General features: G+C 46.4%; 6 protein-coding genes and 1 pseudogene across 7 annotated transcripts; 5 read left to right on the top strand and 2 right to left on the bottom strand.

Annotated features, from left to right (window-relative positions):
• Nucleotides 1–4110: 4110 nt before the first annotated feature.
• On the top strand, nt 4111–5394 carry LOC146016776 (uncharacterized). The gene is made up of 3 exons (XM_083151757.1): nt 4111–4647; nt 4734–4996; nt 5388–5394. Exons 1-3 carry the CDS (start codon nt 4246–4248, stop codon nt 5392–5394), a joined length of 672 nt encoding a protein of 223 aa, XP_083007883.1. The 5' UTR covers nt 4111–4245.
• A 3838-nt stretch (nt 5395–9232) lies between these two features.
• Nucleotides 9233–10516, top strand: LOC146016744 (uncharacterized). Its single transcript, XM_083151755.1, has 3 exons — nt 9233–9769; nt 9856–10118; nt 10510–10516. Exons 1-3 carry the CDS (start codon nt 9368–9370, stop codon nt 10514–10516), a joined length of 672 nt encoding a protein of 223 aa, XP_083007881.1. The 5' UTR covers nt 9233–9367.
• A 67779-nt stretch (nt 10517–78295) lies between these two features.
• On the bottom strand, nt 78296–78433 carry LOC146045240 (U2 spliceosomal RNA; annotated as a pseudogene).
• A 4273-nt stretch (nt 78434–82706) lies between these two features.
• On the bottom strand, nt 82707–196907 carry OXCT1 (3-oxoacid CoA-transferase 1). Of its 2 annotated transcripts, none has more exons than XM_083154266.1 (17): nt 196704–196907; nt 193684–193792; nt 188530–188620; nt 174280–174415; nt 171570–171719; nt 166836–166942; nt 157243–157303; nt 140822–140929; nt 139715–139829; nt 138650–138744; nt 133831–133879; nt 130627–130699; nt 127853–127928; nt 98292–98381; nt 88199–88279; nt 85337–85438; nt 82707–82915 (listed from the first exon to the last, which is right to left on the bottom strand). In XM_083154266.1, the coding sequence occupies exons 1-17, from the start codon at nt 196809–196811 to the stop codon at nt 82874–82876; spliced, it is 1593 nt and encodes a 530-aa protein (XP_083010392.1). In that variant the 5' UTR covers nt 196812–196907; the 3' UTR covers nt 82707–82873. The 2 variants fall into 2 exon arrangements, with proteins under 2 accessions (XP_083010392.1, XP_083010400.1); XM_083154274.1 differs by lacking the exon at nt 196704–196907 and adding an exon at nt 194183–194275.
• A 20955-nt stretch (nt 196908–217862) lies between these two features.
• On the top strand, nt 217863–228500 carry LOC146020782 (uncharacterized). The gene is made up of 2 exons (XM_083154254.1): nt 217863–226033; nt 226742–228500. The coding sequence occupies exons 1-2, from the start codon at nt 225952–225954 to the stop codon at nt 228130–228132; spliced, it is 1473 nt and encodes a 490-aa protein (XP_083010380.1). The 5' UTR covers nt 217863–225951; the 3' UTR covers nt 228133–228500.
• Nucleotides 228501–228951: 451 nt separating this feature from the next.
• Nucleotides 228952–239461, top strand: RIMOC1 (RAB7A interacting MON1-CCZ1 complex subunit 1). The gene is made up of 6 exons (XM_083154240.1): nt 228952–229106; nt 233200–233306; nt 235302–235448; nt 236723–236851; nt 238243–238357; nt 238449–239461. The coding sequence occupies exons 1-6, from the start codon at nt 229013–229015 to the stop codon at nt 238715–238717; spliced, it is 861 nt and encodes a 286-aa protein (XP_083010366.1). The 5' UTR covers nt 228952–229012; the 3' UTR covers nt 238718–239461.
• Nucleotides 239462–242030: 2569 nt separating this feature from the next.
• FBXO4 (F-box protein 4) lies at nt 242031–271566 on the top strand. The gene is given in 7 exon segments (XM_083154229.1): nt 242031–242442; nt 250245–250480; nt 263207–263427; nt 264182–264257; nt 267052–267227; nt 269186–269361; nt 270305–271566. Coding segments are annotated over 7 exon segments (1146 nt in total). The 5' UTR covers nt 242031–242262; the 3' UTR covers nt 270386–271566.
• The last annotated feature ends 16792 nt before the right edge of the window (nt 271567–288358 follow it).

Here is a 288358-nt window from a genome sequence, read left to right as displayed (position 1 = left end):
CCATCACCTCACCCCCTCTCTCCTCCCATCACCTCACCCCCTCTCTCCCCCCATCACCTCACCCCCTCTCTCTGTCACTCCCCTCTCCGCCTCTTTTTCTCCCCACCTGTATTTTTCCTCTTTGTCACCCTCTCCTTGTCCCCATTTTTCTCTTCTGTCTCTCACCCGTGCGCTCTCTCTACCCCACCCATGTCTCTGTCACATTCTCTCCCCTGCTGTCTCCCTCCTACTCTATATTTATCTCCCTTTGCCCCCCTCTATTCTTTCTCTCTCCTCTGCTCTCTCTTCATCATGCCCCATTTCTTTCTCTTAACCCTCCCTCACTCACTCCTCCTCATTCTCACCTCTCTTTATCTCTTTTTGCCCTAGTCTCTAATTATCCTACCCCACCTCTTTCCCCTATGCTGGGAGCAGCAGAAGGCGCCCAAGAGGAGACCTGCCACTGCAGGAGAACCAGCGGCTGCCAGCACTGAAGAGGTGACCAGTCACTACAGGGGTAGGAACATGTGACTCGCAAGTGGAGGTGAGTACTCTTCTCTTCCCACCCTCATCACCACTTGTCACCTCATCCCAGTCAACTCACCCCCTCTCCTCCCATCACCTCACTTCCTTTCACCCCCCCCCCCCCTCTCTCCTCTTCAACCCCTCTCTTCTTTATCCCCCCACCCAGTCTCTTTACTCTTTTTGGCTGTCTCCCTGCCCCCATTTCTCTCTCCTGTATTCTCTCTTTTCCCCACCTCCTGACTCTGTCACCCTCTCTTCTCTGCTGGCACTCCTCTTTTTCTATCCCCCTACTCTATATATCTCTCCCCCTGCCTCCTCTCTATTCTCTCTTTATCTCTCCCCTGCTCTCTTCCCCCAGATCCCTCTCTCCCACCCTGCTCCATCTGACCTTTCTCTTTATCTCTCTGCCTCTAGTCTCTCTCCTCTCTCTCTCTCTCCACACCTCTTTACCCATGCTTCCCCTCTCCCCCCCCCCCCTCTCTACCTGGTGCTGTACCACCCTCTCTCTTACTCCGTCTGTAACCCCTTTCACCCCCTGACATACTGTACAACTTTACTTGTTCTCTTTTTTTCCCTGACACCCCCTCTCTCCCTCCCTTGCTCTTCTCACTTTCGCTCTCTGACACCCACTTTCTCACTCTGCCAGCACCAAAGTAAGGCTGTGTTACTGTTTTTTGTCTTGGTAAAGGCCATTCTTGCCCAAAACGAGCTGTGTGCATGCACTGGTGGTATGACTTCCAGCATATATATATATAATGTCTAAAATATGGGGGAGGGGGCGCCAGAAACTTTTTTGCAGGGGGAGCAAAATTTCTAGTTACGCCACTGCGAAGGTCTGTGCAGGGACGGAATTTTCCGGATCGCTGCGGCTGTGTGTGATGTCAGGCAGATGTCTGAAAACGCTACTGACATCCTTGCATTGTCCAGACCATGCCCCCCTAACGCTGCCTTGCTGTCCTGTTGCCGTCCCCCCTGACAAACAAAATACAATTACATCCTTCTGACCTAAAAGTGATTTTCACACTTCAGCAATGTTAAGATGAATCAGTGTAGTGTGCTACTGTGGAACGTGCTGCCTACTAGTACACCTACTACATTGTGAGGGGAGGTAGAGAGATTCAGTGCAGCACATTAATTCCTCTCCTGGGGGTGAGGAGAGATACACAGTTATGTCTGTTACACTCTCCACTCTCCTCTTTATTTCCACTCTCCTTCTCTATCTCTCTCCCTCCGCCTCTCCCTCCACTCTCTCTCTCTCTCTCTCTCTTCTCTCTCCACTCTACTTCTCTTTCTCTCCCTGTCTCTTTCTCTGGGGCCCATTTATTATTGTATTGCATATGAAATGCGATCTGGGCGGCATTTGCAATGCAATCTTTTTTGGACTAATATATCCTCCAGACCCAGGGACAGGGGCTCCGAAAGGATTGTGCTAACCCCAGCTTACCGCATTGCCCCACCGGCAGTGTGGTCTGTAGCTCATAGGTTACCACCATCTCAGAATGGTGGTAGCCCAGGGACCCACTGCGATGCTGCTCGATGTTGATACAGTGTGTGGTATATTATGTAATGGGCAGTATGGTGTGTGGCATACTGTGTGATAGACAATTCAGTGTGTGGCATTACCGTGTGGCATAATGTGGTGGCGGGTATAGAGGGGTCAGTAATGTATTGGCGGGTATAGGGGGGTCAATGATTTAGTGGCAGATATAGGGGGGTCAGTAATGTAGTGGCGGGTATAGAGGGGTCAGTAATGTAGTGGTGGGTATAGAGGGGTCAGTAGTGTTTTGGCGGGTATAGAGGGGTCAATAATGTAGTGGTGGGTATAGAGGGGTCAATAATGTAGTGGTGGGTATAGGGGGGGTCAGTAATGTAGTGGTGGGTATGGGGGGGGCAGTAATGTAGTGGCGGTTATAGAAGGGTCAGTAATGTAGCGGTGGGTATAGAGGGGTTAGTAGTGTAGAGATGGGTATAGAGAGGTCAGTAATGTAGTGGTGGGTATAGAGGGGTCGTAATGTAGTGGTAAAACCAGCCCTACAGGGTTTTTTTATGACACCAATTTTTCTATTGCAGAGTACCAGGGCCTATTGCTTTTGATTCTGGCAACCCTGGTATAAAGTCGCATATGCAACTGCATCAAAAAATACAAGGAAGGCTGCAACTGCATGCAGCGCTGAGTCAGTTTCTATTAGTCGTGATCCGCCCCCTCTTGACAAACTCCACCCCCAGCAGACCCCGCCCCCAGGGCTGCTTCCATAAATTTCCCGGGCTGGTTTTACATCCCAATCCGCCCCTGAAGCTACCTGCGGCAATGGGCATGCCATGAAGCTCAGCGAGAAGGAGGTGATGTGGCGCTGCCACGTGAAAGCCTGCCGCCAGAAGATCAGTCTCCGCGCTGGCCTCTTCATTCCTGGGTGCCGGATGTCGTTTGTGAACATCATCAGGTTCATCTTCAACTGGTCCGAGGAGTTGACTTCCGGCGACTACTGTGAGCGGCACCTTGGCATCTCCCCCAAGACAACGGTACTGTACAATAAGTACATGAGGGAGGCGTGCCTCATGGACTTGATGGCTCAGCCCCAGCGCCGCATTGGAGGGCCCGACAAAATTGTCGAGGTCGACGAGACTCTGTTTGTCCGCCGCAAGTCCCATGTCGGCCGTGTGCTACCCCAACAGTGGGTGTTTGGGGGCATCTGCCGGGAAACTGGGCAGTGCTTTGCCACAAAAGTGGCCACCCGGGACGCCCCCACTTTATTGGCTGCCATTGTGGAGCATGTGGAGCCGGGCTCCACCATATACAGCGATTGCTGGAGGGCCTATAACACAGAACAGCTGGAGGCGGCAGCTTCCAGCACGCTCAAGTTAATCATAGGTATAACTTTGTGGACCCACAACAGGGGTGCACACCCAGAACATTGAGCGCATGTGGGGGGCGGCGAAATGGCGCAATAAACGCCACCGGGGTACTGCCAGACATTTGCTGGAAGGCTATCTACAAGAATTCATGTGGAGAAAGAGCATTGGTATGAACCAAACTTTTGAGCGTATTTTACACGCCTTAACATTGTTAGAGAAAGATGACTGAAAAACTATGGACTTTAAACTTGTAAAGCTGTTTTTTTTATGCTACTGTTTGTTTGCATTTCAATGTTATCTATTTTTTATTCAAGTAAATTACTGCCTTTTATTCAAACTTGTCTTTACTGAGTCAGTTGAGTGATTTTGCATGTATGAGTGAATTTGCACACACACCTGAATTAGGCCCATTTCCTGCTCTCACCCCCAAAAAAGTAGTTAGATTCCCTGGTATCTTAAGCAGTGTTCACCCATAATGTTGCACCCCTTAGCCATATTTTGTCCTGTAATTAATCATGTATCACCCCCTTAGCCGTATTGGGTCCCTGTAATAGTTCATGAATCACCCCTAGCAGGTAAGCGCGTCCCTTCGCGGGCTTCACTGCAATACGAGCACAGTTACCAGTGAAGCCTGCGAAGGGACGCGCTTACCTGTGAAAGGTATCCGCGTCCCCTCGCGGGGCTCGCTGCGCTCGCCACGCTTCGGGTGCGCGTGGATAGTGGGGGTGGTATACTAGCAAATGTGAATGATTTTTGGTGAAAATGGTATCGCCTCACATCAGATGCCATGGGAGTTGTGCCATTTGATGTGATGCGATACCATTTTGACATACCGTATAGACATCAATTACTTATAGATGGTTTTGTTTGTGTTTTTGTTTTACAGCAATGTCTCAGCGAGAACTAACCAACGGTTTCATGGCGAAGGTCATTGATTTGTATAAGGAGAATAGGTGCCTCTGGGAGATGAAACATCCGGATTACTACAACAAGGCGAAGAGGAATGAGGCGTATAAGAAAATGGTGGCTCTTCTACGCAAACGGGTACCTAATGCAGACGTCGCCTGGGTACAGAAGAGGATGACGAATATGCGGACAGTTATGGTGAAGGAGTTGAATCGAGTACGGCAGTCTCAGAGTTCCGGAGCCGATGCTGATGACGTCTACGTGCCGAAATTATGGTACTACAAGCGGATGAAGTTTATCTTGGAGCAGAGAGAACAGAGTGGAACAGGGGGAACGGATACGGAGGACACCTCTTCGTCCGTTGCAGCGGAGAGTGTGGACGTTGTAAGTATTTCCTGAAAAATGTCTTGCATGTAAGTGACTGTGAAATGTCATGTTATAACCATTTTCCCTTTTTTTCCCCTTTCTAGGAAGTTCCCCCTGAGACAGAGCAGGAGCCTGTGGCAGTTGCAGAGGGGGACAGTACTCCAATGACGGAGAGCACTGCACCTGCTATCCCGAGGAGGCGTCCCAGAAGACAGCTGTCCAGGACTGCTCGTAATGTCCAAGGGCATTCTAGCACGTCGGCACCGGAGGCACCTCAAATTCCCCTTGACGATTTCCAAATTTTTAGTAATAACCTTGCCGTGGAAATGCGGGGCATGGCGCCAGACCAGCTCCATGAGTGTAAGAGGTTTGTATATAGCGTTATAATGCGTGCATCAGAGAGAAGTCTCTCTAGTGCATGCAATATAGAGCCATCTGCCAACGTCGTATGGCAAGCAGCCCAAATGCCCAATTACCCCTATCACTACCCTTCGTACAGTGCATCGGGTTATGCTCCGCCTCCTCCTGCCCCTTTTATGTACGCGCCGAGGCCCCCTTTGCCACCAGTCACAGACCCTTTGTCTTTGCCTGGGACTATTTCAAGTGCTCTCTTGAGCACACAAAGTCCCCTCCCAGGTGAAGAGCGTCATTAATTAGTGATTTGGTTTTAATTGGTTTTTAAATTATTGTGCCTTGCAGCAATGCCCTTGTTCCACTCTGTTTGTTATTTGCTCCATGATGAACTTTGTTGCTCGTAGGCCATAATTTCGGTTACTGATGGTCGCAGTATCGGACTCCTGGACTTTGAGCTGTCCGTACTTGTTTTGCACCTTCACCATGGACTGTTCCGCATATTTGCATTTTCTTCTGTACCCAGTGCATGTTTGCATTAGGGTGCCTTTTTGCGTATTGAGCCCCATTTTTTGTATGCCTCATTCCGATTTGCCTTGTTGTAATCCAGTTCCTCCCAAGAGGCATCTATTCTCCTATACTTTCAATGACCTTCGCCCAGACCTTCCCCCCCCCCCCCCCCCCCCCCATTCTTAAAAAAAAAAAAAAAATTATTTTATACTAAATTAAAAAAATAATATATTTTATTAAAAAATAAAAAAATAAGTCATAATTTGAAATTCTTAACCTGTGTCGTGTCTTATTTCATTGTCTTATAATTAAGGAATGCCAATTAATTTGATGTGTTTTTTTATTGTATTTTGTTGATTTTTTGCGCACCCATCGCGGTGATTGCAGGCACATGACGGCCGTGGTCACCCGTGATGCAACCGGACGCCATGTGCCCGCAATCACGGCAATATGTGCGCGGTTTGCCATGTAATTTGATGTGTTTTTTTATTGTATTTTGGTGCTTTTTTGCGCACCCATTGCGGTGATTGCAGGCACATGACGGCCGTGGTCACCCGTGATGCAACCGGACGCCATGTGCCCGCAATCACGGCAATATGTGCGCGGTTTGCCATGTAATTTGATGTGTTTTTTTATTGAATTTTGTTGCTTTTTGCGCAACTATCGCGGTGATTGCAGGCACATGACGGCCATGGTCACCCATGATGCAACCAGCCGCCATGTGCCCGCAATCACCGCGATATCTGCGCAGTTTTAATGTTAAATCACCGCGATATGTGCGCGTTTTTACTGTAAAATCACCGCAACAGGTGTGCGGTTTGATTGTTATCTATGACATTTAAGTGTTAGGTGGAATTTTCATGTATTTTTGTATTTTTCAAACTTTTTCAATTGAGGGATGCCATGCCATTTGCTGTGTTTTTCATTTTTTTCACTTGTCTTTTTTCCACAGCCAGAAATCGCGGTCATCGCGGTCATCGCGGGTACATTATTGTGCGCCCGCGATGCGAACGACATCGCGATGACCGCGATGATTGATCAATCGCGGTCATCGCGGTCGTCGCGGGTACATTGTTGTCCACTCGCGATGCTAGCGACATCGCGACCGACGCGATGATTGATCGCGTCGTTAGCATCGCGGGTGGCCAATAATGTACCCGCGATGTACCCGCGACGACCGCGATGGGCGCCGTTCTAGGTAAAGAGTACCCTGAAAGCAAAAGTGGGTGTAGCTTTGCAGGTAGTGGGTGTCTTGGGGGGGGGGGTGTTCAATCTCGGCCGCTATTTCCCGACAGCATTGAAGAGGCAGATCGACAGAATGGGCTGACTTTTAAAGCAGTCGGGCCCGTTTTGTCAATTTCGGCTGTGAATTGTTGCAATCATGGCCGAATCTCGACAATTCACGGCCGTTTACATGGACACGCCCCCTTTTCGCTCCAGGTGGGCCATTGAATCGCGCCTGGCGATCTGCGGTCAAACAAAACGAAAACTGTCCAGGGTCACAGCTGTCGGGCCGGATCGACAGTCGTGACCAAGGATTGAATACCCCCATCCTGTGGGGTGTCACCTACAGACACATGGGTGTGGTATATGGTCCCGACAGTCGGGATCCCGACAGGACGGACTCAGACAGCGGGGCAAGCACAACAAAGCCCCTTGCGGGCTCGCTGTGCTCGCCACGCTGCGGGCATGGTGGCTCGCTATGCTCGCCACCTAGGGAGAATAGCTGGTGGCCGTCAGGACCCTTAGCGTCGGGGTTTGGACTATCGGGATCCCGACGTCGTGGTAATGACTGTCGGGATCCCGACTGTCGGGAAACTGTCCGGCACCCTTTTACATTGCTGTTCTGAGAGGCATAGATTGGACCAGCATTTGGAGTGCATTCTGGTTCTTAAAGGATTTAGGGGTGATGTGGTGGGTCACCTCTCAAGTGTGTTTTATTCATATGTGTCATTATTATGTAGAATATCAATGAGCCATTATATGACCCAGCGCGGGTGTTATTATCATGTATGTAGCGTTAGGAGCCATCAGTATCAGAGAAGCCTGGACGCTCCCTGGTGGCTTATCCATATGTTTGCAGTTTAAAAGAGCTTGATTTTGTGGGGAATTTTGTTGGTTGAGAGGAGCTGTGGTTTGAGAGAGAGAGATTTGCGTTTTGATTGATTATTACTGATTCCTGAGAGCCTGCTGCTGATTCCAGTGTTGCTGCTGCTGTTCATTCTGCTGCTGAGTCACCGTGATTCCAGAGACTGTGCTGCTGTTTCTATTGGTGACTGAGGCCCTGCTGCTAATTCGGCCTTCTGCTGTTTCTGCTGTTCCTGTCATGGCCATGGCATCTGGATCTGGAGTGACCATGTACTCCCTGCCTCAGACGGAGGCAGAGGCTATCCGATTCCTCCAGGCGCATCACCTGTTGCCCAAGGAAGCTACCTGCGGCAATGGGCATGCCATGAAGCTCAGCGAGAAGGAGGTGATGTGGCGCTGCCACGTGAAAGCCTGCCGCCAGAAGATCAGTCTCCGCGCTGGCCTCTTCATTCCTGGGTGCCGGATGTCGTTTGTGAACATCATCAGGTTCATCTTCAACTGGTCCGAGGAGTTGACTTCCGGCGACTACTGTGAGCGGCACCTTGGCATCTCCCCCAAGACAACGGTACTGTACAATAAGTACATGAGGGAGGCGTGCCTCATGGACTTGATGGCTCAGCCCCAGCGCCGCATTGGAGGGCCCGACAAAATTGTCGAGGTCGACGAGACTCTGTTTGTCCGCCGCAAGTCCCATGTCGGCCGTGTGCTACCCCAACAGTGGGTGTTTGGGGGCATCTGCCGGGAAACTGGGCAGTGCTTTGCCACAAAAGTGGCCACCCGGGACGCCCCCACTTTATTGGCTGCCATTGTGGAGCATGTGGAGCCGGGCTCCACCATATACAGCGATTGCTGGAGGGCCTATAACACAGAACAGCTGGAGGCGGCAGGCTTCCAGCACGCTCAAGTTAATCATAGGTATAACTTTGTGGACCCCACAACAGGGGTGCACACCCAGAACATTGAGCGCATGTGGGGGGCGGCGAAATGGCGCAATAAACGCCACCGGGGTACTGCCAGACATTTGCTGGAAGGCTATCTACAAGAATTCATGTGGAGAAAGAGCATTGGTATGAACCAAACTTTTGAGCGTATTTTACACGCCTTAACATTGTTAGAGAAAGATGACTGAAAAACTATGGACTTTAAACTTGTAAAGCTGTTTTTTTTATGCTACTGTTTGTTTGCATTTCAATGTTATCTATTTTTTATTCAAGTAAATTACTGCCTTTTATTCAAACTTGTCTTTACTGAGTCAGTTGAGTGATTTTGCATGTATGAGTGAATTTGCACACACACCTGAATTAGGCCCATTTCCTGCTCTCACCCCCAAAAAAGTAGTTAGATTCCCTGGTATCTTAAGCAGTGTTCACCCATAATGTTGCACCCCTTAGCCATATTTTGTCCCTGTAATTAATCATGTATCACCCCCTTAGCCGTATTGGGTCCCTGTAATAGTTCATGAATCACCCCTAGCAGGTAAGCGCGTCCCTTCGCGGGCTTCACTGCAATACGAGCACAGTTACCAGTGAAGCCTGCGAAGGGACGCGCTTACCTGTGAAAGGTATCCGCGTCCCCTCGCGGGGCTCGCTGCGCTCGCCACGCTTCGGGTGCGCGTGGATAGTGGGGGTGGTATACTAGCAAATGTGAATGATTTTTGGTGAAAATGGTATCGCCTCACATCAGATGCCATGGGAGTTGTGCCATTTGATGTGATGCGATACCATTTTGACATACCGTATAGACATCAATTACTTATAGATGGTTTTGTTTGTGTTTTTGTTTTACAGCAATGTCTCAGCGAGAACTAACCAACGGTTTCATGGCGAAGGTCATTGATTTGTATAAGGAGAATAGGTGCCTCTGGGAGATGAAACATCCGGATTACTACAACAAGGCGAAGAGGAATGAGGCGTATAAGAAAATGGTGGCTCTTCTACGCAAACGGGTACCTAATGCAGACGTCGCCTGGGTACAGAAGAGGATGACGAATATGCGGACAGTTATGGTGAAGGAGTTGAATCGAGTACGGCAGTCTCAGAGTTCCGGAGCCGATGCTGATGACGTCTACGTGCCGAAATTATGGTACTACAAGCGGATGAAGTTTATCTTGGAGCAGAGAGAACAGAGTGGAACAGGGGGAACGGATACGGAGGACACCTCTTCGTCCGTTGCAGCGGAGAGTGTGGACGTTGTAAGTATTTCCTGAAAAATGTCTTGCATGTAAGTGACTGTGAAATGTCATGTTATAACCATTTTCCCTTTTTTTCCCCTTTCTAGGAAGTTCCCCCTGAGACAGAGCAGGAGCCTGTGGCAGTTGCAGAGGGGGACAGTACTCCAATGACGGAGAGCACTGCACCTGCTATCCCGAGGAGGCGTCCCAGAAGACAGCTGTCCAGGACTGCTCGTAATGTCCAAGGGCATTCTAGCACGTCGGCACCGGAGGCACCTCAAATTCCCCTTGACGATTTCCAAATTTTTAGTAATAACCTTGCCGTGGAAATGCGGGGCATGGCGCCAGACCAGCTCCATGAGTGTAAGAGGTTTGTATATAGCGTTATAATGCGTGCATCAGAGAGAAGTCTCTCTAGTGCATGCAATATAGAGCCATCTGCCAACGTCGTATGGCAAGCAGCCCAAATGCCCAATTACCCCTATCACTACCCTTCGTACAGTGCATCGGGTTATGCTCCGCCTCCTCCTGCCCCTTTTATGTACGCGCCGAGGCCCCCTTTGCCACCAGTCACAGACCCTTTGTCTTTGCCTGGGACTATTTCAAGTGCTCTCTTGAGCACACAAAGTCCCCTCCCAGGTGAAGAGCGTCATTAATTAGTGATTTGGTTTTAATTGGTTTTTAAATTATTGTGCCTTGCAGCAATGCCCTTGTTCCACTCTGTTTGTTATTTGCTCCATGATGAACTTTGTTGCTCGTAGGCCATAATTTCGGTTACTGATGGTCGCAGTATCGGACTCCTGGACTTTGAGCTGTCCGTACTTGTTTTGCACCTTCACCATGGACTGTTCCGCATATTTGCATTTTCTTCTGTACCCAGTGCATGTTTGCATTAGGGTGCCTTTTTGCGTATTGAGCCCCATTTTTTGTATGCCTCATTCCGATTTGCCTTGTTGTAATCCAGTTCCTCCCAAGAGGCATCTATTCTCCTATACTTTCAATGACCTTCGCCCAGACCTTCCCCCCCCCCCCCCCCCCCATTCTTAAAAAAAAAAAAAAAATTATTTTATACTAAATTAAAAAAATAATATATTTTATTAAAAAATAAAAAAATAAGTCATAATTTGAAATTCTTAACCTGTGTCGTGTCTTATTTCATTGTCTTATAATTAAGGAATGCCAATTAATTTGATGTGTTTTTTTATTGTATTTTGTTGATTTTTTGCGCACCCATCGCGGTGATTGCAGGCACATGACGGCCGTGGTCACCCGTGATGCAACCGGACGCCATGTGCCCGCAATCACGGCAATATGTGCGCGGTTTGCCATGTAATTTGATGTGTTTTTTTATTGTATTTTGGTGCTTTTTTGCGCACCCATTGCGGTGATTGCAGGCACATGACGGCCGTGGTCACCCGTGATGCAACCGGACGCCATGTGCCCGCAATCACGGCAATATGTGCGCGGTTTGCCATGTAATTTGATGTGTTTTTTTATTGAATTTTGTTGCTTTTTGCGCAACTATCGCGGTGATTGCAGGCACATGACGGCCATGGTCACCCATGATGCAACCAGCCGCCATGTGCCCGCAATCACCGCGATATCTGCGCAGTTTTAATGTTAAATCACCGCGATATGTGCGCGTTTTTACTGTAAAATCACCGCAACAGGTGTGCGGTTTGATTGTTATCTATGACATTTAAGTGTTAGGTGGAATTTTCATGTATTTTTGTATTTTTCAAACTTTTTCAATTGAGGGATGCCATGCCATTTGCTGTGTTTTTCATTTTTTTCACTTGTCTTTTTTCCACAGCCAGAAATCGCGGTCATCGCGGTCATCGCGGGTACATTATTGTGCGCCCGCGATGCGAACGACATCGCGATGACCGCGATGATTGATCAATCGCGGTCATCGCGGTCGTCGCGGGTACATTGTTGTCCACTCGCGATGCTAGCGACATCGCGACCGACGCGATGATTGATCGCGTCGTTAGCATCGCGGGTGGCCAATAATGTACCCGCGATGTACCCGCGACGACCGCGATGGGCGCCGTTCTAGGTAAAGAGTACCCTGAAAGCAAAAGTGGGTGTAGCTTTGCAGGTAGTGGGTGTCTTGGGGGGGGGGGTGTTCAATCTCGGCCGCTATTTCCCGACAGCATTGAAGAGGCAGATCGACAGAATGGGCTGACTTTTAAAGCAGTCGGGCCCGTTTTGTCAATTTCGGCTGTGAATTGTTGCAATCATGGCCGAATCTCGACAATTCACGGCCGTTTACATGGACACGCCCCCTTTTCGCTCCAGGTGGGCCATTGAATCGCGCCTGGCGATCTGCGGTCAAACAAAACGAAAACTGTCCAGGGTCACAGCTGTCGGGCCGGATCGACAGTCGTGACCAAGGATTGAATACCCCCATCCTGTGGGGTGTCACCTACAGACACATGGGTGTGGTATATGGTCCCGACAGTCGGGATCCCGACAGGACGGACTCAGACAGCGGGGCAAGCACAACAAAGCCCCTTGCGGGCTCGCTGTGCTCGCCACGCTGCGGGCATGGTGGCTCGCTATGCTCGCCACCTAGGGAGAATAGCTGGTGGCCGTCAGGACCCTTAGCGTCGGGGTTTGGACTATCGGGATCCCGACGTCGTGGTAATGACTGTCGGGATCCCGACTGTCGGGAAACTGTCCGGCACCCTTTTACATTGCTGTTCTGAGAGGCATAGATTGGACCAGCATTTGGAGTGCATTCTGGTTCTTAAAGGATTTAGGGGTGATGTGGTGGGTCACCTCTCAAGTGTGTTTTATTCATATGTGTCATTATTATGTAGAATATCAATGAGCCATTATATGACCCAGCGCGGGTGTTATTATCATGTATGTAGCGTTAGGAGCCATCAGTATCAGAGAAGCCTGGACGCTCCCTGGTGGCTTATCCATATGTTTGCAAGGGTTGGTATCGTTTGGTCTACAGTATGTTGGTCGACAAGCATTAGGTTGACACCACTAGGTCGACAGGACATTAGGTCGACACAAGCATTAGTGTCTAGATCGACAGTCAAAAGGTCGACATGGGGGTTTTTCATTGTTTTTTTTACCCGAATGTCGACACAGTCAACATGGACATGGGGGTTTTTCATTGTTTTTTTTACCCGAATGTCGACACAGTCAACATGGACACAGTTTGAAGTGCACCGCATCGCTCACTTCGCTCGTCATGCTTCGGGCATGGTCCCACTCTGCACTCAGCACACTACTTTATTCTCCCACCATGCCCTAGTGGATGGTAGGGCATGTCGGCACATGTCGGCTCAAAACACTGTGAAAATCCCTATGTCATGTCGACATAATGGTGTCGACCCGATGCTTGTCGACCAACATACTGTAGACCAAATGACCGTATCCCGTTTGCAAATATATTCAACCGGGGTCCCCAATTTTCTATTATCGCATGTCTTATTGCTGATACTACTTGGTGTGCTGGGGAATTTTGGGCTGTGCGTTCCCAAATGGAACAACACTTGAATCCCCCCATAGAGGCAAGTAGCAGCGATAGCCTTTTATTATATGGGATGTCAGAATGGATGTTTTCTCTGATTATAAACTATTGATATTGAATAGATTTTATCGGAGCGGGTTCTGACACTACCCATGATGCAACAGGACTTTGTAATAATAAAAATGTACAACAGCCACAAAACATAATGATGTATGGTAGATGTAAGTTACATAACTGTGAGGAATAAGAAACACAATTTAAAAATCTATCAGAGAAGTTTACGGTAACTGTTTCTTTCATTCTGTCTCACCGATATAAGTCATAGAGAAACATGGCAGCCGGCTGTAGACACATTGATTTTCCAGAGCTGAACCTGGTTGTAGATTTATACGGCAGATCGATGGCGTGCCAAATGAAACCATTTATCTGTGCGTAAAAGTTTGATTTCCCCTCTTATTCTCCACATTATTTATATTCTCAGGAACAGCGGTGGTGCGGTTAAAGTGAAAGTGCTGACTAGCGCTATGTACAGTAGGTAACTCATTGGTATCTCATTGCCTGACAGCGAAAGGATGCTGAGGTAGCACAGGTGAGATACTGTACCTGACAACATATAAATAAAGTTTTTATGCTTGTTCTGTTCTGTTACTTTTTTTTTAAGTTATTTCACAGTAACGTCTGGCTATTCACAATAATCAGTAACGTTAAGGCCAGGAGAGTTTAAAAAATCAATGATTTGAATTTAATAACGGTCGTCTTAGAACAGAAGGCATTTACATGGTTGTTACTAGTGACATTATATTTTTCATCAATGGTATTTATTAGAGATGTGCGGGCTCGGATTTCAGAGATCCGAGCCCCCACGGACGTCATCATTCCGAGCCCGATTCCGAGCAGCGCTCGGAGATTCCCGCCTGACTCGGTCCGCCCGCGTGATTAGAACGTCATCTCCCGGCGTCGGATTTCGCGAGGCTTTATAAGCGGCTGCCGCGCCCGCCATCTTCACTCCAGTCAAGTAGTGGGTTGGGAGAGGGTGTGTTGGTGCTGCTGCTGGGGCTTAAACTTGAGCTTGACCTTGAGCTTTTGCAATCGCTGGTGCTGTCTCTCAGTGCTGCTGTGTAGTAGTCTAACTGTGTACTTGTAGTACTACTGTCTCCTCTGTGCGGTCTACCTCTGGTGTGCTGTGCTGCCTGTAATTGATTATTTTATTTGCTGGGGCTGTCTCCCTCAGTGCTGCTGTGTACTCTGTTCTCAGCTTAGGACAACAGTCTAACTGTGTACTTGTAGTACTACTGTCTCCTCTGTGCGGTCTACCTCTGGTGAGCTGTGCTGTAATTAATTATTTTATTTGCTAGGGCTGTCTCCCTCAGTGCTGCTGTGTACTATGTTCTCCTCTGCTTAGGAGAACAGTCTAACTGTGTACCTGCCTGTAGTACTACTGTCTCCTCTGTGCTGGGGCATACCTCTGGTGCTGTGCTGTGCCATTTATTATATATATTAATAATTAATTAATTAATTAATTATATTAAATAAATATATATAGTCCACTGGTGCTGCACTGCTGCCTGCACTGAATCTGCCAGTCTGGCGGTCTGTGGTCTGGGGCTCACTGGCTAATAAATAATTAAATACTGCCTGCCTAATAAATAATTAAATACTGCCGTATATCTCTACCTTTGTGGTCTGGGGCTCACTGGCTATACTGCCGTATGTACCGTCTGGTCTGGGGCTCACTGGCTAATAAATAATTAAATACTGCCGTATATCTCTACCTTTGTGGTCTGGGGCTCACTGGCTATACTGCCGTATGTACCAACTGGTCTGGGGCTCACTGGCTAATAAATAATTAAATACTGCCGTATATCTCTACCTTTGTGGTCTGGGGCTCACTGGCTATACTGCCGTATGTACCGTCTGGTCTGGGGCTCACTGGCTAATAAATAATTAAATACTGCCGTATATCTCTACCTTTGTGGTCTAGGGCTCACTGGCTATACTGCCGTATGTACCGTCTGGTCTGGGGCTCACTGGCTAATAAATAATTAAATACTGCCTGCCTAATAAATAATTAAATACTGCCGTATATCTCTACCTTTGTGGTCTGGGGCTCACTGGCTATACTGCCGTATGTACCGTCTGGTCTGGGGCTCACTGGCTAATAAATAATTAAATACTGCCGTATATCTCTACCTTTGTGGTCTGGGGCTCACTGGCTATACTGCCGTATGTACCGTCTGGTCTGGGGCTCACTGGCTAATAAATAATTAAATACTGCCGTATATCTCTACCTTTGTGGTCTGGGGCTCACTGCCTAATACTGCCGTACCTGTCTGGTCTGGGGCTCTCTGCCTAATACTGCCGTACCTGTGTGGTCTGTGGCTCACTGCCCAATACTGCCGTATCTACCCTCTGGTCTGGGGCTCACTGCCTAAATACTGCCGTATATCATTATCTACCTGTCTGGTCTGGGGCTCTCTGCCTAATACTGCCGTACCTGTCTGGTGTGTGGCTCACTGCCTAATACTGCTGTATCTGTATAACTGCCTGCTGGTGCATACTCACTGACATATATAATTGCACTCCAGTGGCGCTGTTCTGTGACATAACTCCACAATAATAATGGAGATCCAAAATATGGAGGTTAACAAACAAAGGAAAGATGAAGATGCACTTCCTCATAGTTCTGAAGCTGCTGCCACTAGTCATGACATAGACGATGAAATGCCAACAACGTCGTCTGCCACGGCCGATGCCCAGTGTGAAAGCAGAGGGCATGTACAATTGAAACCAAACTTCCGTAAAAGGAAAAAAATATGAAATGTAAATCGTTGGAAGAGAAACTTAAACTTGGCAATATGCCATTTACGACACGGAGTGGCAAGGAACGGCTAAGGCCATGGCCTAACTTCATGACTAGTGGTGCAGCTTCAGATGACGAGGAAAGTCCTCCTCCTCCTCTCTCCCCGCCCAATAGGAAATCAAAGAAAGTTAGGCTGACACCGACTCAAAAAAGTCTGAAAAAATTTCAGAAAAAAAAACAGAAAAAAATTCAGAAAATAAATCTGGAAAAAACTCATCCTTCTAAAGACATATCCCAAATCCCCACGGAGAGTCCGAGGGTGGCGGTGGTTGTGATGCCGGACCTTCCCATCACTGTACGTGAAGAGGTGGCTCCTTCCACCATTTGCAGTACGCCCTCTGCATATGCTGGAAGGATCACCCACAGTCTAGTTCCAGATTTTATTAGTGAAGGTGATGTTGTACACCAGGAGGAGGATATTGATGTAGCTGGCACTGAGGAGGAAGTTGTCGAGGAGGATGGAGACTTGGTTTGCTTAAATGACGCACCAGGGGGGAATGAGGCACCTGTGGGGGAAAAAGTTGTTGTCCATGGGATGAAAAAGCCCATCGTCATGCCTGGACAAAGGACCAATAAATCCACCTCTGCGGTCTGGAATTTTTTTTATCCGCATCCGGACAACAAAAGTATTGCCATTTGTAGCTTATGTAAAACTCCAATAAGCAGGGGTAAGGATCTTGCCCACCTAGGGACAACCTCCCTTCAACGTCACCTAAAGACACGTCATGGTTCAGTGTTTAGTCCAGAAAGTGCGGCTAGCAGTCCAGCGACACCTAAATCACTTGGTCCTCCTTTTGGAGCCAAATGCCTGAAAAGCACACCACCAACTCCCTCCTCGACAAATTCCTCCTCGATCCGGATAGGGGGAGTCCTGCAGTCCATCTCACCTGCATGAATGACTCCATAGATTCCGCCGGAGGATCCTGCAGCACTACGCCTACTGCTACTACTACTGCCGCTGCTGCTGCTGCTGCTCCTGGAAGTCAGTCATCATCCCAGAGGGGAAGTCAGTCATCATCCCAGAGGGGAAGTCGTAAGACCGCTACGTCTTTCACTAAGCAATTGACCGTCCAACAGTCATTTTCCATGAGGATGAAATACGACAGCAGTCATCCTATGGCAAAGCGGATAACTGCGGCCTTGACAGCTATGTTGGTGTTAGACGTGCGTCCGGTGTCCGCCATCAATGGAGTGGGATTTAAACGGTTGATGCAGGTATTGTGTCCCCGGTACCAAATCCCGTCTAGATTCCACTTCACTAGGCAGGCGATACCCGCGATGTACAGGGAGGTCAGAAAAAGTGTCCTCAGTGCCCTGAAAAATGCGGCTGTACCCACTGTACACTTAACTACAGACATGTGGACAAGTGGATCAGGGCAAACTAAGGACTATATGACTGTGACAGCCCACTGGGTAGATGCATCACCTTCCGCAGCAGCAGCAGCAGCAGCATCTCCTGCATGCCAGCTCCTTCTTAGGCAGGCTACGCTGTGTATCACCGGTTTCAAGAAGAGGCACAACGCCGACAACCTCTTAGAGAAACTGAGGGAAATCATCTCCCTGTGGCTTACCCCCCTTAGACTCTCCTGGGGATTTGTGGTGTCGGACAACGCCAGTAACATTGTGCGGGCATTAAACATGGGCAATTTCCAGCACGTGCCATGTTTTGCCCACACAATAAATTTGGTGGTGCAGCATTTCATAAAAAATGACAGGAGTGTGCAGGAGATGATTGCGGTGGCACGCAAAATTTGCAAACACTTTCGGCATTCTGCCACAGCCTGCCGAAGGCTGGAGCGGGAGCAAAAACTCCGCAACCTGCCCTGCCATCAGCTGAAACAAGAGGTGGTGACGCGCTGGAACTCCACCCTCTATATGCTGCAGAGGATGGAGGAGCAGCAAAAGGCCATTCAAGCCTACACAGCCACCTATGACATAAGCAGAGGAGCGGGGCTGCACCTGACTCAAGCGCAGTGGAGGCTGATTTCCGTGTTGTGCAAGGTTCTCCAGCCGTTTGAAGTAGCCACACGTGAAGTCAGTTCCGACACTGCCTGCATTAGTCAGGTGATTCCCCTGATCAGGCTGGTACAAAAGCAGCTGGAGAAAGTGAAGGAGGAGCTAAAGAGGAGCGATTCCGCAAAGCATGTCGCTATAGTGGATGAAGCCCTCCATACGCTTTGCCAGGATACGAGGGTGGTCAGTCTGTTAAAGTCAGAGGAATACCTTTTGGCCACAGTGCTCGATCCTCGGTTTAAAGCGTATGTTGTGTCTCTGTTTCCGGCAGACACAAGTCTACAAAGGTGCAAAGACCTGCTGGTCAGGAGATTGTCATCTGAAGGGGACCGTGACACGGCCCCAGCTCCTCCTTCATTTTCTCCCACACCTGTGCCTGTGAGGAAACAGCTGCGATTTCCCACACAACCCGCTGGCGGGGATGCAGGGCAGGCAGGAGGGAGTTTGGACATCTGGTCCGGACTCAAGGACCTGCCAACGATTGCTGACATGTCTACTGTCGGTGCATTGGATGCTGTCAACATTGAAAAAATGGTGGATGATTACTTTGGTGACAGCATCCAAGTAGACATGTCAGACAGTCCTTACCTGTACTGGCAGGAAAAAAAGGCAGTTTGGAAACCCCTGTACAAACTTGCTCTATTTTACCTGAGTTGTCCCCCCTCCAGTGTGTACTCCGAAAGAGTATTCAGTGCAGCGGGGAACCTGGTCAGTGAGCGTCGAAGGAGGTTGCTCCCGAAAAATGTTGAGAAAATGATGTTTATAAAAATTAATTATCACTTATTCAATGAAGACCAGGAATTGCCTCCAGAGATTATAACTGGACCTGTGATTGTGGAGTCCAGCGGGGACGAATTGATAATCTCTGAGAATGAGGAAGTACACACTGAAGGGGGCGAGGAATCAGAGGAGGAGGAGGATAATGATGAGTGACTATGACATCTTGTTGCTGTAGAGCCAGTTTATACAGGGAGATATTATTAATTGGTTTATTTTTTGTGGGGGCCCAAACAAACCAATCATTTCAGCCACAGTTTTTTAGGCCCTGTCGCTGAAATGCTTGGTTTGTTAAAGTGTGCATGTCCTATTTTCGCAACATAAGGGTGGGTGGGAGGGCCCAAGAACAATTCCATCTTGCATCACCATTCATTATTCCTACTGCTGAGAGTCATTCATATGTGGGACTTGTCTTTTTAATGCATACAACTGTTTGCATTCCACTTGATTGCTGCACCTTCATGGGTGAGAATGTGATCTCCCTGACCTGGGGGAGTCAGGGCTGGGGCAGGAAGGCTCAATTACACTTCTTTTTTTGGGCGGCTAAACTTTTTTTTACCTGTCTGGTCTGGTGCCCACTGCTGAGACTTATTTTTTAATGAGGGACTTGTCTTGAAATGCATATAACTCTTTGCATTCCACTGATTGCTGCACCTTCATGGGTGAGAAGGTGATCTCCCTGACCTGGGGGAGTCAGGGCTGGGGCAGGAAGGCTCAATTACACTTCTTTTTTTGGGCTGCTAAACTTTTTTGTGGGCGGCTGCAATTACACTTCTTTTTGGGCGGCTGCAATTACACTTCTTTTTGGGCGGCTGCAATTACACTTCTTTTTGGGCGGCTGCAATTTCACTTCTTTTTGGGCGGCTGCAATTACACTTCTTTGGGGGTGGCTAAACTTTTTTGAGGGCGGCTGCAATTACACTTCTTTGGGGGCGGCTGCAATTACACTTCTTTTTGGGCGGCTGCAATTACACTTCTTTTTGGGCGGCTGCAATTACACTTCTTTTTGGGCGGCTGCAATTACACTTCTTTTTGGGCAGCTGCAATTACACTTCTTTGGGGGTGGCTAAACTTTTTTGAGGGCGGCTGCAATTACACTTCTTTGCGGGCGGCTGCAATTACACTTCTTTTTGGGCGGCTGCAATTACACTTCTTTTTGGGCAGCTGCAATTACACTTCTTTTTGGGCGGCTGCAATTACACTTCTTTTTGGGCGGCTGCAATTACACTTCTTTTTGGGCGACTGCAATTACACTTCTTTGGGGGCGGCTGCAATTACACTTCTTTGGGGCACAGGGGCACTCCAGGGGCACAGGGGGTATCCTGTATTGGGCTGCCACACATTTTTTTAAATATGGCTATCCACAGATTGTTCAGCCTGCCATTTGATATTGGGATCTTTTATCACAGAGACCAACTGCACATCAGGGTCAGGATCAGCCAGGTTGCTAAACGGGGTTTCGACCATGAATCAATCACATCATAAAATTAATTAATAATCAATCAATCAATCATAACCAGAATCAAGCCAGATAGGGGTCTTGTTAAATATTAAACTGACCAAAACAGATACACACACAACTAGTACTGCCTCATCTACCTGTCTGGTCTGGTGCCCACTGCTGAGAGTCATTTTAATGAGGGACTTGTCTTGAAATGCATACAACTCTTTGCATTCCACTGATTGCTGCACCTTCATGGGTGAGAATGTGATCTCCCTGACCTGGGGGAGTCAGGGCTGGGGCAGGAAGGCTCAATTACACTTCTTTTTTTGGGCTGCTAAACTTTTTTGTGGGCGGCTGCAATTACACTTCTTTTTGGGCGGCTGCAATTACACTTCTTTGGGGGCGGCTGCAATTACACTTCTTTTTGGGCAGCTGCAATTACACTTCTTTTTGGGCGGCTGCAATTACACTTCTTTTTGGGCGGCTGCAATTACACTTCTTTGGGGGCGGCTGCAATTACACTTCTTTGGGGGCACAGGGGCACTCCAGGGGCACAGGGGGTATCCTGTATTGGGCTGCCACACATTTTTTTAAATATGGCTATCCACAGATTGTTCAGCCTGCCATTTGAGATTGGGATCTTTTATCACAGAGACCAACTGCACATCAGGGTCAGGATCAGCCAGGTTGTTAAACGGGGTTTCGACCATGAATCAATCACATCATAAAATTAATTAATAATCAATCAATCATAACCAGAATCAAGCCAGATAGGGGTCTTGTTAAATATTAAACTGACCAAAACAGATACACACACAACTAGTACTGTCTCATCTACCTGTCTGGTCTGGTGCCCACTGCTGAGAGTCATTTTAATGAGGGACTTGTCTTGAAATGCATACAACTTTTTGCATTCCACTGATTGCTGCACCTTCAGGGGTGAGACTGTGATCTCCCTGACCTGGGGGAGTCAGGGCTGGGGCAGGAAGGCTCAATTACACTTCTTTTTTTGGGCGGCTAAACTTTTTTGTGGGCGGCTGCAATTACACTTCTTTGCGGGCGGCTGCAATTACACTTCTTTGGGGGCGGCTGTAATTACACTTCTTTTTGGGCGGCTGCAATTACACTTCTTTTTGGGCGGCTGCAATTACACTTCTTTGGGGGCGGCTGCAATTACACTTCTTTGGGGGCACAGGGGCACTCCAGGGGCACTCCAGGGGCACAGGGGGTATCCTGTAGTGGGCTGCCACACATTTTTTTAAATATGGCTATCCACAGATTGTTCAGCCTGCCATTTGAGATTGGGATCTTTTATCACAGAGACCAACTGCACATCAGGGTCAGGATCAGCCAGGTTGTTAAACGGGGTTTCGACCATGAATCAATCACATCATAAAATGAATTAATAATCAATCAATCATAACCAGAATCAAGCCAGATAGGGGTCTTGTTAAATATTAAACTGACCAAAACAGATACACACACAACTAGTACTGCCTCATCTACCTGTCTGGTCTGGTGCCCACTGCTGAGAGGCAATTAAACTTCTTTGGGGGCGGCTGCAATTACACTTCTTTGGGGGCGGCTGCAATTACACTTCTTTTTGGGTGGCTAAACTTTTCTTTACCTGTCTGGTCTGGTGCCCACTGCTGGGAGTCATTTGTATGAGGGACTTGTCTTTTAAATGCATACAACTGTTTGCATTCCACTTGATTGCTGCACCAATCGCCCACTGCTGGTTGCAGCTCTCACCCTGCATTAATTTGGGAGTCTGCCACTGCAGTCTTTTTTTTTGGAGCCTTGAAACTTTTAGGCATGCTGTACTAGCCGACACCTTTAGGTGGACTATGGTCTGTCTTGTATCCAGCACAGTGGTCTCGTGTGCAAGAGATTGTTCTCTGTCCTCTTTTGGATTTGTGTTACCGCATCACTATCTTCATGGGTGAGAATGTGATCTCCCTGACCTGGGGGAGTCAGGGCTGATGCAGGAAGGCTGCATTTACACTTTTTTTTGTGCGGCTAAACTTTTTTGTGGGCGGCTGCAATGAAACTTCTTTTTGTGCAGCTGCAATTAAACTTCTTTGGGGGCGGCTAAACTTTTTTGAGGGCGGCTGCAATTAAACTTCTTTGGGGACGGCTGCAATTACACTTCTTTTTGGTCGGCTGCAATTAAACTTCTTTGGGGGCGGCTGCAATTAAACTTCTTTGGGGGCGGCTAAACTTTTTTGAGGGAGGCTGCAATGAAAATTCTTTTTGTGCGGCTGCAATTAAACTTCTTTGGGGGCGGCTAAACTTTTTTGAGGGCGGCTGCAATTAAACTTCTTTGGGGACGGCTGCAATTACACTTCTTTTTGGGCGGCTAAATTTTTTTTTACCTGTCTGGTCTGGTGCCCACTGCTGAGAGTCATTTGTATGAGGGACTTGTCTTTGAAATGCATATAACTCTTTGTATTCCACTGATTGCTTCACCAATCGCCCACTGCTCCTCGGCTGCACTGTGTAAACAGTGCACAATCAAGCCAGATAGGGGTCTTGGTGCTTGTTTTGAGGTTGTAGCAGGGGAGTGCAGCTACGAGTCGTAACACCTTGAGAGAAGATCAGTACTTCTCTACCGGCAAAGGACATCCTCCTCGACAGAGCGCGCAGCTTCACGAGGGACGCATGTGAAGCAGTGAGCAAAGGGAACACCCGCCTAGCGAGCCAGATCACCTGAATCCACCCTAGCGATCAATAGAGTTACAGAAGTCGCAGCCAGCTGCCACCTACTCATTGATTAGCCCCCTCCCCTCCACCCATTAGGCAATGATTGACGAGACGAATGGTAATAATAAATAATAAATGAATAATATTACTAATCACCAAATTAAAAATCAGATGAAATTAATTATAAATAATCATAATCACAATCAAGACATATAGGGGTCTTATGAAATATTAAACTGACCAAAACAGATACACACTCTGCACCATCGAGCAGGTGATCACTGACATGCCAGGTGCAACAGTCTTTAGCACCCTGAATGCCAAGTGTGGGTTTTGGCAGATCCCTCTGGACAGAGCCTCTTCCATGCTTACTGCCTTCATGACCCCTATTGGGTGCTACGTCTTCCTACGCATGCCCTATGGCATCACCACGGGCAGCGAAGTTTTCCAGCGCTGCATGGAGCAACAGTTCGCTGGCTCTCCCTTTGACATCATCGCTGTCAGCATCCTCCTTATCTGCACAGCCAGGTCCATCAGTTACTGCCACTGCTGCAACCAATGCTAGTGATGGTTACGCATGCCCTATGGCATCACCACGGGCAGCAAAGTTTTCCAGCGCTGCATGGAGCAACAGTTCGCTGGCTCTCCCTTTGACATCATCGCTGTCAGCATCCTCCTTATCTGCACAGCCGGGTCCATCAGTTACTGCCACTGCTGCAACCAATGCTAGTGATGGTTACGCATGCCCTATGGCATCACCACGGGCAGCAAAGTTTTCCAGCGCTGCATGGAGCAACAGTTCGCTGGCTCTCCCTTTGACATCATCGCTGTCAGCATCCTCCTTATCTGCACAGCCGGGTCCATCAGTTACTGCCACTGCTGCAACCAATGCTAGTGATGGTTTACATTACATTACATCTTCCATCTGCCACCTTAAAATTGATTAGCTCACTCCCCTACACCCATTAGGCAATGATTTAAGAGATGACTGGTAATAATAAATGAATAATAATCACAAAATTAAACAATCAGATTACATTATCACACAATCAAGCCAGATAGGGGTCTTGTTGGATGTTAAAGTGATCGAAACAGTTACACACTTGCAGACAAACTCTGTGCTGCACAAAATGCCCACTGCTCCTTGGCTGCACATGGTAAACAGTGCATGATCAAACCAGATAGGTATCTTTTATGGGCCTATTTTTTTAAACTGCCATCATGTCTGCCGCTGCAGTGCCACTCTTACATGAGCCACGTGTTTGTGCCGCACACTTGTGTGGCTTAGCATAGTTATCCAGCTACCTCAGTGCAAACTTTGGCAATAAAAACAATATTGTGAGGTGTCAGGTGTTCAGAATACACTGGAAATGAGTGTAAATGAATGTTATTGAGGTCAATATAGCGTAGGAGCAAAAAAACCCACCAAATTCTGCGATTTTAGCTGTTTTTATGCATTTTTAACAAAAAAATCAGAACCCAAAACCCCAAAAAATCCAAACACAAAACACTTAGGAGGTGTTTTGCCAAAACCCATTAGAACCCAAAACCTCAAGGTAATCAGAACCCAAAACCCAAAACCCGAAAAGTGGCCGGTGCACATCCCTAGTATTTATCATTGGGGCATGTGAATACCTTGACTTTTATTAGTGAACAGGTGAAAAATCATTCGATGGTGAGAGACCATCGAATGATGTATCACCTGTGCGAGGGGATGTGTTAGCGTACACATCTCCTTGCATGTTAGAGAGGGTGTGGATCAGTTGGTCACCAGCAAGTTGTTAGACAGTCATTAGGTCGACACGTTTAGGTTGACATGCATTTAGGCCGACATGTGTCTTGGTCGACATGCAGGAAAGTAGACATGACTCTAGGTCGACATGGGTTAGGTCGACAGGGTCATAAGGTCGACAGAGTCATTAGGTCGACATTGGTGGGGGTGGGGGTGTTGGGCATCCTGCAGGGTGGCGGGCATCGTTTACCTGTTCACGAGGCTGTGAGCACAGGTCTGAATCAGCCCCTTATTTGTTAGAAGGGTTGTTCAGAATATTAACAGGGGAAAATAATTGATGCTACAGTACAGACATCACACACTGGGAGTGGAGGTAAGGGTACAGAAACATAGGCTCATACTGATTAACAAGCCTGTGTACATGGCGGTACAGACATCACACACTGGGAGTGGAGGTAACGGTACAGAAACATAGGCTCATACTGATTAACAAGCCTGTGTACATGGCGGTACATACATCACACACTGGGAGTGGAGGTAAGGGTACGGAAACATAGGCTCATACTGATTATCAAGCCTGTGTGCATGACGGTACAGACATCACACACTGGGAGTGGAGGTAACGGTACGGAAACATAGGCTCATACTGATTAACAAGCCTGTGTACATGGCGGTACATACATCACACACTGGGAGTGGAGGTAAGGGTACGGAAACATAGGCTCATACTGATTAACAAGCCTGTGTACATGGCGGTACAGACATCACACACTGGGAGTGGAGGTAACGGTACAGAAACATAGGCACATACTGATTAACAAGCCTGTGTACATGGCGGTACAGACATCACACACTGGGAGTGGAGGTAAGGGTACAGAAACATAGGCTCATACTGATAAACAAGCCTGTGTACATGGCGGTACAGACATCACACACTGGGAGTGGAGGTAACGGTACAGAAACATAGGCTCATACTGATTAACAAGCCTGTGTACATGGCGGTACAGACATCACACACTGGGAGTGGAGGTAAGGGTACGGAAACATAGGCTCACACTGATTAACAAGCCTGTGTGCATGGCGGTACAGACATCACACACTGGGAGTGGAGGTAAGGGTACAGAAACATAGGCTCACACTGATTAACAAGCCTGTGTACATGGCGGTACAGACATCACACACTGGGAGTGGAGGTAAGGGTACAGAAACATAGGCTCATACTGATTAACAAGCCTGTGTACATGGCGGTACAGACATCACACACTGGGAGTGGAGGTAAGGGTACAGAAACATAGGCTCATACTGATTAACAAGCCTGTGTACATGGCGGCACAGACATCATACACTGGGAGTGGCGGTAAGGGTACAGAAACATAGGCTCATACTGATTAACAAGCCTGTGTACATAGCGGTACATACATCACACACTGTGAGTGGAGGTAACGGTACGGAAACATAGGCTCATACTGATTAACAAGCCTGTGTACATGGCGGTACAGACATCACACACTGGGAGTGGAGGTAAGGGTACAGAAACATAGGCTCATACTGATAAACAAGCCTGTGTACATGGCGGTACATACATCACACACTGGGAGTGGAGGTAACGGTACGGAAACATAGGCTCATACTGCTTAACAAGCCTGTGTACATGGCGGTACAGACATCACACACTGGGAGTGGAGGTAAGGGTACAGAAACATAGGCTCATACTGATTAACAAGCCTGTGTACATGGCGGTACAGACATCACACACTGGGAGTGGAGGTAACGGTACGGAAACATAGGCTCATACTGATTAACAAGCCTGTGTACATGGCGGTACAGACATCACACACTGGGAGTGGAGGTAACGGTACGGAAACATAGGCTCACACTGATTAACAAGCCTGTGTGCATGGCGGTACAGACATCACACACTGGGAGTGGAGGTAAGGGTACAGAAACATAGGCTCACACTGATTAACAAGCCTGTGTACATGGCGGTACAGACATCACACACTGGGAGTGGAGGTAAGGGTACAGAAACATAGGCTCATACTGATTAACAAGCCTGTGTACATGGCGGTACAGACATCACACACTGGGAGTGGAGGTAAGGGTACGGAAACATAGGCTCATACTGATTAACAAGCCTGTGTACATGGCGGTACAGACATCACACACTGGGAGTGGAGGTAACGGTACAGAAACATAGGCTCATACTGATTAACAAGCCTGTGTACATGGCGGTACAGACATCACACACTGGGAGTGGAGGTAACGGTACGGAAACATAGGCTCACACTGATTAACAAGCCTGTGTGCATGGCGGTACAGACATCACACACTGGGAGTGGAGGTAAGGGTACAGAAACATAGGCTCATACTGATTAACAAGCCTGTGTACATGGCGGTACAGACATCATACACTGGGAGTGGAGGTAACGGTACAGAAACATAGGCTCATACTGATTAACAAGCCTGTGTACATGGCGGTACAGACATCACACACTGGGAGTGGAGGTAAGGGTACGGAAACATAGGCTCACACTGATTAACAAGCCTGTGTGCATGGCGGTACAGACATCACACACTGGGAGTGGAGGTAAGGGTACAGAAACATAGGCTCATACTGATTAACAAGCCTGTGTACATGGCGGTACAGACATCACACACTGGGAGTGGAGGTAAGGGTACAGAAACATAGGCTCATACTGATTAACAAGCCTGTGTACATGGCGGTACAGACATCACACACTGGGAGTGGAGGTAAGGGTACAGAAACATAGGCTCATACTGATTAACAAGCCTGTGTACATGGCGGTACAGACATCACACACTGGGAGTGGAGGTAAGGGTACGGAAACATAGGCTCATACTGATTAACAAGTCTGTGTACATGGCGGTACAGACATCACACACTGGGAGTGGAGGTAAGGGTACTGAAACATAGGCTCATACTGATTAACAAGCCTGTGTACATGGCGGTACAGACATCACACACTGGGAGTGGAGGTAAGGGTACGGAAACATAGGCTCATACTGATTATCAAGCCTGTGTACATGGCGGTACAGACATCACACACTGGTAGTGGAGGTAAGGGTACGGAAACATAGGCTCATACTGATTAACAAGTCTGTGTACATGGCGGTACAGACATCACACACTGGGAGTGGAGGTAAGGGTACGGAAACATAGGCTCATACTGATTAACAAGTCTGTGTACATGGCGGTACAGACATCACACACTGGGAGTGGAGGTAAGGGTACTGAAACATAGGCTCATACTGATTAACAAGCCTGTGTACATGGCGGTACAGACATCACACACTGGGAGTGGAGGTAAGGGTACGGAAACATAGGCTCATACTGATTATCAAGCCTGTGTACATGGCGGTACAGACATCACACACTGGGAGTGGAGGTAAGGGTACGGAAACATAGGCTCATACTGATTAACAAGCCTGTGTGCATGGCGGTACATACATCACACACTGGGAGTGGAGGTAAGGGTACGGAAACATAGGCTCATACTGATTAACAAGCCTGTGTACATGGCGGTACAGACATCACACACTGGGAGTGGAGGTAACGGTACGGAAACATAGGCTCATACTGATTATCAAGCCTGTGTACATGGCGGTACAGACATCACACACTGGGAGTGGAGGTAAGGGTACGGAAACATAGGCTCATACTGATTAACAAGCCTGTGTACATGGCGGTACAGATATCATACACTGGGAGTGGAGGTAAGGGTACAGAAACATAGGCTCATACTGATTAACAAGCCTGTGTACATGGCGGTACAGACATCATACACTGGGAGTGGAGGTAAGGGTACAGAAACATAGGCTCATACTGATTAACAAGCCTGTGTACATGGCGGTACAGACATCATACACTGGGAGTGGAGGTAAGGGTACAGAAACATAGGCTCATACTGATTCACAAGCCTGTGTACATGGCGGCACAGACATCATACACTGGGAGTGGCGGTAAGGGTACAGAAACATAGGCTCATACTGATTAACAAGCCTGTGTACATAGCGGTACATACATCACACACTGTGAGTGGAGGTAACGGTACGGAAACATAGGCTCATACTGATTAACAAGCCTGTGTACATGGCGGTACAGACATCACACACTGGGAGTGGAGGTAAGGGTACAGAAACATAGGCTCATACTGATAAACAAGCCTGTGTACATGGCGGTACATACATCACACACTGGGAGTGGAGGTAACGGTACGGAAACATAGGCTCATACTGCTTAACAAGCCTGTGTACATGGCGGTACAGACATCACACACTGGGAGTGGAGGTAAGGGTACAGAAACATAGGCTCATACTGATTAACAAGCCTGTGTACATGGCGGTACATACATCACACACTGGGAGTGGAGTTAAGGGTACGGAAACATAGGCTCATACTGATAAACAAGCCTGTGTACATGGCGGTACAGACATCACACACTGGGAGTGGAGGTAAGGGTACGGAAACATAGGTTCATACTAATTAACAAGCCTGTGTACATGGCGGTACATACATCACACACTGGGAGTGGAGGTAAGGGTACGGAAACATAGGCTCCTACTGATTAACAAGCCTGTGTACATGGCGGTACAGACATCATACACTGGGAGTGGAGGTAAGGGTACGGAAACATAGGCTCATACTGATTAACAAGCCTGTGTACATGGCGGTACAGACATCACACACTGGGAGTGGAGGTAAGGGTACAGAAACATAGGCTCATACTGATTAACAAGCCTGTGTACATGACGGTACAGGCATCACACACTGGGAGTGGAGGTAAGGGTACGGAAACATAGGCTCCTACTGATTAACAAGCCTGTGTACATGGCGGTACAGACATCATACACTGGGAGTGGAGGTAAGGGTACAGAAACATAGGCTCATACTGATAAACAAGCCTGTGTACATGGCGGTACAGACATCATACACTGGGAGTGGAGGTAAGGGTACGGAAACATAGGCTCCTACTGATTAACAAGCCTGTGTACATGGCGGTACATACATCACACACTGGGAGTGGAGGTAAGGGTACAGAAACATAGGCTCATACTGATTAACAAGCCTGTGTACATGGCGGTACAGGCATCACACACTGGGAGTGGAGGTAAGGGTACGGAAACATAGGCTCATACTGATTAACAAGCCTGTGTACATGGCGGTACAGACATCACACACTGGGAGTGGAGGTAAGGGTACGGAAACATAGGCTCATACTGATTAACAAGCCTGTGTACATGGCGGTACAGACATCACACACTGGGAGTGGAGGTAAGGGTACGGAAACATAGGCTCATACTGATAAACAAGCCTGTGTACATGGCGGTACAGACATCATACACTGGGAGTGGAGGTAACGGTACAGAAACATAGGCTCATACTGATTAACAAGCCTGTGTACATGGCGGTACAGGCATCATACACTGGGAGTGGAGGTAAGGGTACAGAAACATAGGCTCATACTGATTAACAAGCCTGTGTACATGGCGGTACATACATCACACACTGGGAGTGGAGGTAACGGTACAGAAACATACTGATTAACAAGCCTGTGTACATGGCGGTACAGACATCACATGGACCAGCATCTGATTCCTTGACTCTCCTGTAAGTTCCCTGGCATCCCTTCAGTGACCAATTTTCAACCTAGTGACCTAACATAACAGAGCAAAGAGTTCTGGGAAAAGCGTATGGGGGGTTTAAAAAGAAATAACAGCATGAATAGGCTACGTAGCCAGCACTTCCACAGGCAGACCTGGAACAAGACCTGGTCCTGCAGTTCTATAACAGAGCACGCATTCAGCGAAACTGATTGGTAACTAGTGTCCACCTCTCCATGCTGCTGATAGCCTGCTGACACAGATGGGACGTGTGTTTAGGAATAATACTACTACAGGTTGAGTGTACCTTATCCGAAATGCTCGGGTCCACAAGCATTTTGAATATGGGATTTTTCCAGTTTTTGGAATATTTTTATTTTCCCATACTTACCTGGTCCCATGGTGGTGCCCCGATGGTCTATCGGCGGCCTTCAGAATCCCCGCGCAATGCACCCCTGGGACTGGAGATGCCCCTGAAGAGGATCCCAGAGGCCGCCATGGACATTGGGGGGCGAGGTAAATATGAAAAAAAAAGGGGGGGGGGGCACAAACAAAAAAAATATTCTGAAAAAACAAGTTTTTCGGAATATTTCGGTTTTTAGAATACATGGATAAGGGAGACCCGACCTGTACTACTAATAATAAATAATAATGGCTGATGATCCCCAGAGGTATTACTGATGATCCCCGGAGATATGACTGATGATCCCTGGAAGTATTATTGATGATCCCAGGAGGTATGATTGACTATCCCTAGAGGTATGACTGATGATCCCCAGAGGTATGACTGACGGTCCCCTGAGGTATTACTGATGATCCCCAGAGGTATCACTGACAATTACCATAGGTATTACTAACTATCCCCGGAGGTATTGCTGAATATCCCCGGAGGTAATACTGATGATCCCCAGAGGTATTACTGACTATCCCTGGAGGTATTACCGACTATCTCCGGAGGTATTCCTGACTATCCCCAGAGGTATTACTGACTATCCCCGCCGGTATTAGTGACAATCCCTGGAGGTATTACTGACTATCCCCGGAGGTATTACTGACAATCCCTGGAGGTATTACTGACTATGCCCAGAGGTATTACTGACTATCCCAGGAGGTATTACTGATGATCCCCAGAGGTGTTACTGACGATCCCCGGAGGTATTTCTGACTATCCCCAGAGGTATTACTGACTATGCCCAGAGGTATTACTGACTATCCCCGCCGGTATTACTGACTATCCCCAGAGGTATTACTGACTATGCCCAGAGGTATTACTGACTATCCCCGCCGGTATTACTGACTATCCCCAGAGGTATTACTGACGATCCCCAGAGGTATTACTGATGATCGCCAGAGGTATTACTGACGATCCCCGGAGGTATTACTGACTATCCCCAGAGGTATTACTGACTATCCCCGGAGGTATTACTGACTATGCCCAGAGGTATTACTGACTATGCCTGGAGGTATTACTGACTATCCCCGCCGGTATTACTGACTATCCCCAGAGGTATTACTGACGATCCCCGGAGGTATTACTGATGATCCCCAGAGGTATTATTGACGATCCCCGGAGGTATTACTGACTATCCCCAGAGGTATTACTGATGATCCCCAGAGGTATTAGTGACGATTACCATAGGTATTACTGACTTTTCTGGGAGGTATTACTGACTATCCCCGCAGGTATTACTGACTATCCCCAGAGGTATTACTGACGATCCCCAGAGGTATTACTGATGATCGCCAGAGGTATTACTGACGATCCCCGGAGGTATTACTGACTATCCCCAGAGGTATTACTGACTATCCCCGGAGGTATTACTGACTATGCCCAGAGGTATTACTGACTATGCCTGGAGGTATTACTGACTATCCCCGCCGGTATTACTGACTATCCCCAGAGGTATTACTGACGATCCCCGGAGGTATTACTGATGATCCCCAGAGGTATTATTGACGATCCCCGGAGGTATTACTGACTATCCCCAGAGGTATTACTGATGATCCCCAGAGGTATTAGTGACGATTACCATAGGTATTACTGACTTTTCTGGGAGGTATTACTGACTATCCCCGCAGGTATTACTGACTATCCCCGCAGGTATTACTGACTATCCCCAGAGGTATTACTGACGATCCCCGGAGGTATTACTGATGATCCCCAGAGGTATTACTGACGATCCCCGGAGGTATTACTGACTATCCCCAGAGGTATTACTGACGATCCCCGGAGGTATTACTGACTATACCCGGAGGTATTTCTGACTATGCCCAGAGATATTACTGACTATCCCCGCCGGTATTACTGACTATCCCCAGAGGTATTACTGACGATCCCCGGAGGTATTACTGACGATCCCCAGAGGTATTACTGACGATCCCCGGAGGTATTACTGACTATCCCCACAGGTATTGCTGACTATCCCCGGAGGTATTAATGACGATCCCCGAAGGTAATACTGATGATCCCTGGAGGTATTACTGACTTTTCTCGGAGGTATTACCAACTATCCCCGGAGGTATTACTGACGATCCCCGGAGGTATTGCTGACTATACCCAGAGGTATTACTGACGATCCCCGGAGGTATTACTGACGATTCCCGGAGGTATTACTGACTATCCCCAGAGGTATTACTGACGATCCCCGGAGGTATTACTGATGATCCCCAGAGGTATTACTGACGATCCCCAGAGGTATTACTGACTATCCCCGGAGGTATTACTGACAATCCCTGGAGGTATTACTGATGATCCCTGGAGGTATTACTGACTATCCCCGGAGGTATTACTGACTATCCCCGAAGGTATTACTGACAATCCCTGGAGGTATTACTGATGATCCCCGGAGGTATTACTGACTTTCCCTGAAGGTATTACTGACCATCCCTGGAAGTATTACTGACAATCCCCGGAGGTATTACTGATGATCCCCGGAGGTATTACTGACGATCCCCAGAGGTATTACTGACGATCCCTGGAGGTATTACTGATGATCCCAAGAGGTATTAGTGACGATTACCATAGGTATTACTGACTTTCCTGGGAGGTATTACTGACTATCCCCGCAGGTATTACTGACTATCCCCGCAGGTATTACTGACGATCCCCGGAGGTATTACTGATGATCCCCAGAGGTATTACTGACGATCCCCGGAGGTATTACTGACTATCCCCAGAGGTATTACTGACGATCCCCGGAGGTATTACTGACTATCCCCAGAGGTATTACTGATGATCCCCGGAGTATTACTGACTATCCCCGGAGGTATTACTGACTATGCCCAGAGGTATTATTGACTATCCCTGCCGGTATTACTGACTATCCCCAGAGGTATTACTGACGATCCCCGGAGGTATTACTGACGATCCCCAGAGGTATTACTGACGATCCCCGGAGGTATTACTGACTATCCCCAGAGGTATTACTGATGATCCCCAGAGGTATTAGTGACGATTACCATAGGTATTACTGACTATCCCCGGAGGTATTACTGACTATCCCCGGTGGTATTACTGACTATCCCCGCAGGTATTGCTGACTATCCCCGGAGGTATTAATGACGATCCCCGAAGGTAATACTGATGATCCCTGGAGGTATTACTGACTTTTCTCGAAGGTATTACCAACTATCCCCGGAGGTATTACTGACGATCCCCGGAGGTATTGCTGACTATACCCAGAGGTATTACTGACGATCCCCGGAGGTATTACTGACTATCCCCAGAGGTATTACTGACGATCCCCGGAGGTATTACTGATGATCCCCAGAGGTATTACTGACGATCCCCGGAGGTATTACTGACTATCCCCAGAGGTATTACTGACGATCCCCGGAGGTATTACTGACTATCCCCAGAGGTATTACTGACTATCCCCAGAGGTATTACTGACTATCCCCGGAGGTATTACTGACAATCCCTGGAGGTATTACTGACTTTCCTGGGAGATATTACTGACTATCCCCGGAGGTATTACTGACAATCCCCGGAGGTATTACTGATGATCCCCGGAGGTATTACTGACTTTCCCCGAAGGTATTACTGACTATCCCCGGAAGTATTACTGACAATCCCCGGAGGTATTACTGATGATCCCCGGAGTATTACTGACTATCCCTGGAGGTATTACTGACTATGCCCAGAGGTATTACTGACTATGCCCAGAGGTATTACTGACTATCCCCGGAGGTATTACTGACTATCCCCGCCGGTATTGCTGACAATCCCTGGAGGTATTACTGACTATCCCCACCGGTATTGCTGACAATCCCTGGAGGTATTACTGACTATCCCCACCGGTATTACTGACAATCCCTGGAGGTATTACTGACTATCCCCGCCGGTATTACTGACAATCCCTGGAGGTATTACTGATGATCCCCGGAGTATTACTGACTATCCCCGGAGGTATTACTGACTATGCCCAGAGGTATTACTGACTATCCACGGAGGTATTACTGACGATCCCCAGAGATATTACTGACTATCCCCGGAGGTATTACTGACTATCCCCGGAGGTATTACTGACTATCCCCACAGGTATTGCTGACTATCCCCGGAGGTATTAATGACGATCCCCGAAGGTAATACTGATGATCCCTGGAGGTATTACTGACTTTTCTCGGAGGTATTACCAACTATCCCCGGAGGTATTACTGACGATCCCCGGAGGTATTGCTGACTATACCCAGAGGTATTACTGACGATCCCCGGAGGTATTACTGACGATTCCCGGAGGTATTACTGACTATCCCCAGAGGTATTACTGACGATCCCCGGAGGTATTACTGATGATCCCCAGAGGTATTACTGACGATCCCCAGAGGTATTACTGACTATCCCCGGAGGTATTACTGACAATCCCTGGAGGTATTACTGATGATCCCTGGAGGTATTACTGACTATCCCCGGAGGTATTACTGACAATCCCTGGAGGTATTACTGATGATCCCCGGAGGTATTACTGACTTTCCCTGAAGGTATTACTGACCATCCCTGGAAGTATTACTGACAATCCCTGGAGGTATTACTGATGATCCCCGGAGGTATTACTGACGATCCCCAGAGGTATTACTGACGATCCCTGGAGGTATTACTGATGATCCCAAGAGGTATTAGTGACGATTACCATAGGTATTACTGACTTTCCTGGGAGGTATTACTGACTATCCCCGCAGGTATTACTGACTATCCCCGCAGGTATTACTAACGATCCCCGGAGGTATTACTGATGATCCCCAGAGGTATTACTGACGATCCCCGGAGGTATTACTGACTTTCCCCAGAGGTATTACTGACGATCCCCGGAGGTATTACTGACTATCCCCAGAGGTATTACTGATGATCCCCGGAGTATTACTGACTATCCCCGGAGGTATTACTGACTATGCCCAGAGGTATTATTGACTATCCCTGCCGGTATTACTGACTATCCCCAGAGGTATTACTGACGATCCCCGGAGGTATTACTGACGATCCCCAGAGGTATTACTGACGATCCCCGGAGGTATTACTGACTATCCCCAGAGGTATTACTGATGATCCCCAGAGGTATTAGTGACGATTACCATAGGTATTACTGACTATCCCCGGAGGTATTACTGACTATCCCCGGTGGTATTACTGACTATCCCCGCAGGTATTGCTGACTATCCCCGGAGGTATTAATGACGATCCCCGAAGGTAATACTGATGATCCCTGGAGGTATTACTGACTTTTCTCGAAGGTATTACCAACTATCCCCGGAGGTATTACTGACGATCCCCGGAGGTATTGCTGACTATACCCAGAGGTATTACTGACGATCCCCGGAGGTATTACTGACTATCCCCAGAGGTATTACTGACGATCCCCGGAGGTATTACTGATGATCCCCAGAGGTATTACTGACGATCCCCGGAGGTATTACTGACTATCCCCAGAGGTATTACTGACGATCCCCGGAGGTATTACTGACTATCCCCAGAGGTATTACTGACTATCCCCAGAGGTATTACTGACTATCCCCGGAGGTATTACTGACAATCCCTGGAGGTATTACTGACTTTCCTGGGAGGTATTACTGACTATCCCCGGAGGTATTACTGACAATCCCTGGAGGTATTACTGATGATCCCCGGAGGTATTACTGACTTTCCCTGAAGGTATTACTGACTATCCCCGGAAGTATTACTGACAATCCCCGGAGGTATTACTGATGATCCCCGGAGTATTACTGACTATCCCTGGAGGTATTACTGACTATGCCCAGAGGTATTACTGACTATGCCCAGAGGTATTACTGACTATCCCCGGAGGTATTACTGACTATCCCCGCCGGTATTGCTGACAATCCCTGGAGGTATTACTGACTATCCCCGCCGGTATTGCTGACAATCCCTGGAGGTATTACTGACTATCCCCACCGGTATTACTGACAATCCCTGGAGGTATTACTGACTATCCCCGCCGGTATTACTGACAATCCCTGGAGGTATTACTGACTATCCCCGGAGGTATTACTGACTATGCCCAGAGGTATTACTGACTATCCACGGAGGTATTACTGACTATCCCCGCCGGTATTACTGACAATCCCTGGAGGTATTACTGACTATCCCCGGAGGTATTACTGACTATCCCCGGAGGTATTACTGACTATCCCCGCCGGTATTACTGACAATCCCTGGAGGTATTACTGACTATGCCCGGAGGTATTACTGACTATGCCTGGAGGTATTACTGACTATCCCCGCCGGTATTACTGACTATCCCCGGAGGTATTACTGACTATGCCCAGAGGTATTACCGACTATCCCCGGAGGTATTACTGACTATGCCCAGAGGTATTACCGACTATCCCCGGAGGTATTACTATTTCGGAGACGGATAAATATGCCATCCAATCTTCCAAATTCAAAACAATCTTAAAAAATCCATTTGATTTCATTGGCAAATTTAGAACTAAACTCCGTAAAGAATAAGTATTTTCTTTTATCTCAGAGAGCAGGTTGCAGGCATGTTTGATGCAGATATGTCTGACTCATCTACATAACCAGGACGCGCTGTGACTCCCACTAATGAATATGATGTTACATCTTTATTTCGAGCACTATGGTGAGCGGCTTATTACAGTAATTATACACACATAAATTTGAGCGGTTTTCTCATTTCTTAAAGCTTCGGTAATCTTCATCTCTGAAATGATGCTATTAGGGCACAATATGACTTCAAGCCCAACAAGTTAGCAACAGGAAACATACTTTTCATGCCAGCGTAGGCTAATGTGCTCGGACTAACCTACAATGGCTCCCAGGATACAAGTACTTTGCTTTCTCCCTCCAATGTGAGAACTGCACTGAGAGTTCAGCACGATAGTTACTAACAGTAAACAGCTCAAAATAGAAGCACAAACAATAAAAAAAAGTGGGTGAATACTTAATTTACTAAGCCAACTGCTGTTTTTATAAGTAGTTCAGATGTTGGGGCATCACGGATGGTGTAATGGTTAGCATTAGTGCCTCACAGCGCTGAGGTCATGGGTTTGATTCCCACCATGACCTGAACTGTGCAGAGTTTGTATATTCTACCCGCACTTGCGTGGGTTTCCTCCGGGTACTCCGGTTTCCTCCCACAATCCAAAAATATACTGGTAGGTTAATTGGCTCCCAACAAAATTAACCCTAGAATGTCTGTGTGCATGTATATGTGGTAGGGAATATAGATTGTAAGCTCCACTGGGGCAGGAACTGATGTGAATGTTCAAATATATTCTCTGTAAAGTGCTGTGGAACATGTGTGTGCTATAAAAGAAACTGTTAATAAATAAATAAATGTTCTACCCATAGACGTCAATGGGAAGCTCACTATGCTAAGGAAAAACGGTAAGCTCTTGGGTTCAATACCAGCATTTAAGCAAAATGCATCAGTGCAACCTGCGTGTTTTTATGTGAAAATTATTTTTTGGGAATATCTAATTTAATTTCCCGATAAAAAATACATATCTGCAAAAACACTGATAAAAATAGTTTTGCACCTAATGCATTTTCAAAGGCTAATTAGATACCCCACTTTAAACGGATATGTTATATTGTCGTTACCATGTAATAATGTGGCTGTGGGTGGCAGTGGGGCCTACAGACAAGGCTGCGAATCCACCAGAACCCAAATGCAGGGCCGACACCCCCCCCCCCCCCCCCCTTGCACCGCAGGTTCGCACGCAAGGCATGCAAATGGATGTTTTACAGAAACATTCATTCGCAGGCCAGGGGGAACCTCCCACATCTTTCGATGGTCACTGACCATCGAAAGATGTGATACGTGCACGCATATATAAAGTGACTTATATATATGCGTGCACATTTGAGTGGAAATGGGCGGGCAGCTGACATCTGTGATAAGGATGCGGATAAGGATGCAAAAAAAATCCCCCTTGGATCCACCACTGCATTTGTCCCATGATGACCACCAGAATGATGTATATGTGCTGGTTGAGAGGTAGATCACCTGTAGTAATCCATCTCTGCTGCAAAATGATGTCAATTGGTGATGATTGGCAGCTGCTACTGATTGGCTGAAATGAATGTAGTTCCATCCAATTATGCAAATACTACATGAAAGTAGCTGTAGCATTAATACAGTGATATTTGCAAACTGCAGTAAACAGCATAAAGCATATTCCATTTGCACTTCTAAAAAAAAGATGACTAATTAGATTAATAAGATTTTAATTGTGTCTTTGCGCCTTTTGTTTGATGTATGCTTTTCTTTTTTTTCAACAATCTTTTTTAATCAAAAGGTTAGAAATGGTATAGATACATGGAAAGGTGACAGGATGTGGGAAGGGGGAGGAGGCAGCACACAATACATAAATGAATGATACATATCAGCAAAAGGAAGTATCTGAGCACATATTACCGTTCTCTCCAAGAGTACAGCTACCACACATACATTCATACATACAGTACATACATACATACATACATACATACATACATACAGTACATACATACATACATACCCACATACACACAAACATACATACATACACACACACACACACACATACATGCATACATACATACATACATACATACATGCATACATACACACAAACATATATACATACATACACACACATACATTCATACATACATACATACACACACATATACATACATACATACATACATACATACACACACACACATACATGTATACACACATACATGCATACATACATGCATGCATACATACATACATACATACATACATACATACATATACATACATAAACACACATACATACATACATACATACATACATACATACATATACATACATACATACCCACATACACACATACATACATACATACATATACATACATACATACACACAAACATACACACATACATACACACAAACATACATACACACACATACATACATACATACATACATACAGTACATACATATACATACATACCCACATACACACATACACACAAACATACATACATACATACATACACACACACACACATACATACATGCATACATACATACATGCATACCCACATATACATACACACACACACACGCATACATACATACATACATACATACATACATACATACATACATACATACATACATACACACACACACATAATGGGAGTTAATCTTATTCAATCTGTCCCCCATGTACGTTCGCACGGGGGACAGATTGTTTGCTACTGCGTATACACATATGTTTTTATGCCCATGTGCAGCCACTGTGTGCGAGCGTCCACAGCACTAGCACAAAGAAGTCCGGGTGGGGGGCATGGAGGTGAGGTTGGCTTAGGGAATTTGCCTGTTGGAACACCCATTGTTTCATCGGCGTTCACATGGTAATTCCCCAATGACGCAGGTGCAGGGGGGCGGGTAGCTGACCTCAGCGGATGTCAGCTGCCCGCCCTGTCCTTGCACAGGGCGCCCGCAGATCAGAGGCACCATAGAGGCGTCTCAGATCTGCAAGGGCTGACTAAATCATTCCATGGTCGCCCAGCACTGAATGATTTCTCCCCAGCACCCAAGGCTGTGAATGGATGATTATGCAAATCATCACTCACCATCAGGGCCGGATTAAGCCTTTTCGGTGCCCGGGTCACAGGGCTGGAGTCACCACTAGGCAGCTTTAGGCATTTGCCTAGGGCGCCGGCCACTGGAGGGCGGTAGTTGGGAGCAGAGACCTCGCTGGATGGAGGTGAGTGCATATGTCACCAACCCGGCAAAGAACTGGGTCCGAGGAGCAACGAGAAAGGGTTGTGTTATATCAAGGGTGGGGAACCTTTTTTGTGCCAAGGGCCGTTTGTATGGAGAAAAAATCCTTCGGGGGCCATATGTAAAAAAATGTTCTTACAAATTGTCCTGCTGCAGCCGTCCCACACTCTGGTGGCTGCCGCTGAATGAGCGAGAAATACCTATCCTCTCGCAAGAATTCCCCGGCACTTGTCTACTGGCAAAGTGGGTGGGAGGGCCACTCAGACCGGCTCCCGGACCTGAGGATCCCCACCCCTGTGTTATATGAACATCTGAGTGCTATAATAGAAAAGCAATACTGATAATCATCTACTACATCCTAAAACACACCTTAAAGCTGTGAGCCTCCCGCGCCATCTGGGCAGACTTCTTATCAGTGGCGGATTTCCCACTAGGCATGTGAGGTTTCCCTCCCGCCCCTTCATATCAGAGCTGCTGTTGACCCTTATATATAGCAGCACCAATGAGGAGGTGGAGCTTTGGCCAATACTGTTGTGTCTAGGGTTGGCCTGGCCGCTACATCCGCCCCTGGTCCCAGGGAGGAGAAGAAAGTCAGGGACCGGACAGGCCCGGACTGGAAATCAGTCCCAGGCCCCAAAATTCCTACTGACAGCCCTGCATTCACATCATAGACATACAGCAACCTGGGACTATTTACACTAGAGAAGAGACGTTTAAGGGGGGGACATTCTCAACATGTACAAAAATATCAGGGGCCAATATAAGGAACTAGCAAACACCCTTTTTTTTGCTAGACAGGAATCTAGGACGCGAGGGCACGAGTTTAGATTAGAAGAAAAAAAGATTTTGTTCATCTAGAAGAAAAAATTTCTTTACAGTCAGAACAGTCAAACTCTGGAACTCTCTTCCTGGAGAAGTGGTGTCGGCAGACACTATAAATACGTTTAAAATAAGGTTGGATAAACATTTATTGGTTAAAAACATCCACGGGTATCAATAAGTAACATAATCTGTCTTTAAAATATCAGAACATACAAGGGATAAGCTATTATAAACATAGGTTGAACTAGATGGACGCAAGTCTTTATTCAGCCTCACCTACTATGTAACTATGTAATATTAATGACACAAACACCCAGGAGCGTCAGACAGTAGCCTCTATTCTGTTGTCCTTGAGCCAGCCTTGAACAATACATTATTGGAATATACCTAATAAATTCTTTAACAAGTAATAGATCGGACTAATGCATTGGGATTATGCTCCATCCAGGAACACGGTCGCTCCCTCGTGCCCGATATTATTAATATAGAACTTTATATGGAAATGTGATGGGATCTCTGAATACAAGAAAAACCTATAACTCTCTAGATTGTTCCTGCTGAGAGAATCTGAACGAAGCGGTGCTCGTTACCCCCTGCCGCTGATGGCATTTACATCATTAATTCTCCAGAAGAAGGAGCATAATTCACAACATGCTAATTCTGTGGCTTATACAGAACCCATAAAGGCATTAACGTGGAAAAATGCTGATTGGCTCTCTAGATCTGGAGTTTAATTTGTACACATGCGACACTATGAGGCGAGCGACGTGATTAGATAAAGGCGGATAAATACGTCTGCAACGGTGCAGGTGGTTTTCTATTCCAGATGCGGAATCTGAACAGGTTTTTTTTTTTTACCGGCTCCCTCGATTATGTCATGATTAATTTATACTAAAACAATCACACAGGCGGAGAAATCCCGAATATAAAGTAACCCCTTTCACAGTCATTTAACCTCATTTGTTACATGTTTTACTCACCGCTGATAGAATAAATATATTTCACCGTAACAAGCTCAAAAGAAAATATTTACAGAAATGGAACTTGATGTAACTGGGCAAAGACGTATCAGGGATAGGCATAAGATGCCAAACAGGCTCCTAAGATGTGTGGGAATAGGTACATCTGTCAGAATGAACTTAGGTCTACAGTCATTAGGTCGACCCCATTAGGTCGACTGGCAGGAAGGTCGACCTGATTTAAGGTCGACATCGGCCAATGTCGACATGACTTAAGGTCGAATTTGCATAAAGGTCGACATGAGGAAGGTCGACTGGTCATAAGGTCGACATGGGTTTTTCACTGTTTTATTATCCGAATGTCGACACAGTCGACATGGACACAGTTGGCAATGCTTCGGGCATGGTGGCTCGCTTCGCTCGCCACAGCTTTAATAACCTCCTCCATGCCCTAGTGGATGGTAGGGCATGAAATACCGCCTGTCGGCACATGTCGGCTCAAAAAACAGTGAAAAACCCATGTCGACCTTATGACCAGTCGACCTTCCTCATGTCGACCTTTATGCAAATTTGACCTTAAGTCATGTCGAACTTGGCCCATGTCGACCTTAAGTCAGGTCGACCTTCCTGCCAGTTGACCTAGTGGGGTCGACCTAATGACTGTAGACCTAAGTTCATTCTAATAGAGGACCGCTTCCCGATGTGTGTATGGTTAAGACAGGAAGCGGGTTATATGCCCAGGGGGATGCACTGGACCGCATCCCCCTGTCAATATGGCACATGTGCACAGGGCAACAAAGGCTAAGGAGAAGTGCATCAAATCTGCGAGAGATATAACATTGAGTGCGATAAAGTACCAGCCAATCAGCTTCTAAATGTGATTTAACAGGCTGTGCTTGAAAAAGCCTTAAGCGATGTTTTCTCTTGCCGGTGCATTCGGAAATTAAATGTGAGGGACCAGGGGGCGGTGTTCGGGGTCCGGTAAGTGTTTCATAGGCGAGCCCACAAAAAAGGTGGGCGCTGCCATAGAAACGTTGGCGGACCACAGCAAATGCAGGCGTGCCCCTGCCTGCATAAGTGGCGGGCAGATGACGGTAAATGATTACAGCGCCCGTCCCCAATTTGGCCATCTCCGTGCTGCATAAAAGTATGTCCAGGCTTACTTTTACCTGTGAAAAGAGGTAAAATCATTAGATGGTGGCGGCTGATATCACATGACCTTAGCCGCCAAACCCTGTCCCTGCGCCCGCAAATAGTCAGTTGAGACTTTTATGTGCGTAAGGCAGGAGAAATGATTCAATGGTAGGCGACCATCAAATGATTGATTTCTCCTGCGGCATACGAGGGGAAACAGCAGTGAGGGGGCAGGCAGTGGCGTAGCTTGGTTTGGGGTGCCCCCCCCCCCCACGCCGTTAATGGGGGGGGAGCCTTCCCCCCTCGGCCGCCAGTTCCCCCCCCTATCGCCGCAGGCTTACCGGTCTGCGCGTCCCGGCTCCCCTCCTGGCTTCAATTAGGTGCTATAGTTACACCCCTGGGGGCAGGTATTCGGTGGGGCGGCCTGTCTGGCGCTTGGTAAGCTGATATCTTCACAGCTTACCGAGCCAACTAGAATCAGAACCTATATAACATAGTTACCTCCCCTCCTGCATTCTGCAGGAGACTCCCTGAAATTGCAGCAATCTCCCTCTCTCCCTCATTAGTCTAGCAATCGCCCTCATGTCACCTAGCCCACATTACACTGTTACATCATAGTTGCCTACCCTCCTGCATTCTGCAGGAGACTCCCTGAAATAGCTGCAATCTCCCTCTCTCCCTCATTAGTCTAGCAATCTCCCTCATGTCACCTAGCCCACATTACACTGTTACATCATAGTTACCTACCCTCCTGCATTCTGCAGGAGACTCCCTGAAATAGCAGCAATCTCCCTCTCTCCATCATTAGTCTAGCAATCTCCCTCACGTCACCTAGCCCACATTACACTGTTACATCATAGTTACATCCCCTCCTGCATTCTGCAGGAGACTTCCTGACATAGCAGCAATCTCCCTCTCTCCCTCATTAGTCTAGCAATCTCCCTCATTTCACCTAGCCCACATTACACTGTTACATCATAGTTACCTCCCCTCCTGTATTCTGCAGGAGACTCCCTGAAATAGCAGCAATATCCCTCTCTCCCTCATTAGTCTAGCAATCTCCCTCATGTCACCTAGCCCACATTACACTGTTACATCATAGTTGCCTACCCTCCTGCATTCTGCAGGAGACTCCCTGAAATAGCGGCAATCTCCCTCTCTCCCTCATTAGTCTAGCAATCTCCCTCATGTCACCTAGCCCACATTACACTGTTACATCATAGTTGCCTACCCTCCTGCATTCTGCAGGAGACTCCCTGAAATAGCAGCAATCTCCCTCTCTCCATCATTAGTCTAGCAATCTCCCTCACGTCACCTAGCCCACATTACACTGTTACATTTTTTTAGGAAAAAGGAATAAGAGACAGACACATTTACATTGAATCATCAGCACCATTTCCCAGCACTTTACCAAGTATAGTAGCTCTTACTAACTGCTTTGGGCTCATCTACATTTGTATATAAGTCATTTTGAAAGATTCCCCTCAGATGTAGCGGTACACACCCACGCTTCTAGGTGCCACGTTCACAATCTCTTTTCACAATCTCTCCATATATGGAAATAGACACGCCCTTTGGGAGGAGCATGACACGCCCCCTCAATGGGGTGCTGTGCAAAATTCTACTACCAACTATAATCTCCCTGAAACTAGTTTTCAAAAGTAGGCAAGCATGCTATATAATAAGTAATAACTTAAACCTTGACATCTAGTGGTCAACATGTACTAGGTCGACAAGCGCAAAGAGCAATGGTTGAAATGCATTTTTCAAGGTTTTCTTTTTCTTTTGACCTTTTATTTTGAGTCGACATATGCTGACACGCAGTTTTTCATACCCTACCATCCACTACAGCATGGAGGGAGAATAAAATTGTGTGCAGCACCGTGCCCGATTCAGTACACTGTCGACAGTATCAACAATCGGTACAAAAAAAACGTGAACAACATTTCGATCTTTTGACTATCGACCTTCCCAACCCTGTTGACATTAGACATGTTGACCTATTTCGTGTGTCCACCTGTGCCCTGTTGACCTTCAGTGGTCAACTCAATGACCCATACCCATCCTGATCTTATTGGGAGCCAAATAATACATTAGCAGAATCCATAAGGGATGGGATAAACCTCTTTAAAAGCTTGTTGGAGGATTTACTGCAGTAATTCCTTTGATACCCCTCATCCTAAACAAGGACCATTTTATTCTGTGTGTTTTCAAGGTGTATATGACTATTGTCTGAGAATCTTGTTGCAATAAATCTTCCCTGGCTTGTAGGTGTCCGTACAAAATGACTTGTTTAAATCAGCAATGTTTTAAAGGGACGGCATACGCCACGAGAAAAATGAATAACAGAAAATAGGCTGAGCACTTTGTGGTGCAATTAGACAATCAGACGCAATCTACGCAGGATTATATGGCAGTGAACATGTGACACACACTAAAGTGGTATCTCAGGATTGATAGTGATTGACTGGGAGATTGCTGCCAGCCCTAATCACTGCATCGCATGTTATGTCATGAGCAGTGACATATGATATTGATCCCACCATCCGCGTTCAGTCTTAATACGTCTTTTGAGCGCCCTAATGTAAAGAGATGCACAAAGCGGGGCTTGGAAATATTGATGGGCTGCTGACTGTCTGAGCGAGCCGGGGCTGTATTTACTGTTACGTTGCCCTAATCACATTGAGGCTGATGCAGAATGAGGATTGGGGGGGCAGTTTTCAGACTTGGGGGCAGTTTTCAGAACTGACACCCTGTTCACAGAGCAGGCTAGATGCAGGTTAGTGGCGAGGCTTTCCTCTGCCGGCCCCTGGAGATGACATCATCTCCAAGCTCCGATGACACGCCCCCCACCCCATAGGCTGTTCGCATGACCCATTACACTGTAGGCTACCCGTGTCGTTCCCAGGTTCTACTCTGGTAGTTACAAGGGTCGGATTCCTGGGGAACTAGGGTTATTTTTCCAAGACTCTTTTACACCGAGCCATAGGTATAGATCCGGCAATAACCTGTATCCATGCCCGCCACCTAGAGATGTGTGTTCTTTATTTGATGGTAGGGATGGCCATCAACCATCGATGATTGAAAATTATTGATGGTTTATGGCCGATGTTGAATACTTTTGCCATCGATGTGGGAAAACCAGATGGTTTCTCTACATTGATGGCAAAGGAGAACCAATGTTTCCTTGTTGTTGTTTTCCGCCCCCTGACACCCAGAAGTCCCGCCCCTGAGTTCTGATTGGCCCACGGGCCATTCAGTCAAATATAATGGTTGACCATCGATAGCTAAAACTATTGTTGGTTATTCTCTCGGCTCTACCTGCGACCCATCCAGAGACTGAGAACAAAGGTTGATACATGGTACCGTTATACTGAGCAATTTGGGCCTTATTCTAGTTCACTCTTTCTGACAAAATCCTTCTTAGATGGACATAACCATGTGCACTGCAGGTGGGGCAGATGTAAAATGTGCAGAGAGAATTAGATTTGGGTGAGTTATTTTGTTTCTGTGCAGGGTAAATACTGGCTGCTTTATTTTTACAATGCAATATAGATCTTACTTTGAAGTAAAACCCCACCCAAATCTAACTCTCTCTGCACAAGTAACATCTGCCCCACCTGCAGTGCACATGGTTTTGTCCATCTAAGAAGGATTTTGTCAGAAAGAGTGAACTAGAATAAGGCCCTTTATACCCAACATTAGCAATTGTGAAGGCCACATACTTATATGACAACATCTACACTCCATCCTCAATCAGGTTTGTACTGAAAGCTGGATGCATTTATACCAATGTACAATTATACTGCATCATCATCTTACTCAGTTTTATTCATTTTACTGTTCCTGCAAATAACTACGGTTTGTTCATGTAACATAAGACTTGCTTAGCACGACTCAGAAAATTTACCTGGATCTGCAATTAGCAGCAATCCATCCGCATGCCGCTCACCATGATGTGTGCAGTCTGTCCGTAGCCCAAGACTTACTCTGAGGCTGCAATAAAAACAGGCTGATCGGGTCGGAGCTGACACCACAGGCCTTCCCCTAATGCCCAGACACACCTGTGTTTCACTTACACTCCCAGAAAATGACCGGTTCCCCTCCACAAATGCTGTGTTCCCCCTTAGTATGACCACTTATGTTGTTGGCTAGATCTGAGATATACAGCAGTTATCGTGATTGGATCACTGCCAGCTTTGTAGAGGCCTGTGGGCGCTACACTTAAAATTCATAGTCAATTTTGTACCAAATAATAGTTTAAGCTCAAGGCTGTGTGGGGTTTAATTAATAGATGTTCACTGCTGATGTATAATTATTTCTAGCTTTGGATTTTAGACAAACTTAAGTCACGAGCTGCAATCTCAGCCTTTGGGAACAGCAATAAAGATGACTTGTAAATGTGATTGACATTGACAGGTTCAAAATCCTGTGGTTGCAGGCTCGGCGTGTGCGATGCAGGAGGGGGGGGGGGGGGGGGGGAACAGTGCAAAGCATTTTCATTTTACCCCCATATGCTGTGGAGCAGATAGAGATGCAAGCAGTATGCACCCATACAGTATCTATCTATCTATCTATCTATCTATCTATCTGTATAGATAGATAGATATCTCAGGGTTTAAAGTCTCTCTCTGGGAGAAGCCCAGAGAGAAGACTGCCAGCAGCACCCAGGGGACGAGGCCTGTAGTAGACATCATCAAGCCCCGCCCTCCTTAGTACTGCAAATCCCGCAATTCGAGGCTCTTCAAAGAGGGGACGGGGCTAAATTACACAATTAGCATCTTTAGCCCCGCCCCTCCACAGAAAAATGACAAATCGCAGCAACTACCACTGCGGACAGGCCCAGGGAGATTCGGAGGTTTCCGGCGGTATCCAGCAGGGTTTCCCACCTCGCCCGGGCCCCTGTAAAAATAAAGTGAAAGAAAACAATGTCCCAGCATGCACTGCTATTATGGAATACTAGAACAGTGGCAATGCATGCTGGGATATGTAGTTTCACAACATCTGGAGAGCTACAGTTTGGCCAGGACTTGCTAGTGGGCATGCACATTTGCACGCTCCTGCAGGTCGTATTCAAAATCCTTCGGTTACCTGCGCTGCACGGATGATATCACATGCGATTGGTGCATAGCGTGTATTGTGTGTGCGGCCAACCGGACAACCATAGATTTCCTTTCCATGGCCTCATTAAGGATCAGATGTACTAAGCTTGAAAAGTGATAAAATGGAGAGTGATAAACCACCAGCCAATCAGATACTAACTGCCATGCCACAGGGTGTGTTTGAAAAATGACAGGAAGCTACTGATTGGCTGGTGCGTTATCAGTCTCCATTTTATCACTTTTCAAGGCTTAGTATATCTCGCCCTCAGACACAATGAAAATCTGTTGACATTTCAATAAGTCGTTTTGCTGTAGACTGCCGAGAATAGGAGAACTTTAATTATATAGACACCCTGTATACACATAGATACTCATGAATATTGGTTCAAGACACAAAATGGCTGCCTTCAGGGTGCGTAGGCGATAGGCATGGACCCTGCATCGCATGTTTATGTTTTTGTGTTAGATCATTTGAGGCGAGAAATGCTTGATTAAGCTATGCAGAAAAAGCTTCTGTCTTCTGTTCTTCAGAAAGCTTTGTATTCTACAGAAGAAAGCTGCACGCCTGTCTTTTATGTCTGTTTGTAATAATCCAGAACTAACATCGTGAGCAGACGCCGCGGTGATAAATACACAGCATTAAAAGTGGAGGAGGCTGAACTTTGATCATTGCATTCATTGAATCCCAATTCACATTAATTTCTGTCATTCCTGGTTTATTTTTTTCACTTGAAGATCTGGTGACAAAAACAAAACTGATCTGAGTTTCCGCAATAAGACAACAAATCACCATAACAACCGGCTCATCGGAGATCTGCAGCATAATCACTCATTTTGCTAAATAATTCAGGTTGTTTTCTGAAAATTGGGGTTATCGCAAAGCAATCAACATCCATTAGGACTTTGGAGAGAAAACCAGTAGTGAGAGATAAAGTAGTAACCAAGCTCCTAACTGCCTTGTTAGAAGCTATGTTTCAAAAATTACAGTTAGGAGCTGGTCGGTTGGTTGGTAGTTTATCTCTCCTCACTTTATCCATAACTCCCAACATTAGAGGGACGTGAAGCAGGACACTGCGTGGGCCGAAGTGAACCGCTGGCCATGTCCTGAGCCACTCTGTCTAAAGTGAATAGACTCTGTGCGCATGCGCCAGCCAGGGGGGGGGGACGACTCCCCTGTTCCTATTTTCACGTGACCATACCGTTTTTTTCCCCCCGTGACCATCCCGGGGCTGGCAGTGTCCCGCCCCGGGATGGTCACGCGGGGAAAAAAACGGTATGGTCACGTGAAAATAGGAACAGTTGGGAGGTATGCTTTATCTCTCTCCAAGACTAAAGGCCCATACACACTGGTCGACTTTGAGCTGAAAGCCGCTCAGTTTACTCGTCGCTTGAGAGACACCCAGTGTGTATGGGCAGAGATGAGCGGTGAGCGCTGATGCGCGCTCCCACATCATGGCTGGCCCGGCCGCTCATCTGTTGGTCTTACAATGCTGTATGTCTGAAAATCGATTGCAACTGAGTGATTAGATCGTAGTGATTTAGTTGTAATAATTTATTACAATGAGCTCTTAATGTATAAGTGAAGAAGTGCAATCTTTTAAAAAATGCACTAACCAGTATACTGTAGGTTTCCCATTGCAATAACCAGTGGCGGCTCCAGGGGTGGGCGCTTCAGCAGGATGCAGTTTAAATCCCGGCAGTCGGGATCCCGGCGTACAGAATCCTGACGCCGGAATCCCAACTGCTGAAATTCCGACTGCCGAAATTCCGACAGTTTCTCCCTCTCCGACACCCCTGGAGGGAGAATAAATTAGCGTGCCGAGCGTAGCGAGGCACCGGGCCCGCTGCGTGGCGAGCGCAGCGAGCCCGCAAGGGGGGGCGATCCACGTCCCCCCCCTTGTCGGGATTTCGGCGGTCGGGATTCCGGTGTCGGGATTTTGAATGCCGGGATCAGCACAGTTCAAAATTCACATAGGGGAGAAACACCAACTGTTTGGATTGGCAGTTGGTGGCTGTTGGTGTGGCTCCCCTATTTGAATTTTGAACTGTGCTGTAGCCCCTTCTCTGGAGCCTTCACTGGTAATACCCAACTATTTGGTCATATTAGGGAGGAAAAAAAAGAAAAGGAAAATAACTAATAAAATTATACTCTAATATACAGAAAAAAAGAAAACTGCTGAATCCAAAAAGAATAGTCTGCATACACACAATAAAAATAGCATTCATTAGCCACTTGTGCAATGTTTAAACCAGGGGTTCCCAATCTTTTTCGAATCACCTAGAGTATCAGAATTTTTCCATGGTACCCCTAGGTCCCAAAAAAAAATATATACAATTAAGTAGATTGTGTTTATATGCGCTACTTTGGTTCAGTTATGTGGTAAAGGGCAGGATTTGCTTCTGATTATACACATATTTTATGATTGGCAGCCACCAGCACTGGTTTTGTCCATTAATAATTGATCATAAATAATTTGAATTGGTCCTGGACCACCAACCCGTGGCACCCCTGCAAGTGTCCCGAGGCACCCCAGGGAGCCACGGCACACAGTTTGGGAACCAGTGGCTTAACTCAAAAAAGTGCATTGGATAGGTGGCCGCAGATGCGCCTCACTATATCTAGACCATTGCTATCTATATAACCACCTACAGCATGTGCTGCGATCGACATTTGGCTCTTGCTACAATGAAGGGGATAGGAAAAAGTAAGGAGGACGCTGCCCAGCACTAGTAAACGTAAGTATTACTGCGAGGCAGGGGCGGAGCCTCAGCATGTGCCAGATGCTTAATACTAGCTAATAAATATCACTGGATGCTTCTGAAGACATTGACCATGTGGTGATGAAACGCGTCAGCCCACTTTTAACTGAGCACAGGCAATTTTTTTTGCTGTGTATGATGTCTCTCTGGATATTTGTTTAGTTGTTGCTCGGCTTACATGCGTTTCTCCATTTTCTGTCACCTCCCTGCAGTTTGTTTTAGAGAATATTGTTCACTTAATAGTAAGACCGAATTCCTGTTCACATGACGACTCCCCAACACCTGCTTAATCCACCTTTCCAGTGTACGAATACACCACGTATATTCCCCCCTGCAGCACTCACATCAGAGGACCACGTTTTGTGCTGCTACTGTTTGCGCTGACATCCATGGAGGTTCCATAACAGAAGATAATGCCCTGCATTCTCCAGACCTGTTTACAAATGAACCACTGTGCCTGGTCTCTCATTCCCCGTTCACTTCTATAGCAAAATAGCAAACAGCAGAAGCAGCAGCTTGTACAGTAAGAACCATTTGTTTTTCTTTCACTTGACCTTATTTTGCCTGGAATACCTGGCCCATATATATTTCTTTGTTACTATTTTCTATTGGGGTATGTTGATTATCTCGGATTGGTGTGACCTTAACCCCTTCCCGACGCAGCATGTTTTTGCCTTCCTGACAGAGGCCTTTTTTTTCAAATCTGACATGTATCACTTAAGTGGGGATAACTTTTTTTTGCTTTTACTTATCCCAGTGATTTTGAGATTGTTTTCCCGTGACACATTGTACTTTAAATTAGTGGTAAATTTTGGTCGATACAGTTATTTTTTTTTTTTTGAAAAATACCAAAATGTCGTAAAAAAATGGAACATTTTGCTATTTGCAAAATGTAAAATTTTCTGCTTGTGAGACAAATAATCATACCACTCAAAATAGTTAATAACTAACATAGACCATATCTAAACTTTATTTTTAAATCATTATTTCAAACTCCTTTAATTTTTTTGGACACTAGGGGGCAGCAGAGTCTAAATTTTACACATCACACATTAAAACGCTGTTTTTGGCTGTTCACGTTTGAACAGCCAATCGCAGCGATCGCCCATGACGGGGGGCATCTCTGCCCCCCCTGGGCAATGAGGGAGGATGTCTGCTGTCAGGGACAGCATACATCGTCCCTCTGTCACCGCGTCTGTAGACGCGGTGGCACTTTGAAGTCATGACGTACATGTACGTCAAATGTCGGGAAGGTACATATCTCTGCTATGGGATATTCTGCTTTGAAAGGTATATGCAGTAAATCATACAGTAAACACTAACTATGGGGCCCATTCTGATTCACACGCTGTGAACCGAATTTGGCCCCTGCCCCGATGGTCGGGGTTTGCGTATGTGCAAACGCCAACTGCGAACGGCCACAGTGAGTTGCTCACAGTTCACGGAGGGGAGGGAGGGAATGGGGTGGTGGCGTCCCAATGAAAACACTGGGCGTTCTCATGGGTGGGTTGCCGACCATCGAATAATTTCTCCTGCTGCGGGCATATGCTGCGGGCACATGCGAAGGGACGTGTCTTCCTAACACATCCCCTCGCATGGTTGCAAGGAGATACAGCGGCGGGGCCGGGGATTGGCGGGGCAGCGTCACATGGACTGGGTAATCTGCGAGCTAATCAGAATGACCCCCTATGTGCATTACACCGTCCTGTGCAAACTGTGACACTTTTTATAATTAAATTCATATTGCAAATGTTTTCTCTTTGATATAAAAGTCACACTCTCCGACCTTGGGATGGTGATTAATTTCCTAATATAACAAATTTAATTAACACTCATCTCTAAGAGAGCAGGTGTCGTATTTTAATCTGGGTGTCTTTGATTTCGCTGCATTCTTTAATCTTTGCTTATATTTCCATCATCCTTCACAATCTTTTCGCAGTGCCAGATGATCTGTGACATTGATGATGTCTTACTTTTTACATTTTTTTGGAGGACAAGTAGCCCATTGTTATATGAGTCACCTTTTCAGGAATTATTATACATACAGTACACGGTTATCTATAACCTACAGTACTAGACTTTAATTGTTTTGACTGTGTCTGTCTTGTTTCAGTATTTAGTGAACTAAATTAATAAAATGGACATATATATATATATATATATATATATATATATATATATATATATATATATATATATATATATATATATATAGTCTGTTTAGAGATATGACTCCCTCCGCCCGGCACTCTCATACATCCAAAGAAAACGACCTCACACAGGTCTTAACGGCAACGTTTCGGGAATTTTATTGTATTCCCTTCGTCAGGACAACTTTCCCTTCGTTGTCCTGACGAAGGGAATACAATAAAATTCCCGAAACGTTGCCGTTAAGACCTGTGTGAGGTCGTTTTCTTTGGATGTATGAGAGTGCCGGGCGGAGGGAGTCATATCTCTAAACAGACAGTATAGGACCAGCCAAGGCACCCCCCATAACGTTTGTTGGAGTGGAGTACCGGATCACCTTTTGCAAAATATATATATATATATATATATATATATATATACAGTACTAATAAAAGAAAAAAGAGTGCAGTAAAATACTCTTACAAGTCTTTTAAGGAAATAAAAGTCCCAGCGTTCGTGTTCACCAATACACTTAGGTTTTCTTGGAAACGGCAGCTCTTAACCTTCAGTACATACTGTAGGTGTCCTGAATCTCACAGGTTCAACAATTCTCTAGAAAAATGAGGAAGAGCGTTGGTACTTGGTGTGATCTATAGCCCTTATTCTTCTTTAATAAGCGTGGTTTTACAGATACTGTATGTTGCACTATGGAGCGCTCTTCCTTATTTTTCTAGAGAATATATATATATATATATCTCCTATATATTTGGCTACATCTGTCACTCAAAGTGGGTGTCTGTGTCTATAACGCTCTGTTCCTGGACTTTCCTCTTAATGTGTGATTGCCTTCATCTGTGCTGAACACCTTTCTGAGAAATTAACCTGTTTAAAACAGGTGATGGCAATCATACATTAAGGGGAAGTCTAGAAACAGAGCATTTTGTCCCTCCTGGAGATTGTCATGTTGGGAGGTATGTGACCGAGAACCAGCCCAGTGAGCCCACAGACAGTGCCAGACACCCACTGCCTTCCCATGTTGCCCAGCACTGCTACTCCACAGCCACCAGGTGAGCTCCCCCCTCCCGCGATTTGCGGCAAAACCTCCCCCCCCCGCGCGCCCCCCCCCCCCTCCCGGGATTCGCGGCAAAAACACCCGCTCCCCCGCGACCCCCCCTCCCGCGAATCGCGGCAAACCCTCCCCTGTGACCCCCCCCCCCCCCGATTCGCGGAAAAAACACCCCCCCGCGACCTCCCTCCCGCGATTCGCGGCAAAAAGAACCCCCCCGCGACCCCCCCTTGCACGATTGGCGGCACCCCCCCTGCGACCCCCCTCCCGCGATTCGCGGCACCCCCCCCCCCCCGCAATTCGCAGCAGCCCCAGGATTAAATGGCACATGCAAAACACTGACATGGCTATGGTCGACAATGAAAAAGGTTGACATGAGTTTTTGAAGATTTATTTTAAATTTTTTCATATTCATTGTCATGTGTCGACATGGACACCAATGAAGTGGCACACTTATGTCAACATTTACATGTGTTGACCTTTCTGTGTTGATTTTTTCTTGTGGCGATTCGCGTCACCCACCCCCCCACAACCCCCACTCCCGCGATTCACGGCACACACACACACACCTCCCCCGCGATTCTCGGCACCCCACCCCGTGACCCCCCCTCCCGTGATTCACGGCACCCCCCGTGACCCCCCACCTCCCGCAATTCGCGGCAACCCCCCCACCGGAACCCCTGTGAACCCCGCCCTCCCGCGATTCGCGGCACCCACCCCCGCGACCCCCCTCCCGCAATTCGCGGCACCCCCCCGTGATTCGCGGCAGCTCCAGAATTAAATTGCACATGGAAAACACTGACATGGCTATGGTCGACAATGAAAAAGGTTGACATGAGTTTTTGAAGTTTTTTTGTCATTTTTTGAATATTTTCATATTCATTCTCATGTTTCGACATGGACACCAATGAAGTGCCACACTTATGTCAACATTTACATGTGTTGACCTTTCTGTGTTGATTTTTTTCTTGTGGCGATTCGCGTCACACCCCCCGCAACCCCCCCTCCGGCGATTCGCGGCACCCCGGCACCCCCCCCCTCCCGCAATTCGCGGCAACCCCCCACCGGAACCCCCATGAACCCCGCTCTCCCGCGATTCGCGGCACCCACCCCCCGCAACCCCCCCCCTCCCGCAAATCGCGGCACCCCCCGCGATTCGCGGCAGCCCCAGGATTAAATGGCACATGCAAAACACTGGCACGGCTATGGTCGACAATGAAAAAGGTTGACATGAGTTTTTGAAGATTTATTTCATTTTTTGAATGTTTTCATATTCATTGTCATGTGTCAACATGGACACCAATGAAGTGGCACACTTATGTCAACATTTACATGTGTTGACCTTTCTGTGTTGATTTTTTCTTGTGGCGATTCGCGTCACACCCCCCGCAACCCCCCCTCCCGCGATTCGCGACACCCCCCGTGACCCCTCACCTCCCGCAATTCGCGGCAACCCCCCACCGGAACCCCTGTGAACCCCGCCCTCCCGCGATTCGCGGCACCCAACCCCGCGACCCCCCCCTCCCGCAATTCGCGGCACCTCCCGTGATTCGCGGCAGCTCCAGAATTAAATTGCACATGGAAAACACTGACATGGCTATGGTCGACAATGAAAAAGGTTGACATGAGTTTTTGAAGTTTTTTTTTTCATTTTTTGAATATTTTCATATTCATTCTCATGTGTCGACATGGACACCAATGAAGTGCCACACTTATGTCAACATTTACATGTGTTGACCTTTCTGTGTTGATTTTTTTCTTGTGGCGATTTGCGTCACACCCCCCCCCCACAACCCCCACTCCCGCGATTCACGGCACACACACACACACCTCCCCCGCGATTCTCGGCACCCCACCCCGTGACCCCCCCCTCCCGTGATTCACGGCACACCCCCGCGACCCCCCCTCCCATGATTCGCCGCAACCCCCGCCCCGTAACCCCCCCACCCGCGATTTGCGGCACCCACCCCCGCGACCCCCCCCTCCCGCAATTCGCGGCACCCCCCCCGCGATTCGCGGCAGCTCCAGAATTAAATTGCACATGGAAAACACTGACATGGCTATGGTCGACAATGAAAAAGGTTGACATGAGTTTTTGAAGTTTTTTTTTTCATTTTTTGAATGTTTTCATATTCATTCTCATGTGTCGACATGGACACCAATGAAGTGCCACACTTATGTCAACATTTACATGTGTTGACCTTTCTGTGTTGATTTTTTCTTGTGGCGATTCGCGTCACAACCCCCCCGCAACCCCCACTCCCGCGATTCACGGCACACACACACCCCCCTGCGATTCTCGGCACCCCACCCCGTGACCCCCCCTCCCGTGATTCACGGCACACCCCCGCGACCTCCCCTACCATGATTCGCCGCAACCCCCGCCCCCGTAACCCCCCTCCCGCGATTTGCGGCAACCCACCCCGCGACCCCCCTCCCGCGATTCTCTGCAATCCCTCCCCTCCCGCAATTCGCAGCATCCACCCCCCCACAACCCCCCCTCCTGCAATTCGCGGCACCCCCCGCGACCCCCCCTCCTGCAATTCGCGGCACCCTCCGCGACCCCCCCTCCCACGATTCGCGGACACCTAAGTTGCAATACAGGGCATCTTTCATACAATTCTAACCATATTTCTCATATACAAACGTTCACAAATTACGACGGTGTGAAGAGCGCCCGTAGGGCGCGATGAATCACCTAGTATATATATATATATATACTTTACTACACTGCCATATGTGCTCCAGTTTATTATGTTTTATTAATTTTTTTTTTATTGTCTATAAGACTCCAGTAATTGCTCTTTATATGTCATCAGACTCCTCTTCTTGCCCCTTATATGCCACCAGACTACTCCTCATACCCCTTATGTGCCACCAGACTCCTCCACATGCCCATTATGTGCCTTCAGACTCTTCCACATGCCCTTATATGCAGACTCATTCACATGCCCGTATATGCCATCAGACTCCACCCCAAAATGTTGGGTGCGTTGTGGCCGCACGCACATGGGCAGGAAATGCATCTGCGCATGTGCAGATGCACACCATCGGACTCCTTGCAAACGAAGTCCAAACGAACAGACCTGAAGAAGGTCCTAAGTCTTGGAGAGAGCTCATAGTTTTTTTTTTTTTTTTAAACACAGCCTGCAATATGGCAATTAGGAGTTGATTGGTTGGAACTTTGGGGGTGATTCAGAGCTGTTCGCTGTTGAGCAAGATCAATTGTTGAACGAATGTGCATGTGTTTGAATCATAGCGCGCATGCCCGAGCCAAAATAGTGACAGAAATTGGGAAATATCGAATTGTAATCCCTTTCTCGGACAGGAAGTCAGCGTTTGGGGGTGGTAACCGTCCATATCCTAGGAGTGTCAAAAAAAAAAGGCAGGTGGGCCCATGCATTTTAAAGGAGGGTCTGTAACATCAGCACCAGCCACCAGACTATCTGTCGCAGAGTTGTGGAAGGGTCAGTCGTATTCACATTTGCACAGACTGGGAAAATCTTTCCACGGTTTGTGATTGCATATGGATTTGCAGATGAATTGTGCATAGCCAGAGGCGGATTGGCCCACCGGGAATCCGGGCCATTTCCCTGTGGGCCGGTCCAGATTCCCCTCTGGCAGGGCCGCCGACCGTGCTTCCGGAGCTGGCGTCATCCTAGATGCAAGCGGCCGCAGCCTGGTCACAAACGGCAGCATAGCCCAAAACAAATATGGCCGCCACATATATGCATATAATATATGCATATATGCGGCGGCCATATTTGTTTTGGGCTATGCTGCACTGTATGCTTTGACCAGGCTGTGGCTCTGGTCGCTTTTGGATGAAGTCACCACCGAACGGACCAAAGCCTGGCGGTGTGGCAGACAAAGTTAATAGTGTGTTGTCCCTCCCCGGGGTTGTAGAGCCAGCACCAACACCCCCACCCCCACCCCCCAGGTTGTAGTGTCATCAACACAACAATCCAACACACACACCCCCCCGGGCTGTAGCGTCCATAAACCCCCATCCCCCCCACCCCCCCGCGCTGTTGCATCAGCACCCTCCCCCAAATCACCCCCCCGGTCCCGGGCTAGATTTCGTTCCCAATCCCCCCCCCCCCCCCAGTGCATAGCGTTCCATTTGCAATTCATTCACAAGATTTGCACGGGGCAGGTTCAGCTATCTACTCACAACTGGCCTAAACCAGACCCTTTACCTCCAAGGGGCTTATTTAATACACTGCGAGCTGTGAGCACTGCAGAAATTCCTGCGAGTCTGCCCGGGCTATGGAAGCAGCCATCATTTCAAAAGTGTTATCCTGCATATACTGTAGTAACACCTTCTAAACTGGGTCACAATCCGCCTGGCTAATGCCGACATTACTCCGTAGGCTGTGTGGCCGGGGTCTGATTGACACCTCTGTGAAGCGACAGCTAAAACCATCACAGTTCTGGAAACAAACTAAATCTACAAAACTAAAAACTTCAGCGATTCCCGAGAAATGTCTAGCCCCTGTTATTGCAGATTAATAGGGAACAATTTATTTATAGCTGCAAACATCTCGAGATGTCCATTTTTACGGGTTTGTGCGAGAACATCTCACGGAACTTGGAGTCACAGATTTGCTGGGGTTGTGACAGACGGCAAGGGAATGCTGACACATGGGAGGCATCCTAGAGAAAATGAAATGCATACATATTGGTAATTGTGCATCATTGTCAGTTACATGTAGAAATGTTCCTTACAGAACGGATATAAATGTGCAAATCCTCTGACACATTGGCGGACTGTAGATTATTAGTATAACTCCACTGTATATCATAGTTGCCTGCCCTCCTGCATTTTGCAGGAGACTCCCTGAAATAACAGCAATATCCCTCTCTTCCTTATTAGTCTAGCAATCTCCCTCATTTCACCTAGCCCACATGACACTGTTACATTTTTGGGAAAAAAAGGGGGAAAAAAGGAATGAGAGATAGATACATTTACATTGTATTATCAGCACCATTTCCCAGCACTTTACCAAGTACAGTAGCTCTTAATAACTGCTTTGGGGCTCATCTACATTTGGATAGAAGTCATTTTTAAAGATTCCTCCCAGATGTAGCAGTACACACCCACGCTTCTAGGTGCCACATTCACATTCTCTTTTCACTATCTCTCCATATATGGAACTAGACACGCCCTTTGGGTGGAGCATGAAATGCTACCTCAATGGGGTGCTGTGCAAAATTCTACTACCAACTATAATCTCCCTGAAACTAGTTTTCAAAAGTATGCAAGTATGCTGTATATTAACCCCTTCAGTGGCAATCCCGAGAAATTTCCGGGCTGTGCCTCAGTGTCCAGTCTGGCAAGCCCGGAAAATTCTCAGGATTGCCTCCTCTCTGCCGCGCCTCCTCCTCCCCCCTCCTCCTCCCTCCTCCCCCCCCCCCTCTGGGTTTTCTATTGAAGTCCCTGGCGCCGGCTTATGAGAAGCCGGCTGCCGGGGACAGGGACGGGGTGCGGGGGCGCAGGTCCGGGCAGCGGTTGATTGACAGTTCAGCGGCACTGCCCGGACCCAGGGAGGCAGTGGTGCTTTTTTTTAAGGGAGCGCTCCCCATAAAATACTCACCCAGTGGGGAGCGCTCCCAAAAAAAACAACCCACCACTGAAAGGGTTAAAACACGGTGCAATAACCAATAGCAACCAGACACTTCTTTTCATTTAACCCCATACACACAGATGGTTATTCAGTCCACCAAACCCCACCTTGCGAATGGTTGACGGCGCCACCCATTTGCAAGAGCGACTCACTCGCAGGGGCTTGCGAATGGATGCTACACAGTAAGGGCATTGGGAACCACCCACATCTTTCGATGGTCACCGACCATCGAAAGATGTGGAAGGTGCACGCATATGTAAGGCAGCTCTGAGCAACCTTACATATGTGTGCATGCTGGGGAGGGAATGGGTGGGCAGCTGACATCCGGTGAGGTCAGCTGCCTGCCCCCCCACACCCGCGCCACGGCCTCATTAGCATGAGAACAGCGTATTTATAATGGGTGCAATGTGCGCAGTGCAATGCGTGGGCCCCTGAGAATCAAGGGGGGCCCACACTACACCCATTTTGAAACACTTACCCCACAATGACGGCAGCAGCTCTGCCGGAATCGCCCCAAAATGGCCGCCACAACATTTCTTTGGAGTTGTGCGCATGCACAGTAGAGTCTGAGCGCTCTAGTGCTCAGACTCTATTGTACTGCTTGGCATGGTGCTGTGGCCGACAGAGAGGAGGTGGCCAAGATGGAGGAGGCTCCACACGGGCCTCCTCCTCTCTTAAAGTGCTCCTGCCTCGGAATCTGCCCTTGAGATGGTGGAACAGGGTGTACGCGCAGACGTCAGCCACCCTTCCCGGTCAGGCTTGGACCACCTGCCTGCGTTTGCATGTGGACACCCATCATTTTGCTGGGTGCACCCACCGTTTTTGTGGGCATGCCCAGGAAATGCTGGGCATCCTCATGTGCTAGCTCCCTGTCCACCCACTGCCCAACCCCCTCCATACAAAACGCCTCGGTGACTGTGATAGTCGACAAAGGTGTTCGCACAGAGGCCCTGCACATGCCTATATTCGCCTGGTCCCCGGCGAATCAGGCCCAAGGTCTAAAAAACCTTGGGCGAATCAGGCCCAAGTGATAAAAAACAATGCACCAGCCAATCAACTCCCAACTGTCATTATTCAAACATTGCTGATTGGCTGGTGCGTAATCACCTTCTACTTTATTTCCACTTTATCTATTCACCAGGCTTAATATCTTTATTGATACTCTCTCTCCGAAAAATTAAAACTTATGTGAAATGTAATAGGATGAGAGATTCAGAAAGTGAGAGATTTGGTAAGAAATCTCCAGTTTTTTTAAAACAGCAATCATTTATACTGCAAAATCAAACTGGTTTTGCAGTGTAAATAATTGCCGCTTTAAAAAAACCCTGGAGATTTCTTACCAAATCTCTCACTTTCTGATTCTCTCATCCTATTAAATGTCACATCATTTTTCTACATGTTTCTGCATAAAGTATAACCCTTGCGCACCTTGTAAACTTTTGTGCCCCTGTTATCACCGGCCCATATTGAGGTACACCTGATGTACTTTGGGAGAACACTAAAGGGTACTTGTTTCCTAGCACGGCCACAACGATCATGATCGCGGTCATCGGGGGTAAAATCGGGGCCATCGCGGGCATCGCATGCACTAAAAAATCGGGTGCGATGGTCCACCCGCGATGGCTGCGATTTCCCCATAGAGAACAATGTTAAATGCCTCAATTTACCCGCGATGACCGCGATTTCCCATAGGAAACAATGTTAAATGGGTCAATTTAACCAAATCATCATAGGGAAGAATGGTAAATGGGCCAGAAACCCCAAAAAACCCCCCTGAACATTGACATGTCCCCCCAAAAGTACTATACGCCACCCCGCGATCAACGTGAACCCGAAGCGTGGCGAGCGGCGGCGGTACGCGTCCTCCGACCTTTTCATACCCCCACTATCCACGTCGGCGTGGAGTTAAGAATAGAATAGTGTGGCGAGCGCAGCGAGCCACCGAGCCCGAAGTGTGGCGAGCGCAGCGAGCCCCGCGAGGGGACGCGGATACCTTCACAGTTATACGCGTCCCCTCGCGGGCTTCCCAGGTGTCCATGGCGACGCGGACACCTGTGAAGCCCGCGAAGGGACGCGTTTACCTGTGAAGGTATCCGCTGCGCTCGCCACGCTTCGGGCTCGGTGGCTCGCTGCGCTCGCCACACTATTCTATTCTCAACTCCACGCCGACGTGGATAGTGGGGGTATGAAAAGGTCGGAGGACGCGTACCGCCGCCCCTCGCGGGCTCGCTGCGCTCACCACGCTTCGGGTTCACGTTGATCGCGGGGTGGCGTGAACTACTTTTGGGGGGACATGTCAATGTTCAGGGGGGTTTTTTGGGGTTTCTGGCCCATTTACCATTCTTCCCTATGATGATTTGGGTAAATTGACCCATTTAACATTGTTTCCTATGGGAAATCGCGGTCATCGCGGGTAAATTGAGGCATTTAACATTGTTCCCTATGGGGAAATCGCGGCCATCGCGGGTGGACCATTTAAGCATTTTTGGCCGCATACGACCCGACCGACGCGATTTTCACTGTTTTCAATGCATTTCAATGGAAAAATCGGGGGCATCGCGTCGGTCGCGTCGCAGGCCACTAAAAATTACCCCCGATGGCCGCGAATGTGGCCGTGCTAGGAAACAAGTACCCACTAATGTGCAATAATTCAAATTGAGGCTCATCCTCCAGGAAGATTTAAAGTTCTCACCACCAATTAAATAACCTCCTAAACCAGTGGTTCCCAAACTGTGTGCCTAGGCTCCCTGGGGTGCCTCGGGACACTTGCAGGGGTGCCTTGGGTTGGTCGTCCAGGACCAATTCAAATTATTTATGATTAATTATTTCTGGACAAAACCAGTGCTGGTGGCTGTCAATCATAAAATGTGTACAATCAGAACCAAATCCTGCCCTTTACCACATTACTGAATTTAAGAAACACATATAAACACAATCTACTTAATTTGATATATATTTTTGTGACCTAGGGGTGCCGTGGAAAAATTCGGTACTTGTTTCCTAGCACGGCCACACCGATTTACATCGGGGTGGTCGTGTCGGAAAAATCGGGTCGATCGCATCGTATGCGATTTGGTCGCATGCGATGCGATCGACTCGACCGACCGATTTTGGACCCGATTTTTTTTTTTTTATGAAATGTAAATCGGGTCCCTGGGACCCGATTTTACATTGGATTCAATGTAAAATATTCCCAACCCCCCCAAATGTCACGGCGTACACCCCACCCCACGATAGACGCCAACCCGAAGCGTGGCGAGCGCAGCGAGCCCGCGAGGGGCGGCGGTGCGCGTCCTCCGACCTTTTCATTCCCCTACTATCCACGTCGGCGTGGAGTTGAGAATAGAATAGTGTGGCGAGCGCAGCGAGCCACCGAGCCCGAAGCGTGGCGAGCGGACGCGGATACCTTCACAGGTAAACGCGTCCCTTCGCGGACTTCACAGGTGTCCGCGTCGCCACGGACACCTGTGAAGCCCGCGAGGGGACGCGTATAACTGTGAAGGTATCCACGTCCCCTCGCGGGGCTCGCTGCGCTCGCCACGCTTCGGGCGCGGTGGCTCGCTGCGCTCGCCACACTATTCTATTCTCGCCTCCACGCCGACGTGGATAGTAGGGGAATGAAAAGGTCGGAGGACGCGCACCGCCGCCCCTCGCGGGCTCGCTGCGCTCGCCACGCTTCGGGTTGGCGTCTATCGTGGGGTGACGACGGGGACATCTAAAATGTGAAATGGGTCATATTGGCCCATTTCACATTTTTCACATTTTTTCAGGATTTCAATGTTAAAAAATCTTTTAACATTGAAGCCTATGTAAAAATCGGGGGCATCGCGTCGGGACCTATGTTAATGGTCCCGACCGACGCGATGCCCCCGATATTTTACCTTTCCCGACACGAATTCAATGTTAAAATATTTTTTAACATTGAAGCCTATGGGGAAATCGCGGGCATCGCGTCGGTCGCGTCGGGACCATTGTTAACGGTCCCGACCGACGCGATGCCCCCGATATTTTGTCCTAGCCGGCCAAATGGACCTGATTTCAAAGGAAATCGGGTCCATCGTATGGATCGTGTACCTTAACTTAAAGGTACACGATCCATACGATTGTGGCCGTGCTAGGAAACAAGTACCAAAAATTCTGATACTCTAGGGTGCTATGATTAGAAATAGATTGGGAACCCCTGTCCTAAACGTTTAATTTTATTAAAAGCATCTCTTCTTACTGTTCGGAATGAGTTAACATGTTAATGTTATGGTAAAATATTGTATTTTCTTGTGATAGAACGTAGCCTTCTACTTGTCTCAAAATATTTTTGTTCCAAATTAATTTACTGTCATTCTATATCAGCATTTCTTTGGGATTGTTAATAGATTTTCTCTCCCACTAGGAGGGAGTTTTTGTGTCAGATTGATGAATTTCATTATAAGTTTCCCTGACATTGAGATGAGGTTGCTGTAACGCAATTTTCTCTGACACGTTATATCGTTGTATGGATGACTGAAGATTTTGGCAATACTGAAAAAAATTGTGTTTTGCATCGGTAAATATTCTGTATAAATACGTGGGATGATATGGCAATAAATTGCTTCTGTATTTCTACACCTCGCTAATGAGGGCACAGAAAATGATTGCGTTTTGCGGACGTCAATTCTTATTTGTACCAAATACAGTGTGCATACAATATTGCATTTGTTCTGGCTCCTAATAGTCACAGAAAGCAGGGAATAAGCCGTAAACCTCATGGAAGGTTCTGACCTGGACATTAGTTGATTTCCCGTCACCACTTGATATGGCTCAACATGTGGTTCGGCACCATGGCTAAAACAACAGAATGATCACGCCAGCTTGGGGTCATGGCAGCTGGCAGTGCGGACCCCCAATCATGGAAATTACTTTGTATTCCCCCTTCTCCCTCCTGGGTCCTGCATTTCTATTCTTGGGCTGCAGAGGTAATGGGGTTATTCCGGTTCACTCGCAAAGGCACAACCACTCTCTAATGGACAAAACCATATGCAGTGCAAGTGGGGCTGATGTAACATGTGCAGAGAGAGTTAGAGTTGGGTGTTTTATTGTTTCTGTGCAGGGTAAATACTGGCTGCTTTATTTTTACACTGCAATATAGATATCAGTTTGAAGTACACCCCCCACCAAAATCTAACTCTCTCTGCACATGTTACATCAGCCCCACCTGCAGTGCACATGGTTTTGTTCATTAGAGAGTGATTGTGCCTTTGCGCGTGAACCAGAATAAACCCCAATGTTAGAGAGTCATGGACGTAGCTGTAGCAGGTACAGGGAGTACCACCGCTATGTGGGAGCAGAGGATTGGAGGCCCACCTCAGAGATCTGACTCAACCAAGGTCTAAACGTTGTCTACAATATTTCCGGAAAAGCACTGTGTGGCAGCATGTGTACTGGAGTAGTGCAATGTGGCAGATTTTGTACTTGGGGCACTACAATGTGCAGGGCCGGCGCCACCACTAGGCAGGACTAGGCATTTGCCTAGGGCGCCGGCTACTGGAGTGCGGTACTGAACTGCCGAGGTACCATAGAGAGGTACCAGAAAGCAGGGAGTGGGGAGCAGGTAAGCATGTAATCCTCCTCCCCCTCCCTGACCCCCATCCCACCCGTTCATTAACGCTGCCCCCCCCGCTCCGCCCGCTTCCTGCTCTCCGCTGGGGGGATTGCAGCGTGGCAGTATTGCCCGCACAATCCCCCCCCCCCCCCCATGCCGTATCGCACCTGCCAAACCCGAGCCCCCCCGCCCTCCTTGCCGTATCGCACCCGCCGTACCTGAACACCCCCCCCCCCCCCTGTGCCGCAGTATCGTCCGCACCATCCGGGCGGGGGGCAGCACGGGGGTTTTTGCCTGGGGTGGGCGGGGCATCTTGCACCGGCCCTGACAATGTGACATAATATGAACTGGGGGCACTGTGTGGTATAATGATAAATGAGGGCACTAATGTGTGTCATAACATTAACTAAGGCACCACTATGATTGACAAAATAAATTAGGGCACTACTGTAAAATGAAGGCACTACTTTGATGCATTAAATAAACAACTGCTGTGGACAGTGATTGAAGAGGGTGCATAATTGCGCCAATGCAGAGGACAGCTGCTTTTTAATAGTGCCGCTCGGGCAGCTGCCAAATATACACAGTGCCCGTCTGTACTTAGGAAGGGACAGAGCAAGGTCCATTCCCACTGTTACTGAGGGAAGGGGGAGATGAAAAGGGACAACATTATACACAAGCATTTTTAACCCCCTGCTCTCTCCCCCATATCCAGCTCTCCCACTTCTTTCATACCCTCTCTCCTCTCTCCCCGCTACTCCTCTCTCCACCTCTCACTATTTCCCCTGCTCCTCCCCCTCCTCCTCTCTCCCCTTCCTGCTCTCTCATCCACTCCCCTCATCTCTCTCCTCTACCCAACTTTCACTATCACCTTACTCCCTCTCCCTCTCTGATAGTATCTACTTGGCACTGTCTCTCTCCTCCTTTCACTCCCTGACACCCTCTCTCTCTCTCTCTCTCTCTCTCTCTCATTCTCTTAACTTGTCTCTCCCAATTTCTCTACATGACACCCACTATCTCCCCCTTTCTCTCCCTGACACCCTCTCTAACCCTTTGTCTCTGACCTTTTCATTCTCTTTCCCCAACACCCTCTTTGTTTTTCACTCCACTTGCACTTTCTTCTTCTTGGGGAGGGGGCGTGGCTAAATGGTGCAAGTTACATCTTTAGCCCCGCCCTCTCCCCTCAAAATCATGGAAAATTAATTTGGCCGTGGGAGAGTTGCTAGAGGGGGGGGCGCCGGTATCCAGGAGGGTTGCCCACCTTTCCGGGGGGCTGGGAGGGGGACACGATTTTTGGGAGCCTCCCGGCTATTCCAGGAGGGTAGGCAACCCTGGTCAGGAATAATCTTTGGGTAAAGTACTTTGCGTGCTGTAAATCAGCGATCCACAATTCTTACTGTACGTACTACAGTATGTGTTTCTGAACACCAGACACAATATTAGCATCCCCGGCGATAATGAATAATGAATATTACACAGAGACTTTTCTATGGTCACTGGGGCAATATAAATATTATAAAATATTCAGCCTACATGTTGCAGTTGGCAGGTATCCGCGTGTTTTCCACACCGTTCTCAGTGCGAACAGATGCAACAGATTGGAGGTTGCATGTTATTATTTGCCGCCTAAATGACAAACACAAGATGTTATACAAGTTTAGATAAAGCAATTGAAAGTTCTGATTTCCTCTTCCCGCAGGAATCCATATTTATAGGCATCTGCCACCAGCAATCCGGAAAATAAAATACAATAATGAATAAATGATAAATGAGGGCATGCGTTAATTAATGGCCAACTTGATGATTTTGTCATAGTATCTCTGCCCATACTTTTAACCGCGGTGTACACAGCATTGCTGCTTCAGAACACTGGGTCATGGGTTAGATTCTAACCAGGGCCCTATACAGTATGTGAGGAGTAGAAAATAGTAGAAAATACAATGTACTGTAAGACATTTAAGGTCCATACACACTGGGCGACTATGCCCAGGGTGTATGGACAGCGATGATGTCAATCATTTCTGCGGGCTTTCCCCCTGCTCGGCGCCGATGGAGGGGGGGGGGGGGCGCGTTGCATAGAGCAGAGCTATGCAAAGCCATCCTCAATGCCGCTCATCTGCTAGTATAACCAGCAGATGAGTGTCTTTCCCGGCGATGATGCGGGAGCGTGCAGCAGCGCCCACCGCTCATCACCGGGCCATAAACACTGGGCGGCTTTGAGCTGAAAGACGCTCAAACAGGCTGTTTTGAGTCGCCCAGTGTGTATGGGCCTTTAAGGTGCATACACACTGTACAATTTTTTTGACCAATTTCATTGAAAGACATTTCCCTTGAACCCAGTGTCCTGGACGAAAGATGTTGATGAAAGATATTGACGACAGACGAAAGACCTAGCTACAGTTTATAGGCTCTTTTTGAAAGATATCCAAATTGAGCTGCATGCCCAGTTGACGAACAACCTTGATGAACAACTGGCGGGTATGCGCATAATCATTCGTCTTTCGTCGCAAACGTACTGAAAGATATTTTGACCAATTTCATTCAGAATGGCCAAAATGATCAAAATTGATGCCAGATTTGTGGATGGATCCTGCATGTCTGCACTCATCCGCGTTCCCTAACCAAGCACATGCATCTCCACTTAACTCCTCCCTCTTTAAGGGGATTATTCTGGTTCACTCGCAAAGGCAATTTTTCTGTGCAGGGTAAATACACCCCACCCAAACACACCCCACCCAAATGTAACGCTCTCTGCACATGTTATCAGGCCCGCCTGCAGTGCACATGGTTTTGTCCATCTGAGAGTGAATTTGCCTTTGCGAGTGAACCAGAATAGACCCCTCAGTGCCAGATGTACTAACCTTGAAAAGCGATAAAATGGAGAGCGATAAACAGCCAGCCAATCGGCTCCTAACTGTCATGTCACAAGCTGTGTTTGAAAAATGTCAGGTGGGAGCTGATTGGTTGGAGGATTATCACTCTTCATTTTATCACTTTTTCAAAGCTTAGTACATCACCTCCAGACAGAATTGCTTGACCCGGTAATTTGCTTTTCAGTGTAAACTGGTTATCAGTCACACCTCCACTTTGGTGTACCTGAGGGGAAATGGGTATTCATATGCTAAAACAATTTAGCAAAGGCAGAATAATGGTTGGTGCAGCAGGTGCAGTGCACTGGGGTCCCTGAGGGCTAAGGGGCCCACTGCTAGCCCTCTCCCCCTCTTCCTGTCACCCACTGTTTTTCCCTGTCTCCCTCTACCTCCCCCTGCCTTTTACTGTCACCTTTTGCCTCTCCCGTTCACCCCTGCTGTGTTGTATATTGTGAACTTGGGTTGGTGTGGAGAAGGCAAGGCCCAAATTATATTTTTGCATCTTGGCCAACCACTCACAGGGGGCGGGATGCTCTAAATTGAAAATGCGGTAAAAACCCTGTAATCTGGTTTTTTACTGCATATTTGTATGCACTAAAGTCCTTCCATCGGTGCAGCGTTTTTTGCTGGCGATTCCCTTTAGAAGCCTATGGGTTTCTCTGCGCAGCTCCCAGCATGCCCTACAGCTGGGCCATCATTCAGCGCATGTACAGAGTACTTCCGGGTCTCAGACCTGGAAGTCCAGGGACAGGGCTGCATCGCAAAAATACATTTTTGGGGGTGGCCCGCGACCCGCCGGGGGGGGGGGGGGGGGTGTGACAGTTGGAAATCCCCTCTGCATGCGCACGGAATCTATTCCCGCAGACAGAGGGGCTTGGAGCATGGTCGGCAGCTCACACATCGCTGGCCATGCTCCCAGAGTGGAGAAAACAGGGCATGGCCTAGCGGGAGTGATGCGATTTTCAGTTCACGCTCCTGGCCACTAGTCTACGCCCCCAAATTCTGGCAGCTGCAGGGGGCCCGCCGCCTGCCTTCATAAAGTTGGGAGGTATGTATATGCATACCTCCTGACATGACCCTCTCCACGGGGGCATACGCTCCAACATGACCCATTCCATTAGGTACAAAATGCTCTGTTCCTGGACTTCCTTCTTAATGTATGATTGCCATCACCTGTGTTAAACTAGTTAATTGACGAGAAGGGTGTTTCAACACAGGTGACGGTAATCATACATTATGAAGGAATTCCAGGAACAGAGTACGTAATGGAATGGGTCATGTTGGAGGGTATGCGGGGGACACAATGCTCTGTTCCTGGACTTTCCTCTTAACATATGATAGCCATCGCCGGTGTTGAACAGGTAGGGTTACCACCTAGTCCCTTTAATTCCGGACACATATTAATTACACAGGTTCTGTGGCTGGCTGACTTCAAGACTCCACTTCACCTGATTTTAAACTGCCACAGAACCTGTGTAATTAACATGTGTCCGGAATTAAAGGTCCTAGGTGGTAACCCTATGAATAGGTTAATTGATAAGAAAGGTGTTTCCCACAGGTGATGGCAATTCTACATTAAGATGGAAGTCCAGGAGCAGAGCATATTTTTATTTATTTTTTTCACACAAGAGTTCAGCCATGGAACACAAGGAGCCTTAGGAAGTGAATGTTGTACAGTGCCTGTCAGTAGACTGACCACATCTACAGTTCATCTGTTTCATTTGTTGCACAGTTAATGGATTTCCCCTGCTGTAACACTGAGGGCCTGCCACCTTGGATCTCGTCAAGAGCTAGCCTTTAGTGACTTCCTAATCTGATAGCAGAGAGCACAACTGAAATCGTCAGTTATTGATTTTTACTGGTGTACACAGAAGATTGATTCTTTCTTAAACCAATCATGGCTTCTCATAGTTAATGTTTTACACTTTCTGCCATTGCATGTACCTATAAAAGTATATTGTTGGGACATTGGGCAAAAAAACCTTTGAACACTCGATTATTATCGAAGATTGCGTTTTGAGGAACAACATTAAAATGTGGTAATAGCAAGCAAAATGACACTCCTTTCTGGTTCACTCCTTCTAGCAAATTCCATCTTAGATGGACAAAACCATGTACACTGCAGGGGGGCAGATATAAAATGTGCAGAGAGAATTAGATTTGGTTATTTTATTTCTGTGCAGGGTAAATACTGACTGCATATTTGTACACTGCAATATAGATCTCACTTGAAGTAAAACCCCACCCAAATCTCACTCTCTCTGCACAAGTAACATCTGCCCCACCTGCAGTGCACATGGTTTTGTCTATCTAAGAAGGAATTTGCCAGAAAGAGTGAACCAGAATAACCCCTATAGTTTGTGTGTGTACTTGGCCATACAAGAGTTTCCTGGGTAAAAAGCAAATTATCAGTGTTGGAGAGCCCAGTCTTTTTAATTACCCATCATCCCAAGGAATTGGTAACCTACTGGAGTCCACATTTACTCACCCATCATGGAGGCACCAGCCCTGCACTGACAGTCCTAGGGTTGGTGTTAACTAAAGTCTTTCCTCTAGTGGAAACCAGCACAGATTCTAGGGAACTGGGTCTGGTTGAGGACATTTGTGACTACCAGGGTTGCCAACCCTCCCGGAATGGCCGGGAGGATCCCAAAAATCGGGACCCCCTTTTTTTTCGACCGACTTGTTCATACTTTACCATCCCATTGGGCATTGAAGGAGAATTTATAATTGTGCCTAGTGCAGCGAGGCACCAGGCCGGAAACATGGCGTGCGCAGTGTGCCATGCGAGGGGATGCAGTACAATTATAGTGTCCATGTTGCCCTATGTCAGTGATGGCTAACCTTGACACTCCAGCTGTTGTTGAACTACACATCCCAGCATGCCCTGCTACAGTTATGCTATTTGGCCTTGCTAAAATTGATGCAGGCAGAGCCGCCATCAGGGGGGTGCTGTGGGGACAACTGTCCTGGCCCGGCTGCTCTGGCAAAAGGTAGGGCTCGGGCCCCTCCACCCCGGGTAGAAATGCAATTTTGTTTTTCTTTTTAATAAGGTTGCATATTACTCTAGTTAAATAGTATATAAATATGCTTATTTAGGGTTCAATCATTTCCATCATTTATCTTACACCGATGGGATGCAGAGTGCGACCAGTTTTACTATTGTAATTAGGATGTAACACCTTCCAATGGGACTGCCTGTCTTGCAGGTGACTGCCAGGTAGGACTTCCAATAGAAAGTTAAAACCAGTCACAGTGAAGCCAGAGTGCAATTTGTTCAACTAAGCTCACTGAAGCGGTTGATTTTACTTGTGCTGTGGAGGGCTGCAAGGTGCAGTGTGAAAGCACCAAATTGAATAATCCAGGTCAACCAACCTGGCAAATCAACCAACCTGGCAACCCCCCCCCCCCCCCTCCCTGGAAAGGTGGGCAACCTAGATAGGTGTGTGGAGAGGGGGGAGGGGAAAGGGTTAGGGGTGATGAGTAGTGAGAATTACCCTACTGATTCCGGGACTGCTGCTTCTTGTGATGGATATGGGGCTTGACAGCCACAAGTGAGCGAGTCCTATGGTCTCAGTGAATTGGGTGAAAGGGAGGGTACAACTGCTGTCCAGGAATGATATGGACAGATCCCTGTTTAGAAGACCAGCGCAGCGAATCTTGCCAAACACTCTGGATGAGTGTGTGCCCGTGTGAAAAGTGTGTAGGGAAAGAGCAGGTAGTGGGAACCCTGAGGAACAGCAGTGCGCTGCTGCTCGCCACTTACTTTGTGTAGAGGTGGCGAGTGAGCGGCACGCTGGTGAGAGCAGGGATTCCCTGAGGAGTGAGAGGAAAGAAGCTGGGGGACAGGATGTATTGCGTGACCGGCTGCACAGGGTCCCAAGAGGGAGAGGGAAAAGGAGAGAGAAGTGGTGACTGTACGGAGAGGTACCTGTCAACGTGTCAGTGTACGGTTACACTGAGGGTTCACGCTGTGTGCTCACTACAATCAGTACAATACTAAGTCTCTCAGCTTCCGTATGTGGTCATTAGCCTGACAATCAAAAGGTCAACCACTTTTGGTTGACAGTCACATTGACGACACATGAAAAGGTTGACATGGTCAAAAGGTGAGATTTTAATGATTTTTTTTTCGACCGACTTGTTCATACTTTACCATCCCATTGGGCATTGAAGGAGAATTTATAATTGTGCCTAGTGCAGCGAGGCACCAGGCCGGAAACATGGCGTGCGCAGTGTGCCATGCGAGGGGATGCGGTACAATTATAGTGTCCATGTTGCCCTATGTCAGTGGTGGATAACCTTGACACTCCAGCTGTTGTTGAACTACACATCCCAGCATGCCCTGCTACAGTTGTGCTATTTGGCCATGCTAAAATTGATGCAGGCAGTGCCGCCATCAGGGGGGTGCTGTGGGGACAACTGTCCTGGCCCGGCTGCTCTGGCAGAAGGTAGGGCTCGGGCCCCTCCACCCCCGGTAGAACTGCAATTTTGTTTTTCTTTTTAATGAGGTTGCATATTACTCTAGTTAAATAGTATATAAATCTGCTTATTTAGGGTTCAATCATTTCCATCATTTTACACCGATGGAATGCAGAGTGCGTCCAGTTCTACTATTGTAATTAGGATGTAACAGTATAGACTTGAAAGGAAAAGTATTTATTTTATCCAGCTGAAGATTTCCATGTGAAAATAATGTGTTATTACTGAGCGGTCCATTCATCATGTTAGAAATATGACAGGTGATAAACGAGTTCAATGAGCATTTCGGAGTCATTTGTCATGCCTCATTAACCTTCGTATCACTTCTAAAAATCTGCTCTTTCTGCGAGAAGGTGATTTTTTTTGGGAAGCGTGAGAACTGTCCCCCTCTTCTCCACCGTTCCGTGTCCTGTGTTGATAGTGGTAGAGTATGTAGAAGAGGCATGTCCAATCTTTGGACCTCCAGCTGTTGTGAAACTACACATCCCAGCATGCCTTGCCATAGTTTTAGCATCCCCTAATAACAAAACTATTGCAAGGCATGATTGGACTTGTAGTTTCACAACAGCTGGAGGGCCATAGTTTGGACATGCCTGATTTAGAATATTTGCTTAAATGGACACTCCTGCATAATGAGTACACAGTTACACTGCACAGAGTACACACGGGAACACAGAGGCGAGAGGGATGGGAGAAGGGGACAATCCATACGTGCCTACTTTTAAAAACGAATAGGGAGATTATAGTTGAGGGGGTGTGCCATGCTCCACCAAAGGGAGTGTCTAGCTCCATATATGGGCGTACATGTGCTTAAATGCTTGATTCAAGATATTTCTAGATAACATTATTCAGTATATATTTTGGGAAATTTAGCAAGTATTAATAATACCATTGCTGCCAACAAAATTGTACATAGATATCTGTAACTATTTGCTGTGATATTTATTTTCTTCTCACAGAACAATATACATGATAATAAATGTGATGTCTATGCGATAAATTGCAAATGCAATTTAACCGTGTGTAAATTCTCACTTCACTATGATCACCTCTTGGTAAAAAAAAAACAGTTTTTAAAACTTTGTATTATCCTTTTTTGCATTTTAATAAGACTAGTTTGGCTAAGTGGTTATCTGCTGTCAAATTCTGTTTCTATTATGGGACTGCTCTGCCCAAATAGCAGTCATATTGACTGCAGCAAATCACTTACCTTGCAAAATCCTTGGTGGTATCCTAGCAGCAGTAAACAATTATGGAGATTTATTTCATGATGCAGGGCAGCAGGATATAAGAACTGTAAACAGGATTTTCCCGCAAGATCTGCGAGGGGGGGCAACTTTGGGATGAACAAAACGTTCTCGATATTTATGGACATTTATGAGTATGCTGATTTTCAGGCTGTACGTACCATGTAGATTCTCAAAAATGTTGATATTTCCTAGGAAGAAGTACTGGTCACGCATTGTTCAGTAGCTCATAGGGACCCTTCTGCATTAGCAGCATCATGCTGTTGACTGCAGTGGGAATCGCCGGGTCCAGAAACCACAGACAGATGGAACTTGCTGGGAGGGTTCCAGTCCAGGTATGTGCCATGATTGTCTGCCTATTTGGAGTTAGGAAGTTGACCTGAGGTCTTGGCTGTATACACTGCAACACTATAGCAGCAGGGATTTAGTCTAAAAAAATGTCTACAGCAGGGGTGGCCAAACTGGTCCTCGAGATCTACCAACGGCCCACGTTTTCCAGGTTACCTAGCTGGTGCACAGCTGTAGTCATTACTAACTGTCACATGACCCAAATTCCCTAACTGGTGCACAGCTATAGTCATTACTAACTGTCACATGACCCAAATTCCCTAACTGGTGCACAGCTTTATTCATTACTAACTGTCACATTTTAAAACATGCTGCATTCATTCCTACTATAGATCCACAGGTTGTCTGCAAAACATGCACCGTTGGTAGATCTTGAGGACAGGTTTGGCCACCCCTGGTCTACAGTAATTAAATGGACAATCATCAGGTCAACACCAACACCCCGATAACAGGGTTTTTACGGCATTTTTCCTTGTGCATCCCGCCCATTAGGAGCTCTCCTCCCTACACAACATAACGAGCTGTTACTAATGAATGGAACTGGTAAGGTATAGGTTATGACTTTTTAGTAAGCAGAAAGTATGAATGCATGAGTGTGTGTGTATGTATGTGTGTGTGTGAGAGAGATGGCTTTAATGAGTGCTGACAGGTTAAGCCAGGCATATCCAAACTGTGGTCCTCCAGCTGTTGTGGAACTATACATCCCAGCATGCCTTGCCATAGTTTTAGCATTCCCTAATAGCAAAACTATGGCAAAGCATGATGGGACTTGGAGGGCTATAGTTTGGACGTGTCTCAGTTAAGCATCTGTGTGGTTGTGAATGAGTACTAGAAGGTTGAGGTTATGTGTGTGGGGGGAGGCAATGGGTGCTTACATTTACTGGGGAACATTAGTGGTGTAAATATACATTGGGGCACTGATGTGTGGTATATTGTATTGGGAGCAGAGCTGTATGGCATATAAGGGTGGACTGATGTGTGGCTTAATGTATGAGGGTGGTTAAATAAGTAAGATAAAAAGACCTCTCACGTGTAATGTTCTCTATGACCGATATGAGGTGCTGTCCAATTGCCGTGAAGGGAAGCAGTGGGCTCCTGCTCTGGTCTGGTGGGAAATCAGAATCAAATAGAGAACATGTGAGAGGTCCTGTTCCCTTACTTACTGGACCACCCTAGTATTAGAGGCACAGGCTAATTAATTTGGGGTACTTATGAGTGGCATAATGTACGAGGGGAACAGTATTGTGGCATATAAATAATTTGGGGCACTTACTGTATGTGTGGCATATGTATTGGGCACTGTGAGGCATAGTTATGAACTGGAGGCACAGCTGTGTGGACTCATCTTTTCATTGAAAATGTAAGCTGACAAAATGAAAACAAATTGTCTGCCTCTGCCTTAAGGTATGTATACAGAGTGCGATTCTTGTTCGATTGGGATCGAATCAAACGGAGCAGTGTACACATTATATATATAACTTAATTGGGAGCGTGCATCGGCATCCAATAGGGATCGAATGAGGCTGAAAACCGTTTGATTTAGATTTTGACTATATAGTAAAAACCGAAAGGAATATCTCACCGTGTGTACACAGAATTATTTCAGTTATATGAATTTACAAATATTGATAATAGCGTCCATTCAAAATTATTTCTACCAGGGATTCTCTGGATAACGGTTCTCTCCATAATTAAGGCAGTGTTGTGTGTTTAACAAACTAGCGTTCTGTTTCTGAACATCCGCGTAATGTCTTCTGTGCTTGTAGTTTGGAGGAGACACACGCACACGGCCTTTTATTTTAATGCCTCCGCTCTACAAAGGCATCCTGTGGTCGCCTGGCATGTTCTATTTACAGCTCACCTTCTCCTATATAAATTACAGCCATCACCGTTTAGGAATGGAAGGACATGGGTGCACGGGCGTAAAGGTGACCTCTACTCTTGTTGCAACCACAACAAATATTCTTGTTTCTAATGTGGAACTAAAATCAGTCCTATTTATGCCATGCCAGACTCGTATTATCATGACTCCATAGAGGTCTACATGGCGGGCAGGGCTTAAAGTGGTCCTGGAGAGGTGGTGGAACTCATGTCCCTGTCACCTAATTACCCCCCTTCCCCTCCCCCATTAGGCGGAGCCAGGGCCAGCGGTAGGGGTTTTGGCTCCTCCCCTGCAAACTCTAATGCTTTTCTGTTAGAATTACTGTGTATGGCCAAGGTGGAGGTTGAACTAGTTCCATCTCACCATTACAGGTGGTGGAACTCAGTTCCACCCTGTCCCCTCACCCCACTCCACTCTAACCCCTGGTGGCTGATATTTGTGTAGCACTTCTTCTAATGATTGGATGCAGAAACTAACCTGATTACCTACTTATAACTGCAATGCCCGGATAGAACAAACCAGTTTTTTTTCCGAGGTGTGCTCCCCACCACCAGTGCTGTGCCTAAACACGTGCAAAGGAGGCCGTGCGATCGAATGGGTCCGTCTCCGAAGAGACAGGGCCCCGTTTTTCCCCTAACCCCTCTCAACCATAAGGCCGAAGAGGGGAAAATAGGGAACGGTGGGTCCTCTTCGCCGAAGCTCAGAGAGACCCTCATTCCTCAACCCCCGAAAGGGTTAGGACGGTGGGTCCTCCGCACCCCGTGGTTTGGAGGAACCCGCAGTGGATTTCCCTCCGCCTTGCGGCTCGGGGTCGTCCTCGGGGGGACCGAAGCTCTCCCCAAAAGGCGAGAGCTTCGGCACATTGGGGAAATGGAAGGCCCAGAAGGGTCGACCACACTACCCAAAAAAACGTGACAAACTACAAAAAAATACAAGGAACGTGAAAAGTGACAAACGTGAGAGGGGGAAGAGAAATAAATAATAAAGGACCCTAGCCAGAAGGCAAGGGTGGGGGTGTGAAAAATTGTCCTACCCCATCCAAAAGGACGAGGTAAGGACGTGAAGCGCATACCTAGAGGGAAAGTGCGCAGTGCTAGTGCCATACTAGTGCATGGTGATTTTGGGATCACCCGTGCATGTTCGGCACCCCCGAGTTTCCCCGGGGGCACAGTGCAGCCTCGGACTCCAAGCAGCCAGCCAGTCAGCGTCCGACCAAGTGTTTCTCCGCTCAGCCAGTGGGCCCTTTCCGACCCCCGGCATGGGAATGGATACTCCACCGGGCTTTTTCGGTGAGTCTCCCCCGCAGAGGCCCAAATGGACCACCTGAGGAAGAAGAAACCACCTACTCAGTCCCGACGTTTCACCTCTCCCAGGGATTGAGTACTGGGCTGGGCTTTTCGCTGTCTCACTGGCCGGGGGCGACATGTTACCCCCGGACCAGAGAGCAATCTACTCAGTCCCAACTTTTCCCTTCTTCCTGGGAGTGGATACTAGACCGGGCTTTTCGAGTGACTCTCCCCCAGAGGCAAAGACCCCTGAACAAGAGCCCCATCTCAAAGCACCGATGCTTCTCCCCTCCCTACCAGTGGAGAGAATGGTATTCCCTCCCTAGCAGGGCATCGAGACTAAGCCATTCCTAGCACTTGTCCAGAACATGAGGTAATGCTCGTCCTCAGCTCAGTAACAAGATACTACGGTACTGCTTTCTCTATTCTCTGCCAGGGGGCGGTCCAGACTCAACTGATAAGAACAGATACTACACTTGATCTTAGCCAAAAGGCCGAGAAGAGATAGAACAAACCAGTTACTCTAATAGCCAATGGCCAGGTGGTCTAATGCCATTGTGATACGATGACACCAAGGAAGGGGGGTGGGAGGAGACCTTACAATGATTATGGTGAAACATAGATCACAGGTTATCTCTTCAATTATCATTATTTTTTTTCAAATAAATAAGACAGAGGTCACTGTGCCTCCTGCTTCAACGAGGTCACAAAGAGGATGTTACCCATCAATGGGAAGAGACCAGACTCTGATGACAAGATATAGAATTATGCAAATCAGCAGCGCTAAAGATAGCACAGACTGTCTCCAAATCTAAACCATCATTTCATTTGTGGCTCAGAATTTTTAATGCCTCAATCATTTTCTGTCCCTTTTCTCAATAAAAATGATGAATGTTGGCGTTTCAGATCCTGTTCTTCCACTTATTCTTCGCAAAGGCTCTAAGCAGAAGATGGAAATTCTGCACAATAAATGATAGGCCATGAAGGTGAGAGACGGTGGGATTACTCTGCCGTGGCACATCCCAGACTTGAGTAAGAACCAGACCAACATTGTTTTTTTGCATGCTGGGTGATAAAAGATGGTACAATCACAGAATGTCATTTTGGCGGTGAAAAACGGGCCATTTAGAAAACAAGCTTAGAGAGTCACTAATACAGATACACAGAAAACGACTGAGAAAATCCCACAAACCCATCTAGACTCTTGCGTCTGATCAGTTTTGGGTTTGGTTTCTTAATATTCTCAAAGTCTCAATAATGTCTCTACAGTTATTCTATAGGTAGTAGGAGCAACAGTAGTATGTTTGTTCCAATCTTCCTCTCTCCTATTTCACGGTGTGCCACCTTGTTTTCCACTGGGACAACCCTGTGATGCCATGCCGCCCTCGGTGCCAAGTACATGCCAATGTAAAGTAAGTCTTCTAATGTTAAGATGTCCAGAATCACTGTGTAAAGAATTATTCCTAGACGGACCTCACGGACCGAATGAAGAATCCCTTTAGAGAACGCTGTCTGGACAAATATTAATTCACGTGGATTCAATGGTTTAATACACAATTGATTTATTCCATAATTAATCTTCTAAACATGATTATAACAAAAACAAAAGAAGAAAAACATACTAAAAAAACAAATACAAGACACTTACACTAAAAAGAATTCATAAAATAATATACAATACTTTTACTCTTGGCTTGTTAAATCGATAAGCAACTGACTTTGTGATGTATATCTCACCTGCAAGGTTTTTCATACCACTTGTATTTGCCAGTAGCTTCCCATGGTGAAGCGAAGTGGCCAGGCAGGGGGTCCGGAGATGCACTCTCTTGTATTGAAACAATATCACAGCTCTCAGTAAATGGCCAAAGTAGAGTGGAGTCATCAGATCAAATATTTGTATATCATTGTATATTATTTCATGAATTATTTTTAATGTAAGCGAAGCGTATTTGTTTTTTAGTATGTTTTCCTTCTTTTTTTTTTGTTATAATCATGTTTAGAAGATTAATTATGGAATAAATCAATTGTGTATTAACCCCTTCAGTGGTGTTTTTTTTAGGGAGCGCTCCCCACTGGGTGAGTTTTTTTCTGGGGAGCGCTCCCTAAAAAATAAAAACCACCGCTGTGTCCCCAGGTCCGGGCAGCACTGCTGAAACATCAATCAGCCGCTGCCCGGCCCTGCAGGCTGTAATAGAACAGCCGGGGGGGCGGGGTGAGCCGGAGATGCAGCGGGGAGAGGGAGACGGGCAGCGCTGAACAAGCTGAACTCAGCAGCGCTGCTCGGCGCTAAACACCGGGAATCCTTAGAATTTTCCGTGCCAGTCTGGGCATTAAGGCATAGCCCAGACAATTCTCGGTATTACTAGTGAAGGGGTAAACCATTGAATCCACTTGAATTAATATTTGTCCAGACATCACTCTCTAAAGGGATTTTCCATTTGGTCGTCTAGGAATAATTCTTTGCACAGTATTTTTATTGAGAAGCCACAGCGCCTAATATAATTTTTGAGATGTCCAGAATCAGATTAAGGACCACAGAGCATACAGGGAGCAGAGGGGGTGTGGCCAGTGTAATTTGGGAGTGACCAGTTGCTTTGTGGGTGTGAACACCCCATACTTTGTCCAATAATTACTTAAAAGTAGAGAAATGTAATAATTTTTCAATGAGGAAAATAGAAATACCATTGTACAATTATGATTTACCGCTGCTTGTGTGGCCAGCTGGGTGGCTGCCACCTCCTTGCGACAATGAAGATGTGCTAATCTTTATGTGGACACCAATTGCAGTGTGGGTGTGGGCTCAGTGCCGGCGCTACCCACTCAGCAGCTCCTGCAAAGCAGGGAGGCGCCATGCTGAAAAGGCGCTGTCTCCCTCCCTGCTCTGCTAAAGCAGCCTCAGCCCTCACTGTCACTGCCTCCTGCACGCCGCCCACGGGCGGGCGGCAGTATAAAGATTTGCTTCCTGCACCGCGAGTGCACACAGCCTGCATGCCACCCGCAGTGCCTGTCTGACAGCAGGTGGCAGTATGGAGAGGCTGAGCAGCTCCCTGCTCCGCGCACACACTGTCCTCCTGCGACCTGCCCCCTCTTCCTCACGGACACTTGCGCTGAGGCATGTAGCGCTGTCTGTGGATGACATGTCATGTCCAGGTCCGCCCACTACCCATTGCACCCTGCGCCTGTCAATCAAATGACGAACAGGCAGCAGTGCCGCCTCCCCTTCCTTCTTCTCAGTGTCTTGCCAGTGCCACTGCCAGTCCTCAACACTCCACCCTTCTATCTCCTCCCCTCTTCTTCCATCTCTTCCTTCTCTACCCCTCAGTCATGAGAGGGGTGTAATGGAGTCCTTAGTGTCCTGCCTAAGAGTTAAACAGCAAAAGAACAGTCTTTTATTATACATGTTTGTAAAAAAAAAATTAATAATTGTAGATTTTTTTATATTAATTTAGACACTTTTTGGTACTTGTGAGTTATCTGGGCTGCCGATTTCTAAATCGGGTCGGATCGGGCACATCGGATCGCATCGCATGCGACCATCGGATGCGATGCGATGCGATGACCCGATTTTTCCATAGAAATCAATGTTAAAATGGACTGAGTCCATTTTAACATGGAATTCAATGGGAAAAAGGGGTCCTTTTCATACCCCTACTATCCAAGTGGGCATGGAGTTGGATATAAACCTGTGGCGAGCGTAGCGAGCCACCGAGCCCGAAGCGTGGCGAGCGTAGCGAGCCCCGCGAGGGGACACAGAATACCGTCCCCTCGCGGGGCTCGCTTCGCTCGCCACGCTTCGGGCTCGGTGGCTCGCTACGCTCGCCACAGGTTTATATCCAACTCCATGCCCACTTGGATAGTAGGGGTATGAAAAGGACCCCTTTTTCCCATTGAATTTCATGTTAAAATGGACTCAGTCAATTTTAACATTGATTCCTATAGAAAAATCGGGTCATCGCATCCGATGGTCGCATGCGATGCGATGCGATGCGATATCGCATCGCATCTGATTGTATGCCTTAACTTAAGGCATACAATCAAAAAATCGGCAGCCCGGATAACTCACAAGTACCCACTTTTTTAAATAATGGGCTGGGTTATGTGCCAAAAGATGGCCATACAGCGTGCGATGCGATGTGCACTCCCGCGGGCATTGCAAAGTACAAAAAGTATGTGCTGCACATACTTTTTGTACTGCTTTCGGATCGCATTGCACACACACTGCATGCCATGCGATCTAGCCCATAACGTATGCGATTCTCCCTTATTTGAATTTTGAACCGTGCTGCAGCCACCACCTCCGGAGCTGCCACTGTTTGTCATGGTCAAAAGGTCAACGCAATCAATAGGTTGAAACATAAGAAAGATGACGACATGAGTTTTTGTTCATTTAAATTTTTTACTTTTTCTACACAGTAAAGTGGCACGAAGCCTGGCGAGTGAACCGTACCATGAAAGAGGACGCGGAGCGGTACACTAATTGGGGTCCACATGCTCAGAAATTGACACACCCTAAAAAGTCAAAAACTCATATTGACGTGGTCATGTGTCAGCCGTTGCCATGTCGACCTTTTGGGTCGACCCTGTGCATGTAGACCTCTTGGGGTTGACCTAGACATTGACATTTTTTAAGAGCAGTTATTATTTAGCCTATGCGACCTTCCGGGGCAGCAGCAAGTCCTAATACACAGACCTCACAGCTCAGGACCCACTTGTCAGATACAATGATTCAAAATAACACATCTTTAATGTACTCAAAGATCTAGAACGTACAAATCCAAGTTTATTTAAATATGTTTTTATTGACTGCCATGGTTTTGTAACAATTCCCCACTGAGGAAATACACAACTACTGGTTGGTTGCTATCAATTGAGCTTGAGAAAATAAAAAGTCCTAGGCAAGTGTAACTTCTCCATAAAAATATATGATATGAAACGGACCACAATTCTTAGACCCCGATTTGCTGCAACTGTTTGAGTTCCGGTGAAACCTGGCAAATAAAAACAAAAAAATTATAAATTTCACGTGAGTAAGACAATACCTGTCATTCGAGGATGGTCTGCTGTTTTAGCTGCAAGCTCAGAAAATGTTCGGCTTGTGCTCACGTGCACTATTTAACAAGCATCTCAGGCTTCTATGGACTGCATCAGCTGCAGCCCATGGAGCCAGATAGGGCTGATGGTATGACTTCCCATGGGAAGCGCACTCTATGCTATGTTCAGTCCAGACTGTTAGTCCTAGGGAGTGTAAACACCTCCCCCTGCGAATGCTTGTCTGGCTGTGATTGGCAGAGAGTACTTCCAATGGGATGTCACTGCCAATCCTAGGCATTCCCTGCAAAATGGCGGATTTTACTGCATGGTTCCTGCAGTTAGTGGATTTTACTGGGGAAGGGAGGGGGGCTGCAGTCCTGAAGGCCCTAGATAAAATCAATCAGTGCCTGTAACACAAATAAAGTAGGCTTGCTATAATATAATTAAAACCAGGTGAAATACAGATTTAATGGCCACCAGCCTTAGAAGCTGTGGAAGTCATGAATCCTGGATTAATGGAATATTATAGCAACCCAAAATAAACGTCTTGATTATTTTCCTGGCTCAGTAATGTCACTAGCTGCTGGTGAACGGATAGGCTCAGGGGTTCAGCTCACAGTATGCATACCCTCCAACACGGCTGGACAGAAATCCAGTACAAATTAGCAAAGGGGGTGTGGCCACAAGCAAAGGGGGCATGGCCTTGTGGCGCTCCCATAGGAATCAATGGTACTTGTTTCCTAGCATGGAGCCCATCGCATACCATCGCATACCGATATTCCCGTTAAATTAACAGGAGTGCTTGTACAATGAAATATCGCATAGCATCGCATGCCAGCAAATGGCATGCGATGCGATTTTTAATTGTACAAGCACCCTGATGGGTGCTTACAATGTTAAATGCACCCCCAGTGTCAACGACACACCCACTATCAACGCCAACCCAAAGGGCTGCGGAATACATGAAAAGTAATCCAGCTGCGCTCACCACGCTTCGGGCACGGTGGCTCGCTGCGCTTGCCACACTATCTAAAATCAACTCCACGCGAACGTGGATAGTGGAGGTATGAAAAGGTCGGAGGACGCGTACCTACGCCCCTCGCTGCGCTCGCCACGCTTCGGGTTGTCGTTGATAGTGGGGGTGGCATAGACAATGGGGGTACATTTAACATTGTAAGCACCCATTAGGGTGCTTGTACAATTAAAAATCGCATCGCATGCCGCTGCATTGCATGCGATGCGATTGCATAAGATGCACTTCGATCAAAATCGGGGGCGCCGTGCTAGGAAACAAGTACCTTATCGATAGAGCTGGAAAAGCGGTTCAAAGTCCTTTTTTGCCTGTAGTTACCATAATAAACGGTACTGTGCCGCCCAAAAAGGTACAGTTAAAGGGTATGAGTATGGCTGTCGAAAACATATAGTGATATACTACACTGAAAATGACTGTTATTCGCATCTCTTTAATGCTATATTTATATTGCACTTGCAAAATGCACAGAAAAAGCATTATGTGTGTATATATGAGTAATTATATATGTCTATTCAGTTACAGTATACATTTTTAAGATATATTTAACTCTTCAATCCTGTATTAATATATCCAGTTAAAGCAGGCATGCCAAATTTGGTCTTCCAGCTGTTGTGAAACTACACATCCCAGCATGCCTTGCAATAGTTTTAGCATTCCCTAATAGCAAAACTGTGGCAAGGCATGATGGGACTTGTAGTTTCACAACAGCTGGAGGGCCAAGGTTGGACATGCCTGGGTTTAAGGGTTTGGAAAGCAGCAGTGTATAAACAAATAAAATGAAAGTATTTTGTATAGTACAGATGTGTCCACATACATCTATTCCTCCATGCGATAATGCGTGAGCTCCATGTGACTCTGCAGTGCCGGGCATCTTTGTATAATTGTTAAATATCATGTTATTTGCAAAATGAGCGAATAAATGCACAATCAGCTTCTGATGATTAAAATATGCAGTGTGTCCATATTCAGTGTGTAACTGCTGCTGTGTTTGCATAAGAAGTGGAATGTTACAGAGTTTTCAAGGAAAACAGAGTAAGGTAGCATTTCATATGCAAATACAGACGCAGTCACACACCAAAACAATATGCAAATAAGATGGTATTTAACTGAAAAAGTTGCAAAAAAAGACGGCCAGCGCTACCGAGCCGCGCCACGCAGCCTGTTTAACACGAAAGGAGGCTAGGTGTACCTGGACACAACTGTATTTAAATTGATAATGAATATCACAATTAACAAAAATGGACAAAATGCCGTGCTATGCAGCAAATATTAGCATCACGTTAACCTATCGGTGATAAAAACAGCTAACATGGTAAAGGAAGAAAAAAAAAACCCAGGCACTTACTGAGAAGTCACAACCGGTACATTTCTTTATGTCGTCCACAGATAGACCTTCACCGATCTCAATCAGAGTGAGCCCGTTATTTTTGTCCACATCAAAGACAGCCTATTACACACACAAATACACAAACTGCCGGTTATGTTTAGATGGGAAATGGTCTACACGAAATATCAGCTAGAAGTTCATGAGGTGCATTTCCTTCTCTGCAAGCAATATTATACCATATACCGGACCCAGACTCAATCACCAGATAATAATCTCGCCATCCTCCCTGCTTGCCTGCATAGCGCATTACACTGAATCCATTAGCATGCGGAATATAGCAGCTCATGGACAATACGTACTGTGCCAATATTTGTGCAACCTTAACATAAGAATTTCATTTGTTCAGGCTTTTAGCATATCTGCAATCAATTTATGGTTTAGGAACAAGGTCACACAAAGTTTTAAAATACGACAGATTACTGCTTTTCTGTAAATGGATTTCAATAATATCTTGCTTACTAGTTGTCTCAAGGACGACTTACTGTAGACGAGTCCCAGTTACAGAGTCGTTTCTCTTGTGCCGGTTAATTTATTTATTAACAGTTTCTTATACAGCGCACACATATTCCGCAGCGCTTTACAGATAATATATGAACATCACATCAGTCCCTGCCCCAGTGGAGCTTATAATCTATATTCCCTACCACATGTACGCGCACACACAGACATTCTAGGGTTCATTTGTTGGGAGCCAATTAGCCTACCAGTATATTTTTGGAATGTGGGAGGAAACTGGAGTACCCGGAGGAAACCCACGCAAGTACGGGGAGAATATACAAACTCTGCACAGTTAGAGCCATGGTGGGAATGGAACCCATGACCTCAGTGCTGTGAGGCGGTAATGCTAACCATTACATCGTCCGTGATTCATTGGTTAATGAATCTAATTCCCAGTACTTGACCTTATCCTGTGTTCTACAGTATCAGTTACTGGTGTAAAGATTAACAGCGGCATCCTATTACCCACGATCGTGGATGATAGGATCACTGGGGGCTATCTAACGAGCTCCGACAAGCTGGCTTGTGCCGTGGTGATCGGGGATATTAATTCCTCTGCCTGAGTCACAGGCAAAATGTCCGAAAGTAGATCTTGTTTTCCCGCTTTCAATCTGACAATTCATATTAGAGAGCAAAATTTTTTTTTAAAAAATTGCTAAAACATCAGGAAAAATTGTGAAAAACTTTTTTTTTTTGCACCCAATGTTTTATTGGGGATAATAGGATCGCTCTTTAAGGGGTCTATGCATGAAGTGGTGATAACCTGTTTTTACAGCTGTGCTGCAACCATAGTTGGCAATTTATCAAGCGCCATCAGGTGACCCGTAACGCCAACTGAGGATGGCACTGTGATTATATAACAATGTGCTGCGCCTCCAGGCGATCTTGCTGTTCGGTGCTTTTCTGTATGCGCAGTTGGTGAAATCTGTCTTATGTGCATCAAGGCTGCTATATATTCGGGTATGGACCACCGTGTACGGTGCTCAGTGCACTGCTGGTGCCGGCCATTGTTCGGACACTATTATATTCGCCCTCCACGCCCTAGTGGATGGTTGGGTATGAAATACCGCCTGTTTTAGAATAAAAAAAAAAAAAAACTCAGGCCCACCTTTTGACTGTTGACGCACAGCGTCTATTCCCCGCAGGCAGAGGGGCAGCAGTGGCAAAACGGGGGCGTGGCCTCGCATGAGTGACGCAATTGGAAGGCCATGTCCCCTCACTGCGAGGCCACGCCCCTAAAATTTTGGGCACGCAAAGGTCCCCCTGGACCACCAATGAAAGTTGGGAGGTATGGATAAAAGGGGTGCCGGATGGAGTCCCGACAGTCAGGAACCCGATAGGCATTTACCCGAGGTCGGGATCCCAACGGCCGTCGGCTATTTTCCCTCATGGGGGTCCTCGACCCCCATAGAGGGAGAATAGAATAGGTGGCTCGCGTAGCAAGCCACCGTGCCCGCAGCGTGGTGAGCGCAGCGAGCCCGCAAGGGGCTTAGTTGCGCTCCCCATGCTGTCTGGGCCCGGCCAGTCAGGATCCCGGCGTCCGGCTAATGATTGTCGGGATCCCGACTGTCGGACCCCTGTACCACACCCGGATAAAAGATATTTTGATAGACCTATATAAGAAAAGATCCTTAAAAAGTGAAAAATAAAATAAAAACTTTAGTTGCAATTCAATGGGATAAGAACAGAAATGTTTTGGTAGGTCTATAGAGGTTCATTCGTCATAAATAATTCTGCAACATATTTACACTGTGCTGAAACTACGCATGACATAGAAATACAGACATGGCCAGGCACGGGCATATAGTAACATGCGGCCCTAGCATTGCTGGGGGAAATGGCATCTGAAACCAGCGCACTGCAGAGAACAGCAGCTGACTGCAGGCCACAAGGGGAAACGAGGTATTTATAAATAAAGATACAATATACAAATGATCCGCAGCAAGGTTACTAGTTCCTAAAACATTGATAGAGTATTGATGCAGCCCAGGAAACAGTGGTGATCACCGAGAGGTTTCCTGACTGCCGTTCTCTCCATGGTTCTGATAACATTCACAGGGCAGACTCATAACGCATTAAGCCAGATACAAATGATGAATTACTGCGGGCTGATTGTCACTCCCGGGATGCTTGTCAGGTTTATTTGTATGGAATGCAGCAGAGCAAGGAGGCGCTCAGCCATATCTATGCTATTGATTATACACCACTGGGATGTAGACACTTTAAGCACTTAAATTCAACAATGCCGGCTACAAGCCACATACATCGGTATACGTTGCGGAGCAGCCGGAATCTGAACAAATGACAATTGAGGCCTTTTACCTTCTCTGTAATGATCCGATCCACGCACTGTTTCCCGGTAAGCGGCAGGTTGCATTGATCCAGTATTTTGTGCGTTCCTCCCTATTATGAGGTACAAGTGATTGGGTTAATGTTTGGAAACAATTTAAAATATTTACATTGTAATATAATTAAAAGGAAAAATGCATAAACAGGTTGAGTATCCCTTATCCAAATGATTCCGAAAACCATACATTCCACAAAGTGGAAAAAAAAGAAAAAATAATTATTTCCTAAAAGCACTACTGATGACATGATCTGTAACTGGCACTACTGAGGACATCTGTAACCGCACTACTGAGGACATGATATGTAACTGGCACTACTAGGGACATCTGTAACAACACTACTGTGGGCATGATATGTAACTGGCACTACTGGTGACATCTGTACCATCATTACCGGGTACATGATCTATAACTGGCACTACTGGGGACATCTGTAACGGCACTACTGACGACATGATATGTAACTGGCACTACTGAGGACAATTGTACCAGCACTACTGGGGACATGATATGTAACTGGCACTACTGGGGACATCTGTACCAGCACTACTGAGGACATGATATGTAACTGGCACTACTGGGGACATCTGTACCAGCACTACTGTGGGCATGATCTGTAACTGGCAGTACTGGGGACATAATATGTAACTGGCACTACTGAGGACATCTGTACCAGCACTACTGAGGACATGTATGTAACTGGCACTACTGGGGACATCTGTACCAGCACTACTGTGGGCATGATATGTAACTGGCACTACTGATTACATGATATGTAACTGGCACTACTAGGGACATCTGTACCAGCAGTACTGTGGGCATGATGTGTAACTGGCACTACTGGGGACATCTGTACCAGCACTACTGAGGACATGTATGTAACTGGCACTACTGGGGACATCTGTACCAGCACTACTGTGGGCATGATATGTAACTGGCACTACTGATGACATGATATGTAACTGGCACTACTAGGGACATCTGTACCAGCAGTACTGTGGGCATGATGTGTAACTGGCACTACTGGGGACATCTGTACCAGCACTACTGAGGACCTAATATGTAACTGGCACTACTGGGGACATCTGTACCAGCACTACTGTGGGCATGATATGTAACTGGCACTACTGGGGACATGATATGTAACTGGCACTACTGGGGACATCTGTAACTGGCACTACTGGGGACATGATATGTAACTGGCACTAAATATGTGCAAGAAAATGATTGCTTGGCATTCAAATTCAGTACCCGAGATTGTACACAAACTTTGTTTCATGTTTTGAAACCATGTTTTATGCCCAAATAAAATATATATGTGTGAGCATTTCATGTGTTTGATTTGTTTATACAACATAAATGCAAGATACCTCAATGTACATCATTGAAATGTAAAAATATTCTGAAATACGGAATAATCCGATATCCAAAATTCTTCTTCATGACCTCATGGGTTACACATTTGGCCGGTTCTGATCGTATAGATCAGAACGGTCTACTTATACCATATCTCTGTCTACATCTCTGAATCAGACCATAAGCGGGTACTTTGAGCAAATGATAGGTTCCCATCTCAGCCCGAAGACGTAGATAAATATATTTAGGAGGAAACACTGTTTAAATGTAAAGAAATTGGGGAAAAAGGTACAAAATCGACCCTAATTCATACCCGATCGTAAGGGGACAAATTTTTCCCAGTTCCAATGGGCCTGTTCGCTCCAGAGGGGGTTCACTGCTGGAGCAGGGGAACGCCCAGCATTTATAGGAGTCCCAATGAAAACGCTGCATCCCTGGGAACGCAGGTGGGCCGATGCCTGCTCGGGGCGGGCGGCTTACATCACTTGACATCAGTGCCCGCCCCGTATTTGGCCACCTCCTGCTGAAATAAAAGTCAGTTTTCAAGGGGAGAGAAATCATTCGATGATCAGAGACCATTAAATAATTTCTGTCCCTTCAGGCCGAACGCGAGCTGGTCTGTATTAGGCCCATGGTACACAAGAAGAATTAGTCCTTCAGCGATCCGGTCTCTATGTGAGGTTGTACGTCAGCCAATAGGACACACGTCACATAAATCAGATCCTGGTAAAGATTTCTCCCAAATGAAGATGATGAAAGCGTGCGTTTCCATCTTAATGAGTCATGATACATCATAAGGCGCTGCGCCGAGGCCCCAACCGGACATCAATCTGTGTTTCTTTATCTTGACAAATGAAGGTGAATCCCAGATGCTGGGCGAGATGTGTCTGATAGTGATTTGAAAGCTCTCCCTAATGTCAGATCAGTCATTTCATAAATCATGTGTCTTATCTGTCACGGACAGTCCTGTATAATTAGGGGGTCAATGACCCGGGAGGCTCGCACCAGTTCTTTATGATCTTTCTTTCCAACTTATTTGAAGACTCCAAACTCCTTTGGCAAAAAGAATCTTGAATTTAAAAGCTAAATTATGCGCAGGACACTTATACGCTCCTCTTTACTTAAACATATTTCATCAAGTGATTGTCCGTCAAAATTTGTGTAGAGAAATGGGATATGGTCATTGTGGTAGACCACTGAAGGTCGACAGAGCTGGAAGGTTGACACAAGCATTAGGTCGACAGTGGCAAGGTCAACTTGCGGTTTTCACTGCGTTTTGAGCCAGCAGGCGGTATTTCGTGCCCTACCATCCACTGCGGCATAGTTGGAGAATAAAATGGCGTGCCTGAAGCATGGCGTGTTCAGCGCGCTGTGCGAGGGGACATGGTACGCGGTGTCCATGTCGACCTATGTCACCATTCGGGACAAAAACAAGTGAAAAACACATGTCGAATTTGCCATTGTCGACCTAATGCTTGGGTCGTCCTTCCAACACTGTCGACCTATTTCAGGTGCCAACATAAGAACTGTCAGCCTTCAGTGGTCAACACAATGCATGTTGACTTAAATCGTGTCTACCCAGACCCATACCCAGAGAAATTAAGATACAGAATACTACTTTGGGATACTACATGTTCAGATGGAGCAGCTCTCAGTGGAACTGCTCCTGGCAATAGAAGGGAGGGGAGGTCAGGTTCTAATAACAGGGGTTGGGCTATGGTGAAGGGTAGGAAGATCAATCACTTACAGGAAGGGTTAAACAGGATCAGGACGACCAGCATCAGATCCGAGTCGTCACATGACATCTTAAAGGGTGTACACACGGTGCGATTCACTTTCTATTCAATCCCGATTCGTTCCCGATCGAATCACATGGTGCAGTGTACAGATTCAATTTATGCTGCGTTCTCATTGCCGCCCCTGCAAAATCCTGTGTTTTTGTTCCCGTGATTTTGGTGGGGCATAGAGCATCTCAGCTCTACAGACCCCATTCATACTGTATCTTAGACACGGGAAATTCCTGTCTTCCCCGTTCACACTGCTTCCCCTAGTATGCCTGCCATCAAGTGTGTGGCAACTAAGAGCAGCTTTGATTGGATGTTTAAAAAGTATCTTTGATTGGCTGTTTAAAAAGCAGCTTTGAGCAATGCAATGAACTTGCTTTTTGCATTTTGTGAGAAAAACCTGGGTCTAGCCTGTTCACACTGCCATACACCCCTGTATTACCCAGGAAAAACCCTGCAAAAAACCTGTGTGTAATTCCCAGGGCATAACACCCGGTAATTTCACAAAGACCCTTTCACACTGAGGCAGGACACGGGAAATTACTGCTTGCCCTGGCAAAACCCGGGTTTTTGCGGCAGTGAGAACGGGGTATTAGACTATATAGTACAGATCTGTTTAGAAAAGTTTAGGTCAAAACTGATCTACAGTAAATAACACAAAGGGCAAATAAAAACGTACAATGCCAAATAGCAGAGAATGCACACACAAAAAAAAAATAATAAAAAGAATTGCATGGACAAGACTTTAAATGAACGTAACTGATTTGAATGGGTGCTTACGAAGCAGAATATTAACAGATTGAGGACATGGAAAACAGACCCTGGGGCGCTTAAAAGCTAAATATGGAATACACTATAAGATAAAGCAGAGTACAATGCAATACAATTATTAAATTCTACCGTGCACTTTTTGTCATATATTGCCTTAAACTAGATTACGGGATGCAAAGATACAAGACAGGCATCCTGAAAATGGACGGTTTCCTTAGCAACAGCCGTGGCTGTACCTAAATAACGCATCCATCTCCGTTTAGCTATTCAAGCAGTAACCATTAAATGCTGAATCCTCAGACTTTTGCGTTTAGATCTGGGCTCATTTAGCTTTGTTATTATTTACTGCGTGTCACTTTAGATATTAGTAGCAGGTCTGTGGTCCGCGGCTGAGAAGCAGTTAGCGTGTGGTATATAAGATAAACAGGCACTATTCCCGGGGATAATAGAAATGTGCACTGATTGCTGGCACAGTGCAACGTACATCCACTTACCATAATAGGTATTGCTATTGCAGGATACAAAGTATATTTTACCCTTATTTACTCTATACAATGTGCAAGCTCATTTAACCTTACAAAGTAAACAGTCTAATGAAAACGATCACCGAAATACATACAGGGGGCGGGATGTTCTAACATCCGCCGCCCATCTCTGCCGGCTACCGCATTCTTACTAATTGCATATGCACCATACTTGCCTACTTTTGATTCCACGGCAACATGTCAGGGGGGCGGGGACAAGGCTGACATCACTTGGCCCCGCCCGCAATGCAAAAAAAATGCTGCGATTTGCGGGTTGCGGAGAGGAGCTTAAATGACGCAATCGCGTCATTTAAGCCCAGCCCCCTCACCGCGGACCTGTGGTTTATGGTAATTAAACCAGTGGGCAAGGGGGGAGCGGGGGCTATCACTAGAAAGCGGGAGACTTGCTCACCTTCCCGGGGGACCGGGAGAAGGACCCGATTTCCGGGAGGCTCCCGGCCATTCCGGGAGGGTAGGCAAGTCTGATACGCACTAACATATGTGATTAGTAAAGCAAAGGACAGCGATCCGGCACGTCATTGTATTTCTGGGTCTAAGACCCGGAAGTCCCTCTGTACATGCGCAGACTGACAGCCTGGCCGCGGGGCATGCTGGGAGGGATCCGTGATGGATCCCTCACTTAGCACTGTGGAGAGAAGCCTATAGACTTCTACGCAGTATCTCCAGCTTTTGCTACCCTCTGTATTTCTGCATTTTTGAAATAGTGCATCCCCCCCAGTGTCTGGTCCCTGGGTCAAAGAATGGTCATAGAAACATAGAATGTGACGGCAGATAAGAACCATTTGGCCCATCTAGTCTGCCCCTCTTTTTACCCTTCAGGTAATCTCAACCCTTTTTAATCCTTATTTCTCTGTAAGGATATTCATATGCCTATCCCAAGCATGTTTAAATTGTTCTACTGTCTTAGCCTCTACCACCTCTGATGGGAGGCTATTCCACTTATCCACTACCCTTTCTGTGAAGTAATTTTTTCTAACAATCCCCTGAACCTACCTCCCTCCAGTTTCAGTGCATGTCCTCGTGTTCTATTACTTATTTTCCTTTGAAGAAAATTTCCCTCCTGTACTATGTTAAAACCCTTCATATATTTGAAGATTTCTATCTATGGTCAACATACCATCGGCAAACAATGACAGATGGTCTACACTAAAAAGGTTGACATGAGTTTTTCACTTTTTTTTCTTGTTAAGACCGAATTGGTTCATACTTTACTATCCAAGTGGGCATAGGAGTTAGACTAGAATAGTGTGCCATTGAGGCACCGTGCCCAAAGCATGGCGAACTTAGTGAGCCCATACGATGAGGCGCGGTAAACTTATACGGTGTCCATGTCGACATAGGTCAACATAGACACCAAGAAAAACCCAACTTTTTGAATATTGACCATGTACATGTCGACCTTAAGCTTGCATCGACCTGGGGTATGTTCATCATTCTTAGGTGTCAACCTAGTCACTGTTGACGGATAGTGGTTGACCATTATCCCAGAACCAATAGTAATAACTGTAGCTAATTAAGATCAAGCGCCTAGTTTTGTGGCTACAAGGGATACATTTACTAAAGAGTGAGTTTTTAGACGTGAGATGTTACCCCTAGCAACCAATCAGATTCTACTTTTTCATTTATCTAGCGCAGTGACAGCTAACCTTGACACTCTAGCTGTTGTTGAACTACACATCCCAGCATGCCCTGCATCAGTTTTAGCATGGACAAATAGCAAAACTGTAGCAGGCCATGCTGGGATGTGTAGTTCAATAACATCTGGGAGTGTCGAGGTTAGCCATCACTGATCTAGCGCCTTCTAGAGGATAATGGCTAGAATCTGATTGGTTGCTATGGGCAACATCTATCACTTCTAAAAACTCATTCTTTAGTAAATGTGCCCATTAGTTAGAGCATGGGTCTTCAAACTGCTGCCCTCCAGATGTTGTGAAACTACAAATCCCAGCATGCCTTGCCACAGTTTTAACACTCCCTTATAGCAAAACTGTGGCAAGGCATGCTGGGATTTGTAGTTTCACAACATCTGGAGGGCCACAGTTTGAAGACCCATGGGTTAGAGTCTCGGGAAGATCAGCAACAGGGTAATATCGTCCTCCTAACTGGGTGTCGCTATTCCTGATTTGGTTATACAAGCGGCAGCCATTTTGTCTGGTGATAACTTAGCCACTATGACTGGAGACAAGCTGGTGTTATACCTGGTTACCAAGTTAAGCTACAGTTTACATAATACATCATTCTCGTATAGATAGCACATTTTATAATTGATCTTTTTGTAAACGCCGCCATTACATGTGCCGTATAGGCGGGTGTTACGATCCTATCATCTTGTAGCACCAGACAGCTGGTTTCCAGGTTTAGCTTGTGAGAAATACATTTTACAGAAAGAGGAATCTGCATTCTCCGACACGTCGGTCGTGATTTCCTGGCTGTCAATTCTTCCTAATTTTCATAATTATCCCAGGGTTAGGTGAGAACTGCCACTTGCAGTACTGAAAAGCTATTCATTCTGTCATTTCTGTAGTTCTCAGTAGCGTGCTCCGCTACCTTTTCCCCGACCTCATTAACACCTCACTTAAATGTAAGTACATTATCTGGCTCTACGTGCTGATTTATCTGGTCACTGGCTGCCCAATAGAATTAAAATTTATTTTATCTAAAATTACCCAGAAGCAATTGATTCTTATGTCCCCGCGCTCTCATAATTGCTGTGTCATTGTCTGGTATATAGAGCACAATCTCAGAATGGGGCATTTAGAGCCAACCAGGGGAACACAGTGAAAGGGACTCCTGTTTAAGGGGTGTGGTCAGCCACCAGAGAGGGGGGGGGGGGTGTGAATTCTCACCCTTGCAAGTCAACCAGAACTCTGTTATACTAGCTGTTTACTTAGGATTGGTCTTCAAGCTCTGAATCTGTTCGCATTATAATATTTAATAATGAGACAGAGTATAGGTTGGAAGTGTCCAGACTGGAGTCCTGGAGCAGGGACAATTGCCTGGTCCTAAATGTGGATAAGACCAAGGAAATGATCACAGACTTTAGGAGGGAGATGCCATCAGGATATATATTGTTCATTAGTCCAAAATGGCCAAGAGGTTGAGGTAATTGAGTCCTTCGGCAATTGTCCCCTCCTGATTGGCTTGTGGGTGGCCCTAACCCCCGGTCTGTGAGTGGAGCCGAGAATGTAAACCACATTCTCGTTACGGATGAGGGGTAACGTGCAGCAGGTACCCCTATTGGATTATACTTGGACAAGAGGACAGGCCATTGAGGGAATCCATAGGTAAGGTATGCCTGGGATTAAGCCTGGGCAGGGTTAACTCTGGAGAGGGGGGTATTTATTTGGGGTTCACACTCCCCCAGGGTCCCTGCCTGTGCTGACCAGCCAATGGGATGAATGATTTGGCCAAGGGAACTTGCGTAAAAAGTTTCCCCAGGCTGTGGCATTACCCTGTTGGCTGTTTGGGCCTGGTACTGGTTGCCAAAATACCGGGGACCCCCTACTCATTTTGTCCCCCATATTTTTCATGACCAAAAATCGCACGACATCACATTCTTCACACCACAATTTGCATCCCATTCCATTTGCGATTTTGTAAAAAAAAAAAAAACAATTGCGATTTTAAAACGTGATATTGGAACATGACTAAAAATCTCATCTTATTACATCTTACCCCAAATATTTAAATAAAAAAAAAAATATACACTATATATTGTTGCATAATCATCATGTAACATATTTTCCATTGCATATTCATGTTTTTACAAAAACTTCACACTCCAGCCATCGAACAGTGAAGGGATTGAAGTAGCTTCGGAACATCGGTGAATTATGCGCACAGCACTGTATGGGCAGCAGGATGTACCAGGGTGGCATGACAGCATGCCAGGTCTGTTTCACTTCCTCTGCAAATACTGTAGCCAACAGAGGACAGTCTGTTCTATTGATCCAGTACAAAACCAATCAATTTCACGCAATATTTACAGGTTTAAAAAAAAAAAAAAAAGACATCAACAATTGATCGCTGGAGATAAAAGAGGCTTTGCTGCTGGCCTGTAACATCGCAGCTATACAGATGGGGTTGTGGTCGTCCTAATGACATCATTTCATCTTCATGAGCAGTCGACTTACATTTAAAGTGCAAACTAAATGTAAACAAAACCCGGTAATGGAATTTATGGTGACCGTTTATTATTGAAATCTATTTTTATATTCTACAGTTTAAACTGCTTGATTTACGGGATCTACCGGAGATTTGCCTCTGATATAAATAAATGACTTGCGGCTGACAGTCTGCATCATTTTGCCGGTCGCATATCTGTAATATGTAAATGCTCTATAAGCACAGCCGTGTGCCTGACTTATCATCAACTGAGATGCCCACTGTTAGCGCCTTCAGACAAATTTTAGACGCAACCATCGGTCGTTCCATGAAATCTTGCACGAACTGCATGGGAGGGGTAAATTGTACATCAAAGTGGGGTGTCCAGTGTCTGCTATTGTGTGCCTCAATATGCAAATACTACAGCAATGTACCTGTAACTCTGCCTTAACACTGTAGATATGGGGGCACACTTGAGAACAGCTCAAGGCACACTAGCCGCAGCACAGTGGTTATAAAAAACATTGCTATAAGTGCTACAGGTGAGGAGAAACAATGGACAGTACAGTGGAGGCCCCCATACACAATGCGATTTGTGCCCGATTTCAGCAGATCGGGCAGAGAAATCGAGTGATGTTCGGTCCTGTGCACATTGGATCAGGGACAGAGATCATACGTGCTGCACGTTAAATTTCTAGGTTGGCCCCCTCCCGTCAGCAGGAAACGGGGATCGCATGTGATACATCACATGCAGAAGTACCACATGAGAGCTTTCAGTCGTTCTTGTGTTGGGGTGCCTGAACACACAAATGCCTGTGCGACCCCCCCCTCTACCCCCGAGCGGCTCTGAACTTAGCGTCCGGAAACAGCCGAAGCCGGCAGCAGCAGACCCAGGGGAGCAGGGGCTGCTGCATAGGACCAGCAGCTGGAGCTTGAGTGATGAGTATTTGTGCCATGGCAGGTTTGTCCTGCCACGGGGAAACCCACCACTCAAGGGGTGTGAAGCTTATACTGTAGCTAAACAATGATACAAATAAAGCTGGCTGTAATGGTCTGTTAAGCTCAGTAAAACTTTAAAATGTTAAGATAACATATAACCTCTACAGGTATATAACTTTTGTGAGACATGTCCCAGGGGTGTGAGCATGCCCCCTGGTTCCATGGGGAGGGCAGGGGAGACAAAGAGAGTGCGTTCCTCCAAACTTTAATATAGCCAGCACCAGACTTGACCAGCCAGGGCACTATAAGCAAAGAGGACACCTGTGTGGGGTCCAGGGGAGGATACGGAGGGGGCTGCAGTACAGTTCAAAATTCAACCAACCAACTGCCATTCCAAACTGACTTACTGGCAGTTGGTGTTGCTTCCCTATTTAAATTTTGGACTGTGCTGCAACACCACCACCCTCCCCCCCCCTGGAGCCACCACTGGTGGGGTACCTCAAAATATAGAAAACCGTAACGTCAACAACCACACTATATAAAAAGAGAAAGCAAAAAGGTCACTTACTTTGGCGGAGTGCTCCATAGTGACGACTACTTTCGTTCCTGAGCTAGAAACCAAATCCATGGCGCCACCCATTCCTTTCACCATCTTACCCTGGAAAAAAGAAAGGAACCTGTTTCAGTGGAGAACTTTATGTACTTCATGTTGCCTCTTTATAATTTTAGGTTTCCACTTTTACATTGGTTGCGCCATTTGCTATTTAAATGACCATTCAACATCCTGATTGGTCCATAAACTGATTGAGCTTTGCTTGAACCAACTGGTTCTTTTGAGGCGTGAGGAAAAGTTATGTTGGCACATCCCATTAAAAAGACCTACACACATCAAACTGAATGTTTCAGGTCTTCTTCTCTTTTTCGATTTTCGCTGCTTACGGAGCCAACATGAATCCCCTCATAGTTACAAGGCTTTTAAACGTAATTAATTTCCACTTGAAGATGAAAAATGAACATTCTATATTTCTAGAGGGCTGTTTTATGTTTGCAGGAATGCTGTACATATAGCGAGAGGTATTCTACCCAAATGTGACCTTGCCGATCACACTTCTCTGAGAGGTCACTCATCCATATGTGGCATGTGTAATGAAGCCGCTTTCCCGATGCAATCCCGTCTCCCGGCACCAGGCCAGGGTGGCTGCGTTACGGCGGCAGGGCAATCGCTTGTAAATCTGACAAAACAAAAAAAATACTTGCTGCTTACAGTAGTTTAAAAATCATAGTCCTGTAGCTGTAAGGGGGTCAACATGAAAAGCAGCGCCTCTCATTACAGTGATAGCTGGCAGCCATCAGAGCTGAAAATTCCAGAGAGAGCTTCCAGGCTGAGAAGAGCTAATCAAAAACACTGCCTGAGATGGGCAACAAACAGAGTCATGTAGCTGCAGGGAAAATGCACTTCAAGACAATTCCTTTAGTCACCGGACCATTTCTATGACCGTAGGGCAATATAAGGCTCCATACTAAAGGAACAGCGGGAGACGAACCTTCCCTGCATGTGGTTTCTAAAATATACACATTTATTCATGTTCTTTTATTTCTAACAGGTCAATCCTCTAGGCTGTGGTTATTGTGGTAATATTGTGACTCAGGACCCTACTTATTACCTTCCTTACTGTGGTATTCAGTCTGACACGTATCTGCCTACTGCCCTGTATCTGCAGGGCATATGATATTGTAGTAACCCACCCCACGTAAGGTCTTTGGGTGCGTTACTGTACCTATAACGCAGAACGCAGATTTTAGGATGACTTGCATTCAAAACATTTTCTTTATGGGCACATGTACTGGTCAAGGGAAAGGTATCTTATATACACATTACTATCAAGCCTCTGGCTGCAAAATGCTCTTAAAGAAAAAAACAAATACATTTATAATCGAATGCAATCAATATTCTGTATGGCACAAGACATATAAATGATGCGCTGCGTACATCAAAAATATTTAACAAGAAAGAAAGCTATGTCCTTTAGAAGGTGCACCAACGAAAAATAAATGAAATTTAACTTTTATTAGGTCATCATAAAATGCTGCGAGAAAATATAAAAAAACACAATGTTGACATACACAGGTGGGGTACACACAATTAAAACAAAGGTGGCAGGCAGATGTTGCTGACAATGATTATACTGTATCTTGAACGTGTTTGGTGTGGGGTAAATAACCTCTTATAACTCCTAGGAGTTATAAGAGGTTATTTAACCCACTCCTTTCTTGGCACCCCCCAATCAAGCAGCAACGTGTGGGATCTGCAGACCCACATTACTGCATAGAATTGGTGTAGCCATATACGGTTATTTAGTGACACACCAAACACGTTCGAGATACAGTATAATCATTGTCCGCAACATCTGCCTGCCACCTTTGTTTTAATTGTGTGTACCCCACCTGTGTATGTCAACATTGTGTTTTTTAATATTTTCTCGCAGCATTTTATGATGACCTAATAAAAGTTAAATTTTATTTATTTATTCTTTGGTGCACCTTCTAAAGGACATATCTTTCTTCTTTCTTGTTAATTGTCCCAAGGTAGCACACACCTGTCTTGAGAATATCTACACCCTAGTATTAAGATTAAGGGGTCCGACACTAACCTATAGCAGTCTTGTGCGATTGACCAAACCCACCCCCCATGTTTACATCAAAAATATATATGTACAGATGTAGCGCTGCTCATTTTTGCCTAGCTCCCGCCAGATCCCTTTCACTGGCGAGCGCCTTCGATAGGGACTGGGACGCGCGTCCCAGTATCAAGGCGGCTGGGCAGTGTCTCCCTGCCCCTCTCCACTTCAGGAAGATGCTGTCCAGTTCGGGGGGGTCGGGGCGGTGAGGGGGACCGGTGGCAACGGCAGGGGAGGCGGCGGGGGCCTGTGTCTCGTGCGTGCGCTCCCATGGCAGTAGCAGGGTGCTAGTGGGGGCTGTCAAGGAATCGCCAGCCCCTGCAGGAATGAGCGGCGCTACATCTGTAGCTGTAGGTACTGTACTGAGGGGGTGATTCGAACAGGCTGCAAAACGAGGCAGTTAATTATGCTGCTCAGCGAGCATTGCTGAATGAGGCCCTGAATTCAAGCTGTGGCACTTCAGTTATTACAGAAGTAATATACAGCAAATTGAAAGTATAGACAGAGTTTTTATTCTTTCCTTAACCTATAATTCCCAAACATTTGCACCGGATACGTTGGCAGAACGACCAGATCTACGTTTGACACAAAGCAATGTAAGCATTTAGCTGATATTATAGACGGAGAAACCAGAAGCTCATTTAATTTGTTCTGTTAGAAATGAAAGCCCGTGTTCCGTAGCTGTACAGCCGACCTTAGAGAATGACAATCACTGAGCTCTAAGATAGAACGGTGATTTTCTACCCGCAAACCTCTTCTATAATAGAAAGCCTCCAGGTGCACGCAGCTTACTCACTGAAAGGAAAATCTGAATGCTGTAAAAACCGCTTGTCCTGTGCAACATTAACAAGGACGTTTTTCTATTTCATTTCTCCTTATTAGGAGAAAATCTGGAAAGCAATTACAGCATGCTTTTATCCAATTATGTCCAGCTTCGTCAGTGGCTGAGGGGTGGGCCTCAGTCCTTGACTTTTTTCCTTTAAAATGTCAAGTATACAGAAATGGGTTCTATAGTGTCAACGGCGCTCAAACAAGATGCTCAGACTATATCCAACACTTACACTTTAGTGTGTGATATTAAAATGTCCTTTGACTCCACAAAAGTTCATATAGTCTTTGATGAGATATATCACAATCGCGCAGAGATAATTAATCTAAAACGAAAGGATAGCCTGTAGCGCAAAACCTTCAGGTTAAGGGAAAAAAATGATTCAAACATTGTACTCACATGATGTAGTTAAAAACAAGCACATCACCACTAAGACCGTGATAAAAAATGGGGTTCCCAGCAGCATTCTGGTCTCACCACTCGGCTCCTAAAAATCTCCTCCTTGAAGTTTCTGGACACTCCAGCAAAGGGACAGCGTCAGGGCAAAGCGGGGATGGTATTCCAAAGTGCGTAGTGCAGCATACAAACAATTCTCCTCCTGCCAGGGACACGCCTGCTCAATGCATTTTGGAATTAAGGTTCCTTCATCAGAACCATTACCACAATTGCCGGAACTTCGAACAGGAAGTGTGTCATCCTTCCGCCAGGCCGGATTTCAGATGGAACCGGATGTTTGCGTTCCACCTGCTCCGGACCCGGAAGTTATTCAACTACACAGTTACTTTTTCATTTTCTAAAAAATCACTAATGTCCTTACAAATATATTATAACTTGTGGCTAGAAATGTAAATAAGACATATACATTTTTGAAGGCTTGGTTATTTCTTTCTTGTTCATCAATTTTTTAATAAATTGAATATTAATGATTTTAACATAAATTTAACGTTCACCTAGAGCAAGGAAGAAATTGTCTTTTTAGACCTGAATATATACATAAAGGAGTGGGGAAATATGTACAAAAAATTATATCAAAAGTACAGACTCCAACAGTTATATTGAAAGAAATAGCCAGCACCACAAAAACTGGCTGAAAGGGATACCGTAGGGCCAGTTTCTGAGGGTGAGGCGTAACAGTACAGAACAAAGTGTATATGAACAACAGGTGAAAGAAATGTCCAATAAGTTCTTAATCAAAGGGTATGATAAAGAAGACTTAAATATAGTCAAAAATAAAACGGATATGATCAGCAGGGAAGAGCTCTTAAAAGAAAAAGTTCCACAAGAAAAAATCTTTAAATAGGAATAGTAATGAATGGTCTTTTATCAGTGACTATCATCCAGATTTTAGGAAAATTTAAATCATTTTTAGAAAGAATTGGTGTTTATTGAAAAAAGACCCAATTATTGGGAATATGATCTCAGATCGCCCAAAGTTAATTTACAGGAAAGCACCCTCTTTAAAAGGATAAGCTAGTAAGAAGTTGCTTGGAAACAACAACAAGAGCTAGCAATCGCTCAAAGGGTTTCCACCGATGTGTGGTGTGCTTGATGTGCAGGACAACAAAATGTGCTAGCAAAGTAAATGATTTTATTGTAAATGGACATTGTTTTAAAATTAAAAGTTTTATTACATGTAATTCAAAGAATGTTATATATCTTTTAGAATGCAACTGTGGATTTTTTTATTTGGGAAAAACCAAAAGAAAATCTTAATCAGAACATTTATAAAATATACGCAAGGGCTTACAAACCCATACGTCTCTTCCCATTTTAAAAGTGTCCGCAACTCAAAAGAATGTAACATAAAATCTTTTTGTGGAATAGATTTGGTAACACCAACATGGCGAAATAAAAATTTAGAAACAAAGGGCCTTATTCTGGTTGGTGCGGCCGGATCCGAATATGCGGCCAGGACGAGCGTCCTAAACCCTGCCTTTCGTACGGATCGCTCACTGCGTCCAGATGCGGTAAGCCGCTGACCGCACGGAGCATGAGTGGATTTCTCAGGTATACACCTCTTCAACCTCTGGGAACCTCCCCCATCATTCGATGGTCGCATACCATCGAATGCAGGACCGAGCGGTCAGGCAGCTCCCGCGAGCTCAGACCACTCGGGCATTTCTCCGTGCAAAAGCAGGGATCTGGGCGGACAGCTGACATCCGGCAATGTCATATGTCCGCCCCCTACACGTGCGTCACGGCCGCATTACCATACGTACGCCCAGCGTTTTCATGGGAACGCCCATGAAACGCGGGGTGTACACATATGGTAATGAGCCCAAACAGCCCTTCACGCCCCTCTCCTCCCCCTGTTCGTAGTGTAAACAATTCATGCGGAATTTGGACGTATGTCCCTTTCGCACATGCGCAGATATGCCTCTGCACATGCGCAAACACAAAACATCGGCGGACCGAACGCACGCGTACCTATCCGCACCAACCAGACTGAAATGAGGTTGATTTTTAAACGGCAAACATTAGTACACAGAGGGTTAAATGGGGAATTTGAACTGAAATGGTTTTTATAGGTTTTAAATGTTTCTGTCCTCTTTTAGTAATGTAATTTTTATTATCTTCATGTTTTGTGCTGAGTTTTATTGGTATTTTTCCTCTTTTTTTTATATGTAACCTGGATTTGTTAATGGACTTTTAATGGACTATTCATGGACTGGAACACTAAAACTAATGGAATAAGATTCGGATGAACAAGAAAGAAATAACCCAGCCTTCAAAAATGTATATGTCTTATTTCCATTTCTAGCCACAAATTATAATATATTTGTATGGACATTAGCGTTTTTTTTAGAAAATTAAAAAATAACTGTAGTTGAATAACTTCTGAGTCCGGAGCAGGTGGAACGCAAACATCCGGTTCCATCTGACACCCAGCCTGGCGGAAGGATGACGCACTTACGGTTCCGGTCATGGACTTGACCGGAAATTCCGGGCACGAGTTCCGGCAATTGCAGTAATCTCGTCTTCTCCTCTGCCTATAAAAAGCCTCCTGCCGGGAGATACACCATGCTTCTGATGAAGGAACAATAGTTCCAAAATGCATTGAGCAGGCGTGTCAGGAGGAGAATGGTTTGTATGCTGCACTACACACTTCGGAACACCATCCCCACTTTTCCCTGACGCTGTCCCTTTGCTGGAGTGTCCGGAAACTTCAAGGAGGAGATTTTCAGGAGCCAGGTGGTGAGACCAGAATGCTGCTCTGAACCCTGTTTTTTATCATGGTCTTTGTGATGATGTGCTTGTTTTTAACTATGTCATGTGAGTGCAATGTTTGAATAAAATTTTTCCCTTTACCTAAAGGTTTTGCACTACTGGCTGTCCTTTCATTATAGATAAATTATCTCTGCGATTGTGATATATCTCATCAAATACTATATGAACTTTTGTGGATTCAAAGGACATTTTAATATCATACACTAAAGTGTAAGTGTTGGATATATTCTGAGCATCTTGTTTGAGCGCTTCTGAGAAGGGTGGTCAGACCTTCTCTATAAAGTGTGAGCTGCTCACAATCATTCAGCGCAATTGGTATAAAAATCTGTGTATATTTGAAAATGTCAAGGCCAAATTACAGTTTGCTGTTGTATATGGAGGTACTTCCCCAACGTGCCCTGTGTTGTAACAATAACGTTTCTAAATAGTTACTTCTGATATTACATTTAAGTTATGTTTACACTCTTTATAAATAAAGTTATGAAATTCAAATTTTCTTTCCCTTCTAGTTTTTACAGTTCTTTCTATGGATTCACGGTGGCGGCAGCCATATTTCTGGATGCACCGGGAAATAACACGTCTCTGTGTATTTGCTGGGGATTTCTGTATTCACTTCAGGGTTGTTTTGCTTTTTGTCATATCTTTCTTAAATTTCATTTTGAGTATTCAGCCCCTGTGTTATTCCTTTCACTGTGGCTGACAATGCAGTAAACAATTATAACACAATGTTCCTGTCTTCAAAGGGATCTTTATCAAAGAAACACAGTACAAGTGCTGAGTGGCGTAACTATAATTTTTTTTTCCCCCTGCCAAAATCATTTCTGGCATCTTGATAAAACAAACAGGGCTGTTTTTGGTCAATCTGACTCCCAGTGAGAATAATTAAAATTGCCCCCAGCCACAAACATTTTAAAAAGAGAGAATTTGCGTGCACCTATGGTGCGTGTGTTCCAAAAAGGGTGTGGTCTCGCTGCAAGGGCTGTGGAGTTGCAGGAAAAGACTACCATATAACCCAGTTTTGCAATTTACACCCCCAAGACTTAAGCCACCAAAGGAAAAAAAAGCCTGATCAATGCCGCTTTTTTTGTAATTTGTTCCTCCTAGTACTACCCCTTACACATTATGCCACACACCATAATGCCCCTTACACATTATGCCACACACCATAAGCCAAAGGGACCTTTATGAAAGACATTGTCCTGGTGTTCCCCACAGACACTACACCACTGCAAGCGCTGTACAAAAGCCTTTTTCTACTTCCAAGTTAACGATAATGTATTCCTATGAACACCCCATGTTAAGTAGTGCATGGATGTGACCAATTGTTGAGAATTCAGTTAGGTTAATATAATTTGGCTGACAGAGTAGTACTTGCAGGGAAGTGAGGCCTATCTCTCAGCCTTCCCTGTTTTTTTCCAAACTCCAAACGAAGCTTGACCTTGTGGTACTGTACTGTATGTAGGTGGGGGGCTAAACTGGATGTAAATGAGGAGGTTCTCTCTTCCTCAGCGTAGGTCATGGAAATGTTTACTTATATAATTAGAGTTATAGCTTCACAATCAGAGTGTAAACTGTTAAATGCCATTAACCTCCTCAGTTGCCTTTTTCTTTAAGAGATTTTGGCAACCAGTGGTCCAACCTGGTATTTTGAACATGGGTACATCCTGGCTGCGACCCGGGTCAGACACCCAGATTATTCCCGTGTTGGCTACTTTCACACTGGACCTGTAGTGGTAAACATCCTACTGCAGGAATGCTGCCTCTGCTAATGTCTGAAGTGTGGGGAGTGTTTCCTGGGCTCTGGCTGCGGACATAATCAAGGGAGACACAGGATTCATCCTACAGGCTGCGTTTGCTGATTGCCAGGTTGGATAACCTGGGTAGGGAGTTTTCACACTGCACCTCGGCCCATTTCAGAGCAGTGTTCAACACTAGTTGTGACCTGTGTTGAAAAGCCAGGTTGCCCCACCTGGAAATTTTGTCAATGACACTTTTACATTGCAGCTCAACCTGGGTCGACACGACAATAACCCGTGTTACTTTGGTGGTCTAAAAGGGGTATCATCCATGAGTTGGCACTCAGTGGTTGACCAAAATCTGGATACAGAATGGCAGTGAGAAGCGGATTGTCTGGTGCTTTTTCGCTCTTCATGATTTGATGCATCTATTTCCCAGTCTGTTATACATTACCAGGCTCAACCCTTTATTGGATCTATGAAAGCAGTACCATTGATAATCGATAACAAGGTCCTATGAAGTAAGGATTGTTTGTAAATCCCACCTTCCACTTATATATCACAGATCAGTTAAGGTGCGCACACACTGGGCATTATTTTTTAAACAATATCACTCATTTTGGCCATTATGAGCGATAATGTTTAAAATATCGGCCAGAGGCCCTTATTCAGATCTGATCGCAGTACAAATGTGTTCTCAAAATGGGCAAAACCATGTGCACTGCAGGTGGGGCAGATGGAACATGTGCAGAGAGAGATCTGAATATAGGCCAGTGTGTAAGGTACAAATGACAAACGATACACACTCCCGTGGGTAGTTAGCAATACCCCCTCCTTGTCTTCTGCGCTTGCAGGTCAGTCTCACATATATAGTCAAATGACTGCATGCTCAATGGGGGACCCTCTCCCTGCTCAAAAATATATGTGGGTGGCGCAAAATGCGCCCCATAGGAAGTATAGTTGCAGCTCCGCCAGCTGATGCAGATAGCCAATCCTTTTGCATGGACTCCATTGTTGCGCATTGTATTCATTCTCTGTTTTTGCCAAGTGCTCCGTACACCATGTGACAAGCAACAGATAAATGATCATATTAATAATAAAGGGTTCTCCTATAAAAAAAAAGCTCACGAAACGCACATTAAAAGCAGATAGGTATCAATGTCATGTACATGTTTCCCCTTTATGCTCTGATAAATACCACCGAAGACTATACGATGATTGACATAGTAAGTCTTCCCAATCTCGGAATTGTCTTGCCAGTGTGTGCATTATTATAACAAACTCTTAGAAACTCTCCCAAGTTTTACTAGGCAATAAATCTATGTATAAGAGCGCTGACAGTTTTGGACAGCTGCGTAAATCCCCCGGCAATGTTCACTTAATAATAGTAACAAACTAAGCCGAGGATCACCTTGAGACCATGGAACCACGGCGATGTTTGCCAGGTATATGGTTGATCTTTATTACTGCTGATGTGTTAACGGTCATTTCTCCCCTGGGAAAAAAAGTTGAATGTGATATTTATTGGAACTCGAAATACGTCTGGTTTAGATTTTTTTATGGGCTGACTTGATTACAGAGGAGAAACAGGACTGTATGAAAAGTAGCATCTGCAGTACATAGCCACCGCCGCCCACTACTACCGAGTGACAGCAAACTGTGTATTCGTACAGGACAGAAGGTATTTTTCAGTGTGCCCCGAGACCGCTGGCTCCCCCAAGCCACAGCTGGGGCTACCACACCGTAGTTACGCCACTGGCTGCTTTAATAGTAGTAATTGTATGCGAGTGTGCATAATAACATAGACTGTGTCCCGGTCGACAGTCACCAAAAGTTTGACATGCTCAAGGTTGACATTGACAAAATGTGGACACAAGCAAAAGGTCAACATGGAAATGTTAACTTTTGCCACATGACAAAGTCAACATGTGGCGACAATGACATTGTTGTCATTGTCGCCACCTGAGCACGTGGACCCCTAATTATTGTCCCAGCCCTTTGTAAATAAAAATAAGTTCCTTGCTTACGCATCATCGATGGTGGGAAACCGTCTTGTTCTCTCCCATCGATGGCAAAAGTATTCAACATTAGCCACTGACCACGATTTAAAAACATTGATGTTCCATGGCCACCCCTATTCTCAGTGTAATCCCTGATCCCCGGTCACTGATCTGAAAAAGCCACCCAGAGGAACGTACATGCTGGGACTCCCCCCGCTAGTCCAACATCAAGCTTGCCATTAAGCGGCACCATCCGGCGGCATAAACCTACACACTGGTAGCGGTGAGTGCAAGAGCCGGCACAAGCACCTGCCTATCGCAGTCAGCGAAGCCCCCTTGCGGTGGCCGTACAGCAGATACGTCGATACACAGAGGACAGACAGCCAGGCGCTAAGTGCAGTTTACAGCCACAAATAGATAGTGGCCACCACTACACATCAATGTCTACCCCGCTAGGCCGTACAAGTCCATACCACACGCCGGAAGATCCTACTTAATCTCCAGTGTTTGAGAGGGCCCCTTCAGCCATCATTCGTACCACCAGCTAATATCATTGGAGGGAATATATTCCTCATTCCAACAACACGTTGCAGGGACCAATCCCCGGTGACTATGTTGAATATTGGGCGATGCTTTACCTCCTGGATGATATTCCCCGGGAGTGTCTTACATGGCTAATTATTTTTAATATTATTTTATTTATTCAGTTTTAGATTTGTTGTGTGTTTAGTTAGTCTGTGACAATAAATAGTTTTTTTTTATTAACATCTTGTTTGAATATTGTTGTACAATTAAGCACCCCACGTTTTTTTTTCCGATATATGAAATAAATTGAATATCAGACAATAGATAAGCAAAAAAATAAAATTAACATTATACGTAAACAGCATGAATTGGTATAAATAAATATTTAGCAACACCGATTCAGTACCAGTGAGAAATGCGGCAATTAGCGCGGAGACTAATCATTAGGAACATAACTTCCCCACAAACCGCAAGCAGGATCAAAAGTACTAAACAAGAGGTCCATCAAGTGCCAGGGATTAGCAAAATACAGTATGCTGCCAGTTGTTTCTTCAAATAACATTGTAGCCTCAGTTGACAACTGTAATAGAATATTCCCACACTTTATTCTGCAAAATGTCAGTTCTATCAGTAAAGGCGTTCTGTGTGCTTAGAAGAGTCACAGACATCTATAAGCCCGTGGGCAGGTTGACAAGTCATGCTAGGTTGCCTTAAAGGAAGCACAAAGAAACCCTATTGTTGCAAATTCCATTCCCTTAGCATATACGGCACACTGACGTCTGGATATTATACTCTAGTAAAATAATTATAGTGTATAGCACTCCTGTATGCTTTATGTATATTGTGCACATTTTTAAGGGCGATTACTTCACAGCAAATTCTATCTTTTATGTTTAAAAAAGACACACACACCTAGGCACTATAGTTGAAAGCAAAATAAACAACGTGTAGTAAATACTACACACCAGGTAAAACTATGGAGCTGTACCTAAACCAATTAATCCAGAAACTAGCATCCAGAGAAGCCCAAGAAAACAGTGGCATCATTGTACTTGATGCCTTTGGAAGAAAGCCAAAATTATCCGAAGAGGGCGTGGCTTTGCTCCTGTGCCATCCTGTCTGTGCACCTGCGCTATCCTGCCTGTGCACCTGCGCTATCCTGCCTGTGCTCCTGCGCTATCCTGCCTGTGCACCTGCGCTATCCTGCCTGTGCACCTGTGCTGTCCTGCCTGCGCACCTGCGCTATCCTGCCTGTGCTCCTGCGCTATCCTGCCTGTGCACCTGCACTATCCTGCCTGCGCTCCTGCGCTATCCTGCCTGTGCACCTGCGCTATCCTGCCTGTGCTCCTGTGCATGCTCCTGCGCTGTCCTGCCTGTGCTCCTGCGCTATCCTGCCTGTGCTCCTGTGCATGCTCCTGCGCTGTTCTGCCTGTGCTCCTGCGCTATCCTGCCTGCGCTCCTGCGCTATCCTGCCTGTGCACCTGCGCTATCCTGTCTGCGCTCCTGCGCTATCCTGGCTGTGCTCCTGCGCTATCCTTCCTGTACGTGCTCCTGTGCTATCCTGCCTGTGCTCCTGCGCTATCCTGCCTGCGCTCCTCCGCTATCCTGCCTGTGCTCCTGCGTTATCCTGCGCTATCCTGCCTGTACTCCTGCGCTATCCTGCCTGCGCTCCTGCGCTATCCTGCCTGCGCTCCTGCGCTATCCTGCCTGTGCTCCTGCGCTATCCTGCCTGTACTCCTGTGCGTGCTCCTGCGCTGTCCTGCCTGTGCACCTGCGCTATGCTTCCTGCGCTATCCTGCCTGTGCTCCTGCGCTATCCTGCCTGTGCACCTGCGCTATCCTGCCTGTGCTCCTGCGCTATCCTGCCTGTGCTCCTGCGCTATCCTGCCTGTGCTCCTGCGCTATCCTGCCTGCGCTATCCTGCCTGTGCTCCTGTGCTATCCTGCCTGTGCACCTGCGCTATCCTGCCTGTGCTCCTGCGCTATGTTTTCTGCGCTATCCTGCCTGTGCTCCTGCGCTATCCTGCCTGCGCTATCCTGCCTGTGTTCCTGTGTTATCCTGCCTGTGCTCCTGCGCTATCCTGCCTGTGCTCCTGCGCTATCCTGCCTGTGCTCCTGCGCTATCCTGCCTGTGCACCTGCGCTATGCTTCCTGCGCTATCCTGCCTGTGCTCCTGCGCTATCCTGCCTGTGCACCTGCGCTATCCTGCCTGTGCTATCCTGCAATAGATTATTTACAATTGTTGCACTGCATAGATGTCACTCTCCAACGTCATGCAGGAATGGTTATGGGTATAAGCATTATGACTTTTTGAGGGGCGATCAACCTTTATGAAAACTTGCAATTGCCAAACAATTTAGATATTAAATCGATTGACCACTGACCTCTTCCACATGTTGGGTTTTCTAACACGGGAGACTTATTTATCCCTAAGCTTCTCTTTTCTGGAGCCCAATACTCACAGCAATAGCAGCATCCTTTTAGAATCAGCCTCCTTTCTTTCAATTTTTCATGTCGTAGTGTTAGATACTGCTAAATGCAAAAAGTTAACTTCTGCCAATCATAATGCCTCCCTTGCTCTGCTAGCATTCCCATGTGACTCATGGCCCGCCTCCTTTAAGTGTGGACACACCTTCTTGTCCGCATGCACATAGAATGCTAGGATTCATCACAACTTTTTTGAGGAAGGGATAATTATTGAGGAGTGTTGATATTCAAAAAGGCTAAAACAAATATTGGGGGTCATTATGGTTGGCTTGCTGCTCAGCGAGCCTTCTAATGCTTCCCACAGAGCATACGAATGCTCGCCCCCCCCGCCATCATGCGAATATCCCCACTGCACCACGAATGGATGTTTTGCATAAACATCCATTGGCAGGGTAGTGTGCCGGCCCAAAATCATTCGATGGTCACCAACCATCGAATGATTTCTAACCTGCACGCAAATCTAGGTCAGTCTGGGCTGACTTAGACTTGCGGCATCCAGGCCAGAGAACTGGGGGTGCGGCTGACTTCCTCAGAGGGCAGGTGCCCACCTGCGCTCACATGGTGGGAATGCCCAGGAAACACAGGGCATTCGTGACCAATGATGCTCTCTGCATTATACGGCAATCACTGATGTTATGGATTACACTGTGGTCACTGAGATGATATGTGCATTGTATGGAGGTCAAAGATGCACTTGGCATTATGCAGCAATTCCTGATGCAATGGATTATATTGCGGTCCCTGTGATGCTAGGTTCATTACACACCTCTGAACTTTGCTGATCTCTAAATCAGGACAGGCCGCACTTTTAAAAAGAGGTAGGGTGGAGTGGGCAGGGCCTTGGGTGAAGGGGATGTGGCCTAGTTTCGCGACCCCTGTTTTTATCAGTTTTGGGGACCTGCCCAGTGCTCTCCTAGGTGCTAGGAGAGCACTGCCAGGCCCCCCTGCCCATGGGTCATCAGCAGGAGGGACAGCAGGACAGTCTCCAAAAAATCCAAACTGTCCCACTTTAATCGGGACAGTTGGGAGGTATGATATGTTATGGTGGTCACTGTGATGCTATGTGTATAGATTAGATTAGATACCTTTTATTGTCATCACCCCAAATAGGGTGACAAAATTCAATTTAGCATCCATCCAATACAAAATTGTATGGTAGTCACTGAGATACTGGGTGTATTGTATGTGGTCATTGAGATGCTTTCTTCATTATATGGTGAAAAAAAAGGTAACCCCTCCCCCCCCCCCCCCCCCCCGATGAGGGAAAGCCTAGCTTCACCCATGTTTAGTACAATAATTATTAAGCATTTGCATTTTATACAGCGCTAAACTATCTCTTTAGGAGAAACACATCAACGTATTTATACGAGCAGGTACTGAAATAAAGGCTACAGAGGGCACTGCTCTAAAGACTATATAGCCCTATTGTCTTATTGTACCATAAAATGTGAAATGTAAAATGTGAGTCCACATTACCATTTAATGAGAAAATGTGATCTCTTTGCTGGGATCAGCGCAGGATAGCAGTGAATTAGCCTTACTTGAATTCTGTCCGTTTTAAGCTTTCTGTGGTAATTAGCCCTCTCCACGAATCGTCACTCAGTCTGCGAAAGTGCCCTAATTGAGCTACTTAGAGAGATCATCTTACATTCTGTTTCATAGTTAAGGAATTTGGAGGGGGCTTCTCTCGGTCTGTGTCACAGTGCGGAATATGCAAATAGGCACATTCCCATTTACAGAGCACTCAAAGCCATCCCATTAGGCAATCAGAGCGTGGCATGGGGTTACTACACAGGCTGCTTAACTTTTGGAACAGTTCATCCGTATAGCATAGATACCCATAAGCCTGTGCTCCTGAAATAGAATGGCTTTTATCGGTCTCCAGAAAGTTCCTTTAGAGGACACCTGATTTTGTTTCACTGTGGAATAAAGATTTAGAAAAAAAAAACAAAAAACATGGTGGCGCATTTCTGGGGAATCTGGCCACGGTTGCCACTTAAAGTGGCAATCGTGTAAAAAGCAGAACGACCTTGGTTCTGCTTTTTAAATGATTGGCCGTTGAAACATTTGGCAAACCTGCCAGAAACTCATCTAGTCTTGGTGGATGTACTTCCAACATCGGGGGAAATTTAAAAAATGGGAGTTCTATTTCCCATGGGATGTTGCTTTGGGCAACCAATCAGAATCTAGTTCTTATTAATTTAGCACCTACTAGAAGATAATATCTAATTGGTTGCCAATAGCAACATCCCATCTAAAACAGAACTCCCATCTTACTAAAGTTCCCCCATCAAATCTTCCAATGCGACAGTGACTAACCATGGCACCACAGCTATGTGATAGCAGTAGCGATGCAAAGGTTCCTATGTGGGCAAGATTCCTGGGTTGGACCTGGGCAGTTTGGACTCACAGTTATTTTGTGTCCGGGACACATTTATAACAGCTGTATTCAAACATTGTAAGACCATCGTTCCGCACCACCCAACTGCGGCTAACATTGGAAAGTGGCCATCGAAAAGAAAAATCACTAGTATCACTACAATAAAACATTGCTGGTTTTAAGACAATATCTTTTGATATCCATCCCCAAGTTACATCATTCCACTTCTGGAATCATCCTCCTACTCTGGAGCATCATTATGGTTTATGGAGTAGAATCTGACGACCTTTCCATTTTACATGACAGTCAAAAGGTTGACAAAGCTTTTCACGTTTCTTTGAGCCAACATATGCCGACAGGCGGTATTTCATGCCCTACCAACCTCTAGGGCAGGCATGTCCAACGTTGGCCCTCCAGGTGTTTTGAAACTACACATCCCAGCATGCTTTGCCACAGTTTTGCTATTAGAGAATGCTAAAACTATTGCAAAGCATGCTGGGATGTGTAGTTTCAAAACATCTGGCGGGCCAACGTTGGACATGCTTGCTCTAGGGTAAGAAGGGAGAATAGAATAGTGTGCCGAGTGTAATGAGGCACTATGCCCAAAAGCAAGGGGACAAGGTGCACCGATATGGTGTCCATGTTGACAATTGGGACAAAAAAAACTTGAAAAACCAATTCCGACCTTTTGACTATCGACCTTCCTAATGTCCACCTAATGAGTGTGTCGACCTTTGACCCTGTTGACATTAGGCATTAGACCTTTTGTCTGTGTTGACCAAATGTTTGTTGACTTTGATTTGGTCAACCCAATGACCCATTCCCCTTGCATCTGTGGTAATTAGAAAAGTTTCTGATCCACAGAATTTCATGGTCTTCGTTCTCTGTGGAACTCAACCGACTTCACGGGCTGTCTAGTCTGAACCATTAGAAATGTATGTTAAGTCTACTGCCCCGATACATGTGCCAGATCACATCATGGTACAGATGTAGCGCCCCTCATCCAAGGAGCATCGCCAGCCGTCGCAAGGGGGAGTACGCGCACAAGACGCTCACGCGCCCTGTTCCGACAGAGCTCCCCACCGCCATCATTGCCGGTCCCCACCGCCGCACCCAACCCCACCTAACCCTGCTCGTTTCCCTGAAGCGGAGACGCTGCCGTTAAAGAACAGAGCATAAAGTCTTTATTTGAACCATGCATACATGGGTCTGGCATTCAGACATTAATTGGTGCATCAAGGGGGTTTTTGATACCCAGAAATTCAAACTCAACAGTTTTTTTTTTTTGTAACATGAAGCTATCTCTACAGTGGATGGCATATGATCGCTGCCTCTTGGCTTAAATGTCCGGTTTGCAAGTCTATGATGACAAATCGATAAGGAATTGTGTGATTTTGGCTCCACGAGGAATTGTGTGATTTTGGCTCCACGAGGGGACACCCCTCGTGGGCTTGACAGGTATCCGCGTCCCCTTGCGGGATTCGCTGCGCTCGCCTCGCTACGCTCGCCACACTTTATATTCTCAACTCCACGCCGACGTGGATAGTAGGGGAATGAAAAGGTCGGAGGACGCGCACCGCCGCCGTTCGCCACGCTTCGGGTTCGCGTCAATCGTGGGGGTGGCGATCACAATGGGGGGCCATTATTTTTTACACACATATGCCGGGGCCATACCCAATGAGAAATGGCCCATATTGGGCCATTTCCCATTTTTTCCTATGTTAAATGCACTCATTTTCAATGTTTAAATATTTTAACATTGAAGCCTATGGACAAATCGGGGGCATCGTGTCGGACGCGCATAGCCTTCAATGTTAAAATATTTTAACATTGAAGCCTATGGGGAAATCGCGGCCATCGCGGGCATCGTGTGCCTTAAAGTTAAGGCACACGATGAACGCGATTGTGGCCGTGCTAGGAAACAAGTACCCACTTCTTTATTAAATCCAGCCACCTCTCTTCCCTCTGTTTGTGCTCACTCATACTCCTTCTGTGCACTTCTTCTTTCTTCTGCCCCTTCCCATTTAAAATGTAAGCTCTCACAAGCAGGGCCCTCTCTCTTCATGTGCTTTTCTTAGAATATATGTATAATTTTCTTTGCTATATATTTTTTTTGTATGGTTAGTTCCTGCAAAACCCCTGTGGCACCATATAAACAATAATAAAAAATAAAAAAATAAAAATGGTAGCCATGATGCCTAATGCCACAAAGTGACCACCCCTAATAAAGGCGTGCGTGTGTGTGTGCTAGTACATGACAGAAACATTTAATATATAATAGATATACAACTCTAAGGTGTGACATATGCACAAGGACACCCCCCATCCCACGGAAATATAGAAAATATACATCTCTATAGACTCCTGTATATTCTAGGGAATGGATCATAAGGTCGACAGACTGAAGGTCGACATGACGGGACACTAAGTCAACACATGCATTAGGTCGACAGTAAAAAGGTAGACATGAGGATATTCATGTTTTTAATCCCAAGTTTCAACATGGTCAACACGGACACTAAAAAGTGCACCGCGTACGCCATGATTCAGGCACGGTGCCTCGCTACGCTCACCGCACTCTTATTCTTCCACCATGCCCTAGTGCAGGGGTGGCCAAACCGGTCCTCGAGATCTACCAACGGTCCACGTTTTCCAGATCACCTAGCTGGTGCACAGCTGTAGTCATTACTAACTGTCACATTTTAAAACATGCTGCATTCATGCCTACTATAGATCCACAGGTTGCCTGGAAAACATGCACCGTTGGTAGATCTGGAGGACAGATTTGGCCACCCCTGCCCTAGTGGATAGTAGGGCATAAAATACAGCCTGTCGGCTAAAAAAAACAGTGAAAAACCCCATGTCAACCTTTTGACTTTTGACCTAGCCTATGTAGACCTAAAGCATGTGTCCACCTAGTGACCTGTCGACCCAATTCATGTCGACCTAGTGACCATGAGCCATATTCTCCTACAGGCATGGCCAAACTGTGGCCCTCCAGCTGTTGTGAAACTATTATTTGTTTATTTATTTACAGTTTCTTATATAGCGCACACATATTCCGCAGCGCTGTACAGAGTATAGTGGAACATTCACATCAGTCCCTGCCCCAGTGGAGCTTGCAATCTATATTCCCTACCGCATGTACACGCGCACAGACATTCTAGGGTAAATTTTTTTGTTGGAAGCCAACTGACCTACCAGTATATTTTTGGATTGTTGGAGGAAACCGGAGTACCCGGAGGAAACCCACGCAAGCACGGGGAGAATATACAAACTCCGCAAAGTTAGGGCCATGGTGAGTATTGAACCCATGACCTCAGTGCTGTGAGGCAGTAATGCTAACCATTACACACATCCCATCATGCCTTGCAATAGTTTTAGCATTCCCTAATAGCAAAACTATGGCAAGGCATGGTGGGACTTGTAGTTATACAACAGCTGGAGGGCCCTTTTCTACTAGTATCAGATATTGTATTTTTTAGAAAGCCATGTATTGGTAAGACTCTGCAACTCTGACACTGGCGAGACAAGTTAATGTTTGAAAGTTTTAAGACAATGTAGATAAAGATGAGACTAAAATTGCATAATCTCACTTGGAACATGCATTGTTCTATGTTCTAGAATTAGATAAGCAATACATATAATGACAATGTAAGTATAAAATGTAATGTTACTGTGCACATTGCTATACTTACAGTACTAGGGCCATCTGCTGCCTAACGTTAGTATTGTATCTAAAAACATTACTTGGGCATTCATATGGATGTCTATGGTTGGCAGAGAAAGACCGGACCAGGCCAGGAATGTGTATTTGGCACTAGAATCGGAATTCTTAGCCTTATACAAGATATCTGTGCCCAATCAGCAAATGATTTTCCCAGAAATGTTTTGTCACTTTTTTATTCATTGCTTGCACTATGATTTCATGATTGTAATTCCGCCAGGATCCAGCTCTGCACCCTCCATTATTAGTGCTGCCCGCAGTCATGCCTATGCATAGCAAATTTATATCACATGGATGATGTAATGTGGGCACCCCTGAGGATTATACAAACTTCCTTTACAAGTTTGCACTGGAACATGGACCTTTGCCCAATGACGTCAATTTTGCCCATTTTCCTGAAAATATTATCCTGTATTGAGACCTTGCTCTTTGGATGATTATTTTGTTAAATCCGCTGTGGTTAGCTCCATGACTTAGAAAGATGATCTCCAGCCTTCTAACAACTGATGATCTAAGGAGCGATCCACCCCCCCTCCCCTCCACCACCACCCCACCCCCCACACACCACCACCGCGATCACCCCCACCTCTACCCCTTTGAGACTCACGTCAGGAGCTGTTGGACCTATCACATGTTGTCTGTACTCCGTCTCCAAATGGCCTCAGCCTGTGCCACACTTGGATGAGAAGAGTGCACCCTCCAACACAAGTTCCTAACTTAGGAACCCTCATAAACAAAATGACAACTCATGACCATCGTCCTTTTTAAGGAGGGGACGATGGTCTAGCCTTCGTGTGCTGTGGTCATTGAGACGTAAGGAGACACTATAAATTCTCCTCTTAGAAGCTCTACTTAATTTGACATTACTGTATGTATCTAAGCGGGATTCTGCCAAATGCAGTAGCACAGCTCACATGAAGATCACGTTCTAGTTGTGTTCATCTCCGGCTGCATGCGAGACCCTGGAAGTATATTTTTACATTTCCTAGTAATCACAATTTTAGTTCTAAAGATTCTACGGATGAGTACATTTTTTGAAGGGATTAATTCCTCAGTTACTGCTTGAACGGTCGCCGTTTCCAGCTGTATACGGCAGTTGACCTATTTCCTAAGTATTGACAGTTCTTTTAGCTGTTGTATAGGTTTATTTTTGTATTTCTGGATTTATGAAAAATGCGCTTTGCATCAGTATTTCCAGTTATTTTGACAAGCTTTGAATTTGCTTGCGGAGTTTGGTGCGGTCATATTATAGGTGGGGAAGGCAGTTTCCAGCTCTCCCAATCTCCCCCCAATGGTCAGTTTTGGGCCACCCAAGCCAACGTGACCGTTTCCTTGTTTGGCTTCCTACCATCACTGCCTGTCAATCATCAACTACAACATTTGCTGATACCAGTTATGGATCGCAGAGATTTCACAAGAGTGAAGCCGCGGGGCCTTCTGTACAAGTGATCTGTGCAACAGATTGAAAAGGTTTATTTCAAATCGCAAAAGGATGCAAACATCAAGATTGTATCTGCTTTGCTTACTTCTGAATGCAGCCAAAACCCAGGAAAAAAATAGTATAAAAAATGTAAATTTATGCACATGGAGCAGAGAATATATATTCCTCTGTCTTATCCCAAACGCCAATTTATTCATAGTAGATAGAAGGTCCTTGAAGCCATAACGCTTGACTATGTCACCGCAATTAGGCAATTGATCTTTTCAGTGTCAGCTTTCAGGCAGGAAGAGCTTTTCTATAAAACTATCCTAGAGTCGTGGGAGATTGTGCAGGAGAGTGGCAGATTGCACCTAGCTGCTGCAGGACTGCAGCCCATCCCCCTAGTAACAATTTGCCGCTGTAGTTCTACCTTACACACTATATAAATCCGGTGCGATATGGGATCCCGGTATTGAGGATGAAGGCGGTCAGATTACAGACCCGGTATTCCTACTGTGATAATAGGGGCAGGTCTGCGTAAGGAAGGTAATCCTAATCCTTACCCTCTCCCAAACCCTCCTTCCGCACACCTTAAACCTAACCCTTGCTGTGAGCAACGCCGGCACTCAAAGGTTTAAATCAGATTTATTTTCTATAAAATGTGATCAGTGTTTGGATCTTTAGGGGTATAATATTGTGTACTTTGATACATTTTTATTAGAAGTGCATTTGTTCTCTGTATGCTTGCGTGTATATATAAATATATCATCTACGTAAAGTATCTATGCACTTGTGCAAATCAAATCAAACAGATATCATTCTGCCAAATATAACTATTATACGGTTTAGATGCCAGATAGTCATCAATAGATTTGTAAAATACTTTGGCACACCCCGATATCCAGAGACTTCCCGGACATCTAAATACTGTACAACGCTCTCATTGCGCCATTAGAGACACTTTGGGCCCGATTCTGAGAAGGGCGCATTACCGACAGTGACACAGAAGGTCGATTTTTTTCAATTCCACATGCGGCCTAGTCAACAACACGACGCACAGCTCATGCATCCCTGCGTGTGCGCGCATAGAGACGCACTACTTGCTGAGACACACAGCCTCAGGAATGTATTCTAAAGCATTGAGGCCGATGCAGACCCAGTCGTGCCATGCGGTCCTTCAGCGGGGCGGCGCCGACCTGTCCGGTGGGCTGCAAGTGTACACAGCCTATTGAACAGGTCTGAGCCAGGCCCATTGTTCCGTGCTTCATAAAACTCGTTTGAGTGTGTTCACTCAATCTGAGCTCAAGGGCACTCCGTCTGATGTCGGGACGAATGCCCGTCACTCCAGTCTGTACCCAGCTTTACATCTCCCCCACCTGCAGCGCAGCATGGTGTTACCGGGGTGCAAAGTTGGTTGCCAGAATCAGCCTCTATATCTGTCCCGCCATGATGAATGTGCAACCTCTCGCTGGATTATAGGGTTAAACTACCCAATCTTCAGATTAGTTCGTGGAACGGAGAAAAAAAAAACGTATTAACGGCAGAAATGTCAAGTGACTGTATTTTATAGAAAGCAATATAATATGTATCACTCATTAGCCTCGGGGCTTTACCCTCACTGATCCAATGATTTATTTGCTTGTGCGTCACATGAGCGCTGCGGTTGCACACATACATATTAATGAATCCCTTAGTGGTATTCTTTATCAAACTTAATCTTTTTATGCTTTTCCCAATGATCCGCCTAGGTGCGCCAGAAATGGATCCAAGAGCTCCGCAAGTCAAAAAGAAGTTGCAATTACAAAAAGTTAGTAGATGGAGCAGCGCATTGATATACTACAGTTATTACGGCAACTACTAGATTGTAAGCTCCTCCGAGCAGGGCCCTCTTCCCTCCTGTTGTTAAAGCCCACTTCTCTTCACATGTCACTCACAGCTCTCCTATACTTCAACACTCAGTGACCATCTTCATCCACATACTCATCTCCATCATTGGCCTCAAGCCTCTTATAATGGGATGCGGTCATCTATTAGAATGAACTTAGGTCTACAGTCATTAGGTCGACCCCACTAGGTCGACTGGCAGGAAGGTCGACTTGACTTAAGGTCGACATGGGCCAAGGTAGACATGACTTAAGGTCGAATTTGCATAAAGGTCGACATGAGGGAGGTCGACTGGTCATAAGGTCGACATAGGGTTTTTCACTGTTTTTTGAGCCGACAGGCGGTATTTCATGCCCTACCATCCACTAGGGCGTGGAGGAGGTTATTAAAGCTGTGGCGAGCAAAGCAAGCCACCGCGCCCGAAGCATTGCGAGCGAAGCGAGGGTCCGATTCTCATTGCCAACTGTGTCCATGTCGACATTCGGATAAAAAAACAGTGAAAAACCCATGTCGACCTTATGACCAGTCCACCTTCCTCATGTCGACCTTTATGCAAATTCGACCTTAAGTCATGTCGACCTTGACCCATGTCGACCTTAAGTCAGGTCGACCTTCCTTCCAGTCGACCTAGTGGGGTCGACCTAATGACTGTAGACCTAAGTTCATTCTGACAGATGTACCGATTCCCTTATAATAGTAGTCCTCACTACTTATATTTAAGCTGTAATGTGTATTGAACTGTGGCGCTCTTTATTTGTACTCTATTTTTGTTATTTATTCAATGTTATGCCAAGCTTTGTCTCCCTGTACTGTTCCTTTGTATGGCGCTGCGAAACACTTGTGGCGCCTTATAAATAAAATTATAATAATAATAATAACTAAAAGAGTATTTAGCTTTGAATGTAATCAGTATGGGATATAGGGGGCAGAGTGATGATCATATTCATGATTTCTTTTAAAAACATCAATTAAGCTATACAGAACATTTCACTTTTATATTGACAAATAACCATGGAGTCTAAAAGAAGAAAGGCAAGTCTCGGTATTGATAGAATTTTAACACTTTTTTTGTAACCAAGCTTCTGATCGTGTTTATGCCTGGGATAATATTTGCAAGGGAAAGCTCTGTCATATTAAATATCGGACATAATCGCAATGTCAAAGCGCCATGTTTTACAACCCAGCACTTCCCAAATAAACATCGCTGCAGATTGAAGGTATCAGAAGTCACCGGACTACGCTAAGGTAGTTTAGATCTACTGACCTCTTGGACCATGCAGGATGTGCGAATACAGGATTACTGGCTTAATTCAGAATCACACACGTTGGCTTGGAAACCGCTGCATATTTTTGCCTGCATTCTGTATTGGCTGGATCTATGGGGTTGCACTGCACCTACACATCAGCAGCCATCATCCATATCAGCAAGGACTTGCTCCAGCTCTATTCTGGGTGCAAGAAAACCGTCTAAAACAGTCAGATCTTGACCTATACTCATCTCTGAACGGGACGCAGATCCGTCTACACGCCACCTTTTGTTAAGTATGAACGCTCATGTTGCCGTCCATTTACATTTGTTCAGGTGCAAGAAGAGATGCGGCTGGCTTTTTTTGTTAATTTTTGCACATCCGCAAAGGGGCGTAAGTAAGTCTGGTTCAGCTTTGGGAGTATGAGCAGTGTGAAGCGTTGCAAATATGGCTGCTGTGCGTGCAACACACACACACACACACACAATCCATTTGAAAAATATCTGGAAGAGGGAGGAGGAACAGTGGCTTCCATTTAAACCTGGCTAGAACATAGATTGTAAGCTCCATTGGGGCAGGGACTGATGCGAATGTTCAAATACTCTCTGTAAAGCGCTGCGGAATATGTGTGCGCTATTGTATTACTGGTAATAAATATAAGAACTTACAGAGGAGTTCCGCTGAAGGGGTAGAGCGCATCAGTAAGAAAAAACCCCCCACTACATTAACCCTTTGAGTGCCAATGTTGCGTTGAGCGATCCTCAAAATATTTGCTAAAAATGCCAGCGTCCCTCGCAGCGATTGTTCTTTTTAGTATAAATAAATACAAATACAGCCCAAGCCAATGAATTGAAGTGGAGATAAAAATTTCACCCAAAAAAAAATAAAAAGACAAGTTGCTGTGAGTGACGCTGGCACTTTAAACTTTGAGGACCTCTCAACTCAAAGGGTTATATTGCTTGCCCATTTTTGCACCTATTTTGACAATTTCCCTTGGCACTCAAAGGGTTAATGCACAAAGACTTCTGCGCAAACGCTTCAGTTCTAATGAGCTGTAATTAATTACAAATTACAAGTCGCTTCACAGTTTGCTTATTTAACGGCCCTGTGTTTCCTAATATCCTTAATAGTTCAGTACATTATTCTTCTATACATAGCACACTGTAAAATGAGAGCACGGTATTAAACCCGTAACATGTTAAATGAAAGGTTTCGCTTATTACGAATTTGAAATCAACCGACTTAAGTTGTCAACATGAAGCGGATCTGGTCACAGAAAGCTGCAGGACTTTGCATGTCTTCTGTCGAGAAAAGACTTTAACACCGCTAATTCAAAAAAAAAAAACTACTGAGGAAGCGACGGTTTAGCGTATAAACTGCCTGGCGACGACTGATAGGGGTAACAACAGCTGCTTATCTTATACCGGCATTTGTGTCATGAGATAACGCAGCTTTATGTATCTAGCCTGCTTCGAGAACATGTTGGATACAGTATTTGCAACGCTTTGGGCTTATAATGCTATCTGGAAGCTTGAGAAATTGTGTGCAACACTTCCACTGAGCAGTACAAAGTGTTATGTAACATACAGATGCTGTACTGAGCGGATGTCGACATTTATAATCCCAGATCTACTGTACCTGCAGGCTTGTGCGGTGCAGTAACATCGCTTGTCAACACAGCAGTACGACAAGCAGGACATATGCAGTACTAGTAGTCCCGCTGGAAGCAAATGCTTCGAAAGGTAGTCTGCTAACTCGTGATTGCCTCTGTGTTTGTGCATGTGTGAGAGAAAGAGAGGTAGTTTCACTCACTGCCAACGGATGGCAGTGTTTCGGAGACACACAAACGGACACTAGACCTGTATACATATCTATCTATCTAAAGCAGGGGCTCAAACTATTTTTCTCTGGTACCCCGTAAGACAATAAAAATTATTACCCGACTCCAGCAATTTACTGCTGAATGGCCGCCACATGTGTGGTCAGTGAAGTGAAGTGACCGCTTTTGTGACAGGGAGGCAGTGGGTAACGGGGGGGGGGGATGGAAGGGTGACAGGGGGATGGAAGAGGGAAGCAGTGGGTGTTTACTTAATGAGTTATACCCTGTCCCCCCTCCACAGACACATTAGCCTGATGATCAGCAACATAGAGGCGTGACCCCATGCTGAGGTGGTTTTAAAATAAATGTGTATTTTTGTAGAGGAATTAACTAAAAACTTCCTTCTCAATTGCCCGTTATAAAATCCTGACATCATTTTCTGTGATGCGGTCATTAAGTCGCAAGTGTATAGGTCGACAATCAAAGTGTCGACATGTGACCGTTTGCATGTGTCGACCTTTTGATTGTCGACCATTTTCTACATCCGTCAAAAGTGGATTTTAACTGTCGCGTACTGTATTACATAAACATAATAATCACATGATGGGGTGTGGTCGTGTTAATATTTACAGTGGTGACAGTCACTGTCAACACCACAATGCTTACATGGAACATGTCGGGAATCTGCAGAGCTGTTGAATGTCGACATTCTGCAGGAACTGCCGCGCAAGGGTTATGTTTAAGCTACAAGAGGGGAGGATACGGATTAGGCACTAGAGGTAGGGTTGGGAATTCGGGTTAGCGGTCCCCTCCTGAGGACACCTCCAGACCACCAGGGACATTTTGGCAGCATTCTAATCATTCGGAGAGTGATAAACAGCTAGCCAATTAGCCCCTGCCTGTCATTTTTCAAACCCAGCCTGTAACAGGACAGTTAGGGGCTGATTGGCTGGCTGTTTATCACTCTCCGCTTTATCACTTTTTTTTTTCGTTAAAATTTGGGGGCGTGGCCTAAGTGTGGGAGGTGTGACCATCTCCCACGTTTAGGCCACCTCCCCCCCCCCAAAAAAAAAATGTTTAGAGGGGTGAAAGAAAACTCTAAACTCAGCAGCAACACACCTACAGCATGTGCTGACAGCAGGCTCAGCATAAGCTTTCACACTGTAGTGTGTGCTGCTGTTGCTGCCTGGGAGGGATGGAGGGGGAAGGGAGGGGTCAGACCGGGGCACCTCCAGCACGCCTGTGCCCGGGTAATTAGTACCCGCTCTACACCCCCCCCCCCCCCCTCGGCTGCCATGGCATCTGTCCCTTAGTATGCAAAAAAAAAATGAAAAAGCTCATTTTAATCCATCATTAGAGTAAAGTTGCCAGTTTACAAATGGAATCTAAAATGATAAATACAGAAGAAAAGAGAAAGGATGCTACAAAGGAGTTCTGATGCAAATAGCTGCGTTCTGAAATCATTGTGGCTTCATGTGTAATATATACCGGCTACACGCCGCTAAACCGCGCTTCACAGCTTGTGGTTTTTATTCTTAACCACATTCCGATACGCTGCGCAGTCTGATTAACATAAGGACTCAAGTTAATGACCAAATCATGGTCTTCGCTCTGATTATTTCGGAGTAGTGCGACACTTTCCTCTGCAGAGACCAATTAAAAGTACAGGCTTGTATACTAATGATTATCATATGCTCCGCTGCGATTGTGCTACGCAGACCCTGCACTGACCCTCTACTGATCTGTGCTCCAAGACTCTAAGCTACAGTATAAGGCTCGGTCTGTGCTGCTAACTACATGACCTTCTCTGAGCATGTCACTGATACCTCCCACATGGCTAACAACAGGCACCTGAAATAAGAACGCGGACTACAGCAGCCGACACAGAGTGCGTCATCGCCTTTAGGTGGTTGGAGCCGGAGGAGATATTCAAGTAAAGTCACTGTGACCCTTTAGAATGTTCTCTGCCGGATCCTCTGCTATTCAGCAGATTTAAAAAAAATAAAAAGACGTGGATAGAAACGTGGATAGATTTTTCAAATATATCGGTTTTCAGAGTTAGTTTAATGACAATATTATGATCCAGCATGCAGATGTTTAAAATTATGAAGGCTAGCAAAAAAGTAAAGTTCTGTAGCCCAGAGCGACTAATAAAATCAAATTTTTTAGTAGGAGTACATTATAAAATTAAATGGCTGTTCGGTTGCCATGGGTTACAGAAGTTCTGTCGCTGTCTATGCATGGTTGCCTGCAAATCAGTGCTCATAAACGTCCTCATATCTTTCAGAAGTCTTCATGATGAACCAATCCTTATTTTATATCAGAGGCACTTTATTATATGAATAAGTTTTGATAAGTATAAATATCTACTAAGGTCTGGCCCATTTAAATACAGGTCGGGTCTCCTTTATCCGTGTATTCCAAAAACTGAAATATTCCAGAAACCCTGGTTTTTCAGAATATTTCAGGTTTGTTTTTTTTTGAGGGGGAGTTCCCCCCCCTGCACCTTTTTTTCATACTTACCTCGCCTCCTGATGTCTACTGCAGCCTTCAGGATCCTCTTCAGCGGCATCTCCAGTCCCAGGGGTGTGAGTGCACCGGTGATGTCACGCCGGCACCCCCCACGCACTCGTGCAATGCACCCCTGGGATCCTGAAGGCCGCCGTATGCCAGGGGACACTCAGGGCACCACCAGGGGACCAGGTAAGTATAAGGGGGGGGGGAGCATTGATAGGTGACAAACAGCAAAGGAGGAGATGTATGAAGTAGTGAAAAGAGTGGAGAAATTGCCAAACAATCAGCTGTTACTTAGAATTTTATAACATGCCCTTGATAAATGTTACCTCAAATCTGATTGGTTGCCATTGGCAATTTCTCCACTCTTTTCACCGCTTCATGCATCTCCCCCAAAATCCCTTGTATCTCATTGATGTAACCGGCATCGTGTTAATGAATATGCTACAGTGTTTTAAATATTGGTTCAGGCAACAAAATGGCGCCCATGACAACACCAACATTTGGTGGTAAATTAAATATGAACAGAAACGATGGGGTAGATGTATTATGAGGTGTTATGGGGGAGAAGTGGTTATGCGCACTGACACTGCTTACCACTCAGCACACTATGCGTACCGATAAGCCTGGTAATGCATGAATTTCTTATTAAAAAATAATTTAGGCAAATTGAGTTTATATGCAGTAGCGGATCCAGAGGGGGGGGGGGGGGGGCTGCAGCACAGTTCAAAATTCAAACAGGGTAGCCACATCAGTGAGTCAGTTTGGAATGGCAGTTGGTGTGGCTTCCCTATTTTAATTATGAACTGTGCTGCAGCCCCAGCTCTGGAGCCTCCCCTGTTTATATGCAATTCTAATGGGATGTACACACGATTCGGTTTCAAAATGTTTTCGATTCGATTTTGCTTTTAGAAGCAAAATCAAAACGAAAATCGCATGGTTTTTAGATGCTTTAGATCCGCAATCGATGCCCTCCCGTTTTGTCTTTATCAAATACAATATAGTAATCTGAATGTGTACACACTGTGCCTTTCAACCCTGATAGATCGAATGTAAAATTGGATGGAAAGCAAAGGCCAATTAAAAAGGGGTTGGGATTGGGGAAATCGAAATCGAATCTAAAAGGTAAAATCGAAGATTGTGTACACACGGTACAATCTGCATGAGATTTGGACTATATAGTCAAAATCTCATCGGGATTCCATGCAGATCGAATGGGTTTTTACCCTTGTGATCCCGATGCACGTTCACGTATCGTAAGCAGAAAGTATTGGCTGCCTAGACTATATAGTGCAGATCTGCACTATATAGACAAAGTTGTATGCAGTTCGTGTCGGGATCGCACCGTGTGTACACAGCATTAGACTCAGTTTTGTGGAGAGGGGGCAGGATTTACTTCTGGTTGTCCAAATATGTTATGATTGGCAGCCACTAGGTTTAGTATTGCCTATAACTTTAATTATAATACATTTGAGCTGGTCTTGGACCTTTAACACGTGGCGCCCCTGTAAGTGTTCCAATGCACCCCATGGCCTAGGCACGCAATTTGGGTACCACTGTACTAGTTGGAGTATGCATGCGTAAATGCAGTTCTATACCAGATTCCGTGCATATAACGGACATGTACATGGAAAGTCCAGCCTACGGCAATACTCACAGGAATCATCCAGTTTGCCAGATCTCCAGATTTTGACACCTGCATCGCCCCCAACATGGTCAAGTTTACATGACCGCTAAACAGGAGAGAAACATTTTGAAATGAAAAACTGTATATAATTACCAATAAAATACCGTGCTTTTTATTTTTTTTTTATGCCCTTGGGCTCCTAAATTTTGATTGGCTGGTAGTGTCATCAATACAATAGGGGGGTAGAATTTTTAAAGCTTGGAGCGATATAAAGGCCCCCTATTCTGGTTCACTCCCAAAGGCAAATTCCTTCTGAAATGGATAAAACCATGCTGCACTGCAGGTGGGGCAGATGAAACATGTGCAGAGAGAATTAGATTTGGGTGGGTTATTTTGTTTCTGTGCAGGGTAAATACTGGCTGCTTTATTTTTACACTGCAATATACTGTAGATCTCACTTTGATGTAAAACCCCACCCAAATCTAACTCTCTCTGCACGTTACATCTGCCCCACCTGCAGTGCACATGGTTTTGTCCATTTCAGAAGGAATTTGCCTTTGCAAGTGAACCAGAATAAGGGCCAAAGTTCTTACCAATCAGCTTCTAAATTTTTACAGGCTGTGTTTGAAAAGCTGATTGGTTGGTACTGTCTCTCCGCTGTATCTCTCTTTAAGCTTTTAGAATATATATATATATATATATATATATATATATATATGCCCCTAGAAATCTTATACAAATATGTACGGCAGTGGTGGTCCTCCAGAAATGTGTCTGGCTCTCTATAATTCAAAAGGGATGCACATTGGCCACAGGGGTCTAGGCCTTGGAGAGAGATAAAAGTAGATGGCGATAAAGTACTTTAATTTCATCTTTGGCCACTTCCTCTCTCTCCAAGGTTTAGTAAATAGACCACTTACTATGAAGTTACAGCATTCACATTCCCGCACATACTATGCGTTTTATAAATACATATATTTATTATTTATTTAATAATAATTTGGGCCCCTTCCTCAAGCATTGGGGAAGGTGCCCGGATTCAGACCCGAACAAACAGGCCTAAAACGGACCCCTACTGTATATCCCATTTTTTTGGCCCAAAAAATGATTCTTTTTTCGGGTGAATAAGTTCCCGGACCTTTATGTTTTTGTGAATAAAACAGGTTTGATAAAGCTGGTTTTGGGGGATTTTTTCCTCAGGCAAGTGAAACAAGATCACTGATAATTAATGGCATTGGGGACAATTGAATATTCTCGGGTGGGGGTTGGGGTCAGGTAGGTGCAGTAAAGTACTGTGGCTAGTTAAATATCTCCCAATGCATATTAAGCACACAACAACCAATGAGACAATATAAAGAGTATAAAACAAAGGGCTATGATTATTAGTTTCATCTTTTTTTAAATTAATTGTTCTAATAAAGAAATGAACAAGCGTTACTGGGGAACAAGAGATTTCTAGGTGGATTTAAAAAAACAAACAAATTTGTTAACTATATACTGTAGCATTTGCTTTGATGGAAAAAGCGCTTCATAATTCTTTGTAATATAAATTGTGAATATTTATTTTCTGCCATAGAAGAGAAGACACTTTGAGGCAACCCCCAGAAAATATATAAATACAGAAGTTTGACAATTTAGAATCACTTATAATTAAGGAGCCTCCGTGTGACATATTGTCCAATGCATAAATCGGTGTCAGCAGTTTCTGCATTATTATATTTTATTTATAAGGAGCCACAAGTGTTTTGCAGTACCGTACAGAGGGCATACAATAAAACAGTACAGGAAGACAGAATTTAAAATTACAGTAAAATAAATAACAAAAATCGAGTTCAGATAACAAAGGGCACCGCAATACAATACAGCTTTGATGTAAGTATCAGGAGGGAGCTGTAAGTGAAATGTGAGGAGAAGAGGGCTTTGACAACAAGAGGGAAGAGGGCCCTGCTCTGAGGGAAGGGGGTGATAGACAGATGACATGAGGTGCAAGTAAGTGGAAGGTGGCCTGAAGGCAGGACGGATGTAAGCAAAGCAGAGAAGGTCAAGGTACAGTATGTGGCAGGGGGTTGGGGGAGCAGCCTCAGGACAAGGTTATGCAGCGGAAGGGTACGCTTTGATGATTACGTGGGTTATTAGTTCCCGTTTGAACCTTTGCAAGGTTGGGGAGAGTCAAATGGAGCGAGGGAGCGTGTTCCACTGAGGGGGTGCAGCGCGGGCAAATTCTTGAGCATTGGATCTGTATCTACAGTATTAACTTCTCTAGATTTCCCCCAAGTTACATAAGTATAAAATTGTAGTGAATTCATCATGAGTGTAACTATGAAAATACAATAAACACTGTTTGCAGTACAAAAAGTCAAACCACCAGCCCCTTTCAATGGGAGCCACAGCATCCAAACTACTTGTACCAGATTACTCCCAGCCTTTTACTGCTGTTCCGCACAACTGTTATATGATTGTCAGGAATACTTGGAACAAATATGGAGAGAGAGGAAATGACTGATTTACTGGTCCCAAATACAATGGCCGGATTGACACACGTCACACACACATTAGTTTTATGGTTAGCATATTGGACGTCCTATTTAAGTAAAGGCAAATAATACAAAAAACAAACAAAAAAAATCCTTTCTTTATTGGTCTTTTATGTACAGCAATCATGAGGCTTTTTGAGTATTGGGTAATCGCTCAGCAACCGCTAATACTTTCTTGATTAAAAATTGGCTTCAACTGCTGCTAAATTTCTGATATACAACTTTCTCCAACAACTGCCAGAACCTGCAGGGAATTTATGGGTTACTTACCCTCTAATCATGGCGAATGAGTCATCACTGGAGAAGAACGAGGCTCCTGGTAGAACCGTGACCGTTTCTTTACCTAATGACACAGAATGGAGAACTTTACAGCCACCAAGACTGGCAGGTATCCAAAAATCAGCAGTTACACCCTACAAACCACAGTGATTTTGATTAATGGGTTTGAAAGGGTTAAGTTGGGCCCGCAGTACACGAAATTTTGATATGTGCAAGTTCGGATTTATTCGGTTCTTATCCCCAAAATGATCGCAAGTTCGGATTTTTCCGATTGGCTATCGGCTGTCTCGTGCTTTGGATAGCCAATAAGATCCCGATTTGGGAGCCGCACATCTCTAACAATAATGAATCATTAACAATATCATTATGCATATTGTTTAGTGTACCCACTATATCGTTAACTAGGCACGCTCCAGCGGATCGTTAACGATAACAACTATCGTCTGAACATACAGTCAAATCTGAAGAAATTGTCAATGACGGCATGTTCACTGGGGGGTAATGGTGATGTCACTTAACGATATCGTTTAGTGTTTAACCGCCGGTTATTTGTTTTGCGGCACCGCCAATATCATTAAATGATATCAGCGGTGCCGCATATTGTACCGTGGCCTTTATTCAGATTTGATCGCAGTACAAATTTGTTCTCAAAATGGGCAAAACCCTGTTGCACTGCAGGTGGGGCAGATGTAACATGTGCAGAGAGAGTTACATTTGGGTGGGGTGTGTTGAAACTGAAATCTAAATGGCAGTGTAAAAATAATGCAGCCGGTATTTACCCTGCACAGAAACAAAATAACTCGCACAAATCTAACTCTCTCTGCACATGTTACATCTGCCCCACCTGCAGTGCACATGGTTTTGCCCATTTTGAGAACAAATTTGTACTGCGATCAGATCTGAATAAGGGCCAGTGTGTACAGGGTATTAGATCTGGGGACAATTTTTTCCTAGAATTGCCTGTGTTTCTTTATCTAAATGAGTAGTACATAAATCTACTAAGGCAGTAATCCTGCATACTGTGGTTTTAGTTTTTTCTTTAGATAGCAAGAGATGTACCTTTTAGTCATCCATCTGATACTTAGGGTCTTTGCTATTCTCCTACAAAGCAATATCTCCTTTCCAAAATCTCTCTGGAGGTCACAGAATATGGTCAACTGTTACACAGACACATTTTGAGGGCTGGACCAATAGTCAACTCAGTGGTGAAAATCTATTATTTGAGAACTAGTCGGTGTCAAAGTATTGAAGCAGCAATCTAAAGGAGAAATGTGCTAAGCCTTGGTGAGTGATTAAGTAGAGAGATAAAGGTCAAAATTTAATAGGGTGCGTTTTTTTATTTTTGCGATTTTTTTCCCCGCAAAAATGGCCGACTTTTTCGGCTCCTGATTGGCCGCTAGGCGGCCAATGGAATCATCCGGAGGAGAGGCGCGGAAGATGAACATCTCTGCGGGTACCAGCCGGGAGCAGCGCGTCTGCCGGAGAAGATGCCGGGGTCGTCGCCGGGGACCAGGTGAGTAGGATTTCCTTCCTCAGGTACCCCTTTTGGATTACTTCGGATCCTGGACCCCGGAGACATCAGCCCTGGAGCCCAGGACCCCGGACCAGCCCCGGAACCAGGACCAAGGCCCCGGAACCGGACTCTTCAGCCCAGGAGCCCCGGACCCAGGGACCGACCTACGGGCTCAAGGTAGATAAGTATCAGTATGTGTGGGCTGTGGATGTATTAAACTTTTATTTTCCAGGGTGTCCGTGTGTGTTTTATTTAACTATTTTTTGCACTGTGGAACTACAAGTGCCAGCGGGCCCTTTAATGCCCCGCATGCTGGGACTTGTGGTTCTCCAAGTCCCAGCATGTGGGGTAGGCTTGCTGGGACTCATAGTTCTACAGTATAAGACAATAGTTTTTATTCTTTTTTTTTTTTTTACACTTTTCAACAGCCCGATGCCCACCGCCCAGGGGCATCGGGGACAGCCCCGGACTTTCAGCATGGGCTGATAAGTCCTGGACGGGGGGGACCCGTTCATTGGGGGGGTCCCCACTTCCCCAGGACCCCTGCCCATGCTGTCCAGCCATGGGGATAATGCTTTGGCCGCGGGACCTTATATAATAAGTGTCCCCCGGCTGTGGCATTACCCTGCTGGCTGGTTGGGTCTGGTGCTGGTTCTTAAAATACGGGGGACCCCTAGTCATTTTGTCCCCCGTATTTTGTGAACCAGCGCTGGACCTTGAGCCTGGTGCTGGTTTCATTAAATCAAGGGAACCCCTATTTGTCCCTCTGATTTTATGATACCAGCACCGGCTTTTTGAGCCCAGGCTGGTTATGCTTAGCAGGGGGACCGCACGCCGTTTATTTATTTATTTTTTTTCAACACACCGCACAATACTGAAAATGTGCCAATTTTCATGACTGAAAATCGCACATTTTCAGGACTTAAAAATCGCACAAAATCGCACTTTATTGCGCTATTTTGCCGCGAAACCGCATCTCATTAAATATGCGAAAATCGGCCCAATAACGCGATTTTAAAAAGTGCGATTTTGTGCAATTTTTATACATGCTTAGAAATCGCATTTCATTAATTTCACCCAAAGTGTCAACTAACAAGCTGGAATTTTTCAAACAGAGCCTATAACATAGGTGATTGGCTAGTACTTTGGGGCTATGGGCCAGATGCACTAAGCTTCAGAAAAGTGATCAAATGTAGAGTGATAAACAAGCAACCAATCAGCTACTGCCTGACATTTTTCAAACACAGTCTGTGACATGACAGGAGCTGATTGGTTGGTTATCACTTGATCAATTTTATTGCATTTTGAAGCTTAGTGCATCTGGCCCTTAGTGCTAAGCATTGCAGAGAGAAAAGTAGGCGAAGATGAAGTACCAGCCAACCAGCTCCTAGCTGCAGTGTTATAGGCTAGGTTTGAAAAATGTCAGGAGACGGTTGGTTGGTACTTTAGCTCCATCAACTTGATCACTCTCCAAGCCTTGGCGCATAAACCCATGTATTGTTCTCTACTTTATCTCTCTCCACGGCTTTGTTCATCAATCCTGTACTTTTAAATACACCACCACATAACCTGAGAATCTGCACTTCTGTACAGGTAAATAATTCAGATAATCTTGATATAAGATGGAATTCAAAAACTCTCTGCTGTAGTTTTTCACCATTTGCAAAATGAGGTATTTTTACCTGCATTGATCAGATCGGGATCCACTTCATCTTCCGTGGGGTAAGGGCCCTAATGAAAACAGGACATTTACACAACATATACGTAGTATTTTGCGGACTTAAGCCCTTCTACTTTATTATTAAGGCATGCAGGATTGTTCTATCTTGAATATACACTACTGCAGGCTCTCTCAACCACGGTCCTCAAGGCACACCAACAGTGCAGGTTTTAGTGATATCCAGGCTTCAGCACAGGTGGTTTAATCAGAATCACTCAGGTACTAATTAAGTCACCTGTGCTCAAGCCTGGATATCTACAAAACCTGCACTGTTGGTGTGCCTTGAGGACCGTCGTTGGGAATGCCTGCTCTAGAGGTTGCTAAATAAATAAGAAGTAGATTCTGATTGGTTGCCCATAGCAACATCACATATCTTAGTAAATTTCCGCCATTGCCTATCACCCACACTAACATTTCCTTTCTTGCAGCACTTGTGCCTAATACAACATAGCAAATGCATACACACAGCAAATATTCTCATTTCCCCTCCTTATTTTAATATATGCTAATTGGGTTATATCATAGCAGGATACATTGAAATGTACATGATCTAATATTCTGTATTACAGAGCTAACTAGAACCCAGGACTCACCACAACCCTGGATACAGTTTGGCCCTGGACTATTTGGGTGCAGACATGAGTCATTCTTCTACTTGCCTCCTGTAATCAGCATAATTAGCAGCAAGTAATAATGAATAACACTGACACCATACCTCCCAAGTTTTCTAGGATGGGAAGCGGGACCTTCCGCACCGGAGGTGGCGACCGCTCCAGAAAATGGCTGGAGGGGGGCAGGACTGAGCAACATGACCCATTTTTTACAATTTGGGGGAGTGTCCAGCACTCCCTGAACAGACCCTGACCAAGACCGTTGGGAGGTATGGATTTACCAGGACTGCTGTGCATACATCCCCACTAATATGCCCTCTTTTTATAATTCAGTGAGTTTATAGCACTGTCACTGTGGATAATATTTAGAATGGACCCATTTATAAGTGGTAATGCAAAGATTTTGTATGGGCACCGCATTCATAGGACAGGCTTACTGTACTCTCCTCGCCTCTTACAGCCAGAGTTTGTGTAAATTAGTAGTGCCATGGTGATCGGCCTCAGTACAATACTGTATGTCCATATAAAATACAGGATTAGATCATATATATGACAGAGTTTCTTCCAATGTTTCTTTTTTTTTATATTAAACTTTATTGACAACAACAATATATGCAGACGGACAGGCTGTTATTGTGATGTCATAATGATATCACAATGGCTTTGTGTTACATAACTCAGCTCACTGCACAGACAGGTGTCTTTACTGCAGACTCACTGGACAGTAAGCATCTATTACTCACTGTACAGAGTTAGCAGTTATTACTTGGCGTTTGCTTTTACAGTAATTTGCATCAAGTTAAAAAACATTGAAATGGATTCCTCTAAAGACAGCTGGGGGGAATCTAGCATTCCGTGGATGGATGAAGGAGAATATAATGAGGACCTGCCACCCGCTAATAAGTCTGTTTTTTCTGGAACTATGACCGAAGATCTGGGAGAACAACAAAGCGGTGAGCATTTCTATGAGCTTAGACCAGTGACGGCTCCAGCAACTGAGGAGGAAACTCTCATGGTGACCAGAGAGAATGGAAAAGTGGAGATTTCAATGTTCGGCGAGACTATCATGCATCGCTTTGACCGCTATGCTCCTCAAAACGGCTGGATGGAAATGCAGATGGAGTACTATTCAATGTGGACCCTCGAAGAGAGAGCAGAAAGGGACACCAATGCCACTGATGGGCCTGATGGTGGCACCGGGGAAGGAGATAGTGGCAGTTTGGTTGCAGAGACCAATGCCCAACTGGAGGAAGTGGTAGAATCTCTTCCCAATGACACCGTACAGGCCATAGAACACCATGAAAAAGAACTAAGTGCTGAAATAAAGCAGAAAGCTGCTGAACTGAAAGACCTGCAGCATCAGCAGAAAGAGATCCGTGATCAGACCGCACGCTTCTGGTGGCAACGACTGATAAGAGGGGTTAGAACATCAGTGCTGAATGTAATCCACAGACGCAATAGGGTCGCGCCCATTGTATGAAGGTTTAAGGGTGAGCTCCAATATATTCCATCTGTTCCTGATGGACCATTATTGTTGGAGCTCTCATACCCATTGGACCCAAGTCATTATAAACCTGAACAGAAAATCCATCTGGGGAATAGGGCTACTGGCGACACCCCATAAAAAAAAACGACATTAAGCAGCCACCTCATGGGTATGTTGGAAGAGCTGATAAACCTAACCATACCCAGGGCAGCCGAGAGGTATCCCGGGCCCTGGTAAAAAAAAATGGGGTGTGGCCTAATCACAGGAGTCGTGGCCAACTCCTGAGATTAGGCCATGCCCCCAAAATGTTTAAGGTGGGTGTAAAGACACTCTAAAGTCAAGGTGGGAGTGTTATATGCCCACCCCCACCTCAACAGCAGCTCACACCTACAGCATGTGGTGTGCTGACAGCAAGCTCAGCATGAGCGTCTCACTGACATCGTTACATTGCACAGTGAACATTTAATCACCTGTTGTTGTTGTTTTCTATAATTAATAACTGCATGTTCATAAATAAGACTGAATGAGGCAACAGTTCCACACTACATTATTGGGGGAAATTTACTAAGATGTGTATTCTACTTCCCATGTGATGTTGCTATGGGCAACCAATCAGATCCAGTCTACTATCTTCTAGAGCAGGCTTGTCCAACCACGGTCCTCAAGGCACACCAACAGTGCAGGTTTTAGTGATATCCAGGCTTCAGCACAGATGGTTTAATCAGAATCCCTCAGATACCAATTAAGTCACCTGTGCTCAAGCCTGGATATCTACAAAACCTGCACTGTTGGTGTGCCTTGAGGACCGGGGTTGGGAAAGCCTGCACTACTGTAACCGACTCCAGCGATATTGCTATAAGGGGTAGATTTATTAAGCTCGGTGAAGTGATAAACTGTCTAGATTTTATCACCGGCCAATCAGCTCCTACCTGTCATTTTTTTCAAACCAAGCCTGTAACTTCACAGGTAGGAGCCGATTGGCCGGTGATAAAAACAAGACAGTTTATCACTTCACTGAGCTTAATAAATCTACCCCTCAATTACTTGAGATCATCGCTCATCATCAAAATGCACTCACTGCCTACGTAGAAAGAGGAAACGGCCATTTTGTGGACTGTACCTATAATTTCTGAGGAAAATGGCCACTAAGACACCAACACCTAGGAATCTAAATAATTAACAGAAGCAAAAATGGTTTCATGAAAGGAATAATAATAATAAATCTGCCATACTCACACCAGCGGAAAGGGCAACACATACAATTCTACAGCAAGTACACACCCATTTGTTTTGTAACATTAATATCCTGCTTACAACATCCATCCACATAACCCACACATTAGAGAACTTTGATACCATGAGAAAAGAAATGGGTGCATTATCCCGAAGGATCATTTTCAGACGCTACGTCCGGCCTCCTTTCAACAGCAGCAGTTTTGAATAAAGGGATAGTCAGTCCCTTGTACAAGTTGGTGGATTCTGACAATTGTTTGCAGCAGTAGAATTTGTATAAAGTAATAGATTAGAGGTGGAATTTTTTAGAGAAATCACAAGCGGAGCCAAGGTGTGCAAAATTGTGCCATACATGGCGCAGTAAAACCAAGATGTATGTGGACACATCTGTATGTATACAAAGAAAAAAGATAAAAGAAAGAAGAAAGAAGAAAACAACTGCGCTTTTGAGGAAAGATACAGTGCGTAATAAAATTGTAAACATTTATTAGAAACAACTACAGTAACACGTATTGCTGACAATTGTGTTTCAAAAGAAGAATATTAAAATATATCAATAATTGTAAGTGGTATATAAAACTGTCCTATTGTATCTCCACAACTGCAAGTGCCGTAATACAAGTTCCACTTAGAAACGGGGCTCCTTACAGAGGAAAATTAGGGGTGTCTTTTCCCTCAACAATGAATTGATTCAGTCACCTTATTTATATATTTTAATATTCTTCTTTTTAAATACAATGGTCAGTAATACGTGTAAAGGTGCCCATACACAATTGCTGGGAGCAATGAGATGCGCCCTCCTGTCACACAGCTCAAAAAAATATGTGCTGCACTTTTTGTACTAGATCTCATTGCATTGCAAAACAGATGCGATCTAGTACAAATTGTATACAATCATCGCACTGTGTAGGGGCACCTTAAGTTGTTGCTAATAAAGGTTTACTATTTTATTACACGCTGTGTGAAATTGTATCTTTCCTCAAAAGCGCAGTTGTTTTTTTTTCTCTTCTGATACCATGAGCCTTCTGTGGAAAGGCAGCCATTGTCGTCCAGTCATGTAATTGGGTTGTTAGGAGATAGATCTGGTCTCCAGGATTTTCTCTATCTTCCTCATTGGCCTGGGCATCTTTCATGTAATTCTATCTCTGGGACATTCTACTCTCTGGAAGTTCTAGGACAGGCATGTCCAAACTGTATCCCTCCAGCTGTTGTGGAACTACACATCCCAGCATGCCTTGCCATAGTTCTAGCATTCCCTAATGGCAATACTGTGGCAAGGCATGATAGGACTTGTAGTTTCACAACAGCTGGAGGGCCATAGTTTGGACATGCCTTCACAAGGACAAGAGAGACGTCCAAATGCCAAGAACAGTGTGCTTGTAATGTTTATTATTCATTTATAAAAAAAATATATATTAAAAAACAGAATCCATGTAATATCAGATACGTACCAGGCCTAGGACTCCATTTTCACTCTGAAGGTGAACAGTGATATCTTTATCAATGTAGTTGCTCGCCAACATTGGAATACCGATACCGAGGTTTGCTGGAATGTTGATCTATTAAGGCTGAATAGATATTTTTGTGGCGGTTGTGCCATGAGCTGTACCCGTAGCACAACAAGAAACAAATGCTCAGTGTTACATTTATAAATTGTCCTTCAAAGAGAGAAAATACCACATGTGGCATAGAGGCGTAACTCTGGAAGGCAATGGAGTCATCTGCCGCCGGGATCCTGCTCCCAAGGGGGCACCTCTCCTCCCCTGCAAGTTTGAATCAGTTATTTCAAAGCCTTCAATATCACTTCTGTGGCTGACACCCCTCTCCTAGCAGGACAATAGTTGTCACACTGATATTTTAAACATCATTTATATAAAGCGGGGTATGTGGGAGGCGCCAATATTTATCTTGCCTCCGGGCAACTGGGATGAACTTACGCCAATGCCAAGACCCAAGCTCAGTTGGGTACACATGTTCTGACAGTGTGCCTCAGGTACCCAACAATACACTGCACCACCGTACACACTGCTATTGCCCATTGGATGTGCAACAAATCCACCCAATTCAACAAACAATGAACTGGGTGGATGTGAGGGTACACACTGTTGTTGGAAGTTGTATGCATGAACATTGTTTCATTCTGTATTCTCTATCTCCGGCCACTTCAATTAAAGGTAGACCTGGAAAAATAGCAGTAAGAACCAATGATCACCATCCTAAAAAAGACAAAAAAAAGTCAAGCAGGAAAGGGGAGAGGACAATTAAGAAAAAGAACTGACAGCTGTCTAGCCCCAAACGTTTGCCTCGATTTGAATAGACAGAGGGGGAGATGTTTCAAACCTTGGTGAGATGAAGTACCGATTAATCAGCTTCTAACTGCCATTTTACAGGTTGTATTTAAAAATTGACCAGGCCATAAGACGCTGATCTGCTGGAACTTTATCTGCACCCAAAGCGCTTCTGTGATGAAGAACACCTTTTATATACTGAGCGCGGCTCAGAATCTATAAGGATACCGTACATTCCATCCTGGAACTCCAGAGCGGCGCGGCGGATGATTTTCTCTCTTACAATGTCAGAATCTTTTTTGGGTTTGGGTTTTGAATTTTCTGATTTCCTTAGTGTTCGCCTCTGAAATACAGAAACACATAAAGTCATTCCTTGGGTTACGCTTTGTATACACGAATACAATAGACCTTTTCAGAGAAACATAGGGGTAAATTTACTACGATGATTCTATATCTTCTAGAAGGTGCTAAATAAGAAGTAGAATCTGATTGGTTGCTACGGGCAACAGCCCATCTTCAATTGAACTCCCATCTTAGTAAATGTACCCCATAAAGGGCCTGGTTCAGCCTGGTTCGCTGCCTAGCAAACAGGTCAACACCGCCGCCACCCCAGCGAACACAAGGCCAGGGTACAGGGGGACGTACGGCTGCCCCTGAAGTGGCGGCGTGATTAAATTCATGGAACGCGACACTCGCTACAGGTCAGAAAAAAGGATTCTGTCAGTAGCAGCTTTCTCCCATCAATCATAGACAGCTGTAACGTAACAAGAAATATAGGAGCCATAAAGCAGAATAATGAAAGCAATTTGGTTTGGAGAACAGCTGAGCGCCTCTTGTACAATACAATAGATAGATCGCCTTCATGGAGGCTGATCCTGGATTGTGCGCTGGTATGACCGCACTATCGGCTTTGGTGTTAGACAAGTCTGTAACTTTATGCTAAGGATCAGCCCTTCCCTTGGTGCCATGATGATTGAGCAGAGAAGCATCCATTGGCAGCACAGTTTACCTTGCACCAGCCCCACGCTATGTTATAGTCTCCAATGTGAGTGTCTGATTTCCCAATCAGATCAGCAATGTGCCTGCTACGACACTCCTAGAACAGGCCCATAAGACGGACCATCTCCAAGCGTCTCCCAGGCAGGGCCAGCACATGTCCAACACCCTGCCGTCTCCATCACAATTGTGCTTTTGATCATACCCACTGTAGACGGATGCATCATGGAAGGGTTTAGTATTGATCAAAGCATTGTACTTCAGTACTGTGCGAGATTCCAAATGAGACCCTGAGCGCACATTTGTTTCTGTGATATGGTACCAAAATTATCCCCATACCTCGATTCTTTTCTCGTAGCCCTCGCCTTTGATGATCCGATCTACGTAAATGCTGGGGATGTGGATGTCTTCTGGTGCAAATGTTCCTGTTTCAACAATTTCTTCAACCTGTAGAGAACAGAGGTAATTAGCGCAGTGTCTACCAGTACACGAAGATAACATACCAGTAGGGGAGCGTTGGTCTTCTGCGGAGAACCTGGTTCAAACTGCGCCGTCCAAGCCCCTAACAAGCTTGTGCCGCAATAATAAATCCATGTAAACTGGAACTGTAGTAATGACTGCACTCATGACTTTTACTTTAGTGCCATGGGATGAAGTGCCGTTCCGGAACAGCACATGGCCCCCGTACACATGGCGGGATTTCCATCACACCCCATAAATGCATGCAGGAAAACTTGGCTGTATGGTAAAAAAACAAGGGGTACTCTTTACCTAGAACGGCGCCCGCGATTGGCATCGCGGGCATCGGGGGTAAAAAATCGCGGGCATCGCGGCCATCGCATGCACATAAAAAACGGCTGCGACGCGATGCCCGCGATTTTCCCATAGGGATCAATGTTAAAAGTCAGATTGGACGCGATTTTAGTGTTAAATGCCTCAATGCCCGCGATTTTTACATAGGAAACAATGTTAAATGGGCCACAGAGCCCTAATAGTCCCCCTGAAGTCTTAAATGGCCCCCACAATTTTTAACGCCACCCCACGATCAACGTGAACCCGAAGCGTGGCGAGCGCAGCGAGCCCGCGAGGGGCGGCGGTACGCGTCCTCCGACCTTTTCATACCCCCACTATCCACGTCGGCGTGGAGTTGAGAATAGAATAGTGTGGCGAGCGCAGCGAGCCACCGAGCCCGAAGCGTGGCGAGCGCAGCGAGCCCCGCGTGGGGACGCGGATACCTGTGAAGCCCGCGAAGGGACGCGTTTACCTGTGAAGGTATCCGCGTCCCCTCGCGGGGCGCGCTGCGCTCGCCACGCTTCGGGCTCGGTGGCTCGCTGCGCTCGCCACACTATTCTATTCTCAACTCCACGCCGACGTGGATAGTGGGGGTATGAAAAGGTCGGAGGACGCGTACCGCCGCCCCTCGCGGGCTCGCTGCGCTCGCCACACTTCGGGTTGACGTTGATCGTGGGGTGGTGTTAACAATTGTGGGGGCCATTTCAGACTTTAGGGTGACTATTTGGGCTCTGTGGCCCATTTAACATTGTTTCCTATGGAAAAATCGCGGGCATTGAGGCATTGAACACTAAAATCGCGTCCAATCTCACTTTTAACATTGATCCCTATGGGAAATCGCGGCCATCGCATCACACCCGTTTTTTAGTGCATACGATGGTCGCGATGGGCGCCGTTCTAGGTAAAGAGTACCAAACAAGGAATATATGGGAGCAAATGACAGTAGGGCAATTGTTGTTTGGTATGATAATCTGTTAATATGTAGGAGCAAACAGCCAGCTAGTTGGTTGGTGTGATATTGGGTGGTCAGGGCTCCCAAATTGGATCAAATTTACCACTTGTTCTGTAGCAAATGAGCAGTTCTTTCCCTAGGTGCAATAAACCAAACCCTGTCTGGCAACTACAATATAATACCGAAAAAAATGCAAAATCATGCACTTAGGTCTTTAAAACGCAAATGCTAAATATAGTACAGATGTAGCGCCTCCCAGTCAGCCTGTGGAATCACCAGATCCCTTGAGCAGGGTGGGAGAAGGATTTAGGAATCACTATTTCAGATGATTTAAAGGCTGGGAAGCAATGTTACAAAGCAATGAGGAAGGCAAGTCAGATACTCAGTTGCACAGGGAGAGGAATCAGCAGCAGAAAGATGTAATAATGCCACTGGATAGGTCATTGGTACGGCCTCACCTAGAATACTGTGTCCAGTTCTGGAGGCCATATCTAGAGCAGGATATAAATACACTGGATAGTAAAGCGTAAAAAGAAGGTCCAGTATCAGAACACAAGGACAACTCCTTAAACTGGAGGAAGGCGGGTTCAAAGGAAACAATGAAAAATGACTAAAAAGATAGTGGATAGGTGGAAGAGCCTCCCGTCACAGTGGAAGAGGTTAAGACAGTAGAGCAATTTAAACATGCTTGGGCTAGGCATATGATTGGTCAAATTTGTGGCCAAAGTCGTTTTTTAAATGTTTTTAAAGGAGCCAGAAATGTTACTACCATACTACCAGCACCATGACATGAAAGGCTAGGCTGTTGGAAGGCATACAATGGTAAGGCCCAACAGAACATTCTAAGGTGGGGTGGCCAAACCTGTTCTTAAGATCTACCAACAGTTCATGTTTTTCAGACCACCTGTGGATCTATAGTAGGAATGAATGCAGAAGGTTTGAAAATGTGACAGTTAGTAATGACTACAGCTGTGCACCAGCTAGGTGATCTGGGTCATGTGACAGTTAGTAATGACTACAGCTGTGCACCAGCTAGGTGATCTGGGTCATGTGACAGTTAGTAATGACTACAGCTGTGCACCAGCGGGGTGCTTTGGAAAACGTGGACCATTGGTAGATCTCCAGGATTGGTTTCTCCACCCCAATTCTAAGGGGTAGATCTATCAAGCCACGGAGAAAGATTGGAATGGAAAAGTGGAGCATAGCACTCAAACTCTCCCATTTACCGAGCACAGTCTTTGAAATGACAGTTAGAGGCCAATAGGTTGCCTAGATCAACTACTCTACTTAACAGTTTCTATTTAGCACGTGGGGGAGATGTATCAAGCCTTGTATTATGATTATCACTGGAAATCCATGTCACAACTGAAGGGCTGGATGAAGTCGTGTGGTGTGTAGCAACTGGAGACGGACCAGAGGATGAAGGATTAAATCGTGCAGGTTTAATAATAGAATTCATAAATGGAAACAATACACACTTGAATACTTCCTTAAAGTGGCAGTTAGTGATAAACAATACTTGAGCCAGCAAGGCACTTTAGAAGGAGAAAGTTCATTTGAATAATGACAGTTCAAATAGCATAGGACGGCAGGCTGGGGTCTTGAAGAATAAGAGGATCCGGAAAGAGAATGTACTTGATGGTAAATGAAGGATCCTTGAAGACTGGAAGAAGATGAATGATGAATGAAGATTGGAGAATTGCTTGGAAGCAGGAGACTTGAAGGGCTAGGCCAGGAAGCTCAGGGATACAGGCAGAGACCAGACTGTGGAGAGAACTGGCAGCGATGGGGTTAAGCAGTAACCTAGACCAACACAGAGCACGAGCAAGGCACCAAGGTCAGGAGAGGTGAGTCAGAGAGCCGGAGTCAGCTGGGAGCTGTGAACGCCTCTGGAGACTCTTTGCACTGACGCTGAACAGCCCTAGGCAGATCCCCTATATCCCAAGAGGGCGGCTGCCATTGGCTGTCAGGTCAGTATGGGAGGAAACCTCAGACCTGGGCCAATCTGCTATTTTGCCCTTAACCAAGATGGCGGCGCCGGCCTCCCGGCGCCATTACAGCACACACTGCTACACCTGTCGGCGTCCCACGCTGCCTGCTGCCCACCAGACTGCCGCTGCCCGCTGCCGCTGACCCGGAGACCACTACACGCTAGCCGACGGCGGGCGCTGACGGGTGAGTAATATGCCCGCCGCGCACCGCCGCTGAGTGTGACAGTACCCCCCCTTTTCTGGGTGACCCCAGGGCACCTACGCACCTTATGTGGGTTCCTTTGAAAGAATTGCCTCACCAGACGGGGAGCATGGAGATCTGCAGCATCAACCCAGGAGTTCTCCTCAGGACCGAATCCAAGCCACTCTACCAGATACTGCAGATGGGCATTGCGACAGCGTGAGTCGATGATGCGTCTCACTTCGAACTCAGTCTCTCTTTCAGAACCAATCTTGGGCGGTTTGGGCACCTTCTTTTGATATAAGTTCAATCTCAGGGGCTTTAGAAGAGACACATGAAAAGAATTTGAGATCTTCAGGGAAGAAGGAAGCTGTAGTCTGTATGCAACAGGATTAATGACTTGCGTGATTGGGAACGGTCCGATGAATCGGGGAGCCAGCTTCATGGATGGTAACCGAAGGCGTATGTGGCGGGTAGACAGCCACACTCGATCTCCAACCTTCAATTTGGGAGCCGCTCTTCTTTTCCTGTCCGCCATCCTTTTGTATCGAGCGGATGCTTTGAGGAGAGCGGTATGAACATCTGACCAGATCTTCGCAAACCGTTGTAAAGAAGCAGCAGCTGCAGGAACATCGGATGAAGATAAGTCTGAGAAATCTGGAGATCGGGGATGTTTGCCAAAAACAGTAAAAAAGGGAGTGGTGCCGGAGGATGAATGATAAGAATTATTGTGCGCATATTCCGCCCAAGGCAGAAGATCCACCCAGTCGTCTTGAGAAGAAGAGATGAATAAACGAATGAAGGCTTCCAAGTCTTGGTTGACCCGTTCCGTCTGCCCGTTGGTTTGTGGGTGGAATGCAGTGGAGAACTTGAGTTTGACTTGTACAGCGGAACAGAGAGCCCTCCAAAACTTTGCAACGAATTGCACTCCACGGTCAGATATAATCTCTTTGGGCAACCCATGAAGTTTGAAGATTGTGGAGATGAAGAGCTGAGCCAGAACTGGAGCGGATGGAAGACCTTTCAATGGGAAGAAGTGCGCCATTTTTGAGAACCGGTCAACCACCACCCAGATTACCGTATGTCCTTTGGAGGGAGGAAGTTCACAGATAAAGTCCATAGACAAGTGGGACCATGGTTCTGTAGGAATGGCTAGAGGTAGAAGAGGACCGGCAGGAGATGTTCTGGAGGACTTATGCTGGGCGCACTTTACACAGGAAGCGACGAAGCTGGTTACATCTTGACGAATGGTGGGCCACCAATATGAACGTAACAGGAACATTAGGGTCTTCTGTGCACCAGTATGTCCTGCAAAACGGGAAGCGTGTGCCCAGGACAGCACTCTTTTGCGAAGATTGAGGGGAACAAAGGTTTTGCCCAGAGGAGGTGAAGGTTGGACCGTAACTTGAGCAAAAACCAGAGGGTCGAGGATTGGTCGAGGAGGAGTCTCTAGGTCGGCCGGAGTCTCGAAGGAGCGTGAAAGGGCATCGGCCTTGGCATTCATTGACCCGGGTCTGAATCTGATCTGGAAATCAAATCGTTCGAAGAACATGGCCCAGCGGGCTTGACGAGCAGTAAGACATTGGGCATGCTTGAGAAATGAGAGATTCTTATGGTCAGAGTATACCGTGATCTTATGTCGTGCCCCCTCCAGGAGGTACCGCCACTCCTCCAACGCTAACTTGACTGCTAGTAACTCTTGCTCCCCAATGGGGTAATTTCTCTCCGCTGGAAGAAACTTCTTAGAGTAGAAAGCACAGGGGTGAAGTTCCTGGTCCTCCCCTTTCTGTGACAAGATTGCCCCGACTCCCTCTGAGGATGCGTCCACCTCGATAATGAAGGGTTTGTCGAGGTTCGGCTGAAGAAGAATTGGAGCAGAGACGAATGCATTCTTTAGTTGTTGGAAAGCTAGCGAGGCTTCGGGTGGCCACTGACTTGGATCTACTCCCTTGCGGGTTAGAGCTGTAAGGGGTGCAGCAAGGGTGGAGAAGTCCCGGATGAAGCGACGATAATAATTTGAGAAACCCAGGAACCTCTGGATACCTTTGAGCGTGGTAGGCGCTGTCCACTCTTGGATGGCTCTTACTTTCTCTGGGTCCATCTCTATCCCAGTGCTGGTGAGGATGTGGCCAAGAAATGGAATGGAAGTGACCTCGAAGACGCATTTGTCTAGCTTGCAGAACAATTGATTTTGGCGTAGACGGCGCAGGACTTCAGATACAGTTTGACGATGGAGATGAAGGTTAGGAGAGAATATGAGGATATCATCGAGATACACCATGACGGAATGATACAGTAAGTCCCGAAATATGTCGTTTACAAACTGTTGGAAGACGGCCGGGGCATTGCAAAGGCCAAATGGCATCACCAGGTATTCGTAGTGGCCATCCCGGGTGTTGAAAGCCGTCTTCCACTCGTCACCGGAACGGATTCGGATCAAGTTGTACGCCCCTCTCAGATCCAGTTTGGTAAAAATAGACGCCCCTCTGATCTTATCGAAGAGTTCGGTGATGAGGGGTAATGGGTAGCGGTTCTTGATTGTGATATCGTTGAGACCCCTATAGTCGATACATGGCCGGAGAGTCCCATCTTTTTTTTTAACGAAGAAAAACCCCGCTCCGGCTGGCGAGGTGGATGGACGAATGAAGCCTTTATTCAAGTTTTCACGAATGTAGTCAGACATAGCCTTGGTCTCGGGTAGAGATAAGGGGTAGATACGACCCCGCGGTGGAAATTTCCCGGGTACCAACTCTATCGGACAGTCCCAAGGACGATGAGGGGGCAGAGAATCGGCACCTCCCTTGCTGAAGACATCAGAAAAAGAATGGTATGGTGTGGGTATAGACAAGGGTGAAGCTGGTGAAGATGGAAGACTGGAACCTCCCTCTTCTTGAGGATTCATTTGATTGAGTGGAATGATACGAGTCATGCAAGTGGTTAAACAGTTCGTACCCCAGGCCTTGATCTCCATGCTGGTCCAATCAATATGAGGATTGTGTTTAGCGAGCCATGGTAGACCCAGGACCACCTGGTGTGATGACTGAGGAAGAACTAAGAACTCTAGAGTCTCTTGATGTAGAGCACCCACTAGCACTGTCACTGGATTGGTTTGAAGGGTGATTTGCCCACTACAGATACGACTCCCATCCACTGCAGTGAGAACCAGGGGATGGGTCAAGGGTTGTACTGCCAGGGAGTGTTGAAAGACGAAAGATGAAGAAAGAAAGTTTCCTGCCGCTCCGGAATCCAATAGGGCCTGGACTTTATTTTCCCCTTGAGGGCACACAATGGTAATTGGAATGGTGGAAACAGTTGAGGAGGGAGATGAAAGCAAGACTCCTAACCGGGCCTCCCTCGGGGAGGTTAGGAGCGGCCGTTTCCCGGACGCAATGGACAGGAGGACAGCAAATGGGCAGAAGACCCGCAGTACATGCAGAGATTCTCCCGTCGTCTACGGGACTTTTCTTCCAGTGAGAGCCGAGAACGATTGATCTGCATAGGTTCATCAGGTGGTGTAGTTGTGGAAGGACTTGGTCTAGGAACGGGAACAGCATTTGGGGTGAAGCGAGGGCGAAGGCGATCAGAGCGATTTCTCTCTAGTTGGCGTTCCTGCATCCGTAGATCTACTTTGTTGCACAGAGAGATGAGCTCGACCAAGGTAGCCGGGAAGTCACGAGTAGCTAATTCATCCTTGATACGACCTGCCAGCCCATTCCAGAAGGCGGAGAGGAGAGCCTCTTCGTTCCATTTTAATTCTGAGGCCAGGGTCTGGAACTGCACAACATACTGTCCCACCGATCGGCTACCCTGGCGAATCCTCAGGATTTCAGTGGCGGCAGAGGACACTCTGCCGGGGTCATCGAAGATGCGATGAAAAGAGGTAATAAAAGCTTCATAGTCATTGAGCAGGGGGTCAGAGCGTTCCCAGAGAGGGGACACCCAGTCCAGAGCTGACCCTGCCAGGAGAGACACAAAATAGGCCACCTTTGCCTTGGAGGTTGGGAAGTGAGATGACTGCAAGGTGAAGTGGACATCACATTGGTTCAGGAACCCACGGCATGCCTTTGGCGAACCATCATACTTGCTGGGAGTAGGGAGTTGCATGTGATGAGGAACTACGGATCCTGGTGTGGAAACATGAACTGGAATCTCTGGTGCTGGAGCCACCGACACTGAGGGAGCCGCCTGGGGCGGGGACAAGGCCTGAAGAAATTGAGCCACTTGGCGTTGGGTAGTTTCCACTTGTTCAAGACGAGCCACGATACCTTGAAAGACGTCCGCCATGGAAGCCTGTACTTCACCCGACTCCATCGGGTCAGTGCAAACTGTCACAACTGAAGGGCTGGATGAAGTCGTGTGGTGTGTAGCAACTGGAGACGGACCAGAGGATGAAGGATTAAATCGTGCAGGTTTAATAATAGAATTCATAAATGGAAACAATACACACTTGAATACTTCCTTAAAGTGGCAGTTAGTGATAAACAATACTTGAGCCAGCAAGGCACTTTAGAAGGAGAAAGTTCATTTGAATAATGACAGTTCAAATAGCATAGGACGGCAGGCTGGGGTCTTGAAGAATAAGAGGATCCGGAAAGAGAATGTACTTGATGGTAAATGAAGGATCCTTGAAGACTGGAAGAAGATGAATGATGAATGAAGATTGGAGAATTGCTTGGAAGCAGGAGACTTGAAGGGCTAGGCCAGGAAGCTCAGGGATACAGGCAGAGACCAGACTGTGGAGAGAACTGGCAGCGATGGGGTTAAGCAGTAACCTAGACCAACACAGAGCACGAGCAAGGCACCAAGGTCAGGAGAGGTGAGTCAGAGAGCCGGAGTCAGCTGGGAGCTGTGAACGCCTCTGGAGACTCTTTGCACTGAGGCTGAACAGCCCTAGGCAGATCCCCTATATCCCAAGAGGGCGGCTGCCATTGGCTGTCAGGTCAGTATGGGAGGAAACCTCAGACCTGGGCCAATCTGCTATTTTGCCCTTAACCAAGATGGCGGCGCCGGCCTCCCGGCGCCATTACAGCACACACTGCTACACCTGTCGGCGTCCCACGCTGCCTGCTGCCCACCAGACTGCCGCTGCCCGCTGCCGCTGACCCGGAGACCACTACACGCTAGCCGACGGCGGGCGCGGACGGGTGAGTAATATGCCCGCCGCGCACCGCCGCGGCTGAGTGTGACAATCCAACTTAACTATAAAAGGTACCGTCCAGCCGATGTGCCAAACTATCCGACAATCGGTAAGTGCATACAAAAACTTAGATCGTTGGCCTTTTGTGCTGTGTCAATCAACAGGGGCCTCTGCAGCAAGTGTACAGGTGGCCTGTAGACCACCCTTTCATACGGCATGATGCCCCAATCTGCAGATATCATCAGCCATAGCTGATGCATGGCCGATGCGATAGATCTGGGGACAAGACATCTCCCTTTTACACACCTGCCCATGATATAATCAAGCGCTCGATTCAACAGCCAGGGAGTACCCAGCCCTGTTTACAAACATGCATGAGATGAGGGAATCCTTAAACCAACAGAAAAGAATGAGCACTGGATTGTCCCAGTATGAGGGCAGAGGTCAGAAACAACCCAAATCACTATCATTAGGTCAACAGATGCTACGGTCAACCAATTGGCACACTGAAGTTGTATTTGTTGTGAAATGTCCACTTTCCCCTCGATAAAACCTCATCCATCTGTGCCCCGTTGCTTGGAAAAAGGTCTTGTTATTTTTAGTTTTGTGGGGGTTTTTTTCTTCCGAGCAGATTACAAAGCCTAATATTTCAAACTTTGCACAATATTTCCTAAGCTTCTTTAATCCAATGTTTCTCAGCTGCCTGAATCACATTTAGTCTAAATCATTTTCTAAACTGCTGGGTGCAGGCGTAAATACGGGAGAGGAGATGAAATATGTGCCTTGCTGGTATTTCTCCATTACTTTAATGCTTCAGCTGCTAAAAAGGAGCTAGGAATTTATGGTGCACTTCAGGGTCCAATCTATATCTTCCCCCTCAAGCGAGACATTCTGCTTACGCTAAACATATTTTTATTTATTGGCTCGTCGCTCTTCCAGCACATAACATTCACACGCTAAAAAAAAAATGACGTTCTAAGAGGGCTCTCAAGACAATTTTGGTTTTCTCATTTTCATCTAAAATTGGATTTTATTTACATTTTTTATCGGTGAGCCTATAGAGCTTAAAAAGAATTCCATCGTATTGCAGGGTAATCAGAACTGCCCAATAATACATAAATCTGCCACCTGTCTAATGAAATCGTTCTGCCTATTTCGGTGCCAGCAGTCTTATCATCTTGCATCAAAAATTTTGAATTCTAATTTAATTAGGCGCATACTGTATTTCACTTATAACTTTTTTTTTTTATAGTTTGGATAACTGTATCCAGTGGCAAATGGGTGTGGATTATTAGGACGATATGAAAATGGTGGACACAAGTTTTTCGCGTTTTTTTGGTAGTGACACAGACACCCTATTAGTGTACCGATTCGCTGCTCTTTGGCACACTAATATATTCTTCCTCTATGCCCACTTGGCAGAGGCGTAGGGAGGGCGGAGCCAGTGGAGCACACGCTCCGTGCGCCGCACCCCCCCCCCCCCTCCGCAAATGAGCTGGGAGTAGAGGCGCTCTCCCTGCTGTCCTCTCTCCTCTGCGGCTGCTGCTGCGCCTGTCACACTTGCTGACAGGCAGCAGCGCCTACAGCACTTCCCTCCCGGCTCCTAAACACCATGGTCAGACGCAGAGGGGAGCTGCGGCAGGGACAGAAAAGGGGGTGTGGCTAACGAACAGATGGGCGGAGCTACACGGATGGAGGGGCGGGGCTATAGGGAACAAGACTGGAGGAAAATGAAACCGGAGAGAATCAGCTGCCACCAGCCTGAACTAGGTGAGTAACATGGGAGTGTACTGCAACTGGTGTGGGCATATGTACAGGCAGCGCTACTACTGTCGGCAACTGGTGTGGGCATATGTACAGGCAGCACTACTACTGTCAGCAACTGGTGTCGGCATATGTATAGGTAGCGCTACTACTGTCAGCAACTGGTGTCGGCATATGTACAGGCAGCCACGCTACTACAGTCAGCAACTGGTATGGGCATATGTACAGGCAGCACTACTACTGTCAGCAACTGGTGTCGGCATATGTATAGGTAGCGCTACTACTGTCAGCAACTGGTGTCGGCATATGTACAGGCAGCCACGCTACTACAGTCAGCAACTGGTATGGGCATATGTACAGGCAGTGCTACAACTGCCAGTAACTGGTGTCAGCATACAGTATGTATAGGCAGTGCTAATAGTGTGGGCATATGTACAGGCAGCACTACTACTGTCAGCAACTGGTGTTGGCATATGTATAGGCAGCGCTACTACTGTTGGCAACTGGTGTGGGCATATGTACAGACAGCACTACTACTGTCAGCAACTGGTGTCGGCATATGTATAGGCAGCGCTACTACTGTCGGCAACTGGTGTGGGCATATGTACAGGCAGCACTACTACTGTCAGCAACTGGTGTCGGCATATGTATAGGCAGCGCTACTACCGTCAGCAACTGGTGTCGGCATATGTACAGTCAGCCACGCTACTACCGTCAACAACTGGTGTGGGCATTATGTATAGGCAGCATTACTACTGTCAGCAACTGGTATGGGCATATGTACAGGCAGTGCTACAACCGTCAGCAACTGGTGTCAGCATATGTATAGGCAGCGCTACTAGTGTCAGCAACTGGTGTGGGCATATGTACAGGCAGTGCTACAACCGTCAGCAACTGGTGTCAGCATATGTATAGGCAGCGCTACTAGTGTCAGCAAGTGGTGTCGGCATATGTACAGGCAGTGCTACAACCGTCAGCAACTGGTGTCAGCATATGTATAGGCAGCGCTAATAGTGTTGGCAACTGGTGTGGGCATTAAGTTTAAGCAGTGCTACTACTGTCGGCATTTGGTGTGGGTGTATGTATAGGCAGCACTACTAATACTGTCAGCAACTGGTGTTAGCATATGTATAGGCAGCGTCACACCGTCGGCAACTGGTGTGGGCATTACGTTTAAGCACCACTACTACTGTCGGCAATTGGTGTGGATGTTTATGTATAGGCATCACAACTACTGTTGGCAACTGGTGTGGGCGTTACGTATAAGCAGCGCTACTCCTGTCGGCAACTGGTGTGGGCATTATGTATAGGCAGTGCTACTCCTATGGGCAATTGGTGTGGGCATTATGTATAGGCATATATATATATAGTTTTGGTGGATGGGGGGGCGCAAAATCTGCCCTTGCTCCGGGCACAATGGCACCTAGCTACACCGCTGCCACTTGGATCGTGAAGTAAGAACAAGTCAGTTGAAAAAAAATAAAATCAAGAAAAACCATTGTCATGTTGACCTTTGGCTTGTGTCAATGTAAACCTAGACTACGTCAACCTGTTTCAAGTGTCGACCACTAGTGGTCAAACTATTGACTGTCGACTGGAACAAGTGGCAATATTATACATCATTCTTACAGGGGAAAATGTGTTAATGAAAATGTCATTTCTAAGTACACTCTTCTGGGTTTATTTACCAAGATGGGAGTTCTGTTTCAGATGGGATGAGGCAACGGGCAACCAATCAGAATCTACTACTTATTTATTCAGCTGCTTCTGAAATATAATAGATCGAATCTGATTGGTTGCCCATAGCTGTATCCCATCTTAAATACAACTTGCCTCTTAGTAAATAACCCCCTTTATGTGTATAGGCAGGTTGTGGATGAAGAACTGAAATGGCGCAAACATTTTCCACACCACATTCAAAGTGCGAGGTCATAGTACCGGCCAAACGTAAAGAAAACTGGAGGTGGTTCAAATATTTGAGGGGCTCTTTATTACAGAGTTTTAATTATTTAAAACTCAGTGCGTATGATACATGGCGATCCAGCCAATCGGCTCCCAACTGTCCCGTTTCACACACATGAAGCTGTCCATTTGGTCACACATACACCAAACCTCAATACGTTATGTGGTGAGAGACGCCTTCCACGAGTGACTGATTCAGAATCATTTCCACATGTCAAATGAATCAGTTCAGCCTAGTTATGCGGAATGTTTACTTCATGTGATTTAGATGCATATTCGATCAAAAAGATGCTCATCGCAAGCCAACTTGCATGGTACGTAGCGCACGGAGAAGAGCTGGTTGGTGCAATTGTGGCAAAAAAAAAAAAAGTTTCCTGTATGTAAAGGAGAACAGTCAGGGAGCCGTGGGGCACACAGGAGAGCAAGGCCTGGTACTTGCAGTGCCTATACCAGAAGGTACAGTAAAGATCCTGGAAGCTAGCATTGCCATCTGGAACACTGCTCCTGGCTCTGTTTTATTAACCGGAAGCTTCTGATACAGGAACTTGAGCAGCCAAGTCCACTGTAATGTGTTCTGTCCAGGCTGGAAGACACTGGGGCCCTTATTCAGATCTGATCGCAGTACACATTTGTTCTCAAAATGGGCAAAACCATGTGCACTGCAGGTGGGGCAGATGTAACATGAGCAGAGAGACTTAAATTTGGGTGGGGTGTGTTGAAACAGAAATCTAAATTGCAGTGCACAAATAATGAAGCGAGTATTTACCCTGCACAGAAACAAAATAACTCACACAAATCTAACTCTCTCTATACATATTACATCTGCCCCACCTGCAGTGCACATGGTTTTGCCCATTTTGAGAACAAATTCAAACTGTGATCAGATCTGAATAAGGGCCTGGGTGAGAAGTCTTGATCTCGGCTTTGTGCGTTCCCAACCAGGTTAAAGTTCTGCCATTGGGCACAAGCGACAAGGCTGGAAGTCTCTTTATTCTTTACAAAACATGTCCTTTTACAAGACTTGTGGCCTGAATATATTATAATATACATGTAATGTAGTAGTACTGTGTAGATCACCTAATAGTCTGTGAACAATATTCACAGATGTGTACAGTGCATCTGGAAAGAATTCCCCCCCCCCCCCATTTTGTTATGTTTCAGAAGGGATGGGAACCTTTGACCCAGCTGTTGGTGAACTATACATCCCAGCATGCCCTGCTACAGATTTTGACCATGCTAAAACTGTTGCAGGGCACAGTGGGATGTATAGTTCAACAACAGCTGGAGGCCCGAAGGTTCCCCATCCCTGTGTTACCTCCTTATTCCAAAATGGAATAAATTATTTTTTCCATCAAAATTTAGCTGCAAATATTGGAGTAGATGTATTACAGCTGATGAATTGATAAAGTGGAGATAAAATAGAAGGTGATAACACATCAGCTATGTTTGAAAATTGGCAGTTAGGGGCTGATTGACTTCCACTTTATCTGTTCACGAAGCTCCATCTGTACATCTGCTCCAGTATTTGATCAACAGGATCCAATGCTGAAAACAAATAGTTTGCAGTGATTTTCTAAACTGTACCAATTTATAAGGAAGTAGTTCCCATTAATATATCTTCTCCTTGGCAGACAGAGGATGACCTCCTCGCATCTAGAAAGCTAGCTCATTACAGACAGCAGATGTGACCCACACTGCCTAATACGTGACTGTTCTATCATTTAAGAACACAGAACCTGGGGGAAGAAATGCTGAGATGCAGCGATCAGAACAACCATCAGCTTTCACCTCAGCTACCGCAAGCTGTACACATTTGTCAGAGTGATCTACACTAGAGGCTACCACTGGTGGCCATTCGTGCATTGTAGAACTACAAGTCCCAACATTAACCTGTATATACAAACCACCTCGCAAAGTTAGCAGCCCTTGCATCCAATAGTGTCCATTGTAGCACCCTGCACTTCACATAATCCATGCAATTCCTCTACCCATACCCCCAAACATGCCATGCCCTGAATTCCATCATTCTGGGGGTGTCCCTGGCAATCCCAGGGATGCTGGTCTACACCTAGGCTCCCCCAGACACTGTTTTGTAAGCAGAGCAGCGAGGAGGGAGAATATCACACAACTTTCCCCCTGCGGAACACTGTGGACAGGGACTGAATTTTGTATTTAACTAGCCAATAATTACTTCATTTTTGGGGTCAAAAAGAGCACAATGGTAGAAACTGGGGTACATGGTACTGGACAAGTATTATTTATTACCAGTTTCTTATATAGCGCACACATATTCCGCAGCGCTGTACAGAGAATATTTGACATTCCCATCAGTCCCTGCCCCAGTGGAACTTACAATCTATATTCCCTACCACATGTACATGCACACACAGACATTCTAGGGCAGTGATTTTCAACCTTTTTACCTTGCGGCACACTAAATAAGATTTTAAAATTGCCAAGGCACACCATGAGATCCCCACAAGGCAAAACACATTGGCCCTCACAGGAAAAAAACAAACCTATTGGCCCCATATAAAAAAAACAATCACACTGGTCCCTACAGGTAACAAAACTAAAATACATTGGCCCTTTACATGAAAAGAAGAGACCAGTAAAAAATAGTTGAACTGGTGGTGACTGTAAACTGGTTTGGGCATCTCTAGATCTGGGGGCACACTTAAGAACAGCTCAGGGCACACTAGTGTGCCACGTCACATTGGTTGAAAAACACTGTTCTAGGGGTTATTTGTTGGGAGCCAATTTCCTTACAATATATTTTTTGGGATTGTGGGAGGAAACCTACACAAACATGGGAGAATATGCAAACTCCACACAGAGCCATGATGGGAATTGACCCCATGACCTCATAACCATTACATCGTACGTCCTGTATATTGGGGTGCTTTAGGAGTGGCACAAGTGTTTTCAGGCTTGCAGATTGGAATTGTTATTTTTTTTTACTTTTTCTGAAAGTGGCTTGACATGTCCAAATACACAACCATTTTTATGTACCCCCCAATTTAATTTGAGCACTTATTTTGCTGAAAAACATTTGCTTTCTAGAATTCTAACACTTTTTCAAAAATGTAAGTACCCCAAATCTTTTTATTATGACCACTTCTAGAATTACTGTATATACTTTTTTCCTATATTAGAGTGGCGGTTTTGAGGGTGCACACAGATCTCTCCACTTCCGCCAAAACACTTTTCTCTGGTTTTGTTGCCAAGAATTATGGCACAAATCACATTTTCGCGAATTTAAAATTTGAAATTTCTTTCTTTGCGACAGTTGTGGCTAGTTGGATTCCTCATTAAAGGCCAGATGTACTAAGCTTGAAAAGTGAAAAAATGGAGAGTGATAAACCGCCAGTCAATCAGCTCCTAACTGCCACATCACAGGCTGTGTTTGAAAAAAAATGACAGGTAGGAGTTGTTTATCCCTCTTTAAAACGTTTTAAAGGTTTAGTACATCTCGCCCTAAATCATAAAGCAAATAGGTAACTCTTATAATGGAAATGGTTTGAAACAGAAACTTATTCAGAAATTAAATGTACAAAAAAAAAAAAAAAAGTACAAAAAGACAAAGTTTTTTGAAAAAAAAAAAAAAAAAATGTATTGTCATGAACATGATATGCGTCTAGTTTAAGCTGCTATCGTATATACAGTATATGCTAATTTGCCAATAGTATACCATCACTGGGACATAGAAGGAATGCAGGAGTTGGATTTGTACAGATGAATAGCTGGTTCCCGAGTAGCGGCAGCTATTCCCCAAGGCTACGAGACTTAATGGATTCATAATTTAATAAGAGATTACACATTGCGTTCACAGATGACACTCACACCATCAAAGAAAGCTACGGGGAGCGTGCTTCTGTGCAAAGTGGCAAAATAAAGATATTCTCTCTCCCCCACATGTATTACATACAGCAAATCATTTCATACACAAGCAAGAAGCCAGGAAAGGGGACTGTTACCCACCTCAACGACGGTGACTTTGGCTGCCTTACACATCGGCTGGTTGAAATTTCTTGCTGTTTTTCTGTTGAAAATATAAAGGATTACATGAACTATTACAATATAAAGGGAAACAGCTGCCAAAAAGCAGTAATGTTCTGCTGAAGTCAATGCAAACAATGAACCACTGGTTGAATGGGTTAAAGCAGCGGTCCTCAGGACCCCCACACAGTGCACGTTTTCCATGTTTCCACACAGAATCGTAGGTGAAATAATTAGCTCCACCTGTGATCTTGTAAAATGTGTCCGTGAGTAATAAGTGCACCTGTGCACATGCTGGGTGACCTAGAAAACGTGAACTGTGTGGGGGGTCTTGAGGACTGAGGTTGAGAAGCACTGGGCTAAAGTGTCATGAACATAGTTGGGGTGAGATCTTGATCGGTATTGTTACTGTACCTAAGCGTTCTTCATAAAAGCTATGCAAAAACCCTAAAGTCTTCAGTGTCCGATTCTGAGCAAAAACTGAGATGCACATTAATCTTACAAGGGTTCCTTACACATGCAGCAGGATGTAATACAGTCCAAGTGCAAGGGAGGTGCAGGATGCCGGGCGAACTTGGATAGTTTTCTTTAAAGCGGCAATCATTTACAAGGCCTACTTTTGTCTTGTAAATTATTGCCGCTTTAAATAAAATAAATAAATAAACTCCTGAAGCGTCACACCTCTATTGTACATAAACAATATATCCTTTATCAAATCCAAACAAATTATATTATGGGGGGGGGGGGGGGAATTTATAAAACGTTGGCTTTGCAATGTTGCCATGATCATGGGACTCCAAGCAGCGCGCCTAAATGTTAAACTGGTTCCACTGGCGCCGCACATAAAGTATAACTTATAGGGGGCCTATTTATCAACAAGTATTAAAACTTGTGAATAATAAATGGTGCGTCAGCCAATTCAGCCTTCAACGGTCACGTGTACAGCACCCAATTGTCATTTGTTTAAAAATGATAGTTGAGAGCGGATTGGCGGTGTTGTCGTTGTGAGTCGTTCAGCGCTATTTTTACATGCGATAAATCACATGTAAAAATGGCACTTCAAGTGCCTAATAGGATGAAGGACTACCGGGGAGCTGCCGGGGAAGTTCAAGGGAAATCAGGCCCAACTTGTGCCTCAGACAAATCAGTACTAGTGTCTGCACATGTTACATCTGCCCCACCTGCAGTGCACATGGTTTTCACCCATTAGTGAAAAGCTGATCACACACTACTGTGATGTATCGCAGCAGTGTATGGTCATCCGACCCCCCCTTGAGCCACCCGGGATGGCAGGATGACATAGTCTTTTCAGGAGGGGGTCTGTGTCGGAGGTCGTACCCGTGCACATCCAATTTGACTCGATTTCTCACCCCGATCCGTCAGGATTGTGTCAAATTGGAATATTCTATGGGGGCCTAAAGATTTTGCTTTTGCTGAAAAAGGCCCTACAGTAGGTCCTGATATCTTATTTGGTTTCAGGACGATATCCCCACCTTTTCATGGACAATGCCGGCGCGATGCTGGCGACTTGGCGCTTCTAAATGAATTCTGCCATTGAAAACATAACATGATGTGCGTCAAAAATCAACGCCGGCCGACCAGAGTACAGAACTGGCGGCTGAATTTGCCCGTAGCCCAAACATTTCTACATTTACCGGCAAAAACACTCATTTCCCTAAGCCGAGACCATTAAGTTCCAATGAGAATATATTTCCCGATGTACCAAATACAATATACAAAGCAGCAAGCATGCTCTCATAAAGAGTACCGGATTTAGAACTATTTAAGCTGATCTGTTAAAATTAAGAATGTCGATGTGCCTTTTCCATTTAACAGATGAGCACTTGGATCAAACTGGCTCATAATCCCCAGCTTCCATTTCTTAATATATAATTATTTCTCCATTTAGATTCTCTACACAACAAAAAAGACTGCAGCATCCGTCCGACTAACTGGCAGGAATTAGCAAAACAGGGATTAGCTCCCTGTTATAGTAGAGACTCTTAAAAAATGCTCTGCGTGCTGATGACGAGGTCAGTGTTTGGGAATTTCACGCTTTGCCTGCATGAAAGATCGACATGATTATTTTTCACTTTTTTGGGTGAAAATGTCGACACATGACGATGCTCTGGGCCAGGCATATGTCAAATTTTTGAGGTCAACTTCTTTTCTGTCTATCTAGACACTGTTGACCTATCACCTGGATACCCTAGCACCCTACAACTGCCACAACCCCTGCAGTTTATCTTTACTGCCTTCGGGAGTCACTATACAGGTGCTTCTAGCACACTCTGGTCTTTATCTCCATGCTGTGATACAGACCAGAGTGTGTTAGGAGCACCAGAGCAGCAAGCAACTGCGGGCAGGAAAGAGCAACGGAACGTGTATTGAGAGGTGCAGGCTGATATAGGGGGTATTCAGACCCAGACTCAAAATCCAGGATGTTTTTCGTCCGTATTCAATTTTCCGACTGCAGAGTGTCCGTAAATTGGCGAAATCGGATCCGGATTGACGAAAAATGGCCGTGAATTCCACAATCAGGGGCCGACAAAACAGATCCAACTTGTTTTAAAGTCGGATCTGTTTTGTCGGAACCTGCCTTCAATGTCGTCGATAACAGCAGCATTGAATCGGTGAGTGCCGTTATTTCCACCGGCAAAGGTGGAAATTATGCAAAGGAAAAAACAAAAAAGTGGATTTTGGTCTTACCTGGAAAATCCTTTTTTCTGAATCCATGGTGGACACTGGGGTGTGGGTGGAGCCACCAGCGACAGGCACCAAGGAGATTAAATTTCTTTGGGTGCAGCCCAGGCTCCTCCTCCTCCACGCCCCCCCTAGGCTTCAGTTGTTATAAAGCTAGCCCGGTAGGGACAGAAAGAGAAAGAGTAGAGACCATTCACACCGAAGAGAATTCTTGCGACCAAGAAAAGACAGAAAAAAAACCCTCTCATTGTCAGCTTTGTGCGTGAGGTGGGCGCCCAGTGTCCACCATGGATTCAGAAAAAAGGATTTTCCAGGTAAGACCAAAATCCACTTTTTTCTTTCATACTCATGGTGGACACTGGGACAGTGGGACGTCCCAAAGATGTCCCCTCACGGGGTGGGACGCACCTGAGCTGCACTGAGGACACGACGGCCAAAAGCAGAATCTGCTGTGGCAAACGTGTCAAATTGATAGAACTTTAGAAAAGTGTGAGGCGAGGACCACGTAGCCGCTCGACACAATTGCTCTGCTGATGCCCCCTGACTCGCCGCCCAAGTAGACCCCACTGAGCGAGTAGAGTGGGCCCTAATCGCCACCGGAACAGGTTTATTCGCAATCAAATAAACCTGTTTAATAGTTAGGCGCAGCCAGCGGGCCAGAGTCTGCTTTGAAGCCGGCCAACCACGTTTTGCCGGGTCATACAGCACGAACAGAGCTTCTGATTTGCGTAACTCTCTGGTACGACTGACATAAATCCGGAAAGCTCGAACCACATCTAGCGAGCATAGCTCCAAGGAGTCCTCCGACGGAGAAAAAGCAGGAACAACAATATCCTGGTTTAAATGAAAACGTGTAACTACTTTAGGGAGAAAATCCTTCCGAGTCCTTAGAACAGCCCTATCCCTGTGAAACACCAGGTAGGGTGAAACATGTGACAGTGCGGATAGCTCCGACACACATCGAGCAGAAGCAATTGCCAACAAGAACAAAGTCTTCCAGGATAACCACCGCATGTCTACTGAATCTAAAGGCTCGAACGGTGCACCCTGAAGTGCTGACAAGACCAAAGGTAAATCCCACGGTTGCGTGGGGGCAATAAATGGGGGCTGAACATGTAAAACTCCCTGTAAGAAAGTTTGAACAGCCATTCGTTTGGCCAGGCGCCTCTGGAAGAGTACAGAAAAATCGCCGAAACCTGCACCTTCAGGGATGCCAAACGCAATCCCAATTCCAGGCCCGATTGAAGAAAAGCTAAGACCCTGGAGAGCCGAAATTCCAGAGGCGACCAATTCCTCTGATTGCACCAGGAGTAAAAAACCTTCCACACTCGATGGTAAACACGTGAGGACGAAGGCTTACGTGCGGCCAACATGGTCTGAACCACTCCTGGGGCAAATCCTTTTGCCCTTAAGATCTGCTTTTCAATCGCCACGCCGTCAAAGCCAACATCTGTAGGTCTGGATGTAAGCACGGGCCCTGAGACAACAAGTCCGACCTCCGAGGTAGAGGCCACGGAGGTTCCAGGGATAGCGATAGCAGATCCGTGAACCAGCCCCTTCTCGGCCAGTATGGTGCCAGGAGTATAAATGTTGCTGGTTCCTGTTTGATCCTCCTGATGAGCCGCGGCAGGAGAGCCACTGGTGGGAAGACATATATCAGGGAGAAGGGCCAAGGGGCGGACAGGGCGTCTGTTAACACCGCTCCTGGATCCCTTGAGCGAGCTCCGTACCGAGGTAACTTGTGGTTGTACCTGGACGCCATGAGATCTATCTGGGGAAGGCCCCAGCGATCCACTATCTGATTGAATACGTCCGCGTGAAGACTCCACTCTGCTGAATGTATGTCCTGCCTGCTCAGGAAATCGGCCTCCCAGTTTTCTATTCCGGGAATATGAACTGCCGCGAGTGCCAGAAGATGATCCTCTGCCCAATGAAGTAGAGGGAGTACCTCCCGTATCGCTGCTGCACTCCTGGTCCCGCCCTGGTGATTTATATATGCCACAGCCGTGGCATTGTCCGACTGGACCTTCACCGCTTTGGACTGGACCAAGTGCTCTGCCTCTGCGAGGGCTCGGGAAATGGCCCTTATTTCCAAGATGTTTATGGGAAGCTTTGCTTCCCCCCTTGACCAACGACCCTGAAAAGAGTGTGGTCCCAGGACCGCTCCCCAGCCTCTGAGGCTTGCATCGGTGGTCAGAATTTCCCACTTGTGGGCTGAGAACTGACGACCCTTCCGAAGGTTTTCTGGGCGTAGCCACCAAGAAAGAGAGATCCTTGTCCGAGTGGACAAAGGAAAAGTTTGAGTCTTGAGACCCTCCTGTGAGCGGTTCCATCTTCGAAGCAGTTCCAGCTGCAACTGCCTTGAGTGCTCCACCATTTCGAAGCAGGATACCAGCTTCCCCAGAATCTTCATACTGTGGTGCACTGACACTCTGTGAAGCTTCAGAAATGCTTTCAACATTACATGAAGAGAAGCGATCTTTTCCTCTGGTAGATAGACTCGCTCGGCTACTGTGTCTATCCGAGCTACCAGATGGATCATGTTCTGGACCGGGGTCACGCTGGACTTTTTCCAATTGATGAGCCACCCGTGTGACTCCAGGAAGTTTACTGTGATCTGAAGGTGAGTCAGGAGCACTTCCTGAGATTGTGCTATGATCAGTAGGTCGTCCAGATAAGGAAGGATTCGAATCCCCTGGGACCTCAGGGCCCCTGCCATCACGGCCATGATCTTTGTAAAGACCCTTGGTGCCGTGGAAAGGCCGAACGGCAACGCCCTGAACTGATAATGGCAGTTCTGGACTGCAAATTGCAGAAAACACTGGGATTCCTCCCTTATCGGGACATGCAGATATGCATACCTGATGTCTAGGGATGTCATGAAGTCTCCCGGCTCCAAAGCCTGGAGGATTGACCTCAGGGACTCCATCCTGAACCTGGGCACCTTTATGGATTTGTTGAGGCGTTTCAGATTGAGGATGGGCCGGTAGGAACCGTCCGGTTTCCCCACCAGGAAGAGATTTGAGTAAAACCCTTTTCCCTGTTGGCTGGAGGGTACCGGCACTATAACATTCCTGTCCAGAAGGGACTGGATGGAATCGGAGAGAGCCTGTGCTCTGTCCTGGTCCTGTGGCAGGCCTGTTTTGAAAAAACGAGCTGGGGGTCGCCCCCGGAACGGTAGTGAATACCCCTGCAAAATTATGGCATTGACCCATCTGTCTGATGAGGTCTTCTGCCATATGGTGGAGAAATGCAGGAGGCGACCGCCCACCCGGAGATCCTGGTGGGCCGCCCCACCCTCATGCCGCAGGCTTTTCAGTCTGCTTGGGAGTCTGACGGCGTCCTGTCCAGGAGTGCCTTCCCTTGGTACTGGGGACTCTCTTCTGCTGGGACGGTCTGGCCGAAGGCTGACCTCTAACCCTCCCCTGGGGTCGAAAGGAGCGAAAACTTACTGCCCTGCCTTTTGGAGGTGCAGACGGGAGGAAAGCTGTTTTCGAAGTGGCCACTGTGGTCACTATCTTGTCCAGCTCCGGTCCGAACAACACGCTCCCTGAAAACGGTAAGGCCTCTAAGGCTCTCTTAGAATCCGCATCAGCATTCCACGTACGCAGCCAGAGGGCCCTGCGAGCTGCCACTGAGGAAGCCGAGATCCTTGAGGAGAGTGAGACTGCGTCCACTGCTGACTCCTCCAGATAAGTAGCCGCCTCTCTGATCAGGTCCACTGAGGACAGTAGTTCAGACCGGCGTGTACCCGAAATTATGGCCTCCTGTAATTCATCAGCCCAGGAGGCTATGGTCCTAGATACCCAAGCTGAGGCCATTGCCGGGCGTGCAGAGACCCCCGCATTTATGAAAATCCCCTTTAAGCAATTTTCCAATTTTCTATCAGTGGGGTCCTTCAAGGAAGCCACCGTAGGGATAGGTAACGTGGTGGTCTTTACTAACCTAGCCACATGGGCATCCACCTGGGGGGCCGATTCCCACTTGCTGCGGTCAGCCGCATTAAAGGGGAAAAAAGATAGAAGGCGCTTAGAAACTAAAAACTTTTTGTTTGGATGAGCCCAGGCCTCCGACAAAACCCCATCCAAATCAGTACTGGAAGGGAATGTTGCTATCTCCTTTTTCTTCTTTTTGAAGATAGGAGCATCTGATGATGCAGGCTGATCCTCCTGTACCTTAAGAGAGGAGCGGACCGCCTTAACAAGGGCATCTACCCGTGACTGAGTCATACGATCCTCCTTAGAGGAGTCTGGCTCCTCCTCACCATCATCATCATCGTCGGTGCCAACCGCACCTTCCTCATCCGTATCTTCCCCGTCAGAGTCATGAGAAACGGGCAAAGCCCTGCGTCTACCCGGAGCCTTCAGAATAGACTGAAGGGAGTTAGACACCTGTACTAGCCCCTGTACGGAAGAAGATAAACCCTGAACCCAGGTAGGTTCTGGGGCAGGTACTGAGGACACAGCCTGTGGTGTGGCTACCTCAGAAACAGACTTGTGCGGCCTGACTGCAGCTAACTGCGTGGCTAAGTCTCTCATTGCTGTGGAGAGAGTTACTGCCCAAGCTGGCTCAGTGGACTCCTGCATAGGATGACTGACAGGCAAGGGTGCATTTACAGAGCAACAGTCACACAAGCCGGGGTCTGTCTGCCTCTCTGAGGAGAAATTCTCCTTACAATTGCCACATGTGTATGCATGCAGATTAGGAGCAGTACCCTTATTTTGCTGTGGGCTTCCCCTTTTGTGACATATTATAAGTCACAAGCCTCAACACAAGTCTGACAACGATAAGCTGTCTTAAAAAAACAGACAAACTGACACCTTAAGCCCTAACAAACAAGCTAGGGTTAAGCAAAAAAACAAGCACACAAATTTACGCTGTATCAGTGCTAAATATAGCTTGATATCAGCGCTAGGGGAAAGATAAAGAAACCTGGTCCCTGGTATCGCGGAGCAGGAGTCTGGGTGCACTTCTCCGTCTCAGCGCTGTGCCTGTAATGGCGCGCAGACGCTGCGAAGGTGGGGAGAAGCAGAGCTGAGCGCGGGAAGCGTGATTGACAGCTCTGTACTACGGAGGCGGAAGCTGGGGACCTATCCGCCTCCCCCTGGAACCCCAGTGCTTTACGCCTTCCAAGATGGCGCTCCCCATACAGCAAACCTGGTGGTCTAGCGGCCCACGGAAATGACCGGGTGCCTGCTGCCAGGACCGGCCGGGGGATGCACCCTTCCCCCGGCGGTATCGCCGCACGGCGTCCCGCTCAGCTGAGACGGGACCCGCTTACCTTCTGACTGGACGCGGCGCCCTCAGTGTGCTGTGAGGTGTCCGGTGTGTCAGGTCATAAGACTAGCGCGCCGGACCCAGCCAGGCAGGAGCAGCTGCTAAATGGCGCTGTCTCCTGTGCAAAAACAAAGTAAAAAACAAAAAATTAAAAATAAGGGCACGGAGCCCTCTCCTTAGTAACCTGTGCCTAACGGCACCAAGGAACAACTGAAGCCTAGGGGGGCGTGGAGGAGGAGGAGCCTGGGCTGCACCCAAAGAAATTTAATCTCCTTGGTGCCTGTCGCTGGTGGCTCCACCCACACCCCACTGTCCCAGTGTCCACCATGAGTATGAAAGAAAAATAATATTCTGGGCTGATCCTTTCTGAATAAAACAAGAAATAATAAAAACATTGTTGGTCGAGAGTGCGCGATTGCTACATAGCCAGCTCACCTGTGGAGAATTATCGTAACACATGTTTACTTTGCGGCAGATTATTGGCAGACAACATGTCCAAATAAGCAAATTAAGAATATAATACTATTGCGAGCCCAAGTGGAGAATGTTGTGCTAGCGGCATCTGTCAAGAGGCTAAGCCAGGCTGCGTTTCCCTGGCAACTACAATATGCGGAGTGATCCGAACTTCCACAAGACAGTTGGGGAGAAATAAGAAAATGCGCCCGGCTGACAGACGTGAAGCGCAGATCTGCAAATAGCCGAATCATTGTATGCGTTTGGATCCAAACTGCAGCAAGGCTTTAAACAGGTGGCACTGTAGCCAATAAAGAACTTCCTGCAAATATGCAACGTCCAATCACTTCTTTTACTGCTACGATGTGAAAATGGTTAAGGCGTATGTATTCTGTGCTTATGTGCGACACTAAAAGTAAAAAGCCCCATTAATAAAGGAAGGTAAATTATAAAAAAAAGCTTAGAAAAACGAGGTTTGAGTTACTTCAGACGAAAATAAGGAGACTTAGAAACGAGCTAATTAATATTTACAAGTACATCCGAGGCCAGTGTAACTTTGTATTAAGAAATATTTGAACCGGGATATGGTCACTAGGTTGACAAGCATTAGGTCAACATGCAGGAAAATTTTGGGGAGCCGACATGTGCAGGCAGGCGGCATTTCATGCCCTACCATCCACTAGGCCATGGTGGGAGAAGAAAATAGTGTGCGAGGGGACACGGTGCTACGTTTACCCCATGTTGACCTAATAACCCTGTCGACCTAGTTGTCTATCCAATGTTCCATACCCTTTGAACCAAGGGCAACTGAGGGGAAATGAGTTACCAATAGAACACGTTTCACCATCAGGATAGGAAGGGTTCTTTACTGTAAGGGTGAATAACCTGTACCATTCTCTACAAGAGGTGGTTATGGCAAACTCACAAAAACTATTTGAACAACTCTGAATCAGTCAGTATTTTGGGGAGGGGGGAATTGATCCAAGAAATTCTTCCAATTGTAATTTTTTAGGAAAGCTACATTGGCCACAGGCCCGCTGGTGCCGACAACTACAGGATCAATGGAATTACAATTTCGGAACGATGGGACTATAGTCGCCCACTTGCTGGCACATTATAGGGACGTGACAACGTAACCTTACCTGAACACAACATTCCCGGCACGATCCGCTTTCCAAGCTTTCACCAGGGCAAAGTCTCCCGTGATAGAGTTCTCCATAACAAAGTGACGCCCATTAAATTCTTTGACCTAGAAAAAGAAGGGTGAGAATGTTCAGTAAAGTTCTGTGCTTCGTAATACCCTAAACTAATAATATTCTACAAATAACAATACGTATTAAACATCTAAACACAGCAGTAGTGGAATATGTTAATACAGCATCTTGTCCCGGAACCCAACGTCATAATCAGGGCTGTTTCTAGAGGGGGCAAGCGGTGCAATCGAACGGGGTGCCGCACCTAACACCATGCGATTGCACAGCTTGTGCACGGACTGCTGACTTCTATTCCCACCGGGCCTGCAAGCTCCACATTCACCCGCAGGTTCCATCCCTGGGCGCCGCCGGTAGGGCTGACCTAAAGTTGCCAGCAGCTCCGGGTGCTCCCTCTAATCGTCCCTCCCACCCAACCCAGAGCCAGCCCTAGCATAAATGACGCCCTAGGCAAGATTTTGGCTGGTGCCCCCTAGCACCGCCACTAGTTCCGCCTCTGACCCTGCTCCCCTTTCCCAGCACCATCAACCCTCATCATAGCAGTCATCATTTTGGTGCTCCTACCCGCAATATTTAAATAGAAACAGTGCACACATTCGGTGCACAGCCCAAACAGGGGTGTGTTCTTGCTGGGAAGGGGCATGGCCACCCAATAGTACCCCCAATTCAAATTATGCCACACAGTAGTGCAACTTTATTCACATTATATCATGCAATGGTGTCCCTTATTCACGTTACATCACACAGTAGTACCGCTTTACCTTATGTACATTACTCCTCACATTATACACATTATACCCTTAGAAAAAAATCCTGAGAAAATATTGTATTTTAAGCACCTCCATGGCCACACTGCAACCCAGCACAAAGCAGTGTGTGCTGGGCAGAGGAGAAGATCTGCTTTCAATTAATACACTATTTCATATGCAGATACAGCCTCACTCACACACAGAATATAGGCATGCTGCATATCATTTTAATCAGCAGAAGCTGCTGATGCCCCTAGGCATTCCAAATGCCCTAGGCAATTGCCTAGTTTGCCTATGCCTAAGGCCGGCTCTGACCCAACCCCTAGTACTCCGCTCGGTGGGCGGAGTTACTCTAAATTGCATTGCCGCAGGCATTCTAATACAGGATTCTCCGTTTTCTCTCTCTCCAAAACCTAGAACATAGACTTCATGGCTGGAAGGTCAAAACGAGCATTAAGTTGCAATGGCAAGGTTGTCAGACAAAAGGTCGACAGGAGTTCTTCACGTCTTTATCCCAAATGTCGACACGGTCGACATGGACACCGTCAAAATGTACCGCTGTGCTCGGCACACTTTTCTATTCTCCCTCATCGCCCTAGTGGATGGTGGGGCATGAAATACCGCCTGTCGGCTCAAAAAAATAAAAAAGGTAAAAACTCATGTCGACTTTTTGACTGTTGACCTAATGCTTGTGTCAACCGTACAACTATGTTGACCTTTAGTGGTCGAGCCAATGCATGTCAACCTAGTCAGTTTTGCTAGCAAGAATCCTCAAAAATTCAGTGTACAATAGCAGGGATGGGGAACCTTCGGCCCTCCAGCTGTTGTTGAACTACACATCCCAGCATGCCCTGCAGCAGTTGTAACATGGCCACATAGCAAAAACTGTAACAAGGCATGCTGGGATGTGTAGTTCCACAACAGCTGGAGGGCTGAAGGTTCCCCGTCCCTGTGCAGAGAGATAAAGTACCAACCAATCAGCTCCTAACTGCCATGTTACAGGCTGGTTTGAAAAGAATTACAGTTAGAAGTTACTGGTTAGGACTGTACGTCTCTGCGAGATTTGATGCAGCTCCCCCCGGGGTCATTAAGTCAGCACCTGCTGTGTAGTCGGATAACGGAACAGTAACAAGTAAACTCCTGTCCCCCAAGATAAACACTCATCTGTGGATAAGTCAATGTGGGATGGCTTTGATTTGACATTTGTGTAGTGGAGACGAGGCTGGTTGCTGAGATATAAGTAACATAGGCTAGGGATGAGTGGAAAGAATGAAAGAAAATCACAGCTTGCATCCAGAATGATATGGCAGCTACATGTACCCTGACAGCAGTACATAAAGTATCTCCTACATTCATTTATAACAATTCAAAGCATCTCTTGATCTACCCAGTACAGACGTCTGTTCCTACAGCACCACCTAGTGGAGAAGCAAAGAACTGCATCACTGAATGCATAGGTTATAGGAAGGTTCTAAAAAGACTTATTATATTCTGCTCTTTATTCCTACTTTACTTTTTTTTTTCAAGGTTCAATGACTGAGGACACTACAGTAGTTATAATAAACCGGTTGTATTCCTATGAACGTAAGGTTTAAGCAAACAGCAAAGTGCCCACCTCCATTGTGATAAGAGACAGGTGCAGTGCCCAAAAACATCTGCATTCTGCTTTTTTTATTCTACCTACATTATCTGCTCATAGGATAGTGGCAATAAATGTATCACCTTCCCTTTTGTGACCCCTAAAGCCCCATACACCCTAGGCAAGGGGTGGCCGCCCGATCCTCGAGATCTACCAACAGTTCACATTTCCCAGGCCACCTAGCTGGTGCACAGGTGCAGTCATTACCAACGGTCCCATTTTTAAACTGCGTTCATTACTAACCGACACATTCTACTGATCTACAGGTGGTCTGGGAAAACATGGACTGCTGGTAGATCTTGGGGACTGGTTTGGCCACAATATGGTCCAAGATATCCCCCGTCATGTAGGTTGTATGGGGCTTAATTTAGGAGATTTGGACATATCCTTTGCCAAATACTCCACGCCCTAAATCTAATCTCCAATAGGCTGAAAGGGAAACTGGGAGATGAAGGATGGGGTCAAGGTTATGGTAACTGTTTATGCAGAATTCATGAATAATCATTCAATACATTATATTCATTTTGTTAGCGATCAAAGGGGCGGCAGAGCATCACAGCGAATAAATCAATAATAATATGCAATATCTAGTACTTTGGAGCCGTAATCTGCCGATTCTCTAGTTATTATGCCCAGCAGTTAGTGTATAATGTAATTGTGATCCCCCCCCCACTTTCCCACACCTCTGCCACGATCTCTTCCCGTGTATCTATGCCACCTGCCCGTCCATCTCTTTTTGAGATAAATATGGATAGGGGCATATTTCAGCGGCACCAGTAAATAGAGATTGACAGAACATTTCTTCTGTAAGTAGGCAGTGGGCTAGGAAGGTGGGTGTCATGGGTGGGCTGGCCCAGGGCAGTACTGGTACAGTGATTGCGAAAACCCCCAAAAATAGTGGGTCCCCGGGACAGCTCACTTACAAAAATAGGGGTCCTAACTGACCTTTTCTGGGTCCCAATGGAATAAAGCCTCCTCTATCCTTGCCCCCAACATGGCACATACAGAAGCCTCCTCCTCTCTCCCACGTGGCATATACCCTGAGCCAAGGGCCAGCCAGAGCCCTTCAGCATCTGCCGCTCCAGGCTCCCCCTCCCAGCCAGTGACTTCTGCGTTGCCGTGTTCCCACGATCATGCCATCCCCTCCGCTGCCGGCAGTGCTAACACCCAGGAGCCCGTGTCCATCTTGCCCTGCCCGACCAATCCGCGCCAGGCTCGTCTTAGAGGACCTGCCTAATTTTTAAAAAGCGAGTCCCTGCTCAGTATATGCGGGTAAAATATGTGCTATAGCGAACCCAGTGGCACCAGCGAGAGCTACTAGTAGATGTGGGAAGGAAAGTGCCACCGTCTGTCTCTAACTGAGCATGTCAGGGACAGACGATGTGGAGGATTATATAATAGATATGGATTTTTACAAACGCATTTAAAGAGAGAATTGCTGCCTTTTCAACACCCATATAATGGTTGGGGCTAATGGTTACTTTTATTTTTACAAACTGGAACAGAGATGGTTTAAAGAATAATTACCAATAAGAAAGTGCACAAATAATAAAAGGGGTAGGTACAAATTCTAGATGTTACTTCAGTTCCGATTGGTTGCCATGGGCCAATGCTCCTCTGGCTCACTTCTCCTCCCTTATCACTGCGTCACACAACTACCCCAAAGTGTCTGATGCCCCATCCAGGCAGCACGGACAGGATAATGGGTAGCATTACTGCCTCACAGGACTGAGGTCATGGGTTTGATCCCCACCATGCCCCTTACTGTGTGGAGCTTCTGGGGGTTTCCCTGGGTACTCCGGTTTCCCCCACCACAATCCCCAAAAAATATACAGGTCGGTTAATTGACACCCAACAAAGTAACCCCTAGAATGTCTGTGTGTGCGTGTACATGTGGTAGGGAATATAGATTGTAAGCTCTATTAGGGCAGGGACTTAAGTGTATGTTCAAATTGTCTCTGTAAAGCGCTGCAAAATATGTGCGCTATATAAATAACTGTTAATAAATAAAATAAATACATTTTATTGTCCAGAACAGATTTCAAAATCACACTTGTTCTCAGCCACCTGAACAGTAAAATATACCAAGCAGTCCACAAGAGGGCAGCAGAGCACCTTAGGTATTTTGCTGCAGCATTGCCGCATGAACTTCTAATTATTTGCAGAATAGAAGGGAACAAACATTACAGAAGTTGTTGTGTATACTATGCTCTTAGTAATGTCACAGCATATACGAAGCTGAGTGAACACAATATTGAGAAATAGACTTTTTTTTACCTCTTTAGGCGGGCTGGAAATACCGATGCTGCCATCTTTATTATATTTTATAGGCGCTCCCCCTTCTTGGATTAATGTGCCGTAGCCTGTGGCTGTATAGAACGCTGGAATGCCGGCGCCGCCAGCTCTAACTTTTTCAGCAAGCGTTCCCTGGAGCGGAAAGAAAGACATTTGCCATGAAACATTTGCTTTTCTGGAATGACAATATAATGTTTCTCTGGCAGATTCACAATAAAAAAACATTGGGCTGGTAAAATTGCATTTTCCCAATGTGTTTGTGGCCAGGTTTATTAATGTATGCCGCTGGCTGGCAATAGCTTGACATATGTTTGGTTAAATGCTGTTATATATTGGAGCGCAGGATGCCCTTGCTTAGAAGGTCACGCATCCCATATGGTGCATTAGAAACAGGCGTCTGGCTTCTTTGCTGTGCGATTGCTGTTTTCCTCAAGGAGACGATAAAGTGACACATTTAGTACATTAAGACGGCAGTTCTGAAGGATTTCTGCATGCAGGCGATGTAGGAGGAGTGACAATGAGAATTTTTTACCTCAGAAAAAAGGTAGAATTAAGGGTGATGTGCTCTTAGGGCCTTATTCTAGTTCACTCTGTCTGACAAAATCCTTCTTAGATGGACAAAACCATGTGCACTGCAGGTGGGGCAGATGTTAGATGTTAGATGTTAGATGGGTAGAGTTTTACTTCAAAGTGAGATCTATATTGCAGTGTAAAAATAAAGCAGCTAGTATTTACCCTGCACAGAAACAAAATAACTCACCCAAATCTAATTCTCCCTGCACAAATTACATATGCCCCACCTGCAGTGCACATGGTTTTGTCCATCTAAGAAGGATTTTGTCAGAAAGAGTGAACTAGAATAAGGCCCTTAGTCATTTGTCTGTGTTATTCGCTGCATACTGTCACGCTCCTGCCACACACACACTTCACAGATTTTACAATAAAACCTTCGGAAGGTTGTAACAATTTAAGAGTAATCGTCAAAGCGTACTAATGCAAGCAATACATCAGCCAGACAATTCCCCGATTCCGATCATCGCCAGACATCGATTATCTGTCGAGGAATCTGCAAAACCCAGAATGTTAAAATTCCTGGACTCCTCGGTCACAATCATTTTTTAGTTGGATTTGGCAAAATGAGAATCTGCAGCAGGTTGGATTTCCCCGATTGCGGAACCCAGGTATCGGAAGAATGAGGAATTCCCTGATACTCTGCTGCTGTAGGGATGGGGCTTATGTCCCCATTTTTAAGATAATGGACTAGATTTGTTTTTCTTCACAAATATTATTCTGATCACTCTGTATATATAAAGGTATTTCTCCTGATCTCAGGAAAAAGTGTCTCTTCTAGATTGGATGACGGTAATATATATAGTTTTTTTTCACCTATGAGTGTGAAGCCTTCTGGGAAAAAAGAACAAAGAAGACCGAAACATCTTATATTTAAAGGCTCTACAGATTCAAAAGCATAATTACAATAAAGGTCACAATAACAGTATTACTTACTGTATGGAAAATTATTTATTTATTTTTAGAACCATTTTCTTCAAAACCGTGTTCGGCCTTCACTGCCTATTCTGGAGTCACAGAACGATTGGTTAGAGACACAGAAGCGCTGAAGATTTGAAGCCATTTTACAAACATGGCGCCACATAAACCACAAGGCCCACTCAAAGTGGAGTGTAGGCCACCTGTTATTATGCCTGCATTAGGTGTATGGAAATAAATAGGCAAATTTGTGTATGCATCCGTACCTCCCTATAGCAATCATTACTAATCAGGGGCGTAACTATAGCACCGCAGCCCCCGCGACTGCGGGGGGGGCGCTATGCATGTGCGGGCGCCGGGGGCTGCAGTGCTATAGTTGCGTTACACCCCGCCGCCCGCCGCACCATCCCCAGTCTTTACCTGTGCAGGTGGGGGGGACGCTGCGAGGCGGCTGGGGGGACGGACGCTGCGGGGGACACAGCTGCGGCAATTACTTACAGCTGAGCCGGGCAGGGGGAGCTGGGAGCTGTCTGTACTGAAGAAGAAAAAAAAGCCCATACAATGAATGGGCAGCCTGTGATTGGCTGCTGAGCGCTCTCTCAGCCAATTGCTGACTGGCTGAGAGAGCGCTCAGCCAATCACAGGCTGCCCATTCATTGTATGGGCTTTTTTTTTTCCCTTCCGTACTGACAGCTCCCGGCTCCCCCTGCCCGGCTCAGCTGTAAGTAATTGCCGCCTCTGTGTCCCCCGCAGCGTCCGTCCCCCCCACCTGCATTGACGGCTACCTGGGCGCCCTCCCTTTAACGGCGGGGGGCGCCCAAAATGTAGTTACGCCACTGTTACTAATTATGACCTTAGTTAGCGCAACCCTTGGCTAACTGAATTTGGGCCAAAGAGAACATTGGTCAATATTTTTGCATACAGGGTAAACACTGGCTGCTTTTGCATGCGGCACACAAATGCTGAACAGCTTTATTTAGATTGGAGTTTGTGGTCGCCCCTCCCAAATCTAAATCTTTTTTTTTTTTTTTTATTATTATTCAATAATTTTTATTATGAACACTATGATCTGATGTCTTACTTGCAAAAGAACATGAAAAATAAAACCCGGGCAAATTATGAAGTGTGCTGGGAACAGAGAGTCCGTTACGGTTATGGCAAAGCAAGTGGAGAGCTGTGTGAGCTGTGTTAAGCCGGTACGTACCTGTGGCACCAGCTCCACTTCCAGCTCTCCTTGTAAATATTGTCTTTCAAACTCGGCATTCTCCCCAACATACGATGCCACCATGCGCTTTATCTGCTTGGTCTTCAGCAGTAACCCCAAGCCAAAGTCATCAACACTGCGGTAAGAGAAGAGAAACAGTGAGAGGGCAGAAGTAGCACTAAATAGCCAAAATAAAGTCATACTAATATGGAAATAAAAAATGTCAACTGTAACTAAAGAGATAATAGATTTACAGACATGCTACAGTACCTTGTAAGCCATGCAGGGACATTACATGAAGTTATGTATTACCAGATTAGAGGAGCACATGTCTGCTCAGGGTATACGATGACATTATGTTGGCAGTGCAGTGGTATTTGGGTACAGCTCCGTACAAAAACAAAGGTGCTGTTGCCTGTCTGCCTACTGTAATGTGTCTAATAAGTAGAGACAGGATTATATGCATTTGCATATGCATATTTTGCACATTCTCACTGGTTATTGCATATTTTACCTAAAATCTAGTGATGGTGCATATTTTAGGCCCCGTCCCCTTCCCACCGGCGAGTCACAGCACTGTTTTGCCCTGCTGCTGCTGGCCAGGTAGTGGTAGAGTGTGCAGGTTGGGGCAATATGTGTGCAGTGTGGGGAACCTTGGATGTACGATATGTTTGACACTGCTCTAGGATGCCAATCCATGTTGATAAAAGTCAGTTGGGACGGATGCCATTACAAAGCTCCTGAACCTTTGCCTGCCCCTGGCCTGGGACTTTACACCAAGAGACAGACTTCTACAGCAGAGGAGACGGGCGGAAGGGTTGTGACATCACGTGGCGCGATGGAAATGCCACAGTAAGTATGCAGCACAGGGAGGAAGCCTTCCCCCGTGCCGCCCTCAAACGCTATGCTGACATTTGATCCATTGGCGCTGGAGATGAGGGTCCCTGTAGTTGATGCAAGAAGAGCTTTGGACGCTGCAGTGCTAGACATCTGCAGATGCTGTGGGCCTATTTTTGAGGTTTATTTGCAACTAATTGTATGCTGATTTTTAAATAAATAAGTTCAAAATTACTTTTTTTATTATTTAATGTAGCATATTTTAACACTTTTCATGCATATTTTAAGTATTTTTCATGCATATTTGCATGCATATTTCAAGCTTTTTATGTTGCATATAATAGTGTCTCTACTAATAAGTAACTATAGCGTTACTAGTGATGTACCACAAGGGGGCAGCACTGGACATTACATTGATCACTACTCTTATAAACTAAAGACAGCCTAGACTGGCAAAGTGACTTTGGGTTATTACCTTGGAGCAGGGCAGTAACACACTACAGAAATGCAATATAATTACAGGTATATATATATATATATAATACTGCAGAGACATTTAAAGGAGAAAAATCCTAAAACATGGTTCAAACTATGAAGCCCATATATAAATGGGTTTTACTATTTGCAGACATTGATGACCCCGCTGACAGCCTGCTGAACGGATTACGGGCCAGATGTATCAAGCATCAAAAAGTGATAAAATGGTGGATGATAAACAACCAGCCAATCAGCTCCTAATTGCCATGCTGCAGGCTCGGTTCGAATCACAGGTAGGAGCGGATTGGCTGGTTGTTTATCAGCCGCCACTTTGGCTATTAATTCTGGATGCCTACAGAGCGCTGAGTGGAGCTGTTGGGAGCAGTTGCAGTTAGTCTGGGGACGTCTTTTATACAGGAACCAGCTGTAGCTCTGACCCCTAAGCCAAGCCTGTCTCTTCCCCACACCACTCTGACACATACACGATTAGGAATCCCTGCACCCATAAAAATTTCTTATTCGCTGTGCTGAAAAATGAGTGAAAAACATGGAGAGGTCAAGGACGAGTGAGAAACAATGGGGCAGAGAGGACATGGGTGGGGGAAATGGAGAGCAACGAGGGGTTAGGAAGAAACATACACTTGCAGGGTGGGGGTAGAGTGAGAGGGAGACAACGGAGGGATGTACAGGTGGAGCCAAATCCCATGGTGGGCGGGGTTAGTTAGGAGGCCTCCTCTCAGTGGCTGCCCTGCTTAGTAGTGCCATGACCAGCAGTTCCTGGATTGCTGGGTATGCCCTCAGCATGATGAAGACAAGGGTGTAAGTCGCTGGGGCAGCTTTCCCATGAGGCCATGCCCACTGACCTTTATCAGGAGAGGACAAAGAAGTTGAGAAGCACGATGCTATTACTGGTAATAAACCCCAGAGTTTCACACTCATCAAGCGGTCATAGTCTGGGCGCCCTGGCACCATAATCACTTTGGTAATCAGGTGCAGTTACACATCTGCACAACTCTGCACAGCCCAGGATTGCTGCGGAACGCTCTCTTGGAACTTTGCTCACATGGGAACCAGTGGCGTAACTATACATTTTTCTGCGTGTACTCACATGGTAGCGATGTTTGCCTAATGTGCAGTTCTGTGCATGTGCGTGTGCTTAATACAAACAGGCAGTTCGCTGTCCCATTGCACCCAGTAGTGCGGGCGTGGAGCGGCGGCGATCACCAGATGTCTGCTGCCCACCCTGTCCTCGCAGATGGTACACGCAAAGCTAAGACACCGGAGAGTGTCTTAGTTTTGCGTGCACGTTCTACATCATTCGATGGTCGAATTATTTGGTCCTCGCCCCTAGGATGCAAATGGATGTTTATGCAAAACCTCCATTCACAGCCGTGTTGTTGAATTTGGCATGCGAGGGGGGGGGGGGGGGTGCATTGTGAACGGCAGACGGGCTTAAAATCACACGCAGCACTGTGAAAGTTTGCAGTGTTGCGTGTGAACCAGAATAAGGTCCCATGTCCCCAGTAGTGCCAGTTACTGATCATGTCCCCAGTAGTGCCAGTTACTGATCATGTCCCCAGCAGTGCCAGTTACTGATCATGTCCCCCAGCAGTGCCAGATCATGTCCCCAGCAGTGCCAGATCATGTCCCTAGCAGTGCCAGTTACAGATCATGTCCCCAGTAGTGCCAGTTACATATCATGTCCCCCAGTAGTGCCAGTTACAGATCATGTCCCCAGCAGTGCCAGTTACAGATCATGTCCTCAGTAGTACCAGTTACCGATCATGACCCCAGTAGTACTAGTTACTGATCATGTCCCCAGTAGTGCCAGTTACATATCATGTCCCCAGTAGTGCCAGTTACTGATCATGTCCCCAGTAGTGCCAGTTACTGATCATGTCCCCAGTAGTGCCAGTTACAGATCATGTCCCCAGCAGTGCCAGTTACAGATCATGTCCCCAGTAGTGCCAGTTACAGATCATGTCCCCCAGTAGTGCCAGTTACAGATCATGTCCCCAGTAGTGCTGGTAAAGATGTCCCCAGTAGTGCCAGTTACAGATCATGTCCCCAGTAGTACCAGTTACTGATCATGTCCCCAGTAGTGCCAGTTACAGATCATGTCCCCAGTAGTACTAGTTACTGATCATGTCCCCAGTAGTACTAGTTACTGATCATGTCCCCAGTAGTGCCAGTTACTGATCATGTCCCCAGTAGTACTAGTTACTGATCATGTCCCCAGTAGTACCAGTTACATATCATGCCCCCTGTAGTACTAGTTACTGATCATGTCCCCAGTAGTACCAGTTACATATCATGCCCCCAGCAGTGCCAGTTACAGAGGATTCAGTATTGAATCCCGGCGGTCGGGATCCCGGCGTTCAGAATCCCGACGCCGGAATCCCGACAGCCGAAATGCCGACAAGGGGGGACGTGGATCGCACCCCCTTGCGGGCTCGCTGCGCTCGCCACGCAGCGGGCCCGGTGCCTCGCTACGCTCGGCACGCTATTTTATTCTCCCTCCAGGGGTGTCGTGGACACCCCAGGAGGGAGAAAGTGTCGGCATTTCGGCGGTCGGGATTCCGGCGTCGGGATTCTGAACGCCGGGATCTTAACTGCATCCCGTTACAGATCATGTCCCCAGTAGTACTAGTTACTGATCATGTCCCCAGTAGTACCAGTTACATATCATGCCCCCAGTAGTACCAGTTACATATCATGCCCCCAGTAGTACCAGTTACTGATCATGTCCACAGTAGTACCAGTTACTGATCATGTCCCCAGTAGTACCAGTTACTGATCATGTCCCCAGTAGTGCTTTTTGCAAAAAAAAAAGTTGCCAAACTGACTTTTATTCTGCATTGTAAGTGCCTAGCTGTGCCCAGATATCGCATTGCCTGTAAATCATACATGCCCACTGTCCCAAAAATGTTTACAGACTCAGAGGAAAACGGATTTCAGAGGAAAGTCTCCACACTGCTGGAAAGTCTCCACACTGCTGGAAAGTCTCCACACTGCTGGAAAGTCTCCACGCTGCTGGAAAGTTGGGGCTGGACATCAGGCATTATTGGCTTAATTCACTATGAAACACATCTCCACCCCAACAATTGTAAAGCCTGGAACCCGGGCAAGTTATCACAGAAAGGTGGGGCCTTAGAATCATATGGGGCACCTGGGCCATTCTTTCTTGGAACTCTCAGGGGGAATTTTACTAAGATGGGAGTTCTACTTCACATGTGTTGTTGTTATAGGCAACCAATCAGATACTAATATCTTCTAGAAGGTGCTAAATAAATAAGTAGATTTTGTGAAATAGAACTCCCATGACAAAGTCTCCCCTCAGAGAACTACCCAAAGTCTGCATGCAAGCATTACATTAAGTTACAAATAAGTACTGTGGACCAATGCTGACTGTGACCCAATGCTGACTGTGACCCAATGCTGACAGCTTATAATAGAAAGGTAAACATTTGCCTATCATCCAAGTGATCGGTCAATAGCAGGGACAGGAGAACTGTTGGGAGAGGTTAATGTTTAAACAGCTGACCGAGAAAGTGCTGTTTAGCGGTCACAGAATTCTGACATGACACACATTGCCGGCCAGTCATGTGCACACATCCATTCTCGCCAATTATAGGATGTAAGGAAAGTTGAAGGTTCGGTTTATCAGCTTCTGACCTCCTGCATCATCTCTTTGCTGATGACCCTCAGATCTACTGTCCCTCTCCTGTCCTTTCTCCTCCTCTCCTCACTCCAACTGTCTCTCCACTATCTCTTCCCGAATGGTCTGACTAGTCCAAGGGACAAGTCGGACCAGATTTCGCTGAGAGAGCTCTGCCCCATCCCGCCGCAGTGCCGCTACGTGCTACCACAGTGGTGGGGGAAAGAAGGGGGGGCTCTCAGAGGCAGAGTGGGGAGGGCGCTTCCTACAGGCTATAGGCGACTGTCACACACCTACCGATCGGATGTGATACATCACAGGTGCTAAAAAGCATCCACGATGTGTCGCTGATGCATGTGATCCGGCAGATCATATGTGATCATATGTGCTGCACATATGAGTTGTAGGCTCCGATCCGATGCGTCGGATGTCAATCACATCCGATTTGGCCTATTTTCATCTGATATATTGGCCCAATTCGGTGAAGTCGGATGAAAACAGGTGAAATTGGACCGGTGTATGGGGCTCTTGAAACAGAACAGAGCTGATGGGTCTGCCCAGGGTTTCTGCGCAGAGCAAAAACATCGGTGGAGGGGCCGAATTCGCTGCTCAACAAGCATATCTGAATTGGCCCTTTGGCGCCTCTCAAAGGCCTGCCATTTCTATTTTTACACTGGTAAATAATCACAGTGCAGGTTTATTACTATCTGAGGAAACCATGTGCAGCTCTCCATGTGCAGCTCTCCATGTGCAGCTCTCCATGTGCAGCTGGCCAGATCCCTGCAGCCATGCTCAGTGCATAAAGCAGGGTTGTGTTACAGAACAATGTCTGTACTTGGAATGCCCAGACCATATAGATAGAAAGCCGGGGTAATCCTATCCACACTACTGTGTAATGAAGCCCGGCCATTTATAGCCCTGTCACAGGTTCTCCTTATGCAGAGCACTATAGACCAGTGCTAACTTGTAATCTTGCATTAGCTGGGAGAAAACAAGGTCAGGGAAGGATTTTCCTTGAGCAGTGTGTAAAGTACTGTAGACCAATCACTGGACAAAGCATGCTCCACCCTAGATTTAAGGGCCCCATACACTAGTGTGACTTGTCCTAAAACAAGTCGGACGAGTTTGCCCTTGAGAGCCCTCCGGCAGCTACCTGGGAGGATCGCTTACGATTCGGTACTTGGTGTGCCATTTTTACATGCAATAAACATGTAATATCCCCCGATGATATGCAGCATCAGCGGGAGGGGGCAGCGGCAGCTGGGAGCTCGTAGCGGTATTTGCCGGGTGGCGGGAAACAGCTGCTAAAGTTGAAAGCATATTTTGAAAAGACTGGCCGGACGCTGATTGGCTGAATTCTTTCAGCCAATCAGTATCCAGTCAATATTTTCAAAATATTTTTTCAAATTCAGCAGCGCTTCCCGCCACCCCGCAAATACCTCTACGAGCTCCCAGCCGCAGCTGCCTGGACCCCACGGACCGGACCCCACTGCTGCACATGCTTCACCACTGGCACACACCTACGGATTGGACCGACACATCGCGGGTGTATCACTGATGGGTCCGATTCGATAGATTTAATGTGCAGCCCATCAAACCTCCCCACACCGAACTGATGCGCACGGGACCGTGCATCAGGTTGGAGGGGATGACAAACACATCCGATTTTGGGATGATTTTTTGGCCCGATCCATCTGGATCTGGCGAAATAGGCCCAAATCGGACAAATGTATGGGCAGATTTGCTTTTTAGAACATACTACTGTAGCTCCCAGCCCATCAAAATGATGGAATAATATACCAGCGATGTCAGTGCCGACCACCTGCATGCAAAACACTTGAATACCCCCCATACAGATGAAGATCACCATCAGCCTTTTATTATAGATGACAGTAAAGTGAATTTGACTCGATGCCCTATTAAAAAAAATTTTTTTGCTATACAATCACTACTCTTCCTATGGGAGCCAGCTGCAAACACGTCGAATAGTTATGTTGGCGACATCGTCTGCAATCATCAGAAACCATGTTACCAGACACCACGCCAGGGCGATTTGCACACTCCTGCGGTGGTAAGCGACGGACATTCGTCTGGCCTGTATGAAACATAGAAACATAGAATTTGACGGCAGATAAGAACCACTTGGCCCATCTAGTCTGCCCCTGCACACAGGGCTGGCAACAGAAATCTTGGGGCCCTGTACACTGATATATCTGGGCCCCCCCCCCCATGGCCCACCTCCCCACCTATACTTTGAGAATCCAGGGCCCTTTGTTTCAGCAGCATTGTCTGTGGCAATGCTAACCTTTGTTTTGAACCCATGCTATATCTGATTCTTCTTTGAAGGCAACCCCAATAAACTTGGCGACCTATGACCAGCAATGTTACTTACTGTAAACTTCAATTCTCTTCTCCGAAAGTCCCATAACTCCTGCTGTGGCGAGAAGGCAGGGCACAGGAGCAGATGACATGGGGTGCCGCGCATGCGCAATAAGTAAGGCCGTCCATCAGGGCTGTTTCTCCACAATTTGGCTCCCAGTGCGAACAGTTAAAAATCCCCCCCATAATTTTGTCACAGAGCAAAAAAGGCATCGCAAGAAAAAAAAAATTCCTTCCACCCCACTTTTGCAACCTGCATGTCCAGACATTGGATACCACAGGAATGGTCGCTGCCATGCTTAAATTGGTTGGCTGAAGGCCTCGCAGTGACATAAAACCATGTAGGCCCACACGGTGACCCAGTAAACCTCCCAAACAGTGTCAGGCTACTTATAGCAATATAAACTGTTTAATAGTAATGCCTATTACACACTATACCATGCGGCGTAATGCCCATTACACCACACACTGTAATGTCCATTACACATTATTCTGCACACCATAATGCCTGTTACACATTATACCGCACACGTAATGCCTATTAGATATGCCCCACACTGTAATGCCCATTACACATAATGCCATACACTATAAAGCCCATTACATATTATACCACATGCTCTAATGCCAATAACATATTATGCCACGCACCACGCTTGCCTACATGCTTTTTGCCTGCCAGTAGTTACATGCTCATTGTAAGGGGTTTCTAGCTCTCTGTAGTGCCGTTTATTTCCTTAATTTTCCCTGTAGTGCTGCTTTTATCCATAGAGACCCCTGTAGTGCCTTATTTTTCCTTAATGCCCCCTGGTAGTGCAACTTCTATTCATGCAAAAAAATGAAAAAACACTAAAGTTTTTTAACACATTTTATCGTCTGTTTTTATCTTGTATACCATATGGAATAATTTTTTTATGGAGTTCACTGGTTGTGGAGAATATCCTTACTTGGAAAAGACCAAAGAAACCGCTCTGTGCCTATAGGGCCTCATACAGAGGTGAGTGTCGGTCTATCAGACGTGTTGATGTGGTTTTTGGGAGTGAATCTAAAGTGTCAAGTGATTTACCAGAGGACCTTAACCCTGCTTTAAAGATACCCTTACATGAAAATAGGGCCTTTTTATCAGGTCAGTAATATCCACATTGGGCTTACGAAAAAGAGCGTGAGGCCAGAGGAGGAGTGAAGGGAGATTGTCCTTGGAATCACATAAAAGATACCTTTATGTGCATACAGGGACCCCTACGGAGGTCAGTAAAAGGCCCCATCCTGTCTAGACAGTGTCCAAAGACATCAGTCAAACCAGGAAAATCATCTAGCAAGTTCTATCCAAAATAATTTTTAGGGACAGCGCTGAAGTGTTTTTTCATTTTTTTGCATTGTACTTTATAGGTGGGAGTGTGGTGACCCACAGAAATTACACACAGCAGCAGCCCCGGGCGCAATTATCCATCTGTCGAACCCATTTTCTTTGTTGTATTATCCAACTTCTATTCATAATGCCCCCTGTAGTGCTCACTCACCGCCAATCACTGCAGCTGCTTCTGTTTTGATCACTGAAGGGAGGACTCGGGAGAGCAGAGCGCAATGTTCTCCAACCCTTGCTTCCTTTCCTTGAAAAAGCTGGAGACCACCAGCTATGCGTGGCGTGCCTCTGCACATACAGTAGCGCCTGATCGCAGTCATCGGCGCCGCAGTGACCACACAGCACGGGGACAATGCAGCGGGAGCAGTCTGCGAGGGGGGAGGGGTTACAGGTTGTTGTCCCCCTACCGTCCATGCACAGGGCAGATGGGACACCGTCACGCCAGGCAGCCGACTCAGGTTAGGATTGCTGAGCGGCTGCGGGCGGTGCGGTCTGCACACAGACACACACAGGACTCGAGACGCAGCACCTGGTGCGTGGCACTGCTCTGTGTGCCACGTGCCGGGTGCTGCGTCTCGAGTCCTGTGGGGGACAACAACCTGTAAACCCCCCCCCCCCCCCCTCCCGGACTGCTCCCGCTGCAGTGTCCCCCTGCTGCACGGTCACCGCGGCGCTGAGATTCAGCGTCCACAAACAGACAGGTGGTGGCACACAAACTAGACGGGCTGCATGAAAGGTAATACAGCTTACAGACGGGTCCCGGCCGCGGCCAGGCTCTGGGGCCCTTCAGTTTGCCGGGGCCCATCACACTTGACCCCCTTGACCCCCCCTGTCGCCGGGCCTGTATGCACAGCCAACCAGGCTTCCACCGCTAGTGAGCTATGTTGCACAAATTAAGGAAGTGTATGGGCAATCGGGTTCAGCGAAAGTCGTTCCTTAAATCTAGAGTATGGGTGATTGGGTTGACCTTTTGCTTGTGTCGACATTTTGACCAAGCGACCTTATGCATGTCAACCCTTTTCACGTGTCGACCTAGACCTGCATACCCAAATGGGCGCGATTGACTGTCTCTCCAGTGTGTAGCCAGCTTTAGAATGAAAGTGTATAGGAGACAGGTTCTCCTATGCGCGCACAGTTATCTGACAATACATCGCCGGGTACCTGCACAACCATTGCTTATTATGCAGAAAGTAAGCAGACAATCGGCAGTTAAATCATTTAACTCCATAATACACACATTTCAGTACAGCATTCATTAGTGCTTCGGAAAGGTCACAGACACCGAGCGACATATACCCTGAATCTCAGGGTCCATCAGAATGCGGTAAACAAGGTGGGAGGTTGCTGGGTTTGGGAAAAGCCCCCCAAAACCTCAGGTAGTAACCCCCTTAGACTTCCCCTGTACATAGAAGCAGCATGAACGGACTGTGGCCCCATCTCCCGCACAGACTCAGAGCGTCTCAATAGAAGATCCTCTACATACCCATGTGACACATGTCATATTTTAAATGTATATTTTGCAGGGGATGCCCTACACCCGGCACCAGCTCTGTAAAGGGGCCTACACAGGGGGAGATTTGCTTTACGTTCTGTGCGATGCTAGATTACTCAGAACACTCAGCACACAGCGATGTGTCAGCAATGTGTGCCGAGTCATCTGTCAGGGCCAGCAATGTTCTCCGGTGAGAACACTGGTCCTGATCAGCCATTTAGATTAATATCCAGCATAGAGGAGCATCGCTATCACTATGGCCCCTACACACGGAGCGATGTAGGGGCATTTTTTAATTGATATAGTCAGATCGCTTAGAAAATGCCCTGAAATCGCCCCGTGTGTAGGGCCCTTAACTAGTATTACATGTACACCTGGCCTTGAAAAAGCTCACTGCGAAACGCGCGTTGGCGTTTCACGTGAGCGGGAGGGGGGGGGGACACTGGGTTAAATGTGTATAATTTGTTTACGCTGCAACACTTGTATCACTCCGTTGGGTGACAACTATTGACTGCTGGTGCGCACGACATAAAGATGAGGAGCAAAGTTAGCCTTTTTCTAGTATATTATATTTTGCTAAGGGCCTTTAAAATTACATTTCAAGAACTGAAATAGTAGCTGTGTATCTATCGCTAAACTCACTCGTTTATCTTATCACTTATCTCCTACTGTATCTGCCTGAGCCTCATTAAGAGCTAATGCTCAGACAAGGTAGTAAATCATTGATAAAACACTATACAGTAGTTCACTGTGTCACAAGGATTCAGTGTATGGTTCATTAGCTCACAGCTGAAAGTGCCTCAGGTAGGGTTCAGAGACCACTGTGGCGTTAATACTACATCTGTTATTTTATCATTGGTTAAATATACTGATTAAAAACGAATTAACTACTTAAAACACATGCAAAAAAAAAAACATACAGTAAGGCCAGATACAAAGCTGGTAGAACAAAACAAAAACAAAAAGTAACATTGGAACTGAAATAAACCGTGTTGCATTGCAAGGGGAGCAAATACATTTATTTGACTTTGTTTTTGCATGCAGGGTAAATACCGGCTGTTTTTGCATGTAGCACAATATTGCCAGCGCTTGTAAATGACATAGTCTCCAAGCACGGTCAAATCGGCTCTTCCCATGAAGTAAACGGGATCTGGGGTTGGATGGCCAGAGTTAAGCCTCATACACACTAGGCCATTGGTTCCCAAACAGTTTTGAATCAACGCTCCCTAGAGCATCAAAAAAACTTCAAGGCAGCCCTAGGACAAACCAAGGTTTTTCCCTCATGGACCCAGGTCAGCGATGGTGTAATACAGTAGGTGTTAACCCGTGTCCCTTTACATGGGACTTCTACCCAGGTCCTGACCAGGGTAGAACACAGGCAGGACCTGGGTAGTGGGCAGTGTAAACGGGTATGCCAGTTCATCCGACCCGGCTCTCGTTTACAGCTATTGGGGTTGCCGAATCTCAACATGGAGATTGGGCGGGAGGGCGCACACAGCCTCCATTCCTGTCTGCTGTACTCTGCAGATATCAGCGGAGGCAGGGAGGAGGTCAATGGATGCCTGTGTGCTGCATCCATTCACCTCAGGGGACTAGGGGGTGCCCGGAGGCTGGGGGCAGCCCAGCAGCTTACCTTGGTGCTGGGCTTACCCCCAGCGCAGCTATGACATTGCAGGGATCCCAGGTGGCAGATTTCCCGGCGCTCGGAGATGATGTCATCTCCAGGAACTGCCTCTGCCAGGGGGGACGCGCCGGTGAAGTTTGCCTGGGCGGACGCCAATGTAAAAGGTAACAAATGCTGGGTCACACCTGGGTTGAAGCTTTTGGTGTAAAAGGGGTATTAGTAAATAAACCCCTTAGAGCAGGCATGTCCAAACTATGGCCCTCCAGCTGTTGTGAAACTACACATCCCAGCATGCCTTGCCATAGTTTTAGCATATGGCAAGGAGGGCCATAGTTTGGACATGCCTGCCTTAAAGTCAATGATGTGGTGAGGATTTGTACACAGATGTTATGATCGGCAGCTACAAGCACTGGTTTTATATATATTACATTGACCGTAAATAATGGCACCCCAGCAAGTCTCCTGAGTTACCCCACGGTGCCTAGGCACACAAGTTTGGGAACCACCGCATTACGATATGGGCTCTCACTTCTTTGCTCAAAATGTAAGTATTATTTGCATGATTAAAGCACGTAAAACATACAAAATGATATAACTCAGGGTTCGCAAATACTCGCTATAGTGAGTATTTTACCCACTTTGGAGCACCAGGGACTCATTTTTTATGAATGGCTGGGTCCCCTGGGACCCGCTCCGCCCATTTCGGACTGCACGCCGTGTTAATATGTGTGAAAAGGGCGGAGGGATCTGTTTCCCCCTCAGTTGTGATGTGACCGTGGAGAAGACACAGCGTGACTTACGGCCACTTCACACATCTGCTGGGTGCGAAAATGAAAGGGTCCCTGTCACCGCAGAGTCTTAGGCAGCATTGCACGGAAGCCGCGTAAGCTGGCTCCTGCACTGTGCCTCAACAACAGACGACTGGAGCCAACACCAGAAGCTGCTGCTCAGCAGGGGAACAGAGCTGCAGCTGGTGTGAGGACGGAGCACGAGGAACTGAAATCAGCATTGGGGGCCAGAACCAGGGAGGTGTGACAGTGAGGACGGAGCAGACCCGGGCAGGAATTAGAGGTAAGAGGGGTGCGTGGTCCATTTAGCAGGCCGCTTGGCTGTGTCATGTAAGGGGATTTATTGCTAGCAGGACTCGGGCTGCAGTCTTCCCTCCTCCTCTCCTACCTCGCGGTACTGCTCTCTTGTGTGTCACTGTCACCTCCAGGCTCTGAGTGCTGGCTGTTATTGGCCCAATTGTCCCCTCCTCCCCTCACTGCACGGCTGCAGCTCACTAATTAACTCTTAAGAGGCAGAGCTGCCTGTAGGAGAGGAGCCTATAGACTCTGCTGGGAATTCACTCACTCTATCCTGCTGCCATTCTAGAAACAATGGCCAGTGGCAGAATCCTTATTGGTGCAGCACAGGTGTCCCTATTCCGACATTATGCCCTTCGCTAATATTTGTGTATCTTGCTTTATGTGAGTGGGCAAATTGCCAATTGATACACCCCCCCCCCCCCCCCAACCAACAATAGCCACAGTTTTGGGGTGCCCAAATCTATGTTTGCTTACCAAAAAAAAAAAAATAGGCTCAGGCTGGCCATTGGCTCAGGGTATATGCCATACGGAGTAGAGGAGGAGGCTTCTGTGTGTGCCATGCTGGGGAAGGGAGAGGAGGCTTTATTCCATTGGGACCCAGAAAAGGTCAAGTAGGACCCCGATTTTTTTAAGTGAGGGGTCCCAGGGACCCATCATTTTGGGGGGTTTTCGCGATCACTGTAACTAGCGTACAATAATGTATCCGGGGAGCGACATTTGTACATGCACGTTAAAAGGGCTCCGATTCCATCAGCCCTGGATTTTCAACCTGCTCACTAACTTGGACAGCACTACGCCTATTCTATTAACCCCTTAAGAGGTGGTGTTTGCTGGGGCAGGAGAAACCTACCAGGGCAAAAATCCTGAGTCCCCCCGAGCCCCTCCGAACATCCCTGAGCCTGTCACCTGCTTGCTAGAACTAATGGCGGTGGGGATGGGGAGCTTGTAGCAGACAGGTGAGAGGGAGCGATGGGAGGGGAGAAGAGAGAGTGCCACTGGGGGGGATGCCCGGACATGTGATGCGCCAGTGGTGCACAGCTGCAGGCACCACTGGTGCACACCATCTTAGTGGTATGCCCGGAAACATTCCGGGACAGCCCGCTGCGGCAGCGCAGCTGAGCCTGGAAAATTTCTGGGCATTCCACTCAAGCGGTTAAATAACAATTTGTCTGCAAACACATCTTACTGAAATAAAACATCTGGCACAAAGATGACATTGACACAATATACCAAGCACACTGCCTCGCAATAACACCACAAGTATTTCCCAATCAAGCTAAGCACGCCAAGCGTTCTCAGAGTGTGCCTGACACCAGAGAGCAATGCCCTTACCCTGCATTGTTGCTCACAGCGGTGATTCCTTTGACACCAGTTTTAAGGAGCCCGCTTATAAGTTTCTCTGGAATTCCACACAGACCGAACCCTAGGATAGAACACACACAACAATTAGCGATACAGTCACTCTGCTTATTATATGAAGCACCATTCAAATAACACTGACATGAATAACATGTACAGTGTATAATACTTGTTAAAATTAGGTGAGGATTCCCACTTACCACTTTTTAAGGATTGAGGTAGGCATTGTGTATTTCAAATAGAAGTGCTAAGATTTAGACATTTACTTTGCTCTATGGAAAAGTCAGCAGTAATTGCCATCTTTCTTTTCACTCTACTAAAATACTGCTGTATTTATCTCCCACTCAATGACTACATAATAGAGCCAGAAGTATCAAATATAAGAGATGTTAGTATCTATTGTATAATCTACTACTGTGTCAGTCTAGCAGAAAAGTGGGAGGCCCCACCCCCTTGCAGCTCTAAGGCCCTTATTCTGATCGGTGCAGCTGGATGCGAATATGCGGCCAGGACCGTGCGTGCGAAACCCCGCCTTCCATACGGATCGCCAACTCCGTCCGTATGCGGTAAGAAGCTGGCCGAACGGACCGCACGTGTATTTTTCACGGAATACGCCTCCTCCATCTCAGGGAACCTCCCCCATCATTCGATGGTCGCAGACCATCGAATGCAGGACCGAGTGCTCCACCAGCTCCCGCAACCTCAGACCACACGGACATTTTTCCGTGCAAAAGCAGGGATCTGGGCGGGCAGCTGACATCCGGCGATGTCATATGTCCTCCCCCTACACGTGCGTCACGCCCGCATTACCATACGTACGCCCAGCGTTTGCATGGGAACGCCCATGAAACGCGGGGCGTATGCATATGGTAATGAGCCCAAATAGCCCTTCACGCCCCTCTCCACCCCCTGTTCGGAGTGTTCACATTTCATGCGGGATTTGGCCGTACGCCCCGCTCGCACATGCGCAGAGACGCCTCTGCACATGCGCAGACACAAAACATCGGCGGGACGAACGCACGCGGACATTACCGCACCGATCAGAATAAGGGCCAATGAGACTGCCTGACTCCACAGCCTCTCTTTCAAACTGTCTCCCTGTGATGAGATATATATAAATGTGGCTTATTTGCAATAAAACGGAGGAAAATGTATGCCAAAGCAGCTTCTGCTGATTGCAAATACGAAATGCTACGTTGCAGTGTTTTTCAGCAAAACAAACTGCAACATTCTAACATTCCGCATATGATCGTGATCAGCAGAAGCTGCTTGTGCAAAGAAGATGCATTTCAAAGAAAAAAAAAAAAGTCTCAAAAAAATACCCCTGGCGCTACAGATTCACACAGATCTCATGCGCTATGTGTAATACGATTTGTATCACATGGAGGACAGATGATTTACGTGGATACACCTGTAGACCAATGCAGATAGAGAGATAGATATTTGGTCTACTTGCTCATATATTGCTCTCCAGAGCCCTGTCTGCCAGCAAGCCAATACACCCCCCCCCCCCCTCCTCTTCGCACCAATCTGCAGCATTCATCGTTTTATGAGCAATACAAGACATTAATCCTTGCTGCATGACCAACATCATTACCCTAATCCGTGCTAAAGGCATACATGCTCCTGTGCCTGCTGGACAAATCACACGGCCTATCACAGGATTGTAGTGTAAGCAGTGCCAAGCATTACCACTCTCAGGCACTTGTAGTGTGACGGGAGCAGATAGTGACAAGCAATATTATATTTATAGGGTACAAAGTCAGTGGAATTATTTTGATCTGTATTAAAAGACATTATGGGGTCAATTCTATTAGCTCCGAAGGGTGCGAGGTGCTGTTCAGGTGCTGTTCCAATGCGTTTAAATGCTGGCAACACCACCCGAATTAAGCCCATATTGCAACCTTCACTGGGCCAAAAAATTGCTCGCAGCCCTATGGAGGTGTGAGCGCTTATAGGCGAATTATGTGCGCCCGGTGCTGCGATCATTCACTCTTGCAAATCATCCGCACTTAATAGGATCAACCCCTATGTGTTTTCAGTTACAATGTGGAACTTGGGGGGGGTGGGGGGGGAGGACATGGAAAGAAGAAAAGAAGAAGAAATACACAGGGCTATTTTTCTGCAGGCTCCAGCAGGAACTGAGGCCCTTATTCTAGTTCACTCTCTGACAAAATATTTCTTAGATGGACAAAACCATGTGCACTGCAGGTGAGGCAGGTGTAAAACCCCACCCAAATCGAATTAAGTCGGCTCCTGATTGGCCAGAAATCATTTTGAGCAGAGACGCAGAGGAAGAAGGATCTCTGCGTCTCTAGTGTATAGCGGAGGCGGAGCGGGTACCACTGCAGCCGGGAGCAGATGCCGGGGTGGACACCAGAGGACAGGCGAGTAGGATTTCCTTCCCAACGTAATAACCTTTGGATTACTACGGATCCAGGACCCCGGACTCTTCAGCCCTGGAGCCCCGGAACCAAGGCCCCGGAACCAAGCCACCGGACTGGACCCTGGGACCTACCGACGGGCTCAAGATAGGTAAGTATCAGTGTGTTTGTGCAATGTATGTATTAAACTTTTATTTTTCTAATGTGTCAGTGTGTATTTTTTTTCTGTGGAACTACAAGTGCCAGCGGGCCCTTTAATGCCCCACAAGCTGGGACTTGTGGTTCTCCAAATCCCAGCATGCGGGAGAGGCAAAAATATTTTGTCAGAAAGAGTGAACTAGAATAAGGGCCTCAGTTCCTGCAGTAGGACAGAGAATCCCAGACTTGGAGGGGGGGGGGGGGGGTTAGGGACATAGTAATAATAAAGACTCGCAACACCGGGTAAAAGCTACAGCTCCCCATGCAAATACAGGTTTCTGTGCATTGTCTGTGTGTTCGTTGAGGGTAATATCGATAACCACTGGACTGATTTTCATGTGGATTTCACCATTTTATTGAGCATTTCGATGTATAAAACATTCATCTATGACAAAAGATCCATCGTGCGTCGGGGAAGCTGCCGGGGAGTTCAAGGGAAATCGTGGCACAATCTGGATCAGAAGCTGGTCGTCCTGATGTATGGCCAGATAAAACATACACATTTGGACAATTTGCCAGTTTTAGGGATGAATTTGGGACGCAGCTCCCCCTGTGTTTATATGGCTGTGCTGCCTTGGGGCGGCACACCATAACATTTATTTCGATTTTTTTATTTTCTAGTGATATTACACTTTCTAGCATTTTTTCCCTAATGTTACATTTTAACCCAGTGGTTCCCAAACTGTGGCCCTTATTCTGATTGAGTCGGATGGCTCCAAATGCGGACAGATGGCCGATGGTTGGTGTTTGCGCATGTGCAGAGGGGTATCTTCGCATGTGCGAATGCCGCGCACGTCCGAATAGGCATGAATTCTGTACAGAAAACGATCGGTTGGAACAATCCGAACAGGGGGTGGAGAGGGGCGTGAATGGCTATTTGGGCTCATTACAATATGCGTACGCCCAGCGTTTCATGGGCGTTCCCATGAAAACGCTGGGCGTACGTATGGTAATCCGGCCGTGACGCACGTGTGGGGGCGGACATATGACATAGCCGGATGCCAGCTGCCCGCCCCTATCCCTGCTTTTGCACGGAGAAATGCCCGAGTGGTCTGGATGGTCGGCGACCATCGAATGATGGGGGAGGTTCCCACAGATGGAGGTGTTCACATGAAAAATCCACTCGCGGTCCGTTCGGTTGGCGTCTTACCGCATTCGGACGGTGTTAGCGATCCGTACGGTAGGCGGGGCTAAGAACACTCGGTTCCTGTCCGAAAATACGCATCTGACCGAATCAACTAGAATAAGGGCCCGTGTGACGTGGCTCCCTGGGGTGCCTGTGGACACTTGCAGGGGTGCCCTGGGTTGGTGGTCCAGGACCAATTCAAATTATTTATGGCCAAAACCCAGAGTTGCCTACCCTTCCGGATTGGTCAGGAGGGTCCCCGAAATAAGGTCCACCTCCCGGCCCCCCAGAAAGGTGGGCAAACCACCCTGTTTCCCCAGCACCCACCCACTCTCGCACTGCTGTTTAAATACTGTGGCGCGGTGCTTTTCGGGAGGGGCTGGGCTAAAATGACCATTTTTAGTCCCGCCCCTCATCGGAGACCAGCAAATCCCAATATTTGGCAAACTGGGGGCGGGGCTTGATTATGCCGATATAAGTCCCTGCCCCTCGCAGTTCTGCTGACAGTCCCCTGTCCGGGCTTCTCCCGGAGAAGAGACTGTAAAACCAGGTGACCCTGGCAAAACCAGTGCTGGTGGCTGCCAATCATAAAATGTGTACAATCAGAAGCATATCCTACCCTTTGCCACATACCTGACCCTAAGAATCGCATATCTAATTAATGTTGTATTTATTCTACTTTCGGGGGGGGGGGGGGGGGGGGTTTGGCCTAGGGGTGTCGTGAAAAAAAAACTGATACTCTAGGGTGCCGTGATTAAAAAAAGATTGGGAACCCCTGCTTTAACCCCTAACTTTTTGCTTCATTATTATTACACTAGCATCTTAGTTTCTCACTTTGTGCTGCCCTGGGGTGACTGGCTTTCGATGGCTTTTTGGGGTCCCGCACACAGGAACTTATTAGAGACCCACCAGAGAAACGAGGTCACCTAGATGCTGTTTGGTGGGATAATATTTTTGGGCAATAAATATACCAAGAACCTTGATTATTGCTCATACAGGCAGTGGAACTTCATAACGTGGAGTGTGCATCAGCACTGGAGCTTTTTTTCTTGCTGAACTTTATCACTTCGCTATCGCCCGCAGGAAAAGCTAGTGCTTGAACCGGCTTCCCTAGATAGTGGGGGCTTAGCCTATTAAAAATAGGCAAAAGCAAGTTTTGCCCATCTGCAAAAATTGTAGCATTGTTAACAGGTGAATCAGGCCCAAGGAGTGCAACATAAAAGCTAAATAAAACAAGTCTGGCTGTCTACTCTGTTAATATGTACAAATCAAACAAGTTCATGTGATCGCTGATAACTGAATAAACAGAGGACACATTTACTGACTCTGCCTATGATCCTATCCTCCCATCCCCAGAGTCTGCACGCTGAACCAGAGACATATCAAAGTGACAAAAGATTTAATAAAAGTGAATCTTACCGCCAACAAGTAGCGTTGACCCATTGGGTATGTCTTTCACTGCTTCAACCGGATCGCTATAGAATTTAGCATTGTGAGAGCTGGACGTGGAGAAATAACATCCGCAGCCCTGAAACAATAATAAAGTCAGTGAACTAATGTAAGTGGTTAAGATAACATTCGGACTGTTTTATAGCCATTGAACCTTATGCAGCTGAACTTATGTTACACGATGCAATAAAAGGACATTTATATTCCAATAAAATGGTCACAACTGCAGTGTGTTCCATTGCTTTTTAAGAGTCCTTACAATTATGTATAGGGTGCTCATTGACAAAGCATAGAGTTGTAAAACCCAGCGCTTCCGATTGAGCGTGTGCACAAAATGTAAAGGAATGGTTTTACAAGCTGTGTTTTGCTAGTACAATCATTGCCCTTTTAAATTTCTGGCATAAACTAAAGCTGAAGCGTTGGGTTGTTATTCCGTAATAAACACCAAGGGATCAAACTGGCTACACACCTGGTCCTCATTCTGGTTAGCAAATTCACCTGTATGGTTGCACAGGGAGTGCGATCTTGAAGCTCTGTGCATGCACATATTCCATACTTGCCGACCTGACCCTCTCCATGAGGGAGAAAATGCTCTGTTCCTGGATTTCCCTGGTAATGTAGGATTGCCAGCACCTGTGAGGAGCTAGGTAATTGATAAGAAAGGTGTTTCCCCACAGGTGATGGCAATCCTACATAGGGTGACCAACTCATCCCTTTAATCCGGGACACATATTAATTACACAGGTTCTGTGGCAGTTTAAAACCAGGTGAAATGGAGTCTTGAGGTGTGGCAGTTTAAAACCAGGTGAAAGCCAGCCACAGAACTTGTGTAATTAATATGTGTCCCAGATTAAAGGGATGAGTTGGTCACCCTAATCCTACATTACCAGGGAAGTCCAGGACAGAGCATTTTCTCCCGCATGGAGAGAGTCAGGTAGGCAAGTATGACATATTTACTTATACCCATGTGCAGGGCTTCAATGTGGGTGCCTTCTAGGGTGACCAACTCATCCCTTTAATCTAGGACATATATTAATTACACAGGCTCTGTGGCTGGCTTTCACCTGGTTTTAAACTGCCACACCTCAAGACTCCATTTCACCTGGTTTAAACTGCCACAGAACCTGTGTAATTAATATGTGTCCCGGATTAAAGGGATGAGTTGGTCACCCTATTGGTTACCCTAGTGCCTTCGGAGACTTGCATAGTCTCCGAGGCTCTCACAAAGGGGGGTGGGGCATGTAGGAGGCGGGCAGGGGTTGTTTGCATAAAAACACTGGGAGGCAGGCAGGGGGTGTTGGCACTGGGTGGGTACCTGGCTTCTGGGGGCTCGCGGTAACTTCTTGGGAGCTGGAAACCGCAGATCTATGTCAGCAGAGACTTACTTACAGTAGATTTGCAAGCGCTAGAAAAATCATTAGATGGTCGGCGACCATCGAATGCTTTTGTGCCCACATGCAAGCCTGTGAATGGATGTTTATTCAAAACATCCATTCGCTGTGCTGTGGGACATTCGGCGTGTAGCGGGCATTCGCACCGCTCACTTTTCAAGGCTCAAAAAGTAGCGAATTTACGCTGCTTTGGGAGTCAAACAGAATGAGGGCCCTGTACAAACTAGGTACACACTTTCAAAGTTGAAAATCCCGACCACAGTGCCCATTTGTGTGTAAGCACCTGTACTATCTACTTTGCCACAAGCAGCATAGGCAGAACAGTTGTCCAGTATCGCCTGTGGTCCAGTATCGCCTTATCGAATCTAATGAATACTGAACTGTCCATAGTACAGGACCTTCAGATGCAAACAGCTTTCTTACGATAAAGCATGATTAGAGGTGCACACACACACTGGAGGTGTCGCATGAATGGGTCAGGAACCAAAAGATCAGTCAGACAATTGTGTACCAGCTTAAAGGCTGTTGGTGTTATAATCACAGTTTGAGGTGACCTTCTGTGAGGGTATTTCATTGCAGAAACAATGCAAGTCAAGGTGACTACAAACAAAAGTGTCAGTAATAAATACAGTGTGTTACTAACGGTGGTAGTAGTAATAGTTCAGCAGTTTACACAAGTCAATGCACCACCACCAATGTGGTCATTACACCTCAAGGTCACAGTCACACAAGACAGCCATGATAATACATAGCATGTACAAGGCATACTATAGATAATGCAGCATTACTGTATTTCCCCTGCAGCAATGCTAATTGTTACTGTATACTGTACATAGAAGGTATGTGTGTCATTACACATCCCACCAGGGTTACTGTGCACAGGGGTTATGCAGGATATTGTATAGTAGTATGCTATGCACTGCACAGGGGTATAGGGTATACTGGACCTGCACAGGGGTATAATGGACCTGCACAGGGGTATAGGGGTATACTGGGCACTGCACGGGGGTATACTGGGCACTGCACAGAGGTACAGGGGTATACTGGCACTGCACTGAGGTATACTGGCACTGCACAGAAGTATAGGGTTATACTGGGCACTGCACTTGGGTATATGGGTAATCTTGGCACTGCACAGGGATATGTAAGGCATTGAAGATGGGTATAGGGGTATGCTGGTTACTATACTGGGCTATTAGGGTATGCTTGGCACTGCACAAGGATATACAAGGAATTGCACTGTGGAGTATTTTGGGCACAGAGCTATTGTGGTATGCTTGGCACTGTACACTGATATGCAAGGCACTGCACAGGGTCTGGTGGGCACTGCACAAAGCTATGCTGGAAAATACAAATGAGTATGTTGGGCAGTGGGCTCTACACAGGGGTATGTTGGATACTGCACAGGGTTTTGCAAAGGGTATGCTGGGCACTGTAGAGTGGGGTACAGGGGTATACAGCAGTGCACGATAAAGTTGTATGATGGGCTCTGCAGAGGGGTATTGTATCGCTAGGCCAGAGCTCCTGGCAGCACTGAGTGGAGCCTGTGCCAGCTGCTGTGCTAGGTAGCTGGGTACTGCGTAATGGCAGCTGGCATACCTTGCTGTGTACCATCCAGGCTGCACTGGCGCCCACTCTCCTCCTGTCCCACTGGTACTGCCATCTGAGGCCTCTTCCGAAGGCCGGGAGGAACTTACACGCAGACATCCTTCAGCAGCACCAGGGCTTTTATTCTGCTGCTGCTTCTACTCTGCAGTAACTTCAGGCTAGGGATGGCCATCGACCATCGATGATTCGAAATAATCGATGGTTCATGGCCGATGTCGAATGCTTTTGCCATCGATGGGGGAGAACCGGATGGTTTCCCTCCATCGATGACATGGCAAAACGATGTTTTACCTTCTTTTTTTTTTTTTTTTTTTTCAAAGTGCCGGGACACGGAGCATAGCTCCGCCCCAGACACTCGCGAAGCCCCGCCCCCTGTGTTTTGATTGGCCCACAGGCCAATCAATCAAATACAATAGATGACCATCGATATGTAAAAATATCGATGGTCATCCTTTGCATGGTTAAGCACTATCGATGGCCAGTTGCAGAATTGCCATCGATGGCAATGGCAACGATGGCCAGTTCAGGCAGGAGAGGCCGAGGCTGAGAGCAGGGACAAGGAGGGAAAGGGCCGTGAACGAGAAGGAGGAGGAGGAGGGCCCGGCATGACAGGAGGAGAAGGAGGGGAAGGGGCCGGGCCCGGGCATGACAGGAGGAGGAGATATTCTGCACATGTTGTTATTATTGTGTTACCTTACCCAGCATGGTGGGGGAGAGGCTGGAGCTGCTGCTGCTGCATAAGCTTCTCATTCACAAACCTTATTTCGTGGAAATAGGGATTGGATCACACAATTGTTTTATCACGAACGGGTGTCCCTCACACAGCCTTGTATGGGGGATCCATGCATGTGACACTTCAAATATACAGATTAACAAGCATGTCAACATATAGGGCAGATCTGATCATGCAATGTCACTCGCAGTGCCCCCCAAATAATGCATGATGTATGGCATGATGCCTGCATTTAGGGCAACTCATGGTTCAGCAACCAATAGGAAGCGCTGGCGACCATTTGGGCTTGACGCCAGTCTCGAACCAATCGCAGATTAGCATCCGCGTAGGAGCAGCTGCAGCAAGCCAATCACTACTCGCAGCTCGGCCTGCTTGTGGCCACCGTGCGGAGCAGTGGGCAGGATGTACCAACCTCCTGCGGTACATCCCGCCACCCATCTAGCCACTGTCCTTGGACTTCAGGGTTTGTAACCCAGGAGTCCCAGTGCACATGGGCAGAGTGATGTGTCCGCTGCGTGGGATAATGCAAGGGACCCAATCAGATCCCTCCACAGCACCGATATGCAGAGAATCCCATAGGCTTCTATAGGGTAACGTCAGCTTTTACTGGAGTTACCCTCCACATTTGGAAACCCGGAAGCCGGGTCATACTGTAAGGCCCGATTTCAACCTGCTCGCTAGGCTGCGTGTGTTCGGCACACAGTAAGCAGGTTAACGACACCCTGCCTAACGTAGCATGATAGACAGGCAGAGAGCCAATACCACAAATGATAAGTAAGGCCCAGGCATTAGGCCCAGGTCACTGAAATGTGCCCTATAGTATGAGGCATCAGGCCTGCGTCCTTAAAGGTACAGTTCATAGTTACCTACCCTCCTGCATTCTGCAGGAGACTCCCTGAAATAGCAGCAATCTCCCTCTCTCCCTCATTAGTCTAGCAATCTCCCTCATGTCACCGAGCCCACATTACACTGTTACATCAACGTTACCTCCCCTCCTGCATTCTGCAGGAGACTCCCTGAAATAGCAGCAATCTCCCTCTCTCCCTCATTAGTCTAACAATCACCCTCATTTCACCTAGCCCACATTATACTGTTACATCATAGTTACCTACCCTCCTGCATTCTGCAGGAGACTCCCTGAAATAGCAGCAATCTCCCTCTCTACCTCATTAGTCTACCAATCTCCCTGATTTCACCTAGCTCATTTTTGGGGGGGAAAAAGCAATGAGAGACAGATACATTTACATTGAATCATCAGCGCCATTTCCCAGCACTTTACCAAGCATAGTATCTCTTACTAACTGCTTTGGGGCTCATCTACATTTGGATATACAGATGGGTCTTGTCCCATCTTGGCAGGGGATGGCGCTGGCGTCGCCAGCCGCCATCCCCCGCCAGCGCCATGGCGATGGTGAGAAGGGGACTCGCGCGCACGAGAGGCCCAGTGTTTTAAACTTTTTAAAAAATTCCTCCGCCGCTGACCCCCGCTAGCAATCCTTCACAGTGCTCCCTCCAGTCCCCCTCTCCCCAGACCGACGCTGCCAAAAACCACATGCGATCACTCATGCAATGCAATAAAAATTATGTGCAGCACATAATATCTATCGATGCGATAAGCGAACAACAAGCCCGCGCATCACATCGGGGGACCCATTCGATCCTTCGATTTATCGCACACCTGCGATCGAAAGGATTGTTTTCAGTAGACATAACAAGAACCAAGAAGTAACAGGTAACAAGTTCTAATCTATACTTCCGTCACACAGACTAAAATAAATTGTGCTATAAACACCACAGAACATGAACCTCAACCTTCTGCCCCCATCTGGTGCATTCAGTGTAGTGTCCCCGCGGCAGCTCTGTGTAGTCAGCGTAGTGTCCCCATCAGGCAGCGTAGTCACCATACTGTCCCCGCAAGCCTCAGCTCTGTCCTCATGACAGAGCTCTGACCCTGGCAAGCCTAGTGAGCGCCTTTCACACAGCGCCGGTAACCGCCAGATCCCCTGCGCTGGCGGACACCAGCGGAGAGGCGATCATGCGGCCGCCGGATGAGAGGCGTTCCATCTGACTGAGACACACGAGCGTCTCATACGCTTGTGCGTCTCAGTCATTCTTGCGGCAGGGTACGGCAACCCTGCCTGTGTCCGCTTCAGGGATACAGGAAGGGTTAGGGGTTCGGTCGCGGGTGCGTCTTGTGCACAAAGGGAGGGTGCGGTGCACAAGTGCGTCTCATGCACAATAATGGACGCATTTGCCAGTGCTCCATGTTACATACTGGCAAATGCATCCATTTCAACTACTGTGTGTACGTTCGCAGCTAACCGGAGCTTACGCAGTTAGCGTAGTCAGTCAAGGTTACGCAGTTAGCGTAGTCAGTCAGGGTTACGCCTTTAGCGTAGTCAGTCAGGGTTACGCAGTTAGCGTAGTCAATCAGGGTTACGCAGTTAGCGTAGCCAGTCAGGGTTACCCAGTTAGCGTTGTCAGTCAGGGTTACGCAGTTAGCGTAGTCAGTCAGGGTTACGCAGTTAGCGTAGTCAGTCAGGGTTACGCAGTTAGCGTAGTCAGTCAGGGTTACGCAGTTAGCGTAGTCAGTCAGGGTTACGCAGTTAGCGTAGTCAGTCAGGGTTACGCAGTTAGCGTAGTCAGTCAGGGTTACGCAGTTAGCGTAGTCAGTCAGGGTTACGCAGTTAGCGTAGTCAGTCAGGGTTACGCAGTTAGCGTAGCCAGTCAGGGTTACGCAGTTAGCGTAGTCAGTCAGGGTTACGCAGTTAGCGTAGTCAGTCAGGGTTATGCAGTTAGCGTAGTCAGTCAGGGTTACGCAGTTAGCGTAGTCAGTCAGGGTTACGCAGTTAGAATAGTCAGTCAGGGTTAAGCAGTTAGCGTAGTCAGTCAGGGTTACGCAGTTAGCGTAGTCAGTCAGGGTTACGCAGTTAGCGTAGTCAGTCAGGGTTACGCAGTTAGCGTAGTCAGTCAGGGTTACGCAGTTAGCGTAGTCAGTCAGGGTTACGCAGTTACCGTAGTCAGTCAGGGTTACGCAGTTAGCGTAGTCAGTCAGGGTTACGCAGTTAGCGTAGTCAGTCAGGGTTACGCAGTTAGAATAGTCAGTCAGGGTTAAGCAGTTAGCGTAGTCAGTCAGGGTTACGCAGTTAGCGTAGTCAGTCAGGGTTACGCAGTTAGCGTAGTCAGACAGCGTAAAATCCATTTGACAGTTAACACGTGTCATCATTATTGTTTCAGATGGATGACACGACAGGTGTGAATGTGTTCCTGAAACACCTCCACTATCCAAGGCAGCCCGAAGCGTGGCGAGTGGAAGCGTCCTCCCGACCTGTTCATACCCCCACTATCCACATCTGCTTGGAGTTGTTTTTATAAAGCGTGGCGAGCGGACGAGGAATACACGTCAAGTAATACGCGTCCCCTCACGGGGCTCGCTGCGCTCGCCAAGCTTCGGATGTAATATATCGCATGTGAAAGGACTCCCGGGGAGCTGGCGGGGAGTTCAAGGAAATCAGAACGCACCCGTGATGTGCCGTTGATGGGTCCGATTGCGATTTATCCTATGTGCTGCACATAAGATCCATCTCCGATCCGATACACGCATTGGATCGGATCAGATGTCAAACATATCTGATTTGTCCTCTCTTCACCCGTTTTTTGACCCAATCCATCAGAATCTGAGAAAAAGAGGCCAAATCGTATGGGGGCCTTTAGGTTTAATTATGTGGTGAGGGAAAGGATTCACTTTGGTTAGCCCACATGATTTATGATTGGAAACCACAAGCACTGGTTTGGCCTGGACCATCATCTCAGGGCATGTGGAGCATGTCAGACAGACAGAGAGCCAATTCCACAAATGATAAGTGACTCTGGGCATTAGGCCCAGGTGACATTATGATCTATAGTTTGAGGTATCAGGCCTGCATGCTCAAAAGTACAGTGACCCTACTGTTAGTTAGGCTCGTGCCAGAATAAACAAACCTGGACAGCAGATCCAGCCATTCAATCGGACAGCTGATATATATCCATACCTCCCAACATTTGGGACACCGGCGGCGGGACAGGACGTGTGACAAAATGTTAGAGGCGTGGCCTGTCTAAAAGGGGGCGTGGCCTATACGTGCGGTGCTGCCGCTATGCCACGCCCCGTTTCCCGCCATGGTGGGGGCATGCACAGCAGCTCTGTGAGCTGCTGGCCAGCCCCCAGCCACTCTTCCTGCAAAAATAGACGCTGTGCGCGTGCACACAGTGTCTATTCACGGACTACGGGGGGGGACTCCCAACTGCCCCCCCGCCGAGGCACACGGGAATGTCCCAAAATATCGGGACGTTCCCGCGATAAGCGGGACACTTGGGAGGTATGTAAATTAATCACCATCAGCCTGTGTGTACGAGCAATATATCTGTGAAAGACATCGTTCACAGATATTTCTATGATAATACTAATCTTACAACAACAAACAGTTAAGCATAGACACACCCATATGTGGACTAGACACGCCTTTTAAGCAGAGTGCGACACACCCATATCAATGGTGCGCCATGTTTCATGCGCACATCCTGCTGTAATCTCAATGGGTCTAGGTTTCAAAAGTAGGCAAGTATGACATACAGTATTGCATACCTCCCAACAGTCCCGATTACAGCGGGACAGTCCCGATTATCAGGGCCTGTCCCGCTGTCCCTCCCGCGGCCGGCAGTGTCCCGCGGTGAGGGGGGGCTGTTGGGAGTCCCCCCTGTAGGCTGCTAAGCAGCGGGGAATAAACGCTGTGCGCATGCGCACAGCGTCTATTCCCGTAGCCAGGGGGCATGGCTAGAGGCTCACAGAGCCTCTGGGTCATGCCCCCATAGCGGCAAAATGGGGGCGTGGCCTCGCGGGAGAGCCGCGAGTATAGGCCACGCCCCCCTAAATTTTCAACACGCCTCCGGCACGCAGGAACTGCGTCCCGCTTCCGACTGGTCCAAAGTTGGGAGGTATGGTATTGTAAGATGACTTAGTGAAGCTGCAGATACATCTGTGACTATATTTCTGGATGTGGCAGCCTTTCATCTAAAAAAATTGCTTTACTGGTTTCGCAACACTTATAATCAATGGGCAGTGGCTAAAGAAATAAAAGTGTGAGTTGTTTTGGCCAAGAATCCCTTTTTGACCTCTATACAGGTTTTGTATCTTGTGACAGCAGGGTTTTATATACAACGATTTTTATTTACCAATGTCAGTATTTATTATACAGCAGCTTCCCGGGTTGGCTCAGAGCTTATGCTGCCATACACTTATGTGAGCGGATTCGATGCAACATCGAAGTACGATGTCCATCGCATCCGATTGCATCTTATGGTGCAAAAAGTGCCGACTTTCGGCACCTGAAGTCGCATGCCATCTTGCGATGACACATCGGGTGCTGTAAGAGGGCAAACAGAGGGCGGCGGAGTAGCATAGCACTAGGCAGTACCACTAGGCGGCCAGCGCGGCAGCAGAATTTGAATAAAAACATGTAAAACACTGGGAGGCCCTCTGATTGGCTGAGAGAGCTCAGACAATCAGAGAGCTGTCAAAAGGTCAACATGAGTTGCTCGCTTTCTTTGGTGTCTATGTCAAATCTGGCGACATGGACACAGTATTAGTATACCTCTGCTCTCGCCATGCTTCGGGCACGGTGCCTCGCTGCGCTTGGCACACTGTTATCCTCTGAATGTATGCCCGCTTGGATCATGAAGTGAGAATAAATTGGTTAAAAAAAACTCATGTCGACGTTTCCTTTGGTCAATGTTGACATTTGTCATGTGTCGACCTATTGCCTGTCCACCAATAATGGTTGACCTATTGACTGTCCACCCATCGACCGGACACCAGTTCTAAAACTAGTGAAAAGTAATATCAGAAGCAATTATTATTACACTGTGGCAATGTCCTGCTCAGTCTGAGCCCCCTCCTCTCTAGCCAAGAGCATTGTAGACTCTGGGCCCTCGGGTTACTGGGAGACCCTAGCTCTGTCCCAGAGTCTACTGCGCATGTTCAAAACGGGAGGAAATGGCAGCTGTGCCATTTTCCCAGTGATTTCTGCAGCGCTGCTGCTGCTGCTGCTGACGCAGGACCCTACATGCGTGCAGCACCTGTGGGTACCCTGCCTAACACTTGCCAAATCAACATATTTGAACTGTTTGCCAAATTCCTCTATGCCATTAGGGAACATCGGTGTAATGAAGGGGTGTACTTAGGCTGCAACGTGATACGGTCGTATTGTCGACCCAACTTAGATCGACAGTCATTAGGTCGACACCGTTGGGTCGACAGGCAACAAGGTCGACAGGGTTCTAGGTTGACATGGATGAAGGTCAACAGGTTTTAGGTCGACAAATGCTTTAGGTCGACAGGTTGTAAGGTCGACATAGGTTTTTTCACTGTTTTTTGAGCCGACATGTGCCGACAGGCAGTATTTCATGCCCTACCATCCACTGGGGCGAGGTGGGAGAATAAAATAGTGTGCCGAGCGCAGCGAGCAAGGCGAGGGGCTGCGGTTGACTTCCAACTGTGTCCATGTCGACTGTGTCGACATTTGGGTAAAAAAAAAACGGTGAAAAAACCCATGTCAACCTCGCGACCTGTCAACCTAACCCATGTCGACCTAACATATTTGTCGACCTAAACCCATGTCGACCTTGTCCCATGTCCACCTAGACACCTGTCGACCTTCACCCATATCGACCTTGCTGTCTGTCGACCCAATGGTGTTGACCTAAGCCGGGTCGACAAAACGATCCACACCTGGCTGCAACAATGCATACCTCCCAACTGTCTAGTCCCACACAAGGCTGGCAATGTCCCGCAGTGGTGGTGGTGGTGGTGGGGGGGGGAGGTTGGTTGCCCCCCTGCTATCCAGCAGCAGTGAATAGATGCAGTGCGCATGCACACATCGTGTATTCAGGGAGACAGAGGGGGCTGGGGGCTTGACTAGCTCTGATGGCCATGTCCCACAGCAGCAAAAAGAGGTGTGGCCTCACAGGAGGTACACGATAATAGGTCATGCCCCTGACTGCACTCCTATGGCATGTGCAGGAGTCCCGAGTTCAGGCACCACAAGGTTGGGAGGTATGACAATGTTTAGGTAGGTGGTAAGTGTCAAAGTATCACATGAATGTAAGAAGCTGGGGTCATTCAGATGTGGCTGTAGTTGCTATCACTGCTGCTTCCTTGAAAGCAGCATTGATAGCTCTGTACGGTAATGCAGCAGGAGCCAGCTGTAAAGCCCCGTACACACGGGGGAGATATATTGCTCAGTTTCTCCTTTTCATCAGCGACCAGAGATGGTTGCTGATAAGAAGGAACCTCTGCCGGGTGGTGCCGCAGAGGTAATCAGCTGGTCGCAGGAGCAAGCTCCTGCGACCAGCGATTAGAATGGAGCTGAAAACGGGAGCGCGCACTCGGCGATTTATCGCCGGGGCACACTCCCATCACTGGCAATATGGTCGCCTGCGACCATATTTCCAGCGATTTCAGCCCCTATCGCCCCCATGTGTACACAGCTTTACAAGCAGACGCCTCCTGCTGCAGTAGTGATCCGTCCTGCGACTTGGGACATGGCATCGTATCTCTCCCCTGCCATCGGACGGCTTACGGTACCCATGGTGCCATGCAAAGACACCCATCGCAGAGACTAGGAAATCTGCGTCCTACGACAGAGATCCCAGACTTCTTCCCATCTTTCATTTTCTTAAACGGATGCTGTTGCAGCCCCCAACCCCGCAGCGGCAGCAGACTGTCAATCATTGGCAGTTTGCTGCCTTCCTGCTTCCAATGTCGCAGAACCCGTTGGCACACACACACACACACACACACACACAAACACACAGAACATCTCATGATATCCCCTGAATAATCCTCTAGGTTTCCCCAGCAGAACAATGGGCCCAATTCAGACCTGTTTGCAGGGCCGCAAATTTTCGGCTTCCAGTATTTAGTTAAGATTGGTTTTTCCACTGGCCACAACTTATCACAGGCACGGCGTAGCCCTGGACTTACTTGGCGGTGTGATGGAAAAAGGATTGTGATAGTAGGCCATCTGGTGGTGCAAAAAGGATACTGCGTTTATTTTATTTTTTAATAAACAAGCGCTCACGCCGCTCAGGGTTTCATGTCTGGCACAGTGAGCTAGCAAGCCCCATTAACGCACTGCTCAGTAGGTTGAGGTTTTGCCACATGCATGGAAAGGGATGGGGACTACGTTGAAAAGTGAATAGTGCATTACATAGAGGATCAACTGAGTTATCATGTACAAAAAAAAGTGTTCAAATCTGTTCACAAATAAAAAACTTATAACCATGGAGGGATTACTTTTCAATCCAACCTCGCACTTATACACAATTCTGTGTGAAAGGGACTAAGTAAAAACCGGACCCACTGGCTGTTTGAAGCCAATTTCAGCAGGCAGTTGATTGACACACAAACAGACCAATAAGAAAAGCTTGAAAAATAGAGAATGTTCACAAACCCTCCAGTCAGTTGATTGACATGTATACAGACCAATGAATGACATATAACCCAGACCAATCATGATACAAAGGCCAGTATTCAATGCCTCTGATTCGCCATATTTTACAGCGAATCTGACAATTCACTGGTGTAACGACAAATTTTCTCTCAGTAAAAACAATTCGCCCTATTCAATGGAGACAATTCGCTGCCAATGAACAGCGAATGTCTGGCAATTCGCCGTATGCAATTCGCCGTATGCAATTCGCCGGTGGTTTTCAATGGGGTTTTAGTGGAATTCACCGAGAGTTTATTCAATGCTCAAATGGAGAGCTGCTTTCTCCGGTGATTTTCGCCATGTTTCACTGTTTTGCATTCGTCATCTTTTTTAGGTGAACTGGAATGTGATCTTTTAAAATAATGTTTTTTTAGGGTGTCAAAAAATCTGATTTTTTTTTCTGTGAAGGGGCATGCTATTTTTATTTATGTGCTTGCAGCACATGAAAATATATTAAAGAAGGCTCCATTGATCTGAAACGTGTTGGAGCACAACCAGAGCTGGATTAAGCCTTTGGGAGGACCGGGGCACTTTAGAAAGGGGGGCCCCCTCCTACTTGTCATTACTGGCCACAAACTGCACTGGAGAATATTACACTGTCAAAACACAGCATAAAAGCAGTATAAACTTAGTCAATGGTCAAATGCAGGGGGGGGGGGGATTAATATAAATATATATATATATATATATATATATATATATGGTACTTGTTTCCTAGCACGGCCACAACGATCATAATCGCGGTCATCGGGGGTAAAATCGGGGCCATCGCGGGCATCGCATGCGCAAAAAAATCGGGTGCGATGGGCCAGACGCGATGCCCGCGATTTCCCCATAGAGAACAATGTTAAATGCCTCAATTTACCCGCGATGACCCCGATTTCCCATAGGAAACAATGTGAAATGGATCAATTTACCCAAATTATCATAGGGAACAATGGTAAATGGGCCAAAAAACACCCCATAACATTAAAATGTCCCCCCAAAAGTACTAGACGCCACCCCGCGATCAACGTGAACCCGAAGCGTGGCGAGCGCAGCGAGCCCGCGAGGGGCGGCGATACGCGTCCTCCGACCTTTTCATACCCTCACTATACACGTCGGCGTGGAGTTGAGAATAGAATAGTGTGGCGAGCGCAGCGAGCCACCGAGCCCGAAGCGTGGCGAGCGCAGCGAGCCCCACGAGGGGACGCGGATACCTTCACAGTTATACGCGTCCCCTCGCGGGCTTCCCAGGTGTCCATGGCGACGCGGACACCTGTGAAGCCCGCGAAGGGACGCGTTTACCTGTGAAGGTATCCGCGTCCCCTCGCTGGGCTCGCTGCGCTCGCCACGCTTCGGGCTCGCTGCGCTCGCCACACTATTCTATTCTCAACTCCACGCCGACGTGGATAGTGGGGGTATGAAAAGGTCGGAGGACGCGTACCGCCGCCCCTCGCGGGCTCGCTGCGCTCGCCACGCTTCGGGTTCACGTTAATCGCGGGGTGGCGTAAACTACTTTTGGGGGTACATTTCACTGGTCAGGGGGGTTTTTTGGGGTTTCTGGCCCATTTACCATTCTTCCCTATGATGATTTGGGTAAATTGACCCATTTAACATTGTTTCCTATGGGAAATCGGGGTCATCGCGGGTAAATTGAGGCATTTAACATTGTTCCCTATGGGGAAATCGCGGCCATCACGGGTGGACCATTTAAGCATTTTTAGGCGCACACGACGCGACCGACCCGATTTTTCACTGTTTTCAATGCATTTCAATGGAAAAATCGGGGGCATCGCGTCGGTCGCGTCGCAGGCCACTAAAATTACCCCCGATGGCCAAGATTTGTGGCCGTGCTAGGAAACAAGTACCATATATATATATATATATATATATATATATATATATATATATATATAAAATACCATATGAAAAGCCTCTGACTGTCCCTCTGTACCTTACTCCATTACTCTGTAGGAGCCCTGACAGGCTCAGCACTCCCTCTTCATGGGCCTGAGAAGCATGTAATGAGCTCCACCAAGCATAGCTCAGCACAAGCCTCTCAGCCCCTGACCTCTTGTGCAAAGTCTCATGGGACATAGTCAACTCCCAGTAATGCATTGCACACTTGTGCAGTCAGTGTGCCTCAGGGGCGGAACTACCGCCGGTGCCCAAGGGGTTAAAGGGGCCCGGTGCCCCCATCTGCCCGGCATTTCACAGATATGTATTATATATTTTTTTTTTTAAATGTGCTGCGCTATGCGCGGCAGGGCAATGGGGGGTATATGGCCGGACAGCGGGGGGTATGCGACCGGGAAGCGGGGGTATGCGGTCGGGCAGCGGGGGGTATGCGGCCAGGCAGCGGGGGGTATGTGGCCAGGCAGCGGGGGGTATGCGGCCGGGCAGAGTGGCTGTCAGACAGATATGGATGTAGAGACAGCAGCAGCGCTCTGTACCTCCGCATCCATTTCCGTCCGGTGACTGGCAGCTGGTCCATACCCTCCAACAGTACCGATTTAGCCGGTACAGTACCGTTTTTTTAACGGCCTGTACCGGCTAAAATCCACTGTACCGATTGTACCGGTTTTCTAGCTGCAGCACTTGACGTCAGGCACCTCCTCCTGCCTTCACCTCTATTTCAGCCGAGGAGGTTGCGGGGACTCTGGGAGGTGTAGTATCCAACACCTCCATATGTTCTGTGCGCATACTGAAGAAGCCTAAAACGGCGAAAACACGTGTTCTTAACGGACCCCAGCTACAGCAGCAGCAGCAATCCAGTGCCCACCAGCTCCCTGACCAGTTTTTGGAGACCCCAGCCCCTCACCACGGACCCCTGAGGTTCTCTATATCCAAACGCCAGGACCAGGCGTTCAAGGTACAGGTGTCCCCTGCCTGCACTTAGCGGCAGAGTGACACCCTTCTCTTTTCAACTAACACATCTAATCAGTGTTAAAACCTCCAGTACTTTTGCCTATTTGGTAGTTGGACATAAAATACAAGTACTGCCAGCATCTCTGGCCACAGCGCTGTGTTACAGTGACCTTTTTCGATCTGCAGTATAAGCACAATTTCAGTGCTAAAATATCCAGGACATTAAACCTATAACACCAATAACTGTTAAGCACCACTGATAATAAACGCTGGCTCATAGTGCTTGTTTCTCCTGCAGCAGCAGCTCCAAATGTAATAACTTTGTTTGCCAGGGGATAATATCGTTGAGTGGCTGACATACTCCATTACCTGAACACAGGTTAATAATATTTTTCTCACTGCCCAAATACTGGTGACCATTTAATTGTGACTATACCACCCAGATTGTGATTTAAGCCCTGTACAAAACCAAAAAATTTAACTCTTATATCCACTCTCATCTCTCCTCCTCACTCAATTCTCTTTCCCCCCCCCTTCTCCATCCCCAGCTCTTCCCCCTCCCCTTCCCCCCCCTCCTAATTCTTTCTTCTCTTTTCTCCTGAATTTTTTTGCTCTGTAATTTTACTTTTCCTTTATACACTTACCAATCCTTCCTTTTTTGTCCTTTTTTTCATTTATGACTATTTTCAAAGGTACACTCGGCTTCCAATAACGGCAAAATCTCTGTTGTCATGTACAGTTATCATTTGCCAAACACTGACCTCCGTGTGTTTTTCTGTGTAAACAATATGGTATGAATTTAGCTATAAATGCTCTAATTACAGTTAACCAGGCAATTGCTTAATGGGAATTTAGTCCTAATCATACCACCATACCTCACTGGAACTGCCCAAAAACTTCCCGAACTTGGAAGCAAAGCAGTGAAGGGCCAGTTCAGTATTTTGGTGGGAGACCCCTGAAGAATCACTGGTGTGGTATCTAAAAATTGGACAAGTATATTCCCCAGATAGATTGCACTGGATACGCCTGCTGTATGAGCAATATAAGCTACAAATACTAATAAACCCTGTTGCTGGGGCAACCGATATCCCTCCAAGGCAATTCCAGCCTTCCAATTGAGGGATACAAACCATTCAATTTCGCCTATAATCACATTGTGTATATATACCAATGATGATCAAGGAACTAATGCGCTGAATGGAGATTAATGTGTGAAAAATTTACTATCAGTATCACACTACATTTTATATAAATCTAACTATAGACTTTGTTCTAACTATTTTCTCTGTCCTTCCATTTCTTGTAACGACCCTTGTTACTTTATTTTATAAGGATCATAATAAAAGTTAAATTTTAAATTAATATCATATTTACATATAATAAGAGTGCGCCCACAAAGCTTTTTTCTTTCTTTGGTTCACTTCTATCAAGTGAATAAAAAAACCCTTCTTTCAGTTACAATACTGAATTTTGGGGCGCACCACCAATCAATGACTAGCAGAATTTACTATGGATAGTCCTTCATATTGGTTCTTTAATTAATACCTTAGCATATTTTTAAGTCTGTGCGGGTTCTACCACACCCCTCCTTACCTCCATATGTTCCCCTGGGAGCGTGAGGGGGATCCGCCTACAATACTACAAATCCCGAGGTGCCCCACAGGGGAACACAGCCTGCCCGCCTCCCCCTGCTCAGGGATAGGCTGTGGTGAGATGAATGTCACCTGTGGGAAGTGCATGAATCACCGTGCAGAAGAAGAGGAACGGCGCTGGGCGGGAGACTTGGGGCAGGGCAGGTATGGTGATTTTAAGAATATTCGATGACCGAGATCAGCAAGCGGCAAGCAGGGGAGCTGAGTGACATGTGCTGCTGTCCAGGAGGAGGGGGACACGCTGGGCTCTTGTCAACACGACCAATGCTGTGCCCCCAGGATGTGCAGAATCAACCATTGAAAGGATAGGAAACGGGGCTTGGCCACGCCCCCTTTCATGCTGGCCATGCCCCCTTTACGTTTGTGTACCGATTGCTGACCCTCAGATGTTGGAGGGTATGCTGGTCTTCTTCGGTAGCCACAGCAACAGGCAGCCAATCGCAAGGCTGCCTGTTGCTGCTCTCACAGAAGTGATTTCCTGTCTGCTCTGAGGTAGAGATGGGCAAAACGGATCTTTTCGCGGACCCGGGTCGACCTGGGTCGGTCAGTGAAAAGATCTAGATCCTTTGGGCGGCTCTGCGGCTCAGTTTGTGTAAAAAAGACAGTTATTTATGGTTTGAGTTAGTGTACCATACCTCCCAACATGACCCTTTCCAGGAGGGACACAATGCTCTGTTTCTGGACTTCCCTCTTAATGTTTGATTGTTATTACCTGTGTGGAAACACCTTTCTTATCCATTTACCTGTTTAGAACAGGTAATAGCAATCATTCGTTAAGAGGGAAGTCCAGAAACAGAGCAAAGTCGTAGGTCAGAGATGGGGAACCTTTGGCCCTCCAGCTGTTGTTGGACTACACATCCCAGCATGCCCTGCTACAATTTGCTATTTGGCCATGATAACACTGTTGCAGGGAATGCTGGGATGTGTAGTCCAACAACAGCTGGGGCCAAAGGTTCTCTAACCCTGACCTAGGTGGTGCACTTAACATAGATAGTCGTTTGGTCGACTGATCTAGGTCGACATTAGGTCAACAACACTAGATCGACATGCTGAAAGGTCGACGTGGAACAAGATCGACATGGTTATAGGTCAACATGAGGAAGGTCGACAGGTCATAAGGTCGACATGGGGATTTTCACTGTTTTTTGAGCCGACATGTGCCGACAGGCGGTATTTCATGCCCTACCTTCCACTAGGGCATGGAGTGAGATTATAATAGTGTGGCGAGCGAAGTGAGACACTGTGCCCAAAGCATTGCGAGCGATGCGAGGGTCCGATTCTCACTTCCAACTGTGTCCATGTCAACTGTGTTGACATTCGGGTCAAAAAACAGCGAAAACCCCATGTCGACCTTATGACCTTCCTCATGTCATCCTAACGTCCATGTCTACCTTTTCCCATGTCAACCTTTTCCCATGTCGACCTTTCTGCATGTCGACCTAGTGACTGTCTGACCAACGCTTGTCTGACGAACAATCCAGTTCCCAGGACCTGGGTAGAAGTCCCGTGTAAAGGGACACGGCGTGTCCCATTTACACTGCCGCTGACAGGGGTCTGACCCGCTGAAGACCCGGGGTTTTGCAGCGGTGTAAAAGGGGTATTAATTTGCTCGTTGCCAAGGGAGACTAAATTTGCTCATTGCCGAGCCCCCCCTCCCCCCCCCCCCCCCAAATGAAAGTTAAAAGAAGGCCCCCTCCCCCTCCAAATTAAAGTTAAATGTACTACACAGCCCAGCAAACAGAGATCTAGTAAAAAAAAAAAAACACATGTGCACTGCCTAATTTATGTCTGTGTGTCTGTGTGTTCATACTTCTACTACACACCTTTCTGTGATACTACTGGTGAACTCAGGTGAAGCAATCTTGAAATGCCTGCCAGTGCCTATGCCTCTGCTCTGTCTGCTGTTGATGTGTAGTCACCAGACCTCCCTCAGGGCTTCCAGATTCAGAAGAATCTAGATCTGCACGTGACACAGCAACAGCAGCAGCAGCACAAGCAGCCAATTAGAAGAAAATATCTCAGCTGCCAAAGGGGGCAGTGCTGAGCTCAAGCAATGCAATGTGCATTGTATTGTATGTAATGCTAAGCGAAACCGATCCGGATCACCATTTTGGGATCGGCGGCTCGCTCGTTCCTTTGATGGATCCGTTCAAAAGAACCGGATCGTTCGCGAACGACACATCTCTACTTTGAGGCTGAGCACGCAGTAGCGCACGCAGGGGGGGTTTCTGAGTACCCAGAAACCCCCCCAGGAGTCTAAGGACTCTCAGCTGATAGCTGAGGGTCCCCTCTTTCCATGGATACAAGAATTGTAAAAATCGGCCCTTGGGAACCAGAGATATCTGACTTCAAAGCAGTGGTCCCCATCCAAGCCTGTTAATTGTTATTCCCAGTCAGATATTTCAGGTTCTGTCTGACTTAGAGTTTTTCTGAGGGTATATTCCAAAAGCTGGGACTCTGCTCCTTTGATGGACACTAGTAGCTTGACTCTACTGTTCCCAGAACCAGAGATATCAGCCTTCCAGCAGCTGGTTATTGCTCCAGCTCCACACACCTGGTATGTAGTTTTATATACTCGTTGGCGGATTACTCTGCCTGCTGAACTCTGATCCCCTAGTCCCCAATACCATTTGGTAGATGTGATTCTCTAGTTTTTAATTCCATTAAAATTTAAGAAATCTATTTCCGGGAACTGGAGATATCTGCAGTCAAGCAAGTTGTCCTCCCACCAGAAAATTATGAATAATAAGCCCACTCCACTATACACCCCTCCTTATGTATCAGGGCCCCTTCATTCAGCCCAATGCCCCCTTCTCCCACCGCATCTCCCACCATCTGTGCAGTAAAGGGGTAATTAGTGGAAATTACTGATCCAGGCCCTACATGCTGAGCGGTTGATATAATACCCCCTACCACCCACAGGACATCAAAGCTTCCCCCACCCCTACCACTGGAGGATCGGTAGGGGCCCCAATACATTGCTATGCCCAGGGGCCTACACTGCTGTTGACGCCCCTGTATGTATGTATGTATGTATGTATGTATATATATATATATTTTTTTTTATTATTATTATTAGTTATTTACATTTGGTCTATCTATAATACTTTAACTGACCCGGCATATACTGGATCACCTAAGTGTCCATCTCCGTGCTTTGCTCCGCCCCTCTGGAAACCCCCTTCTGAAAATCCTGCGTTTGCCACTGGCACGGAAGGACTCGAGGAGGAGCAACAGAAAAGCAGCAATGGCAGATGCTGCAGCACACAGAAACAAATTAAAATACAATGGGGGACTCACACATTTCTAAAAATATGATGGGGCCAAAATATTATACTATATAACAGGGAACAGGAGGGCAGAAAAACAAGTGAATAATATAACGGTGCACAAACCCTACACCCCCCACCAGCCTAGCTTTAACCATACACCCCCTCCCCTGCAGCTCAGCTCTAACTATACACTTCCCACCACTGAAGCCTAACCTTTATTGTACACTCCCCAGTAGCCTTCACCTATCTATACACCCCTTCACAGCCCAATGATTCCCCAACCACCTGCATCCTAAACCCACCCATCCCCCTCCACAGCCTAAACTTTACCATACACTCCCCTCCGCAGCCTAACCATACACCCCCCTGCAGCCTATAACACTAACCACACATATACACCCCGCAGCCTATAACCCTAACCACGCACACACACCCCACAGTCTATAACCCTAACCACGCACACACCCCGCAGCCTATAACCCTAACCGCGCACACACACCCCACAGCCTATAACCCTAACCACGCACACACCCCGCAGCCTATAACCCTAACCACGCACACACACCGCAGCCTATAACCCTAACCATACACATGCATACACCCCAGAGCCTATAACCCTAACCATACACACACCCCGCAGCCTATAACCCTAACCATACACACACTCCGCAGCCTATAACCCTAACCACACACAGACACCGCAGCCTATAACCCTTACCACACACACCCCACAGTCTATAACCCTAACCACGCACACACCCCGCAGCCTATAACCCTAACCGCGCACACACACCCCACAGCCTATAACCCTAACCACGCACACACCCCGCAGCCTATAACCCTAACCGCGCACACACACCCCACAGCCTATAACCCTAACCACGCACACACCCCGCAGCCTATAACCCTAACCGCGCACACACACCCCACAGCCTATAACCCTAACCACGCACACACCCCGCAGCCTATAACCCTAACCGCGCACACACACCGCAGCCTATAACCCTAACCATACACATGCATACACCCCAAAGCCTATAACCCTAACCATACACACACCCCGCAGCCTATAACCCTAACCACACACAGACACCGCAGCCTATAACCCTTACCACACACACCCCGCAGCCTATAACCCTAACCACACACATGCATACACCCCGCAGCCTATAGCTCTAACCCCTCCCGTAGCTATAACCCTAACCATACACACACCCCGCAGCCTATAACCCTAACCATACACACACACCCCGCAGCCTATAACCCTAACCACACACCTGCATACACCCCGCAGCCTATAGCTCTAACCCCTCCCGTAGCTATAACCCTAATCATACACACACCCCGCAGCCTATAACCCTAACCATACACACATCCCGCAACCTACTGTATAACCCTAACCATACACACACCCCGCAGCCTATAACCCTAACCATACACACACATCCCACAGCCTATAACCCTTACCATACACACATCCCGCAACCTACTGTATAACCCTAACCATACACACACCCCACAGCCTATAACCCTAACCATACACACATCCCGCAACCTACTGTATAACCCTAACCATACACACACACCCCGCAGCCTATAACCCTAACCATACACACATCCCGCAACCTACTGTATAACCCTAACCATACACACATCCCACAGCCTATAACCCTAACCATACACACATCCCGCAACCTACTGTATAACCCTAACCATACACACACCCCACAGCCTATAACCCTAACCATACACACATCCCGCAACCTACTGTATAACCCTAACCATACACACACACCCCGCAGCCTATAACCCTAACCATACACACATCCCGCAACCTACTGTATAACCCTAACCATACACACACCCTGCAGCCTATAACCCTAACCATACACACACATCCCGCAGCCTATAACCCTAACCATACACACATCCCGCAACCTACTGTATAACCCTAACCATACACACACACCCCGCAGCCTATAACCCTAACCATACACACACTGCAGCCTATAACTCCAATCTCACACACACACACCCTGCAGTCTATAACCCTAACCACACACACACACACACACACACACACACACACACTGCAGCCCATCTTTGGCGCACACTGTTCCCATTTTGAGGGGGGGGGGCAAAGCATATTTTCGCACCTGGGCCCACAACGCTCTAGTTCCGCCTCTGGTGTGCCTTGACTCCTGATGCTCAGCACCATTAATCACATACCCTCCAACAGTACCGAATTTGCCGGTACAGTACCGTTTTTTACGGTCTGTACCGGCAAATTAAACATGTACCGAATGTACCGACTTGACAGCCGGGCAGTGAGCTGTTCTTGTATTTGAGCAATTCCCTCCCCCTTGACAACAAGCATTCCCCCCCCCCCTTGCAATCAGCATTTAATTCCCTCTTGGCAACGTGCCCTGCACTCCCTCTTGGCAACAAGCATGGAGCCTAAGCCTCCTTGGCATCAAACATAAGCCCCTGGCATCAAGAAAGAACCCTCTAGCAATGAGCATGTAGGTAAGCAGCATTTATGTGCATTTATTACATAATATGTAATGGGCATTATGGTTTGTTATATTGTATGTAATGGGAATCATGATGTGTGGCACAATGTGTAGTGGGCATTACGGTGTGTGGCCTTATGTGTAATTGGCATTACAGCGTTTACTAAAATGTGTAATGGGCATTATGATGTGTTGTATAATGTGTAATACCACGCCCCTTTTTGTGATGACATGCCCCTTTACATGAGGCCACGCCCCTTTCCGAATGTGTACCGATTTCTGCCCTTCAAATGTTGGAGTGTATGTAATCATTGTCACATTGGCAGATAGGTGAAGCTGCAGCACTACCCCACTCCCATGCACAAAACCTGCAGCTAAAAATATATTTTGAAATATATTGAAAAATACATGCCAACCACAGGAGGCCACTAGATAGAGGGGGACCCAGGGGTACTGACCCCCTGTGCCCCCATTATAATCTGGCCCTGAGCACAACCACTGAGACTGATCCAAGGCCAGCGTACCCTGCAACCGCACCAGCAACGGTGACAGCCCAGAAGACCGAGCGGCTGAACGGGAGCCTGAACCGGAAGTCGTTTGAGAGATGGACCGATCGTGAGGAGAGGGTAAGTAGGAGGTTGGGAATAGATAGAGAGGCAGAATTAGTCAGACCGTGCCAAGTGTTTTGCAGCTAGTCCAAACCACACTTACTCAGTGCGCAGGTACACCACCTTATATCTAAAACCCGTACCCGGACAAGACCAAGGAATGCTGGACATCAAACCCTGCATTCCAGATCTTGTAGTGTCTGGTCCGGAGGAGTGTCCTGTCAGTGGGGGGGGGGGGGGGCTGCCTGTGATAACTTTCACCAGGGACATGGGAAAGGGCTGATTACAGGTTCCCATGTGTGGTCCGGACCGTTCCAGTTTTTGCTACATGCCCGGACCATACAGGGAGGCTTTATTCTCCCCTCCTCCTCTCTCTGGTAACAGCTGTAAAGGGCAGCCCTTCTGGACAGAACACCCCCCCGAATCGGACACTACAAGCTCCGAAATGCAGAGTTTGATGTCCAGTCCGGCATTCCGGGGTCTTATCCAGGTCTGCATACCTCCCAACTGTCACGATTCCGTCGGGACAGTCCCGATTTTCGGGTCCTGTCCCGACGTCCCACCCGCGGCAGGCATTGTCCCGCTGCGGGGGGTGGCAGTTGGGAGACCCCCCAATCTAGTAGAATAGACGCTGTGCGCATGCGCACAGCGTCTATTCTCGTATGAAAATGAGGTCACGGCTAATTAGCATAAGCCGCGCCCTCATTTGCATACGCCCCGCCCCCTTTTCGGGCGCTCGCGCGGCTTCGCCGCGCGAGTGTCCCTATTTCCTCCGGACACAAGTTGGAAGGTATGGGTCTGGTTTTTACCCATACCCTGTATAAAATGCTCACAATACATTACCAATAGACATTTAATGAAAGAGCCTGAAAAGGCACTTTGAGGAGGAGTCCAGACGCATCGTCTTCCGTTCCAAGGTGGAGAATCTGGAGAAGGGTGAGACGTGTTCTTCTTTCTTTTTCAGGAAACTCCACTCTGGCCATACGCCTCTGAAGGGTTAATCAGCCATCTTGTTTCTATTGAGGGGTTAATCAGCCATCTTGTTTCTCTGTGTCTGTCCCTGCTGATTTCAAGGTGGTTATATCCTGGCTCTTTTCCAGTACTCGCTGCTATCATAAACTTTGTTACTTTCCTTAGACACTGTACATTCTGTGCTTTCTCATAACTAATGAATACTACACAAAGGCGATGTATAAGCCACCCCACAAAGACACTGCTATTTCCCTACCTCTGCACCAAATATTAACCAATCATGTAATTGAACCAACGTCGTTTGTTGTGTATAAATATGTTGTTTTCGTCATCATTAAATCAGAGTTCAACCTTGTATCTGTGGTCCTCGTTACTGGTCATATCATATGAGGTTACACTCTCACGGAGCTCTAAGGGGTCTTCACACTGAGGTCAAATAAGGTAATTAATATATGAGGAAATCGATACATCGGCGCATGATCGATTTCCCAACAGAGCTGGGGGCTCGGCCACCGGGATGCGAGGTTCATTCCTACACAGATGTCATAAAGATTTTACAGTCTGCCTGAATCTGTTGTGAGGTTACGGACATACTCGATCCTGAACCTGTGACACCATGCCTGGGGTATGTTGAATGTCTTATATAGAAGTTAGAGTCTTCTATCATAGAAGTTAAAGTCTTCTATTTTTGTGCACATAACCTGATCTGGGATCAGATGCCGTACTTGGAGTACGAAGGAGACCTGGGGTCTTTAGTCTATTTTTGTGCACATAACCTGATCTGGGATCAGATGCCGTACTTGGAGTACGAAGGAGACCTGGGGTCTTTAGTCTAAATAGTACCTCACTTTGAACGCCCATTCTTTATTGGCCAATTGTCTTTATTGTATTGTCTTAAAGTATAAGTTTTTCTTTCATTCAATATCCCTGTGTGATTGGTGAGTATACACACTCGTGATATCTGTATTTCCTTGTAAACCGTGCGGCTGGTAAGTTCACGCACAATAACTTCACCATTTGTCTAATCTGACTACTGTATGCCAATAGACTTGCGGACTTTATGCTCTCCTTCTCGGAGTAACGCAATGTGAGGCTTCACATACAGTTCTCAGCAACAAAACCACTGGACTCTATCCACTGTCACGTAGACAGTCTGTGGTTTCCACTAACAAAATCATTATACATTTAAAAATTTTATGAGATGTCTAAAGTGAATACATAATTCTAAAAGTGAACAGACAAAGACTAACTCTCGCAGATTGCCGCTATAGGTGTACCTGCCTTTCTGTGACAGCGCCCCTAGTCTGTAAACTTTGAATTTTTCACGCTCTCATATTATAGTCATATATGTCACATCCTAGAACACCACAAATAGGAACTTGTTTAGATTGCCAGTGTAGTATAGTACTCTGGTACCATAACCCTGAAAGAGACGATAGTATCTGCCAATAGTGAACTTATAAGGTTCAAATCTACACTCACGTCCCTGTCTAACGGTACTGTTGTAGAGGCGGTCCTTGTATTAGGCTGCCATCTGCGCACAGACGTTATTCAAAAATACATTGATACACAATCATACCCCGACATGGGTGGAAATAATAGTAAGAATAAAACAGTCTATCCACCCCCATTACCTAGTGAAATATGTAAGGAGTATGTTGCCCACAAATTATTACCTTGTTAATCCATGAGGTGGACAATATAATAGATGGGACTGGAATCAAGTCCCCAGTATTAATACCCCGATCCCTGCAATATAGTAAACAGCTGCAGACTATCCCCTTAACAAAGCACAGGAGATAACTGACATGTGGAATGAAATCACCGTACACCAGTTCAGCTTTGAAAGATCTATTTTCTGTTGAGCTCCCAGGGTGTACGGCGGATTCCTGCTAGGCTTCTGTGTCTTTGCTGGAAGAGGGGGGTTTGAGGGGGAAGCTGCAGTATTGGTCTCTCTCTCCCTAACACTGAACATCGCTGCCTATTGCAGTTTCATGTAAACAGAAACAGTGACAAATTTCTGGAAAAGATTCAAGAAGTGTTGAACCAAGGAAGCAGGTCTGCCGCTTCTGCATAATGATAATTTACTTGTTTCTACTTTCATTAATAATCTGCTGCCGGACCTCTGATACAGTAAAGGATTTTGAAAAACATTTGTGTGGAGGGGAAGCAGCAGGTTGTTTTGAAGTTAAAAGAAACACTGTCACACCATCACATACCCCGTTCACACGCTTCCAAAATCAAAACAATCCTAGGAGACAGAATAAACCATTCCGTCCTCCTAGAGACAGACTACCTCAGAGGGCTCCTGCGGGACCCCCACCCAACAGACAGACAAGCTGCTATAATTATGAAACGGATAGCCATTAGGCTAGAGACTGTACGTTCCCTTCAAACAAACCCCGACAGGTCAGTAACCCCATGCAGCCCAGTCAACCCAGACCAAGAGACAACCCCAGATTTCAGATTGACTGGCAGGGACTGACCTTAAAGGGCCATGACATAGGAAAACATGAATTTACTGTAATACCTGACTGCCCAATCAATTTGCTAGGCAGAGATCTTCTCTCTGTGCTAGAAATCATAATTAGTCCATCAGAAGCAGGAAAGGGAATTGATGTTTCATCACCACACTTGCTCATGACTGACAGTTCTGACCCAAACACAGAATTAGACACTGTAAATCCTCAGATATGGTCAACAGGACCTCAGATAATAAACTAATTAATTGTTCTGTAGATAGTACCAGACATCAATTCACTCATCTCAGCAATCCCTGCAAACGCAACCCACTTTAATGTCATAGATTTGAAAAACGCATTTTTAGCATTCCTATAGACACAGAGACCCAATTACTCTTTGTTTTTTCATTTGAAGGTAAACAATTAACCTGGTGTCGTTTACCCCAAGGCTATATTGACTCTCCAGTGGTCTATAGCATAGTCCTCCAAGCCACATTGGCTCCCTGGCACCCCCCCCATGGTTCTGTCCTGCTACAGTATGCAGATGATCTGCTTCTCTGTAGTACCACCGAGGAGGCCAGCCGGTTAGATGTTATCAGAATGTGGACACAAGGTGTCAAAAGCTAAACTGCAATGGTGTAAAACAAATGTCAATTACCTGGGTTTTGTACTCTCTGAGGGAGAAAGGAAAATCAGTCCACAACGCATACAGTCTGTATTGGGCCTGGTCACCCCAACTACCCAGAAGGATATGCTGTCTTTCTTGGGTATGGTAAATTACTGCAGACAGTGGATTCCTGATTGTTCCTATTATGATAATATCTTGAGACAATGCACACTCAAAGACAAACCCAAGGTTATAGAATGGTCTAATGTAATGTTTTCTGCATTTGCAAAGTTGAGAGAAATGTTAGTAAAGAGTCCCGCGCTTGGCCTCCCGGATTATCTGTTAACATTCCATTTGTTTGCAAGGGACACCTGTACAACCATGGCAGGCGTGCTCACCCAACTTCATGGAGGCAAAATGCGCCCTGTCGCATTCTTTTCAAAAGTAATGCCTGTCACTGTGCAAGGAATGCCGGCTTGTCTTCGAGCCCTGGCTGCCTGTGCAATGGTTGTTGAGATGTCTACCACACTGACACTAGGACACCCTACTGTGTTACATACCACACATAATGTCCTCTCCATCCTCAAAGGTCTACACACACAACACATGTCTGCCCAAAGACTTAGTGGTTATGAAGTACTCCTACTTAGTAACCCTTCTCTCACCATTAAGTATGCAACAAACTCTGAAGGTCCGGTCCCCGTACTCAATGCCCTTTTAGGATTAAGAGGCCCTGACGACGAGACACCTCCTCAACACGATTGTGCATTAACTATTGACTCAGAGACTTCACCCAGAACAGACATGTACACTATACCTGTCCCGCATGCTGACATGATCTTTGTCGACGGCTCTTGCAGTCGACCAAATGACAACACGTACCAAGCAGGATACGCAGTCGTCAAACTTCCTGATATCACTCTAGAGGCAAAAGCAGTCCCCTTACAGTCAGCACAAGCTGCAGAACTCATTGCACTCACTCGAGCTTGTCACATTTACAAAGACAAACCTGTCACAATTTACACAGACTCCAAATACGCTTACGGAGTTGTTCATGATCATGGTATGATCTGGCAACGCCGAGGCTTCACTGGCGCTGATGGGAAAGGCATATCACATGCGCAACTCATCACAGATCTCTTACACGCAATTACATTACCATCTCAAATTGCCATCCTTCATTGTAAAGCACACACTGGAGGAAAGGATGACATCAGCAAAGGCAACGCTCTCGCTGATACCGCTGCTAAACGTGCTGCCACTACAGCAACATATAACCTCACTCTTGCTGTCATCTCGCCTCCTTCGCTAGATGATACATACCTACTGACAGAATTACAGGCTGCTGCCTCTAATTCAGATCTATCAGATTGAACATATTGCAGAAGAATCCACGGACTGGATTAATCTGCAAAGAGGGGAAACCATGTATACCCCAAACCAGTGCATCATTGTTCATAGTACATTACCACGGAGTAGGACACCATAGTATAGTAACAACTACTTTACTCCTCTCCAATGATTTCTACATTACTAATGCCAAAGAACTTGTAAAACAGTACATCAGTAGATGTATAGTGTGTCTTAGAAACAATCCAAACAACCCAAATAAAGCAAGACACCAACATCTAGAAAACCCAACCACACCATTCACACATCTTCAAATAGATTTTACACATATCAATAATGCAGGAAGACAGGAATATGCCCTGGTCATTGTCGACATGTTTTCTCGGTGGCCAGAAGCATATGCCACTAAATCAGAAGATGCAAAAACAGTAGCCCGCATACTCACGCGAGATATCATTCCGCGCTGGGGATGCCCGCTTCAAATTAATAGTGATAAAGGTTCAGCCTTCACAGCCAAGGTCACAGCAGAACTAGTCAAAGCACTGCAAATAGAATGGAAGTTTCACATTCCATATCACCCACAGAGAATGACTCCACAAAAGACTCTAGGTTACTCCCCCTTTGAAGTACCGATGGGCAGACCTTTCCCCACTCCCTGGGCAAAGAACCCTTTAGTTACCACAGAAGGAGACTTAGAAATAATAAGAGAAGAGTATGTCAGATCCCTAATACAGAAACTTAATGAAGTTGAACAAAATGTTATCTTTAAGAATCCTTCTCATCCACAGATACCCACTCACCCATTTAGGGTTGGAGACAAGGTCGTTGTAAAGATCCTACCCAGAAATAAACATCCAGGAGATTTCACCTACGGTCCAGAAACAGAAGTGGTCGCAGTCACCAGGACGGCTGTCCTCACCGACGAAGGACCAACGTGGATCCATGCATCCAGAGTGAAGAAAATTCCACCTCCACCACACGTCAACACAGAGGTCGACACCGATCCCGAGACTGACACAGACGGGACGAGAGAGGTAATAACGGGGGCCAGTGGCTCTGACCTCCAACCTGGAGAAGACCTGCCGGCTGGAGGTGACGAGGAATCAGGGGTACAACATTCTGAAGCCAAGGACGACGCTACAGGATATGACTCCCCCCACCTTAGCCCTAGTGATTTTATTCGGGCTTGTTCTTTATAACTGTTTTGCTGAAGTTGATATTACTCAAAATGATGGACGCTTTACCTTCTGGTATAATTCTTCTAGCACGACTGTCGCTACTTTTATATTTTCTTATTGTGATATTGTATCTTGTTCAAACAATCAAGGCGGGAATCGAGGAGAACCACCGCTACCATGGCTGTGTAACATCCACCACACACCACACGCTGTAAGTCACGTATATATCTGTATCACTAGTACTTACTGGGGAGATTCTTGCAACTCATGGGGGGCTGTTGGGTGGAACACTAGAGCAGATACCACTGCCTTTGATATCAGCCAAGACTGGGGATATTACCCCGATGTTGGCATCCATAAATGGTCCAATGGTCGATCCTTACTAACCCGTATGTCCCTACGAAAAAAGGGCACTTGCAATAGCCAATTTATCATTAACCTAGAAAACCCAGCCCCCGGCGATGCCGGACTATATGTCATGGGTAAATATCAATCAGGAGAAAGCGGGGGCCCAAGGGGAAGATTCCATTTAAAAGACATGTATGATAACCCAGAATACACCGCCCTCAAAACCACTGTAAAACCTAAAACACCATCGTCATTCTTTAAACCACATGTCACTACTTTTAATGATATGTTAGCCATTGATAATCCCACGTATGAAGATACCATGTCTATGGAAACAGGTTTCTCTGATGTAAACTATTGGTTAGAATGGATGAAGTATAATGCCCGCAAGGTTAATCAAACTGATTGCTATGTGTGTGGAAAGTCCAGACCCCATTTAGGTACTGTACCCATACACATACCACCTGAACAGGATAAATGCTTTTTTAGTTTATACACTGACACTGTAATAGAAGAAGCCAAATGTGAACAATGGAAAAAGGAATACCCCATTATGACAAAGAATACCAACCCTGGTAGTACTATAACTATTTACCCCGGTAATTACACTTGTTATTTCTCTAATAGTACTGATCAAAATGTTGTACAATTGAAATTATTTCCTGATGGGTATTGTGCTGAAAGAAGACATATCACCATACCCACCATGAAGAAATCTTTGGGAGATATCTATTTTATCTGTGGAGATATGAAATTGAGGACAAAACTAAATAGCCCTTGGAAAGGAGAATGTGCCCTGGCAAAGATTATTATGCCCATTCACATCCTCCCAGCCAACCTTCCTCAACCTCCTCCCACAGGTAACACAAACACACACTCTAGAGCTAGGAGAGATGCCCCCAAGGAAAGTTTCGATCCACATATATATATCGATACTATTGGTGTCCCTCGGGGAGTTCCAGATGAATTTAAGGCTCGAGATGAAGTCGCTGCTGGCTTTGAGTCTCTAATTCCCCAAGTGACAATCAATAAGAACGTGGACTGGATAAATTATATATATTATAATCAGCAGCGTTTTGTTAATGATACTAGAGATGCTTTAAAAGGTATTGCTGAACAGTTGGAAGCTACATCACAAATGACATTTCAGAATCGTATGGCTTTAGATATGATGCTTGCCGAGAAAGGAGGAACCTGCGTGTACATAGGTAAGGTTGATGGATGCTGTACTTATATCCCAGACAACACAGGTCCTAATGGGAAAACTACCCTAGCTATTAAACATCTAGAAGATTTATCCATCGAACTCAAGAAGAACTCAGGTGTCACGGACCCCTGGAGTAGCTGGTTTGGATGGTTAAATGATTGGAAACACGCACTAACACAAATAGGCATGTTTATTCTCATTATAATTATTGTACTTATGATAGTAGGATATTGTGTCTTTCCCATGTGTAAGAAGATTGGTTCCAAGTACCTGGATAATGTAACACCTGCTATGTACACTGATCTCGCCAAAAGCCTTCCCTCACCAGAAGATTATAGTGAATATGTTAAAATCCATCGTACCAAACAAGATGCCATCTACAAGAATCAAATTGTCTAAAAAGGACATTGATTCTAAGAGGGGATTGAAGGGTTAATCAGCCATCTTGTTTCTATTGAGGGGTTAATCAGCCATCTTGTTTCTCTGTGTCTGTCCCTGCTGATTTCAAGGTGGTTATATCCTGGCTCTTTTCCAGTACTCGCTGCTATCATAAACTTTGTTACTTTCCTTAGACACTGTACATTCTGTGCTTTCTCATAACTAATGAATACTACACAAAGGCGATGTATAAGCCACCCCACAAAGACACTGCTATTTCCCTACCTCTGCACCAAATATTAACCAATCATGTAATTGAACCAACGTCGTTTGTTGTGTATAAATATGTTGTTTTCGTCATCATTAAATCAGAGTTCAACCTTGTATCTGTGGTCCTCGTTACTGGTCATATCATATGAGGTTACACTCTCACGGAGCTCTAAGGGGTCTTCACACTGAGGTCAAATAAGGTAATTAATATATGAGGAAATCGATACATCGGCGCATGATCGATTTCCCAACAGCCTCTGACAGAACTGCGTGATGGGAATGGCATCCCCAGACAGGGGAAGGAGGGCGTGATGAAGGTCGTTCGCGACTACTACAGCGACCTCTACTCCCCTAAGACTACAGACACAGATGAGGCGGATAAGTTCCTGTCAGGTATCACTAACACTATTGATCCTGCAGGTAAATCAGCCATGGACGCTCCCCTGGCGTTGGAGGAGGTGCTCTCTGCCGCTAAATCCTTTAGGCAGGGCAGGACTCCGGGCAGTGATGGTCTCCCAGCAGAGCTCTATGTTGCGCTGTGGGATCTCATTGGCCCGGACCTGCTCGAGCTGTACGAGGAGATGGTGGTGGAGGGCAAAATGCCTCCTTCGCTGAGGGAAGGAATGATCACGATCTTGTACAAGCGTAAGGGGGAGAGATGCGACCTGAAAAATTGGCGTCCCATCTCTCTTCTGAACGTGGACTACAAAATCCTCGCCAAGGTACTGGCCAACCGGCTGAAGGCTGTCATTGGGCAGATCGTTCACCCAGACCAAACCTGCGCCATTCCTGGCCGCAGAATCGCAGACAGCCTTGCCCTCCTCAGAGACACGGTCCATTACGTGAAAGACCGTAATGTGTGCACAGCCCTGATCAGTCTTGATCAGGAAAAGGCCTTTGACCGTGTCTCCCATGAGCTGATGGGCAAGGTACTGCGTAAATTTGGTCTTGGTGAGCTATTCTGTTCGTATGTTAACCTGATGTACCTTGACATTTACAGCTCGGTGTTGGTGAACGGCTGGAAGACTGACCCCTTCTCTGTTATGTCTGGGGTCAGACAAGGCTGCCCTCTTTCACCTCTTCTTTTTGTTTGTGTTATAGAGCTCTTCGCTGTATCCATCAGGCAAAATCAAGAGATCAGAGGGATCACCGCACCGGGTCCAGACCACCCAGAGGCCAAGTGTTCGCTGTACATGGATGACGTCACTGTGTTCTGCGCAGACCAGAGATCGGTGACAGCTCTCGTCCAGACCTGCGAGGACTTCGGCCGTGCTTCAGGAGCAAAGGTTAACCTTGGGAAGTCAGAGGCTATGCTCTTCGGAAAGTGGCACCTGTCATCCTCCGCCCCATTTCCCTTCACGGTAAAGCCAGACCTCATCAAGATCCTTGGTGTCTGGTTCGGAGGAGATGGAGCGGCCCTGAAGTGCTGGGATGAAAGACTTGCGACAATGCGTCAGAAACTTGGATTGTGGAGTCTCAGAGACCTTACCATCGAAGGGAAAACACTTGTGCTGCGGAATGAGATTCTTCCTGTTCTTCAGTACACCGCCCAGGCCTGGCCACCTCTGGCGGCGATCTGCAAGGCCATCACACGGGCTGTTTTCCACTTCATCTGGGGCTCCAAAATGGACAGAGTCAAGCGGATTGTTATGTACAAAGATCCCCTCAAAGGTGGCAAAGGCATTCCAGACATCCCAACTATGCTGAGAGCCTTCTTTGCATGTAACTGTATCCGCAGAACTTTGATTGACAATTGTACCGGCTCTGCGGGGAACTCCATGTCCCGCTTCTTCCTCCTACCTATGTGGAGGACCCTCAAATGGGACAAGTGGGACAGCTCCATCCCTTACAACTGGACTACTCCATGGTTCTACCTGGATGTGTCCAAGTTTGTGAGGGAGCACCAACTGGAGGGATTGAAACCCGACTTGTGGAAACCTAAAAATGTCCACAAGCTCATCAGAGCCAAAGACGTCATGGAACCGATTTCAGGGCTCCCTTCAGCAACTGCCAAGTTTGTCTGGGAGTATGTGGCCTCCAAAAGGCTCACAAATAGACACAAAGACATGTCATGGATGGCCATTCAGGGGGGCTTGCCTCACCGGTCATTCATGCACTCCCGAAACTTGTGTAGGTATAGACATTGCCCCTGGTGCTTTGTGCATGAAGAAACCTCCATGCACATCTTCTGGGACTGCACCTACGCACAGTTGTTGTTGGATGCCCTAGAGACTGAATTCAAGGACTCCGTGCCCAGGAACTGTCTTTCATACCTTTCGGTATTGTATGGACTATTCCCAGGCACCCACACATATGGGGCGACCCAGGAAGCCTGGCGCCTTATAAACTGTGTTAAGGACGCCTTGTGGTTTGCCAGAAATCGTCTCATATTGCGGAGGGAGAGAATGTCCGTTCAGGACTGCCGCAGGCTGGTTCACAGCCTGCTCAGAGACTATTCCATTCGGGATAGCCCTGAGGAAGAAGAGGACTAAACCCCTTTTCTTCTGGTCCTTTCCCCCTGTTTGGACTGTTTTATAAGACTTTGGGACCGTGGCCCCTTCCCCCTCACTTCACAATGTCTGTTGTTTTGTTGATGTATTTCTATTTATTGCCCTCCCCTTATATGTGTCTGTCTGGTCAATAAAGCTTCGGGCTTGTGATTCCTCCTCCCTCACCCCCTACCCTCCACACCCATAGTCTTGTATACTGTTGTGTAAATGTTACCGTTAGAATGCATAGTGCATAGTATAGTCTATAGTGTGAGTTTATCTTGTACTGTATTTTATAATATGTGCTATACTGTTTGCATGTGTACTGTGTTTTGGCTGTGCTGCGACACGGTATATGTGTGATATTTGTTATCGTCTGTTTTTTGCATTCTTTATGTACAATAAAGACCTGCTTTTTCAATCAAAAAATAGACATTTAATGAACCCTTTGATGTGTTAACGCTTATCTAGGATTATTAATCCTGTTGATTTCATTTCCCCCTTTATCTTATCATTTTATTTAGTACTATTTTATAGAAATTCTCATACAGAATAACTTTTTAGAAAAAGTACAGGCAAACTGATCTGGCAAACTTCTTGCCAAACCCAGAACACCCAGGTTAATTATAAAGCCTGCATGCAATATAATAAATAAGTGTAAAAATGTTTATATAATTGTGGGTGATGCCCAATGAGGCTATGACAGCTGTGGAGCTCGGAGCCTGTTTAATACTGAGAGCTATGAATGACAGCACAACACTGATATGGTGCACAGAACTGTCATTGCCAGACCAGTTATTAGTGTGTCTCCCAGTCCCAGCTAAGTACTGTAAGCAGTGGATCATGTGACCGCACCTCACGTGATCCCGCCCGTCTGTCCAACATGGCGGCGCCCAGCAGCCTGGCCCTGGACTGGAAGAGTAGAGCTGAAAAACTGCAGCACAGATGGGACAGACTGCAGGAGCGGGGCCGTGGCGGTGAGTAAATGTTACATTAGCTATTTCACAGCATATAAGGACAAGCCAAGAGTTGACCCGTTGTAGAAAAGCAGATGCTGCTGCTGTGTACGGTGACTAGTAATAGTTATTTTAGTGAAACACCAAGACTGCAGCCATGAAGCAGCGTCAGGATAGGAAAGTCACTGTGGCACTACAAATCCCAGTATGTGCTGGCAGAAATTGTATTGGTTGGCTATCCACACAGGTATGTCCCGTCAGACATTTCCTCGAGAGGATATAGACAATAAATGCCCCATTGAATCTTGTGAAAACAGTAGTTTAAAAAAAATTAGCAATAATTTAAGTAAGGAAACTATTTAATATGTTTCTAAGCAGGAGATGTCTCACAACATTTCATCTTCTAAACGGTAAATTACCATCTCGATAGCATACCTCCCAACATGAACCTCTCCAGGAGGGACACACTGCTCTGTTTCTGGACTTCTCTCTTAAGGTTCAATTGCTATTACCTGTCTGGGAACACCTATCCTACCCATTCAACCTTACCGGCTCCTAGAGTCGGAGGGGGGGCTAAGGCAGGATCTGGGCAGCGCGGGGGCGGCAGGCTTAGGTGCTTACCCACTCCGGTAGCCTGCTGGCTGGACCTGCGGTGGGGAGCAGGATAGCTGCAGGGTACAGCCAGTGCAGGGGGGGGGGGGGTGGGTGGTCAGGGTCCGGCCAGTGGGAGGAGGGCAGACTCCGGTGCTTACCCGCTCCGGTAGTCTGCTGGCTAACCTGCGATGGGGAGCAGGACTGCTGCAGGGTCTGTGCAGCGTGGGGGAAGGGGGGGGGGGGGGCAGGGTGTCCCTCCGCCAGATGGGCAGACAGCGACGGGGTCCTTGCGGAGGACTAGTTCCTAGTTCCCATCGTCCGCAGGGAGCCCGCCGCTATCTGCCCATCCGGCGCAGGCACCTCCTTGTTCCCATCCTCTGCAGGGACCGTAGAGTGTAATCAGGCAGGGAGACAGCCTATCACCTGCCTGATTACAATCATGTGGTCAGAATACCGTTTCAGAGCCGTTCACACTACACACTGAAACGGCTCTGAAATGGGCAGGACACTGCTTTTAACCCGTTTTGAATTACCGGTTTTCTTAAACTGGTAAATTCAGAACGGACCTTTCACATTACAACTAGAACTGGTTTAAAGCCCTTAAAAATCGGCAATATACCGGTTTTTAGCTGTAATGTGAAAGGGGTGTCCGTTGTCTACAGCATTTTGCATTAAACGCAGTATTGCCTATACAGTGTTTATAAGGACATTTCAAGCTTTGAAGAGAGATAACATAGAGAAGTTTCCTAAAGCAACTAGTTAGGGTCTAGCTTTCATTTCAAATATTGTGCTGCACAAATGACAGAAGTTGATTTGGTATCTATGGGCAACTACTCCATGTTATCGCTCTCCAAAGCTTGATACATCCCCTTCAGACCGAGTAGACTCTGACCAGTAATTGCTGCGATGGAGCCTTGCAATGGGTTGGGATTGTTTGGTTGACACTGTTGGGTCGACATACAGGAAGGTCGACAGAGGTCTAGGTTGACACATGCGTTAGGTCGACAGTCAAAAGGTTGACATGGTTTTTTTACTGTTTTTTTTACCCGAATGTCGACACAGCCGACATGGACACAATTTTAAGTGCACCGCATCGCTCGTTATGCTTCAGACACACTATTTTATTCTCCCACCACGCCCTAGTGGATGGTAGGTCATGAAATAGCGCCTGTTGGCACATGGCTCAAAAACGGTCAAAAAACCCTTGTCGACCTAGATTCCTGTTGACCTTCCTGTATGTCGACCCAACGGTGTCGACCTAATGACTGTTTACGACCATTGGACCGTATCCCCTGGCAATGTAAACATTTGGCACTGATGTAAGCAACAAAAGTGCCAGCGTTTGAAGGACAGTACAGTATAGTAGAGATCTATCTCCTATCTTCATATACTTTTCTGTTTTTCTTTCTTCTATATTCAGAATTCCATCTGCTGAGCTACCTTTGCTTTTGAGGCATTGTAAGCCAGCATGGTTACACAAACTATGGGGCCAATTCAGACCCATTTGTTACGGTCCAAATTCGTCCCCATCGCTGATGATCGAGGTTTGTGCATGTGCGAAGGCTTCATCGAGTTTCACACTTACCGGAGCCATTCGCTGCCGGTGTGCCCATGAAAATGCTGGGCGTAGCCCTGCACACGCAGGTGGGTCGATTCCTGCTAGGGGCGGGCAGCTGACGTCGCATGATGTGCCCACCCACCCCCCACCGCCCCCACAGGTTCTTCCATTGTAAATCCTGAAATATCACAAAGGAAAGAATGGTGAGGGATGGGGCTGATCAGAATAATAGAGTAGACCAACAGCTAACATTCCCATGTCTCTCTTTGAAAATGTTGACGTCACCATGTATTGAAGACACTTTGGTTAACTAAATAAGAAAATAGAATGTTTAGAATATATTCACAAATAATATTTGACCTTTTATCTCTGGTGTTTACACAACCATCCCTGAATTCGCATGTAGGGTCTCATCTGTTTTGGGTATACTGTCCCAGTGAAAGCTTGGTCGGGACATCATTTAACAAGGTCACCAAAGGTTGGTTTGAGGAGTTGGACTAATAAAGCTGTGTACACACGGTGCGAATTGGTCGCTGAGCGATTTTGGCTTAAAATCGCTCAGCAAGTGTACTGTTTTCATCATCGACAAGTGATTTTTGCCTGAAAATTGCAAGTCATTCTGTCTCATTCTGTCTCATTCTGTCTCATTCTGTCTCATTCTGTCTCATTCTGTCTCATTCTGTCTCATTCTGTCTCATTCTGTCTCATTCTGTCTCATTCTGTCTCTACCTCATTTTGACTAGATATTGCTGGTGACAAGCAATTTTTAGCCATAATCGGAGGAGCATGCTCCTTGCGGCCATGAAGGACTGGCAGCGGGATGGCACTCCCAGGGAGTTATCTCCCACAACACATGAAATCACTGGCAATATGTGCTGAATTTGCCCCTGTGTGTACATAGCTTTAGAAGCTCTGAGTAGTCTTATCCCACTTGGGGGATACGGTTGTTTGGTCTACAACAACTAGGTCAACAAGCATTGGGTCGACACCACTAGGTCCACATGCAGCAAGATCAACATGGGTCAAGGTCGACACGGGTCAATGTCGAATAACACTATATATGTGTGTGTGTGTTATAGCTGTAATAATTTTGAAATGTTTGATCGCAATATATCTATTATACTTATTTCGTATGGACCCTGAGTGTCTTCCTTTGACCTGCTGTGCCTTCTTTGATAATAAGCATCACGAGGCAGCTGATGGACGTAACTGTAGTAGGTATAAGGAGCACCATTGCAATGGGGGCCAGCGGCTTAGGGAGGCCTGGACCTAGGTTATAGAGTTGCATACCAATTTTCCAGATTTGCCTACTAAGCAATTGGTTCTCATCCATTGTCCAGCCTGAATTTTGTGACATTACATTTGCATTGAGCGGAGTGTGTAGTGGATGTTATAATGGCAAGAAGCTACTGTAATGTGGCATAACTTGAACTGGAGACCACCATAATGTGCAACAATATGAAATGAAAGCACGGTAGTGTGGCATAATTTGAACTGAATGGCACAGTAATGTGGCACAGTGTGATCTGGGTACACTGTATATCATATTGCGAACTAGGACAGTGTATTGGTAGCCCAACAATGTGGCAACATGTAAACTAGGGCACTAAGATGGTTCATAAAACAAACTAGGGCACTACAATAGTGCATATTATTACCTAGGGAACTAATATGGTAAGAACATCATCTAGGACACTATTATGGAGCATACAATGAAAAACTGCTGCAGGGAGGTCTCTCAAGAATCATGGAGACAGCGGTCCCTTCAGTGTGCTGCTATTGGGCCCAAAAAGTTCTGGTTATGCTGCTGTTTGAGTGCCTGCATATTTAGATTGTGTGTGTGTGTGTGTGTGTGTGTGTGTGTGTGTGTGTGTGTGTGTGTGTTTTTAACGGTGAAACAGTGCATTCAACTTTTCCTTTAAACTCATCTAACTCTCTTTATTTAATTTTTGTGTGTTTTAGATGCAGTTTTATTGAAGGCTTCAGCTACATTACACAGTTTGAATGACATTTGTTCAAAAGATGTGCAGAATTGTGATCATTCCTCCTGTCTGAGCCTTTATACCCAGGTGCGGTATTGCACATTAACCCTTTTTACTATAGCCTTTTCTGTGTTAGTATATAACAGGGCTCAACAAATCCCAGGCACACGGTCGCCACGGCGACCAGATTTTGCTTCCTGGCGACCACATTACTTTGGGGAGGAAGCAGAATCTGGTCGTGGCCTTGTGCGCTTGTGGTAACAGCCAGGCAGAGCAGTGGACAACCCAGAGCAGGTCCGCTGCGGCTATTTCACGGTAGCCTGACCTCCCCTGCACACAGCCCCAGCAGGCAGCAGCCAGGCCACCCAAACACAAGCCCCAGCAGGCAGCAGCTCGGCCTCCTGCGCACACAGGCCAGCCACCCTCGCACAAGCCACCTTTAGTGGTCGACCCAATGAATATCGACCTAAGGTGTGTCAACCTAACAACCATACACCTTCATTTTCTAATAATACAGGGGCAGATGTGTTAACCCTAGTGAAGTGATAATGATCCAGCCAATGCTAATGATCCAGCCAATCAGCCCCCAACTGCCACAGCACAGGCTGGATTTTCAAAATGACAGTAAGAGGCTGTTTGGCTGCTGCATTATCACCGGTCGCTTTCACCAGGCTTAGTAAATCTGCCCCACATTCCCTTTCCTTTCTTAGACGACCTTGATATAAATATAAATATAAGATGTGACATTGCCCATAGCAACCATTCAGATTCTTTCTGTCTTTTCTCTATTGCATCCTAGAAAATGGAAGTTAGAATCTGGTTGCTATGGGTTACATCACCCCTTTTCATTTTTAGAAAATTTACCCATAATGTTCCTCAGAATACATGGGGTGATATTTATAAAAACTGGTAAACAGGTAACTTTGCAACAAGAAAGATGTCACCCAGAGCAAACAATCATTATGCACAAAGCAGTTTAGGAAAAGTTACAGCTGTTTTTTCCACAGTTCCTCTTTGGACCATTTGTAGCAATGCAACATTTGATTAATTGTGGACATATTAAAACACAATATATCATTGACCGTTGCCAATCACTGCAGCCTTGCAAGATGCAATTTTTTAAACGCCCTTTGGATCTCCCATCAGGGGTGAAATGTAATATGATCTGAGATTCAGAAAGGGAGAGATTTGGTAAGAAATCGCCAGTTTCTTTATAAGAGGCAATTATTTACAATGTAAAACCTTTTGATTTTGCAGCGTAAATGATTGCCACTTAAAAAAAAAAAAAAAAAATTGGAGATTTCTTACCAAATCTCTCCCTTTCTGAATCTCTCATCCTATTACATTTCACCCCCGATGTTCTGTGAGGGAGTGGGCTTAGCGGTAGCACCAATGAGAAGCTGCAATGATGCAGAGTCCCCTCCTCTTCAAAACATCATAGGTATAGGGTGAGTTTAAGCACTGAGTCCCAAGGAAAAGTTATCTTATTAACTGACTATTAATCAGAGGCAATTTATAAAATGCAACTTGTAAAGCTGTAGTGACTGTCAATAAATATCATTTACAGAGTTTCTTATACAGCTGTGTATATGTTTTTGTATATGTTCCTAATTAATCATATGCCTGGGTAAACTTAAGCCCCCTACACACGGGGGAGATATATTGCTCAGCCATATATTGCTCAGTTTCTCCTTTTCATCAGCGACCAGAGATCGTCGCTGATGAAAAGGAACCTCTGCCGGGGGAGCCGCAGAGGTAATCAGCGATTAGAACGGGGCTGAAAACGGGAGCGCGCACCCGGCAATTTATCGCCGGGGCACACTCACATCACTGGCAATATGGTCGCCTGCATTAAATGGACATTGCAGCTTCTCATTGGGCCAACTGCTCACACCCCTGTTTGGCAGCTGTTATATTGTGGTAAACAAATACAAATGTTCAGTTTTTAATCCTTTTTTTTTCTTTAAACTTTTATTGCAACTGCATCATTATTAAACCTTCCCCTATGCCTATGATGACCTAACTTATTGTGGTATTGGTTAAACTTGCACTGGTACATTCTCAGCATTCATCCCCCTGCAGGCTATACTGGACATTACGTTCTATGAAGAAAACCAGCTAGTGGATGAAGAATTCCCAGGTGACGATTCCCTTCAGAAAGTCAGAGAGCTTATTCAGATGCTTCTAGAGCCCGAAAATCTAGTTGAAGAAAGTAACTCTTGTAAACAGGTAGTTGTGTTACTCTACATGGTGGCTTGTTTCATTGGGGCAGATGTATTAAGCCTTAACAAGAGATAAATGAAAGGGTGATAAAGAGAGATAAACGTTCAGCCAATCACCTCCTTATGGCCCCCATACATTAGGCCGACTTGTCCTAGGGACAAGTCGGACCCAATTTACCTGCGAGCCGCCCGGCAGCTCCCTGGGAGGCTCACATACAATTTGGCACTTGATGTGACATTTTTTACATGGGATAAATCGCATGCGATTTATCCCATGTAAAAAAAAAACCCGGGGAGCTGCAGGGCGGTGAGGAGTAGTGGGGGCGGGCAGCGGCGGCCAGCGGTGGTGGGGGCGGGCGGCGGGTGCGGTGAGCGCTGCTGACCTGGCCGGGCAGTGTACTTACACATAGCAGCAGCGGGGACGGGAAGCGTAGTGGCGGCTATTAGATTTTTAAAATATTTGTCAAATGACCGGCCGCTCTCTGATTGGCCGGAGAGCTCTCAGCCAATCAGAGAGCGGCCGGTCATTTGACAAGTATTTTAAAAATATAATAGCAGCCACTGCGCTGCCCGTCCCCGCTGCTGCTATGTATGAATGGGCAGCCTGTGATTGGCTGAGCGCTCTCTCAGCCAATTGCTGACTGGCTGAGAGAGCGCTCAGCCAATCACAGGCCGCCCATTCATTGTATGGGCTTTTTTTTTTTTTTATTCCGTACTGACAGCTCCCGCCGGCTCCCCCTGCCCGGCTCTATGCCGCCTGTGTCCCCTGCAGCGTCCCCAGCCCCCCCTGCTCCCTCTACCGCCGCGCCGCCCCACTAGGTGCCAAGTCGGGTGGTCGGACGTGCAGCAGGTCCGACCACCCGACGCAGATCCGATGCGCACGGGACCGCGCATCGGATCTGAGGGGACATCAAAACTAGACGATAATGGTCCGATTTCGGCCAGATCCGACTGATCTGGCTGAAATCTGACCAAAATCGGCTAGTGTATGGGGGCCTTAACTTCCATGTTACAGGCTGTGTTTGAAAAAAGTCAGTAAGGAGCTGATTGGCTGGACATTTATCTCTCTTTATCACAGTTGCTTTTATCTCTTGTTAAGGCTTAATACATCTGCCCCATTATTTGTTTCCATGTGATTTGTGTGCAGTATAAATACGTTCCTGTATGTAAAGTAGAGTTGGCTAGATGACCGTGTTAAATGGTTTTGCCATCAGGTGGTGTCTGTCTGTCATCACATTGGTGAGGGATATAGCACTTTATAACATCGCTCTCGTTTTTCAGCATATCGTTCTAGATGTGGATGTACAAGAATGTCTGCGCTGGAGGAGAGGGGCGCTTCTGTACATGTACTGTCATACGGTGGGAGACAGGGAGGGCTGGGTCCTAAGAGACCAAAGGACCTTCCACCAGGTAGGTGTCCTGAATAATATATTGGGCCAGATTGTGTCTGTACAGTGTCACAGTTACAATTTCAGGTGCATGACGGAGAAGTACATTAACGGTGTATTGGGCGGGGGCTATTCACATGCATATAGATGGTCTGTCTCATGGGTTTATTATGGGAGTGTTGCTGATGGGTTTTTGTTTTGGCCAAAAAGGGGGCGGGTGCTAATATCATTTGGCCTGCTCGCATTCCCACGAAAACACCGAGCGTTTTCATGGGGACACCCATAAATTACTGGTGTTCCCCTGCTCCGACTCAGTTCCCCCCCGCCAACACCCCCTTTCCCACTCTGGGGAGTGAACACTCGGCTATTGTGAAACTCTCCAAAGCCCAGGCTTTACACATGCGCATAAACAAACCCCAAACTTTGGGGAAGGGGATGAATACAGCCCGCCACGAGCAGGTATAAATCGGCTTTGAAGTACCAGCCAATCAACTCCTAACTGCCATGTCACAGGCTGTTTCGGAAAAATGACAGGTAGGAGCTGATTGGTTGCAATTTTATCTTGCTCCAATGTATCGCTCTCTAAGCATTTGATTAACAGCCACCATAACTTTTCAAATTAATACATGGGGCGAAATGTTATGCAGCGTGATTTTTTGCATGCGATTTCTGGTGATTTTTTTTTTTTTAGCAACGGTAGTGTGCGGATTTGTTTAAAAACATTAAAAAAAATAAACGGTGTCTAAGCAAAACCAACACCGGACTTATTGATCTGTTCATAGTTCCCCAAATATGGGGGAAAAATGTGTAGGGATCCCCCATATTTAAGAAAACAGTTTGGGGCTAAAAAAACATAAGGGTCCCCCATATTTTGGAACCAACACCAGGCTCCATTCATGCCACAGCGAGAGGACACTTTTTTTTTTTTTTTACGCAAGGTCCCCCGGCCTTCCCATGAGCACCGTGGCTGGTCAGCCCTGGATGGGGTACCTGGGGGAGTCCCTGGCATCCTGGGGCGGTGGGCGCCGGGCTGATGGGTGTGAAGAATATATTAAAACACATTGCTTTTCACAGGAGAACTACCAGGCCCAGCATGTGGGGCATTAATATGCCTGCTGGGTCTCGACACAGACACCATGAAATGTAAAACTTTATTGTACACCCCTTTTACACTGTAATCACGCTCTCACATATACTTCCAGTCCGGTCTCCCTCACTGCTTACCCGCACTGACAGCCGAGTGAGCTATAGCGGAAAGAGACTGTGAGGCTCTTCCCCCCCCCCCCCCCCCCCCAAAAAAAATCGCACGTCTAAAAATCGCACCCTATTACATTTCGCCCATGGTGTTCATCAATAGCCACAATAATAAAACTGCAAAGCTTTTTTTTTGCTGCTATTTATCATATCTTCCAGTGTCTTGAAGATGGCGTTTATCACCTCCTGAAAATGCTTCATACACGGAATCCTGTACACTTTAATGACGAGGTTTCGTTTCAGGATCTAAACACAGCCACTTTGCTTGCGAAAGGTAACACAAGTCACTTCTACAGTTGCCTCCCGTACTAACGCATCCTAAGTTATTGCTATTTTCACATACGCCATTGTTCCTTCCTGTTCAGGTATCTTCAGTGATATCCACGTCCTGGCTCTGATGTACTGCGGGGAAATGTGCTACTGGGCCCTGACGTACTGCACGGAGATAGCGCAGACCTCAGGTACTGGATCTGATGCTGAGACATGCGGCGATGCAATACTGAACTTTAAGGAGGTCGGGGAGCGTGTCCTGGAGACGTATGTTGGTGTGTGCGAAGGGCCTCTACGTGGGCAAGGCTGGAACACCGATAAAGCAAAGAAGATCCTACAGAGTCTAAGAAAAGAGAATATTTAACAATTGGGTGTATTTTGATGATATTGTTGTTTGTGTGTTTTATAAATTAAGAAAGATTTTATATTTAAATTCTATAAATATGTGCCAGAAAAATTGTATCCCTACTGTATATGTAGACAACATTTTAGGGGCTTGGGATGGAAGCTGTCTGCGGCCAGTATGGTATTTCTATCAGTGTATTTGTGATAGAGATTGGTTATAATCAGGCCGTTGTTTGCAGCAACCTTGACTTCCAAAAATTTACCGAACTAGAGTCAATAACCTACAGTAAAAAAACTTAATAGGACTATCTGGCAAATTATATTCCTCCACAAAGGTAACAAATTCAACCTTGTCCCCTGTCCAAATTAGAAATAAATCATCAATGTATCTGACTAAGAACTTAGGAGGTTATTCTGGTTCTTTTGTTTGTGCGCATGTTTGCACGCATCCATACGCAGCAACAGCTCGCACGCAGTCGTGTGAATCAACACCCACACTGCATGCGAACGGGACACTTCGCAATGGTACACAAAGGGGAGTGTACTGCAGCCAACCGCACACTTGCCTCTACCTAGGCACATTCATATGAACCGCAGGTTCTTTCACTGTGCATACGTGCGCACACGCAGACTGCAATTATTAACCCTGATCTGTAGGCAGACACACGCACTCAACCCATTTATAAATACTCAGCACTAGACTTTAGTTACATCAATTGCCTCACATCATTGTCTAAATGTGTTAGGTAAAAAAGTGTGCTTACCGTGGGCCTGCATTCAGTACATGGTTAGTTAATTGGTTAATGACATAAACTTGTATGTGGTGAGTAGAGTGTGCAGGTGCATGTATTTTAGCAATTGAGCGTGTTGAGTGCTGGTGCGAGCGTTGGTCAGCTAATAGTTGCAGCCAGGAGAGACCTGAGAGTCACTTAGATTTGCAAAGGTTTTTCATTCCCTATACCACTATTGTACGCACAGCGAAACCACCACCCACAACTTTTTGTCAACTCCCCTTATATACGCCCATTTTCGCAGTCTTCCAATTTGCAGCCATGCGTGTCAACTAGAATAAGGTCCTTAATTCTTAATTACAGTAAAAGATCTCCTGCTCAGCCATAAACATGTGAGTTTGCAAACGATGGGGCCACTGATGACCCCATCGCACACTCAGACACTTGTAAAAATAATTTACCATCAAAGATAAAAATAATTTTTGGTTAAAATTAACCGTACTAGATTACAAACAAACTCTACATTAGGAACAATGTATAATGGGTTGTCGGTGACTCAAGGCCCCCATACACTGGGCCAATTTCTGACGATTCCGAAAAATCGGGCCGTCAAATCGGGTCAGTTTGATGTCCCCTCAGGTCCTATGCGCAGTCCCGTGCGCGTTGGACCTCAGACCTCCATCCCAAATTGTGATGGATTGCATGCGTCTCTGCCGCCCGGGAATGTCCTGGGTGGCTCATGGGGTATCGGCTGGACATACACTGCTGTGAGACATCGCAGCAGTGTATGGCCACCTTAAATTCCTCACAGCATGTATACCTACTTCATTAGGGATAATAGTGTATAATCTGGAGACATCCAAACTGCACAAAAAAACTTCCCTCAGGGAATGTCTCCCACTGTACCCATTTTATACAAGAATAAAGTAGTATCCAATAAATTCATTTTCAGTAAATTAAAGTTGTGACTATACTCGGCTGCAGTAGAGTCCAAATACAAAAAACATGTAGCCTATGGGTAGGGTGACCAACTCATCCCTTTAATCCGGGGCACATATTAATTAAACAGGTTCTGTGGCAGTTTAAAACCAGGTGAAATGGAGTCTTGAGGTGTGGCAGTTTAAAACCAGGTGAAATGGAGTCTTGAGGTGTGGCAGTTTAAAACCAGGTGAAAGCCAGCCACAGAACCTGTGTAATTAATATGTGTCCCGGAATAAAGGGATGAGTTGGTCACCCTACCTATGGGCTAGTTCAAATACCCAGATATAGCCTATGGGCTTCAGACCGCACTAGGACAGTGCTAACCGCACATGCACAAACCCCCGGCACCCGGTGAAGCAGAGTGCAGGGATGGGCCCCTTTTGGAGCCCCTGTCCCTGCGTCTGCAGGTTGATCCATTCAACCAAAAGGATCACATATTGCAATTCGATCCTGGGTGGTAAATGCTGCCTAATCACATTGCATGTGCAGTCCAATAATAAGTCGGCCCTTTGTGAAACCCATTTACCATTTCCGGCTATTTCCCCCGTTTTGGGGGGTTAGCTGCAAATATTAAGTATACACCAAACGTATGTAGGAGGGACTGCAGCAGCAATCTCCGATCCCTCCTACCCCGCTCATGGCCGCATCTCCCATAGGTTACTATGGGGATGCGATGCTGCCCAATGTATCAACATCAGACAGCATCGCAGTGGGTCCCTGGGCTACTGCCATTCTAAGGACGGTAGTCCTCTGTAGCCTATGGGCTACTGACCGCCCTGTTGGTGGGGTTGGCAGGGGGGATCAGTGCTGACCGGGCACGCTTGGCACCTTCCTGCACCAGGCAAAGCAGAGTGCAGTCCCGAAAGGATTGCATATTGCAATGCGATCCTGGGCGATAAATCCCGCCCAGATCGCATTGCATATGCGATTACATAGTAAATGGGTCCCATATATCTATCTGTCTAGCAGGCATGTCCAAACTATGGCCCTCCAGCTGTTAGGAGACTACAAGTCCCATCATGCCTTGCCAGTGTTGTTATTAGGGAATGCTAAAACTATAGGACATGATTTGTTCAGTAACAGGCCTATACTTAGGACACGCGGGCATGTACTGAGGCTTGAGGAAAAGAAATTCCGTAATGAATTAAGAAGAGGATTCTTCATCATTAGAGCAGTAATATTCTGGAACTCATTGCCTGTGGGGGTGGTTACAGCAACTACTGTTAATGAATTTGGTACTTGTTTCCTAGCGCAGCGCCCATGATTTTTAGTCGTATGGCATCTTAATGCATTGTATCGCATCGCATGCCATATAGCCGCATGCGATGCGATGTGATTTATGCACCCCTATACGATTTTTAACTGTATAAGCACCCTTATAGCATTTCCTAATAGCGAACTGTGGCAACTGGCAAGGCATGATGGGACTTGTAGTTTTGTATTTTTTCAGCCTTAATTACTAAGTTAAGGCATGCTGGGAGGTGTAGTGTCACAACAGCTGGAGGGCCATAGTTTGGACATGCCTGGTCTCCAGTATCTCTCGTTTAATGCTAAGGCCAATAAGCATGACCACGCTGCTTTTTGTGTGCACCCGGTTGCTAAGAGACTGGGTCATGTGACCAGGACTAGAAGGTATCACGTGATGAGGAACATGTCTGCACCCTGACGTGGGATGTCCCCGCCGGCGCTGACACTCCCGTGATGATGTTGGAAGTGTTCGGAGAACTCGGCGCAGCGGCAGGAAGTGGTTGTTGGACAGTGCGGGAGAGACATGTGACACTACACCCGCGATACAGAGACATTCAGGCGGCTGCTGCTGGGCTGTGCCGCCCGCTGGAGAGCGGAGCGCAGAATGGCAGAGGCGGGCGCTGTCTCCCCGGTGGAATGGACTCGGCTGGAGGCTGCCATTATAAAGGGCTTCAGGCAGCTGAGAGAGCGCTACTTGCAGAGTGTGAGAGGCCGGGCGGTGCGGGATGCAGGGAGTGACAGCCCGGACCTGGGTTACAGTGACAGCTCCCTGGACAGGCTGCCGGTGAGTGTCGCCCCACAGGAGACCTGGACACACTACTAGTTATCAGCCTATACCCGGAAAAAGAGTTCTGGGTGCGCTGCTAACTGCAGCTGGTTCAAGGACTGTCAGTCCTCAAGCTGTACGAGATCAATGGGCAGGTGCTGGCTGAAAATGTTATTCTAAGAATTTTTTTTTTAATTATATATTTAATAAACAATTAACTGGACTGGGATATAAAATATAGCAATATGTAAAAACATATAAAAAGGAGAGTGTGTATTCTCCTGTGACACCCTTTTATATTCCTCTATCGGGTGTGGATCTTTTGGTCTACAACAACTAGGTCAACAAGCATTGGGTTGACATGGGTCTAGGTCGACATGACCTTGTAAAGCGCAACGGAATATGCTGCGCTATATAAGAAACTGTAAATAAATTAGGTCGACGTGGTTTGTCAACACAGTCGACATGGACACAGTTTGAAGTGCACCGCATTCCCTCGCTTCGCTCGCAATGCTTCGGGCACACTTTTATTCTCCCACCACGCCCTAGTGGATGGTAGGGCATGAAGTACCGCCTGTTGGCACATGTCGCCTCATAAAACAGTGAAAAACCCCATGTCGACCTAATGCTTGTGTCGGCCTAGATCCATGTCGACCCAATGCTTGTAGACCTAATGACCGTATCCCCCTATATCAAGGATGCGCTTCTTATAACTGGAACAGACGTCTCCAATAATCAGGCAGCATAAATGGTTTTACCAGGTGGCCGTAGTAGTCCCAGTTGTAGAAGGCTGAATGCCACAGATAGTTCTTGGTGGGGGATCCCGTAAACATGGATGATTAGATGGAGCAGTGCTGCTGAATGGGTCCTCCGCAAATATTAACGTTGGAGTGTGACCATAGGAGAAGATACCCTCTGTCTGCCTACAGCGGAAGAGGGGGCAGCAAAGTAGGGAAGTATAGATTGTAACAGTAATGTCAGCGCTAGCGGCTGAATGAAGTAACACTTCAATTGCGGTATCTATTGGTCGCCGGGATGCATAAAACTTTCATTCCTCTTCATAGAGGTGAGGAGCATTGTTTTTTTTTTTTTAAGATGTTTTCTCAAGAAGATGCCACTTTTATTGAAGAGACGCAAAAGCATTAAAAGTTGGGTGCACTAACCTGACAGACATAAACATGGAATATGCTCACATGACCAGTAGTTGGGATGTCACGAGCCAGATGACTGACAACATCCCAATAATGAAAATCCCGACAGGACTGGGTTACCTTCTCCCCCTAACCATCCATATCTAGTGCCTAACCCTGACTGTGTTTTTTTTTTTAGAACTTCGTCTGGCTCTCTGCTTACCCTTCTAGCTCGCGGCGTCCCCGCCCACCTCTCTGCATCCCCCCACCTGGCTCTGGGCTGCACCTAAGATTTATCTTACGTGCAACAGTAGGCCCCCATACACTAGCCGATTTTGGTCAGATTTCAGCCAGATCAGTCGGATATGGCCGAAATCGGACCAAAATCGGCTAGTTTTGATGTCCCCTCAGATCCGATGCGCGGTCCTGTGCGCATCGGATCTGCGTCGGGTGGTCGGACCTGCTGCACGTCCGACCACCCGACTTGGGACCTAGTGGGGCGCCGCGTCGGTGGAGGGAGCAGGGGGGGCTGGGGGGGCTGCGGGGGACACAGGCGGCATAGAGCCGGGCAGGGGGAGCCGGGAGCTGTCAGTAATGAATAAAAAAAAAAAGCCCATACAATGAATGGGCGGCCTGTGATTGGCTGAGCGCTCTCTCAGCCAGTCAGCAATTGGCTGAGAGAGCGCTCAGCAGCCAATCACAGGCTGCCCATTCATTGTATGGGCTTTTTTTTTTTATTCATTACTGACCGCTCCCGGCCGGCTCCCCCTGCCCGGCTCTATGCCGCCTGTGTCCCCCACAGCGTCCCCAGCCCCCCCTGCTCCCTCTACCGCCTCGCCGCACAGACGCTGTCCCCCGCAGCGTCCCCAGCAGCGGGGGACACAGACGTGTCCCCCGCAGCGTCCCCAGCCCCCCCTGCTCCCTCTACCGCCTCGCAGCACAGACGCTGTCCCCCGCAGCGTCCCCAGCAGCGGGGGACACGTCCCCCGCAGCGTCCCCAGCCCCCCTGCTCCCACCTCTGTAGCCCCCCCCCTGCTCCCCGGGTTTTTTACATGTGATAAATCGAGACGATTTATCACATGTAAAAAATGGCACATCAAGTGCCAATCTAATCAAGCTCCCCCGGGGAGCAGCCGGGGAAGCTCAGGGGGAAGTCGGGGGCGACTTGTCCTAAGGACAAGTCGCCCTAGTGTATGGGGGCCTTAATTACAATCAGCGGGCCATCCTAATGCCTTTGTCCATTGTAACAAAATATTGAAAATGACTAAATACATGTTTAAAAGAATTAAACGTATCCCCAAAACCTTTTTTCTTTATCTGTCCTGTTCATGTGGGAAACAAAATAATCTTTTCCGCTGCCTTAATTCATTGTAGTCCAAGCAGGTAAACACATATTCTCCCCCCACTAATGCCATTACCCGATACATCCTTTGCTTCTGGTCATTCATACAGTCTATCTACCTGCTCTGTTCCCACATCTCTAGCCTGTCTCCTGCTCTACCCTGACCTCTTCTTCCCACGGCTGTATACTTAACCCATCTGTGTTGGGTCCTCCATCTCTTATGCGGGGTACACACCAGGATGACCGTGCGCGGATTGGCAGTGTTTCTTCCAACCCGCTCACGATGACGCGGGGGGGGGGGGGCACGACCCGCTCACGATGTGCACCGTGAGCAGGTCCGATCCGATGGCGACCCGCACCCGGGAGTATGGTCGTTCTTCAGATCCTACCTGCAGCAGGTAGGATCTGAAGAACGACCGACCGGACAGCGCATCGGATCGGTATCGGTCCACACCAGGACAGAAAAGGGCCCAATCACCACACAATCTACATCCAATCGGTCGGAATTGGTTCTAGATTGATGGATCGGACCCTTGTCGTCCTTGGGTGTACCAAGCATTAGGCTAGGGTCTTTCTTGTGAGTCAGTGCAGGTGTGGCCATTGGAGGGGAAGCATATGCCTGGGTAGGTATGTCCGATATGGAACAAGGCTTAACTGATTATTATATAATTGTTTTGGGTTATTTTTTCTTTTTCTCACTAATAAATTCCTGCTTCCAAAGTTAGCCATACAGTAGAGTGATCTGAGCACTTTTCATCCGATTCTGATGAAATGGGAGAAAAATCTAATGAAATCTGTCAAATCGCATGCGTTTCGGCTCTGATTCTGTTCTGATGCATGGTCCCATGGGCATTGGACTGGAGCTGGAGATCAAAAGGGCTGCACTATAGATTTATCAGATCCCACAGCCCTTTCTGGGTTTGCATACAATATATTGTATGCAAAAGGACCGCATCAGATAAAAACAATTCGAAGCCACTACTGTAACTTTACCAGGACGTCCTTAGTTTTAAAAAGGCAAAATCAAATGACCTGTGGTTTGTGGGAACCTATCCTCAAATGAACCTATCCTCAATTAACCACAGCAACTAGATTCTGCTTCCTGGCGACCAGATGTTTTTTGGGAAGAAGCAGAATCTGGTCTTGGCCGGGTGGGCTTGTGGAGCGGTCGTCAACCCCTCGCCCTGGCTGTATAGGAGGCGAGCAGGTCTGTCGCGGCACGGCTATAGCAAACCTCCAAACGGCATCGCAAGCCAATTGGAGGTTGCAGTTCGAGAGCCAATCAGGAGTGGCAGTGGTTGCTCGGCTCCTGATTGGCTGTTGGACCGAGCTCAGAATGACTCGTGATCTGGCGCTAGTTTTGAAATAACTGTGGCGTAGGCGCAGTGTGGAGTTGGTGTGATGGTGGCCATGGTGTTGGCCGAGGGCTCAGCGGTGCCCAGTTTTTCTGGTATTCTACACAACGGTCACGGATTACCCACTACCTCCGGAGCCATTGTCTGGCTGGCCACTTGGAACCGCTCCCTGGAGAGGGCACTAGAGGAAGCTGCGGTCACCGGTTCGCTGAATTTGAGCGGCAGGAAACAGAGTTTCCATGGAGTGCAGCGCAGCAAGACCTCAGTGAAACCACGCATGCCGGCGAGAAGGCCGGGGCGGATGGGGAGTCATCGGGGACAGCGGCTCTGATGCTGGGCAGAGGCAGGTGACCGTGCGGGCTGAGCTAGTACATGCCCGACTGCAGACAGGACGGAGGAAGTCTGGGGGAGACATTGTGAGCATTGTTGTGGCTGCGGAAATAAGTAGTGTCATGTATTATAGTTTATGGGCAAAGTGCATTGTGTTTGCTCTGTGTAGCTGATATCTCGTAGTAACAGACAGTCCCCTTTCCCCTAGAACTGACACATACATGCAGGTATGTAAGACATGCCAGGGCACTGGTGATGCCGCTGACAGCTGAGCTTATTTTCTTCTCAGCCATTTTAAGCTTTTTATATTTGTTTTGTGCAGTCAGTGAAGAATCCTATTTAGTTACACATTTTTTTTTGTACTATTGTGGCTATTGAGTTTCTTGTTTTTGCTTCAGCAGGGCTGAAGGTGCGTACACACGGAGCAATATGATCGCTGGCAATATATTGCTCAGCAATCATATTGCTCAGTGTCCCATTTTCATCAGTGACCAGAGATGGTCGCAGATGAAAATGTCACAGTGCCGGGAGAAGAGGCTGTGGAAGTCGCTGGTCGGAGGAGCATGCTTCTCCGACCAGCGACCATTCAGGGGCTAAAAAACAGGAGCGCACAGTCGGCGATTTATTGCCGGTGCACACTCAAATCACTGGCAATATGGTCGCTCAGCGACCACATTTCCAGCGATATTTGCAATAATCGCCCCTGTGTGTACGCACCTTATGTCATAGATTGCGAGCTAGCTAGCAGGGCCTTCTTACCTCTTTGCTAGTACCCAGTCTTGTTTAATTACTGGTTAATAAATAATAACCATTCACCCCACATCCTGGACAGTAATTTGTACTATTACCTGCAGCAGGATCATTTGCATTTTTCTGTTTGGTTGTTTAGCTTAAAACGTGTAGTAAAGTATCAGTAGCCATTTACTAAGGCCATAGGCAAAACACTTCTGAGGCGCGCCCCAAACACTGTCCCTATTATTAGTTAATATGGCTCCTACATTTTTCATCCTAGCTCCTAGATTTGAAAGAAATTTGTCGAGCCCTGACCTAATGACCCTGTCGACATAACCCATGTTGACCTTCCTGCATGTCACCTTCAGTTATGTCAACCTTCATGCATGTCCACCTAGTGGTGTCGACCTAATGCTTGTAGACCTAGTGACAGTATCCCATCCAAAGGGACCTGAACCTTAACAAATACGATCAGGCACACCTTTAAGCATGCACAATGTAAATAGCATTGCTTCGCACAAAAGGGCCTACCTATTACAATTATTGTGATAGAAAAACCAGCTTTTAGGATGCCCTGTAACTAGGCCAGTATCAACCGGCTGCCTTGGCGATATTGGCCTAGGGGTAATCCAAGGCCAATGCAAATGGTCCAGTGCCTGCATGAACCAGATAGTAGCTGGCTTTCACTTTATCAAACCAACAAAACTATTAAAGAATAATTTAAAAGTTTGAAAAACAAAACAAAAATGCTTTATTTACATTTTGTCAGCCAATTTCTCCTACTAAATCCATCCTGTTAAAATATGCTATTGACCAATGTATTACAAGCAGTGTGGATGCCTGGATTCACCAGAGACAGGATCCTCATTGTTTCAGATGTGCTGTAACCATGGGAACTGTGAATCAGGTTCCACTATTCTTCAACTGCAATTTAGACCACTCTAGATTCCTTCAAGAACAGACTCAAGACTTTCCTGTTTAGTCAAGCATTTCTGTAATTCCCTTAAGTATCGTTTATGAAAAGCTTTTATGTACTCAATGTTCCTCTATTGTATTACATTCATTCTATCTGTTAAGCGCCTTGAGTGTTTTGGAGAAAGAGCGCTATATAAGTTTAATGTATTATTAGACAATGAAAGCAAAGGTCTGATTTGTGGGTTATGACTTATATGTGCATCTAGCGCTGTTTGATTAAATTGACATCCTAGGCTAGCATAGAATACAGTCAGTAATGAGTGGAGAAGCCAATCCCTAACCCACACATTTATGAATCTAAAAAAAAAACAGGATTACAAATCGTGTTCATTCTAGCACCTGCTATCTTTGAAAACCAAAGCAGTTCCTCCTCCCTGCCTGGGGTGTCGCTGTCTGCTGTAGTGCTTCTAGCACAGTGTAGTCTGTAAATCAGCACTGATATGCAAACCAGACCTGTGCTAGAAACACCACAGCAGACAGCGACACCCCAGGCAGGGAACAGGAACTGCATGGGTTTTCAAAGATAGCGGGTGCTAGAATGAACACTAATAAAGTATAATGGGACTGGCTCTGGACCAGGGGCAGTGGGGATAATACTTCTCAGGTCTGGTCATCTCAGCTGCCCATAGAGTAGATAGAGTTTTGTGATACAGTCGCTATCTGTCACTGATAGGCAGGGAGAGCACTGCACGGTGACATCACCACCGTTTGGTGTGTTTCCAGCCAATAGGTGACCGAGAGTAGTTACATAGTAGGTAAGGCTGAAAAAAAACTTGCGTCCATTTAGTTCAACCTGGTATAGATATCCATTGCTGATTTGGTAGGTTCTGGTATTTTACAGACAAATTATATTTCTTATTTGTACCCATGGATGTTTGTCCAACTTTGCCTTGAACGCATTTAATGAGCCAGCCGTTACCACCTCTCTGGGAAGAGAGTTCCAGAGTTTGACTGTTCTGACCGTAAAGAAATTCTTTCTACTAGCTGAATGAAATCTTTTTTCTTCTAATCTATACTCATGCCCTCGTGTCCTAGATTCCTTTCTAGTAGAAAAGAGGGTGTGTGACAGTTCCTTATATTGGCCCTTGATATACTTGTACATGTTGAGCATGTCCCCCCTTAAACGTCTCTTTTCTAATGTAAATAGTCCCAAATTGCTTAATCTCTCCCCGTAGCTTAAATTCTCCATTCCCCTAATAAGCTTTGTTGCTCGCCTTTGGACTTTTTCTAATTCTATGATGTCCTTTTTATAGTGTGGGGCCCAGAACTGTACTCCGTACTCGAGGTGAGGTCTCACCAATGCTTTATACAGTGGCATAATTACCCTTGAGTCCCTAGTTTCCATTCCCCTCTTAATACATGCCAGAATTTTGTTGGCCTTTTTTGTAGCTACATTACAATGGGCACTACATCCCAGTTTGCTGTCTATTTGGACTCCTAGATCCTTTTCAAGTATGGAATTACCGAGTTCCTCTCCGCTAAGGTTGTAACTTGCACACTGGTTGTGTCTCCCAAGGTGCATAACCTTACATTTATCTACATTGAACCTCATCTTCCATTTTGTTGCCCACTCATCTAGAATTGCAAGATCATTTTGAAGCATGGTGACATCTTCTGATGATTTGGTGACTTTGCTAAGTTTTGTATCGTCCGCAAAGATGGATACATTGCTGAGTAACCCTATCCCAATATCGTTAATAAAAATGTTAAACAAAATGGGCCCCAAAACCGAACCCTGGGGCACTCCACTTAGTACCGGTATCATGTCTGATACGGCACCATTCACAACCACTCTTTGTTCTCTAATAGTTAGATCAATAGTTGCATCAGGTAACACTCAGTGTGGTTTCTGTGTGCCTGGGAAGATGTGCTGGTTTCTGTTTTCATGTATTATCATTCTGCCCAATTGTTTAATACGGCAAATTACAAATGTTGTTCCTTTGTTATTTTCTTCAGGTTGACATGCAATTGTACATCATGTCGTTCCTTTCACCACAAGACCTGTGCATGCTGTGAGTAGCCAACCATTACTGGCATTTAATGGTCCAAGACCGCCTTCTCTGGAAATACTTTCTGCTGCGAGATATTCCCTTGTGGTCTTCCATCGATTGCCATAGCTTGCCGGATTTTAGTATCCTGAAATCCTGCATCTCTGAACCGACAGAGGGGAAAGATCTGAATTTTATGTCCATGTGAGTAACAGTAATCCTGCAGCAGACCGTCAGCATTTATGTGGATGGGGGATCATCTTTGGGAAGCGGTCATCTATTAGAATGAACTTAGGTCTACAGTCATTAGGTCGACCCCATTAGGTCGACTGGCAGGAAGGTCGACCTGACTTAAGGTAGACATGGGCCATGGTCGACATGACTTAAGGTCGAATTTGCATAAAGGTCGACATGAGGAAGGTCGACTGGTCATAAGGTCGACATGGGGTTTTTCACTGTTTTTTGAGCCGACATGTGCCGACAGGCGGTATTTCATGCCCTACCATTCACTAGGCCGTGGAGGAGGTTATTAAAGCTGTGGCGAGCGAAGCGAGCCACCGTGCCCAATGCATTGCGAGGGTCCGATTCTCATTGCCAACTGTGTCCATGTCGACGGTGTCGACATTCGGATCAAAAAACAGCGAAAAACCCATGTCGACCTTATGACCAGTCGACCTTCCTCATGTCGACCTTTATGCAAATTCGACCTTAAGTCATGTCGACCTTGGCCCATGTCGACCTTAAATCAGGTCGACCTTCCTGCCAGTCGACCTAATGGGGTCGACCTAATGACTGTAGACCTAAATTCATTCTGACAGATGTACCGATTCCTCCTCTTTGACTGCCCATTAACTGTAGTTTCTAAAGCAGCCCATACACTGTCCCTGTAACGGATCCGTTTGGGACTTAAATAGTACATATCGGATCGGATCGCATCCCTAGTGCATGCACTGGGATCCGATCCGATGTGTACCTAGTACAAAAAGTATGTGCAGCACATACTTTTTGTACCGTACTATGTGATGCGCGGGAGCGCACATTGCATAGTACAGAACGGAGCAGTACACAACGGACCATGTATGGGCTCCATAACTGGTACTATTATCTGAAATTACAAGAAGAGTTTACCAATATATCCCCTTAGCGCTGATTGAGGTCTAATCCTTTTTCTCTTAATTGGTTACCCAGAAAGAAAAAAAAGGTACCGTAGAGTGATACAGTTCCAATGTATACTATTAAAATATTTTTTTTAAATATGGTGAATCTTTGTAATATGACTCGTACCCTATCGATATGTCTACTATGTGGTAGACAATAGCGTTTCAGAGGGGAGCGGTCACGTCACCGATACGTCAGGTTTATATCTTGCCCATATGAAAAGAAGAAAACTGGATAGTGCAATACAGCTTTTTATTTGTTCTTAAAACATAGACATAAAAAAGATGCAGCAAGGTGGACTCTCACCAGATCGTGTGGTCCACACACAAAGATGCAGACTACAGCGTAGATGTTAACAATGTGGGGGGTCCCAGGCGCCCCTGATCGTCTCCCAGGCTCCAGTACCACCAAACTGCTTCCTCCAGCTGACCGCTCCCCTCTGAAACACTATTGTCTACAACAGTGGTTCCCAACCTTTTTTCTCTTCCGTACCCCTTGATTAGACTTTTCATTGATGAGTACCCCTCCTCTCAATTTAAAATATAGACAGTACTTGTGAGTGGAGTGGAAGTGAGCAGTATGCGTATCCTTATGCATGTCCTTATATTAAGGAGTAGCGGACAGGAATCATGCCCTTCCGTGTCTTGCCGCTGGTTGTGTATTGTCTCCAGGGTTCCCACTTACACCTGTAGGATTAATGCCGCTGCTTCTTCCACCCGTGTTAGTGCAGGGCAGATGATCGCTGATGTCTGAGGACAGCATGGGTAGCTCCCATTGGATTGCTGGTCAGGCAAAAGCACAATGAGAAGCTGATGATGCTGAAGACAGAACCATAAGTGACACAACAAGGTTCTTCTCCATAGCAGTGGGTCCTCTTCTTCTGTCATCAAAATACTTTTTTCATCTTCCGCCATTACTAATATTATTTTCAAGTACCCCCAACTTGTCTGCAGAGTACCCCAGGGGTACTAGTACCCCAGGTTGGGAACCACTGGTCTACAACATAGTCGACATATCTATAGGGTACAAGTCATATATTACAAAGATTCACCATATTTAAAAAAAAAATTTAATAGTATACATTGAAACTGTATCACGCTATTGTACCTTTTTTTTCTTTTTGGGTAACCAATTAAGAGAAAAAGGATTAGACCTCAATCAGCGCTAAGGGGATGTATTGTCTACTGTGTCGGTGTGGGCAGGTGATCCTCACTTTCCTCTATATCCCTCAACAAAGGTTTAGCGCAAAAGTCAATCTACAAACTTTATTTTGTGTATTATCTGAAATTGCTAATGATACGAAAATGCAAATACTGTAGTTGTAAAAGGACATGCTGATCAGATTGGGGACTAATATTATTATCTTTAATTTAAATGGCGCCACAAGGGCTCCGCAGCGACTAATAATACATAGATTAGCAAAAAACAATTAGAAAATGAATTACAGCACAAGGGAATTTGGGACAAGTACATGGTAAATAAGGAGACGGGACACTGACGCAATTATCAGGGTGAAATATATATATATATATATATATATATATATATATATATATATATATATATATATATATATATATATATATATATCCACTTCCAGAAATGATGCAACCATCAAATTGGAAGAACCACACTCAGTTTCAATCCAAATATATGCCTTGCCATCATTTTAGCATTCCTTAATGGCAAAACTGTGGCAAGGCATGATGGGACGGGTAGTTTCACAACAGCTGGAGGGCCATAGTTTGGCCATGCCTGTTCTATAGTGTGTGTCTATTCCTGGAAACCTGCTCTTAACCCCTTCCCGACATTTGACGTACATTTACGTCATGGCCGGGATGTACTTCCCGACACATGGCATAAATGTACGTCATGACTTTAAACTGTCACTGCGTCTCGAGACGCAGTGACAGAGGGACGATGTCTGCTGTCCCTGACAGCAGACATGTCCCTGCATGCCCAGGGGGGGCTGCGATGTCGCCCCCCCGTCGGCGATCGCTGTGATTGGCTGTTCAGTGTGAACAGCCATTCACAGCGTTTTCCTGTGTTACCAGCGAATCGGACGCTCGGTAACACAGGTGTCAATCACCGCCGGGCGTCAGGGGGCATGAGGGGGTCATCGGTGACGATGACACCTCACCCCACCTGCCCCCAAGGCTGTGATTGGTCTGTGGGACCCACGGACCAATCACAGCCAAGGCGCGACATTTAAACTACCGGTGACTGCGCTGCAGACGCCATTCCGGTCTGGAATAGCGTGCAGAGCGGTCACCGTGCCTATCTGCCGTGATACTGACCTGATCCTTGCTAATACTTACCTGATCCTTGCAAATACCTTACCTGATCACTTGATCACTGCTTGTAGCGTGCTGGACGCTTCCTGGATCTGACTTCTTGGGACTTCCTGCTGCTGCTGCAGTGTGATAGAGAGAGAGAGATAGAGAGATAGAGAGATAGTGACAGAGAGAGCTATATTTTGTGTCTGCTACCCCCCCTTTTTGGGGGTGCAGGGTTTTTTTATATATAAATAACTGTCACTGCTGCTGCTGCAGTGTCATAGTGATAGATAGTGAGAGATAGTGATAGATAGTGAGAGATAGAGAGATTTGTGTCTGCTACCCCCCCTTTTTGGGGGTGCAGGTTTTTTTTTTATATATATAACTGTCAGTGCTGCTGCTGCAGTGTCATAGTGATAGATAGTGATAGATAGTGAGAGATAGAGAGATAGAGAGAGATAGTGACAGAGAGTGATAGAGAGTGTATATTTTGTGTCTGCTACCCCCCTTTTTTGGGGGTGCAGGTTTTTTTTTATACATATAACTGTCAGTGCTGCTGCTGCAGTGTGATAGATAGTGATAGATAGTGATAGATAGTGATAGTGAGAGATAGAGAGAGATAGAGAGAGATAGAGAGAGATAGAGAGAGATAGTGACAGAGAGTGATAGAGAGTGTATATTTTGTGTCTGCTACCCCCGCCTTTTGTGCTGATCACTATATCTGAGGTGATCAGCAACTTTTTGGGGGCGCAGAGGTTTTTTTTTTTTATATATACCTGTCAGTTGCTGCCAGTTGCACTGTCAGTTGCACCAAAGGTTGTGCACCTGCTGCCCCTCACTGGTAATCAGTGTTGCATCACTGATCACCTTTTTTTTTTTTTGAGGCTGCTGTGGGTCTTTTTTTAATTTTTTTTTTACACACACTGTGATTTTGTGGGTGTCCTGTGGCCACTGTGCGCTGATCAGTGACGTACATCACTGATCATCTTTTTCGGCACAGGGTTGATCTATTTTATTTTTTTTTTTATCAAATTCCTGTTGCCTTTGAGCGCTGTTCAGTGACGGACGTTACTGACCAACATCTGTGCTCAATTTTTGGCGCAGGGCCTTTTTTTTTTTTTTTTTAACCCCTTCAATTTTTTTTTTTTTTTAATTGGGTTCAAATTCCTGTATAAAGTATTTTTTTTTTTTCTACACTACATACACACTACATACCCCCCGGGTTGAAATAAAGTTTGTACCCCCCCCCCCTACACTATACACGTGTTGAAACATTTCACTACCAGTAACACAAAAATAAAAATGGCATCCCAAATGTCATCCCAAATGTCATCCCAGTCATCCAGAAGAATGTATTCAGCGGAGGAGGCATATGCCATGCTTGCCTCTGATTCTGACACAGCCAGTGAGGCAAGCGGGGAATTTGAAGGATTCATCTTAACCTCATCTTCCTCCTCTAGTGATGAGGGACCCCCTCAAAGACGCCCCCGTAGAGCAGCTGAGACCCCCCCCCCAATAATTGATCTCGTATGGACCCCACCACCAGACAATTTTGAGCCCCAGGTTCCTGAGTTTTTGGCCATGCCAGGAATCCAATTTGATTCCACAGGTCTCAGAGAAATTGACTTTTTCAAATTATTTTTCTCTGATGATTTTATAAATTTAATTGTGGACCAAACTAATTTATATGCCCAGCAGTTTATTGCTCAAAACCCCACGTCATCATTTGCTAGGTGGACCCCTGTAGATGCAGTAGAGATGATGACGTTTTGGGGTCTGGTGTTTCATATGGGCATAGTAAAAAAGCCAGAAATTAGGCAATATTGGAGTACAGATGTTCTGTACAGCACCCCATTTTACCGTATGGCCATGCCCCGGGCTCGATTTGAGACGATCCTTAAATTTTTGCATTACAACGATAATGCACAGTGCCCACCCAGAGATGATCCCACCTTTGACCGGCTATTCAAAGTCAGGCCGGTCATTGATCATTTCAGTGCCAAATTTGAAGAGATGTACATCCCAGATAAATTCATTTGCATAGACGAGTCCCTTATACATTTTAAAGGAAGGGTTAAATTCCGCCAGTACCTTCCCAGTAAGAGGGCAAGGTATGGCATAAAAATGTATAAGCTGTGTGAAAGCACCTCAGGGTACACCCACAGGTTTAGGGTATATGAAGGGAAGGATTCAAGAATTGAACCGCCAGAATGCCCCCCCTCCCTCGTAGGTGTTAGTGGAAAAATTGTCTGGGATTTAGTGCACCCCTTCCTGGATAAAGGTTATCACCTCTATGTGGATAACTTTTACACCAGCATCCCCCTGTTTAAGGCCCTTGGTTCAAGAGGTACAGCAGCTTGCGGTACTGTGCGCAAGAACCAAAGAGGCCTCCCAAAAACGCACATTGCCCAAGTAATGAGAAGGGGTGAAAGCAGGGGAATATGCACCGAAAATATGTTGTTGGTCAAATATAAGGACAAGAGGGATGTCCTTATACTGACAACAATTCACGGAGACAGTACCACCTCCGTCCCTGTACGAGGTACCAGTACCCACACCTCCAAACCTAATTGTATCCTGGATTACAATAGGTACATGGGCGGAGTGGATCTTTCAGATCAGGTACTGAAGCCGTACAGTGCCCTGCGGAAAACAAAAATCTGGTACAAGAAGCTGGCCGTGTATATCATCCAGATGGCACTGTATAACGCTTACGTGCTATTCCGTTCTACCGGCCAGAGGGGGACATTTATGCACTTTCAAGAGGAAGTCATAAAGGGCCTAGTATTTGGGAACCAGCAGGCAGAGGGCCCCAGTACTTCTAGTACTGGCCCCCGTATTGTACCAGGGCAGCATTTTCCTGATGAAATCCCCTCCACTGGAAAAAAGGGCAGGACACAAAAAAGGTGCAAAGTTTGCTATAAAAAGGGAATAAGAAAGCAAACTATTTTCCAGTGTGACACTTGCCCCGACAAACCCGGCCTATGTATAAAGGAGTGTTTTAAAATATACCACACATCTATGGATTTTTAGGTTCATCATTTCACCGTGCTTCGGGGGTCTTGCTAATGCCACATAGCACCCACCATTCATTCCACCAGAATCTGAGCCGCAAAATCCAAAAATCACTCCTTCCGTTCTGAGTCCTGCCATGCACCCAACTGGTATTTTTTGGTCACATGTGAGGCATTGCCGTACTCGGGAGAAATTGGGGCACAGATTTTGGGGTGCTTTTTCTCCTTCATACCTTCTGAAAATGAAAAATTTTGAGCCAGAACTGCATTTTTGTGTAAAAAAATGTAATTTTTCATTTTCACTGCCCAGTTGTATCAAAATTGGTGAAACCCCTGGGGGTTTGAAATGTACACTATACCCCTAGATGAATTCCCTGAGGGGTGTAGTTTGCAAAATGGGGTCACTTGTGGGGGGGTTCCACTGTATTGGTGCTTGGGGGGTCTTGCTAATGCGACATAGCACCCACCAACATTCCACCAGAATTTGTGCTGCAAAATCCAAATATCACTCCTTCCCTTCTGAGTCCTGACACTTTTTGGTCACACATGAGGCATTGCCGTACTCGGGAGAAATTGGGGCACAGATTTAGGGGTGCTTTTTCTCCTTCATACCTTCTGAAAATGAAAAATTTTGAGCCAGAACTGCATTTTTGTGTAAAAAAATGTAATTTTTCATTTTCACTGCCCAGTTGTATCAAAATTGGTGAAACCCCTGGGGGTTTGAAATGTACACTATACCCCTAGATGAATTCCCTGAGGGGTGTAGTTTGCAAAATGGGGTCACTTGTGGGGGGGTTCCACTGTATTGGTGCTTGGGGGGTCTTGCTAATGCGACATAGCACCCACCAACATTCCACCAGAATTTGTGCTGCAAAATCCAAATATCACTCCTTCCCTTCTGAGTCCTGACACTTTTTGGTCACACATGAGGCATTGCCGTACTCGGGAGAAATTGGGGCACAGATTTAGGGGTGCTTTTTCTCCTTCATACCTTCTGAAAATGAAAAATTTTGAGCCAGAACTGCATTTTTGTGTAAAAAAATGTAATTTTTCATTTTCACTCACCAGTTGTATCAAAATTGGTGAAACCCCTGGGGGTTTGAAATGTACACTATACCCCTAGATGAATTCCCTGAGGGGTGTAGTTTGCAAAATGGGGTCACTTGTGGGGGGGTTCCACTGTATTGGTGCTTTGGGGGTCTTGCTAATGCGACATAGCACCCACCAACATTCCACCACCAAAAATCACTCCTTCCCTTCTGAGTCCTGCCATGCACCCAACTGGTATTTTTTGGTCACATATGAGGCATTGCCATACTCGGGAGAAATTGGGGCACAGATTTTGGGGTGCTTTGTCTCCTTCATTCCTTGTGAAAATGAAAAATTTTGAGCCAGAACTGCATTTTTGTGTAAAAAATGTAATTTTTCATTTTCACTCACCAGTTGTATCAAAATTGGTGAAACCCCTGGGGGTTTGAAATGTACACTATACCCCTAAATAAATTCCCTGAGGGGTGTAGTTTGCAAAATTGGGTCACTTGTGGGGGGGTTCCACTGTATTGGTGCTTGGGGGGTCTTGCTAATGCGACATAGCACCCACCAAAATTCCACCAGAATCTGAGCTGCAAAATCCAAAAATCACTCCTTCCCTTCTGAGTCCTGCCATGCACCCAACTGGTATTTTTTGGTCACATGTGAGGCATTGCCGTACTCGGGAGAAATTGGGGCACAGATTTTGGGGTGCTTTTTCTCCTTCATACCTTCTGAAAATGAAAAATTTTGAGCCAGAACTGCATTTTTGTGTAAAAAAATGTAATTTTTCATTTTCACTGCCCAGTTGTATCAAAATTGGTGAAACCCCTGGGGGTTTGAAATGTACACTATACCCATAGATGAATTCCCTGAGGGGTGTAGTTTGCAAAATGGGGTCACTTGTGGGAGGGTTCCACTGTATTGGTGCTTTGGGGGTCTTGCTAATGCGACATAGCACCCACCAACATTCCACCACCAAAAATCACTCCTTCCCTTCTGAGTCCTGCCATGCACCCAACTGGTATTTTTTGGTCACATATGAGGCATTGCCATACTCGGGAGAAATTGGGGCACAGATTTTGGGGTGCTTTGTCTCCTTCATTCCTTGTGAAAATGAAAAATTTTGAGCCAGAACTGCATTTTTGTGTAAAAAAATGTAATTTTTCATTTTCACTGCCCAGTTGTATCAAAATTGGTGAAACCCCTGGGGGTTTGAAATGTACACTATACCCCTAGATGAATTCCCTGAGGGGTGTAGTTTGCAAAATGGGGTCACTTGTGGGGGGGTTCCACTGTATTGGTGCTTGGGGGGGGTCTTGCTAATGCAACATAGCACCCACCAACATTCCACCAGAATCTGAGCTGCAAAATCCAAAAATCACTCCTTCCTTTCTGAGTCCTGCCATGCACCCAAATGGTATTTTTTGGTCACATGTGAGGCATTGCCGTACTCGGGAGAAATTGGGGCACAGATTTTGGGGTGCTTTTTCTCCTTCATACCTTCTGAAAATGAAAAATTTTGAGCCAGAACTGCATTTTTGTGTAAAAAAATGTAATTTTTCATTTTCACTGCCCAGTTGTATCAAAATTGGTGAAACCCCTGGGGGTTTGAAATGTACACTATACCCCTAGATGAATTCCCTGAGGGGTGTAGTTTGCAAAATGGGGTCACTTGTGGGGGGGTTCCACTGTATTGGTGCTTGGGGGGTCTTGCTAATGCGACATAGCACCCACCAACATTCCACCAGAATTTGTGCTGCAAAATCCAAATATCACTCCTTCCCTTCTGAGTCCTGACACTTTTTGGTCACACATGAGGCATTGCCGTACTCGGGAGAAATTGGGGCACAGATTTTGGGGTGCTTTTTCTCCTTCATACCTTCTGAAAATGAAAAATTTTGAGCCAGAACTGCATTTTTGTGTAAAAAAATGTAATTTTTCATTTTCACTGCCCAGTTGTATCAAAATTGGTGAAACCCCTGGGGGTTTGAAATGTACACTATACCCCTAGATGAATTCCCTGAGGGGTGTAGTTTGCAAAATGGGGTCACTTGTGGGGGGGTTCCACTGTATTGGTGCTTGGGGGGTCTTGCTAATGCGACATAGCACCCACCAACATTCCACCAGAATCTGAGCTGCAAAATCCAAAAATCACTCCTTCCTTTCTGAGTCCTGCCATGCACCCAAATGGTATTTTTTGGTCACATGTGAGGCATTGCCGTACTCGGGAGAAATTGGGGCACAGATTTTGGGGTGCTTTTTCTCCTTCATACCTTCTGAAAATGAAAAATTTTGAGCCAGAACTGCATTTTTGTGTAAAAAATTTAATTTTTCATTTTCACTGCCCAGTTGTACCACAATTGGTGAAACCCCTGGGGGTTTGAAATGTACACTATACCCCTAGATGAATTCCCTGAGGGGTGTAGTTTGCAAAATGGGGTCACTTGTGGGGGGGTTCCTAACTTTTAGCATCTTATGGTGCCTAGAAACCTACATGGTGCCTAAAAAATAATCTCATAAAAAGGAGGCTCCAAAATCAAGTAGGTGCTCCTTCTATTATGAAGCCTGTGGTTTGGTCAACGTGCACACTAGGGCCACATATAGGATATTTATGAAAACAAAAGAATTGGGGGAATCAATTTTTAGTCACATTTCTCTAGTAAAATGTACTGTGTTCCTTAGAAAAATGTATTAAAATTGCAAATCTGCAAAAAAAATGAAATTTTGAAATTTCACCTACACTTTGTTTTAATTCCTGTGAAACACCTAAAGGGTTAACAAACTTCCAAAATGCTGTTTTGAATACTGTGAGGGGTGCAGTTTTTGAAATGGCATCATTTATGGGGGTGTCTTACATACAAGTCCCTCAAAGTCACATCAGAACTGAACTGGTCCCTAAAAAAATCAGTGTTTGAAATTTTCTTGAAAATTTGAGAATTTGCTATTCATATTGTAAGCCTCCTAGTGTCCAAAAAAATGAAAAGGAAGTTGAAATAATGATGTCAACATAAAGTAGACATATGGTCTATGTTAGTTATTAACTATTTTGAGTGGTATGATTATTTGTCTCACAAGCAGAAAATTTAACATTTTGCAAATTGCTAAATTTTCCATTTTTTCACGACATTTTGGTATTTTTCACAAAAAAACACAGACTGTATCGACCCAAATTTACCACTAATTTGAAGTACAATGTGTCACGAAAAAACAATCTCAAAATCACTGGGATAAGTAAAAGCAAAAAAAAGTTATCCCCACTTAAGTGAGACATGTCAGATTTGAAAAAAAGGGCTCTGTCAGGAACGCAAAAACTGGCTCTGTCAGGAAGGGGTTAAGGTGCCCACACACTAGAACGATTTTTTGGCCGATTTTTCGATAAATCGGCCGATATATCGCCCGATGTTTACCTATAATTGCCCGATATTGGTCCGATGCACGCTGCCGTGGATCTTTTGCTAAATCTTCTGATCTTACATGCGGCACAAAAGATCAGAAGATTTAACTAAAGATCCATAGGAACACACACGGGATCTTAAGAGAAATCTTTGGTAAAGATGTGCGCTTGCCTGAAATCTTTTGTCCAGGACGGACACAAGATTTCAAGACTAATTTATGCGCACATCTTACGATCGCAGATCTTTCTAGTGTGTGCCCACCTTTACAGTTCCTTGCAAATAGGGGGTATGTTTAAAAGGGGCATGTAGACAGGGTGATGTACAGGAAAAGTCAGAAGAAAATATAACCATTTTGGTGCAGAAAGAGCTATATTAGATTATAATAGATAGCCTACAGCTGCTTAAGGCAGGGCTCGACAAACCCCGGGAGCCAGGTCACCACGGCGAGCAGATTTTCCTGTCTGGCGACTGGCGGCAGTGTGTCACAGCCCCTGCCTACCACATAAGTAACCGCGGAGTGTCTCAGCATATAGAGGAGATCCCTGCCCCCTGCATCTCCGTCCTCAGCAGAGTGGATGTCCGTACGGCTACTTCCGCTCTCCTGCATCAGTATGACCCCCCCGACTATCTCGGAGAACCGGACCCCCTCCGCCTCTTACCCTCGGAAAGCTGAGCGGCGTTCAGCTCGACATCCTCTGCTGCAAGAAGCAGCGGATGTCAGCACAGCTCCAGTCGCTCTCTTGCAGCCATCGTCCTCCTAAATGTAAGTCACAGTTCCTGTGTGTGGTGGCCGGCTATTTGAAACCCGCTCCCCTGCCTTACAGCTCTGCACGTTCTCAGTAGCAGGAAGCAGCAGCGCGGCTCCAGCCACCCTCCTGCAGCTGTGTTCCTGCTAAATGCAAGTCAAAGTTACTGTGTGCGGTGGCCGTCTATTTGAATCCCTCTCCCCTGCCCTATAGCTCTGTGCAATCAGTAGCAGGAAGCAGCAGCGTCCCCGGCAGTCGGTGAGTGGCACCTGCTAAATGTAAGTGCGGAGGCAAGCTATTTTAAATGTGCTCCCCTGTCCCTTAGCTCTATACCTCTGTCTCTGTCTACCCCCTCAGTGCTGCAATTTGCTAGGTAACCCTGCACCTAATGCACCATGGTAACGCCATAGCAACAAACATTTACTCCTGGAAGTGCATGTTAACCCCTGGCAGGCCATGGTAACCCCATTGTAGCAGAGCATATTAACCCCTGGAAGAGCATATTCACACCATTGGCAATGAGCATGTTAACCCCTGGCATCAAGCATGCAACCCATAGCAACAATCATCTAGGTAAGAGGAAATTTTGTGGCATAATCTGTAATTACGGCATGTTGTATTATATGTAATGAGCATTACGATGTTTGATGTAATGGACATTACGGCGTGTGGTACAGATGTATCGGGATTCATCTTTGCAGGTGATGGTGATGGCGTCGCCATCGCCATCACCTGCATCCCCGCCATCTGTATGCCGGAAGGGGACGCGCGCGCACGTCCCCTTCCGACGGTGCTGCCCTCGGTCGCCCGGTGCCCACATCGGGCGACCACACACACACACACACCCGCAGCCTCCTCGGGTCCCCCCCCAGGCACTATCGAGCGGGAGGTGGACAGTATTGCGTCCGCCTCGCCGCCCGGATACTGAGACGCGCGTGCTGGGGGGGATACGCCGCCTGGATACTGAGACGCGCGTCTCAGTCAGATGGAGCGCCGTGTTGCTGGCGGATCGCCAACAGCATACTGCTGGCGGTTCGCCAGCAAAGATAAAACCGGCCCCATCTGTATATGTAATGGGCATAATAGCATGTGTAAATTTTTGGGGCGTGGCTTTGGCGCGCACTGTCTCTATTATCGGTTTGTCTGGCTCCTACATTTTCATCCTGGCTCCTAGATTTTAAAGAAATTTGTCGAGTCCTGACTTAAGGCAATGGTTGTAATTGTTTAATGGCGCCCTGGGCCAAAAGTCTCTGTAGATTCAGAAAAAAGGTGAATCAGTAAGAAGTGACTTTTCTCTTTGTAATAACAGATACTTGCGTGGCTGCCCCCAGACCAGGAAATCCATGCAGCCCAAGCGTCCACTTTATGGCACCGTGACCTCCTTCCTGCAGTCGCTGGTCATGCACACGGAACCCCGCTTCGCTATGTTCGGTCCTGGTCTCGAGCAACTGGACGATTCTTTGGTCACACAAATGATGACCTCCCCGGATCTTTGCCCAGTTGTCAGCATCCTACAAAGGCAAATTGACGGTAAGACTCAAACTCAAAAGTAACCACTCAGACATAGGATGAAGCAATACTCAGTGGGTTTCCTCCTGTGGAAAAAAATCATCATTTATTAGAATGTTCTTGAAAGTGCATTATTCACAAATGAACAAAACTGTGCTGCACTGCAGGTGGGCAGATGTAACATGGGCAGAGTGAGTTGCAGAATGGTTGTTGTTTCTTTGCTGGGCATATCTTAACCTGCTCAATTTTGGCAAGTTTCAAATATGAGGTGTACCAACACTGACCATTCGAGGCCACTCGATTGATATTACTCCTTTGTGTGCTAAAATATGTCCTAACAGAAAATGAAAGCAATTTTTGCAGGGCACTGATCTGTTTTAAACTTGATGAATATGGAGAGAGGGAGCAGTGAAGGCAGAGATTGGAGGTAGGAGCAAATAGGGACTGAGGTGGGGTGGAGAGTTTTTGGGCTAAAAACTGTCACAGCTCAAAGTGAAAGTAAATTTCAGTAGTCATTTTAATGGGCTTTTAACTAGTTGTGAATAATCTGGTTATGACATGGAAACATGAATGTAATTATCTAAGCCCTGTGCAGAGGTGGCAGCCAGTCCTAAGGTGGATTCGGCATCTGGGTTGATTAGGTTGTAGTGGTGGCTTCCAGCCCTAAGGTGCATCTGCCCTGCCGTATATCGCTGTCTTGCACAATAACCGCACTGTACCAGTTCCAAACACTCACTTCTTGATACATATGATTTCTTCTGCATTTCATCCACAGGCATTGGTTCCGGTGTCACTTTCCAGCTGGGTAGCCAACACAGGTTTAACATTTTAACCTTATATTCTACAACTCGGTAAGTGCACAAAATACAGCTTCTTTCTGAGTGTGTTCAAATGTGCTGTAACCATGGAAACTGTGAATCAGGTTCTACTATTCTTCAACTCTAGATTCCTTCAAGAACAGACTCAAGACTTTCCTGTTTACTCAAGCATTTCCGTAATCCCCTTAAGTATCGTTTATGAAACAGGGATGCAGTCAAAATACCGACAACCGTTGACCGACGGTCAAAATCCCGACATTTAAAATCCCGACAAAGTCAAAATACCGACATATAGAATGTAGACAGGTGAAAAAGTCGACATGACTTTCGGTCGACAGGTTGCGAGTGCGACATGGGTTTTTTCACTGTTTTTTGACCTGACATGTGCCGACAGGCGGTATTTCATGCCCTACCATCCACTAGGGCGTGGTGGGAGAATAAAATAGTGTGCCGAGCGTAGCGAAGCACTGTGTGCCCGAAGCATAGCGAGCAATGCGAGGGACTGCAGTCGACTTCCGACTGTGTCGACATTCGGGTCAACAGTGATAAAACCCATGACGACCGAAAGTAATGTTGACTTTTTCACCTGTCTACATTCTATAGTCGGTATTTTGAATGTCGGGATTTTAAATGTCGGGACTTTAACCATGTCCGGAATTTGACCGTCGGTCAATAGCTGTCGGTATTTTGACCGTCGGTATTTGATACCGAATGCATGAAAAGCTTTTATGCACTCATTGTTCCTCTATTGTATTACATTCATTCTATCTGTTAAGCGCCTTGAGTCTTTCTTTCATGACTTTAATGTATTGTTATCCCTTACATAGATATGCTCCTCAACCCGGGACACCCTGATAATGTTCTAAAGCCATGGAAAACAATATGTATTAAAAGTTAAAAGCGTTGTGGACACTTTCAACTTTGATTTCAAGAACCAGTAAATGCTCTGAATATTGTTGTTGCCACCAGACCCCTCTGTCTCAAAACACTGATCTGCTGCCTCCACTCACCTCACTATTGGGGGTTTTAATTAGAATCTGTGCTGCAGTAACATTATTACTCCATGGCTTTAGGGAGCCACTCTGGCTGAGGACGCAAATGTTAAACTAGAAGGGGGCGGCAGGGGCTACGGACGTGATGCTGCATCTCTGGTGGAGTCTGGTAGTGTTCTATTGACTGTGGTATTGTATCAGCAGAGGGCATTTTGCATTCTACTGAGCATTTGAAAGTGTGCTAACTGGTACAGCCGGCTACCCCCAGCACAGTTATTCTGGGGCAGTAAATAATGCTATAACACAGTGGTTCCCAACCTTTTTTCTCTCCCGTACCCCTTGATTAGGCTTTTCATTTATAAGTACCCCTCCTCTCAATTTGAAATTTCCACAGTACTTATGAGTGGAAGTGAGCAGTATGCATGTCCTTATATTAAGGAGTAGCCGTGGACTAGTCTATGGTCAGGAATCAGGTCCGTCTTTGTCTGGCCGCTGGCTGTGTATTGTCTCCAGAGTTCCTGCTAACGCCTGTAGGATTAATGCTTCTTCCACCCGGGCAAATGTTCACAGGAAGCTCTCAGTGAATTGCTGGTTGGGCAAAAGCACGAGGAGATGCTGATGACGCTGCAGATGGAACTGGAAATGACACGACGTGGCTTGTTTCCATGTCAATGGTAGACTTCTTTTGCCATTGGGAGACTTTTTCTTCTTCCGCCATTACCAATATTATTTCCAAGTACCCCCAACTATTCTGCAGAGTACCCCCAGGGGTACTAGTACCCCAGGTTGGGAACCACTGCTATAACACACACCTCGGTTTCTTTATATGACACTAAGCTATACTGTAGGCAAAATCGGGACCCAAATTCATCCAGTCGTTTTTCCATGATGGCAGAACGAACAGACCGACACAAATTCTGAATTGTTTTTTTTTCTGTCTCCTTAGTTCGCAAACTGTCCCTAGAAGTATATTTCTCATAAAATTGCTATGTACAGACACAACTCTTACAATAATTATTATATGTAGAGTAGTTTTTTTTTATTTTTTACAGCTTAATTGATGTTACATATTTTATTGTTAATTACATTTATTATTTACAAATTACTATTCGACTTTAAATAATAGTTTTGTTGTACATACTTGGTATTTATACTTCTGTATTTCTGCGCTCCAAAATTTCCCCGAGAACAGACATATGTCTTATGGGTAGCCATACTTGCCTACCCTTCCGGAATGGCCGGGAGGCTCCCGAAAATCGGATCCTTCTCCCAGCACCCCGGGAAGGTAGGCAAGTCTCATGCTTCCCCCCCGCACCCCTCTTACCCACAGCACCAAGTCCGGGATTTTGCTGGTCAATGGCAAAAGGGCGGGCTACAATGACACGAATTGCCACGTTTTTTCCCCTCCCCCAATCCGCAAACCCGTGAATTGCGCGGTTTGCTGACATCAACCAAGTCCCGCCCCTCCTAGCAGCAGTATCTGTTTTCCTCACCGGGCTTCTCCTGGAGATGAGAGATAAAGTCAGTAAGTATGTGGGTTACGCAGTTCATTTCTCTAGAATGAAGTTAATATCTTTTATGTACAGTATGACTAGTTAAAACGAACGGCGCCTTAGCCCTATCTGCTCCCACCTCCAATCTCTGTCTTCACAGCTCCCTATTTCCGTACCCAGCAAGTTTGAAACTGATCACTTTGCTTTCACTTTCTGTTAAAGAGCAATTGGTCCGTTGAGTGACCTCTAGTGCTCACTGGTGGTACTTCGCCTCATAGGTGAATCACTGTGTGATTGCTGTTCTTAGCGGTACTGAAGTTTGTGGGGGCCCCTGTTTTGTAGCACAGAACGCGATCGAGCCCGTGCGGAGCACAATGATGCCGTCAACAAGATGTTCTTGCCGGAGGGTTCAGGAGACGGTGAGCTGAGCACCCTCTACAGTCTGATCCCGCAAGTGAAAGAGGTTTGCAAAGTCGTGGAGGGTTTCATCTACGTCGCCAACGCCGAAGCAAATAAAAGTATGTTATTCTTTGTGACCGCAAAATACTGATTGGATTACAATGTGACACAGTTCTCATTCTTGGCAGCTGAGTTCCCTAATGGAAGCCAGGCACTACAGAGTGTGGAATTTCCTGTTTTCTGTGGTTTTGGGTTCCAGTCATTGTAGGAATGCACTGCATTTAACAATATAGTAGAACACCTCACGGCAGTCCTTATATTCTGAGATTTTATGGGATTAGGCTGCCAAAAAAGAGCTATGGCCATAAGGAGATGACCTGTTAGTGGACAATGCATTTCAATGGATCACATATCTGTTTTTTGGTTTTCTGCTCTTTTCATGTTTGGCAGTGCAGTACAGTCATCTTGGCTACTGTGTTGTTTAAGTGTATTACAGAGATTTAACGTAAGATTATGTTTTTTAACCTGTTATGAGAATGCATTTCGGTAGGCCAGAGTCCTGGTGTACTGGGAACATTGATTTAATCTTGAAAATTTAAACCAAACTCTTTATTCCCCATCCTGCTTGTAACGCTTCTGTTGTGGCCCATATACAGATGGGGCAGGCCTCTTCTTTGCTGGCGAATCGACCGAACGTCAGCGCTGGCGATCCGCCAGCAGCCTGCCTCACCATCTGCCTGAGACGCGCGTGCGTCTCAATCTTCGTCGGCGGGGCGACGGGAACCCTGTCCGTCTCCGCTTCAGGGGGACGGACAGGGTTAGGGGGGGATGCGGGCAGGCGGCGGGGACCCCGGTTGACTGCCGACAAGCCGGCGGTCACCCAGGGGAAGCGCTGTCGGAAGGGGACGCGCGCGCCTCTCGTGCACGCGTGTCCCCTTCTCGCTATAGAGATGGCGGGGGATGGCGGCTGGCGTCGCCATCGCCATCCCCTGCAAAGATTGGACCTGCCCCATCTGTATATGGGTGGCTGATTAATCTATTCCTCAGGCACAATGCTGAGCTATTCTACAGAAATCTCTGATTTACTAGGACAGAGATTTTGGACTTGTGTCTGTCGGTGGTTCTCAAACACAGTCCTCAGGACCCCACGCAGTTCATGTTTTCTAGGCCACTATATCAATACTAGTCAGACACAACAATGTCATGGCATGCCACCATGCCACCCCCAGTCAGATACAGCAATGCTACGACATGCCCTTGTGTCACCACTGTTAGATACAGGAGTGCTATATGTATGCCACCGTGTCACCACCAGAAGGTAACTAAAACCCTGTTCCATATGCGTATTATTATTCTCACCTGCATTCTGTAAATCCCTTTCAGAAGAACATTGAAGCTGCTCACACTCACCTGTAGGACCGTTACTGACTCCTCCCCTCCATTCTCCTGTCTCCAAAACTTCTCCCGTGCTGCTTCCCACCCATGGAACTCCCTCCCAGACTCTTCCCCCACTACATGACACCCATCACATACTCATGTCCTATTTGTACCTACTGTCATCATTATCCCATTCCTACATGATGTCATTGCAGGATGCTTCCTTGTATGTTCACCTTGTATGACATGCAGATAAATTTCCTGGTGATTTCCTATGAAAATCCTACCTGTATCCGTGGTAGCTGTAATTGCTGTCTCATGACTGTCAGAGGATGGAGCCGCTGCCATCCTTGGCCGGCGCCCGCCAGATCCCTTTCACTGGTGAGCGCCGGCGATAGGGACTGGGACGCGTGTACATCTCAGTATTGTAGCGTCTCCCTGCCCGTCTCAGGGAGACGCTGCCCAGTTCGGGGGGGGGGGGGTGTCAGGGCGGCGCGGGGGAGGCAGCAGGGACCCCCGCCAAGCTCCGTTGCCACGGGGCGCGCGATGTGGCCGGCTACATCTGTATGTGTGTGTCTGCTATTGTGTTTATTACATTTGTCTATTCAGTGATGTCATATCTGCAGGATCTGGAATCTCCCTGTAGGTGAACAATGATATAAGTGCTGACACTTGTTTTGTTCTGTTTGATGCTGTGTAGGGCATAATCGTAAGGAAGAAGTATCGAAGATCCTGGCGATGATGGACCCTCTTATGGGGCCACAGAGAAGACCTTTATTGGTGTTGTCTTGTGTATCAAACCCTGGAGAAAAGAGAATCCCCTGCGTTTACCTGGCCCATGACTTGTGTCTGAACAAGCTAAACCGGTCATGGATGGTAAGATCCATTCACATCAGTACCTGACCCAGGGAGCTTACAATCTATGTTCCCTACCACATGTACACGCACACACATTCTAGGGTTCATTTTGTTGGGAGCCAATTAGCCTACCAGTATATACCAGAGGAAACTTACTCAACTAGCGGGAGGGGATGCAGTGTAAATCCCGGCGGTCGGGATCCCGGCGTTCAGAATCCCGACCGCTAAAATCCCGACACTTTCTCCCTCCGGCGGTGTCCACGACACCCCCGGAGGGAGAATAAATTAGTGTGCCGAGCATAGCGAGGCACCGGGCCCGCTGCGTGGCGAGCGCAGCGAGTCCGCAAGGGGGGGCGATCCACGTCCCCCCCTGTCGGGATTTCGGCGGTCGGGATTCTGAACACCGGGATCCCGACCGCCGGGATTTAATACCGAATCCAGCGGGAGAATATACAAACTCCGCACAGTTAGGGCCATGGTGGAAATTGAACCCATGACCTCAGTGCTGTGAGGCAGTAATGCTAACCATTATTCTGCCTTTGTTATTTCTTATTCTCCTTAGTATTGTGTAGTAGACGTTGTCATGTTGTTGTACCAGCACCAATGTGTAATTTTCCCCAGGTCCATAACTAGGGGTGTGCATAGCATGTTGCTCTGTGGGTACTGTTGCTGCCCTACGACCCTTGCTCCTGACTGGCTGTGTACCTGGAACCGCACCCAGCAGTCGGGATCACCCAATTGTCCCGACCTGAAGCCTGTACAGCCGATTGTGCTTCCTCAGTACACGCCGGTCAACACTGCACTCACCATGTCGGCTCACAAGTTAATAGGTTACAATTTATTTGAGACCAATGCCACAGTGGAGACAAATAATAGTGATTTGCAAATCATCTTAACAATTGGAGGCGGGGTGAGATGTACAACAATATATGAATTCCTAAACCGTTGCTGTAACTTGCAGGTGCAGGACACTGAAGTTTCTACGCTCTCCGGGTTATTGGATGGCATTGAGTGGATTCTTGTGGAAATTGGGAAGAAATGAAGATAGAATTGTGAATTCTGCTGCAATAGTTTTAAATTAAATAGAATGTTTACAGACAAACGTTCTAGGTTAAAAACAATTGTAAATTTTATTTTAACACCGGACGCGTTGTATTAAAGTTTCCTCTTTAATTAACCTATCAATCTATGAGAATGTTAATTGGAAGACGGTATATTTTAAATCTGTACATATGGATTCTTTGTTTATACATAGTCACAAATGCTGGAAATTATATATTTTATTGTCATGTTCTTCCTTTTGTTAGGAGGTGTATTTTACTCCTTGCATGTAACGTTGTCAGATGACAGCTGTCGATCATTCTTTTTTACAGTATCTAATGTATTGTTAAATATATCCCAAATCTTTTATTATTTTGCCGTGTTTTATTGCTTGCTACTAATGGTACATACAGATAAAAATCAAAATGTGACTTTTCACAATCACTTGGTCCTGATTTTAGACCTGGTTTTCGTTTTGCGAAATTTGCAGACAAATCGCTAAAGTGCAATTAGCCATTTGCCTGCGCGCATGACCGGCAGCCCAGTGACTGTGCAGTCTAGCTGCGAAGCCAGACGCATGCTGGCCATGTTTAGCATCGCAGTGGCTGTCCACGATGTCACGCAGCCACCGGGGCAACTCCTCCTGAAGGAACTTAAACCGTGACACATAGTCGATCGCAGTTTGTGTTCCTGCACTGGGGCGTGCACGTATGCGCAGGTGTCTGAATCGGGCCATGTTGTGTTGCCAAGTAATTTATTCAAATTGATTATTTTTACCTCAGTCTTACAGATTTGCTTATGATTTATAATTACTTATAATTTAGCACTTTTATGCCTGTGAACCAATCGTCTGTATAGAAGTAATATAATTACAATACTTGAAAACTTGTTCAAGAGGGAGTGGAACCATCGCTCTTTCTAGAACACGATCCAATTTATCTATATCTGCGCTTGTTTGTTATTTTTTACTCTTTCAAATATTTTGCAGATTTGTTTAAAGTTTGAAACCCATCACTGCAAAATTGCATAATTGCCACAATTAAGGGAATTCTCCCGAATGTGATGAGGTTTTTCAATGACGAACTCAGCGTCACTGTATAAGTTTTATGTTTCATGTTTGTTGTGTGTGTAGGTTTATATGTTAAACGCCTCCTCCTTCTTCTTATTACAAGTTACGTTTTTAGATGTGCCCCCAAAAAAATAAAAATTATTTTTCTTTTCAAATGTAATGCTAAAACGATGGCAAGGCATGCTGGGATGTGTAGTTTTACAATAGCTGTAGTTCCAAGGTTTGGCCATACCTGCTTTATAGGCAACCTAGAGGTGTCCTATTCGGGGATACACCTCTGCCTGATATCCCCAACTAGGCCTTACCAATATTAATATAAGCAGATCAACCTGTAACGGCATTGTGCCGGGCCTTGCACATGGTCTTTGTTAGTGGTAGTCCTTATCGGGGCAGGACATGTACAGATGTGTCCTCCCTCATTGTACGCAGCCCTTCTACCAGCGCATACTCATTAGAGCGGTTACTAACAAGGGGAACGTTTTGTGCAATTTCCCCCCCCCCCCCCCAGCAGCGTTGATGGAGTGGGGGAGGCCTGCGCTCCTGGAAATGTGGATGTGACCCCCTGTTTTCTGGGAGGGTAGAGTCAAGGGTCCACTGTCACCAAGCAGAGTTCCTGGCTCCGCAGACACCACTTCCATTCGCCAACTGCACAAGGTGAGGCTTACTCGGCTGCCCGTCTGCCCGTCTGCATGAACACAACATCCGTCGCAGTGCTGGGATCGCAGCTACATGCGGGAGGTGTCCCTTTTACTGAGACCATCTCCTGCGTGTTCCTCCTTCAGATCGGGTGGTAATCCAAAGCGCATTTGTGAATCTGGCCCCAAGTCTCCTTGTGCTTCTCAATGCCAACAAGATGCATTATCAGGGAGAAAAAAAGACTCAACTTATTGTGCACAGAGGCTGGACCAGGACGGACCCATCTGTACTTGTAGATGGGGAATACACACTACATAGGGTGTGGATATTTTGGGGAATGGCAGTGTTGCTATCCCTACCCTGTACACTGGCCAGTTATGAGTAGGGGGAGGCCGGCACATCTGCTCTGTTCCACTTTAGGTTACTAATAAAATGCGTTCTGTATGTATTACAGTAACCCATAGCAATCATTCATCACTTTCATTAGTGTAAGTTAAAAATGGATATGTCTGGTTACCGTGGGTTACTGCACCTGGTTAGTAAGTGATCCCCATAGTTGCAGCCAGTTTATATCTGTTCCTTCCTCCAATATCTGTCTTCGCAGCTCCCTCTCTCCATATCTAGCCAGTTTGGAACACAAATTGCATTTACTTTCTGTTATGACATCTTTAGCACACAAATGAGTAATATGGTCTGTTGAGTGGCCTCTAGTGGTCACTGCCAGAGTCGAGTATACCCCATTCACATCGCAAATGCCATGTCGCACCTGTGTCCGTCCTGGTAGTGTCCTTGTATTTGTGAGGTGAAGCTCCCTTCAGCCACCCGCCAATAAGCTGGGTCGCTGGCGTCACACAGGGGAGGGGCAGAACAGCGGTGCATCATTGGGCTGGGGGGGAGGGAGGAGGTTAAATCTATAGGTCCATGACGACGATCAGCTACTTTGACATCACACTGGTTAGTATTGCATTCATTGTGAAGATCTCTCTAATTCTGAATGTGTCACTAGGTGGCAGCCTTGTGCTGTTCAATGTACGGTAATTAGTCTATGTACAGTAATCTGTCTTTAAACTTTGCATTTGAGACCAGCTTCTGTAACCAGCAGCTGCAATCATAAAATGGTTTGGCAATATATATTGTATGCAAAATATAAAGAAGTTAAAGATTCCTATACTGTATGACAGTAAAAAAAAAGTCTGCCAGACTTGGCCTCCATTACATCCGAGCCATAGTGACAGATGATGTTGAGGTGCTTTGCGCCTCGTGCCTCAGCTAGGGATCTGGCAGCATCCTAAGACGCAACATCTGATAACCTGTCACATCACTGGCTGGCTGTGTAACCCATGGGGTCTTGTAAGCCAGTCTCTGCAGTTCCTACCAAAGGCCAGGAAATCTCTGTCTTCTGATGGAGATACTTACCTAGTCGCTCCCTGAAAATGACTGTTGCAATTTCAAATATGATTCTGTAATTTGCTGATAAGTGACATCCAATAATTTGGAGTATCCCTCTGGATATGACTGAAAACATGGCCTGCATAGACATGGTTAGCAGCGCAAATTGGAGCTTTCTCCTATGCCTCAGAAGCAGTGGCAGAACTTGTGGGTGGTGGCCCCAGGTGCAAAGTTATAATTTGGGCCCCCCTTGTTCACCACAACCCAAGTTCACAATGTGCAACACTGTAGTGGGTGACAGAAAGAGGCAGGTGGAGACCTTAGAGTGTGCAGGTAGCAGGCTAGAAAAAGATTATCAAGTATAAGGTCCTTTGTAGAATCTTTTCCCAGGAAACTAATAACACAGAGGGAAACACTTTCTGACACACAGAATGACACAGATACATGGAAGCTGATATACAAATGCCAACGCAGACAGATGATCCCTGGCATATGGATGCTGACACAAATTCGGATACAGAGATACTGACACAAAGATAGATGTTGACCCACAGACACTGACAGATGCTGACACAGACAAACACACGGACAGACGCTGAAACACGGAAAGATGTTGACACACTGATGCCGACACAGACAGACAGTGACATACAGACAAATGCTAACACATGGACAAACACTGACACAGGCACCATTTTTCATCATCACACAGGTTGAAACATAGAATTTGACAGCAGATAAGAACCACTTGGCCCTTTTCTAAACACGTTACCTCAAACCATATTTGATCCTTATTTTTTTTGTAAGGATATCACTATGCCTTTCACAAGCATGTTTAAATTGTACTACTGTGTTTGCCTCTACCACCTCTGATGGGAGGCTATTCCACTTATCTACTACTCTTTCTGTGAAGTAATTCTTCCTCACATTTCCCCTGAATCTTCCTCCCTCTAGGTTGGCCAAAGCTGCCAGATGCCTGAGATACTGTTGACTCACGAGAAGAGTGCAGGGTGGCCACTAGATGCCTGAGCTTGTGGGGAGACGGCCGCCAGCATGGTGGGAGGGGCAGTTACCGAAGAAAACAGCGGTCAGTTGCCAAAGCAGTGGGTGTTGGGCAGGGAGCGCAGCCACTGGATGTCTGTGCGAGTGGGGGGCGGCAGTTTTAACTTTGTATAAAACACAGCCACTGGCAACCTGAGCAGGAGCAAGGGGTAATTACAGACTGCAGCCTGCGTGAGGGGAGGGAGATTGGGTGAGCACAGCTTCCACGGGGTGCAGGGTCGGGAGGAGGGGCCTGAAAGGTGGGGAATCGGCTTCTCAGGACAGCAGGTAGGCGTGGGCTCTGTGCAAAACAGCAGTGTACTGAGTGCGGCGGTAGTAGCTACGAGCACATGAGTGCACAGCAGTAGTGATGGGCATGCAGCTGGGCCACTCCCAGTAATGCACTATGGGTGGGCATCAGCAATGGCACCAATGGTTATCAGGAGGGTACAGTATGTGCTGGGGTGGGTGGTATGTGGGGTACAGTCTGAAATTGGGGGGTGGCAGCCTTTGGGCCCCTAGCTTTTTGGGGCCCTTGGGCACCTGCCCTTCAAGCCTATACGCTAAGATGGCCCTGATGTGAAAGGTTGACAGGAGTTTTTCATTTTTTGGGTGTCTATTTCGGCATGGGCACCATTTAAGTGTACCCCGTCCCTGTGCTTCGGGCACACTATTATATTCTTCCTCTATGTCCACGTGGATAATTAAGTATGAAAACCCACCTTAGAAAAAAAAAACATGAAAAACTTATGTTGACCCTTTTCATGTCAACATTTTCTGTGTCGACCTATTGCTTGTGTCGACCTTTTGGCCATGTCCACCTATTGCAAAACAAAAAAATGTGAAATGCAAAAACAAAAAAAATACACTACTGAATAATGTAAAAAAAAAAATATATAAAAAAAAAAACCCAATCGTTTACAGCGATGTCAGTATGTCAAACAAAATGAATGGAACCACCTTACAAGCAGCGTCTTAATATTATTGGATACTTAGTAATTTGTACAAGGACTGTGTGGCATCAAATAAATACAATGCTAAGTGACTATAGAAGACATGTAAGGAAACACTTGGATTTTCTATTACGCTCTAGAACCGGACATGTGTGATTTCCCCAGTAACGGCAGATCACAATAACCCAGGTCCTGATTAGGGATAAGTTATTCCATAAGGCGCCTTCTCAGTGCGGCAGTGTGGAAAGGCAGGTTAGCCGAGTAATGCAATCACCAGCCACAATGGCTATAATTCCGTGTCAGCATGACCTCCAATCTGGGGACCGGCTATTCAAGATTTAGTAAATTGCACCATTTCCTTATAACTCCTGATGTACGAGACCATTTCTTATGCGCATCTTGTTCAGGGTGATTTTGCAAGAGGCATATTATATATGTGAATCAGCGGGGGGGCAGCACAAGATGTGAATCCCTAGCAGATGTCAAAGCAAGTCATTCCAATCCACGGAAACAGGGGGTGACATTCTATGGGATGAGAGTTTTTCCCACGTCAGTTTTTCGCCCATTATCGCACTTTTTTCAAATCGCATTTTTGCCTTGGATTCGCATATTTAATGAGGTGCGTGTTCCGGCAAGAAAAGTGCGATTGAGTGCGATAATGGGCGAATTTTCGGCATGAAAATGTGCGAATTTGAGCTTATGTGGGATTTGGGGTTTGTATTTTAAAAAAAAAATTACGTGGAGTCCCCTCTCCTGAGCATAACCAGCCCCGGGCTCATTGAGCCGGACCTGGTTCCAAAAATACGGGGGACAAAAAGTGTAGGGGTCCCCCGTATTTCTGAAACCAGCCCCGGACTCTTGGACCGGTTCTGGTTCCAAAAATACGGGGGGGGGGCAAAAAATCTGGGGGTCCCCCGTATTTTGAAACCAGCACCGGGCTCCAACAGGCCGCAGTGTCATGCCACAGCCGGGGGACACTTTTTACATAAGGTCCCCCGGCCGTACCATGCGCACCGTGGCTGGTCAGCCTTGGATGGGATACCTGGAGGAGTGGGGACCACCCCAATAAAGGGGTCCCCCCCCCAAGGCTTCACCCGTCCAGGGCTGAAGCCCGGGGCTGTCACCGGCGTCCCTGGCCAGTGGACGCCGGCCTGATGGTGTAAAATCTTTCAATCCTAACATTGCTTTATACAGGAGAACTACAAGTCCCAGCAGACCTCCCCCGCAGGCTGGGACATGGAGAACCACAAGTCCCAGCATGCGGGGCATTAATGGGCCCGCTGGGACTTGTAGTCCACCTGTAAAAAGAATGTTAAAAGAAAACACACACACAGAAAAGTAAAACTTTATTACATACACACACACAACAGGTCGGACCCAGGTCAGTGTTGGTGTAAAAGGGACCAACCCAGGTCCATTGACACTGGGCTCCAGGGTGGAACACTGGTCGGACCTGGGTCGTGAGAGGTGTAAATGGTCCCTTAATGTGTTTTCCCCTCCACAGACACATACCATAAATTGTGCAGCACATATGATCTCTGTGTCTGATCTAATGCGCATTGGTTCCGATCAGATATTAATACACATTTGATTTTGACAGTTATCTCCCCCCCCCCCCCCCCGAGGCCAAGGAAGCATGGTGGCACACAGCATGTTACACCCTCGCCAGGCCACTGAGTATACAGCTGGAACAGCACACCCTCCACCAATTCCTCGCCAGGCCCCTGAGTATACAGCTGGAACAGCACACTCTCCACCAATTCCTCGCCAGGCCCCTGAGTATACAGCTGGAACAGCACACTCTCCACCAATTCCCCGCCAGGCCCCTGAGTATACAGCTGGAACAGCACACCCTCCACCAATTCCTCGCCAGGCCCCTGAGTATACAGCTGGAACAGCACACTCTCCACCAATTCCCCGCCAGGCCCCTGAGTATACAGCTGGAACAGCACACCCTCCACCAATTCCTCGCCAGGCCCCTGAGTATACAGCTGGAACACCACACCCAGCAACTACTCGCCGTGCCCCTGAATATGCGGCACCCGGCATCTGCACAAAGCCTTGTCTACCCCTGTTACCAAGAGTTGTAAAACTGGATATTTGGTTTACATGTCTTTCCTGCCGGCCTGTACAGATGTAATGTTAGGCATCAGTATTATGTTGTTGGGTGTCATTATTTAAAAGTGCTAAAGTTTTATAGCGCTAAAGTTGTAAAGTTTGATATTATATTTTGTATGTTTTGTAATACAAAAACTTTATGTGCTTTATATTGTTCGTATGAATAAAATATGTACAGAAATGTCTTGTCATTATTATTATTATTTTCATTTTATTAAATGGGGTAATAGCCATGCTAAAAATCAATGCACTGTGCTGGTGGAAAAAAGGCCTCTTTAAATGATATCATCTTTGGCCAGCCAATAAAAGCTGCTTTTTAAACAGCCAATCATAGCAATTTTTTACAAATTCCCCAACAGCCAATCAAAGCTGCTATTACATTCTACACACTTTTGGCAGGCAGACCAGGGGAAGCAGTGTGAAAGGGGCACACATGGGATATTTCCGGGTCAGGTGCAGTATGAAGGGGGTCTGTGAGCTGGGATGCTCTGTGCCCCGCCAAAAATCCGGGTTTTTGCAGGGGCGGGAATGAGAACGTGGTATAACTGTATTTCCTCCAGTGTTGCAGGGTGTAAGTGTATTTTGAAGTTTCTGGTCTACAATTTAGCACAGGTTTTTTTTTTTTGCTGGGTGGTTTTTTCATCTTATATGTGTTTGGATCAATGGAATTCTATTTGTGTGGTGTCATATAAAACAATTTTCTGGTATAGATATTACTGGCACCTTAGTAGCTAGCTGGACCTTCCCTATTGTGGTGGAAGTATGAGGATTGACATGATTACTGAGTTTCCATCTCAGAGCTGCAATTATGGATCATTTTACTCTGTTCACAGAGGAAATTGCTGCTAATTCTCAGCTTCTCAGTCACTATTGACTTCAACAGTTCACAGGTTGGAAATGTATCATTTGGATATGCTTGCTTAGTCTCATTAGCTTTGTGCTAACAATGTATTGTCATGCAGAAAAGGAGAAGCAGCATCTGAGATATTAAATGTATTTCCTTCGTGATATAATGGAATATATTTACTAATATAGGATTTCTGTTGAAGAAGGGATGTTGCTATGGGCAAGCATTTAGATGCTATCTATTAATGTCTAGAACAGGGGGTTCTCAAACTCGGTCCTTAGGTCTCCACACAGTTCACGTTTGTCAGGTCACCTGACAGGTGCATTCACTTACACATTTTAAAAGATCCACAGGTGGAGCTAATTATTTAATTTGTGATTCTGTGAGGAGACCTGCAAAAGATGCACAGTGTGCATGCCTCCAAACTTGACCCTCTCCAGGAGGGACACAATACTCGGGGACTTCACTCTTAATTTATGACTGCCAGTGGTGTGACTATGGTGCCGCAGACCCCGCAGCGGCTTGGGATAAACAGCACAGGCGGTGTCTGCGGCGGACGCACACCAGGTTAAGTTCCCCTACTGTGGCAGCCATCACAGCTGCCAGCACTGCAGTGCCGTACAGGGCTGCGGCGGCTGAGCCTGACTGTGAAGCCGCAGCCTGCGCAGGGAGTGGCTGGCGCGCAGGCTACAGAGAGAGACAGGGTCCCAGCACGGCCGTGGCTCCTAAAGGTGAGGAAAGTGGGTGCGTGGGATGTGTGGGGGGCACACCAGTTGCCTGCAGTGTCTGAGCTGGCCCGCTGCCCACATAATCTGCTCCTCCTGTCCCTGTGCCAAGGGCACCACCAGAAGATTGTTGAGGCAGCGGCGCTGCATACATCCTGGGTCCCGGCAGGTTCAAACAAGCTGCGGTGATATTTAAGGTAGGGAGACATGAAGAAGATGGATAGGTGGATGGAGGATGGTGGGCATTATAATCAAACAGCAAGTGACAGGAAATGAGACCTAAAAAAAACAGTTGGTGCACTACAAACAAAAAGAGGGGAATATAACAAAAAGATCAGAGTCACAGTAATTAAAACCATACAAAATTGATCCACCTTCCCATGTGTCAACGTTGGCTCAGGTCGACCTCCAGTAGTTGACCCAATGCATGTTGACCTTAGTGCTGTTGACCCTATGACCCATATCCAGAAGTGAGGGGTTTATATGGTATGTATAAAAACATTTTTATTAGATAGTAGATATGGTGGCCACAAATGCTGTCTGTGCACATGCGTGTGTGTGTGGGGTGGGGCACTATTATCAATACCGCCTCCGAGTGCATCGTATGAACTTACGCCCCTGTCTGGACTCCTGATTGATGTCCTGACTTCCGGACTATTCAGGACAATACCAGACAGGTAGCAACCCAACAACGATGTGTTTGGTAAGGCAACAAGGGAACAGAGGAAGAATCTTTTTGAATATTGATATACAAGAAGAGAAAGAAGAAAAAAGGGGTTGCGAGGTTCGATGCACACCTAATGGTTGATTTTTTTTTCGTAATAATAAAGATTTATTTTAAAAATGTCCCTTCTTTTTTCTTTAATTCACGGAAACTCAGGGGCATTCAAGACTTGTACATGGTGAAATAAAGAATTAAAAAGACATACTTATATCACATACTGTATAGCATATATGGTGTATAGGATAAGTTTGAAAAATTGTGAGAAGATAGTGTATTAAAATTGCAGAACCTACTCAAGGTCTCGTTTGGATTTCATATAGTTACTTTAGTACAGCGGTGGGCAACCCGCGGCTCGCCCACTTGTAATGTGTGGCTCTGTAGGGATGTGCCCCGGTGCTGGGACAGCTCCCCTGCTCCCAGCACCGGAGCAGGGACAGGGAGAGACAGAGCTGTGTCCCCCACGGGACACAGCTTCCCCTGGCGCAGAGATCAGCTGTCTGATCCCTGCGCCGCTAATGAAGCGGGGAGCGGCGAAGCGGCGGTGGATGGAGCGGGGTTTTGAATTTGGCGCCAATTCGGCTGCCAATTCAAAACGCCGCTCGCGGTGGTTTGAACTTCCCGCCGTCTGGGAGCCAATCAGGGCTCCCGAATCGGCGGCCAATAGGAAACAGCTCGCCGCGCCGTGCCCCGGCGTCTGACAACAGACGCCACCAGGAGGGCGAAGAAGAAGACGACGCCATGCCGGCGGAGCGCTCCTGAAGACGCGAGAAGACGCCGGAGGGGAGAAGAGGTCCGGCGGCCGCTGAAGAGGCCAGAAGACGCCGGATCAAGACAGAAGATATCCGGCGCCTTTTGCAAGAAGAAAACAAGCGGTGCCGCCGCTGGCCAGAAGAAAGAAGATGGCGGCCGGAGAGGCCAGCGGGGGTGGGATGCAATAGAGCTGACGAAGCTCCCCTCCGCGGCCTCTCCCAACACCAGGTAGGGGCCTTTAGCCACCTTCCCCCCATCCACCCTAGACCACCGAGTGTCGGGCACTAGGCCCGTGGGCACATTCAGGCCCTTCCGACCTGTGGGCGCATTAGTCGGGCTTTCTTGGCCCGTGGCTCATTTGTTTGTTGGGCCCTCCTGGCCCCTCAGAGAATATGTGGGCCCTTTAGTTAGGAAGCTGGGCCCTCCAGCATATGTTATTTGGCACTGTGCGGGCATATGATATTTGGTACTGTGGGTGCATATCTGGCACTGTGGGGCATATCTGGCACTGTGGGGTGTATATGTGTGTGGCACTGGGGGCATACCAAGCACTGTGGGGGGCATATCTGGCACTGGGGGCATAAAGTTTTGGTATGTAGATACTCCCCCTTGTGTCATATGACCACGCGCCTGGCCACTCCCCTGTCCACGCCCCTTTTTGGCGCGCGCGCCTTTGGCGCGCATGATGTTGGCTCTTTGGCTTGACTGCCGATATTTTTCGGCTCTTTACCTCTGACCAGTTGGCCACCTCTGCTTTAGTAGCTCTGTGATATACTGTTAAGGTGCGTGCACACGGTAAGATATAGTGCACAATCTAGCACACTATATAGCCAGTTTTGAAAAGCATGCTAGATAGTGCACTATATCTTACAGTGTGTACGCACTATGCGACGTACGATGCGCGCTCCCGCTGGTCGTCTGGCAGGGAGCTGCTCGGGTGAGCATGCAACCCAATTCTGTCTAGAAAGCATAAGATAGTATAGTGTAGTATAGCTGTGACGCCATATCGTATATGATATCTTATGCACATTGTACATTATTTTAAGCACAAATCTTATGCTTTTGACCACTGGAACTTTCCTGGGAAATCGTATACAATATTATACGGAACATAAATCGTACCGTGTGTACGCACCTTTAAGCTTTCAGGCTTTATTGTCAATTTGGAGCTCTTTCGTCTGGCACAGAGCCCAGATTTCTCACATCAAAAGGAATGTGTACACAAATACATAAGTATGAAACAATAACAGGTGCTCTAATCCATCGGCAACCCCATCTTTGCAAGAGGAGTTGGCTGTGAATGCTCCCTCAGCAGGGATTTATTTTGTACAAGCATTCGCACCGTATTAACGGTAGGGGCCTTGGTTTTTTGCCCTTGTCGCCCCTAACCATATTCGTGTTTATAGCTTGCTCTCCCTTTACTGGGGGATTGTGAGTATTGGTTTATTAGGAAATTATTTGCACATAGATGTTATAGTTGGTTTTAATATATAAGTGTTTTAATCCTTAAATAATGTTCTTTCTTTGGATAGATGTTAGCTGGCAGTCTTTAATTTAGACAGGTGTGAGTTTTTTGTAATATTACGGGGAGGGCCATTTTGACAATATTTTGCCCTAATTGCACCTAACTGTGGTGGTATAAACACCGGAACATCAAATCGCAACATTTGTATACACATTCCTTTTGATGTGAGAAATCTGGGCTCTGTGCCAGACAAAAGAGCTACAAATTGGCAATAAAGCCTGAAAGCTTAGCAGTATATCACAGAGCTACTAAAGTAACAATATGAAAAATCCAAACGAGACCTTGAGTACAACACAGGTTCTGCAAATTTAATACACTATCTTCTCACAATTTTTCAAACTTATCCTATACACCATATATGTTATATGTGATATAAGTATGTCTTTGTAATTCTTTATTTCACCATGTACAAGTCTTGAATGCCCCTGAGTTTCCGTGAATAAAATAAAATAAAAACGAAGGGACATTTTTTAAATAAATCTTTATTATTGCGAAAAAATCACACATTAGGTGTGCATCGAACCTCGCAACCCCTTTTTTCGTCGTTCTCTTCTTGTATACATTAATAGTTGTAAAGATAGCACCCCCCACCTGACCGAGAACAAGGTGGAATCAATACCCGTACATAAGGGTACATAAAGTGGTGTGCACATCTTTTTGTGCTTCCCTAAATATTGATGTATAAATATATTTATCTATATACTTAGCCCTTGACAAATACGCTCCAGTATATGGTATTCACTAAAATGCTTTGAATTTAATCAAAGTCTCAGCCTATTCCGCTCACATTGTCTGTATTGTTTAACATGACAGGTTTCACACTCCTACAGTCAGTAAATGGAGTTACTTAAAAGATGGAAAATGCTTGTTAAAAGATTCTCTTTATATAACAGAATGACGGCCCAGCCTAATATATAAAAAGTTGTCAATCAGCAGCGCTCAGATAGGAAAATTACCTTCATTTTCATACAGCCGGAAGATAAATGTGACATTAGCCATAAGCACAGTAAATAAACTCAGCATGTCATTCATTGAACTATATACAGTACATGTAAATGTGGGAATAATTGATCTTCTTTTAAGTCATTATGTTCAAATGATAAAGAGGACAACACGTTGTATATTTACTGGGAAGATGGAGCACTTAGAGGAAAGTGATCAGAAGTAGTTTGTGTGGTGTCTTTTTACAATTACTGTAATGTGAATGCGCACAGGGGCGCCAGTTTACCCGCAGCGGGTTCCCAAAAGTTCATTCTGAAATTGACATACCCTTATTGTGCTTTCACAGTTCCAAAGTCATGGGGACCTGAACATAAAGGACCGCGGAACATTCTGGATGCAGATTTAATGGAGGCCAGTTACATGGTTACTGAAAGAAAAGCAGTTGAAAATGAAGTGACTTCATTCTCAACTGCTTGATAATGATTTCACATTTCAAAACTAGTATTGTCACGTGCCATTGTATTCAGCAATGATCCTACGAGATCTTCTCCTGCACAGCCTAAAAATCTGCCCTGGCATTGAAGGTTAGGCATCCTGGCATCCTGCTGGTTAGGGGAGGCTGGTAGTTTCAAGCAGCTAGCAGCCTCCCCAAAATGTGGGATGTGATGTCATATCATATCATGACATCACACCTACATACATCTTACCGAAAAGAATGCTTTAGAACTGGAGCTATGTGACCAGGTTTCCAAATGGCTTAGCATATGACTGCTGACAAGGCCAGTTTATATCCAGCTATCAGCAGGAAAGACCCCAGCTGGAAATTGGAGCTGCTCAGCCAGGCCTCCAAATGTCTCAGCCCAGTGGCATAAGCTCGTCCTAGTTGCCCGGAGGCCAGATAAATATTGGTGCCCCCAAAAAAGCTCAATCAGTAAGGTGTCCAGTAAGACAGGTCATTGGTTTTAATGTAATATGATGTTAGGAGGGGAGTCAGCCACAGAAGCAATATCAACGGCTTTCAATGAACTGATTCAAACATGCAGGGGAGGACAGGTGCCCCCTTGGGAGCAGGAGCCTGGCGGCAGATGACTCCATTGCCTCCCAGAGTTGCGCCTCTGTCTCAGTCTATTACTGCTCACAAGGCAAGCCTACTGTATATGCAGCTCCTAGCAGGATAGTCCCCTACTGGAAGCTATCGTTGCTCATCCAGGTCTCCAAATGTCTCAACCTATGACTGCTCACAAGGCTAGAGATGCCCGGCCAGGCCTCCAAATGTCTCAGCTTCTCACTGCCAACTGGCCCAGACCATCAGCTCAGCCGTCATTTAAAATGATACAATGCAATGCCTGCTGCAATTAGAAGTCTTATGACAATATCAGTATGTTTAGTCATAGGCACCTACGCAGCAGCAATGCACCCAATCCTCTGGTTGAGAAAGCAGTCATCATCATTAGTAATGGCACCTTCACGTTGCCCATGTGTGATATGGCAGCCGTCAGTGAGAAACAACTGAGATGTAATGAGGGTTAGTCAGAAAGTAATGGCTCCTATTTATCTGGCGGTCATCACTAATGATCTCGACGACTCTAAGGATGTTGTGTGAAATCTTTGCAGTCATGTCCGGCTGCTCAGCTTTTCATCAGCCAATGGTGTTTCCCCTTCAGCTTCTGTAAAGCGATGAACCCATCGTCCAACAGTGCTGACATCCACTGTGGCATCCCCATAAACCTTCTTCAGTCTTTCATGAATGCAAACGGGCGTTTCACCTACTGCATTCAGGAATTAATGATGAGTGGGATTACTCAGCAAAGTTTCCATCTTTGCTGCTGACACAAAACTGTGCAGGGTGAGTAGAACAGACCAAGGATGTCTCCTAGGTTCAGAGCGATCTAAATAACCAAGAGTGGGCAAAAAATTGGAAAATGAGGTTCAGTGTTGATAAATGCAAGGTTATGCACCTTGGGAGACACAACCTGTCTTGCTCTTAGAAGCACCAGCTGGAGAGTAACGGAGGCTGGGTGCTTTAACGTATGGTGGTTGCATCCACGACAGAGGGGAGTGAAACAAGGAGGATAAAATATAAAGAAATTTAATGAAGATATTGCAGACAGTGATAATGATGATAAAAACGGTATATGGCAAGTATGCAAATATAAAGTTAATTGTCCAGTAAGTTATTATAATAGATGATGAAGCTTGGTCCTTGAAGAATATTGCAATATAATTGAAGATCGGAATAGAATATAAACCGGAGTAGTACTTAAGGGTTGCAGAAGGAATTGTGGATTGGATGACTTGAAGAACGAATGAAGATTGTATTGCAGATTGGAAGATTGGATGAAGATTGGATGAAGGTTGGAAGATTGGATGAAGGTTGGAAGATTGGATGAAGGTTAGAAGATTGGATGAAGTTTGGATGATTGGGTGATGTGGATGATGATTTGAAGATTGGATGATTGGTTGCGGATTGGAGGGTTGGATGATAATAAATGAAGATAACTGGAGAATAGGAATCCTTGCAGTTTATGGTCGTGGCTGCTGCCAGAGGTAACCTTTGGAAGTGACCGTCGGGAGTATAGCAAGGTGAGACCCCTTTGAGGATCTGACCTCGCTGTCCACATAAGCGGTAAGCACAGTCCGGTGGTACTTGATACAGTAAACGGCCAGCAGGATCTTCTCCAGGGGAAGCTCAGGATTGTAGTGGGATCTACAGAGCCAGGTGAGAGCGGAAGCTCAGGATTGTAGTGAGTACTACAGAGTCAGGTAGGAGCAATGATGCTATGCGATCGACATCATTGTACTGACTGCTGGACTAGCCTGAGCAGCCAGTACTTACCAGGTGAGCTGTGCTGGGATTGGTCAGGCAATCAGAGAGGGAGGCAGAGCCGTGCAGGAGAGGCTGGGAAGCCCTGATTGTATGCAGCTGCACAAGCACCGGCCTTTAAACAGACACAGACCAGGCACAAACACACATGGCGATATGCTACTCATGTTCTGCATGGAGCTGGAGCACAATACACCAGTGTCACCACGCAATGACAACACGGCCACATGTACCCCAGTGGAGCCAGAGACATAGCAGAGGTGAGCGCCATGGTTTCTAGTGCACCTAGAGGGTCCAGGGCTGGGCACAGTACAGGGATCTTGGGCAAACGCCATGGTGGATGTGACACAACCAGTGTGATAGTTATAACCTAAGCGGGTGGCATTGGGTAAATCAATAATGGAAAAAGATCTAGGAGTCCAAATTGACAACAAACTGGGGTGCAGTGCTCAATGTCATGTAGCAACAAATAAGGCCAACAGGATACTAGCGTGTATAAGAAAGGGACTCAAATGTAATTATTCCACTGTACAAAGCATTGGTTAGACCGCATCTTGAATATGGAGTACGGTTCTGGGCTATAAAATGACATCATAGAACTGGAAAAAGTCCAGAGAAAAGCAACTGAGCTAATAAAAGGGTTGGAAAAATTAAGCTATGAAGACAGATTGGACAAATTGGGATTGTTTCCTGGAGAGGTGGTGTCGATAAACACAATAAATACATTTAAAATAAGGTTGGACAATCATCTATTGGGTAAAAAAACAATCATACAATCATAATCTGTCTAAAATGAAATCAGAATACACATTTTCTATAAACGGATGTAGCAAATAGATCATACACTCTAATCAAAGGTCAAACTCGATAGACGCACATCTTTATTCAGCCTTAACTACTATGGAACTACGTAACTATATGTTAATATCAAGGACTAAGCTGACCTCTTCCCACCCTCCTGCATAAAACCTGACCATCTCTCATCCTAACCTACTGTTTATGCTCACTTCTTCCCCTTCTGTGTCACCCCAGTCTGTCTAACCCTCCCCTTTAGAATGTAAGCTCTCCCTCTCTCCTCATGTGCCTTTCTTAGAATATATAAACCTCTGCCACCCTGATGATTGCTTCAGTGTCCTGTCCCCTGATGCAACTATCCATATTTACCATGTACTTGTCCTAAACTGTCTTGTGCTGTAATTCGTTATGTGTTTTTGCTCATAACTATGCTTTGTAAAGCGCTGCGGAATCTGTGTGCGCTATATAAGAAACTGTTAATAAATAATAAATAAATAAATATGTAATTCTATCACAGAACTCTGTCTTATACATACATCAATGTCAGCCATTTTCACAAATTATGCAGTCCTGGAAGCGGTTACTGCAGTGGACTGTACACAAAGAAATTGCACCAAACTTATTTAAGGAGAAGAAAAATATGAGGTATTACTTTTTGACTTACCCTATAAGGAAAAATCGATCATAGCTGCTGTAAGTTGTGCCTGCTGGCTGCACTTTGCTGAAAATCGAGAGACGTGGATGCATTCGTAACTATGTGAAACTCAGAATTAGGCCCTTAGTTTGTGCTATCCAATTAAGATGGTTTGAATCATGCCCAAATTTTGGGGCATTCGGGAGACCAACTGAAGATCCACTGTTCAGTGAGAGTAGGTAAGTTCAGTAAGATACAGGAATTTATTTGAAGCAGTTGGAGATTTAAGGGTCAATTCTCCCCTATGCACACCATCATTGCCTCCCCCAGTTCTTCTTGCTGGTGCTGAAGGAGGCAGAAGGTGAATAATAGCTGCACAGCCACCAAGTAACTGCAGTTCTACAAAATTAGCCCTTCTGTCTGTCCAGCCCCCTTTTGTCACCTCAGTCCCCTTCTGTATAAACATTTCCAGCCCCTTGTGTCTCTTCAGCCCTCTCCTGTGTCTCCAGCTCCAACCCCTTCTGTTTCTCCAGTTTTAGGCCCTTTTATCTCTTAAGCCCTCTCCTGTATCTCTAGCTCAAACCACTTGTGTCTCTCCAGCTCCAACCCCTTATGTCTCTCAAGCTGTTTATTAAGCTCTAGTCCCTTGTGTCTTTCTAGGTCCCTTCTGATTCTCCAGCTCCAGTCCCTTGTGTCTCTCCATGCCCCTTCTATTTCTCCAGCTCCAGACCCTTGTGTTTCTTCAGCTCCCTTCTGTATCTCCAACTCCTGCCCCTGTGTTTCTCTCCAGTTCAATTCTGTACCGCCAGCTCCAGGCCATTCTGTCTCCCCAGCTTCAGTTACCCATCCTACCAGCTCAAACCCAGTCACTTACCTGCTTGTATGGGTTTTCTGGCCATTGCTCCTCTACCTTCAAGCAGCATTATGTCATAACGTCATGCAGCACTGAACCGGTATAAATCTAAGCAAAAGCAGTTGCTGACTCTCCAGACTCCGTACATG

This window comes from Crinia signifera, chromosome 1 (genome assembly GCF_055691185.1).
Source record: "Crinia signifera chromosome 1, ASM5569118v1, whole genome shotgun sequence".
Taxonomy (NCBI): domain Eukaryota; kingdom Metazoa; phylum Chordata; class Amphibia; order Anura; family Myobatrachidae; genus Crinia; species Crinia signifera.
This window is presented reverse-complemented; position numbering and strand designations above follow the sequence as displayed.

Bases quoted from the DNA above. Each gene is read 5' to 3' on its own strand.
- LOC146016776 (XM_083151757.1), top strand. From the start codon at position 4,246: ATGTCTCAGCGAGAACTAACCAACGGTTTCATGGCGAAGGTCATTGAT. The intron at 4,648-4,733 runs GTAAGTATTTCC...TCCCCTTTCTAG, and splicing joins CAGCGGAGAGTGTGGACGTT to GAAGTTCCCCCTGAGACAGA.
- LOC146016744 (XM_083151755.1), top strand. From the start codon at position 9,368: ATGTCTCAGCGAGAACTAACCAACGGTTTCATGGCGAAGGTCATTGAT. The intron at 9,770-9,855 runs GTAAGTATTTCC...TCCCCTTTCTAG, and splicing joins CAGCGGAGAGTGTGGACGTT to GAAGTTCCCCCTGAGACAGA.
- OXCT1 (XM_083154266.1), bottom strand. From the start codon at position 196,811: ATGTCTGCGTGTAAGTTCCTCCCGGCCTTCGGAAGAGGCCTCAGATGG. The intron at 166,943-171,569 runs GTAAAAAAAAGT...TTCTTTTTCTAG, and splicing joins TTTCCAGCCCGCCTAAAGAG to GTCAAAGAATTTAATGGGCG. The intron at 133,880-138,649 runs GTACGTATCTGA...TGTTTTCATTAG, and splicing joins AAAATGGAGTCCTAGGCCTG to GGCCCTTACCCCACGGAAGA.
- LOC146020782 (XM_083154254.1), top strand. From the start codon at position 225,952: ATGAAGGTCGTTCGCGACTACTACAGCGACCTCTACTCCCCTAAGACT. The intron at 226,034-226,741 runs GTATCACTAACA...TTTGTGTTATAG, and splicing joins GGCGGATAAGTTCCTGTCAG to AGCTCTTCGCTGTATCCATC.
- RIMOC1 (XM_083154240.1), top strand. From the start codon at position 229,013: ATGGCGGCGCCCAGCAGCCTGGCCCTGGACTGGAAGAGTAGAGCTGAA. The intron at 235,449-236,722 runs GTAGTTGTGTTA...CTCGTTTTTCAG, and splicing joins AAAGTAACTCTTGTAAACAG to CATATCGTTCTAGATGTGGA. The intron at 238,358-238,448 runs GTAACACAAGTC...CTTCCTGTTCAG, and splicing joins AGCCACTTTGCTTGCGAAAG to GTATCTTCAGTGATATCCAC.